Source organism: Schistocerca americana, chromosome 5, assembly GCF_021461395.2.
Source record: "Schistocerca americana isolate TAMUIC-IGC-003095 chromosome 5, iqSchAmer2.1, whole genome shotgun sequence".
NCBI lineage: Eukaryota > Metazoa > Arthropoda > Insecta > Orthoptera > Acrididae > Schistocerca > Schistocerca americana.
In genome coordinates this window covers 428991788-429280145 of record NC_060123.1, presented here as the reverse complement: position 1 = coordinate 429280145, position 288358 = coordinate 428991788, and the positions used below count along the sequence as shown (strand labels likewise).

Here is a 288358-nt window from a genome sequence, read left to right as displayed (position 1 = left end):
ATCCATCTCAGCCACCGAGGGCACAAAGGATAGTGCGACTGCAGGGACTATCTCGCGCACGTCTCCCGCGAGGTCCACATTCTCACCTTGTATTTCCACACACTACATTCATACATTCATAGTGTCCCACTGCAAAACACTCATTACTCGTGGAAGACATTCTTGTTGTTGTTGTGTTGTGGTCTTCAGTCCTGAGACTGGTTTGATGCAGCTCTCCATGCTATTCTATCCTGTGCAAGATTCTTCATCTCCCAGTACCTACTGCAACCTACATCCTTCTGAATCTGCTTAGTGTATTCATCTCTTGGTCTCCCCCTACGATTTTTACCCTCCACGCTGCCCTCCAATACTAAATTGGTGATCCCTTGATGCCTCAGAACATGTCCTACCAACCGATCCCTTCTTCTGGTCAAGTTGTGCCACAAACTTCTCTTCTCCCCAATCCTTTTCAATACTTCCTTATTAGTTATGTGGTCTACCCATCTAATCTTCACCGAGCGAGGTGGCGCAGTGGTTAGCACACTGGACTCGCATTCGGGAGGACGACGGTTCAATCCCGTCTCCGGCCATCCTGATTTAGGTTTTCCGTGATTTCCCTAAATCGCTTCAGGCAAATGCCGGGGTGGTTCCTTTGAAAGGGCACGGCCGATTTCCTTCCCCAGCCTTCCCTCACCCGAGCTTGCGCTCCGTCTCTAATGACCTCGTTGTCGCCGGGACGTTAAACACTAATATCCTCCTCCTCCTCCATCTAATCTTCAGCATTCTTCTGTAGCACCACATTTCGAAAGCCTCTATTCTCTTCTTGTCCAAACTATTTACCGTCCATGTTTCACTTCCATACATGGCTGCACTCCATACAAATACTGTCAGAAACGACTTCCTGACACTTAAATCTATACTCGATGTTAGTAAATTTCTCTTCTTCAGAAACGCTTTCCTTGCCATTGCCAGTCTACATTTTATATCCTCTCTACTTCGACCATCATCAGTTATTTGGCTCCCCAAATAGCAGAACTCCTTTACTACTTTAAGTGTCTCATTTCCTAATCTAATACCCTCAACATCACCCGACCTAATTCGACTACATTCCATTATCCTCGTTTTGCTTTTGTTGATGTTCATCTTATATCCTCCCTTCAAGACACCATCCATTCCGTTCAACTGCTCTTCCAAGTCCTTTGCTGTCTCTGATAGAATTACAATGTCATCGGCGAAGCTCAAAGTTTTTATTTCTTCTCCATGGATTTTAATGCCTACTCGAATTTTTCTTTTGTTTCCTTTACTGCTTGCTCAATATACAGATTGAATAACATCGGGGATAGGCTACAACCCTGTCTTACTCCCTTCCCAACCACTGCTTCCCTTTCATGTCCCTCGACTCTTATAACTGCCATCTGGTTTCTGTACAAATTGTAAATAGCCTTTCGCTCCCTGTATTTTACCCCTGCCACCTTTAGAATTTGAAAGAGAGTATTCCAGTCAACATTGTCAAAAGCTTTCTCTAAGTCTACAAATGCTAGAAACGTAGGTTTGCCTTTCCTTAATCTTTCTTCTAAGATAAGTCGTAGGGTCAGTATTGCCTCACGTGTTCCAACATTTCTACGGAATCCAAACTTATCATCCCCGAGGTCAGCTTCTACTAGTTTTTCCATTCGTCTGTAAAGAATTCGTGTTAGTATTTTGCAGCTGTGGCTTATTAAACTGATTGTTCGGTAATTTTCACATCTGTCAACACCTGCTTTCTTTGGGATTGGAATTATGATATTCTTCTTGAAGTCTGAGGGTATTAAGCCTGTTTCATACATCTTGCTCACCAGATGGTAGAGTTTTTTCAGGACTGGCTCTCCCAAGGCTGTTAGTAGTTCCAATGGAATGTTGTCTACTCCCGGGGCCTTGTTTCGACTCAGGTCTTTCAGTGCTACATCTACATCTACATTTACATTTATACTCCGCAAGCCACCCAACGGTGTGTGGCGGAGGGCACTTTACGTGCCACTGTCATTACCTCCCTTTCCTGTTCCAGTCGCGTATGGTTCGCGGGAAGAACGACTGTCTGAAAGCCTCCGTGCGCGCTCTAATCTCTCTAATTTTACATTCGTGATCTCCTCTGGAGGTATAAGTAGGGGGAAGCAGTATATTCGATACCTCATCCAGAAACGCACCCTCTCGAAACCTGGCGAGCAATCTACACCGCGATGCAGAGCGCCTCTCTTGCAGAGTCTGCAACTTGAGTTTATTAAACATCTCCGTAACGCTATCACGGTTACCAAATAACCCTGTGACGAAACGCGCCGCTCTTCTTTGGATCTTCTCTATCTCCTTCGTCAAACCGATCTGGTACGGATCCCACACTGATGAGCAATACTCAAGTATAGGTCGAACGAGTGTTTTGTAAGCCACTTCCTTTGTTGATGGACTACATTTTCTAAGCACTCTACCAATGAATCTCAACCTGGTACCCGCCTTACCAACAATTAATTTTATATGATCATTCCACTTCAAATCGTTCCGCACGCATAATCCCAGATATTTTACAGAAGTAACTGCTACCAGTGTTTGTTCCGCTATCATATAATCATACAATAAAGGATCCTTCTTTCTATGTATTCGTAATACATAATTCAAACTCTTCACGCAGTATCGTATCTCCCATTTCATCTTCATCTACATCCTCTTCCATTTCCATAATATTGTCCTCAAGTACATCACCCTTGTATAAACCCTCTATATACTCCTTCCACCTTTCTGCTTTCCCTTCTTTGCTTAGAACTGGGTTTCCATCTGAGCTCTTGATGTTCATACATGTGGTTCTCTTATCTCCAAACGTCTCTTTAATTTTCCTGAAGGCAGTATCTATTTTACCCCTAGTGAGATAAGCCTCTACATCCTTACATTTGTCCTCTAGCCATCCCTGCTTAGCCATTTTGCACTTCCTGTCGATCTCATTTTTGAGACGTTTGTATTCCTTTTTGCCTGCTTCATTTACTGCATTTTTTATATTTTCTCCTTTCATCAATTAAATTCAATATTTCTTCTGTTACCCAAGGATTTCTACTAGCCCTCGTCTTTTTACCTACTTGACCCTCTGCTGCCTTCACTACTTCATCCCTCAAAGCTACCCATTCTTCTTCTACTGTATTTCTTTCCCCTGTTCCTGTCAATTTTTCTCTTATGCTCTCCCTGAAACTCTGTACAACCTCTGGTTTAGTCAGTTTATCCAGGTCCCATCTCCTTAAATTCCCACCTTTTTGCAGTTTCTTCAGTTTTAATCTACAGGTCATAACCAATAGATTGTGGTCAGAGTCCACATCTGCCCCTGGATATGTCTTACAATTTAAAACCTGGTTCGTAAATCTCTGTCTTACCATTATATAATCTATCTGATACCTTTTAGCATCTCCAGGGTTCTTCCATGTATACAACCTTCTATCATGATTCTTAAACCAAGTGTTAGCTATGATTATGTTCTGCTCTGTGCAAAATTCTACCAGGCGGCTTCCTCTTTCATTTCTTAGCCCCAATCCATATTCACCTACTATGTTTCCTTCTCTCCCTTTTCCTACACTCGAATTCCAGTCACCCATCACTATTAAATTTTCGTCTCCCTTCACTATCTGAATAATTTCTTTTATTTCATCATACATTTCTTCAATTTCTTCGTCATCTGCAGAGCTAGTTGGCATATAAACTTGTACTACTGTAGTAGGTGTGGGCTTCGTATCTATCTTGGCCACAATAATGCGTTCACTATGCTGTTTGTAGTAGCTTACCCGCATTCCTATTTTCCTATTCATTATTAAACCTACTCCTGCATTACCCCTATTTGACTTTGTGTTTATAACCCTGTAGTCACCAGACCAGAAGTCTTGTTCCTCCTGCCACCGAACTTCACTAATTCCCACTATATCTAACTTTAACCTATCCATTTCCCTTTTTAAATTTTCTAACCTACCTGCCCAATTAAGGGATCTGACATTCCACGCTCCGATCCGTAGAATGCCAGTTTTCTTTCTCCTGATAACGACGTCCTCTTGAGTAGTCCCCGCCCGGAGATCCGAATGGGGGACTGTTTTACCTCCGGAATATTTTACCCAAGAGGACGCCATCATCATTTAATCATACAGTAAAGCTGCATGCCCTCGGGAAAAATTACGGCCGTAGTTTCCCCTTGCTTTCAGCCGTTCGCAGTACCAGCACAGCAAGGCCGTTTTGGTTATTGTTACAAGGCCAGATCAGTCAATCATCCAGACTGTTGCCCCTGCAACTACTGAAAAGGCTGCTGCCCTTCTTCAGGAACCACACGTTTGTCTGGCCTCTCAACAGATACCCCTCCGTTGTGGTTGTACCTACGGTACGGCTATCTGTATCGCTGAGGCACGCAAGCCTCCCCACCAACGGCAAGGTCCATGGTTCATGGGGGGAAGACATTTTTACCATTCCTATCCTACTTGGTAAGACATTCTTACCAAGTCCGAAAGAACAGACACCATATCCATATAAGGAACAGGAGAAGGTGAAGTGACAGTGCCGCGCCCCGGCACACACCGTAAGGTGGCTTGCGGAGAACAGATGGAGATCTAGATATAGACGTTCTTCTATCCGAGCTTGAGCACCGCCTGTAATGACCTCCGCTAACGACCTTTTCGTCGACGTTAAACTCTCATCTTCCAATCCTTTTTAATTGCCTTAGTCCTTTAGACGCAAAGTTGTGTACGCGAGACGTACATGCGGCGTGGAGTCTTGTGACATTTCTGCAGCACACCCTGCGGCCACTGCCCGAGTGTGTAAACAAACTAGTCTCTTGAGCGCCTGCGGTACGCTCTAGCGGCAGCTGCCGGGTCGCCCTGGGGCAGAGGCGACGCACGGCCGGATATTGACCCTCGAGGCAACCTCAAACCCCACTCCACCACCACCACACCCCCACCTACCCGCCCTTTTGCAGCACCTCCGCAGTTTTAATTTTTTCTCTGTTTTCCACGCAGCTTTAATACCGTGATTTATGTACGACCACGGGTGCCACAGGGGTGCGGTTCCAGCCCCAACCCGCCCCTCCTCTCTCTCTCTCTCTCTCTCTCTCTCTCTCTCTCTCTCTCTCTCCCCTCTCTCTCCCTTCTCCCTCACCCACTCCTTTCTTTTCCTCTACCTATACTAATCTTCTCAGGGCATCGGGTGGTGGCAGCTGTGTGCGCTAATAGCTTCCATTGCGGTAAAATTCGTAACGGCAAGCAGAGTACGGTGTCAGAAAGACGTTCAGCTTTCTCCCCCTGCATCATTCTTGAACATGTACTAGTGGAAATTGAAAAGTGAATACCACGAAGCAGAGCTGCCAACCACGAAGCAGGAAATTGCGGGTTCACACGAGTATTTTCGCGTGCGGAAGTTGTTGCGTTTATAGCACCTTGTGGGTAATAATTTAATTTCAGTACAGAATTACCTTCAGTGCAATTGCTGCTGTTGGTTGTGTGTGTGTGTGTGTGTGTGTGTGTGTGTGTGTGTGTGTGTGTGGCCGGCCGTGGTGTCCGTGCGGTTCTAGGCGCTTCAGTCCGGAACCGCGAGACTACTACGGTCGCAGGTTCGAATCCTGCCTCGGGCATGGATGTGTGTGATGTCCTTAGGTTAGTTAGGTTTAAGTAGTTCCAAGTTCTAGGGGACTGATGACCTCAGATGTTAAGTCCCATAGTGCTCAGAGCCATTTGAACTATTTGTGTGTGTGTGTGTGTAGTAGTAGTAGTAGTAGTAGTAGTAGGAGTAGGAGTAATCTAATTTCAGTACAGAATTACCTTCAGTGCAATTACTGCTGTTGGTTTGTGTGTGTGTGTGTGTGTGTGTGTGTGTGTGTGTAGCGGGAGGGTTAGTTTCAGTAGGTGGGAGAACTTATCCTCGAGGTACAGCAGACCGTGCAAGCTACAGTATAAAGCAGGCGGCAGTATGCCTTCAAGTGATAGTAAAAGATAAGCAACTCATTAAAAAAAAGCAGATTGTAGTGGAATCCTGATTTAAACCATCGTTTCTATCTGCAATATTATTTGTTAAAAATAAATTCGGGAAATTTATTCGGGAGACCTCCCCGAATTTCTGGAGATAAAGAAATGAATCAAATGTTCGGTCTCAAACGGAAGTGTGTTCCGCCCGCGCAAGTGGGGAACTATAAAACGTGGTCATTAAGCAGTCTGGCTCGGTGCTTGGTGATTATACGTAACTCATCATCGAAGGAATAAATTTTAGTTTTGTAGTAAAAAGGGAAATAAATGTTTAAAGTGTTGCGGGCAACGTTTGATGCGATATTGAATGACCAAAGAAAGACACTCGTGATCGTAACATTAGCGTATCGGCTTTTTCTGGGTCTCAAGTGACATTGATTTTATATATCGCCAGATACGTTTCCTTATTTTGCACAATTGGACAAATAAACACGGCAGCATTCGGTTTTCTTAAATCAGAAACTTGGAATATTATTGTAGTGCCGTTAGTTGCGATCCCAATGACCACAAGTTTAGTGTTGAAAACAGTTGTGTTCGCGATGCCAGTAAGGACAAAGAGACATTTTCAGAAGCCATAAGGTAAAGCACGCTTCTCCTCTGTCAGCAGATCACCGAATGCAGTGGTGTGGTGTGGTGTGTTGGGGCTTATGGGCGCTCAACATCGAGGTCATCAGCGCCCTGACACACATTAAAAGGAACGAATGTGGACAGACCTAAGAAAACTAATGCACACACTCAAACAAAGCAGGAAAAGAAGGAAAATGCTACCTAAGAAAGTAAAACCTAAGGAAAGGGGAAACATAGCAACAAGAATGTCACAGGAAATTGTTATTGGCTGGCCACTTACATAAAATATGGGGGAGCTTGTCACACAGTGAGCAAATTAAAATCCTCTCCCTAAAATCTTTGTAAAAACATTTGACAGGGCACAGAACTTTAAAACTTTAACCACATTCGTCCGAGTGTTGCCTAAAAGAGATGGCAGCTCCGCTGGCAAGTCAGCCGCGACCCGCTGGTCAGAAAATAAAACGCAATCCAATAAAACGTGGCGCACAGTGACCTGGACGCCGCAGGCACCACAAATTGGAGGGTCCTCTCGCCGGAGCAGGAAGCCGTGCGTCATAGGGCTGTGACCTATTCGAAGCCGAGTGAGGAGAACCTCGTCCCGTCGATGGGGCTGAAAGGAAGTACACCACACACGCGTTGTGGGCTTGACTATACGGAGCTTATTGTCAGTCACTTCCAGCCACTCATCCTCCCACCGACGCATGACCCGTGAGCTCTACAGCGAGGTGAGTGCGTGCAAGGGGATAGCACACTGAGATACTTCTGGGGCGAGACACGCCTCCTTGGCTGCGAGATCTGCCCTTTCATTCCCAGCAATGCCAACATGCCCCGGAACCCAGCAGAAAGCTACAACCTTCCCCAGTCGCTGTAGTCGGAGGAGGGCATCCTGGATGGTCTGGACAATTTTGTCTGCCGGATACAAACGTTGCAATGAGTGAAGGGCACTGAGTGAATCGGAACAGACAAGAAATTTAGGAGAGGAAGAATGTCTCATGTGCTATGCAGACTACTGGGATTTGCTCTCGTAGTTTTTCCAGCGAAGCCGTCCATGTGCAATTTAGGGAACAACTTAACGGAGTTACCAAATTCATATGCAGAAAGGTTCCCCTTCCCAGAAATCGCTACAATGTGTCCCATTTAAATAGGAAAAATTACAAGATAAATGATTAAATGATTTTTTTTCCATGATGGATTCAAGAATACCGCCAATATGCCGTGTGTCATTGTGGAAGGGATTGCAGCAACCAATCGCAATGTTACCAAATTTATTTTAGTGTTCTTTGCCGGTTTCTGGTGTTTCCCCACACATCTACGCGAGGTGCATGCTTAAGTTATTATTTAAAACATACACTAGGCCTAATATTTACTCTTAGCAGTAGAGTTTGCTTTTTCTTTTCCTACTGTATTGGAAGCACAAAGGATTGTGAACACAGCTTGTGTATCTCTTACATAGCACAATGACACAGTCTGACAGGAGTCTGGAGGTACAGTATATTTTGTTTTTCATTTACGACTTTAACAAACTTTTGCCATTATATATGGCTGTAACTCGTTATTTTGGCGATTGCTTGGCTACTGCACTGTGTATAAGTTTGAGTTCAGATGCTTATGTTTACGAATAGGTGCCTGATTCGTACGCTCGCCTTCGACGGCTCATTGCATCGATAGCCACAAACAGTTCAGCAGTTAAACTGAAACATTTCTAAAGTTTACGCGCTGCAGTCAGTTCAGCTGAGGTTTCGAACACACACACACACACACACACACACACACACACACACACACACACACACACATTATACTACGTATATATTTTTGTTTTGCTGATGTGTATTGTGCAGAATACGAACATACAGAATATCCTACCAAATTTGTAATTGGATATAGGATTTTCTTGTAGACAAAACTCAACATGTCGTTCGTAACGGAAGAAGATCAACAGATGTAGAAGTTATTTCTGGTGTTTTTGTCGTCCTAATCATTTCATCATTTCATCATCATCATCATTCGTGACAATGGTTAGACTGGACTGCGTACAAAATTGGACTGTGTAAAAAATTGGGGCTTTGTACGGGTCCCACAGTTGAATGCCCAACAAGCCAAACATCATCATCATCGGGAGTAAGCCAAGGGAATGTTATAAGGCCGCTACTACTTCCAGTTTATATTAATAACTAGCCTTTTCTCCGCAGCTTTGATCGCGTACTCGTTTGACACATATATTACTTAAATCTCCTCTTCTTCTTTGTGTCCACCTCTTCCTTCCCCCATCAATCTGTCCACCTCATCCTCCCCTCTTTCTCTGTCCCTTCATGTCCTCCTCCCCTCCCTTTTTCCGTCTCCTCTGGCCCCTGTCTCTGAATATATCTTCCTTCCTCTATCGTCATCCCCTTGCACTCCCTTCGTCCATTTCCTCCTCTCCCATTTTCTGCCGTTAATTCCTCCCCCATCTCTATCTCCTCCTCCTTTTCTCAGTCCATATCATCCTACGCTCTCACTATCCACTATCCACCCCCCCCCCTCCTCTCTCTCTCTCTCTCTCTCTCTCTCTCTCTCTCTCTCTCTCTCTCTCTCTCTCTCTCTGCTGTGCTGGTTTCCCGGCGGGGTCAGGGATTTTCTCTGCCTCGTGATGACTGGTGTTGTGTGATGTCCTTCGGTTGGTTAGGTTTACGTAGTTCTAAGTTCTAGGGGACTGATGACCATAGATGTTAAGTCCCATAGTGCTCCGAGCCATTTGAACCATTTTTTTGCTGTGCTGGTGCTCATCTGAAATTATAGCCCCTGCCGGGCATGCTATTACTAGCCACGCAACATGCCTGTCATGCAGGTCAGCTAACATGTCCGGGATATGAAACCCCTTTTTTGCCCATATCTCCGCTTCTACATGACCTAAGGTATTCTAACCTCCACAGTACTAATTCTCATATACAAAGCAGTATGTGTGCCAACTTTGGTTGAAATTGATCCATTGCTTTAGGAGGAGTTTCTGGACATAAATAAATTCTGTTTTATATATAAAAGGATGTAGCGAATAGCACTGGAAGTCCTGTGAGGCTACCTGCAGACGATGTTGTCTATAGGAAGGCTGCAGCTACAGAAGACTAGCAAAATGCAGGAAGACAGGAAGACACACAGAGGATCGACTGTTGGTGCAGCAATGGGAGCTTGCGTAAGTAAGTGTGATGCATTGTGCATCAATAGGCGAAGAGATACTCTATTATACATTTTCGTGATTGGCGCCAAATTGCTCTAAACACTAACTTCCATAAAATAACCTAGGAGCAACCTTTTCAAGCGACCTTAAGTCGAGTAATCACAGATAGTAGGATAAGCAGATGGTGCACAGATGTTCTTTGGGAGAATCTTCAAGAAATGTAATTCATACAGGATAGGCGACTTACAAAACACTGGTTCTACCGATTCCCTTTTATTCATTACAGTGAGACCTCAGCAAGTTGGGTTAATAGAAGAAATACACGAGGCCCAACGAAGATCTGCGTGTATAGTTATTGGATCGATTACTCGCTGCGAGAGCGTTACAGACATGCTCAACAAGCTTCACTCGCAAACGTACAAGAGAGTTGTTGTGCATGATGGGAGACGTTTACTGTTGAAATTTGTAGAGCGTGCGTTCCAAGAACAGTGGTAAAATTTACTTTCTACAATATTCGTCTTTGGAAACGACCACAAGGAGAAAATCAGAGAAATTAGATGTTATTGGGAGCTTTAGCCACAGTCATCCTTCCTACTCGCCACCCGTGAATCGAAAAGGGAAAGGGGGTAGCAGATAGTGGTATCAGAAGTATCCTCCGATACACGCCATAAGGTGGCTTTGGGTGTATAAATGTAAAAGTAGATGCTCAGCTCTTTTCTACATCATATTGTATCTTATTTTTTTATAGCTTGTACTCATACTCCGACATAATTTCACTACTGTATAGTACATGTATCAAATTTCCAATCTTTTTTAAGCGGCATTTTCACGTACCTGGGAACAGTGTCCTCAGATAAGGTGCTAATTCTCAGCTGAAGCTCGAGAGCGCTATTACAAACTTTGCTGATTTCTGTCTGCCCTTTTTGTGCATCAAAACAAGGCGTAACTAATTTTCTTCTTTGCCTTAGGAGCAAGCTGTCGTAACCATCACGACTGTTCGGAACTAACTTTTTGACATCATCTGTAATTAATTTTAGTCTAGAAATACAGTAGTACTAAACAGTTTTGTGGAACTTAGTTTTCGAATAACAGCTATAGGTCAAGTCGAGAACGGATATACTTCAGTCGTTTGATGAAGACGTGCCTTACGACCCTAATCTCCTTTCACAGTAAGTGGAAGAAACAGCCCGTCATCAACTAGAGTGTCAAAGTGCGTGATTTACACGTTTGCTATGAATATGCGACACTTTAAATGCACTGTAATTTGTTTGACTAAAATGTAGATGGAAATGGAACGAAATACATTTAAATGAGAAGAAATTGGAAAGTGTCTATCTTTCCTCTAATCGGATAGGACGCTTTTAGCTATGAGACCAGCGAGCCGCCAGAAATGCGAATTACGACCTCATTCCTTGAGGCGCTGCAGAGGGACTCTAGATTTAATTCCGGATTAAAACACGAGGACTACAGATCAAAGCGCCTGCGGGAAACAGCTAATTAGCGAACTCTCCCTCTAGGGGCTTGTGGTATCCGCGTAACGTTCCCGGAAATTCTGCAGATAATTTCTGAATTGATAAAGCCAAGCGATCTTTGGGAACAGAACGAGCTGAGCCCGAAAATACATCATGTTTCAAAGAGAAAAAACTGATTTGAACCATTTATAACTAATGATGGACGTATCTTACAAAAACAGAGAGACTACACATTCTGAAGTATAGTACTCACAGGAACTTTGTTTGCTACGTTTTACTATGGTCCATCACCAGATGACAAAAAGTTACGAATTATTATTTATTTAATTGTGTGTCGTGACTACAATTGCTTTATTAACATCTTGACGTGTTTTGTGCTGTGGCGATCGTTTAAAGTATACATAAAACAAAATGATACGAATTATCTCGACAACGTTGTCAGTAAAACTCATGAACACAAACTAGATCTCTCTTAACGTGAACAGCAACGGTCGTGACACACCTCTCTGATGCAGCAATCGGGTTACTTCTACATCTGTTGATGACTCTCCATCGAAGATAACGTGCCTGCGTCCTTTCTACCAAGATACCCTCAGTCCAGCCAAAAATGTCGCTTGATAACCCATATAGTCGTACATCCACAGTGTAAAACCGTCGTGTCTCTCTGAACACACTAATATTGACAACTGTTAAATGAATTTTCATGGGGTTTTTACAGGTAACGTGAGCGTAATTTGCTGCAATTATAGGCTTTATTTTATCAAAATGGGAACATGGGAAAAAAGATATCGTTAGTCAAAGTTTTATCTAAAATCGTCTGCTCAGCTCAGTAGTTCAGGTGTTTAATCATCGTGACACAATACAGCAAATAACCAATAGATGGCGCTGTTAGTTGTTTTCTAATTCAGTGACATGTAATTTTGAAAGTCTGTAACGATTACGTCTAAAGTAAGGTGTGATGTTTATGGATAACAAAGAACAGTTGTATCAAGTGTGTTCTGACTGCGTATCTGATTACATGTATCTGTGTATTTACCTGACCCTGTTTCAGACAATCTGTATACTAGCAATAAAGCCATACCAGTAAACCCAAACTAATTACAACCTGTGCACGATAATGGCAAATTTGAGGTAATTACATTCAGATCTACTCGATCTTATTACGGCCCTGTAAATCTGAATAAGTACAAAAGTGGTGTCCGCAGCTCGTGGTCGCGCGGTAGCGTTCTCGCTTCCCACGCCCGGGTTCCCGGGTTCGATTCCCGGCGGGGTCAGGGATTTTCTCTGCCTCGTGATGACTGGGTGTTGTGTGCTGTCCTTAGGTTAGTTAGGTTTAAGTAGCTCTAAGTTCTAGGGGACTGATGACCATAGATGTTAAGTCCCATAGTGCTCAGAGCCATTTTTTTACAAAAGTGGTCCCTGTGCGAAAATCCATAAACTGTGTGAAATAAATTTCTTACCTCGTATTGGTGTCGCCTTGGATAACGCATTGTTCTGCTCTCAGCTCTAACTACAGTTGCAAAAGCCAAAATGCAAGATATTTGACTGAGACTCATTTAGAATTTGATTCAATGAAGACGACTTGGAATTGGAAGGCGGAACATGACTGAGGAGAATGTCTATTATAGCTTACTTCAAAATCTTCCTATATTGTGAAACTGACATGCAATTGTCAAGCCATATCATAAAAATTACATTTAAGCAAACAAATGATCTTCACAAAAAATTACAATAAAAAAACTCGGGGTTACATACAAAGCTGGTCTCAATCAAATTCGTTCTACAGCAAAAGAGCATAAATACATGAATATTGATTACCTTATTGTAAATCGATGTAGCAATATGTAGAAAGATTCTTCATCAAACTTTTATTATAATATTTGTAGCAATTACTTTTATTTCAAATATTACTTCTTCCATGTATCGTTAGCAAATCATTAACACACAACACTGAAATTATTATTGAATATTTAATACTAAGCAACTGCCCACTCAGGAGCATCGCAACAGACACTGCCAACCTCTCGCACGCTACTCCTGCTATCCTGAGTAGCCACTACTTACTAACATGAGCTCTTTGTTACACATACTCTCCCTCAGCAATAGCTGCCTCGCAGCGTTCTTTCACACGTACATCTTTGTAATCGACATATCGCTTATGCTCTTGGATAATACGTTAAAATTTACAATTTTCATTATATGTACATATTTCGAGTTCATGTCAGGACACAACTAAGCAACAGTCTTATGTTGACGAATACAAAATAACAACGAACTTACTTGGCTGTGATACACAGTTCGATGATTTTTCTTCGTGTATTAAAAATTTAAACACTCTGCTTTGCTACTTTCGATACGTTTTATTTACATCATTTGCCAGAAAAAAGGAATTTATTAAGTTTGCTTTGTGATTTGAGTGCCTATTCATTACATTTTGATTACGTCTTGTTTACGAATAAAAACGCCTAGGATATGGTTGAGTCTTTCTGAATACATCAGAAAGGCTAAAAGACTGAGGGCTATGTGGTCTTAAGAATCCAAAGAAGATCGTGAGGCGAGACTTGAGTGGCTCGAGAACATCAGGCTTCAACTCGCTCTTTGCAAATTCCTTCTGAAAGCGAGGAGCAACGTAACTCTGATCCAGAGCGTCATGCATTATCTCGCTTCTCAAAACCCTTCGCTCACAGAGGTTTAAAGTGACTTCCCTCCAGTGTAACATCATAGAAGCGGAAATTTTGGCAGGAAATGGTGCAGGCAGGCGAGTTTTTATACCCCAAATCCCAGTTACTCCTAAGAACTTACTGTTTCAGTTTAAAGGTGTACAATTGCCAGAGGGGTTATGTTAGCCCACGACCATAAACAAAGCACAAAGCCAGACGCTACGTGCTGCGGACGTGAACATTGGTGTCAGTTGCTTTTCGCACTACCAGTTCTACGTGACTCTCTTCCCTGTTAGTGAAGCAAGCAACCTTTTTGTTCAGTCCCTAGCCATACTACACTGAAGCACCAAAGAAACTTCTATAGGCATGCCTATTCAAATACAGAGATATGTAAACAGGCAAAATACAGAGCTGCGGTCGGCAGTGCCTATATGAGACAACAAGTGTCTGCCGCAATTGTTAGATCGGTTACTGCTGCTAAAATGGCAGGTTATCGCGATTTACATGGGTTTGAACGTGGTGTTATGGTCGGCGCACGAGCGACGGGACACAGCATCTCCGAGGTAGCGATGAAGTGGGGATTTTCACGATTTTCACGAATGTACCGTGAGTATCAGAAATTCGGTAACACATCAAATCTCCGACATCGCTGTGGCCGAAAAAGATGCAGATGGGACCAACGACGGCTGAAGAGTCTCGATCAACGTGACAGAAGTGCAACCCTTCTGCAAATTTCTGCAGATTTCAATGCTGGGCCATCAACAAGTGTCAGCGTGCGAACCGTTCAACGAAACATCATTGATATGGGCTTTCTTGACGACTGCACGACATAAAGCTTTACGCCTCGCATGGGCCCGTCAACACTGACATTGGACTGTTGAGGAGCGGAAACATGTTGCCTGGTCGAACGAGTCGCGTTTCAAATCGTTTCGAGCTGGTGGACGCATACGGGTATGGAGACAACTTCTCCGTGGGCCCTAAATGTCAGCAGTTGATTGTTCAAGCTGGTGGAGGCTCTGTAATGGTGTGAGGGCTGTGCAGCTGGAGTTATATGGAACCCCTGACACGTCTAGATACGACTCTGTACGTAAGAATCCTATCTGATCACCTATACCGACTTGGGCAATTCCAGCAGCAAAATGCGACACCGCGCAGTCCAGGATTGCTGCAGAGTGGCTCTAGAAACATTCTTCTGAGTTTAAACACTTCCACTGGCCATCAAACCCCACAGAAATGAACATTATTGAGCATATCTGGGATGCCTTTCAACGTGCTGTTCAGAGTAGATCTCCAGCCCCTCGTACTGTTACGAATTTATGGAGAGCCCTGCAGGATTAATGGCGCCAGTTCCCTTCAGCACTACTTCAGGCATTAGTCGAGTCCATGCCACGTCATGTTGGGGCACTCCTGCGTGCTCGTGAGGGCCCTACACAATATTAGGCAGGTGTACCAGTTTCTTTGGCTCTTCAGTGTACTTCAAACGTTGTATACGAAGAAGCTTTATAGGTCAAAAATAAATTCCATGTTTACAGAGTCTCGGGCACAGGTATGAAAAATTATCCAGCAACGCCAGGTTTCTCAGCTAGTTCTTTAATAAGCGTTAGCGTAGTACTGCGTCAAATGCTTTTCAGGTCAGAAAGTTCTGTATGTAGCTAACTGCCTTAACACATGGCTTTTTATCCAACCTAATTTGTTGAAGTCTTGCGTTATAATGTGACCGCTATTACAGGCTGCAGGTTATTCCTTTATGAAACTATGCTCATGGGTTAGCCACCCAGGGACATCAGCGGAATCCCGATGATCATCCCAGCAGAGGGATCGAAAGGTCGAGCAGTGAAGAAGTTTGACGAAGAATTTGACGCGGTCAGACGACTGAGGTGATTTTACCATCTAACACAATGCCCATGAAAATCTAGATACTTCTGTGACCTCTGTTTCATTATTTAAAACCACAAACTGCGTTGGATGTTAATGCAGTTTTCCTCGTCCCCTGGTCGCTGGAGTTCAGAGCGTGTGAGTGTTCGTACGTGGGCAGACAGAGAATGTCACACATACTGTAGAAGTTTTGCAGGCTGAGGAAGCTCGGAACATGCACGGATTACACGGGCACTTGATGGCAAGTATGTTGCAACATCTTGTGCGAGATACGGTGACATGTATTTATTCAGTCCAAAGGCTGTTGAATATCCTCGCAGTCTGCAATAATGAAGTCAGTGCACATGTAGTATTAGTTGGGCTGGACCTGATTTTCAGAGGACTTAATCATACTTGAGAACGTACACTGGCGTGGAACAGTTGTGCTTTCATTCTGAGCAGAACGAAAATTGCAATGGATTTCGAATCTCTGTTGTGGAATGTACGAGTATTATCGCCTCAGATAATCGTCAGAGTCAGTGGGTTGCAGGTGGTAATCATTAGACTGTAATCAAGAAAGGAGGCACAGTAGTTAAGATGGCATCTTGGAACAAATGCTAGTTCTGATCTACATAAATACTCCAGGTATCAGATGGAAGAAGTTGTCGTTGCTGTGAAAGTAATATTGTAGCTACTGAGAACTCCTTGCAGGCAAAACAACTGAAACCCCCGAGGAAGTTTGCAATTGGACAATATGCAACAAAGTTGCATTCACCGTATTGAAAATAAATGGCATGAATTTGTTTGAAGGTGGAAAATGTCACTCTTAAATTAAATGACTACCTCTATTAATCTGTAAGAAACACACAATTTCTAGTAATGATACTGATTTTCAGTTTGAAGTAATGTGAACGCACAGATGTACTTGCAAACTGAATGTCATCAGCACGTTATGCCCCTGCAATCCTGTTATCAGCGTGTAACAGGCAGTGTCATCTATTTACGTTCTATTCATACCTACACTCAATTCTTAGCCAAACTACAGAATAAGGCGCTGAGAATAACAACAAAAAGAAGCAGTCAAACTGAATGTAAATATCTCTTCAAAACATTGAGGATTGTAACTACAGTGTGTAGAATTACCAGTTTAGCTACGCACATCAAAAGTGATTACCGTACAACCAGTTGTGTCTATGACCATTTAACAAGATCTTGACTGCATCTAAGATGAAATAATAAACTTAAAACTCAAAACATAATTTTCCACCAAGGAATGAAATTGTACTATAAAATGCCAACAAGATGAGAGAGATTACTACAATCATTTAAAAAGGTAGTTCAAGTACCTGTTAAGCAGTGAATTCCATACAGTCAATGATTACTTTGAAAACACATAGGGTTCGGTAAAAAAAAGTGAACCAAATAAATAATAATGATAAAACATTTCACATGACGTTTTCGCACTGTCTCATCAAATATTGTTTTCATTTTACTTGGTTCATTTATTTAATGCAAACTGTTACACCGTCACAGTTTTGATTATAGTGTTAATGTTTTTCATGTTTGCTCATTTTGTATTTGTGTATTAATGATAATTTTTTCTTCATTTAATTGGTTTGTGTATCACTCTCCATGTTTTATACCTCATGAAGTAGCCTTGTCAAGTACTAATTTTTTATTTTATTAGTTTTGTTTATTAATAGAAACCGTTATTTAGGCATGCAGTTCCTAATTTGTGTTGAAATTTTTCTTGTCTACTCCGTTTTTATTTTTTATTTATTTACTGTTCAAATTTTTTACTTTTTTACATTGCATTACCACCACAATGCCAAAGATGTTACTTATTGCATGTTTCTGCTTCAATGTAGACATGTAGCTTCTCTTCCAATATTGTTTACAAACACTGTCACTTCTTTGGTGATAATACTCAGCAAATGTCTGAAGATGGCCTTGAAAGCCGAAAACCGGTTAACACAATAAAAGCAATACTGTAGAACAAAAGCAAACTAGTGCTTTTCATTTATTATAGTGTTGTTCCACCGAGAACCGACGGAAGAATCAGTTAACATGATAAGTTGTTGTACTTACGAATGACCAACAGCTGAAATCTGGACCGTGTAACAATAAAATAAAAATTATAACATTCAAATGGCGGCCACATCATTCAAAAAATATCCATAATAAGTTTTCTGTTAATTACGTAAATCGATTAAGGCTGATGGTCCGTTTGAAAAAGATGCGTCCAACTTCCTTCTCCGTTTTTCCTCAATCCAAGCTTGTGTTGAGTTTCTTATGACCTCGTCGTCGACATTAAGAAAAACAGTAATTTCCGCATCATCGGACTGGGCGGGTAGACAGGCGAAATCGCGTGTGGGAGAACATTTAAACAAACAAGTCACTGATTGTTTTGTGCTGAAAGTAAAGGAGAACTGTCCAGGTACCCCTTTCCGAGTCTTGCAGGCTATCGATCAGAGTGATCTGCGAAGTAGGTATGTAGACGTGAAAAACGCGCGCGGTGCTCGCCTCGGTAAAAACAGCCGCTATTTCTGGAGAGAGTTAGCCTCTCCAGGCGCACTCCAGCTGATTACTGGAAGGAGCGCTGGCCGGCTCTTCGCAGTCAATGTCAGGCCGCCGCAAGCCTCACTTGGTCTCCTGCGCTTCTAACGCATTGTGAAACGAGAGTTTCTCACCGCGTGTAAAGTATTCAGGCAACTCATGGGCGTGCAGCAGAGTGGCGTCTTCGAGAACCGCCGGTGTTTCGACAAGTGAACAGACCGTCAGTTTAAAGGCACAAGTGCAACGAGAGAGCGCTGTGCTTAGTTCGTTAGTTACCTGTCCCATATAACATTTAAAAGATTGTTTTTTCGAAATGATGTGGAGCGCGTAAGTTTCCAGGATGTTTAGTGTTAACATTAATGAACACATTATTACGTTTAATCCAACTCATGAAAGTACAGTGTTATTCACCATCAGTTTTTAAGCGAAAATTCGTAAATGGAATAGGAGTAGTTGCCCAGGAGATATGATTTTAAATTAGCTTTAAAGCTTACGTCGTTACCTGTCAGACATTTTACGATGTTGCGAAAATGCTAAAAATATTTCTTTTTACATATTGAACTCCTGTCTGAGCCAATGACGTATAGACGTCACATACTTCTATTAAAAAAAAAAATCTCTAAGCACTATGGGACTTAACATCTGAGGTCATCAGTCTCCTAGACCTTGAACTATTTAAACCTAACTAACCTAAGGACATCACACACATCCACGCCCGAGGCAGGGTTCGAACCTGCGACCATAGCAGCAGCGCGATTCCGGACTGAAGCGCCTAGAACCGCTCGGCCACAGAGACCGGCCTTACTTCTCAAACTGTAATGGATTATTTACGATGAATTTCATTAGCGAATATATGTATTCTGACGTCGCAGTTAATATTCCTAGCTCCTTGAAGGGATACCTACATAACGTCCGTGGGTGAAAAGTACGTACTATTCTTACTGCTCGTTTTTGTGCAGTCAGTACAGTCTTTCTAAGTGATGAGCTACCCCAGAAAATTATTCTTAAGACACTGCGTGGTAATATGCAGAATGTCAGAAGGTTCATACATTTGTTTTCAAGGTTAGTCATTATACGAAGAGTAAAAGTATCTAAATTTTATTATTTGAGACGCTCAGTAATATGCTTCCTCCCGTTGAAGTTTTCATCATAATTTTTAATAAAAAATTTGGAATATTCTCCCCTCTTCACTGCCTCCTGCTCATGTGCTGCATCAGTCGTTTCTATCACTCTATTTGCTGTACAGCGTAGTATGTTCGTTTTTTTTTCAGAATTTAGGGATAGTCCGTTTTCAAAGAACTGCTGCATATTTCTTTTGAAAACATCATTTACGAACTGTTCTGCTGCTTTCTTTATAATGAGATTTTTTGTAACACTAACATTGTCTGTAAAAAGTACCTGTTTCGCTTGTTGAATGTTAAGTGGCAGGTCATTCACATAATTCACATACACTGCCGGAAAAAAATCGCAATGCCGAAGAAAAAGTAATATAGAGTAATGATCTTTGGAAAATACATTTGCGTAGGTAACACATTTTAGCGAAACTTTGAAGATCACGGATTAATGTAGGTGCGAATTAAGCCACTGCAAATGTGAAATGCTGGAACGTTAGTAACAGGTGCAACCGCCAGAATGTTGATGAAAGCATGCAGACGTGCACGCATTGTGTTGTACAGGTGCCGGATGTCAGTTAGTGGGCTGGAGTTCCACGCCCGTTGCACTTGGTTGGTCAATACAGGGACTGTTGAAGCTGTTTGTGGATGACTCTGGAATTGTCGTCGAACGATATGCCATACGTGCTCTCCTGGAGACAAAACTGGTGATGGAACAGGCCAAGGCAACATGTCTACACTCTATAGAGCATAATGGGTTACGTCAGCGGCATGTGAGCAAGCTTTACCCACGTGGAAAGGGATGGTTCAAATGGCTCTGAGCACTATGGGACTTAACATCTATGGTCATCAGTCCCCCAGAACTTAGAACTACTTAAACCTAACTAACCTAAGGACATCACACAACACCCAGTCATCACGAGGCAGAGAAAATTCCTGACCCCGCCGGGAATCGAACCCACTTGGAAAACAGACCGTGAAATGCTATTCACGACAACAGTTCGAATCACCGGATCGACATCCAAACTAGCAGTCAGGGCGAGTTGGATAGCAAGTGTGACATGAGTTTGGAGGACATATTGCAGCACACGACCACGTGCACCAACAACCGTCCAAGAGTGGTAACCGCGCTGATGAAGGAACGAAACGCCTTACCAAAAGAATCACCTGCCAACCTTGTGGCCAGCACGGGAACACATTACAGAGCATGCATTGCCTTTCGTGGTGATCTCACACCGTAATTACCATGTCCAACCTTTTGTAGTGTCCAGGGAACCATCATAAATTGCGGTGACTTCAGTGTAATTACTGTCTTTAGCTAATTTTGTAATTTACAGAATGAGATTTTCACTCTGCAGCGGAGTGTGCGCTGATATGAAGGCAAAAGTCCCGAGTTCGAGTCTCGGCCCGGCACACTGTTTTAATCTGCAAAGAAGTTTCATATCAGCGCACACTCCGCTGCAGAGTGAAAATCTCATTCTGGAAACATCCATCAGGCTGTGGCTAAGCCATGTCTCCGCAATATTCTTTCTTTCAGGAATGCTAGTTCTGCAAGGTTCGCGGGAGAGTTTCTGTAAAGTTTGGAAGGTAGGAGACGAGGTACTGGCAGAAGTAAAGCTGTGAGGACGGTCCGTGAGTCGTGCTTGGGTAGCTCTGTTGGTAGAGCACTTGCCCGCGAAAGGCAAAGGTCCCGAGTTCGAGTCTCGGTCCGGCACACAGTTTTAATCTGTCGGGATGTTTCAATGTGTAATTTTGTTTGTCTCACTGCGTATTTCATTCACTTACCTTCTGCACTTCACAGCAGCAGTTCATCCCGTGTAGGTTCCAAGTTTCATCGAGCTATGTTACAAGACAATGACACATCATGCGAAAGTTACTTTCGTACTTAATTTTTGCTCGCCAGTGTATTTTATTGCTTTATTTCGTGAATTACTGATATTTTGTTGGATTCGTGACATATCATACGACAGAATTTCAGACAATCGACTTAAAAAAAAGTACCACATCCGTAATCATTTTCGTAATACAAGATAATCATGAAATCATCCGTATCTTAAGTACCAAAGAAATCTACCTGTAACAAGTATTGGGTGGATAATCGTCACGTTGATAGGATATAATAAATGTTGAATGAAATTAGAATTATATTAATACCTCCAGCTGCTGACGGGCGTTGATATATATCAACGAGGACAGGTGAAAAAGTGTGCCCCGACCGGGACTCGAACCCGGGATACGCTCTATCCATCCTTTTTTTTTTTCAATTTTGTTCGTTGTTGGTCGTTGCGGACGTCACATGACATCCGTTCAGGTTCGTTTGTTGATTCTTCCACTCAGTTTTCTTACTACAGAGGCCAACCAGCACTCTGACTGCACACGCTGAGCTACCGTGCCGGCGCCCATCTGAGCCACCGAGGGCACACGCCTCCCGCGAGACCCAGATTCTCACCTTGTACGTCCACACACTACATTCGTAGTGTCCCTACCCAACACTCTCATTACTCGTGGAAGACATTCTTACCAAGTCCCGTAAGAGTTCGGGGAATACGTGTGCATCCGCACAGAAGAAGAAGGTCATGGCCGGTATGCCACAACTGTCCGAAAGAACAGGCACCATATCCATATAAGTATATGATAAATGTTTGTGTCACCTACAAAATGAGCTCTTGTAGCATGAGATGTCTCGAAACTGGTGAACTTATTCATACAAAAAAAATGGCAATTTTTTAGAGTCTTAAATAATCCCACCCAGTGGATAAAATTCTACTGAGGCCGCGTACGCCCATGGACCTCGAGTAATTTCTTCCCTAGGTATAGAAAAAAAGGAAAATCGACCACAGACAAATCAGCAGTGAAAGAATATTCTTCTTAACCACACACCAAAAACTTCACGTTCGCTACTAATGCGCCACGCTGCGTTTTAATTACTTGGCTATAAAAACGCATTATCCGCATGTCAACGGATGTCTGTCGCAAACAATCTGCATATTAATAGCGGATAATTTCGTCGGCGAGGACGGCAACCACACGTGTAAACAGCGCCAGCTGACAGCTGAACAAACTCCGGATGTTTTATAAAATGTCGGCGGGACGGCCATTCCGCGCTCAAATTTATTCCCGTGACACAAAACGCCAACATAATGGAAATTTGGTTATTGTCCGGTGAGCGTGTACATAATGATAGCTAACCGCGTGCCCAAATTGCGACGCATTGCACCGATCTTTCAACGAGCTCTGCAATATTGTGTGACAAAGTAACAGTGCAGTAGAACAGCCTTCTCTCTCCAAAATTTTGATGGCTAGATGGGCGGCAGCTATTCACCATCGTAAATTTTAGCATCGACACCCAAATGAAACGACTATACAAACGGTCTCACTTTTGCATTTCTTCGTTGACAGAAATGCTACAACACTATAGCCCAGCTAACCAATTACTGTCAAACTGTTCCATGTTTATCACTTGTAATTTCAACTGCAGCACTGCGAATGCAAGTTGATACAAACGAAACTCCGAACCGTTCAATGCTTTGCGCATTTTTAACAAAAAAAAAAAAAAAATGGTGCCTCTAAACGTCAGGGAATTCGGTTTCAATATGAAACATAAGACGAAAATCTGTGAATGTATCCTGAGAAATGGAAATTTTGTGTCCGATTGCGATTCGATTTCTGATCTACTGCTTATAGCGAGCAGTCGCCTTATTCGTGAGGCAATCTGAAAACGCCTTCAGGCCTGAGTCTAGATTTTCACTGTCGATCACATTTCCGCCTGTTACTACCGAAGACTAACAATCAGAGGTTATCCAATGGATCATGCGGGAATGGCACCACTAGGAAACGGAGGCCCTTAATTTAACCTGCTATAGACATATACCAACTCAATTAAATTCGCTGAAATGAATTCAATGAAATTTTCTTTTTTCACCACTTCCACTCGCATTTACAGGTTCAGAATTTCCCTTTCATTTCTCGTTGTTGCATTTCATTGGTTTCTGTCCTGGAGATTCCGTCAAATTAACTTCAGTGACTTTAATACAATAGGGACGAACGCATTTATTAATAAACCACCTGCGTCCATCGGTGTTACTCACGGTTAAAGTTATTTATAAAGAAATGTGAATGCCCAAACTCACTATCCACTCATATGCGCCATCACAAAAGTAATAGAGATATTGAGGCGCGAGGCACTTGCTGCCCAGCAAAACGCGCTTGTCATCGGAAAAAAATACATCAAATTTTGAGGCCATGGGAGATGCTGACAGAATATATATCGCTCACAACTCACTCTTTTACTTAAGGAAAAAACTAATCTCTACGCGAAACTTAATACAATCATTTCGTAGTTGACTTTAACGGTTGACTTTTTAGTCACGTCATCCATCCCACTGGAACAGCTTACCCTTTTTTTTTTTTAATGAAAGGTAACCTTTGTGTTAATTCAGGGTATCTCCACTCCGAAGTTCATCCAGAAGTAACACAACATATTAACTCGACGAAGAAAGAAAATAAGAAGTTCCTAGTTCGGTGCAGCACAAATTGTACGTGCAACATCATCTGCTGCCACGTGTGAGCCTGTTACCAGTGGATACGCTTGCGTATTATAATCAAGTCGGGCCTCATTAAATGCCTACCACGTTCTACATGTAAATCCATGTCCTGTCTCTGCTGTACAGCATTTGATTGACACCGTCGTTGAGAGCCCACGCATCACAGAAGCTGTAAGGTACGCCTGATGCACAGCAGCTTGTATGAAAGAAGATTGTAAAAGCATTGTGTTAATTACGTTGAATTGTATTATGTAGGACATATTAAACAATATAAGCATTTTCACAGAAAACGATACCAGTTCAAAAGTTAAAGAGTAAATAGCTTTTTCTAAGAGTACTTATTGTTCCACTCTTCATGTTATATTCTTCAGATCAGTAAATATCTCGTACTACACACCTCTAAAAGAAGTCCGTGTTAATTCAATGTACAAGCTAATTCCATTCCAAATCCGTCGTGTCGTTTCAGCGTGAAGGAGTAACAAACACGCTTCCACACAAACTTTCGCATTTATAGTATATATGGGATTTATTCCAGACAGATAAATACCCCGTGCTTAAACTCCTAGTGGTCAGGTGATCAGTCATGGGGGGAGAGAGAGAGAGAGAGAGAGAGAGAGAGAGAGAGAGAGAGAGACAAAATTCTCCCAATGTTTTTACCGTCATATGAAGCAAGGCATTAATTTTTTGCAATTCGTCATCCCTTCTAAGGATTTAAAGGTGTCCTCCCTGTTTTCCCAATATTTTCATCTCTACATCGTGTACAACTTTGCTTCCGCCGTTTTTTCCCCAACATTTGAGGCTTTAATGAAACAAATTGGTCACACACGTATCATTCCAAGTACTTTCCATCGCTGGCCACTACTTTCTCCTATCTTTCGGGCAGTGTACGAATCCCGCGTCGAAAAAATTGTTCATCTTTTGAAGCGATCCTCGAATCGATCGGCCGCGCGGGATTAGCCGAGCGGTCTTGGGCGGTGCAGTCGTTGAATGTGCTGCTGGTCCCGGCGGAGGTTCGAGTCCTCCTTCGGGCATGGGTGTGTGTGTGTGTCTGTCCTTAGGATAATTCAGGTTAAGTAGTGTGTAAGCTTAGGAACTGATGGCCTTAGTAGTTAAGTCCCATAAGATTTCACAAATACACACATCGATCCGATTTATGACTTCTTCATGAGATTGGATGCGCCATTAATCTAAACAGACTCAGAGGGAGCAATGGCTGGAGAATCCGGCGGGTGGGGTAGGACTTCCCATTTTAACGTTTCCAAGTACGTTTTGACCTCTTTTGCAACGTGGGGTCGAGCGTTGTCGTGCTGCAAAATCACTTTATCGTGCCTCTCGCTGTACTGCAACCGTTTGTCTTTCAATGCTCTGCTCAAACCCATTAATTGCGTTCGATAACGAGCACCTGTGATTGTTTCACTTGGTTTTAACACCTCATGGTACACGACGCCGAGCTGGTCCCACCAAATGCAGAGCACGATCTTGGAGCCGTAAATACTCGGTTTGGCCGTCGACGTGGAAGCATGGCCGGGATATCCCCACGATTTTTTGCGTTTAGGGTTATCGCAATGAACCCATTTTTCGTCCACGGTCACAATGGAGTGCAGAAATCCCTTATTTTTTTCATCTGTAGCAACTGTTCACAAACATGTTAATGCCGTCCAACGTCTCTTGGTTGCAGCTCACTCGGGACCCAAGTTCCTTCTTTCTGAATTATGCCCTTAGCCTTGAGACGTTTTGAAATGGCTTGCTGTGTCATTCCCACTAATCGCCCCAATTCTTCTTGAGTTGGACGCGATTCTTCACTCAGCAATGTCTCGAATTCTGCATCTTCGAAAATATTCTCTCTTCCACCACTATGTCGGTCTACGACGTTAAAATCACCATTCTTGAAGCGTTGAAACCACTCACGACACGTTCTTTCACCAATAGCGTCCTTACATACGTACTGGAGATCATTCGATGAGGCTCAGTCGCTGTTTTCTTCATGTTAATGACGAGAATTAGGCTCGTAAACTGACATTTTGAATCAAGAACAACTTTATGACGAAGACACAAATCGACTAATGTTTGAATGAGGTTATGTTGACCCATGGTCCAAGCTAACTGCCTGACGCCTGCGGTATGTTTCTTTCGACCGCTACATACCGTTGTCGCCACTTATCGGCAAACGGCGGAAGCAAAGTTGTACACCTTTTACATACATTCTACCTCCTACATTGTCGTCGGTCTACATATCGGAGCGAAATCGTCACATGCAGACGAACGTCTGGAGCACCCCAAGTGAGTGTTACAGGGTTGTTTTGTGTGTGTGTGTGTGTGTGTGTGTGTGTGTGTGTGTGTGTGTAATACGAGTATATTCAGGAGCGACATAAGACCTAAAGTGGAACAACGACATAAAACTATATGCATGAAAAGGAGATGGCAAAGTCAAGATTCGTTGGACGAATCCTAAGGAAACACGTCACGTTCAACACCCCCCTCCCCCCCTCCTCCCTTTTGTCCGCATGCTAGTTCAAGTCTCTTCATCCCTGCGTAACTACTGCAAGCGACACCCATTTGAACCTGTTTACTGTAGACACTCCCTGTTCTTTCTTTACAGTTTTAACCCTGGCACTTCCCTCTATTACCAAGTTAACAGTGCCTCGATGTCTCAGGATGTGTTCTATCAACAGATTCTTCCTTTAGTCAAGTTGTGCGTTCGGTTTATTTTCCCAGCGGTTCGATTCAGTACAGCTCCATCAGTTATCTATCTAATAATCTGCATCGTTCTATAGAAAAACCTTTTAAAAGCTTCTATTCTCTTCTTGTCTGTAGTGTTTCTCGTACTTTTCACTTCTATATAACTACTGCACTTCAGACAGACACCTTCGGAAAAGGTGACACTTCAGTTTAATTACAAATTAACAAAATTCTCTTTATAAAAAACGCTTTCCTCGCTGTTATCAGGCTACGTACATTCTATATATTTTCTACTTTGGTCATCGTCAGTTATTTTGCAGCTTATATGGCAGATGTTATCCACTAATTTTAGTGTTTCATTTCTTAATCCAATTCCCTAAACATCGCCTGATTTAATTCTGGAACATTCCGTTAACCTTGTTTTTTTATTTTTTTTCATCTTATAACTTATTTTCAAACCATTATAAAATGTATTCTGTTGAAGTTGTAGATAAGCTTTTGCTCCCTGTATTTTATTTCTCATAACTTCAGAATTTCGAACAGTGCAATCTAGTCAAAAATGTCAAGAGATTTCTCTAAATTTACAGGTGGTATAAAAGAAGGTTTACATTTCTTCAGTCTGTCTTCTGAGATAACTTGTAAAGTCAGTGTCGCCGCATGCATTCGTCCATTTCTCTGTAATCTAAACTGATTTTCCCCGATGTCGGTGTCTATTAATCTTCCTATCCGCCTGCAAACAATACGTTTTAATATTTTCTAACCAAGACTTATTGAACTGATGTTTCGCTAATATTCACACCAATCAGTATCTGCCTTCTTTGGAAATAGTAACAACAGAAGCCGCTTAATGCCGTCTTCTTCTAGAAACAGAGCCACTTGATGTGCGTCACGCTATCGCGGCTTTAGACTTTGTTGCCGTGCATACTTTCCGTCAGTTTGTGGTAACGTAACAGAGAAAACTGTAATTGAGTAAAGAGACGAGTGTACTCGTGGCGAAAGGCAACAAGATGCTGCGCGGGAGGGCGGCGGCTCGGTTGGGTGCTGGGGGGGGGGGGGGGGGGGGGGGAGGGGAGGGCGGTACCTGGGTGCAGCCAGCCACCGCCTTCTCAATTAGCGGCCCTAATGAAGGCTGCCGCAGTGCATAACGACGCCTCGCCAGCAGCCAAACCACTTCCTGTCGTCGCTTAGGCGCCCTGCCCTATGATGGCAACAACTGCACAAGGTGATTCAAAAGATAGCGCACAAAATGAACTGGTGGAAGATGTGGTGGTCCACCTCGCTTGCCCACCGCTTCAGTTACTAAATGGAACCCAATGAAGGTAATGCCATACCTTGTGGTCTTTGAAGAATCGGACTCGGTCCGATTTGCAATTACGAGGGTCACTCCAAAAGAAATGCACACTATTTTTGTAAAAATTCAGTTTTCATTCTGCATGTGTGAAAGTTTTACAGTGTGTAGATACATCCTTCCCGCTTGTTTTCAAACTTAGTTCAACCTGTTCCTGTGAGTGGCACCGTCACAGCATGTCTTCAAGATGGATGCTACACTTGACGTTCGTCAGAAACAACGTGCTGTCATAGAATTCCTGTGCTGTGAAAACGAGACCGTGGGAAACATCCACAAGAGGTTGAAAAAGGTGTATGGAGATGCTGCTGTCGATCGCAGTACAGTTAGTCGGTGGGCAAGCAGGTTACGTGACGAAAGCGGGCACGGCAATATTGAGGATAGTCCTCGCAGCGGCAGGCCTCGTACTGCACACACTCCAGACAATGTGCAGAGTTAACGAATTGGTGACTGCTGACAGACGCATATGTGACGACACTGAAGAAACTTCAAGCTCGACTGAGTCGTGTTCGACCACATCAGCAAAAGTAGGATGTTTTGCTGTTGCACGACAATGCACGGCCACGTGTCAGTCAAAAAACCTTGGAACCGATCACGAAACTCGGATGGACAACACTGAAACACCCGCCTTACAGTCGTGACTTGGCTCCATATGACTACCATCTCTTTAGGAAACTGAAAGACACTCTTCGTGGAACAGGGTTTGAAGATGATGAATCCCTTGTGCACGCTGCCAAATTGTGGCTCCAACAGGTTGGTCCAGAATTCTACCGTCCGGGTATACAGGCGCTGGCTCCAAGATGGCGTAAGGCAGTTGAGAGGGATGGAAATTATGTGGAGAAATGAAAATATTGTTCCTAAAGGGTGTTTCTACACACTGTAAAACTTCCAAACATGTAGAATAATAGATGGATTTTAAAAAAAAATAGTGTGCATTTCTTTTGGAGTGACCCTCGTACTTTTGAACATTGATTAACCGAAGCTGATCACGGGAGCCGGCCGGAGTGGCCGTGCGGTTCTAGGCGGTACAGTCTGGAACCGAGTGACCGCTACGGCCGCAGGTTAGAATACTGCCTCGGGCATGGATGTGTGTGATGTACTTAGGTTAGTTAGGTTTAATTAGTTCTAAGTTCTAGGCGACTGATGACCTCAGAAGTTGAGTCGCATAGTGCTCAGAGCCATTTAATCACTGGAGGTTAGGTGAATCCGAAGGACAGTTCTACAATCATAAACAAAGGGAAAAGCCCAAATTCGACTCTTTAATTGCGATACAGTCCGAATTTAAGATTGACGAGGCAACGGAAAAAGAGTATGAAGTACTGAAATCTGGGGAAAGAGTGCACTAGCGTTCAATATCAAGTACACATTGAAATGGCAGGGAGCTAGGATGTGGAATCGGTAACGTGCTGAGCGTAAAGAAAACAATCCTTTGAATATATTTATCTTCCACAGCAAAGTGACTAATACCTTTTCCCGACAGGGGCCTAGTTTAACATCAACAATCACGAACCATTATGTTCACGGGAATATCCCAAATAAAAATAAACTGATTTCAGTTCTTATAATACTTCAGAGAACTTTTTTTTTTACTAAAAACCAAACACTCTTTGAACTCCATAAATATCTGAAATCCGTCCCCGAGGCTCTTACTGTGTCTAACAATAATTTTGATTAATTGAAAAACATAGAAGATCATAGGGTACATACATTTTAAGAACACATCGATTAATCAACGCAAGTAAACGGCTTGAACTCGGCCTGTGCCCCGAACTGTTGCTCGATTCAGGTCAGATTCTAGAACCCGCACGCATGAAAGACATCAGATTTACTTAACATATAAACGACAAATAGCATGCACGCTGCACACGTTGACAGTGAAAATGGGGGCTGACAGCTGAGTCCGATAGCCCTGCAAGTACTTGTGATACAGTAGGATGTAGAAACTAAAATAAATTACGACACACACATGGACCTTTTAATTTTAATTGACACTGGAAAATATTACAGATACCTAAACTTGGAGAGGAGGTGCAAGTAGCGGCGAATCTGTATAGATTAGAGTTAACTGACACAGATTTTTCTAAAAAAATACCTAAATCTAGAAAATGTACGCACCATAGAAGAGTTAATGACAAATCTTTGGTTCAAATGGCTCTGAGCACTATGGGACTTAACGTCTGAGGTCGAGGTCATCAGTCCCCTAGAACTTAGAACTACTGAAACCTAACTAACCTAAGGACATCACACACGTCCATGCCCGAGGCAGGATTCGAACCTGCGACCGTACCGGTCGCTCGGTTCCAGACGGAATTGCCTAGAACCGCTCGGCCACACAGGCCGGCGACAAATCTTTCTAGATCAAGGTTAACAGACAATAATTTTTAAAAGAAATTAAATATAACCAAACCTAGGAAACACACGTGCCAGTAGCTTAAGTAGCAGCGCGCCGAGAACAGGTACTCCCAAATAGCACACGGTAAAGTGGAAGCCCTCTTAAAATCTTTTTACCGGGATTTCGGCCAAAACAATGGTTAGCAGTATAAGCCTTTCAGCCTACGGCGAGAACATCAAACGAAATTCAGTAGGAAAAGCACAGGATATTTCTCGAATCGCCGCGAACACTGTACCCCACCCAAGAAATGGCACTGAGAGTTATTCTTGCGTCAGGCCAAGGAAAATCAAGGACAGTATATGTGGCAACGTCCACCAACCAAGGCAGCAGGAAACAGGCCTAGTCGAACTCCAGAGTAGGGCCCGATGACGCACAAGTACAGGGAAGTGGCGACTGTCCAGCAGGCGTAGGCGCGCTCCACAAACTAAACATCCGCCATCCAAACACGCTGAATGGACCGTCACAGCTAGAGAGCTCAGGCTGCGATCCAGAGGTATTCCTTCCGAGACAGTCAACTCCCAGCACACGGACAGCTACTGACAATAAAAGCTGTTCGCGTAGTTGAACCCCGCTCGAGGCGCTGAGAGGGTGCCAGGTAAACCGTAGCTAGGTAACGTAACCCAAAGACGCACTGCAAGCGAAGGTATCGATATCAGCGTCGTAGGCTGTAGCATGTCACCCTGTTGTGTTGACGGCGGCCGGCGGCCGGCGGCCGGCATCTCCTGTGATGCACGCGGGTGCTACATGTTGACCACTCCAGGACACCGACAAAAATGAGGCTGCTGGGTCCTGTAGTAGTTAACTGTAACGTAAACTGTGAGGGCCGAAGCACCAATTGCTCAATAAATACCTCGCCATATTTCCCATATAAAATGTCACACCTGCACAAAACGATGTGTGTTGTAAGACGATAGTTAGTCGGTTCTTACGACATAGTCAGCATTTCATTTTGTGTGGTGTCACCGCCAGACACCACACTTGCTAGGTGGTAGCTTAAATCGGCCGCGGTCCATTTAGTACATGTCGGACCCGCGTGTCGCCGCTGTGTGATCGCAGACCGAGCGCCACCACAAGGCAGGTCGCGAGATACGGACTAGCACTCGCCCCAGTTGTACGACGACTTTGCTAGCGATTACACGGACGAAGCCTTCTCTCATTTGCCGAGAGACAGTTAGAATAGCCTTCAGCTAAGTCCATGGCTACGACCTAGCAAGGCGCCATTAGCCTTACATAGTTTGATAGTTCGCGTATGAAATGTCTCATCAAGAATGCTGTATTCACATTAAGGAATAAAAGTTAAGTGTTCGAGGAGCTGCATACTTTTCTTATTAGAATTCACTACTTATCCTGTTCCAGAATTCACGCCCATCTGCGTTAGATAGCGTGCATTTCGGCCTCCTCTATCTACAAGGTGTTGGCACATTTGCCAACACATCATTTTGTGTGTTAATATTTCTCACAATCACTATTTGTATTATACATTCTGCAATATCTAACGAGACTTTCGATCTGGTTTCTAGTGTAGCAGTAGTAAGTATGTAAGTAAGTAAGTAATTCCTGACCTAGCCATCGACACTTCGAGATCACGTTTTGGTACAATTTTCTGGTGTTGTGCCTTTCCTATATACGTCATCTTTTCAACGTTAGCCATCAGATTATCTTGATACGTAACAATAACTTTCAACAGCACCTTCGACAGATGGTCGTATTCGCCTCTGCACTTTGCGAGATGTCAGAGTTTGCAGACAGCTGTGTAGAGAGCTTGTCAAAGAAGCACGAGTTGCCTGCCGTGGTCAATACTGAGAGCAAAAATAAACATCTGTTAGCCTGAAAGCTTCAGGCGAAAATCCTGTTACCCAGTTCAATGCAAATTTTTGAAGTTATTGTGTGTCGAGGTAAGTACTTGCAGAATATAAAATTGTAAAGGCTTTCTTGTACCTATTGGTTCGACCGACGGTTGTTTAATGACTTTCTGACGTTTCGTCAGCACGAGCTCCAAGGTTTATCCTCCAGTGCTGGTGGCGGACTGCAGGCGAGTGCGCGGTCAGAGTTCTATGACTGACGTTGACGCCCCGCACAGATACAGGTTTTAATAAGTGACATTGAACATTGTAAGTTCTAAGTTTTGATCTAAGATATCGGTAGCCGAAACGATGGTTCAAAGCAATTCATACACATATTAAAAGAAGTTTTGCATCACTCCGGTTCCCTGAATTCCTGAAGATGGATGTTGACTGTGGATATTGTATCACAGACACAGTCCCTTTGACTTGTCAGAGATGTCACTAAACCCGCTCAAAGATGCAAACAACCATGCATGAGCAGCGCCTATTAGACGGAGGGGGACCGACAGCCGATCAGTTCCAGTCATTCCACCAGAAAGGAGGTACACGGCTCATGTTGTCTGTAGTTCAACCATGCCTAGATGGTCAACACCGCGGTTCGATCGCGTCCGAATTGTTTCTTTGTGCAAGGAAAGGCTCTCGGAATGAACCAAAGCGATGTTGTTCGGACATGGAGGAGATTCAGAGAGACAGGAACTGTCGATGACACACCTCGCCCAGGCTTCCTAAGGGCTACTACTGCAGTGAATGACCGCTACCCACGGATTATGGCTCGGAGGAACCCTGACAGCTACACCACTATGTTGAATAATGCTTTTTGTGCAGCCACAGGACGTCGTGTTAGGACTCAAACTGTGCGCAATTGGTTGCCTGATGCTCAACTTCACTCGCGATGTCCATGGCGAGGTCCATATTTACAACCACGACACAATGCAGCGCGGTACAGATGGACCGCTCAGGATTGGCATCACTTTCTCTTCACCGATAATTCCGTTGAAGTGGATTGGATATGTATAAAAAGGGCGACCTTGACGTTAACCGCAACTGTTTTACATGCACAGGAAATCCAGCAGCGCCTGTACTGCGCAAACTGCTACGAGTGATGTTATATTGCTCTATTCTGGGAAGCGAGTTTGCTAGATGAACACGAAACGCTTTTCTAGTTGGCGTAGCTATGTTCTAGTAAGGGGGCTTCGCGTGCGCTGTGCAGACGTTCGTGTCCACACCAGAGGTGCAATCTATGGGTCACACGCAGCCCTGTGAGAATTGGCGAATTACGCTATCAGCAGAATCAACGGGTGCAGAACTGGGAAAAGTCCACTGCACGGAATGGTTACTGGAGAGCGACGAAATCTGGATGAATCAGAAAGTTACTAAACCAATAATACAAAGATCAGCTCTTATGATTCCCATTTTAATGTCAATTTAAGTTTTAAAATTGTAGCAACTAAAATGTGACATTAATATTATACTCATGCAATGTAGCGTGTTCCGATTCTCCCCTCCATTAATGTATAAAGCAGATTTACGAACTTCATAAATTTCTTTAATTATTTTTAAATCAAGTGAACTTTCTTAAAGTGACAAGTCACAATGAGTAAAAAAAAAGGTGACTCATCGACGAAAATGTGGCTCTCTGATAGAATAATTTTTGGTCTAGGTAGTATAATCCAGGTTTCGATTTTCGGATACGAACACATTCACTTGTGTTTGGCGACATGAAGCCAGTGCGTCAAACATTTGTTGTCATCCTGAGCGGTGGCTTATGGATGCGGAAAGATTCTCTCTCTAACAGTGAAGACCCACCCTAGATATTTTGAAACTTCAATTCATGTATAAACTCGTAATACCTATAACCCACCTGTCTTGTGCAGTTTTTATCGAACGCTCATTATCAGCTAACACATGACGTGCTGTTATGCTCACTAGACACCTGTCTGCAGTAGACTGCACAGATATCATGTGTAGCCCAGACACGGTCTCTCTTTGTGGCGAAAAGTGGCAGTTGACCCTAAATAATAAAAAGTGTGATGTCATCCACATGACTACGTAAATGAATCCGTCAGACATCGGTTACATGAAAAATGGCACAGTCTAAAGGCTGTAATGCGATTAAATACCGAGAAATTACAATGACGAACAACTTAAATTGGAACGATGACATATATAACGTTGCGGGTAAGGCAGAACTCTTAGAAGACGCAACAGATCTGCTAAAGAAACAGCCTACACTACACTTGTCTGTCCTGTTCTGGAGTACTGCAGCACGGAGTGGGATCCTGATGAGATATGATTGACAGAGGGCGTCGAAGAAGTTTGCAGAAATACAGTTCGTTTTGTACTATCTCGAAATAGGAGAGAGAGTGTCGGGTACGATACGCAAGTTGGGATGGCAATCATTAAGACGTGTTTTTCGTTGTGGCAAGACCTTTTTACGAAATTTCAATCACCAGCTTTCTTCTTCGAAGGCGAAAATATCCTGTTGACGACCACTTATATAAGGAGAAATGAACATCGTAGTAAAATTAGTCAGATCTCTTACGGTAAAATTCAAGTGCTAGTTTTTCCCGTGCGCTGTTAGAGAATGGAACGGTAGAGAAATAATGTGGCACTGGTTCGAACCTTCTGCCAGGCACTTAAGTGTGAATTGTAGAGTAGTCATGAAGATGCAGATGTAAACATTCCCGCGTCATACACGGGGCACCACATGGGACAACCTTTCCCGTCAATTTTGACCACGCAGTTTAAATTTAGAAACATCTTTGTCTCGCAATATGGTCATCGGTTTTCCTGGAGCAGAAAGTAAATATTGGGAGGCGAAATTTGATTCATGCCTTTTATGTCTTCACACCGAAACTGAAGTTTTACTGAGTTCCTAAGTTTCATTCGTGTGACTTAATTTCTCGTCTGCTCCCTTGTGACAGCTAATAATTTTATCCGGTATCCTTCTGATTTGAACTTATCTTTAGGGAAGAAATTAATAGGGAGAGGGATGGGAGGAAAATTATTTTCTAAGTGACGAACAACCGTTGATCTACGCTGTTTGTATTCATTGTGATATACTAGGAAATGTGTTAGTTATGAAACCACTAAAGTCTTGAGCAAAGAAATCCAATTATTAGAATTCAGCCGTGCTTTCGTTAAATTTAATATGTAAAATCGTTAGAAGATATTGCCTCAGATATCTGCGTCATTTCACGGCGTCCGGGAGAATGTGCAGAAGTATAATTTCCTGTGAAGAGATTTATGGAGTTTAATAACAAGGAAATCGAAGGAGTGAGCGTAATGTAGTGCCAGTAAATCTTAGGTGGGTTTATACTCGGACAGACGAGATCGTAAGTGAATTTTAAGTTAAGTATCAATCGCACTGCTTGGATAGCTGCCAGAATAGTGGCGTCTTCGAGCTGCATATTCTTCCCGTCTACAACTCAAGAACTCGAATGAAACTTTTCGCAGTTTATCACACGCCACCACTTACTTATTCGTGTTGGATTGTGGTTCACATCGTGGTGAGCTGAAGTCCAATTTTTGCGAACTGACCATGTGGAGTGTTTCAGCATAGAAGTGTGACGAGTAGCGTCCAGAGGGAGAACAGTTGTACGTGTTTTTATCGCGGTCTTACGAAGTTCTGAGTTAAAGCTGTGAACAGCTGTGATTCAAACATTCGTCCTTCTCGAATCAACAAACAACCTTGATAGGTAATTTCTTCGATGTCATAACGTCCAAGGCCTCGCCTAAACTAATAAAGCAGCAATGACGTTTATGATAATTCGAAACCAGTAACTTTCTTATAAATTTTTAATTAATGACTATGTTTGTGCCCATCCTTCCCGCTCAAATTGTCAAAAAGTGAGACATAGTTCCAGTTAAATTAAAAACACTGAATATAAATGGTTGGAGTCACTGGCGATAAAATCGATGACCATGCAGTGATTCCAAGTTTCAGCGGCAATTGTTCATAAATGACGAATCTGCAGTGCAATGAATATGCCGCGATTATCAAAACCAGTAAAAGTGAAAAATAATTACAGGATCTGTTGAACAGAGTGAATAGTCTAATGTTTATAGAATATAGACTGAGGGTAAACTGAAGAAAGACGAAAATATTAAGCAGCAGAAATAATATTAGCAATAAACTTATCAAAATTGGTGACCAAGAATAAGATAACGTGAAGGCATTCTGCTATGTTCGAAGCAAAATACACATAATAGAGAAGCAAAGAGACTTAAAAATCAAACTAGGACAGGCCGAGAAGGCATTCATGGCCAAAGGAACTCTACTAGTATCGAACATCGGTCTTAATTTTTTGAGGCCGAAATTTCTGAGAATGTTCGTTTGGATCACTGCACTGCATGCAAAGGAATCATGGACTGTGAGAAAGCAAAGAAAGAAGAGAATCGACTCGTCAGATATGTCTTGTAGAAGGGCGTTGAAAATTAGACAGACTGATGAAAATGATGTAACATATGAACATATTGCGAGACGTCTTATTTCGCTACTTCTGTATCTTTCATCGGCGATCTAGTTGGATTCCAGAGACGCTTGCACACTTTGTCATACATCGCTACAGTCATTTTCATTCTACTCGCTGTCCATTAGAAATTATAAAAGATAAATAGGCCGCTTTGTGAACCCCACTTATACGATAACCCACTCCTGCGATAGATCTTGCTTCGCCTCCACTTCAGCCTTAGCGCTTATTGACTCTATTAATTAGAATAAATATTTATTCACGGTAAAGTTCAGCCCGTCATTGTGAACGTAGTTATGTACAATGCATTCTGAGGTAACGTAATCGTCAAACCAATTAAAGAACCCATAGTATGAGCTTATTTATAACTGAATTATTTGTCGATCCTTATTACTTAAGTACTTAAGAAATACTTTTAGTAAACCAACCGTGATTAATTTGAAATACAAGCGGAAGTTTGGCTCTGAGCACTATGGGACTTAACATCTTAGGTCATCAGTCCCATAGAACTTAGAACTACTTAAACCTAACTAACCTAAGGACATCACACACATCCATGCCCGAGGCACGATTCGAACCTGCGACCGTAGCAGTCCCGCGGTTCCGGACTGCAGCGCCTAGAGCCGCACGGCCACCGCGGCCGGCAAGCGAAAGTTTATCTGGAAGACTAGGATGTAAGATACGTTTTTCAGACTAGTTTTTATTTTAGATCCAAGAATCTGTTACAAGTGTCAAATTAAAACATTCAGAGTATTCAGATTAGAGCCTGCAATAATGAGAAAGCTTAGCCAATGCCAACTGCCGCCAGATAAGACAGGTGTTACTATTGTACTGCATACTAGCACTCAGAAACACAGCACATTTACCACTATTTTCGTAGTAGTCGTAATTTCGTAATAATGCCTAGTAAGCGCTATTATAATAAGGTGGTTCTGCGTAGAATCAGCGAGGGGAGAAACACATGGAAAGCGGTGGCAAGAACTGACTGGAACAGTGGTTGTCAAACTGCCGCCCGACTCAGATATTCGTGTAGCCCGCGGTTCTCAGGCGTATTTTGTGATAATATGCATCTAGCAAATAAAAGCCGAATCCAAAAGCGTTAACTAATTAAGAGTTTATTTGTGGTGTAAATTTCCTGCTCAGTAAAAAACAAAAATACTTACAGAAATGATTATGTTTTAAGATAGGTTTAATTTTAATTGACGTTGCTGAATTCGGCCGCGAGGTAAGTAAAGTTGGCCACTTACCTCAAGGGCTAAGGAGTTAGTAGCGCGGCGGCTGCAGAATTAGAGAAATGGGTGGGGGGGGGGGGGGGGGGAGCGGGGGGTAACAACTCAGGGCGTGCGCGACTCTTACCGCGTTCAGAAGCAGTGGTGTACTGTAGGTTTTGACACGAAAGTAACGTAGATTCGTGAATGTGCATTACAGAGGCAGTCATCCTAAAATGCGCTTCGTATTTTTGGCAATGAATATGAAATTAAATTAAGACTGTTGTAATATAGTGCAATGAGTAATAGGAAAACGACAATTACAGCATTTAGTAAACATCTGCGACACTGTCTCTTATTTCATAGAGCATTTAAATATAGGTACAATTACTGTTATTAACCAACTGATTATTTACTTGTTCAAACGATACACCACCACTTCGTCATGCAATTAGTCTCGCGAATTTCGGGTCGCTGAGGGTGGCAGCAGTGTAAAACAGAGAACAGTGGACACGAAGTGTTCCGAAGGGTGACGACTTCTGACGGTCAGTACTTCAGCGCCGGCAGCAAACTTCTCGTGCAGTTCCTACGGGTCAGCCAAAACAAATACTGCTCATCACATCTTTCATGCGACGCCTAGCGTCGACGGAAAGCGTCGACCTGTTTCCCGCTACAAACAAAATTATTTTCAAAGCATAACTGTACGTGTCCATTCGATAGAGCGGTCCCAATTAGTTTAGTGCGATATTCGTTTTATCCGTATCTATTAACATGGACAGTAAAATAACCAGAACCGCAGCAGCGATTGAGTAGCGCTGTTGTATGGTGGTAGCAGACAGCGTAGGCCAGGGCAGTGTTGTCGTTGCTGAAGTAATCGTTATACTTCGTGTTTCACTATCCGTGGTCATACATAACGATGAAACTAATATCACGCCGCTCTATCGAGTGCGAACGTAAAATTCTGCTTTTAAAATTCGGTTTTCTTGCAACTGGAAACAAACCAACGCTTTCCTTCGACAATGAGCGTCGCATATGTGACGTGACGAGCACTACTTGCTTGGCCTGACTACAATTACAAATTGCAAAAACTAATTTGCAAATGTCTGCCGAAACTTCAGAGAAAATGTGCCTGACGAGTCTTTGGAGAGACGCCTGGTATATCTAGTTTCTTGAAGGCTCATAAAATACTAATTTAAATACGTTATCAATTAACGATAAGATCAGTATATTTGCGTTCCTAGGGCCGTTCCACAACGTCAGTATTGCCTCTTGAACAAAACGTTTTGACGGCCACGGGAATGGATGATAGAACGTGTGTTAAGACATCAAGGACTAACATTCATGATGAACCTTCCTGACGGATTAAAACTGTGTGCCGGACCGAGACTCCAACTCGGGACCTATGCCTTTCGCGGGCAAGTGCTCTACCAACTGAGCTACCCAAACACGATTCACGCCCCGTCCTCACAGCTTTAATTCCGCCAGTACCTCGCCTCCTACCTTCCAAACTTCACAGAAGCTCTCCTGCGAACCTTGCAGAACTAGCACTCCTGGAAGAAAGATGATACTTGAGGAAGCAGCAGTGACTAGAAGCTGTAGGGAAGACAGATATTGGTATATATACAACTAATAGAGGACATGTGACGTAATTATTACTCTGAGATGAAAAGGTTGGCTCAGGAGAGGAAGTCGTAACGGGCCTCATTAAATTACTCAGAAATCTGACGACACCTCTTCTGCACTCTGAGCAGACACCTCGTACATTAGGCTGTCTGACCTGCTTCCTGCTTGGTCTAATCTGCCAAGTCTTCCCTGCTCCTGTTTTAAGGGGCAGTCAAATGAAAACGAGACAGCTAGAAAAAATTTATTACACTATTTATTATTTCCAAAGTAATCGCTCTAACCGTCAATACATTTATCTCACTCTGAGAAAGCTGGACAATGCATTCTTGGCAAGATGTTTACTGTTATCTATGGGATCATGACTGTACCACCCGTGTATCCCTTCGTCTGAAAGGAACCAACGGCCACAAATGTCTTCCTTTAAGGCGCCAAAAATAGGGCAATTGCATGGGGAGATATGAGGGCATGTAAGAGTTTCCCATCGCAATTCCTGTCCGCACCCGGTAACTGAGTGGTCAGCGCAACAGACCGTCAATCTTAAGGGCCCGGGTTCGATTCCCGACTGGGTCGGAGATTTTCTCCGCTTAGGGACTGGGTGTTGTGTTGTCCTAGTCATCATCATTTCATCCCCATCGACGCGTCAAATCGAAAGAGTTGCACCAGGCGAGCGGTCTACCAGACGGGAGGCCCTCATCACACGACATTATTATCGCAATTCCTGCAGCGTACGCCAAACAACCTTGGAAACATGTGGGCCCATTTCGTTGGGAACCCCTTACATAGCGCCAGATTCTGCAAGAGAGGCGACTTGTACCATGGAATGGAGTACCGTTAAAATTCCAAGCGCATGCGTTCCATGCAGACTCAACCACAATGTTCCTTTCTACCAAATAAATACCACATAAATCTGCCGGCCGAATGTGCTCGACGATTTTTTTCAGCATCAGGATTCGAAGCAGCTATCTCCTAGTCGGATCACCACCGCACAAGCCTGCGTTCCACACCTGTGCTACGGAGGTGGGTACCGTTTTCTTTACAGAGACGGCTCGCGTTCGGTATTAGAGCTGGCATGAAACAAGTTTGTGATTCACAGAGCGCTGTGGCTGGAATCCGTGCTGACGCAGTGCAGCCAGACATGCATGACACGGCTTTGCACGTCCTTTCAAAACGGGCAACATAATGATTGGTGGGCGGTTGGCCCCTACCACTCGATTCACTCAAAAGTCAATCACAATTTAATCAAAATTGTAGAAGTATTTGCTTTGGATCCCTGAGGTCTTCACGGAGTAATATAATCACAAAGCCAGACTGCACAAAATAACTAGGAGCCTAGCTACGGACGACACGGAAGAACACTAGACAACGGTATAGGTCGGGTGCTCATTTGTGAACGACCACCACGTCGTAGGGGAGGTGTAGTCAGGCCGCAGACAAACGTATCTCTCACGTAACTGATAAACTGCTGCTAGCAAGTCTAAAGGCAATGTTACTAACAGGTTATGTCAGTTTGGGTAGTAATTCATCAAATAATTAATAATTTCTTATACTATAATACTGAAAAATATCTTCTTTTCTGTCGGCCCTGCGGCATAGAATGCGTCGTCATGACATTTTTTAATGAATGTTTAGTTGGAATAGACGGCCATATTGCATCAGTGAGTAAATTGACTACTCCTTATTGGTTGCTAGGTCATTATAATCACGTAAGTTATTTGCATAGAATATTTTCGTGAAATACTTTGGACAGCTGGATAGACAGTTTATTCTGGGTGATGCTTCAGGTTTACAGTATAATCTTTGCTAGTCAGTGATGTTAGTTGCGTTTCATTGACCTTATAATTTTGTTTCATTTGTATCTAAGGTTATCTTTTGGTTCCTGTTTACTCGGATTTTAATGCGTTCGTTTCCCAAAATGTCAGCAAAATTTTCCAGGTAACTTTATGTTTGAGATCGATTTGTTCTTCTAATTCTTCCAAGATGTCCATGAGATGACCTTTTGGTATTCTGTGTAGAATTTGTGTTTTTGAGTTTTGAGATGCAGTTGAAAGATTAATTGTTGTCGCAATTTCTTGTGTGTTCTTTGAATCGAATGTTAAAATTTCGTCCTGCGTGAGCGATATAGGATTTTGCGCAGTAGTTACACGAAATTTTCTATTTTCTCGGGTTAACAAAAGTCGCGATTTTGGTTTTTAGAGATCGAATTTTCGTTTCTAGATTGTTGTTTGTTCGGAAAGCTAGTTTTATGGTTCATTGGTTTAAGATTTGGCTTATTTTATTCGATATTTGTCCCAAGTATATCGTCGGCAGGTATGTTGTTTTCCGCTTAGTTTTGTTTTCTCTTATTAATTTTATGTCGTTCTGTGTGGTTTGGGTTTTAGGTTTAGTGTATTTCTCGTACAATCTGTGAACTATATTCGGGTTAAATTTATTTTGTTGGGCTATATACAGGAATATTGTAAGCTCATTTTCTCTCATTTGGTGTTCTAATGATAAATTGGTTATTCTATTGACCATTGAGTTGAAAGAGGATTTTTTTGCGATTTTGGGTGACAAGAACTTCGACTGATTATGCAGTCTGTAATAGTTGTTTTTCTGTAAATTTCAAATACTTGATGACGGTTTTGGTTACTTATGAAAATAATAAAAGCAATGAAACGCAACTAACATCTCTGACTACCAAAGATTATACTATAAACATAAGGCATCACTGACAATAAGCTGTCAATCCATCTGACGAAAGTATTTTATGCAAACAAAACTTATGTGATTATAACGATCTAGCAATCAATTGACAGTCGACAGTTTATCCACTGATGCAATGTGGGCATCTATTCCAACTAGGTGTACAAATTTTATAAACGGAAGTAACTCACCAAATGTACCATCTACAGGTTTACTTGAGAATGGCAGTGCAGCCGAAACGAGCTTGTGGTCAAGAAGCATTACTAATAAAACTATTTGCAGCTTACCTCTAATTATTCATTAAAATGTCAAAAGACTGAAAAAGATACGAAGGATCAACCAAAACTAAAAGAGATGGACAACACACCTGCAGAGGGAAATCTCACAAAACAAAAAGTGTAAAAATATATTGCAGTGGGCATCACTCAGTACGATCACTTAGTACGATACTGGCAATGTGAAATAAAGAACATATCGTGTGGATATTGTGTGTCAGTTCAGTGATAACCTGTTAGGCAGTACTACCTAAATTATAAAATTTCCTCCTTTGCACCTTCTCGAAGTAGTGAACCCCTGTGAAGTACTTGTAGTGATGTTTGCCTCCTCCTGTATTCCATTTATTGAGTGAGTGCACTAGTTTCTACAGTCTCCCAAAACATAGCTTTTAATACGATTTCTGCGTCTTCATTTGCCTCATCTGACAGAAATTAATGTCGTTGCATAGAATCACATGTACCTCATACGAAGAACTTTCCCTGCACATATGGTGGGTAAAAAGTGTGGCGCCTAGAGAGACGACGACAATGCCCGAAGTGCACACGTTGGCAGGTGACATCCAACTCAGGCGGCCACCCTACAGAAGAACGTGGTGGATTCGCCCACTGCTCACAACGAGAACGCGTTTCCGCGCCAGTGCAGAGTTATTCTGCGCGAACTCGACTTCGAGAAAGTAAGCGAACCAAATGCTTCTCATGGTCGCATAAAGGCCGCCACACACGAGCGGTCTATTTCGCCTGATGTCGTTGGGATTCAGTCCGTTTAGTCTTCGTCCAAATTAAGGGGACATTTACAAGTGGACCGTACTGATCTGCGTCATGCTGCCAGTCTGCTGTTGTTTGTGAAGTGTTTGCAGTGAACGACTGTGGCTGTAAACGAAGAGAAATTCCTTAATTTAGCTGCCGCCACTTTCGGCTTTTATATAGTGAAAAGAATATGACAGAAAAGACGGCTTTCAGCTAGAAGACAACTGGATTAAGAACTCTAGCTCGAAACTGGTGGTTGGCAAAATTATCTCCGAATGTATCAGGCTATGTAAAACAGATTACTTCAAATAGGCTACCTAATGGTCAAGAGATAAGGGTACAATCACGACACAAGGCCTCACCTAGCCCAAGAGATTGACTGCTACTCTTCGATACATTACATGTCAGTGTATTGTGAGAAAAATTTCCAACAAACTTTTCACCTGATTTTTTGCAGGTACATGCTGATACCTGTCAAACGACTCTGAGATATCTAAAAGTCTACAGAGAAATAATTGTTACAGCAACATATCAACAGGAAAATTTACCAAAGTTTATAGGAATATCATTGGTGGGTGTTAAGAGGGAGGGATGGGATATGTGGCGGAAGAGAAGTGTGTTACACGCTTTTTCGTTGTTGGGCCCGTGTTTTCCTGCTGTTAGCTGCGCTGTTTGTTTTATCTCTCGCGACACTGTTCGGTGAGGCCGTTGCCCTGCGATCACACCCGGCGCGACGTACCGGGACTTGTTGGTAGCCATGACGCGGGGAGCCCATCGCCATCTTCGCTGCTGACGTCGCCAGGGTGCTTCTGAATTTAGATTCCCCCCCTTACTTTGCGTTTGCGTATCCACGACGTCCTGGAAGTAATCGTGCTTCTTGAAACTTAATAGCCTGCCGGCAATCGCGAGGTGCTCTGCCAGTGTCGATCTGTGGAGTCGCGTGTATTAGTAGCGCAGGAGCCTCATTGGACATCGCCGCGACCGGCTCGTCACTGATCCATAGAAAGTTGCCAGTTGCCAGCAAGCCGTGCAAGTCACGATCAGTCTGCCGTACAGCCCTCTCTCTCTCTCTCTCTCTCTCTCTCTCTCTCTCTCTCTCTCTTAAAACACACCGACGTTATTGCAGGGCCAATAAAATCTAGCACATATGACCACGACGGTCTGGTGCGACATACACAAAAAGAGATATGTCGACGCACCCTCTCCTCAGCTAATTAACCTTAGCCCTTCGGAAGCCCGCTGCAACTCAAGCGAAACTACTGTAAAAATTTCATAAAAGGACGCGGCTATACACCCTGAAGGAGTTTTTGGAAATTTGGGTAAGTTCCTATGGGGCCAAACTGCTGAGGTCATCGGTCCCAGGCCTTTTTTTTTATCAGTCTTCCGACTGGTTTGATGGGGCCCGCCACAAATTCCTCTCCTGTTCTAACAACTTCATCACAGAGTAGCACTTGCAACCTACGTCCTCAATTATTTGCTGGTTGTATTCCAATCTCTAGCCCTCTACAGCTCCCTCTAGTAAAATGGAAGTCATTCCCTCATGAATGAGATTTTCACTCTGCAGCGGAGTGTACGCTGATATGAAACTTCCTGCCAGATTAAAACTGTGTGCCAGACCGAGACTCGAACTCGGGACCTTTGCCTTTCGCGGGCAAGAGCTCTATCAACTGAGCTACCCAAGCACGACTCACGCCCCGTCCTCGCAGCTCTACTTCCGCCAGTACCTCGTCTCCTACCTTCCTTCGAGTCTGGTCCGGCACACAGTTTTAATTTGCCAGGAAGTTTCATATCAGCGTACACTCCGCTGCAGAGTGAAAATCTCATTCTGGAAACATCCCCTAGGCTGTGGCCAAGCCATGTCTCCGCAATATACTTTCTTTCAGGAGTGCTAGTCTTGCATGGATCGCAGGAGAGCTTCTGTAAAGTTTGGAAGGTAGGAGACGAGGTACTGGCGGAAGTACAGCCGTGAGGACGGGGCGTGAGTCGTGCTTGGGTAGCTCAGTTGATAGAGCACTTGCCCGCGAAAGGCAAAAGTCCCGAGTTGGAGTCGCGGTCCGGCACACAGTTTTAATCTGCCAGGAAGTTTCATTCCCTCATGTCTTAACAGATGTCCTGTCATCCTGTCCCTTCTCCTTATCAGTGTTTTCCTCATATTCCTTTCCTCTCCGATTCTGCGCGAACCTCCTCATTCCTTGGCTTATCAGTCCACCTAATCTTCAACACTCGTCTGTAGCACCACATCTCAGATGCTTCGATTCTCTTATGTACCGGTTTTCCTACAGTCCATGTTTCACTACCACACAATGCTGTACTCCAGACGTACATGATCAGAAATTTCTTCCTCAAATCAAGACCGATATTTGATATTAGTAGACTTCTCTTGGCCAGGAATGCCCTTTTTGCCATTGCTCCGTCCGTCATTGGTTATTTTACTGCCTAGGTAGCAGAATTCCTTATCGTCATCTACTTCGTGACCATCAATCGTAATGTTTTCTCGCTGTTCTCATGTCTACTACTTCTCATTACCTTCGTCTTTCTTTGATTTACTCTCAATCCATACTCTGTACTCATTAGACTGTTCATTCCGTTCAGCAGATCATTTAATTCTTCTTCACTTTCACTGAGGATTGCAATGTGATCACCGAATCGTCTCATTGATCCTTTCACTTTGAATTTTAATTCCGCTCCTGAACCTTTCTTTTATTTACATCATTGTTTCCTCGATGTACAGATTGAACAGTAGGGGCGAAAGGCTACATCCTTGTCTTACACCCTTTTTAATACGAGTACTTCATTCTTGGTAGTTCACTCTTATTATTCCCTCTTGGCTGTTCTACACATTGTATATGACCCGTCTCTCCCTATAGCTTACCCCTACTTTTTTCAGAATCTCGAACATCCTGCACCATTTTACACTGTCGAACGCTTTTTACAGGTCGACAAATCCTATGAACATGTCTCGATTTTTCTTTAGTCTTGCTTCCATTATTAACCGCAATGTCAGAATTGCCTGTCTCGTGCCTTTACCTTTCCTAAAGCCAAACTGATCGTCATCTAGCGCATCCTCAATTTTCTTTTCTATTGTTCTGTTTATTATTTTTGTAAGCAACTTGGATGTATGAGCTGTTAAGCTGATTGTGCGATAATTCTCGCACTTGTCAGCTCTTGCCGTCTTCGAATTGTGTGGATGATGTTTTTCCGAAAGTCAGATGGTTTGTCACCAGCCTCATCCATTCTACACACCAACGTGAATAGTCGTTTTGCTGCCACTTTTCCCAAGGATTTTAGAAATTCAGATGGAATGTTATCTATCCCTTCTGCCTTATTTGATTTTAAGTTCTCCAAAGCTCTTTTACATTCTGGTTTTAATACTGGGTCCCATATCTCTTCTAAATCGACTCCTATTTCTTCTTCTATCACATCAGACAAATCTTCCCTCTCATAGACGCTTTTAGTGTATTATTTCCACCTATCCGCTGTCTCCTTTGCATTTAACAGTGGAATTCCAATTGCTCACTTAATGTTATCACCCTTGCTTTTAATGTCACCGAAGGTTGTTTTGACTTGCTTGTATGCTAAGTCTGTCCTTCCAACAAACATTTCCTTTTCGATGTCGTCACATTTTTCCTGCGGCCATTTCGTCGAAGCTTCCCAGCACTTCCTGTTTATTTCATTCCACAGCGACTTATATTTCTGTATTCCTGAGTCTCCCGGAACATTTTTGAACTTCCTCCTTTTATCGATCAATTGAAGTATTTCTTCTGTTACTCATGGTTTCTTCGCAGTTACCTTCTTTGTATCTATGTTTTTCTTCCCAACTTCTGTGATTGCCCTTTTTAGAGATGCTCATTCCTCTTCAACTGTACTGCCTACTGAGCTATTCCTTATTGGAGTATCTACAGCCTTAGAGAACTTCAGGCGTATCTCTTCATTCCGTAGTACTTCCATATCTCACTTCCATATCTCTCTTCCTAACTAATCTCTTAAACTTCAGCCTACTCTTCGTCACTACTATATCGTCATCTGAGTCTATATCTGCTCCTGGGTACGCCTTGCAATCCAGTATCTGATTTCGGAATCTCTGTCTGACCATGATGTAATCTAATTGAAATCTTCCTGTATCTCCCGGCCTTTTCCAAGTATACCTCCTCCTCTTGTGATTCTTGAACAGGGTATTCGCTATTACTAGCTGAAACTTGTTACAGAACTCAATTAGTCTTTCTCCTCTTTCATTCCTTGTCCCAAGCCCATATTCTCCTGTAACCTTTTCTTTATCTCCTTCCCCTACAACTGCATTCCAGTCGCCCATGACTATTAGATTTTCTTGTCTCTTTACATACTGTATTCCCCTTTTAGTATCCTCGGCTTACACAGTACTTAATCTGACTTAAACTAACTTACGCTAAGGACAAAACACACACACACACATCCACTTTCACAATATGTCGAGATGTGTGTGCTTTTCGCGGTTTTCCTGTTCTTCGTTATTGTTAACTGAATTGATGTCTATGTAGAATGCTACGATGATTGTTTGTCACCGTTCTGGTCTAGCGGTTCTAGGCGCTCAGTCCGGAACCGCGCGACTGCTACGGTCGCAGGTTCGAATCCTGCCTCGGGCATGGATGTGTGTTAGGTTAGTTAGGTTTAAGTAGTTCTAAGTTCTAGGGGTCTGATGACCACAGATGTTAAGTCCCATAGTGCTCAGAGCCATTTGAACCATTTTTTTTTTTTTTATGATTGTTTCCTCGTTTGCAATTGGCGAAGCAGCAGTTGCTTGTCCAGTAGCTATCCAAAATTAGAATCTTAAATTTAGCAAATCAATCAAGAAAATTACGTCGTTTACTATTACCTGGCATTAACGCACCTTAAACGTTAACAAAGCTTGCAGTTTCTGCTACATGTCCGACACTATAATCGTGTGGTAGTTTTGGTGTTTCCACAAATAGTTCTTTTATTCATTTCACGATTTTTTTCTTTACTTGTGGTCGTTTGAAAAATGATGATCTTTATGAGACGGAATAGGTACTGACTGCTTGCCTGATATCTATGTAAATATGTCACTGTAGTCTTGACGCCGCCTACACGAACAATTTAGTAGACCAGATGGTAAGAACCTTCAACATCGCAGCGCGTCAGCAATCGTTGGTTAATATATTAAAAAACTAAAAACACGCCTCGATTGCCAAAAAAGGACCTAGTGTTAAGTGTTAACCCAGGTTTCGGCGGAGATAACTACACCTTCTTCAGAACAACAATAAAACCCGCAAGTGCCTAATAAGACCTTTGTCAGTGATTAAAAGAACACCATAGCTATACATTTATAAACGAAAAAGAAAAGGAAAACAGTACATATGTGCAAAGTCAAAACCACTACTTAACTTAGGCTGGTGTGAGGTGGAGCGTACACCATTAAGTTAAGTAGTGGTTTTGACTTTGTACATATGTACTGTTTGTGTTTTCCTTTTTCGTTTATAAATGTGTAGCTATGGTGTTCTTTTAACCAATTCCCCACGTAACTTGTATGACATAACAAGTAAAATCGCCGGTCGGTGTGGCCGTGCGGTTCTAGGCGCTTCAGTCCGGAACCGAGTGACCGCTACGGTCGCAGGTTCGAATCCTGCCTCGGGCATGGATGTGTGTGATGTCGTTAGGTTAGTTAGGTTTAAGTAGTTCTACGTTCTAGGGGCTGATGACCACAGATATTAAGTCCCATAGTGCTCAGAGACATTTGAACCATTTTTGAACAAGTAAAATCACGCAATATACGACCTGTTATACAACACGCGACAAGTCTTTACTTGAGAAATAAATAAATAAAAATTTCCTGATTGCATGACCGCCTTAAGCGAGCACAGCCTGACTGGTCAGGATGACCGCACCAGTTCCTGTATAGTATAGAGTATGGGAACCATGATTGAATGCTAGGCCATGGTTGACTCTAAAGACGTTAAACGCGTCTTTATCCATGGGCGTCTACATCCAGCAAAGGCTACTCATTCCTGGCGTTTCTTTCTGTAATCATTCAGCGTGAGGAAGCTAGCACAGTAAGAAGTAAGGCTGAAAGGAATGTGTACAACTGATGAAACAGACAGGGCCTAAAAAGGGAAGCCTGCAATAAATTTCTATTGGTTGTAGGCGAAAGCAGCAGGCATAATGTCGTGCATTAGTTACTGTCAAGGGGGAGGTTACCATGGGAAAAAGATTGAATAATCAACGAAAGGATAACGTTCTACGAGTCGGGGCGTGGAATGTCAGAATCTTGAACGTGGTAGGGAAACTAGAACATCTGAAAAGGGAAATGCAAAGGCTCAATCTAGATATAGTAGGGGTCAGTGAAGTGAAGTGGAAGGAAGACAAGGATTTCTGGTCAGATGAGTATCGGGTAATATCAACAGCAGCAGAAAATGGTATAACAGGTGTAGGATTCGTTATGAATAGGAAGGTAGGGCAGCGGGTGTGTTACTGTGAACAGTTCAGTGACCGGGTTGTTCTAATCAGAATCGACAGCAGACCAACACCAACAACGATAGTTCAGGTATATATGCCGACGTCGCAAACTGAAGATGAACAGATAGAGAAAGTGTATGAGGATACTGAAAGGGTAATGCAGTATGTAAAGGGGGACGAAAACCTAATAGTCATGGGCGACTGGAATGCAGTTGTAGGGGAAGGAGAAAAAGAAAAGGTTACAGGAGAATATGGGCTTGGGACAAGGAATGAAAGAGGAGAAAGACTAATTGAGTTCTGTAACAAGTTTCAGCTAGTAATAGCGAAAACCCTGTTCAAGAATCACAAGAGGAGGAGGTATACTTGGAAAAGGCCGGGAGATACGGGAAGATTTCAGTTAGATTACATCATGGTCAGACAGGGATTCCGAAATCAGATACTGGATTGTAAGGCGTACCCAGGAGCAGATAGAGACTCAGATCACAATATAGTAGTGATGAAGAGTAGGCTGAAGTTCAAGACATTAGTTAGGAATAATCAATGCACAAAGAAGTGGGATACGGAAGTACTAAGGAATGACGAGATACGTTTGAAGTTCTCTAACGCTATAGATACAGCAATAAGGAATAGCCCAGTAGGCAGTACAGTTGAAGAGGAATGGACATCTCTAAAAAGGGCCATCACAGAAGTTGGGAAGGAAAACATAGGTACAAAGAAGGTAGCTGCGAAGAAACCATGGGTAACAGAAGAAATACTTCAGTTGATTGATGAAAGGAGGAAGTGCAAACATGTTCCGGGAAAATCAGGAATACAAAAATACAAGTCGCTGAGGAATGAAATAAATAGGAAGTGCAGGGAAGCTAAGACGAAATGGCTGCAGGAAAAATGTGAAGACATCGAAAAAGATATGATTGTCGGAAGGACAGACTCAGCATACAGGAAAGTCAAAACAACCTTTGGTGACATTAAAAGCAACGGTGGTAACATTAAGAGTGCAACGGGAATTCCACTGTTAAATGCAGAGGAGAGAGCAGATAGGTGGAAAGAGTACATTGAAAGCCTCTATGAGGGTGAAGATTTGTCTGATGTGATAGAAGAAGAAACAGGAATCGATTTAGAAGAGATAGGGGATCCAGTATTAGAATCGGAATTTAAAAGAGCTTTGGAGGACTTACGGTCAAATAAGGCAGAAGGGATAGATAACATTCCATCAGAATTTCTAAAATCATTGGGGGAAGTGGCAACAAAACGACTATTCACGTTGGTGTGTAGAATATATGAGTCTGGCGATATACCATCTGACTTTCGGAAAAGCATCATCCACACAATTCCGAAGACGGCAAGAGCTGACAAGTGCGAGAATTATCGCACAATCAGCTTAACAGCTCATGCATCGAAGCTGCTTACAAGAATAATATACAGAAGAATGGAAAAGAAAATTGAGAATGCGCTACTTGACGATCAGTTTGGCTTTAGGAAAAGTAAAGGCACGAGACAGGCAATTCTGACGTTACGGCTAATAATGGAAGCAAGGCTAAAGAAAAATCAAGACACTTTCATAGGATTTGTCGACCTGGAAAAACCGTTCGACAATATAAAATGGTGCAAGCTGTTCGAGATTCTGATAAAAGTAGGGGTAAGCTATAGGGAGAGACGGATCATATACAATATGTACAACAACCAAGAGGGAATAATAAGAGTGGACGATCAAGTACGAAGTGCTCGTATTAAGAAGGGTGTAAGACAAGGCTGTAGCCTTTCGCCCCTACTCTTCAATCTGTACATCGAGGAAGCAATGATGGAAATAAAAGAAAGGTTCAGCGGGTGGAATTAAAATACAAGGTGAAAGGATATCAATGATACGATTCGCTGATGACATTGCTATCCTGAGTGAAAGTGAAGAAGAATTAAATGATCTGCTGAACGGAATGAACAGTCTAATGAGTACACAGTATGCTTTGAGAGTAAATCGGACAAAGACGAAGGTAATGAGAAGTAGTAAAATGAGAACAGCGAGAAACTTAACATCAGGATTGATGGTCACGAAGTCAATGAGGTTAAGGAATTCTGCTACCTAGGCAGTAAAATAACCAATGACGGACGGAGCAAGGAGGACAATAAAAGCAGACTCGCTATGGCAAAAAAGGCATTTCTGGCCAAGAGAAGTCTACTAATATCAAATACCGGCCTTAATTTGAGGAAGAAATTTCTGAGGATGTACGTCTGGAGTACAGCATTGTATGGTAGTGAAACGTGGACTGTGGGAAAACCGGAACAGAAGAGAATCGAAGCATTTGAGATGTGGTGCTATAGACGAATGTTGAAATTTAGGTGGACTGATTAGGTAAGGAATGAGGAGGTTCTACGCAGAATCGGAGAGGAAAGGAATATGTGGAAGACACTGATAAGGAGAAGGGACAGGATGATAGGACACCTGCTAAGACATGAGGGAATGACTTCCATGGTACTAGAGGGAGCTGTAGAGGGCAAAAACTGTAGAGGAAGACAGAGATTGGAATACGTCAAGCAAATAATTGAGGACGTAGGTTGCAAGTGCTACTCTGAGATGAAGAGGTTAGCACAGGAAAGGAATTCGTGGCGGGCCGCATCAAACCAGTCAGTAGACTAATGGCAGAAAAAAAGAAAAGAAAAAAAAGTTTCTGTCATTGTGTTCATAGTGGACGAGGACTTGTTTAAAGCAACACAGCAGTAAGAAATACCGAACTGACACAGCTCCTTCAGGGATGCATGAAATAGTAAAAAGCAATACGTGAAGATATGAGACCTTGCGCTGAACCGCCGATCCTGTCGCAGCAACTCAGTAAAGATGTCTGTAGCAGGGGAAAGAAAGGCAGTCTGCAAACCAACAGGCTTCACACCAGCCTAACCATGTACCCAATATAGACGGTCCGCCGCAGATCAAATTATAAGTTCTTTTCCCAGTTACTTGAAAAACCTATAAAGAAAAACATTAAGCTGTAGCAGGTTCAACCTAGAAGATAAGGATAGACGCAGCAAACTTCACCAGTCCCTGTTGTAGACAAGTTTTATCGTAGAAAAACATTTTTTGACCGTTCAACAAAGTCACAGAGTTTGTATATATTCGTAGTGCGGTCTGAACCTACTTGATATCTTCGCCAGAATAAATGGAAATTCTCCTGATTTTTCCTTAAATAATTAATTAATGTCAGTAAAGACTCAATCCTGTTCTCATTCAACGAAATATTCCACTTTAAAACCGATCCTCCCGACCACAATCGCCGATAAAGTTTCAAAACAGAATCCTAACACACTTCACAGTATCGATTATTTTCAAAATATCAATACGCGTCGACCTCTCACCAATAAAACTTCAAACCAGTTAACCATTGAAGATCGTCCACACTCTCGACAAAACCCTGCCAAAACCTCTCAAGAAGTCTGAATTTTAATAAAACTTGCAAATCTCACACATAAGTAATATTTACGATGCATGTCGTAACAACAGAGTCAACTGACTGTTCCAACTTCCAACTCGAAGTTTATTTAACAGTTGATAACCAATTGACATCAATTACAAACTTTATCCTTACACATTCAACAGTGAACTTCTTTTCCTTTTATAAAAAAAAAACATAAAACGTATTTTAATAATGGTCAGCATGATGTTTCAACGGTTCTTCCAGCCGCCGGCCGTCGACCACGATGCAATAGCGGTTAGCTCTCGTCGTCCGCAGCGTCTCGAGTCCCCACTGGATCATCTAGCTGCCACGCTCGACATGAAAGAAAAGAAACAAAATCTTTTTAAATAACAAGTTTCCGCTTAACATACTACAAATAAATAAATATATATAGTAACGTTTCTTACCTGGCGTCGCTCAAGCGGTAAAGAAACGCGATGTTTCCTGATTAGACTTTCGAAACACCACGACCTTATAATGCTATTTCTGGTGAATTTTTCCAAAAATCCAGGCCAAGAATACGAACAGATGTTGGTGCACGTTTCGGATGCGACAGCGTTTACAGATATCGTGTCACATTGCTGTAATATCAGTAGATATCTTAAGGAACAATTCGGTGCAGTTCAAAATATTATTATGCCTTTTAGTAATATAGGAGTTCCTAATAAGGGATTTCCAGCAACAGTTCATACCTGGGCTGGACAGTCAAGTGAACTATTTGACGCTTACTGCGCAATACGTCAACACATATTCGTCTCTTGTGAATAGTATTATTTACAACGAAATACCGTGATTAAGGAGAATGGAATGAATATTACTAAAGAAATAAAAAATGGCTATGGAACACTTCTCTGGCTATGTTGCATAAATGTTGTGTCGCTGCCAAAACATGAAAAGCTTTAGAACATCATGAACGGCTTCCTTGTGCTGCTCATTGTACTAACACTGCAAATTGTAACACTTTCGATGGTAACTTATTGTTCAGTTACGCCCCGGACACCACTGCGATAATAAATAGTGCAAAATGCGTTGTTCGATGCGTGAAAAAAATGGTCTCCGTTTAAACGAAGAGTGTTGCGACATTATTCCACAAACATGGGAATGCAATACCTCATCTCGGTGGATTGCTAAGTCAGCGCCGGAAATCGAACCAGACCTCCCGAGCTATGCCAGCCAATCTGAGTGTCTCCACACACGTCGAGGTTCGGCTCGGCGCAGTACCATTTGGCTGAATGGGTCGTTCACACGTGGTGGTCTTGAGGGGCCAAAAGCTCCTTATTTCAAAACTTAGCGCACCACTTTTGACAGACGTTGCGCAATTGTTAATCCATTGAGCTTGCATTCGGAAGGAGTATCATCCAAATCCCAGCCAGGACATTGAGGCGCACGTCTACTGACGATGGTTTATTTGAAAAAGACACGTCCGCTTTTTTGCTTTCCCCTCTTATGCCGTGGAGTTTGCGCTCCCTCATCTAACCTTCCTTCATTTCCTTCAGCGAACAACACAGAACAACATTTTTTTTAAAGTTTGAAGATAGCGTTGAGAGTCAGTGCTGTAAATTCTGTCTAAGCAGACTGTCGCAGGGAACTGTGTATAGAGAAGGGAAAGACGTGGTGGATGTAAAAGTTTCTGCAGTGGCTTTCCATCGCGGAGCAGCTAGCAATTTTGGAGTGAACTTGAGCACTCGTGTCGGTGTTGCCTCTTTTGTTTAAAAATGCCTGTCAAGAGGCGGCCAGCAGTCGGGAAGATACACAGCCGCCGGCAGGTGCTTGCCTTGCACTTGGCGAGTACGCGACGTGAGCCACTGGGTGGCTGAGAACACCGGAGCAGGTGCCGGCGTCCCGGGGGAAATTCACACACACGCACACACACACACACACACACACACACACACACACACACACACACACACACACGCACCGTGCCGTGAATAAAGGATGAGCGTGGGCGGTACTTGCTCCCCAGGGAGGCTAGCGCGGCCAGCGCCGCCTCGGCCCACGACATGGTGTGTGTGTGTGTGTGTGTGTGTGTGTGTGTGTGTGTATGTGCGCGCAACGAGGCGCCCTACGGGGCCCATTTCAACCGGCGCCCCTGTTGCTCATTCAATCACGGGCTGCAGCGCTTTCTTCGCCACCTCTCTAACTGCCGGATAGGCGCATTCGACGGCTGTTCGTAGGCGACGGCTACATTCGCAGTAGTGTTGACAAATTGAACCCAACAATTCGTAGTTTAATTCAACCTACCGATACCTCACGTCGACTTTGACCCGTGACGTGACGTGACGTGGTATGTCACGTCATACAGGCGGCGGCGTTGATCTATGTCGTAATGATGTTACGGCGTCTGGCATCACACAAGCGAAAACAGAAAGGTTGATGTCTATATTATTTTTTTGGAATGTAGATGTTGATTGATGTGTATCGTACACGAGCTCTATGTTAGTTTGAAAGATGGCAAACCGGTATTGAAAAATTCAGTTAATTCAATGGTTCACCATTTCTTGTAAACATGTTGGACAATCCCGTTGATACAGCTGTAAAACAAGCAACGTCATTCGACGTATGGTCATCGGCACGTCGAAACACGAAAGCTATTTTCTGTGATTATCCCACTTCATCAGCTTGGTCCATCTTACTGTGCTGATCCGACACAACAGATTGGATATTAGACACGACTTCGCTGCCGTCATTTACGTCAGTGGGGGAGGATCTCACGGCAACATGGTTTCACTTCTGCGCCATCTACATCGCTGCAAAGCGACCATTGTCCTCTTGTAAGGGGTGGCTAATATTTTCTTGGGCGAGCTTATTTTTTGCATCTCTGTATACATACTTCGCTATGTGAGGACAAACTGCAGGGAGCGATCGCTGAGAGAAAGAAGAAAAAGACATATGGGCGTGTGGCCAGAAATGTTTTCCAGCGGAGGTACACCTGCTTGAAGGTGGAGACAAAAGATCCTGGACAGTGTAGGTTTCAACAACTGAAAGCACACATGAGACCACACCAGGCAAATGGGAATTCAGTGTTTGTATTATAGTGTTTTAGCTCCAAACTGAAGAGGGCAGTGAGCTGGAGCACCAACATGTAGTAGTATCATTTATCCATCGTACCACCAAAGGCACGTCTTCCAGCAGGGGAGGCGGATCAGACGCAAGAAGTGCAGATAGGCCTCGCCTGTGAGGTGTTGTGGAAGGATGACTGGTCCCAGGAGGCAGTCGTAAATAATTCCCGGCCTGACATTGAGGCTGAACCGGTGCTGATGATTCGCTGCCACCATACCATGGGATTCTTCGTAGCCCAAAAGTGGGTACTGTGAAGTTTGATGATGTAGCCTCATCTGTGTAATAGGATAAATGACAGAAATCGCAGCACCGTGGTGGCCTGTGTGTCGAAACGGTCGTCGCTGGGGAAGAGTGCAGGCAATAATGCCTGAAGGAAAAGTGGAGAGATTGGAGCTCATTCGGAGGCTTATCCAACAATCGTCAATACATGTTGTGGATGACGCTAAAGTTGTCGTCCGATGATGTCCCATACGTGCTCGCTTGGTTTCATATATTGTGATCTAGCAGGCCAAGGCAACATGTCGAAGTCTGTAGAGCATGTCGGCTTGGAACGGCGCTATGTGGACAAGCGTTATCCTGTTGAAAAACACCCCGTGAAACGCTGTTCATTAATGGCAGCGTAACAGATCGAATCACTAGACTGACTCACAGATGTGCAGTCATGGTGCGTGGGATAACCACGCGAGTGCTCCAGCTATTATACGAAACCACACCCCAGACCATAAGTCCAGGTGTAGGTCCAGTTTGTCTAGCACGCAGACAAGTTCTATGCAGGCCCTCAAATGGCCTCCTCCTAACCAACTCACGGCCATCACTGCCACCGAGGCGGAAGCAGCTTTCATCAAAAAGTACAACAGACCTCCACCCTCCCCTCCAATGACACCACTGAAGTAGAAAATGGCGGTGGTTGGGGGTCAGTGGACTGAACGGTACAGGGTGTTTGGCTTGGAGCTGTCCTTGAAGGAATCGATTTTTGGAAATTCGTTACGTTACTGAGGTGCTAACTGCTGCTCATATTGCTGCTACAGATGCAGTAGGATGCTCTAGAGCCATACACCGAACACGGTGCGCCACATGGCCGTCCGGAGACCTGTTCTCTTGCGACCGTGACCTCTGCTGCCAGCATTCCTTTACAGTGGCTGCATTCCTGCCAAGTCTTAAAAAGGAACACCCAGCTTCTCGTAGCCTTATTACACTACCTCACCTTAACTCAGTGATGTGTTGATAATGGCAAATTTGTCGCCTTAAAGGGATTCTTCTCTACCATCAACTCACCACGTCCAATGTCAAAGGTAGCTAACACTCACAACCGTTAGTGTGTGTAATTAAAGCAAATCTTATACCTGATTTGCGATCTCATAGTGGTGCAACTAGCGCCACTCTTGTGGAGTCACCCGAAATTTGAATAAACACAATCTTTCAGCAGCAGTAATAGTAGTACAAATGCGCCTGCCAACTTTTGTTCATGTCGCATAACTCCTTGGTGTCGCGATATTTTTCCGTCATTGTAGTCTGGGTATTTGCGTGCGGCGAGTTGTCATGATGTACACAGTTTCTGACTCTAATACATGTCTTACTGTGTTAAACTTTTAACGTAAGTATATACCTCTTAAAGATTAGGGTCTGGCAGCGTTTTAAATTTTGATTCAATAATTATATGAAGTACTGATAATCTTCGCTACTGTGAAACGTATCTTCCACTAAAAAAGTGCTCGTCCCTCTTCAGGTATGCATTTTAGAGTCCATATTTACTAGACTTTGCTGCTTTGCTGTCAAATCTCTGAATGTAGAACATTCTGGCTGTGACGCACTCCACCTGTGTGAGGAATGTGTACTGAAAGACTGGTCGTATCTTTCTGCTACACTCTGTTTATGTGTTCCTGTCTGAATGAGGAAAGACACATTCCTATACATCCGCTTGGCTGGTAACATCGTGCACACACAGAGCGTCTATCATGGAGCTTGCCTCGCAGGGGGAATATAGGGTGGCTCTCGCAGACTTGCGCTCGCCGCTGGAGGTAGCTACGGCTGCACATATTTCGCGGACTTACCCTCGGCCGTTACTCGTCCTTAGTGGCCGGTGTTTGGTTTGTAGCTCAGGGCCCTAACTTGGCTGGCGGCTACCCGTTATACAGCCGGGACCCTTCTGGGGCTTAATCCCGCGCAGGGCTATGGAGTAATGCCCGCGCGTCCTCGTGCAACTTTCACGAGACGCCTGCTACTTACGGTAGGAGAGGGCCGCCTCTCGCCCCACTATTTATTCTCCGCGCCCCGCTGCACTGCGGGGTTGCGGCAGGTCCGCAGAGAGCAGCGAGCAGAACCACTGCAGTCACGCCGCGTAATATGCATGTCGCTCACTGCGCCTGCTGCCTCGTCCCGTCTCTGGAATATCGTGGAATATAATCTCAGCCGGCAGACTGGCAGATACGTCATTATTCATTCAACTGTCTTTCTCTCTCTCTCTCTCTCTCTCTCTCTCTCCCCTGTCTCCCTCCCCCCTCTCTCCATCCCCCCTCTCTCTCCCTCCCCCCTCTTTCTCCCTAATAGCGAAAGCCTTGTCAATCCGATCACTCCTACATCATCCTTCGGTCCTCCATATCCACTCCACGAGTATCACAGTGTCTATTCGTACGCAGCAATGCTGTGATATTACCCGGCTGCTGTGGCCGTGCGGTTCTAAGCGCTTGAGTCCGGAACTGCGCTGCTGCTACGGTCGCAGGTTCGAATCCTGCCTCGGGCACGGGTATGTGTGATGTCCTTAGCACTCCGTCTTCAGGACACGAGTGGCCTACCGGGACCATCCGACCGCCGTGTCATCCTCAGTGGAGGATGCGGATAGGAGGAGCGTGGGCTCAGCACACCGCTCTCCCGGTCGTAATGATGGTACTCTTGACCGAAGCGGCTACTATTCTGTCGAGTAGCTCCTCAATTGGCATCACGAGGCTGAGTGCACCCCGAAAAATGGCAACAGCGCATGGTGGCTTGGATGGTCACCCATTCAAGTGCCGACCACGCCCGACAGTTCTTAAAGTCAGTGATCTCACGGGAACCGGTGTATCCACTGCGGCAAGGCCGTTGCGTGATGTCCGTTGGTTATATTTAAGTAGTTTCTAAGTCTAGGGGACTGATGAACTCAGATGTTAAGTCCCATAGTGCTTAGAGCCATTTGAACTTTTTTTCCTATGATATTCGTCAACTAAACACCTGTCTCCAGGAGCTCCTAATTCTTTTACAGTGCGGACACTATGAGGCGGCAGTCGGCCGCGAACACAGGAGAGTATATGTAGCATGCGGTAATGGCTACGACAACTGCTTACTGACGTTGGCGGTGTCGTAGTAGAGGCACCGCCTCCCCTCCCCCCTCCCCCCTCCCCCGATATACACACACATTAAAACGGCCACGTCAAACCGCCATATAACTTTTTTTCCATTTTTTTGTCTCTCTCCATCCATTAGTTGCCATTCTCTTCCGTCTCTCCATCTGTCCCTCCATTTGACTTCTCCAACTACGTACTTCCAATCTTCCCTTCCCCTACTTCTTCGCCCGCACCATTCCCTCTTTACTCCTTCTTCCTTTTCACCCCTTCGTCCCCTTACCCTTTCCCCTGAATTCCTTCTTCCACTAGCCCCACCGCTTCCTCTTTACCTGTTCTTCCCTTGCATCTCCCTCTTTATCCATTCGTCCCCCACACCTTCGCCTTTCCATCTTTGCCCCCGAGCTCTTCGGCCCTCTTCCCCAATTCCTAATGCTCTCCTCCCATTCCCACTATTTTCCTCGCCTGTTTCCCTCTCCTTCTTTCCCAGCGCTTATCGATAAGAAGGCGATGATTTGCAGCATCTAAATATTTTTGAAAACACGTGTTTTGTGCAATAAATTATTTCAATAAAAACTACCAGTTACATGTGTACCTGAGGATCATTGGTTCTACACTACTGGCCATTAAATTTGCTACACCACGAAGATCACGTGCCACAGACGCGAAATTTAACCGAGAGGAAGAAGATGCTGTGATATGCAAATGATTAGCTTTTCAGAGCATTCACACAAGGTTGGCGCCAGTGGCGACCACTACAACGTACTGACGTAGGGAAAGTTTACAACCGATTTCTCATACACAAACAGCAGTTGACCGGCGTTGCCTGGTGAAACGTTGTTGTGATGCCTCGTGTAAGGAGGAGAAATGCGTACCAAAACGTTTCCGACTTTGATAAGGGTCGGATTGTAACCTATCGCGATTGCGGTTTATCGTATAGCGACATTGCTGCTCGCGTTAGTCGAGATCCAATGACTGATAGCAGCATATGGAATCGGTGGGTTCAGGAGGGTAATACGGAACGCCGTGTTGGATCCCAACGGCCTCGTATCACTAGCAGTCGAGATGACAGGCATCTTATCCACATGGATCGTGCAGCCACGTCTCGATCCCTGAGTCAACAGATGGGGACGTTTGCAAGACAACAACTATCTGCACGAACAGTTCGACGACGTTTGCAGCAGCATAGGCTATCAGCTCGGAGACCATGGCTGCTGTAGTGGGACGAAATTAAGCGTCACCCATCCACCAAAGTCAGCCCAGTTTGCAGGTGACTATAAGTTTAATTTAGTTTTTGTTTATGTGTTTTCTTATTATTTGTAATAAATGTGAATTATCTAAAAGTTTGTATTTTTTTATGTGTTTCATGTACGGAGAGGTCGGCGCAACGAACGGGGACAGCATCTTCGTTGCCGCGACCAGAGAGGAAATTGCTGGCCGCTATACGTCGCGGGTCGACAGCCAAGGAACAACAGAAGATCCTGGAACCGAGTTGTTGCGTCGTGCTTCTAAAAATTAAAAATGAAGTTTTATACTCTTTTTGGTACAACAATGACGTCATAATGATCTTAATCTTATTGAGATGTTAGTCACTATCTGTCAACGCTCAAGTTCACATCTGTATGTGTAGGAAGCTAATAAAATAGTGTATGCTACTAAAGTTGAAACACGTGGCTTGAAGATTTATTTATGAAGAGTTATGTGAACGGATTAATAATATATTTGACAAGATTATTGATTCAGACAGCGTTGGCCGAAACTTTGAATCTAAAAAGTTTATTTAATGTGTGATTCTGATATCGATTAGATCAAGATAACGTGTGTCGATATAATTTTCTGAGGAGAAACAAACGAAATTTAAATTCGAAAAAGTTACGAAAACCAATTGGCACAAGTGATGTAATTCTCTGCACACGACTCAACTGATGTTTTACAGTTTCGTTCAAGAACCATTCTATGACAATTTAAAAAGAATATGAATCATTTTTGAAGTGGGTTGTAACTGACGTAGGTGACGAAGTCTGCACATGGTCATATATCAAACGAAAACTAATACGTCGTTACACCACACCGTGGCGACCTTAGAAACAGGACTTGTGTGCAACTAAGGCACACAGGTACGAAACAAGAAATCAAGAGTCCTTCGGAAGTCAACGCGAGTTTCGTGGAGCCTTCACCAGCCAGCGGCGACTTCGTGGGTGTGGGCATCTGACGGAGCCGCAGCCAAGCAGTACGGTCACGCAGTTGTTCCACGAGAAGGCGCATCTGTTGGGCAGCAGCTGAACGCTGCAAACCTCGACAACCTTTTTTCTCCCAAAACTAATAGGCCCAGTACGTCAGCTGCGGGGCGTTCCTCCGGCTGGTGTTAGAGGTGTTGCTGAGAGCTTCGCCTGTCTACGGCGGTGCCGGGCGTGGTTGCAGCTAGCGACGTTTCCGGTGTTCGACTCAGCGTCCTGCCGGTTGCGGAAGCGGGGTCGCAGCATCTCAGCGGCTGCATCGACGGCTGTTACATCTGCAGCCCATAGCAGCACACTGATCATCGAGAACTACAAATTACAATATTAGTGTCCGGTGAGTTTGTTTCAAGTTGGAAGTGGAGTGTTGTACATAGGAAGTGTGCTTTTATAGGATTGTTGATTACAAGTCTGCGTGTGTAAATAGTTAATATCTTACAATAATGTCGGGAAGTGAAATGTCAGACGAAGAGCAATCTATGTCCGATAGGAGCATGAGATCCCTTTTTAGGGCGATAGCTAAATTAAAACAATCTAACGGGGATTTCCTAGCTGAATTAAAACAGTCTAACGAAGAATCTACTGCTAGATTAAAAGAGGAATTAAAACAGTCTAACGAGGAATCTACTGCTAGATTGAAACAGGAACTAAAACAGGAATTAAAACAGTCTAACGAGGAATCTACTGCTAGACTTAAAGGGGAGCTAACAAAATCAACAGACAGGTTGCAGGAATATCTTAATGAAACCAGTCGAGAATTAAGTGATAAAATAGAGTCTTCTAAAGTTGAAATGCAGGAAAAATTAGTAGGACTTAGTAATAAGATCGCTGATAATTGTAAAAGGTTAGAAGAACATATCCAGGAATCGCGCGAGGAAAAAGCTCGCATGCGACACGATATTACTGACTTATCCGAGAGACTAGATAGTGTCAATATCTTAGTTGTAAATGAAATACAGAAAAATAACGATATGTTACGAGATGAATTTTCTATGCAAACAGAAACTGTTCGCAGAGAATTATTGAAATCTATTAAAGAGGTCTCTACCAAACCTGTAGAGATTTCTTCAATAGATAATGTAGAATTAGAGACATTAACTCATCAAGTAGAAAAGGACCATACCGAAATCGAAAACATGAAATTTTTAATTACTGAAATATGCAGTAATCTTGAGACTGCCAAAGATAATAACATTGATGAAGGTACAGAGCGTTCACATCGTGAGCACAGTGAAGAATCGATATTAGCTAATCGAGTATCCAATACAGAAATGCGGATACAGGAAATTACTAAACGGTTATCGGAATTAGATAATAACGAGAACATTTCAGGTAGCAGAGGTAATAACATAATCAGAGACAACAGTCGCATCGAATTTGCTAGCTCGGACGACAACAATATGAATAAAGCAATCACTGCAAGCCAATCCGATGCAACTCCGTCGCTGCAATCTAAACAAAATCCGACTATTTCTCTCGCAGAATGTCTGGATGACATAACGGCAAATTCAAATGTAGCAAGTCGATTTCCTGTATTCAAACCAGGAGGCGAACTGCACCCTATAATCTTTATAAAAGCTTTTGAAACATCATTATCTCCTAAATGGAGTAATGAAAAACGCATTCAATTTGTAATAGGACATTTAGAAGCAGAAGCTGCGGAATGGGCAGTACTGCATAGAAATGAATTCAGGGATTGGGATGATTTTGTTAAGCAGTTTAAACAAAATTATTGGTCAAGGGGAAAACAACAACACTTAACTTTAGAGTTGTTAGACCCTCCTCCATATTCTAAACGGTGGGGAGGTTATAGGAATTATTTTGAATGGCATTTAAACCGTGCTAAATTAATTGAAGAACCAATTATTGAAAGTCATTTAATACGAGTCCTAATTAGCAGGTTACCGTATTACGTAAAGGAAAGAATGATAGAAAGAGAATGGTCACAGCCGTGCGAATTGTTAGGATATTTAGAGCAGTTAGATATACTTAATAGAGAAAGGGAAGACGAGAAGTTTAGATTTGGTAGAAATGACAATCCTCGAAATAATAATAATAATAATTCAGAACCACGAAAAGCTAATAACAACAATCATAGCCGGTTCTGTTATATAAAACGTCAATCTAAAGATAAAGAGAGCCAACAAAATCGTGGTAATAACCCTAAAGTGCGGAAATTACACAATAACGATCAGGAGATAAATCATCCTCAAGTAATTAATGAAGGTCAAGTGGTAGGTGACGTCATCATAGAACGTTCGGAAAACTAGTAAAGTCCTTTAGTACGGGTCAACTAAAGGGAACTATTGGTCAAGATTACCCAAGACCCAATTGCAATTTATCATTAAGCTGCCAAAAGGACGATGACTGGCAACAAGATTTACTTCAGGAAGACAATCAGATAAGGGAGAATGTAACATATAAACCCGTTATTAAAGGTTATATTAAAGACACCGAAGTAAATATTATAGTTGATTCGGGTAGCGAAGTAAGTATTTTATCCAAAGAATTATTTCAGCTTAAAAGAAAATATTGGAATTTCCCGACTTTACCTGTAACTGGGGTGAAAATTATAGGAGTTACTGGTAAAAGAAGTCAAAATATTACTGAAGAAGTTTATGTAACTTTTGAAATTGCTGAACAATTAATTGCTCACTCTGTACTCGTCGTAGCCAACTTAAATGTGGCCATAATTTTAGGTATAGATTGGCTGTGTAAATATAAAGCTATATTAGATTTTAAAGATTCTTCCTTAACCATCCATAAGGAGGCATGTACTTTTAAAGTGAGGTTCTCTAATAGTCAAGTACCTGAAAATTGCTACGAGTCCTTACAGATTAAGTACGCACCGACCATGAATCTATTAACAGATTTTAGTGATCTTGGGTATGCAGTATACCAATGTCAGGCTAGTAATAGTATCGAAACCGAAGTGAAAGAAAAATGTTTATCTACGAATTGTCTATCCGAGCAAGAAAAGGAAGAGTTGGAATCTTTGATGTTAGAATTTAGAGCCGTCTTCTCAGATGAACCGGGGAGAATTAAAGATTACGTTTGTAAACTTAAGATTAAAGATAAAAAACCGTTCTTTAAGAAACCTTATCCCATTCCAGTGCAATTCAAAGAATCGGCTAGTAGAGAAATAAGTAAGATGCTAGAGCGAAACATTATCGAACGATCATGTAGCGCTTTTAACAGTCCGTTGTGGGTAGTTAAGAAAGCCACTGGTGGGGTACGACTGGTTCTGGATGCCCGTGAATTAAATAAAATTATAGAGATGGAAAGAGACAGACCTATTCCTATGGAGGACGTACTTCTTAAGATCGCTGGTTCTCGTTATATGAGTACAATGGATCTAACCTCTGGCTACCATCAAGTAACATTACACCCGGATTCACGGCAATATACGGCTTTTCTTTTTGAAGGCAGATCATATCAGTTCCAAGTTTTACCTTTTGGACTTAATATATCAGTGTCAACTTTCATTAGGGCATTAGATTCTGCTTTGGGTCAGCAATTGTTACAAAAGATTATTTTATATGTAGATGATATTTTGGTAGCTACTAAAACGTGGGAAGAACACGTAACGATATTACGGGAATTGTTTAACCGTTTAATTGACAGAGGAATTACTTTAAAATTATCTAAGTCTTACTTCGGAAAGGAGGAAGTGAGATTTTTGGGGCATATAGTGGACAGTAAAGGTATTAGGCCAGACCCAGCACGTATTGAAGCTATTGCTCGATGCCCGAGTCCTAGAAATCGGAAACAATTGAAATCATTCTTAGGAATGGTAGGATTTCTGAGAAGATTTCTTCCAGGGCAGGATATTGTTAATCCTACATTACTAGATTTATTGAAAGAGAAGTCAGTATGGCTCTGGGGACAAAAGGAAGAGGAAGTTTTTAATAAGATAAAAGGAGCGTTAACCAAAGCCAAAATGTTATACCACCCAGATTTCGATCAGGACTTTGGTATGTGTACGGATGCCTCTGATTATGGTGTGTCTTGTGTAATATTCCAAGGTGATCTGACCAATGAAGAGGGATTATATCGGCCTATTGGATTCGCTAGTCGAACTTTAAATAAACATGAAAGAAATTATTTTGTATCCGAGAAGGAAGCTCTCGCAGTGGTATGGGGTTTTCAACGATTTAGAGGATTATTAATGGGAAGAAAAACAATTGTATATACTGATCATCAGGCTTTAATCTTTTTGAACAATTGCCGGTTACTTCACCGTAGGCTATTACGTTGGGTATTATACTTGCAAGAATTTCAGTACGAAATTAGGTATATAAAAGGATCTCAGAATGTAATTTCAGATGCTCTGTCAAGGCTTCCCGTAGGAATGGAGAATATTAATATTGCAGAAGAACCAGGAACAAATTATCATGTTTATTTCCTTTTAACTAAGGAGAACGAACGTAAGGTTAAACGGATAGTAACTGCTGTTAGATGCAATCAAAGAAATGACGATCAATATAGGGACCTTATACAAAACCTTAATAATGGGGACGAAACAGTTAACACCCGGGGTGTGTGGTTATATTTTAACGACTTGTTGTATTGGAAAGCACAGAGGGAACACCAGAGATGGAAAATCTGCATTCCGAAAACTGTTGTGGACGAGTTAATTACTTATATTCATGAAGGTTACGGGCATTTTGGAATTCATAAATGTATTAAACATCTAATGAAGTATTATTATTTCAAAAATATGTCACGTATTGTGAGAAGTATTATTAGGGCTTGTGAAACCTGTCAAAAGGTTAAAGTTAATAACAAATCCAAGCGTTATAAATTATATGCTGTAATTCCTCGAGGTTTGTGGGATCTACTATCATTAGATTTTTTCGGCCCTCTGCCTCGGAGTTCAGGAGGATTAACATATGTGTTTGTTGTAATGGAATGTTGGTCCAAACATGTGAAACTATATACTTTGAAACGAGCGAATACAGCAAGCGTTATACGCTGCCTCACCCGAAATTACTTTGTTAACTGGGGCATTCCTAAACGACTTATGTCTGACAACGGTAGTGCCTTTATTAGTCAAAGATTTCAAGATATGATAAGACAATATGGAATCAAACATATCCTAATTTCGAAATATCACCCTCAAAGTAATTTAGTAGAAAGAGTCATGAAAGAATTAGGACGATTATGTAGAACTTATTGTGCACATAAACATACTCGGTGGGCCAAACTAATGCCTGAATTCGAAAAGATATTAAATGAATTGCCTCACCTAACGACGGGATTATCACCTATAGAAATTTTAGGCAAACGAATTATAGGTGAGCCTTTACTAGCTGCTTTACCTTGGCCACCAGTAAATGAGATCCAACAATGTATCCCAGACGAAAAAGTTTGCGAACAGATTGTAAAAAATGCCGAACGGAGAATTAAAAGTTATAATCAACAGGCTATAGAACCCTCATTTCAGGTAGGAGATCTTGTGTTAGTACGATCTCATCCTAAAAGTTCTAAGATCGGTAAGGAATGTAGAAAATTCTTCTTGATCTTTGAAGGTCCATATGTTGTACATAAGATTGTACATCCCAAAGCTTTACTTCTTATGGAACCTTCATCAGGTGTAATTAAAGGATTATATAGTGTTGATCAAATGAAACCCTTCATTCCTAAATAAGTTAATATTTAGTATATGTTACACACGGAAGAGCGTTCATAGTTTATTCATGTGAAGTTTTTCGTGATAGTTACGTGTTATTTTAAATAAATGACAGAAAGCTTAAACATGTGTTCTACAATAATCTACTGGTACTTCAAAAAGAGAAAGATAACCAAGAGGGGGATTTATATGGAGGAAATTTTGCTCTTAGGTCTAAAGGAATTTTGCGTATTTTAAATTTACTCGGATAGTAGGAACCAAAGGGGATGGTTAATAGTTTTAGGGACCATGGGCGTCCAGAGCTATATGGCTCACGAGAACATAGCAGAGTGCCTTTAATAGAGGTTTGTAATAGTGTTAATATAGAACACACCAAACGGGGCTCTCTCGCTTGTTTCTCCTAAATAAATGGCCATTACCCAACAAGGTGTCCGAAGGTAAAGAAAGCCGTGCCGAGATTCTAAAGAAAGTTTTGCTTGATTTCTTCTTGACCTCAGGCATAAATAAGGCATTAGGGAAGAGGATGACGTAAAGTAAATAGTACTATTAGTTATTGTGAGAAACTTATTAGTAATATACATTCTTGAAAAGAATAACTCTAGTAAATAAATGAAACTGAAACTAATCTATCACAATTTGAACGCTCTGTCCTAATGTACAACGTTAAAGAACGTACTAAATTAGTATTTATTAGCAACTATTAACTGAAGAGGAGCAATCTCCCTATATTCGGTTACGAATTACCATAAGAGCACAATTAAGAGTAAATGACAAATAGTCACAACGATATCGTATTAAAAGGATTAAATCTATCTAATAGCAAGGACTCTAGGTTACGTAAAATGTGAGGAAAATGTATTAACAGTTAAATATTGTATATTGAACAGTTTTAATTCCGGTTAAAACCTGACAAACTGAGCTTGTGGGTGGGGTATGTAGTGGGACGAAATTAAGCGTCACCCATCCACCAAAGTCAGCCCAGTTTGCAGGTGACTATAAGTTTAATTTAGTTTTTGTTTATGTGTTTTCTTATTATTTGTAATAAATGTGAATTATCTAAAAGTTTGTATTTTTTTATGTGTTTCATGTACGGAGAGGTCGGCGCAACGAACGGGGACAGCATCTTCGTTGCCGCGACCAGAGAGGAAATTGCTGGCCGCTATACGTCGCGGGTCGACAGCCAAGGAACAACAGAAGATCCTGGAACCGAGTTGTTGCGTCGTGCTTCTAAAAATTAAAAATGAAGTTTTATACTCTTTTTGGTACAACAATGACGTCATAATGATCTTAATCTTATTGAGATGTTAGTCACTATCTGTCAACGCTCAAGTTCACATCTGTATGTGTAGGAAGCTAATAAAATAGTGTATGCTACTAAAGTTGAAACACGTGGCTTGAAGATTTATTTATGAAGAGTTATGTGAACGGATTAATAATATATTTGACAAGATTATTGATTCAGACAGCGTTGGCCGAAACTTTGAATCTAAAAAGTTTATTTAATGTGTGATTCTGATATCGATTAGATCAAGATAACGTGTGTCGATATAATTTTCTGAGGAGAAACAAACGAAATTTAAATTCGAAAAAGTTACGAAAACCAATTGGCACAAGTGATGTAATTCTCTGCACACGACTCAACTGATGTTTTACAGTTTCGTTCAAGAACCATTCTATGACAATTTAAAAAGAATATGAATCATTTTTGAAGTGGGTTGTAACTGACGTAGGTGACGAAGTCTGCACATGGTCATATATCAAACGAAAACTAATACGTCGTTACACCACACTGCGGTTACCCATGACGCTGCATCACAGACAGCAGCGCCTGCGATGGTGTCCTCAACGACGAACCTGGGTGCACGAATGGCAAAACGTCATTTTTTCGGATGAATCCAGGTTCTGTTTACAGCGTCATGATGGTCGCATCCGCGTTCGGCGACATTGCGGTGAACGCACATTGGAAGCGTGTATTCGTCATCGCCATACTGGCGTATCACCCGGCGTGCCATTGGTTACATGTCTCGGTCACCTCTTGTTCGCATTGACGATACTTTGAACAGTGGACGTTACGTTTCAGGTGTGTTACGGCTCGTGGATCTACCCTTCATTCGATCCCTGCGAAACCCTACATTCCAGCAGGATAATGCACGACCGCTTGTTGCAGGTCCTGTACGGGCCTTTCAGGATACAGAAAATGTTCAACTGCTGCCCTGGCCAGCACTTTCTCCAGATCTCTCACCACCTGAAAACGTCTGGTCAATGGTGGCCGAGCAACTGGCTCGTCACAATACGCCAGTCACTACTCTTGATGAACTGTGGTATCGTGTTGAAGCTGCATGGGCAGCTGTACCTGTACACGCCATACAAGCTCTGTTTGAATCAATGCCCAGGCGTATTAAGGCCGTTATTACGGCCAGAGGTGGTTGTTCTGGGTACTGATTTCTCAGGATCTATGCACCCAAATTGCGTGAAAATGTAGTTACATGTAAGTTCTAGTATAATCTATTTGTCCAATGAATACCCGTTTATCATCTGCATTTCTTCTTGTGCAGATCATGCTTTTTCAAAAATACGTTTCTTTGGCTTGCTTGTATTTTATGAAAGTTGTGTATTTTAGAGTCATTCAGCAACTACTCGACCACTGTCCTGTTACAATTAACAGTGATTAACTGTGGTATCTTCTGAATTAGCGATCTGTCATTACTCTAGAAAACTTCAAACGTCCTCTCGGTATCACGTTGTGAAGTATAGGTTCTCTCGCACTGGAGCTTAGGTTTAATGGCATACTACTTCAGAATTTGTGCAGCTCTTCAAGAAAATACATGAAAGCAAAAGCTGTGAGGTCGTTCGTTATCTATGTATCCCATCTCAGGAATTGAACGCAGTGGGACTGCTGTTTACATAGATTTGAAATACAGAGTGCATGTGTTGTTTAGGAGGACAAGTGAGAAACCGGAAAATTCGGATTCGGGTTCGAGTCCCGGTCCTGCACAAATTTTCGTTGTCATTCCATTATACAGCTGATGGTTGTCCATAATTGAGCATACATTTCAGGTTCTAACAGCGTGATGTGTGCCCTTTTCAGCTACGCCCCTACCCATACTATTTCAGACCCATTTACTGGTGTAGTTAGTAAGTTACAGACCCAGTATTGACTCGGTGTTTGCGAGTGTGTGACGTCAGCCCTGCAGTGTCATGCACAATCTGGGTCGAGCTTCCTGAATGCTTTACTAGCATTGTTGTACTAGGCGAATCGCGCTCCTGACCCATCACACTGCCTGAGTCAGAAACTCCACCGGTAGAACCACTGTAAATTTCGCAAAGAGGTGCGTTTTTCGCTAAGAAACTGTACCATCCGGCGCGTTGTTTTGTAATTGTACACCTCTGTGAGAAGAAAGCACATACATCAACTCAAGTTTGGTGTTCATTTGAGTGGTCCATACAGGGCAATTTGAATCTGTTAGTTTACAGTTTTGTACCAAATAACAAAGGCCCTCAGCTTTTTTGGTTTTGCATTGATGGATTCTGTGAGGTAACGGGTTGTGGGAAGGCTAGAGTAACTGCAGAGACTCCTATCAGTCACAACATAACCGTACTCGCTTTCAACAGCATCTTCGACAGACGGTCGTATTCGCCTCTGCACTTTGCTAGATGTCTGAGTTTGCAGACTGCTGTGTGCAGAGCTTGTCAAAGAAGCACGAGTTGCCTGCCGTGGTCAGTATTGAGAGCAAAACCAAACATTTGTTAGCCTGAAAGCTTCAGCCGAAAATCCTGTTATCCAGTTCACTGCAAATTTTTGAAGTTATTGTGCGTCGAGGTAAGTACTTGCAGAGTATAAAATTGTAAAGGCATTCTTCTACCACTTCATGTCTTATTGCCTGTCGGTTTCTGTCACGGGATCTTCGACCGACGGTTGTTTAATGACTTTCTGACGTTTTGCCAGCACGAGCTCCAAGGTTTATCCTCCAGTGCTGGTGGCGGACTGCAGGCGAGTGCGCGGTCAGAGTTCTATGACTGACGTTGACGCCCCGCACAGATACAGGTTTTCATAACTGACGTTGAATGTAGTAACTTCTTAGTTTTGATCTAAGATGTCAGTAGCCGAAACGATGGTTCAAAACAATTCATACACACATCAAAAAAAGTTTTGCATCACTCCGGTTCTCAGATCTCCTGAAGATAGACGTTGACTGTGGATGTTGTATCACAGACACAGTCCCTTTGACTGTTCAGAGATGTAACTAAACCCGCCCAAAGATGGAAACAACCATGCATGAGCAGCGCCTATTAGACGGAGGGGGTCAGACAGCAGATCAGTTCCAGTCATTCCACCAGAAAGGAGGTACACGGTCAGCGTTGTCTGTAGTTCAACCATTCCTAGATGGTCAATACCGCGATTCGATCGCTTCCGCATTGTTGCTTTGTGCCCGGAAGAGCTCTCAACAAGGGAAGTGTCCAGGCATCTCGGAGCGAACCAAAGCGATGTTGTTCGGACATGGAGGAGATTCAGAGAGACAGAAACTGTCGATGAATTCAGAGAGGCAGAAACTGTCGATGACATGCCTCGCTCAGGCCTCCTAACGGCTACTACTGCAGTGGATGACCGCTACCCACGGATTATGGCTCGGGGAAACCCTGACAGCTACGCCACTATGTTGAATAATGCTTTTGTGCAGCCACAGGGCGTCGTGATACGACTCAAACTGTGCGCAATAGGCTGCCTGATGCGCAACTTCACTCCCAATGTCCATGGCGAGGTCCATCTTTGCAACCACAACACCATGCAGCGCGGTGCAGATGGGCACAACAACATGCCGAGTGGACCGTTCAGGGTTGGCATCACGTTCTCTTCACCGATGAGTGTCGCATATGCCTTTAACCAGACAACCGTCGGAGACATGTTTGGAGGCAACCTGGTCAGGCTGAACGCCTTAGACGCAATGTCCAGGGAGTGAAGCAAGGTAGAGGTTCCCTGCTGTTTTGGGGTGGCATTATGTGGAGCCGACGTGCGTCGCTGGTGGTCATTGAAGGCGCCGTAACGACTGTATGGTACGTGAATGCCATCCTCCGACCGATAGTGCAACCATATCGGCAACATATTGGAGAGACATTCGTCTTGATGGACGACAGTTCGCACCCCCATCGTGCACATCTTGTGATTGACTTCCTTCAGCATAACGACTTGGCTGGACTACAGTGGCCAGCATGTTCTCCAGACATGAACCCTATCGAACATGCCTGGGATACATTGAACAGGGCTGTTTATGGACGACGTGACCCACCAACCACTTTGAGGATCTACGCCGAATCGCCGTTGAGTGTGGGATAGTCTGGACCAACAGTGCCTTGATGAACTTGCGGATAGTATGCCACGACGAATACACGCATGCATCAATGCAAGAGGTCGTGCTGCTAGGTATTACAGGTATCGGTGTGTACAGCAATGTGGACCACCACCTCTGAAGGTCTCGCTGTGTGGTGGTACAACATGCAATGTGTGGTTTTCTTGAGCAATAAATAGCGCAGAAATGATGTTTATGTTGATCTATATTCCAGTTTTCTGTATGGGTTCCTTAACTCTCGGAACCGAGGTGATGCAAAACTTTTTTGATGTGTGTATAAATAATTTAAAGTCCTCGCTGTGTTTCTCTGGCCGTATGTGAATGCTAAGCTCATCAACTACTTTAGGGATTTTGATACGGTTTTCAGTAATAAATATACTGATCAAGAAGAAGGTTTGTGTGTACACGTACAGTTTATTATCGCTAGACAAATCGACCAAGACTTCGCTACTTAAAAGGGACATCTCTGGGTACAAAAAGGAATTTGTTTTTAAACGTTTATGCACAGACCGATTCCACACTTCTAACTACGCCCATGATGGCGTGTGATTGTTTTGCTCTTGGTTTGCACATAGCAGCGCTTACAGTCTTGATGGAGGGGAAAGGGGGGGGTTGACGCGTCAGTAAACCATTTGTCTCACCAGATAGGTGAAGTGCTCAGTGTACATGTGTCAGTACTGTCATACATGTACAGTAAAAATGAGCGGAATAGTTAACGTTAGGAATGTTTCAAGTATTGTGGCATATAAGGTAAGAAGGCGTTATCCAACGGAGGATGGTGTAGGACATTATGACACTTCTCGTTTGGTGGCTGTGATTATTTAGAAACATGAATATTCTTTCGACAGCTCAATTGAAGTTATGTTACATAGAATAGTGGATGAATAAAACGACATTATAGATAATAACGATTAATAGTGTTAAAGATTGTAGTCCTAGTGACAGTGATGTAAAGAGTACTCCTCAAACAGAAGCTAACAGTTCTGGTGACTATGAACGTTCACCAGAAAACAAATCCACTGTTGTTATATTAACAAAATTTTTGGAAGAACGTTTTTAGTGTATTCATGATGACTACCACGTAAAGTTGCGACCTATAGCCCGTTACTGACGAGACGCCATAGGAAGAGCATTGAACATCAAAGTAATATTTAACTATATGGAGAAGAAAAGACGTAATGAACATCGTTTTCGCCAAAAAAAATTAATCGAGAACTGGAGATAAAACAACGGATGCTGTCTCAACTTGACATAGCAAGGAATGAAGGAAAATGTGGCCATTACTAGCACCTGAAAATTTGGGTAATGCCGAAAAGAAAGTGTGGTGTCACCGCCAGACACCACACTTGCTAGGTGGTAGCCTTTAAATCGGCCGCGGTCCATTAGTATACGCCGGACCCGCGTGTCGCCACTGTCAGTGATTGCAGACCGAGCGCCACCACACGGCAGGTCTAGAGAGACTTCCTAGCACTCGCCCCAGTTGTACAGCCGACGTTCATAGCAATGGTTCACTGACAAATACGCTCTCATTTGCCGAGACGATAGTTAGCATAGCCTTCAGCTACGTCATTTGCTACGACCTAGCAAGGCGCCATTACCAGTATATATTGAAATGGAAATGATGTACAGTCAAGAGAGATGTACACCGATTGTGGATTAAAGTTAAGTATTTTACCAGTACCTCCTGTTTTGCTAGTCTTATTTCTCTGACCTGTTCCAGACCTCACGCCAGTCTGCGTGTAAATAAACGCGTGCATTTCGGCCTCCTCTAGCAACACGGTGTTGGCTCTTCTGCCAACACTTCAGAAAGGAAATGGGGCACACAAAGTTTAAATGTTCTGCAGCTTTCGTAGCACGCCTCAAGAAAAAACACAGTAGGTCCCGTGGACGTTATCACTGCTTTCATGACAGCGAGAGATGTACAGAAAGAACAAGGTATTCGACAGTCTGAGGCCCGTTTTGTCAAACAATTAGGAAAACTGCAAGTTTTCACGTACAGCCACACTGGCATTCGGAACACCGTTCAAAGTGGATTTAATTTCAAAATAACTTCTGGTGTGCCACTTACTAAAATGGGGAAAAAATCAACAGTTGCGTTGGCCCAGAATGCACACAATACGACTCATACACTACTGGCCATTAAAATTACGACACCAAGAAGAAATGCAGATGATAAACGGGTATTCGTTGGACAAATATATTATACTAGAACTGATATGTGATTACATTTGTACGCAATTTGGGTGCTTAGATCCTGAGCAATCAGTACCCAAAACAACCACCTTTGGCCGTAATAGCCGGCCGAAGTGGCCGCGGTTAAAGGCGATGCAGTCTGGAACCGCAAGACCGCTACGGTCGCAGGTTCGAATCCTGCCTCGGGCATGGATGTTTGTCATGTCCTTAGGTTAGTTAGGTTTAACTAGTTCTAAGTTCTAGGGGACTAATGACCTCAGCAGTTGAGTCCCATAGTGCTCAGAGCCATTTGAACCATTTGGCCGTAATAACGGCCTTGACACGCCTGGGAATTGAGTCAAACAGAGCTTGGATGGCGTGTACAGGCAGCTTCAACACGATACCACAGTTCATCAAGAGTAGTGACTGGCGTATTGTGACGAGCCAGTTGCTCGGCCACCATTGACCACATGTTTTCAATTGGTGAGAGATCTGGAGAATGTGCTGGCCAGGGCAGCAGTCGAACATTTTCTGTATCCAGAAAGGCCCGTACAGGACCTGCAACATGCGGTCGTGCATTATCCTGCTGAAATGTAGGGTTTGGCAGGGATCGAATGAAGGGTGGAGCCACGGGTCGTAACACATCTGAAATGTAACGTCCACTGTTCAAAGTGCCGTCAGTGCGAACCCCATACTATCACGCTGGGTGATACGCCAGTATGGCGATAAATAAAAATGTCGTATGACTAGGGCCTCGCGTCGGGTAGATCGTTCGCCAGGTGCAACTCTTTCGATTTGACGCCACTTCGGCGATGTGTCGATGGGGATGAAATGATGATGATTAGGACAACACAACACTAAGTCCCTGAGCGGAGAAAATCTCCGACCCAGCCGGGAATCGAACCCGGGCCCTTAGGATTGACATTCTATCGCGCTGACCTTTCTCTCTTTCTTTTTTTTCCCGCGTTTGTTCGTTGTATCTACTCGGGGCGGACGTCGTAAGACATCCGATTAAGTTCGTTGGTGATCGATTAACTCAGTTTTTTTTATTACAGAGGGTACGTAACCCTCTGTCTGAACACGCTGAGCTACCATGCCGGCATTACTCAGCTACCAGGGTTTCACAGTATGGCGATGACGAATACACGCTTCCAATGTGCGTTCACTGCAATGTCGCCAAACACGGGTGCGACCATCATGATGCTATAAACAGAACCTGGATTCGTCCGAAAAAATGACGTTTTGCCAATCGTGAACCCAGGTCCGTCGTTGAGTACACCATTCCAGGCGCTCATGTCCGTGATGCAGCGTCAAGGGTAACCGCAGCCATCGTCTCCAAGCTGACAGTCCATGCTGCTGCAAACGTCGTCGAACTGTTCGTGCAAATGGTTGTTGTCTAGCGAACGTCCGCATCTGTTGACTCAGGGATCGAGACGTGGCTGCAGATTCCGTAACAGCCATGCGGATAAGATGCCTGTCATCTCGACTTCTAGTGATACGAGGTCGTTGGGATCCAGCACGGCGTTCCGTATTACCCTCCTGAACCCACCGATTCCATATTCTGCTAACAGTCATTGGATCTCGACCAACGCGAGCAGCAATGTCGCGATACGATAAACTGCAATCGCGATAGGCTACAATCCGACCTTTATCACAGTCGGAAACGTGATGGTACGCATTTCTCCTCCTTACACGAGGCATCACAACAACGTTTCTTTAGGCAACGCCGGTCAACTGCTGTTTGTGTATGAGAAATCGCTTGGAAACTTTCCTCATGTCAGCACGTTGTAGGTGTCGCCACCGGCGCCAACCTTGTGTGAATGCTCTGAAAAGCTAATCATTTGCATATCACAGCATCTTCTTCCTGTCGGTTAAATTTCGCGTCTGTAGCACGTCATCTTCGTGGTGTAGCAATGTTGATGGCCAGTAGTGTATTTTGAGCCACTTCATGTACATTTAATCAAATAAACTTTTTCTCTTTTGTTGATGTTCATCTTACTATCTCTTTTTCAAGACATTACACGTTTCCTTCAACTCAAAGTGCTTTGCTGTATCTGTCAGTGACTAAGCAGTTTTAATACATTTCAGGCAATTGCGAGCATACATTTATAGCATGAATGATGATTAGCGCCAGGAAAATGTTATGACCACTCCAATAATTCTTGTTTGGTCGTAGTACAATATTTATTGATGTACTCGTAAATTTAACACCTAGTTTATGATTACGAAACATCCCATTCCGCGCCTCTGCCTTCGGTATACCCAAGACTCCTCAGGATCATTTTATTTGGTGCTTGGGCAGATATTTTCAATCTCGTTTTTGCCATGTGTAGCCGAAGTCAGCACAAACAAATAATCCTCGTCAGGTCTTTCATGCTACGCTCATTGTCGACGGAATACGCTGGTTTGTTTCCTGTAACGAACAAAATTATTTTTAAAGCGGAATTTCACGTGTTTATTCATAGAGCAGTGCCAAATTAGTCTGTTCCGATATTCGTTTTGCCGGTATATATTAATAGGGGCAGCGAAACACGAATGATAACCTGCACTGCAGCAGCCGCTGATCAGTTCTTTAATGTTCCTGTTAACAAAGGCTGGGGCAAAAAAATGACCCAGAGAACAGCGCTCCAGGCTACAGAGAAACACAGCAGAGGAAAGGATATACAATAGTAACCTGATTGCAAAAGACGTTAAAAGTGCCCACCATTCATCTCTCGGCACTTTGGGGCCCTGGTCAGCAAGTTGCTGAAGGCTGATCGAAGGTGGCCTGCTGGAATTGCTGCAGTCTCATCCGAAATGTCCTCCTGCATTTCTTGTAGACTACTCGGGTTGTTGCGATACACCTTAGGCTTGAGGATCGCATACACGAAGTAATCGTACATTGACAGATCAAATGGTTTATATGGCTCTAAGCACTATGGGACTTAACATCTGAGGTCGTCAGTCCTCTAGAACTTAGAACTACTTAAACATAACTAACCTAACGACATCACACACAACCATGTTCGAGGCAGGATTCGAACCTGCGACCGTAGCAGCAGCGCGGTTCCGGAGTGAATCGCTTACAACCGCTCGGCCACAACGGCCAGCTGACAGATCAAGTGACGTGCGTGGCCAGCTAGGGCTGCGACAATACTGACTTCTGCCAACAAACCTGTAAAGTGCGAAGACCGTGTGAAAGTGCTCGAAGGTTTGGCCGGCTGTATGAGCAGTTGCTGCAACCTGATGGAAGTAACCGTAGGTCTTTTCCTCCTCCGTTAATGCTGCACCAATTCACGTCCAACTGTATCCACTAGTCCGAGCCACTTTTGTTTACTCCACCCTGTTCATATCGATGAAAATAAAACTAATGTCGCCCATATTAATTCGGGGCCTCTACAGGGTGAAAAGTATTTAAACCGACAAACTCTGGGAGGATGTAGAGGATGTTGTTGTTGTTGTTCTTGTTGTTGTAGTCTTCAGTCCTGAGACTGGTTTGATGCAGCTCTCCATGCTACTCTATCCTGTGCAAGCTTCTTCGTCTCCCAGTACCTACTGCAACCTACATCCTTCTGAATCTGCTTAGTGTATTCATCTCTTGGTCTCCCTCTACGATTTTTACCCTCCACGCTGCCCTCCAATACTAAATTGGTGATCCCTTGATGCCTCAGAACATGTCCTACCAACCGATCCCGTCTTCTGGTCAAGTTGTGCCACAAACTTCTCTTCTCCCCAATCCTATTCAATACTTCCTCATTAGCTATGTGATCTACCCATCTAATCTTCAGCATTCTTCTGTAGCACCACATTTCGAGAGCTTGTATTCTCTTCTTGTCCAAACTATTTATCGTCCATGTTTCACTTCCATACATGGCTACACTCCATACAAATGCTTTCAGAAATGACTTCCTGACAGTTACATCTATACTCGATGTTAACAAATTTTTCTTCTTCAGAAAAGCTTTCCTTGCCATTGCCAGTCTACATTTTATACCCTCTCTACTTCGACCATCATCAGTTATTTTGCTCCCCAAATAGCAAAACTCCTTTACTACTTTAAGTGTCTCATTTCCTAATCTAATTCCCTCAGCATCACCCGACTTAATTCGACTACATTCCATTATCTTCGTTTTGCTTTTGTTGATGTTCATCTTATATCCTCCTTTCAAGACACGGTCCATTCCGTTCAACTGCTCTTCCAAGTCCTTTGCTGTCTCCGACAGAATTACAATGTCATCGGCGAACCTCAAAGTTTTTATATCTTCTCCATGGATTTTAATACCTACTCCGAATTTTTCTTTTGTTTCCTTTACTGCTTGCTCAATATACAGATTGAATAACATCGGGGAGAGGCTACAACCCTGTCTTACTCCCTTCAAAACCACTGCTTCCCTTTCATACCCCTCGACTCTTATAACTGCCATCTGGTTTCTGTACAAATTGTAAATAGCCTTTCGCTCCCTGTATTTTACCCCTGCCACCTTTAGAATTTGAAAGAGAGTATTCCAGTCAACATTGTCAAAAGCTTTCTCTAGAGGATATCAAAACAAATATTTTTCTCTGATGTCATTTTTTCCTATGAGGATTATTTAAACTGGTGGAGGCCGTATTACGCTCTTCAGTTGCAGGCAACTGCTGTCCACCAGTGTAGTAGTGAATTGTATCTGTTTACTACTGGAGGGATACACCTGGAGTGAGTACACTGATATGGTAGGTGCGTACTATGTATCGCACCACAACGGTCGAGCTGCACAGCGGATTTATCAACAACGATATCCTAATCGCCGTACCCGCACTTTTGATGCTATGTACCAACGTCTGCATGAGACCGGGTCATTTAGCAAATTACCTGGACAGGGACGCCGTCGCACGGTAAGAACGCTGCAGTTTGAGGAAGCTGTCTTGCAGCATGTGGAGCGGGATGCTTCAATCAGTACTCGTGCAACTGCAGGTAACATGGGGACGAATCAGATGAATGTAAGAACAGTCCTTCGAGAGCAATTGCTACGTCCATTTCAACCTGGAACCAGTTGATTATCCACCCAGAGCACAGTTTTCGCAATGGTACCTGGAACAGTGTGAAATGCATCCTCTGTGTTGTTTACCGATGAAGCAACGTTTGGGCGTGATGGAGTCTTCAACATGCACAATTTGCAAAAAAAATGGTTCAAATGGCTCTGAGCACTATGGGACTTAACATCTATGGTCATCAGTCCCCTAGAACTTAGAACTACTTACCCTAACTAACCTAAGGACAGCACACAACACCCAGCCAGCACGAGGCAGAGAAAATCCCTGACCCCGCCGGGAATCGAACCCGGGAACCCGGGCGTGGGAAGCGAGAACGCTACCGCACGACCACGAGATGCGGGCACAATTTGCATGTTTGGCGTGAAGATAACCCACATGCCACAGTTTCTAGCTCCCATCAAGTGCGGTTCTTCGTTAATGTGTGGGTCGGTGTTGTTGGAGACTGTTTACATGGACCGTATCTGCTACCTAGGCCATTAAATGGCAGGCACTATTACAATTTTCTCGCCAGAGCATTGCCAGAATTGCTGGAAGACGTCCCGCTCCCTACAAGACAACGCATGTGGTTACAACATGACGGGGCGCCGGCACATTTCAGTCGTCGTGTGCGTCGATTCCTGGACCGACGGTTCCCAGAAACGTGGATTGGCAGAGGTGGTCCTGTACAACGGCTTGCTCGATCCCCGGACATGTCCCCTCTGGACTTTTTTGTGTGGGGAGAGATGCGCAACCTTGTTTACGCTACTCCTGTTGCATCAGAAGAGGATCTGGTTGCCCGGATAGTACCAGCAGCAGGAACAATTCAGGATACTCCTGGGGGTTTTGCCCGTGTCAGACAGAACATGATCCGACGGTGTAACCTTTGTTTACGTGTCAGTGGAGGAATTTTTGAAAATCTACTGTAATTGAAATTGGGTTGCGTTAATGTGTTGTCTCTCGGTCATAAAAAAATGGAAAAGTGTTTGTTGTTTTAATTAGTTTGCCGCCAGAGAAATCTTCCTCTACCGGTTGAAATACTCCTCATAGGAAAAAATGAAATTAGCAAAAAGTATTTGTTTTGATGGCCACTACAACCTCCCAGAGTTTGTCGGTTTAAATACTTTTCACCCTGTATGTCGAACGGACAAGTAAAATTCCGCGTTAAAATTCGTTTCGTTCGTAACAGGAAACAAAGCGACGTTTTCCGCCTGCACAGGGCGCCGCATGAAAGATATGACGAGTTGTATTTCTCTGAGCTGACTCGAGCGACACATTTCAAAACGAAATTCAATTACCTGCCGAAACACCCAAAGAAAATGAACCTGACGATCCTTACGGACGCCCTCTTCGTCGCAGTTCGCTACTTTGCTAGCATGCTCGACATGTGCCAGTTGGCCAAAATGAATCATTGAAAAGCACCTGTTGAGAAGGGCGGAAATCCGTTCGTTGTTTGACGCGGAGGGCGGAATCCCAGAGAGGGCGGCTGTGGTCAGGGCGGGAGGAAACACAGACACCTGAGGCGCGAGGTGTGTGGGGCATGGAGAGTAGGCCGCGGGCGCTGACTCACAGGAAGAGACGGCACGGCCAGGGGGACTCTCCCTGGTCCTGTGTGTCCCCCCTGACAGGCTCCAGCGCAGTACAGCCTAGCGTTCCTCAAGCAGCGCATCGTCTCACGACCGACCCGTCTTCTGTTACAGGTGAGCCGCCACTGGCCGCACCTGCTGCAACTACTACCGTCATACCTGTAATGTAAGTACCTACTGTCAGTTACTACCTCGTACTGTGTGATGACCTGAACACTCGGTAACGGTCCGCTTATAGTGACCGTATTAATTTACTTTAATAGCCAAGCCATCTGTCTACTTGGGAATACTGTTTAATGTAGATGCAGCTGAGAAGACAACCACGGTACTGAATTGTAAGATGGGGAGTGGGAAGTGGGGGGGAAGGGAGAGATTTTACCTACAAACGTAATAAAAAAAAAAATTACAGAAAGAGCGATGTAAGTAAACCGGCGCCGCCGCTGTGTGCACCCCGACCTCTGGAACAGGACACTAACGGAGGACAGCCGCCAAAGAGTACGTGTCCTCACTGGAATGGATTCAGTTCATTTAAAATATTGTAACGTGAAATAGTCATATGTTGCATTTGGAGAAAATGTACCTGGCGACTTTTGGGTGGGATGTCCTGTACATCGCAGATCGTTACTTCGCTAGCAGCTGCTGTACAAATACGACAAAATTATATTGATGCGTGTTTAAACCACTTCAGCGTGTGATTCGTATTTCGAATTTGGAGACGTGTTAAAATGAATTGATGTGACGAGTCCTACCTGTCCGAACGCAAAACTAATATGGGGCATTTCTAATACGCTCTTGAAAGCCCCACTTTTTTTAGTCAAACTGACAAGCTATTTATTCCGTGTATGACTTTTACGGTAACAACCATGGGTGCTATCGTCCTTCGATCTCCGAGTACACAGATATTTATTAATTCAAGGCTTAATTTGCTATTATTACTGGTAGTTCTACAGGGTTTGTGTCCAGGCCTCGGATAGTAACAACACTGCATCATCTTCAAAATTTAGAAAAAAAAGCGTTATAGCACTTTGGATTTTATGCAATAAGTTTATACGAGGTGTGTTTTTTAAGTAAGGTCCGTTTTGTTGTAGACACTACTGGTTCACGCGGATACCGCGACGAGTACGTGCGTCGTGTACCGGCATGCCTCGGGAACAACTGTGGTCAGTTTCAGCTCTGTAGATAACCTGTACGGTTCTGTTCTGTACTTTCAAAATGTTTAAGACTATCAACTCGCCTACCGCGTGTGAGGTTCGGTCAGTGATACGGTTTTTGTCAGGAACCTGTCTGCTGCAGAAATTCATCGTCAGATTTGCGAAGTGTACGGTGATACTGTTATGAGTGAAAGCAAAGTGCATTAATGGGTACGAGAATTCAGAGAGGACCGCTGCGGTCGCCCTCCTTTGATTACAGACGATTTGGTGGCTTCAGTTGAAGCGAAGATTCGTGAGAACAGGAGCTTCACAATAACAGGTCTCTCAAACGAATTTCCTGGCGTGTCGAGATCAGTGCTTTACAACATTGTTTCTGAACACCTAAAGTTTAGGAATAGGAAACTGTGCTCCCGTTGGGTCCCGAAACTCCTAACAGAGGACCACAAAAACCAAAGATTTGAGTGTCTGATGAAGTTCTTGGCTCGTTATCACGAAGAAGGTGACGGCTTCTTGGGTCAGATCGTAAACGAGGGTTTCGCATATCACGCCCGAATCGAAACAGAGCATGGAATGGAGACACACAAACTCGCTTGTAAAAGTGAAAGCCAAACAGACTCTGTCCCAGCGCAAAACCATGGCGTCGGTGCTTTGGGATAGGCATGGTGTTTTGTTGGTCGACTTCTGCAACGAGGAACCACTATCAGCGCAGAAGCATACTGCCAAACCCGGAGAAAGCTACGTAGAGCGATTCAAAACAAAAGACGCGGCATGCTGACAAAGGGAATTGTCCTTCTCCATTACAGTGCAAGACCTCACACTGCAGGTTGACCCGCGATTTATTGGACAGTTTTGGCTGCCAAGTTTTACACCACCCACCCCGATCTTGCGCCGAGCTTGTACCATCTGTTCCTCCACCTCAAACAACACCTCAGTGGCAACCGTTACAATTATGACGACGACTTGAAAACGGCAGTGAACTCTTGGTTATCGGAGTAGGCGGCAAGTGTTTATGAAGAGGGTTTTTTAAAACTGGTTGAGAGGTATGATAGGTGTTTGAACAAACTTGGCAACTATGTCGAAAATTACAGTGAAGTATGTACTTTCCGAAAATAAATTTACTTTTTTGTAAAAAACCTTTCGTTGTGTACTTACGTTCCAACGGACCTTACTTAAAAAAACACGCCTCATATATATATATATATATATATATATATATATATATATATATATATATATATTAGTGTGCATAAAATCGGAAGTAACGTAAGGCTATTTTCCTGACGTTGAAGATGATGTAGTGGATAAATCGGTCGGAAGTACCATAAGGCGTTCCATGGATGATGTACTCAGAGAAGTCACAACACTAGAGAATTGTATCAGAATGCAGGATGACGCACAGGCCCAACGCTTCGTGCAACAATTCGCAGTTGACTCTCAATATATGGAAGTGGAACGTACAACTTCCTGTAGACAAAAACTGTGTACCGGATCGAGACTGGAACTTGGGATCGCTACCTATCACGGACAAGTGCTCACCAACTGAGCTAGCCAAACACGACTAACGTCCCGTCCTCACAGCCTTACTTCCACCAGTACCTCATCTCCTACGTTCCAACTGGCGGAAATAAAGCTGTGTAGACGGGTCGTGAGTCGTGCGTGGGTAGCTCTCTTGGTGAGCGCTTGCCCTTGAAAGGCATGAGTCCCGAGTTTCTTGTCAGTCCACACTCCGCTGTAGAATGAAAATTTCAGTCTGGAAATGTAACGGGTAATAGACAGTAAGACTCATGATTGTAAGACTACAGGACTACATCCAGATACTGTTCTGCACTCACATCTATTCAGTATCTGAGTTTGTGTACCGAACAATTTAAGGTGGAACGGCGACGTAAAACTATCAGCAGGTAAGGCAGATCAGGATGTGTAGTCCACCTGCAAAGGAAGTAGCTCAAAATACCCTCATTCAACCAATACTTGATTACTGCTCGTCAATCATCATGGAACATATTTTGTGTTAAGACATAATGACCTTTCTAGACTCTGAGAAGCTCATCTGCAGAAACTAGCACGGTCATGCAAGACACAGCTGGCCCTCTTTGTGCATGATATACAACAGGCTCTAGATACCGGCCGGCCGGAGTGGCCGTGCGGTTCTGGGCGCTACGGTCTGGAGCCTAACGACCGCTACGGTCGCAGGTTCGAATCCTGCCTCGGGCATGGGTGTGCGTGATGTCCTTAGGTTAGTTAGGTTTAATTAGTTCTAATTTCTAGGCGACTGATGACCTCAGAAGTTAAGTCGCATAGTGCTCAGAGCCATTTGAACCATTCTAGATACCGGCTCCCAGGTTGATGCCATATTTCTCGACTCTCGAAAGGCATTCGACTATTCCGCACTGTCACTTCCGCCAAAAAGTGCGCGCTTACGGTCTATCCGATGACATATGCGGTTGGATAGAAAGTTTTCTAACAAACAGAGAGCAGTATGTCGTCCTGAATGGCGTGACTTCAACAGAAACAAGCGTAACTTCAGGTGTGCCCCACGGCAGCGTAATAGGTCCGCTGCTTTTTACGATTTACATAAACGATATGGTTGGTGGTACTGACAGCGGCATTACACTGTTTGCCGATGATGCTGTAGTCCACAGAAAAGTAGTACCACACGAAAGTTGTGAACAAATCAATGCGGATTTGCAGAAAATAAATGCATGGTGTAATGACTGGCAGTTATCTCTCAATATTAGTAAGTGTAACCTGCTTGCCTGTAACAAGGCGAAAATCCCCATTAATGTATGAGTACAAAATAAATGCCCAGTCTTTGGAAGCGGTAATATTCGTCAAGTATCTGGGTGTGACTATTCGAAATGATCTCAAATGCAATGATCAGCTTACACAAGTAACGAGCAAGGCAAACACTAGATTGCGGTTTATTGGTAGAATCCTGAAGCGATGCAGTTCTTCAACAAAGGAAATTGCTTACAATGCGTTAGTTCGTCCAGTCTTAAGGGTACTGTCCGTGTGGGACCCTTACCAGTTCGGTCTGATTCAAGAGATTGAGAAGGTCCAAAGAAGAGCGGCAAGATTCGTGACTGGTACATTTAGCCATTGCGAGAGCGTTACAAATCTCATAGAAAGTTTGAAGTGCGACACACTTGCAAATAGACGACGCGCTGAACGGAATGGGCTGCTCACTAAATTCCGAAATCCGATCTTCGCCGAAGATATAGAGTGTATATTATTTCCACCAAATTTCAAATTGCGCAATGATCATTCAAAGATATGGGAGATTAGAGCTCGTACTGAGGCGTTCAGACAGTGGCTTTTCCCTCGCCCGATCTGCGAGTGGAACGCGGAGGGGGGGGGGGGGGGGAGAGGGGAGGGGGGGATATGCCCTCCGCCACACACCGCTTGGGGGCTAGCGGAGTATATATGTAGATGTAGAATCTGTGATCTGTACTAAATAGGGCTGATAGAGGAAATAGAGAAGACCGTAAGATGAGCAGTATGTTTCGCTACAGGTTCATTTAGTAAGCACGAAAGCGTCACATACATGCTCATTTAACTCCAGTGGCAGACGCTAGAAGAGAGGCGTTCTGTCTCGCGGAGGAGTTTACTGTTAAAATTCCGATTGTGTCGGTACGTTGCAAGAAGAGTCAACTAATATATGTCTTCAGCCTACGTAAATCCCACGAAAAGACCGTAAAAGTAAAATTAGAGTGTTTCGAGCTCACACATGGAGGCTTACCAATAATCGTTCCTCCCACTGACCTTTCGTTAGTGGTACAGATAAACGGTGAAGTCAAAGCGGCACACAAAGTACCCTCTGCCACACACCGTAAGACGTAATGTAGGAACCGGCCGCGTTGGCCGAGCGGTTGTAGGCGCTTCAGTCTGGAACCCCGCTGCTGCTACGGTCGCAGGTTCGAATCCTGCCTCGAGCATGGATGTGTGTAATGTCCTTATTTATGTTTAAGTAGTTCTAAGTCTAGGGGACTGATGACCTCAGATGTCCTATAGTGCTTAGAGCCATTTTTTGTAATGTAGGAAATGATACGAATTGCCCTTTAACCTTGATTATGAGTACCACTTGTAATCTTTCCTCGGAAAACTCCTCGTCTCCTCGGCATCGTCGACAGTAATCACTCGAAGTTAATCGGCGGACGTGCTCTGATGGGAAACGACTTCGTAGCGCCTGCGAAATGCAAGCCGACGTGCTCTCCCTCACACGCGGGCGCCGCGCCGAACGCATTACGTTAATCGGAATCCGCTTCACAAACGGGCGAAACGGCTACCCAATACTCGCCAACGTCGGAATTCCATCCAATCGCGTAAAGTAGCACGATCTCTCTCTCTCTCCCTCTCTCTCTCTCTCTCTCTCTCTCTCTCTCTCTCTCTCTCATTCCCTGTCAGTTTCGCCCGTTTTCAATTGTAACTTTGCCAAATGACAAATTTAATTAGCTGCTACAGGAGCGAAGAGCTGACGTGACGCAGTCAATCTGTCGGCCCGATTCCCGGATCCGGCCGCGGCTGGCCACGCGTCGCGCGTCCTGCCGATTCGTCGCCGGAATTCGCCGTTCTTTCATCTTTTTGTATCGTGTCTGACTGCGTGAATGGCAATTAACTTGCACGCTCCTCTCTCGCTCTCGCTCTCCGGTATGCGGCGCCGCCCGTATCCGTCGCGCTTTCAATTTCCCCCGTGCATTATGAAGAGATTCGGAATTCGACCGTCACGAACAATTACACTCGATTGCGGATCCAATTAGACTGAGCACCGTTCTTCTCAAATTGGCTGCAAAAACTCTTCCGATTACGCTGGCAAAACCGAAAAGGCCCGATCTGCAGTGCGTGTCGGCTTTCGCAGGCTTTGACAGCGGCGATTCATCTTGTGCCCCTTCGTGGCCGCCCGTGTCAAAGCACTCTCATCCGTCAGAGGGCGTAGTCTGTCTTCGATTATTCGGATCCAAAGTACCGAGCGAGGCAGCGCAGCATTAAAGCACTAGACTCGCATTCGGGAAGATGGCGTTTCAAATCCCAGTCCTGTTATTCAGATTTACACTTCCTGTAGTTTCCCCAGATCGCTTAAGCCAAATGCTGGGATGGTTCCTTTGAAAAGAACAAGGCTGAGTTACTCCCCCATCTTTCACAATCCGAGAGCGTTTGTGAGAGTTAAGACGCGTTTACACGTGCCACTCTAGTGGCGTCACCGAAGTTTCGTGTGGAAACACCCAGATTCCCGTGGCGCTACCTCGAGGGATACCACTTTTAGCCATGCCACAAAAGTTAAAAGCGCTTCAACTTCGTAACGTCACTTTCCTTCTCCCACGACCGATTAACGTCAGAAGAGGCCTCTGTCTTTGAAGCGAACAGGCGTATTTGATGCTTCCATATTTATACTTGTATATTACGAAGAAATTTAGTTTCAGCGAAACGCAGCATTTGGGATCTCTCCAGAACACATTTTTTTGAGTACGGTTTGTTATGCTACAGTGGTAGGATGTGCCACTTGGATGTACACCTGTCCCAGCCTGAATTATTTCAGGCAAATCGCGGGGTGGTTCCTATTATAAGGCCACGGCTAATTACCTGCGACATCCTTGTCATTCTAAAATACCTGTCTGTAAATGTCTATATATGTGAATTACTTTAATTGTGTTCTTCTTAAATTTAACACCAGTGCATGTCTTATAACCTTGTAAAACAGATCTACAGATAGATAAAACCACTACCGCCACATAAATGTTTTGCCACTGCGGTTATGAGCAAATATTATTTAATTTACGTGTGGCCGAGCGGTTCTAGGCGCTTCAGTCTGGAACCGCGCGACCGCTACGGACGCAGGTTCCAATCATGCCTCGGGCAAGGATGTGTGTGAAGTCTTTAGGTTAGTTAGGTTTAAGTAGTTCTAAGTTCTAGGGGACTGATGACCTCAGATGTTAAGTCCCATAGTGCTCAGAGCCATTTCTGAACCAATTACATGATGCACAGACAGAATTTGTGTGTGGGTAAGCAAATATTATTTATTTAGTGAACGGCGATTTTTCGTTTCACAGTAGCTCACTTTATTCTAAATGGTGTAAGTTGATGCAATATTGGCACTTTACTGAGGTAATCAAATTCTAACACTTGCCCGCCCAGTAGATCTGAGTTATGAAGAACAAGGTTATTGTGGCAGTATTATTTCATATTGAGTGTAGCTTTTAATAAAGGTAATCAAATGTCAGTAAATGATTGTAAGCGTAGGCTTCCGCGGCCGTTGTCTTCTTCAATAAAATTCTTCAGGGTATCAGACCGCATCGTCATAATTTAAAATGCGCCAGTGAATGCGTCAGTAAATGAATCCAAAGATGTAAACCCATCTTCTTCTGAAATACACATAACCTAAAGACAATTTAATAACAACTACGACTACATACCTGGAAACATACATGTCAAATAACGCGCCATACAGAGACTAGATTACGGCAAAGAGGTGGAATATCCCATATATCATAAAACTTAACCTAAATAATAAAAACCCATACTTACTAAAATTTCACGTTCGAGAAACACCAAATAATAAAGCAATCTGACACTTTTAGGACGAAAATATACTGGCAGTACACTTGATTGTACGCAACATTAGATACGTTGGCCCCTATGATCGGGGATTTGTCAGATGGGAACATTTAAAATCCAGAAATAAAACCGATCACATAAAATGGCAAGTCATGCTATGAACTGCACGCTGACTGGTGGGAAACGGAGAGTGTGAACACCAGTAAAACAAGGCAGGTTGCGCGTGCGACGAGATGGAAGTACATTTGCGGCGTAAACAACTAGTACGGGGAAATGCATTGTGGGAGCGGGAGTGAAAGAATATTGAGAAATAAAGTATGTTAAAGGATGCTATTGTAAAGTAAAATATACTAACTTACATTAAAATCCTTATAAGACAACTAGTACATTATCGTACGAACAGTAATAAAGTTAATGCGTGAAAACGATTTGATAAACGCACGTGACGATGAAAGAGATTAGTGCGTGGGTCATGGTACAGTGAAAAATATACAGTAACAAAAGTGGGTAAAATCAATGTCTTCGCAAAATATAAAACTACACCGCCCCTCTCGGTATAATGCTGTGGAGGAATTACGAGAGCTTGCTTGAAACTAATGGTTCCGAATTTTTTACGTACAAACTCTTAAAGCTTTTTAATTAAAACTAACGTTATTAACTTTCTACATCTTTATACTTCATACGTATATATTTATTTCTTAACACACTCACCCTGATAACGAACACATTTCTCCCAACGAGAAACCAGTTTGTTGATTACGTCGCCGTAGCGCTGCAGCCATGGACTGTGAGGCTGGTCCCGACGGAGGTTCGAGTCCTCCCTCGGGCAAGGGTGTGTGTGTTCGTCCTTAGGATAATTTAGGTTAAGTAGTGTGTAAACCTAGGGACTGATGACCTTAGCAGTTAAGTCCCATAAGATTTCACACACATCTGAACATTTGAACGTAGATTATTTGACTGTTCACTGAGCCACAACTTTACCTCTTCTTGTACCGTTTCATCATCATCAAAGTGAAGTCTTCGAAGGTTTTCTTCAGAGTTTGGAAACAGAAAAAAAAATCTGATAGGGCCAAGTCGAGTCCGTGTGGAGAATGATCGGTGACAGTGAAGCCAAGTCGTCGGATTGCTGCAGATATCGCAGCGCTCTTGTGTGGTTCGGCGTTGTCATGCTGAAGGAGAGGATACTCCGTCTGTGTACGAACTCTTCGAATTCTAAACACGATTATATCACGCTGTTACGCACCAACATAGTTACATTGCACAGCTCCATGTTACACGCTACAATTCGGAGCCCTTTAGAGGCAGAGGGTTGCAACTATGTACGCATGAAGAATAAAGATTAAGAATGTTAAATACGTTTGTCCAGTTTGAAAAGCAGCGTTTAACAGTTTTCACATAAATTTGGAGCGGTTCAGGCTGCAGTCGCTATTAATCACAGTTTTTGTTAATAACATTGTGGTCTCTGTATACATACCACGAAAACCGCTATCTTAGGTTTTTTATACTTCTTATTTTCGTTAATTCGTGCCAGCTTCGTTTCTTCTGACCTTCCTCTTGACCAATATTTTGTTAATCTCATACTTGACAACCTTCTTCCCTCTTTTATGTATGATGGTTTTGCTCTGGGTCTAGTTCTGTCCTGGAAACTTGCAAAAGCCTGATTTTTCTAAAAAAAAAATCGCCATGTTATGTATCTCTGATTCCTGTATTCGCATTTCTACCTGATCCCTTTGTATCTGTTGGTTCTCTGTGACAAGAAACTATATTATGTGCTGTGTTAAATTCGCTTGGTCTATTCTAAGGGTGTGTCCGAAGACCACGCTCCTTCTTTTCCTGATAATATACGAGATTCTCTCTATCTTAGTAAACAATTCATGGCTCGCTTTTTTAATCTGACCATCTTTTGTTCTTTGAGGTCTCAATATCCACCTGAGAATCTTTCTGTCCAACAGTTTCGCTTTTTTAAATACTCCGGCTTATATTTGGTTGATTTTCTACTCAGTATAAGGGCCCAGGGCGGATTACTATCTGGTAATGTCTCAATTTTCCATTGATCGAAATATTCTAACATAGATGGTCATAGGTAGTCCTTGTTTTTACTAGGGCCTCCATTGCTTCCTTTTCTGTAATCGTAGTTGCTACTCTTTCTCCTAAGTATTTAAATCTCTCGATCTCGTATATTTTCCTTCCTCCTGTTGTCTCGCATCTAGGAGCTGCCTTGATGTTTGTCATATACTGCGTCTTTTCGATAGCGATCTGTAGGCCTGCATTAGCCGCTTGTCTCTGGAGTTGGATGGTTTGGTTAACAGTCTCTTCTAATGATTCAGACGATATCACGATATCGTCTGTGAATGCTAGACAATCTACCCGTGTTCATTTTGCCCTGTGTCCCTGTCTTACTCCACCCACTCCTTTCATTTCGCGTCGCCATTTCCTCATCACCTTACAAGAGCATAGTTAAAGAGCGAAGGGAAGATTTCGTCTCGCTGACTGACACCGGTTTTAATCTTTATGGTCTCTGAAAGCTTTCCTCCCGACTTGACCTTGGGTGTTGGGTATGTTACCGTGTTTGTGGTCAGTTCATTGGTTTTCTTTATCCAAACCCATCTACTCTGAAGTTTGGAACATTGTTCGTCTACCTACCAACTCATGAACTTTCTTGAAGTCTACGAATGTCAACATCAAATTCTTGCTCCTCTGTTTCTGATACGCGATTACCAGTTTCAGAATCAAAATCTATTCTGCGCGTCGTCCCTCCTTCCTGAAGCCTCCTTCGTACGCAACAGTTTATGGATTTAGTTTTTCAGTAAAATGAAGATGAAAATTGTAATGAAAGTGCAAGTTTAACGCCGCATTGCAATTTATTGGCCGGCATCAGCTTTTAGTATCGCTCTTCACCCGTGAAAGGATTTTGATGTATATGTCGTACGGATGTTGTCAGAAAACCAGTGGGAATTTGCTGTGGTACTGATGTCACTCTGCTAAAGGGAAGTCTGTTAAGGGTTTCCAGAATTTATAGGTTGTGCTGTGTACCGAATGGAGAGGTGAAACAAGGACTTTGTGTTAAAAAGACCGATTAACGATCCCAAATATTTATTAAAACTAAGCAGCCACGAGATAATAACAGATTAAGACATTAACCATCAGTATTAAGTACACTCTTCTCAGTTTTATGTCCCAGTGGAGTGATTAATGAATCAAATGAAAATAATCCCCAAAGATGTTGAATTCAAAACTACAGCTGGTTTCTTTAAATTTTCAAGTTTCTTAAAAATTTAAAAACAGCAATAATGATTTAAACAAACTCAGTCAGTGTAACAGACATAAAATTCTGTTACCAATGAAATATAAATTAAAATCAAGATTTTAATAACACTGTTTACACAGCTTGCACACAAGAGAGGCAAGTAACAGTGACAATAATTTAAAAGCTTTCGGTATAATGCTAAAGGCTTAACAGTCACTAATGTAATCTCTTACGACCGAAACTCGGCCAACACTATCGAGGCGCCCCAGTCAGCTGGAGAGCCGGTAACATAAATTGCCATCGTTCGCCATACAATGACAGATAGCGTCGCATTCACCCTATTGACAACATTTACTGGATATGCAACACCCATCCAAGAATATCATACGTGTAAGTGACACATTTCTTTAGATAATATAAAAACATCGATAGTTAATTCCTCGAAACCAACAACACTAATACCTGATCGGCACCGGAAAATACCGAAGTCGCAAAATATTTACGGTGAGCGCGTTGACGAGAATAACCTCTTCCTTAATTCAGTTTCCCATAGTGATAATGCAGTTTCCTCACGTCATAAGTTAAGCAATAATATAACATCAAGATTTTTACACAAGGAACTACACTCCTGGAAATGGAAAAAAGAACACATTGACACCGGTGTGTCAGACCCACCATACTTGCTCCGGACACTGCGAGAGGGCTGTACAAGCAATGATCACACGCACGGCACAGCGGACACACCAGGAACCGCGGTGTTGGCCGTCGAATGGCGCTAGCTGCGCAGCATTTGTGCACCGCCGCCGTCAGTGTCAGCCAGTTTGCCGTGGCATACGGAGCTCCATCGCAGTCTTTAACACTGGTAGCATGCCGCGACAGCATGGACGTGAACCGTATGTGCAGTTGACGGACTTTGAGCGAGGGCGTATAGTGGGCATGCGGGAAGCCGGGTGGACGTACCGCCGAATTGCTCAACACGTGGGGCGTGAGGTCTCCACAGTACATCGATGTTGTCGCCAGTGGTCGGCGGAAGGTGCACGTGCCCGTCGACCTGGGACCGGACCGCAGCGACGCACGGATGCACGCCAAGACCGTAGGATCCTACGCAGTGCCGTAGGGGACCGCACCGCCACTTCCCAGCAAATTAGGGACACTGTTGCTCCTGGGGTATCGGCGAGGACCATTCGCAACCGTCTCCATAAAGCTGGGCTACGGTCCCGCACACCGTTAGGCCGTCTTCCACTCACGCCCCAACATCGTGCAGCCCGCCTCCAGTGGTGTCGCGACAGGCGTGAATGGAGGGACGAATGGAGACGTGTCGTCTTCAGCGATGAGAGTCGCTTCTGCCTTGGTGCCAATGATGGTCGAATGCGTGTTTGGCGCCGTGCAGGTGAGCGCCACAATCAGGACTGCATACGACCGAGGCACACAGGGCCAACACCTGGCATCATGGTGTGGGGAGCGATCTCCTACACTGGCCGTACACCACTGGTGATCGTCGAGGGGACACTGAATACTGCACGGTACATCCAAACCGTCATCGAACCCATCGTTCTACCATTCCTAGACCGGCAAGGGAACTTGCTGTTCCAACAGGACAATGCACGTCCGCATGTATCCCGTGCCACCCAACGTGCTCTAGAAGGTGTAAGTCAACTACCCTGGCCAGCTAGATCTCCGGATCTGTCCCCCACTGAGCATGTTTGGGACTGGATGAAGCGTCGTCTCACGCGGTCTGCACGTCCAGCACGAACGCTGGTCCAACTGAGGCGCCAGGTGGAAATGGCATGGCAAGCCGTTCCACAGGACTACATCCAGCATCTCTACGATCGTCTCCATGGGAGAATAGCAGCCTGCATTGCTGCGAAAGGTGGATATAACCTGTACTAGTGCCGACATTGTGCATGCTCTGTTGCCTGTGTCTATGTGCCTGTGGTTCTGTCAGTGTGATCATGTGATATATCTGACCCCAGGAATGTGTCAATAAAGTTTCCCCTTCCTGGGACAATGAATTCACGGTGTTCTTATTTCAATTTCCAGGAGTGTATATCCATCAGCGTACAGAGTTTAATCAAAAGATATGGGATGCTTATAGCAATCACTTCAATAAGTTTACACTTCATTTAATTGTGAAGACACAGCCACGCGCAGTGGCCGCGCGGTTTGAGGCAATTAGAGGTCACGGATTGCGCGGCCCCTCCCGCCGTAGGTTGAAGTCCTCCCTCGTGTGTGTGTGTGTGCGTGTGCGTGTGCGTGTGTGTTTTTTTCTTAGCATAGTTGGTTTAGTTTAAGTCTAGGGACTGATGACCTCAGCAGTTTGGTCCCTTAGGAATTGGACTTCACACACATTTGAACATTTTTGTGAAGACACACCTTTTGCATACTCATGTTTCACTGTACATATGCATGGTATGCTTGCCAATGCAATTCGAACAATCAGGAACACGGTGCTGGTGCTGCACACAAAATGCTGTAAGCCGCATTAGCCCACCAAGGCGTGATCTGTGGTATTGAGCAACTGTAAATGCAGACCGCCATTGAAAACAGCGCAAATATAGGACTTAGGAACCCATAAGTACTACCGCATCAACCCTTTGCTGGACGTAGGTCTGTCACCATATTACTCCCGTAAGGAAGTCCAATAATCACCGCTTCAGGCCACGGTTATAAGGCACCTCCACATCCAAATCAGGCTATCAAATCAGGGTAAGCACTGACATGTCCAGAAACCAACTCAATGGCCTTCCGCCAGATCAGAAACTTCGAAACCGCCAGCACTACGCTTACCCAGCGGACACCAAACGTCTTCCCGCACCGGAAGCCGCGAACTAACCCGCACACCACAGTCCTCCTATTTCGGCCAGCGGTGGCGCCACCTCCCAAGTCGCAGATGTGCCAATGATCGGCACAGCTGGCGCCACTCTTAACCTTCCGCACCACTACATATTGTCACAAGGAATTAGCGCCTGCGGATAGGCAACCCAACAAACAGATTTGCCAAGCGGACTGCTGTCGCGCCTTCCCAGACGATTCGTGTCACTGAACTGCACGCACGTATTGACGTTTGCCGCCTCACAAACAGTCTCCGTGTTGTAATGTGAGTTACAGACTTAGATAGATGTTCTATCTACATATGTGTGTTTTTACTCGTAGTATGTCTCGTAGATTTTATTCTGGTGTCTTTCGAGACCTTACAGGCACTGCTCAGTTTACAGATTGAATAACATAGCAGACAGTCTACAAAGCTGTCTCATTCGTTTCTCAACCGCTGCTTTCCTTTCATGCCCCTCCACTCTTATAACTGCCGTCTGGTTTCTGGACAAGTTGTAAATAGTTCGTTCCCTGTATTTTACCAATGTTGTCTTCAGAATTTCGAAGACGGTATTCCTGTCAGCATTCTCGAAAGCTGTCTCTAAATTTACAAATGTTGTAAATCTGCGTTTGCCTTTCCTTAACTTATCTTCTAAGTCGTAGCATCAGTATTGCCTCGCATGTTCCTACATGTCTCCGGAATCCAAATGTGAGGACACGCGACGCAGTAATGGCCTACGCCTTAAAAGATAGGTTACGGAAAGGCAAGCCTACGTTTATAGGATTTGTGGTCTTAGAGAAAGCTTCTGACAATGTTGACTGGAATACTGTCGTTGAAATTCAAAACGTAGCAGGAGTAAAACACAGGGAGCGAAAGGCTATGTACAAACCAGACGGCAGTTACTAGAGACGAAGACCACGAAACGGAAGCAGTGGTTGACAGTGGTGGGAAAATGAGTTGTAGACTATCGCCAATGTTACTGAATCTGTACATTGAGCAAGGAGTAAAGGAAATCAAATTTGACATAGGAACTAAAGACCAGAGATAAGAAATAAAACTTTGAGGTTTACCAATGACAACAAAGGACTTGGAAGAGTTGTTGAACGGAATGGATAGTATCCTAAAAGGGGAATATACGATGTACACCAACAAAAGCAAAATAAGGATAATAGAATGTAGCCGAAATAAATCAGGTAATGCTCAGGGAATTGATTAGGAAACAAGACACTTGAAGTATTACATGAATTTTGCTATTTGTGCAGCAAAATAACTGATGGTGGCCGAAGTAGAGAGGCTGTAAAATGTAGGCAAGAAAAGTATTTCTAAAGAAGAGAAATTTGTTAGCATGGAATGTAGATTTGACTATCAGGAAGTCTTATCTGAAAGTATTTGTGTGGAATATAGCGCTGTATGGATGTGCAATAGTTTAAACAACAAGAGAATACAAGCGTTTGAAATATGGTGCTATAGAAGAATGCTGAAGATTAGATTGGTAGGTCACGTAACTAATGAGGAAGTACTGAATAGAATTGGGGAGTCAAAAAATCTCGCCCGCATCTCGTGGTCGTGCGGTAGCGTTCTCGCTTCCCACGCCCGGGTTCCCGGGTTCGATTCCCGGCGGGGTCAGGGATTTTCTCTGCCCCGTGATGGCTGGGTGTTGTGTGCTGTCCTTATGTTAGTTAGGTTTAAGTAGTTCTAAGTTCTAGGGGACTGATGACCATAGCTGTTAAGTCCCATAGTGCTCAGAGCCATTTTTTTTCAAAAAATCTCGGCTAAAGGGAGGGATCGCTTGGATGGGACACATTTTTCTTTACTATCAGTGTAATGTAATAGCATGAATATGAGCCGTGACGTATAAAAAAGAAACACACATTAATGCAATGGCTCAGTATAAAAGAGAAATAACTAATCTAGAAATATAACTAATCTAGAAATATTGTTGTTGTTGTTGTTGTTGTTGTGGTCTTAAGTCCTGAGACTGGTTTGATGCAGCTCTCCATGCTACTCTGTCCTGTGCAAGCTTCTTCATCTCCCAGTACCTACTGCAGCCTACATCGTTCTGAATCTGCTTAGTGTATTCATCTCTTGGTCTCCCTCTACGATTTTTACCCTCCACGGTGCCCTACAATACTAAATTGGTTATCCCTCGATGTCTCAGAACATGTCCTACCAACCGATCCATTCTTCTAGTCAAGTTGTGCCACAAGCTCCTCTTCTCCCCAATTCTATTCAATACCTCCTCATTACTTATGTGATCTACCCACCTAATCCTCAGCATTCTTCTGTAGCATCACATTTCGAAAGCTTCTATTCTCTTCTTGTCCAAACTACTTATCGTCCATGTTTCACTTCCTTACATGGCTACACTCCATACAAATCCTTTCAGAAACGACTTGCTGACACTTAAATCTATACTCGATGTTAACAAATTTTTCTTCTTCAGAAATGCTTTCCTTGCCGTTGCCAGTCTACATTTTATATCCTCTCTACTTCGACCATCATCAGTTATTTTGCTCCCCAAATAGCAAAACTCCTTTACTACTTTAAGTGTCTCATTTCCTAATCTAATTCCCTCAGCATCACCCGACTTAATTAGACTACATTCCATTTTCCTCATTTTGCTTTTGTTGATGTTTATCTTATACCCTCCTTTCAAGACACTGTCCATTCCGTTCAGCTGCTCTTCCAAGTCCTTTGCTGTCTCTGATAGAATTACAATGTCATCGGCGAACCTCAAAGTTTTTATTTCTTCTCCATGGATTTTAATACCTACTCCGAACTTTTCTTTTGTTTCCTTTATTGCTTGCTCAATATACAGATTGAATAACATCGGGGAGAAGCTACAACCCTGTCTCATTCCCTTCCCAACCACTACTTCCCTTGCATGCCCCTCGACTCTTATAACTGCCATCTGCTTTCAGTACAATTTATAAATAGCCTTTCGCTCCCTGTATTTTACCCCTGCCACCTTCAGAATTTGAAAGAGAGTATTCGAATCAACATTGCCAAAAGCTTTCTTTAGGTCTACAAATGCTAGAAACGTAGGTTTGCCTTTCCTTAATCTTTCTTCTAAGATAAGGCGTAGGGTCAGTATTGCCTCACGTGTTCCAACATTTCTACGGAATCCAAACTGATCTTCCCCGAGGTCGGCTTCTATCTGTTTTTCCATTCGCCTGTAAAGAATTCGCGTTAGTATTTTGCAACTGTAACTTATTAAACTGATACTTCATTATTTTCACATCTGTCAACACCCGGTTTCTTTGGGACTGGAATTATTAAATTCTTCTTGAAGTCTGAGGGTATTTCGCCCGTCTCATACATCTTGCTCACCAGATGGTAGAGTTTTGTCAGGACTGGCTCTCCCAAGGCTGTCAGTAGTTCTAATGGAATGTTGTCTACTCCGGGGGCCTTGTTTTGACTCAGGTCTTTCAGTGCTCTGTCAAACTCTTTACGCAGTATCATATCTCCCATTTCATCTTCATCCTCTTCCATTTCCATAATATTGTCCTCAAGAACATCGCCCTTGTATAGACCCTCTATATACTCTTTCCACCTTTCTGCTTTCCCTCCTTTGCTTAGAACTGAGTTTCCATCAAAGCTCTTGATATTCATGCAAGTGTTTCTCCTTTCTCCAAAGGTCTCTTTAATTTTCCTGTAAGCAGTATCTATTTTATCCCTAGTGAGATAAGCCTCTACATCCTTACATTTGTCCTCTAGCCATCCCTGCTTAGCCATTTTGCACTTTCTGTCGATCTCATTTTTGAGACGTTTGTATTCTTTTTTGCCTGCTTCATTTACTGCATTTTTATATTTTCTCCATTCATCGATTAAATTCAATATTTCTTCTGTTACCCAATGGTTTCTACTAGCCCTCGTCTTTTTACCTACTTGATCCTCTGCTGCCTTCACTATTTCATTCCTCAAAGCCACCCATTCTTCTTCTACTGTATTTCTTTCCCCCATTCCCTGAAACTCTGTACAACCTCTGGCTCTTTCAGTTTATCCAGGTCCCATCTCCTTAAATTACCACCTTTTTGCAGTTTCTTCAGTTTTAATCTACAGGTCATAACCAATAGATTGTGGTCAGTGTCCACATCTGCCCCTGGAAATGTCTTACAATTTAAAACCTGGTTCCTAAATCTCTGTCTTACCATTATATAATCTATCTGATACCTTTTAGTATCTCCAGGGTTCTTCCATGTGTACAACCTTCTTTCATGATTCTTGAACCAAGTGTTAGGTATGATTAAGTTATGTTCTGCGGAAAATTCTACCAGACGGCTTCCTCTTTCATTTCTTTGCCCCAATCGATATTCACCTACTATGTTTCCTTCTCTCACTTTTCCTACTGACGAATTCCAGTCACCCATGACTATTAAATTTTTGTCTCCCTGCACTGCCTGAATAATTTCTTTTATCGGATCATACATTTCGTCAATTTCTTCGTCATCTGCAGAGCTAGTTGGCATATAAACTTGTACTACTGTAGTAGGTGTGGGCTTTGTATCTATCTTGGTCACAATAATGCTTTCACTATGCTGTTTGTAGTAGCTTACCCGTACTCCTATTTTTTTATTCATTATTAAACCTACACCTGCATTACCCCTATTTGCTTTTGTATTTATAACCCTGTATTCACCTGACCAAAAGTCTTGTTCCTCCTGCCACCGAACTTCGCTAATTCCCACTATATCTAAATTTAAACTATCCATTTCCCTTTTTAAATTTTCTAACCTACCTGCCGTATTAAGGGATCTGACATTCCACGCTCCGATCCGTAGAATGCCAGTTTTCTTTGTTCTGGTAACGACGTCCTCTTGAGTAGTCCCCGCCCGGAGATCCGAATGGGGGACTATTTTACCTCCGGAATATTTTACCCAAGAGGACGCCATCATCATTTAACCATACAGTAAAGCTGCATGCCCTCGGGAAAAATTACGGCTGCAGTTTCCCCTTGCTTTCAGCCGTTCGCAGTACCAGAACAGCAAGGCAATTTTGGTTCGTGTTACAAGGCCAGGTCAGTCAATCATCCAGACTGTTGCCCCTGGAACTACTGAAAAGGCTGCTGCCCCTCTTCAGGAACCACACGTTTGTCTGGCCTCTCAACAGATACCCCTCCGTTGTGGCTGCACCTACGGTACGGCTATCTGTATCGCTGAGCCACACAAGCCTCCCCACCAACGGCAAGGTCCATATTATTAACAGTGTAATAAGTTGTTTAATTTAGCCCGACGCGGTAAAGCACTCAGTAAACCAGCATAGTGCCCAGGGGTTACGGAATTGTAAATATTCATTTGTTTAACTATTAAAACACCACAGATATTCCTCAGTATATCCCTAGTCGACGTCAAGTTAAAAGTCGTGCGTTTATAGCACCAGAGAATATTTCACCAGTCCGTTCACTGTACAACAATAAATTCCGTAATTCAAAATCGTGGTTTCGTCTTGATTCCCAATATAAGATAACAAGCGTAGCTTTTGCAAACAAAATCTTATACCAGAACTAGAATCCTGTGACCAGTCCTTCCTGCCTGGGATGTTATCTTGCAAATTTGAGAAAATCTGAAAGTGAATTTTATTAAATTATTTACAGTGACCGCCAGGCTCGTAGAATATGAAAGAAAGGTTTAGTTTTCTAACCGGCGGCACGTCTCTACGATGAGCTAAAAGAAAGTTCTTAATTATTTTTTAAGATGGCGCCTGACAATGAAGAATTTCTGTTAAGGCCCATGTCTACACTAGACAAGCAAGGTTTAGGATTACAAACAATTTCAACACAGACACAATTTTTAAGTCACAAACAAGTCTATTTTCAGTTTTGTTAATAACTTACATTGGCTGAAACAGCAAGATGAACCTTCGTTAAACGCTCCTTACGGTTCGCGTCCAGATCATAAGCCAGAAGAAGAATAGTAATGACAAAAGAAGTAAGAGTTCAAACACAGAATCTCAATTCCATAGAATAGGTATACATTGTAGCATAATATATTGTTCCTTGGTAAAACTTGCAAGTTACTCATACAATACTTATCGTAAAAACATGTAATCTATAGATTTCACATTCATGTCCACCCAGGAGAAACAGTACAACATCAAGGGATCGCCAATTTAGTATTGGAGCGAAGGGTGTGCGTGGGGGCTAAAAATCGTAGAAGAATACCAAGAGATTAATATATTAAGGCTTTCACAGAATAGTGTACCATGGAGAGTTGCATTAAACCAGTCCTCGGACTAGAGACGATAGCACCAACAGGGGCACTTACGATTGACTATGTATATCCAACACCTTCCAGTCCTGAAAAATAAAATGGCGGAAAATATTTTTTTTCGTATTGGTACTTCAGACTACGATATTATTTAAAATAGCCGTACGTTAATGTCTTAAGCTCGAAAAAGAAAATGAAACGGTTAAAAGCATCTAAACGCATTTCACTTTCCAGGGTGAATCTTTCACTCTGCAGCAGATTGCACTTATGGGAACAACGCGAGAAACGCACGCTTAAGCATAAATGCAGCTGCTAACCGAGCCTGCAGGTCGCGCTGTTGTGTTTGCTCACTAACGACGCCTGTACAGTGTCCTCAATACGTTACAAGTGTCAGTCGTGGTCAGAACAGAGATCGGTGTAGCGGTGAGTGCATTATGTCGAACCTAAGCGAACTCGAACGTGGGCAAGATGTTGGTGTTCGCGTGGTGAACACTTCTCTAACCAAGTGAGCCGAAGTGTCTGGTGTTGCGACAAGCGCCTTATCGAATATTACTGCCGCTTGCAAGGAAAGCGGAAAAACATCTGATGTGTTGGCAGAAGAGCCAACACCGTGTTGCTAGAGGAGGCCGAAATGCACTCGTTTAAGCTCACGCAAACTGGCGTGAGGTCTGGAACAGGACAATGTAATTAATATAGCCAATAAGGTACGTTGCTGCTGGAATACTTTACTTTAATCCATAATTGGTGTACATCGCTCTTGACGGTACATGTTTTACAATCTCAATATAAACTGGTAATGGCGCCTTGCTAGGTCGTAGCAAATGACGTAGCTGAAGGCTATGCTAACTATCGTCTCGGCAAATGAGAGCGTTTTTTTTTTCAGTGTAGCATCGCTAGCAAAGTCTGCTGTACAACTGGGGCGAGTGCTAGGACGTCTCTCTAGACCTTCCGTGTGGCGGCGCTCGGTCTGCAATCACTGACAGTGGCGACACGCGGGTCCGACGTATACTACCGGACCGCGGCCGATTTAAAGGCTACCACCTAGCAAGTGTGGTGTCTGGCGGTGACACCCATCCGCTAAGTCACAACGCGGACGAAACTGAGTGCTGACTGATGGTGGCAAGCGGTCATTGAAGAGGATTTGACTAAAAATAAGAGGACGCAGCTGTAAAAGTAACTGCAGCACTGAATGTTTCACTCGCGAACCCTGTGGCACCGAAAAGACACAAGGGAGCTCCTTAAGAAAGAATTGATGGGCGAACTGGAAAACACTCATAAGGATGCAAATGCCAGTAAGAAGAAAATGTGGTGCAGCAACCACAAAACTTGCTCTGTGAAGCAATGGAAGAAAGTCATTTGGACGGATGAGTCTTGCCGGCTGGTGTGGCCGAGCGGTTCTAGGCGCTTCAGTCTGGAACTGCGCGACCGCTGCGGTCGCAGGCTGGAATCCTGTCTCGGGCATGGATATGTGTGATGTCCTTAGGTTAGTTAGGTTTAAGTAGTTCTAAGTTCTAGGGGACTGATGACCTCAGAAGTTAAGTCCCATAGTACTCAGAGCCATTTGAACCATTTTTTAGGATGAGTCTTGTTTCTCACGATTTCCAACTTCTGGCAGTGTTTACGTTCTACGAATGAAACATGGCGGGATTTCCGTGAAGATTTGGACAGTTGGTAAATTAAGCCCATCCTATGGAGCAATGTATGTTCCCCAGTGGAGACCCTGCGTTCCAAGGCGACAGGAACCTTATTCACAAAGCCTGCATCGTCCAGGATTGGTTTTGTGAGCTCGACCATGAAGTTTCGCGTCTCCCCTGGTCGCCACAGCCGCCAGATATGAATATTATTAAGCCTTCGTGGTCTGCTTTGAAGAGAAGGGCGCATCATCGCTATTCACACTAGGAGTGCAACATTTCCGTGTACTCGTCACGTCTGTGTGCCATTTCTATCCCGCATCACTATGTACAGTGGTAGACTGATCCTCGTTTGTTTGTGCATTCAGACCTTACTTTTATACCACAGTGGAAGGATAGAGTGTAAGCGAACATGATTTCAGCGAAAGCTTCGACGAAGGTTGTGACAACAGCAGCTTTCACATCTCATGCGCAGGTCGTTTAGCAGGTCGATTGAGTTGTGCATCCAGGCAAAAGGCATTGATTTAAAGACCTCAATTAAATAAACATTCCGTCACCAGATCATCTCCCTGAAATATCTACAGCAGGGTGCAGGCACCCTAAAACTTCGAAACTTTCTAACTCCCTAACTAAAATTGATGGATAGTTGATTTAAACTGTTTTGTACACAGTTGCTTTAAATACGTCAGCCACATTATTGAAAGAAAATGATGTTCTATTTTAAAAAGCTGTAGCTAGTTGCTGTAACTCTCTGTAAAATAACTAAATAATCTCCGCAGAGAGAGTATAACATTTCTTACTTTTACCCATCTTAAATATTCCTTGGACTGCCTGCTGTGTAAGTTACAAATAAAGACACTTAACATGAAACCCAATGTATATGACGAGATTGCGTACAAAGCATTCAGACTTGTTATATGAAATAACTGCCGCTTTTTCAAAATGTTGTTATTGTTTATTTGAAGAGTGGAAATGGAAAATGTACTAAGTGCCAGATCTCATATTTGTCAGAAGAATGAAACAATGTATCTCTGTTTGTACACAACTGATTTCTATCCACAAAATTGATAAGATTCTTTGATCCCACAGAGTTATGCTGCTCACCACAACACCGAAAAAAGTGATATAAATTAGAAAATAAATACTTTATTAAGAACGCTCTAATTGCAATACCAGGAAACTGATTGAATCTACGTGCCAGTAAGAAAGTTCCTAGAAGTCGATTGTTGCAAAGAAGAAAACAGCAATCAACCGCTCTTAATAATGCTGTTTATCCACACAAACAGCGCCCTCTACCGGTTTGGAATTGACAGCTTGGTCTTCAAATGGTTGGACAATGCACAGCCAACAACAAATGTAATATAAACGTGAACGCCAGTCTGAAGTTAACCTGGCGCTTTGTAACCGGTAAAAGTGCTACTAGTGTGAATAAGTAGCTCTATGAACAGTTTCTGGCTGTTGGTTTCGTCTTTCTTATTGTCACTTACAGACCAGTTAGTTTCCTGGTATGGCACCTAAAACGTTCTTAATAAACTATTGATCATCTAATTTGTCTCATTATTTTTCAGTGGTGCAATGAGCAGCATAATTCTGTGGTATCAAAATATCTTCTCAAGTTTTAAGGTTTCGTACCATATTCAGTAAGAACGGAACCATCGTGTGTCTATTCTTACAGATCCCTTTTTCTCATGAACGTGTAGAGGTATCAAGTTGAAAAAAATATCTCACATACTAAGGTCTACGGTCCCTTGACGATGTAAAAAATTTTAGCTTCTAAGTCAATGCAGTCAAATGACATGGCAATTGTTTGTTTGTTGGCAACTCACTCATCAAAACTTCGCGTTGCGTAGAACCATGGACTTTCTCAACAAGCAAGGTTTCACAGTACAGGTAAAATAAAATATGCAAAAATTGTTAATCTGTAAAATTATATCACGTTAATTTTTGTTGCCATTACAAACTTCGCTGATGACCATGATGTTGAGCGCCCCTCACCTCAGATTATCCAGATTATCCATTACAAACTTACATTGCATTCGTAATTCGGCAAAATCTCAGGAACTACTGTGGTGATTTTGATCTAGTTTTCAGTAACAAGGAAGATTTGTGTGTATAGTTCACAAAAGATTCGTGCTAATTGGCTGATCTACGAGGAAATGAAGTTCGCTGTGAAAGAGATGCCTCTGCCATCTAGCGGTGACAGGTGAGGGACCGTCCGGCTACCTCGCGTGTGTATATATATATATATATATATATATATATATATATATATATATATATTCGACTTCATCTGCTCTCGTCCCTTTTTGCATTACTACTAAGATCTGACTGTTTGCATTACTGCTAAGATATGACGGAAGTCTCCAGAGACGAAAACGGCACATCCCGCCATGGGGGTATTCTTGTTACGCAAATGTCGAATTGTTCTGTGGAACGCTACAATGGATAGTTTAAGGGTTATCAGAACCTCATCCCAAACAACAGGAGCGCAGTCCTGCAACAATTACTAGTAGCGCTTTGGTCTGAAACATTATGGATGCTGTATGTGTCGTATATATATATATATATATATATATATATATATATATATATATATATATATATATAGTAATTGTTGCAGGACTGCGCTCCTGTTGTTTGGGATGAGGTTCTGATAACCCTTAAACTATCCTTTGTAGCGTTCCACAGAACAATTCGACATTTGCGTAACAAGAATACCCCCATGGCGGGATGTGCCGTTTTCGTCTCTGGAGACTTCCGTCATATCTTAGCAGTAATGCAAACAGTCAGATCTTAGTAGTAATGCAAAAAGGGACGAGAGCAGATGAAGTCAGGGCGTCTGCAATAGCTAGTTAGCGTAGCATGTTAATAGAACTCCAAAATCAATAAGATGGATGAAAAATTACAATTGTGAATACGAAATTATACAAAAAATTTAGACTTGAAATTAAAACTTTCTCGAAAGTCGTGGGATTCCTGGTATCTATATATTGATGTATCGATATCGGTAACAGAAAAAAATCGTCGAGATCATCGATTCCCAGTATTTGCGGAACCGTCATCATGCGAGTCGTACGAGCAGTTATCCAAATTTTTAATGCAAATCAGTTGTGAACAGAGTTAAATTGTCTTTCATTCTCGTGACAAATGTGGGAGTTGGCACTTACAACGTTCACCATCTCCACTATTCAAATGAACCCCAAAGCTTAGAGTGAGATGACAGCAATTATTTAATTTGAAAAGTATATTATTTCTGTTGCCCCCCTCCCCCCACCCCCCATCCAAGGAAAAATCGTATTTAAACTAGCTTAGGCTCATTAACGAAGACTTTGTGCTACCAGCCGCTTGGATGCAACGCACCAGCTCATTTCCCTTCCGCGAACACCAAAAGGGGAATTCCCCGGTTCGAACTCGGTCGCTTTCGCTTTGGGCGGTAGCTTGGCGCACCAGACAATGGGTACGAGATATTTAATTCAGATCTCCGCGCAGTCCCGAAATTCCATTAGCGAGATGGTATCGTTCTCACGGCACGACGCGAATATTGTGCCGCGAGAGCAGATTTAGGACTGGAATTTCCGGGCTATAATTAAAGAGGCTGCGTGCTCGCAGGTCGCGCGATGGACTGCCGGGGCCCTGCAGTTGTAAATCACCGCGCTCGGCCGGACCCGCGCTGCGGCGCTTCCTAGCGCACGTCCCCGCTATTCATCTCCACATTCCGCCTAGCCCCGCCTACTCCTATTCGGCTGCGCGTCGTCTATCCTCCAGTTGTCATCTAGGACGTTTTCACCGCCCTGTCTGCGGGGGGAGGGGGGGGGGGGGAGGGAGGGAGCGGTGTGTCTGCTCCGCTAAAACGCGATACATGCGCTTTTAGTGCCGGACCCAGATGTGCCTTGCTTATTTATGACGCAAGCTTCGTCGCGTATCTGTAAAACATTGTAAGTGTCCGCACCGCTACAATTTTATTCGGGCAACGGGAACGATTACCATATTTCAACAGACTGCTTTGCTTTCGGTGCGTCTTCCGCAGACTCTCGGAAGCTTGCAAATGCACCCGTAAAAAGGACCGTTTGATGAACGGCTGTTTCATGTGCGACGATATACAGAAACGGGCTGGCGGATGCGTTTTGTACTTTTTTATGACGCTGTTCACAGGCGACGCAGTCATGTACAGGGGGCTAACAACGTATTACGACAGGTAAGGAGAATTGCTGATGATCAGTGCACTGTACAAGTTTGGCACTCGCTCCTCAAAGAATGTAAATAACAAACTGATAGTAATATATCCTGTGAGGTCAGCAGACCTGCGAATTTTGTTGACTTCTTTAAGTTTATGATACCACATGTTGTTTAGGGGACGTTCATTAAGGGGTGGTTTACTATCTTTGGCCCGAAAAAAGCATGTTCTTTGAGAATTTTTTTCTCTGGATGTGTTATAGATATCAATGTCAAATTTGGTCTAAATATTTATTGATATATCCTCTACAAACTGGAATTTTTTCGAACGGAAATGTCGAAGAGCAAAGGCGGAAGTGCCGTCGGAACGAAACAAAATTTCGATGTAGACCTCCATGCGCGGTATGTCACAGGTCAGCCGGCTCCTCTGAAATCAAAATTCAGTTGACGTTAGCGAAGTACAGGGTGTTTCAAAAATGACCGGTATATTTGAAACAGCAATAAAAACTAAACGAGCAGCGATTGAAATACACCGTTTGTTGCAATATGCTTGGGACAAGAGTACATTTTCAGGCAGACAAACTTTCGAAATTACAGTAGTTACAATTTTCAACAACAGATGGCGCTGCGGTCTGGGAAACTCTATAGTACAATATTTTCCACACATCCACCATGCGTAGCAATAATATGGCGTAGTCTCTGAATGAAATTAACCGAAACCTTTGACAACGTGTCTGGCGGAATGGCTTCACATGCAGATGAGATGTACTGCTTCAGCTGTTCAATTGTTTCTGGATTCTGGCGGTACACCTGGTCTTTCAAGTGTCCCCACAGAAAGAAGTCACAGGGGTTCATGTCTGGCGAACAGGGAGGCCAATCCACGCCGCCTCCTGTATGTTTCGGATAGCCCAAAGCAATCACACGATCATCGAAATATTCATTCAGGAAATTAAAGACGTCGGCCGTGCGATGTGGCCGGGCACCATCTTGCATAAACCACGAGGTGTTCGCAGTGTCGTCTAAGGCAGTTTGTACCGCCACAAATTCACCAAGAATGTCCAGATAGCGTGAAGCAGTAATCGTTTCGGATCTGAAAAATGGGCCTTTGGAAGAAATGGCGGCCCAGACCAGTACTTTTTGAGGATGCAGGGACGATGGGACTGCAACATGGGGCTTTTCGGTTCCCCATATGCGCCAGTTCTGTTTACTGACGAAGCCGTCCAGGTAAAAATAAGCTTCGTCAGTAAACCAAATGCTGCCCACATGCATATCGCCGTCATCAATCCTGTGCACTATATCTTTAGCGAATGTCTCTCGTGCAGCAATGGTAGCGGCGCTGAGGGGTTGCCACGTTTGAATTTTGTATGGATAGAGGTGTAAACTCTGGGGCATGAGACGATACGTGGACGTTGGCGTCATTTGGACCGCAGCTGCAACACGGCGAACGGAAACCCGAGGCCGCCGTTGGATCACCTGCTGCACTAGCTGCGCGTTGCCCTCTGTGGTTGCCATACGTGGTCGCCCTACCTTTCCAACACGTTCATCCGTCACGTTCCCAGTCCGTTGAAATTTTTCAAACAGATCCTTTATTGTATCGCTATTCGGTCTTTTGGTTACATTAAACCTCCGTTGAAAACTTCGTCTTGTTGCAACAACACTGTGTTCTAGGCGGTGGAATTCCAACACCAGAAAAATCCTCTGTTCTAAGGAATAAACCATGTTGTCTACAGCACACTTGCACGTTGTGAACAGCACACGCTTACAGCAGAAAGATGACGTACAGAATGGCGCACCCACAGACTGCGTTGTCTTCTATATCTTTCATATCACTTGCAGCGCCATCTGTTGTTGAAAATTGTAACTACTGTAATTTCGAAAGTTTTTCCGCCTGAAAATGTACTGTTGTCCCAAGCATATTGCAACAAACGGTGTATTTCTATCGCTGCTCGTTTAGTTTTTATTGCCGTTTCAAATATACCGGTCATTTTTGAAACACCCTGTATATAAGATTCTTCAGGGGTAGTACCTCGCTTAAGTTATTTGGACCATAGGAAACAAAATGGCGGCCATTTGAAAAAATAGCGTCTTTTTCATCGATTTTTCGACGTAGTCAGCCAAATAAAAATATTTATAGTTGATGGATCGGAATAAAGTGGTACAACTCCTAGAAAATTTAGTTAACTTCGTCGGAAACGAAGAATCACGCCAATCAGTTTGGTAGATTTGAAGCTACCATACCGCGCGATGAAAAAAAACATCATTTCGAGAAAAATTCGTTTGATGTTTTGGCTACATATAAATGCAATATTATGCAACGTACGTTCAATGTGCTATTCCGGGTATATAAACTAGTCCTTTCCTCTTCCTCCTAGAGGACGTTCTGCTCGGTCTGGGCCATCCTGCGCTGTTCCAGAGCCGCTCGTACGGCCGGTGACAAGCGGTTTTCGGCCGCTTGAATCCGGTGGTCGTCCGAATGCTTGGCTAACTGCGTCGAATAGAGTCCCAGGGTGACGTCCATCGTTGTCATGGTCTTCAGAATTGCCGAATACCCTTCGTTGAAGTTGCTCACTGCCAGGAAAGTCGCAATCTCCACAGTCTTCGCACCAGAATGCGAATGCCTGGGGGCTAACTTCCAAACACACGCGTTCAAACTTTCATTTGAATTTTGTGTGTTTCCTCCCAATCACTGGTACAATAACTCGTCCTCCGAGACATAAAAACTGGCGCGTGAAAAAGGTCGATTTCAGGCCGGTACATTTTTTTTGTTCAACCGCGAATAAAAAACATTTCCGTTCCGTATTCGGGAAAACCGTTTCAGGGGTGGATTCTAAACACTTCTATGGATCCAAAAACGCAATTAAAAAAAAAAAGTCGATTTTTTGAACCTCCCCTTAATTACGTGAGGGACTTCCTTTAAAATTTTGGATCCTCTTTTCCCCCTTTTTCGTTTCTTTTAAACAATGAATAATACACTCATGGAACACAAACATATTATTATTTGACGAGAGCACTGTTGCTCAAATTTTAAAAGTTGTTTGTGGTTTCATGTAACTTTTACTATTCTGATGAAGATAGTCTTAGAACTATCGAAAGATAGTTAGTGCGGTTTAAAAAAAAAACTGTGTGCAACCCGTGGACTGACTATTATATTCTGTATAATTACTTATACGGGCACTGAGCTCACAGCCACAAAATGTTTAAAATAAAACATCATGAATAATACATTTCAATAAAACCATGTTTTATTTGTAAAGTGTATTAAGCAGTGTTTTTAACACATAACTAAAAAAATTTTATTTTAAACATGCCAACCCTTACGAACGGACAGACATAAATGGACAAAAAGGTTCCACGGAAATAGTATTAACTGTTCACACCTACCTCTGAATTATTGACTTTATATAGGGGTATTCATATACATTAAATGTCAATTAACCCGAAATGTTAATATCTCAGGGCGGGTTACGTCGCAATCTCTCTATAGGTATATTAGGAATCAAAGCTTAAAACTCTTCAGGCTGAGCGTATCTTACGTAGCTCGTAGTCCAAGGAAGTTCCGGTCGCGTCTAACCACACCTCTGTATATCCCAAAATTAGTAGAGAGGTTGACTCCGCTCTAGCGGTCAATTTGTGGGCACTGAATATTATAAATACTTCAGAAAAATTGTCTTTTGGTGTAATTACGTGAGTTGAGACCAGAGAAACTATTCTATTCGTTTATCCGTTACTATGTGAACCAAGGATGACTTAACACAAAGATCGGTAAACACAATTATCTCTGGTAATCGTATTAAAATTCTCGAATGCAGGAAATTATTGATCATGTAATTTGTGCTAAATTTAGACGCCTCTTGAATAACAAAACTGCTAATACTTCACTGATGTGTGCCCTATCAGATCACCATGCTTAGAAATCATTCCTATATCCACAGTTAATAGCACTTCTCGTAAACTCGATAAGTCAGATTAAACATTGATTTCTTGTAGGTATATAAATTTTCATTCACTAAAAGTCACCGCTCTTCCTGATCTTCACACACTTCAGTATAAATAAACTGGAACCATCAATTTTCAAAATAATTAAATCCTTAACACTTTTCTTTTAGAAGAAACACGTTTTGTTTCGTAAGAACATACACAAATGACTGCTGCGTAAGTTTTTCAACGTACATCTGCCATCAAGCGTGGCCCTTTTAGAACAGTTAACATCGAACTCTGACAGAGTAGTGAAGTTACAACATTACATTTTCGTTTATTAAAAGTAATTTCGTTATTAAAAACATAGGCCCGCGTAGCTGCTGCGCCGCTCATGAAACATAATAAACAAACAAACATACACACACACACACACACACACACACACACACACACACACACACACACTTTTAGGTTTCAAAACAAATCATCATAATTTATACAAACATTGTCCGTATTATATTACACTTAACATGAATAAGTTCAGACGGATATTCGCCATATGTCATTGCTGCACCTCCCGCGTCCGGCCATCCTGATTTGGGTTTTCCGTGATTTCCCTAAATCACCCCAGGCAAATGCCGGGATGGTTCCTCTGAAAGGGCACGGCCGACGTCCTTCCCCATCCTTCCCTAATCCGATGAGAGCGATGACCACGCTGTCTGGTCTCCTTCCCCAAACAAACAACCAACCAACCAACCATTGCTGCACTAACTGATACTGTAAAAAACCCTGCATCAGTACAAAATTTTACTTACTAAGATGATGAAAGACAGTTTGTTTGCACTTCCTTCGAACCGTATGATTACGTAGCTTTTAAATCTCTTGAGTTATATGATCACTAAAAAAATTCTTGTTGGTGAACTTCAGCTTAGCTTCCTTCCACAAACGCTTAAATTCTTGCTCGCTCGCTGTTTAACTCAAACATTGTGAAAGTTTTGATAGAAACTTATGTTGAACACAATAACATCGGCTTTATATGCGCTGCAGAATATCACGACTGACTCACTGATTGACACCCGGTGATTTCGATCGACGTGGTGGAGAACTCTCTGAATGAAATTTCACACTTGTGCGGCTCTTGTTTCAAATTGGAGACTCCCGGGAACGCACATGACCAAGTTCAGTTCAGAGAGATCATAAAGATAGTTGGGATTAATAATATAAAACAAAATGTTATCCATTATAATAATGTACAATAGTGTCCAAAATTAAAACAACAAACGGCTGTTTCCCCGTTCTGTGTCTAATTCACGATATAATCATACAAACCGTCAACAGCGTCGTTGCGATCGTGTTCTGAGTGGAAGATGGCGTCCCGATAGACGTTCAACCACACTAGCAATGGCGTCAGGGCTCCTATCAAACGGGTTAGTATTTGCAGGGTAGTCCCACATCCACAATCGCTGTGTACGCAGTCACAGACGGTGCAGTATGGCACAGAGAAGACGCCAACACTCTCTCCTGTGGAGGGCCTTAGGAAAAATGGAAGCATGAGAGTGTCAAACTGAAGTGGCCCGATGGCTTAATGTGAATTGTTCTGTTGTTTCTCGCATAAGGCGACTGTTTATAGAGACCGAGACTAGGACAGGGCTGACCACGTGTGACATGAGAAGAGTGGACTGTTATTTGGCTGGAAGGACACGGCGGTATCGCCTTAGTACTACACTGCAACTGGCATCCGACATCTGACCTCGGAGCATCCGCTGGACGTGTTGTATCGAGGCAAACGGTGTAAAGAATGCTTCAGCAGAATGGCCTTTATTGTTGGAGATCTGCTGTCTATCTCTGGGGTGTCTTCACAGAAGGGAACGACTAGAGTGGACCCGTCAACATGCCACCTGGACGGTCGAACGGAGGGCTCATGTTCTTTTCGCATATGAATCCCTATTTGGTCTGGAGAGTGATTCTCGACAGATTGGCATCTGGGGGGCTCGTGGAACACGATTTCGGGACCCAAACATTATGGAAAGAGACCGATACCAAGGAGGATCCCTAACGGTGTGGGCAGCAATTATATTGACCACTCGAACACCTGTTCATTAAATCTGGGTGAATCAGCAAGAATTACCTGCTGTCACGTACTGTGAAGAGATCTTGGGGTCTCAAGGGCGGTTGTTGCGAGGTGCTGTGGGCCCAGACTTCGTATTGATGGACGATGATGCTCGACCTCACAGAGCACTGGTGGCTGATGTTTTTTTGGAAACAGAAGATACTGCACGCATGACGTGGCCTGCTCCCTCTCGCGATCTGAATCCCACTGAGCACGTCTGGGGTGCAGTAGGGAGACGGGTTGCATCACGTTGGCATCCACCAACCACTCTCCACGACTTGTGAGCAGCTCTGCAGAAAGAATGGGCATTATTGCCTCAAACATGAGATTGATGACATCATTCACAGCATGTCCCGTCGTTGTCTGCCCTTTATTGGTGCTAGAGGTGGTCATGCCCCATACTGAGCACATTGACCAGTTGTCAGAATGTGTGTGCAAATCTGAAAAGTAGGAAAAAAACGAAGAACAGTTCTCTACCGTTATGCATGTTGCAACTGATTACGTTCTGTATTCTTTACATTGTTATTTACTATAACTTGTTTGTACTGTTTCGTGACACAATTAACGGAACCATGCAAAATTTTGTTGCTTTAATTTTGGACACCAGTGTATATCCTTTGAATTAAAAAAGGTTGACGTGGAATTTCCACTGTCCCTCCCCACCCCGCCACCCGTTTAAATCAATTTGTTGAGATTTTGCTGGACCCCTTCCCCCCACCCACCAACCCCCGCCCATTTTGAGCTCACGTAACTAATGAACGTCTCCTTACAATATTATATCAGCATACCCAGTTTTCAAACATGAGCGTATAGTGTGTAGTCTACATGTACACTATCTCATCAAGAGTTACTCCGCGTCCGCAGCTCGTGGTCTGGTCGCTAGCGTTGATTCCTCTGGATCATGGGGTCGCGGATTAGATTTCCAGCCGGCTCGGGGATTTCCTTCGGCCGGGGACTGGGTGTTCGTTTTGTCCTCCTCATTTCATCATCATTCGGGAAGACTGGCGAGACTGGACAGTGAAAAGATTGGGAATTTGTACGGGTGCTGATAACCACGCAGTTGAGCGCCCCAGAAACCAAATATCTTCACCATCATCATCAAAAGTATTCCAACTCTTATTAGTGTGCAATAACGAGGGCTAATAACGGCTTGAGCTCCATTGGGGACACTGGATGTCTTGGGCGAAAGGAAGCCTATTCATCCTCAAGGGACGAGACCAGAGGAGGTAATGTTATTCGGCACTGGGTTCTGGAGCGAAATCGACGTTCTAACTCACCCCAAAGCTCACATTGGACTCGGGTCGGGACTCTGGGCAGGCCAGTTCATTTCATATTAAGGTCCACAAACCATTGCCTCAAAGATGTTGATTCTACATCTACATGTACATGGTTACTTTGCAATTCACACCTAAGTGCGTGACAGAGGGTTCATCGAACCATTTTCATACTATTTCTCTACCATTCCACTCTCGAATGGCGAGTGGGAAAAAGGAAACCTAAATCTTTCCGTTCGAGCTCTGATTTCTCTTATTTTGTTATGATGATCATTTCTCCCTACGTAGGTATGTGTCAACAAAATATTTTCGCATTCAGAAGAGAAAGTTGGTGATTGAAATTTCGTAAATAGATCTCGCCGCAAAGAAAACCGCCTTTGTTTCAGTGACTGCCACCCCAACTCGCGTATCATATCAGTGACACTCTCACCCCTATTGCTGCACTTCTTAGCACTTTTTCGATGTCCTACGTCAATCCTACCTGGTAAGGATCCCACAAAGCGCAGCAGCATTCCAGCAGAGGACGCACAAGTGTAATGCAGGCTGTCTCTTTAGTGGGTTTGTTGCATCTTCTAAGTGTTCTGCCAACAAATCGCAGTATTTGTTTCGCTTTCCCCACAATATTATCTATGTGGTCTCTCCAATTAAAGTTGCTCGTAATTGTAATTCCTGGTATTTAGTCGAATTGACAGCCCTTAGATTTGTGCGATGTATCGTATGCCCAAAATTTATCGGATTCCTTTTCTTTGCTTAGTGCCAATTGCCAATTTTCGCACCATACAGAATTTCTCTCTAGATCATTTTGTAATTGGAATTGACCGTCTGATGATTTTACTAGACGGTAAATTACAGCGTCATCTGCCAACAATCCAAGGGCGCTGCTCAGATTATCACCTAGGTCATTTATGTAAATCAGGAACAGCAGAGGGCCGATGACACTACCTTGCGGAACGCCAGATATCACTTCTCTTCTACTCGATGATTTACCGTCTATCACTACGAACTGTGACCTCTTTGACAAGAAATCACGGATCCAGTCACACAACTCAGACGATACTCCATATGCACGCAATTTGATTAATAGTCGCTTGTGAGGAACGGTATCAAAAGCCTTCTGGAAATCTAGGAATACGGAATCTGAGATCCCTTGTCGACAGCACTCATTACTTCATGGGAATAAAGAACTAGCTGTGTTGCACAAGAACGATATTTTCTGAATCCGTGTTGGTTATGTATTAATAAGTCATTTTCTTCAAGGTGATTCATAATGTTCGAATACAGTATGTGCTCCAAAATCCTACTGCAAATTGAGGTCAGTGATATGGGTCTGTAATTCAATGGGTTACTCTATTTTCTTTCTTGAATATTGGTGTGGCCTGTACTACTTTCCAGTCTTTAAGAACAGACCTTTCGTTAAGTGAGCTGTTGTATATGATTGCTAAGAAGGGCGCTATTGTGTCTGTACACTCTGAAAGGAACCTGATTGGTATACCATCTGGACCAGAAGACTTGCCTTTCTTAAGTGATTTTGAGTTGTTTTGCAGCACCTATGATATCTACTTTTATATCACTCATGCTAACAGCTGTGCTGGTTTCTAATTCTGGAATAATTACTTCATCTACTTTCGTGAAGGAATTACTTAAAACTGTATTTAGTAACTCCGCTTTAGTGGCACCATCATCGGCATCATTTCCATCGCTATCGCGCAGTGACGGTATTGACTGTTTGTTGCCACTGGTGTACTTTACATACGACCAGAATCTCTTTAGGGTTTCTACCATATTTTGAGGCAATGTTTCATTGTGGAAACTATTAAAAGCATCTCACATTGACGTCCGCACTAAATTTCGAGCTTCCGTGGAACTTAGCCAGTCTTGGGGATTTTGCGTTCTTCTGAATCTGGCATACTTTTTTTTGTTGATTCTGCTACAGTGTTGTGACGTGTTTTGTGTATCATGGTGGATCAGTACCGTCTCTTACTAACTTATGCAGTATGAATCTGTATATTGCTGTCGATACTATATCTTTGAATTGGAGCCATATCTGATCTACACTTACATAATTAACTTGGATGGAATGGAGACTCATGACAGGGTGCATTGTGTTTCTGATGCAATAAATCATTGTCTTCGAACGGTTGGTCTACTTCACACACTACAAAAGGATGTAAATTGTGTTCATGTCCTTTGGCATTTAGCGTTTTCTTAAGTGTAAAAAAGGGCTCGACATCCTAACCACGAAAAACACCCACATAGTGTACGACTACCACTGATGGCACTACACATGACGGCAGGTCAAGTTCTGTCGGCATTCATCAAACCGAAAGCCTTCCATCAGACTGCCACAGAGTATTGTGTGATTCATAACTCCTAATCACTCGTTTCCAGTCGTCCACTGTCCAGTGGCGCCGCTGTTTACATCACCTGAAGCGTAGCCTAGCATTGACCATGATGAATATGAGACTTATGAGGAGCTGTTTGACCATTGTACCGCACTGCACTCGGCACGCACAGTCATTGTGGTAGCTGGACTGCTGGTATCACTTCAGACCTCACGAGTAATTCCGTCCCCACATTTGATGCGATTTTTGACAACCATTCTCTGCAATGCTCTAAGGTTCCTTAACGACACTATACCAGGTCTGTATGGTCTTGGTTTAGCTGCGGTCGTTTCTTCACGTTTCCACTTCACTAACACCAACAGTCGACTTGGGCAGCCTTATAAAGGTTGAAACGTCCGTGATGGATATTTTACTCAGGTAACATCCAATGAGTAGCTCACGTTCGAAAGCAGCGAACTGTTCTGACCGATCCTTCGTTACTGACAACAGAATATTGCCTGCCTCCTTTTATGCTGGTGGGTCCATGTTTCGTGATATATAGTGGTAAATGCAGCATTACGTAGGGATGAGCATATATTTTCTGTGGGATTCGTGCAACTTTCACCATATCCCACATATTTATCGCCATCGGTTTCTATGTCCCCAACTTCCTCGTCTTCTTCTATTTATCTTTTTCTCGTGTCGTCCTCCACCCTGTCTAACCAGACAACTTTCCGGTCTTTCTGTTCTCCTTCTTCCCTGAGGATGGTACATCAAGATCTTCTTTGGACATCTGTTCAAATGGCTCTGAGCACTTTGGGATTTAACATCTGAGGTCATCAGCACCCCTAGAACTACATCTACATCTACATACATATCCGCAATCCACCATACGGTGCGTGGCGGAGGGTACCTCGTACCACAACTAGCATCTTCTCTCCCTGTTCCACTCCCAAACAGAACGAGGGAAAAATGACTGCCTATATGCCTCTGTACGAGCCCTAATCTCTCTTATCTTTGTGGTCTTTCCGCGAAATATAAGTTGGCGGCAGTAAAATTGTACTGCAGTCAGCCTCAAATGCTGGTTCTCTAAATTTCCTCAGTACCGATTCACGAAAAGAACGCCTCCTTTCCTCTAGAGACGCCCACCCGAGTTCCTGAAGCATTTCCGCAACACTCGCATGATGATCAAACCTACCAGTAACAAATCTAGCAGCCCGCCTCTGAATTGCTTCTATGTCCTCCCTCAATCCGACCTGATACGGATCCCAAACGCTCGAGCAGTACTCAAGAATAGGTCGTATTAGAGTTTTATAAGCGGTCTCCTTTACAGATGAACCACATCTTCCCAAAATTCTACCAATGAACCGAAGACGACTATCCGCCTTCCCCACAACTGCCATTACATGCTTGTCCCACTTCATATCGCTCTGCAATTTACGCCCAAATATTTAATCGACGTGACTGTGTCAAGCGCTACACTACTAATGGAGTATTCAAACATTACGGGATTCTTTTTCCTATTCATCTGCATTAATTTACATTTATCTATATTTACAGTTAGCTGCCATTCTTTACACCAATCACAAATCCTGGGCCAAGTCATCTTGTTCCTCCTACAGTCACACAACGACGACACCTTCCCGTACACCACAGCATCATCAGCAAACAGCCGCACATTGCTATTCACCCTATCCAAAAGATCATTTATGTAGATAGAAAACAACAGCGGACCTACCACACTACTTAAACCTAACTAACCTAAGGACATCACACACATCCATGCCCGAGGCAGGATTCGAACCTGCGACCGTAGCGGTCGCGCGGTTCCAGACTGAAGCACCTAGAACCGCTCGGCCACTTCGGCCGGCTTGGACATCTGTCACTGGCATTGGTTCAAATGGCTCTGAGCACGATGGGACTTAACATCTATTGTCATCAGTCCCCTAGAACCCAGCCATCACGAGGCAGAGAAATGTCACTGGCATTGTACTCCTATGTCGCTACCAAGTAAACTGCCGTTTTTCTGTTCTACGATCGTTTCTTGAGTCTTGGTCATTGACCGGAAACTTACGATCCGATTATGTACTTTATGCTGGACCTTGACACGGACATAGAACCTCGTCTTACTCAATGAATATCAAGAGACGATTCACGCTTCTCCCTCACAGTTTCACTTCAGTTTGTAATTGTCTCCTGCTTTCCAAACCTCTCATTCTCGTGAAAACCTAGAGGGACTAGCGCTCCAGGAAGAAAGGATTGCGCCGGCCAGAGTGGCCGAGCGGTTCTAGGTGCTACAGTCTGGAACCGCGCGACTGCTACGGTCGCAGGTTCGAATCCTGCCTCGGGCATGGATATGTGTGATGTCCTTAGGTTAGTTAGGTTTAAGTAGTTCTAAGTTCTAGGGGACTGATGACCACAGATGTTTAGTCCCATAGTGCTCAGAGCCATTTGGGGTTCTGGCAGAAGTAAAGCTGTCAGTAGTGGATAGCTCAATCGCTAAGAGCATTGCCCGCGTAAGACGAGGTTCTGGGTTCGAGTCTGTCCCGCACACATTTTTATTCTTCCAGGAAAAAATGTCAAGGTCCTCGCGGATGTTTGTGACATGCCGTATGAGTAGTTCTAAATTGTAGTGAGTGTAATGGATGCGTGTATATTCCAGTGTTGCTTTAGTGTTGGACGATGACTATGAAGATGGTGGTGGTGGTGGTGGTGATGATGAGGGGAGGGGAGGAGCTTTACATAGCTCATTCGTCTCGTATAATAGCAAGTGGACAGCCGAGCTCAAAGTCCCTAACCGACAGACGGATCACCATGAGCATTGTTACATGCCCAAAATGCGGAGGAATTTAATTCAGGACAAGGGCCTAAGGACTGGTGACGCGGGACTTGAAATCACCACCTCTCCTCCCACTGCCGGCCAAATACTGGCAGTGAAAAATTTCCACCACCAGGATTCGAACAGACTTACCTCTGAATCTAGTGCCACGACACTAGCGTGCATTTGTGACTCTCTCCGTTCGAAAAATGGTGAAAAAACAGTACATGCACTGCGCGGGGTAGCCGCAAGGTTTGAGGCGCCATATCACGGTTCGCGCGTCTCTCCCCGTCGGAGGTTCGAGTCCTCCTTCGGGCATGGGTGTGTATGATGTTCTTAGCATAAGTTAAATTAAATAGTGCGTAAGCCTAGCGATCGATGACCTCAGCAGTTTGGTCACATAGTCCTTACCACAAATTTCCAAATACTGCATACTGTGTTGCGAGTCTCAGCTGAAAACGTCCAGCAACGTGATGCATACCACCCAGCCAACGAAGACATGTATCATTCTTCATTTAGAGGAATGATTTTTCCTGTACTCGTAATAAGCTTGCATGCGGATTAAATTTTAATCCACATATTTCACAGCCATTGAAATACTTTAGTATTACCTTGGTAGCGTTAGGTCAAGGTATTTATGGAAAAACGCTTTCAAATTTTTGTCAGCGTATTTTATACAGAAACCACACAGGTGAAAGAGTCCGAGGTTGACTGAAAGAACTCAGAATTGCAAACTTTCAGTACAGTGCTTTCATTCTCTGGAAAAGTGAGCGGTCTAAGGGCGCTGCAGTCATGGACTGTGCGGCTGGTCCCGGCGGAGGTTCGAGTCCTCCCTCGGGCATGTGTGTGTGTGTGTGTGTGTGTGTGTGTGTGTGTGTGTGTGTGTGTGTTTGTCCTTAGCATAATTTAGGTTAAGTAGTGTGAAAGCTTGGGGACTAATGACCTTAGCAGTTAAGTCCTATAAGATTTCACACACACACCCACGAGAAAGGAAGGCCATGGGGCGTACGCACCTCACCTCCGGTGAGTAACTATTTCAGATGAGTTTAATACTTCTTGAGTGCATGTTTAAATCCATGCAAGTTCTCGATGACACACGACAAAATTAAGGCCTTTGTGGGTACCTTTTCAAATAAATACTGTTTTCCCGTGGGCCCTGCACGGAGCCGACAGTTCGTGACTTATGCCAGACAAGCTTACTTGTGTGACGTCACAAGTTCGTTGCAGGGCCCGTATATTTCACTTCGGCCCCGTATAGGGGACGGTTACGTGCCAGGAAGTTTCATAAGAGCGCACACTCCGCTGTACACTGAAAGATTCACTCTCGAAGTTGAAACTTTACTCTGTTATCCGTTTACATGTTTTCGCAGGCTGCATAATTTCCTTCGGCGCTCACGCGGGCCCAGCCAGCGGCTGGCTGGCTCACGATCTGATCATCCGGGCAGCGGCGTCAGCCGCCGCGTCGCCCCGGTAAGCCCTGGAGAACTTCGGCGCCACTTTGGCCAACTTGTGTTCCTCGGGCGCTCGGAATTCCGCGCGCGGCCACGATATTAAGTAGCCCGCTCCGGCGAAAGCTTTGCTCGTCACGCTCGATAAAACACTGGGGAGGCAGCTGCCCCGCTGGGTGGCTGGCCCGGCGAAACGGTGGCAAGAAACGCCCTGTCGCCCGCACATGGAACGGCGCACTCCGCCACCCTTCGCAGCTGTTGTTCCTTGCAGCCCCCTGAGTTCTCTGGTACATCGCCGCCTCTACTTCACCGAACAAGACGGCGGTCTAAACAGTACCACGATATGAAGACGTACCCCACTGAGTGGTACTGGCTTGAGCTGATGGACGTACACCACGGTTTCCTCTATTTCTGTTGCCAAGACGATAGTCATGTACGAGGGTGAGTCAAATGAAAACCTCAAATATTTTTTAAATATTATTTATTGTGCAGAAGTGGTACAAAGTTGTATCACTTTCCAACAAAATCTCCCCCACGCTCAATGCAAGTTGGTTGGTTGGTTGGTTTTGGGGAAGGAGACCAGACAGTGTGGTCATCGGTCTCATCGGATTAGGGAAGGATGGGGAAGGAAGTCGGCCGTGCCCTTTCAGAGAAACCATCCCGTCATTTGCCTGGAGTGATTTTAGGGAAATCACGGAAAACCTAAATCAGGATGGCCGGACGCGGGATTGAACCGTCGTCCTCCCGAATGCGAGTCCAGTGTCTTACCACTGCGCCACCTCGCTCGGTCAATGCAAGTCCTCCAGCGCTTACAAAGTATATAAATTCCTTTAGAAAAAAATTCTTTTGCTAGTCCGTGCAACCACTCATGCACCGCGTGGCGTACCTCTTCATCAGAAAGGAACTTCTTTCCTCCAATTGCTTCTTAGAGTGGTCCAAACATATGGAACTCACTTGGTGACGAGGAATGGCGCCATTCCTTGCTCGCTCTCTTCCTTTCCGGTTGGTGGATGTGAACCCAGGTTTCGTCCCCAGTAACAATTCTTGCAAGGAAGCCATCACCATCTCGTTCAAAGCGCCGAAGTAGTTCTTCAGAAGTATCAAGACGTCGTTCTCTCATTTCAGGAGTCCGCTGCAGTGGCACCCATCTTGCAGACACTTTGTGAAACTGGAGCACATCATGCACAATGTGGTGTGCTGACCCGTGAGTAATCTGTAAACGTGCTGCAATGCATTCAGTGTCACTCGGCTCTTTTCCTTCACAATGGCTTCAACTGCTGCAATGTTCTGTGGAGTCACAACTCGTTGTGCCTGACCTGAACGAGAAGCATCTTCCACTGCAGTCACACCATTTGCGAACTTCGTACTCCATTCGTAGACTTGCTGCTGTGACAAACATGCGTCACCGTACTGAACCTTCATTCGTCGATGAACTTCAATAGGTTTCACATCTTCACTACGCAAAAACGAAATAACAGATCGCTCTTCTTCCCTGGTGCAAGTCGCAAGTGGGGCGGCCATTTTCATACTGATACTGCGTCGGTATGTGTGCATCTGCACTATGCTGCCACTTACAGGCCATTCTGCACGCTGTTTGTTATTACAAATTTAAAGTTTTCATTTGACTCACCCTCGTATATACCAGCTTGTAGAATACCTTTTACCTACTATCTTCAGAACTGGAAGTCAAGTTTTGAACGCTAAAGGCTGGTAACGAATAATCTTTTCTTTTATTTTAATAATTTTCTCTCTTTCTGACCGCGACTTCGCTTGCATACGCAAGTATCTCATATATTTATAAAATATGTCAGTTTTCCATTATGGATGCGGAATGGGACTGCGATGAATAAATGATTTCATAAGCACACCAGGACATGTGGGAACTTGTCACAATGATGCGGGTTGGTGAATCTGAAGATCAATGTGAATGTCACTTACAAGGAAATGCGCTAAGTATTCACTGACGCGCGAAAGAAACTGATATAGCCATTCGTATTCAAATACAGAGATATTTAAACAGGCAGAATGCGGCGCTGCGGTCGGCAGCTCCCATTTAAGACGTCAAATGTCTGGCACAGTTGGTAGATCGGTTACTGTTGCCACAATGGCAGGTTATCAAGATTTAAATGAGTTTTAACGTGGTGTTATCGTCGGCGCACGAGCGATGGGACACAGAATCTCCGAGGTAGCGATGAAGTGGAGATTTTCTCGTACGACCATTTCGCGAATGTACCGTGAATATATGGGTTTTCGGAGCCGAAGGCCCACTCGTGTACCGTTGATGACTCCACGACACAAAGCTTCACGCCTCGCCTGGGCCCGTCAATACCGACACTGGACTGTTGATGGTTGGAGACATGTTGTCTGATCGGACGAGTCTCGTTTCAAATTGTATCGAGTGGATGGACGTGTATCGGTATGGAGACAAACTCATAAATCCATGGACCCTGCAGGTCAGCTAGAGACCGTTCAAGCTGGTCGAGGCTCTGTAATGGTGTGGGGCGTGTGCGGTTGGAGTAATATGGGACCCCTGATACGTGTAGATACGACTCTGACAGGTGACACGTTCGTAAGCATCCTGTTTCGTCACCTCCAACCACTCATGTCCATAGTGTCTTCCGACGGATTTGGGCAGTTTCAGCAGGACAATACGACACCCCACACATCCAGAATTGCTACAGAATGGGTGCCTCCAGGAATACCCTTCTGAGTTTAAACACTTCTGCTGGCCACCAAACTCCCCAGACATGAACATTACTGAGCATATCTGGGATGCCTTGCGACGTGCTGCTCGAAAGAGATTTCCACTGCCTCGTACTCTTTATGGACAGCGTTGCACGATACATGGTGTCAGTTCCGTCCAGCACTACTTCAGACATTAGTCGAGTCCGTGCCACGTCGTGTTGCGGCACTCCTGCGCGATCGTGAGGGCCGCCCACGTACCAGCTTCTTTGGCTCTTCAGTGTATAACGATTTTCAGAAATTAGTGTAATCTTTATTAAAAGGAAACTTCTCCAGCTGTACTTAATATTTCATATCATATATTTTCATTTTTAATAAAAATTATACCAGCTTATGTCCCACCATCATCCAATTTAAATATGGATATACGAAGAATAAGTGTAATTTGTCGTATTTTGAAATGGTTCAATTTTTATTACATCAAGACATGTTTCAAGTTGTCTAGTTAATCATCATCATCATCATCATCATCATCATCATTTAAGACTGATTATGCCTTTCAGCGTTCAGTCTGGAGCATAGCCCCCCTTATACAGTTCCTCCATGATCCCCTATTCAGTGCTAACATTTGTGCCTCTTCTGATGTTAAACCTATTACTTCAAAATCATTCTTAACCGAATCCAGGTACCTTCTCCTCGGTCTGCCCCGACTCCTCCTACCCTCTACTGCTGAATCCATGAGTCTCTTGGGTAGCCTTGCTTCTCCCATGCGTGTAACATGACCCCACCATATAAGCCTGTTCGCCCTGACTGCTACATATATAGAGTTCATTCCCAGTTTTTCTTTGATTTCCTCATTGTGGACACCCTCCTGCCATTGTTCCCATCTACTAGTACCTGCAATCATCCTAGCTACTTTCATATCCGTAACCTCAACCTTGTTGATAAGGTAACCTGAATCCACCCAGCTTTCGCTCCCGTACAACAAAGTTGGTCGATAGATTGAACGGTGCACAGATAACTTAGTCTTGGTACTGACTTCCTTCTTGTAGAAGAGAGTAGATCGTAGCTGAGCGCTCACTGCATTAGCTTTGCTACACCTCGCTTCCAGTTCTTTCACTATGTTGCCATCCTGTGAGAATATGCATCCTAAGTACTTGAAACCGTCCACCTGTTCTAACTTTGTTCCTCCTATTTGGCACTCAATCCGTTTATATTTCTTTCCCACTGACATTACTTTCGTTTTGGAGATGCTAATCTTCATACCATAGTCCTTACATTTCTGATCTAGCTCTGAAATATTACTTTGCAAACTTTCAATCGAATCTGCCATCACAACTATGTCATCCGCATATGCAAGACTGCTTATTTTGTGTTCACATACCTTAATCTCACCCAGCCAGTCTATTGTTTTCAACATATGATCCATAAATAATATGAACAACAGTGGAGACAGGTTGCAGCCTTGTCTTACCCCTGAAACTACTCTGAACCATGAACTCAATTTACCGTCAACTCTAACTGCTGCCTGACTATCCATGTAAAGACCTTTAATTGCTTGCAAAAGTTTGCCTCCTATTCCATAATGTTGTAGAACAGACAATAACTTCCTCCTAGGAACCCGGTCATATGCCTTTTCTAGATCTATAAAGCATAGATACAATTCCCTGTTCCCCTCATAACACTTCTCCATTATTTGCCGTAAGCTAAAGATCTGGGCCTGGCATCCTCTAAGAGGCCTAAACCCACACTGATTTTCATCCAATTGGTCCTCAACTAATACTCGCACTTTCCTTTCAACAATACCTGAGAAGATTTTACCCACAACGCTGATTAAAGAGATACCTCTATAGTTGTTACAATCTTTTCTGTTTCCATGTTTAAAGATTGGTGTGATTACTGCTTTTGTCCAGTCTGATGGAACCTGTCCCGACTCCCAGGCCATTTCAATTATCCTGTGTAGCCATGTAAGAGCTGACATTCCACTGTATTTGATGAGTTCCGACTTAATTTCATCCACCCCAGCCGCTTTATTGCACTGCAATCTATTGACCATTTTTTCCACTTCCTCAAATGTGATCCTATTTCTATCATCACTCCTATCCCATTCTACCTCGAAATCTGAAACATTACTGATCGCATTTTCACCTACATTGAGCAACTCTTCAAAATATTCCCTCCATCTGCCCAAGGCATCCACAGGATTCACCAGCAGTTTTCCTGACCTGTCCAAAATACTTGTCATTTCCTTCTTACCTCCCTTTCGAAGACTGCTAATTACACTCCAGAATGGTTTTCCAGCAGCTTGACCCATAGTCTCAAACCTGTTTCCAAAGTCTTCCCACGATTTCTTCTTGGATGCTGCAATTATCTGTTTGGCTTTGTTTCTTTCTTCAACATAACTTTCTCTGTCTACCTGGGTTCTGGTTTGTAGCCATTTTTGATACGCCTTCTTTTTCCTTTTACAGGCTGCCTTGACTGTATCATTCCACCAAGCTGTTTGCTTCATCCTACTTTTACACACTACTGTTCCAAGACATTCTTTAGCCACTTCTAGTACTGTGTCCCTGTACCTTGTCCATTCCTTTTCCAATGACTGTAATTGACTACATTCAACTAACTGGTACCTTTCTGAGATCGCTGTTATGTACTTGTGCCTGATTTCCTTATCCTGAAGTTTCTCCACTCTTATCCTCCTACATATGGACCTGACCTCCTGCACTTTCAGCCTCACAATCCCAATTTCACTGCAGATTAAATAATGATCAGTGTCATCAAAGAATCCCCTGAATACACGTGTGTCCCTCACAGCCTTCCCGAATTCCTGATCTGTTATTATATAGTCAATGATAGATCTGGTTCCCCTGCCTTCCCAACTATACCGGTGAATCTTCTTATGTTTAAAAAAGGAGTTTGTGATTACTAATCCCATACTGGCACAGAAATTCAAGAGTTGTTTCCCGTTCCTGTTGGCCTCCATATCCTCTCCAAATTTACCCATAACCTTTTCATACCCTTCTGTTCGATTTCCAATCCTGGCGTTAAAATCACCCATGAGCAGAACATTGTCCTTGTCCTTTACTCTAACAACTACATCACTGAGTGCCTCATAAAAACTATCCATCTTATCTTGATCTGTCCCTTCACAATGCGAATATACTGACACAATTCTAATTTTCTTGCTAGACACTGTCAAATCTATCCATATCAGTCGTTCGTTTACATACCTTATTGCAACTACGCTGGGTTCCATTTCTTTCCTGATGTAAAGCCCTACACCCCATTGTGCTATTCCTGCTTTGACTCCTGACAGGTAGACCTTGTATTCTCCCACATCTTCTTCTTTCTCACCCCTTACCCGAATGTCACTAACAGCTAAAACGTCCAGCCCCATCTTACTTGCAGCCTCTGCCAGCTCTACCTTCTTCCCAGAGTAGCCCCCATTGATATTAATAGCTCCCCATCTCATTACCATTTGTTTGCCAAGTCGTATCTTTGGAGTCCCTGGTTTGTCAGTTAGAGGTGGGACTCCGTCACCTCCAAAGGTCCGAGGCATTTTGCTCTGATTGTTGCCAGCATCATATTTAAAGTACCGGGAAGCAGGTTGCTAGCCTTACTTGCCCCGAGTCCCATTGGGTTTTACCCCTAACGGCTGAGGGACTAACCGGTGGATTTGGTAGTCTTTACCGTATGAGCACAAAGGTGACCATGACTCAGAATAGGTCCGAGATGCCTAGCCTTATTCCAAAGTAACTGGTATCCTGACTGTCGGGACCACTTACTTGGCCACTCATACGTTGCCCGTGGTTCATGAACTAGGACATGACTACAGGAACCCACACCATGAACCACTAGTTACTCATCATCATTAAAAATGTGTACCACCTGCTGAGTCGCTTTTCAGTACTGTAAAAAGCCTTTGCAGCTAATAATGTTACAAGATCCGATGGCAGCATATATCTCTCAAATCAGTAATAAAAAAGAATTACTAGCGATCTTGGCAACTTGAATCTTGAAGAATACCATAGCTCTCAGATCGCCCCCAACATCGACGCAATGTCGAACATATAATTTCCTTAATACGGACTGACTAAACATGTTCGGTCTATGACCTCTTCCCGAAACTGCTGAGAACATATTTCGGTGTGTTTGGTCGGTTTCCAATCATTTATTCTCACAGTACAAGTATTCACCCAGAGAGGTTTTCGAGATGGACTGATAGGAAATCTGAAGTTAAATGACAGAAATAAAACCACAACAGTTAAAGTAAAGAGCGCAACAAAAATGCATGTATGTAAAAGAAAATATCGCTTGAACGAGTCCACTTTCATCAAGTTTGTGACGTCATGACAACTCCCCTCATTATACCTCTATGAGCATTCAGCAGTTGTGTTGTGGTCTTTGGCCCCAAAACAAACTGACGAAATTATTGGCCCGGTGTAGTGTTCATTCTCGCGATCCAGTTGGCACACTGAGCAACACGAAGAGACTGATTGAGCTTCACGCTATCACAGTATTCCACGTTAAATGAATACAGGAAAGAAATAAGTGTAATAGGGCTATCCTGCCGCTGCATTGTTTCTACACAAATAATATCATATATACACCAAATTTAGTTGAAACTGCTTCAGGCGTTACAAGGGGTATGCCGATATGTCACTATCCTGCACTCTCCCTCCACACGCCTACATGTGAAGCATCGTCGGAAATGTCACCAACGGACCTATCTAACCCGAAAACTATCGATTTGGCACTAATATCGGAATAGTTTCATACCTTACGGCTTCTCGTACCTCCGATCTCCACCCCTATGGAAAGCAGATGGTTCTTACCCTCTCAGTGCTTTTTTCCAGATTTATACCAAATTTGATTTAAATTAATCCATTGGTTTTGGAGGAGATGTGTAATGTACATACATACATACATAATGATACGTCGCTTTTGCGGAAAAATGTTCTAGAACTGTCCTTGAAGAAGAAGAAGAACAACAACAACAACAACAAAAGTAAAACATGGGTAGTGGGATGTAGTCGAACCAAATTAGGTTTGCTTAGGAATTAGAGTGGGAAATGAGATATTAAAACTAATAGATGAGTTTTGCTATTTGGGCGGCAAAGTAACTGATGAAGGTCGTAATAGAGAGTATATGAAGTGCAGATTGGGAATAGCAAGAAAAGCATTTCTGAAAAGGTAGTGAGTGTTAGAGACTCATGTTACGAAATGAGTCACTAAAAGCAGTATTTTAAAACTTCTTTTAAAAAAATTGGGATTTATTAACATGTAACACAAACTTATTAGGAAATTATTTCTGAAGTGTAGCCTTGTATGGAAATGAAACCTGGACGATAAGCAGCTCAGGCAAGAAGAGGATAGAAATTTTTGTAATGTGGTGCTACAGAAGAATGCTGAAGCTTAGAGGGGTGTATTGAGTAATTAGTGAGGTGGTCCTCAGTCGAATGGAGAATAAAGAAACTTACGGCAAAACTCCCTCAAATTGATTGTACACATCCTGAGACATCAAGAAACTAACAATTTGGTAATAGAGGGGAGTGTATACATCCTGTAGTGAAGGCAGCATAGGATCAAATAGGCAAAAAGGCACGGGCCGGCCCAGAAGAAAATGCAAAAATGCAGTAAACGAAGTAGGCAAGATTGGGGTTTTGACGTCTGAAATGAGACTGGCAGAAGTTGCAAAAATAGCAAGCTATTGTAGGATTCATAGCTGTGGGAAAGATACTGTTTACAAGAAAATTAGAAAGATCCCTGGCAGAGAAACCGCTTATTTGAAATTTAAGAGTGCAGATGGCAAGCCAGTACTAAGCAAAGAAGGAAAAGCTGAAGGTGAAAGGTGGGGCAAGTAAGAGAAGAGGATGCAGATGTGTGAGAGACAGGGGATAGAATACTGCTAGAAAAATTTTACGTAGCACTGAAAGGAGCTAGTCAAAACAAGACCCCTCGAGTAGCCGACATTCCCTCAGAAGTTTTGAGATTGTTGGGAGAACCAGTCAGGACAATACTATTTCACCTGGTACACAAGACGTATGACACTGGCGAAATACTATCGGTGTTCGAGAATAATGTAGTACTTCCTATTCCAAAGGAATACCTTTACTTTTGTAAGTCATGGTTGCAAACTACTGACACAAATTATTTACAGAAGTAAGAAAGAACTGGTAGTTGATCTCCTGGAAGATCAGTTTGAGTTCAGGAGAAATGAAGGAACACGAGAGGCAGTACTGACTCCGTAACTTATTTTAGAAGACAGGTTGAAGAAAGGCAAACCTACATTTAGAGAATTTTTAGATTTAGAGAATGTGTTGACAATTTTGACTAGACTGCATTCTTCGAAATTTTGAAGATAACATGGATAGTATACAGGGAGCGAACGGTTATTTACAACTTTCACAGGAACGGTACTGCAGTTATAAGAGTTAAAAAACATAAAAAGGAGCAATAGTTGACAATGAAGTGAGACGGGGTTGTAGGCTACCCCCGATTTTAGGTACTATGCACACTGACCATTCAGTACAGGGAACCAAGTAGCAACTTGGGAAGATGGTTAATGTTCAGGGAGAAGATATAAAATCTTTGAGGTTTTCCAATGGCATAATTTCGACAGATACGGCTAAGGACCGTGAAGAGCAGTCGAATGAAGTGGATGGTGTCTCGAAGAAAGATTTTAAGAACATCATCAAAAGTAAAACAAAGGTAATGGAATGTAGTAGAATTAAGTCAGACGATCCTGAGGGAATTAGATTAGGTTATGAGAAAGTAAAAGCAGTAGATGAGTTTTCCTATTCTATTTGGGGAGCAAAATGACTGAGGATAGACAAATTAGGACATAAAAAGCACGCTCTCAATAAGAAGAAAAGTAAGAAACACCGAAGTTTATTAATGCCGAATATAAATTTAAATGTTAGGAAGTCTTCTCAGAATGGACCAGTAAACCCTGATTCTTTAAAGAACCAGACTCGTGTATAAAACGGCTTAAAACGTGTCATTACTTTATAACTCAGTTAATGTGTAAAATATTTGGCTTTAAAAATGTAAGCGAAAAAAAGTTTGGAGGAGGTTTGAAATTATGTGTAAAGTTTATTTGTAGTCGCAAGCTGCTCATTCTCAGATACTGCATGAATAAAGTTCAGGTATTTGTGCACAGTCAGCTACACTGCTTAAGACAAACACGCAGTTTCCAACTGTAATACTTGACTTATTGTGCTGAACTTTTTGCATAAGATTATACTTCTAATCAGTAGGCTATGACAACCTTTTAATGTTTTTTAATTCAGTCAATAATTATGTGAAATAGATCAGAAAATAATACAAGCTTTTGTAATATGGTGCTACAGAAGAATGCCAAAGATTACGTGGGTAGAAATGATAGCTACTGAGGGGAAACTGAATGTAATAGGTGTGGAACGGAATTTGTAGCACAATTTGACTAAAAGAAGACATCGTTTGATCGAACGCACTTTGAGTCATCAAGGAAAACTTAATTTTGGAGTGGTTGTTGGGTGTGTGGGAGGAAGGGAGGGGAGGGGGGAGAGAAATTGTAGTTAGAGCCCAAGACTACAGTAAGCAGATTCAAATGGACGTAGGATGCAGCAGTTAATGCTGAAAAGAGTCTTGCACAGGATAGGCTAGCGAGGAGAACTGCATCAAATCGGACTTGGGACTGGTAATCAGAACCAGAACAGTTCCAGATTTTCAAGAAGTGTACTTCAGCAAGTATTGTCAGAAACGTGCATTTTGAACACGTCTTTGTTTAAGTATACCGGGCAGATGTAATTCAAGTACAGCTACTCACGGAACTCCAGTGTGTATTGTAATTGTCATATGGCAGCGAAACTTGGTAGATATTCTAATGCGGTGATGCGGAACCGATTTATGCTGAAAAAAATTAGATCCTGTTTTGACCACCTGATGCAGTTCTCTCGCTGTGAACGCAAGAAAGAAGAATAGAAATGTTTCTACAGCCTATGGATTAGGAACAGGACATGGGCAGAAAAGGACAAACAAGTAAGAAGGGCATAATGTTGATTTTATTATTAACCGCCGCTTACACAGTTTGTTCGATATGAGCACCGGAGACGTCTACGAGATGCTGTACAGCGCCAGATTAGCACCTGGTGGCCAACAATGGAACTAATTTTTTCCAGCGTAAATCGGCCCCGAAGTACGCACCAAGTTTCGTTGTCGTACGACAATCACAGTCCATATTGGACCTTCTTTAGCAACTGCGCTTTAATTATAACCATCCGGTAAATTACGGTTTTCATTGTGTCATTTGGGATGTAGGGATCAACTCGAAATTAGCAGCTGCCCTGTGCTGTAATTGGAACGTTCTGCTGTATTTCTGCAACTGACGCTATCGCTGATGACAACGAAATGACGGTTCGGGCTCGCCGCAACTAATTTCACATGTGTTCTGATTGCCTATTTACTAGCGCCAGATTAGACAGGCCATCAATGGGTGCAAGGGAAGTGCTTACCGTCACCTGCTGGCCTAGCGCCAAAGTTGCGACGCTCAGTCAAGTTCCCCTGGCAGTGACTTCAGCAGTGACGCATTCGCTTTGGAAAAGTAAACATCAGGAGAGATATAGTGAAGGTATCCTTCTGGTGAAAGTCGTCACGCTTCAATAGGGCGAATACTCTTGAGGAAGCCGGCTTCGTTGATCAAGAAGTCTAACAGAAGACAATCGGTGTCACCTTCGCCAGATTAGTAAATAATTACTGATCCAGGCTAATGGACGCTCACAAATGTAGGCAAAGCCGGTTTAAGGCCCAAGCGACAGAAGCGGCTACATGGGGCGCCAAAATGAGAAAAGCGTCACAGACGCCCAAAGGTAAAATGTGTACACAAGAGTGTACCGCGATTAGGAGCGAAAGACAATACGGGTAAAAGTTTACGATAAAAAAGAGAGAAATTTTCAGTATTCACTGATGGCTACGAGCTGCCACTGACTTCAATATGAAATATTGTCCTAGTTAACATTACTGTATTCGAAACGTAAACTTTTTAAGTCCCCATGTTGTTGGGCCTAAATTGTACCCAAGGTTTACCTTAACACGAAACCCAATACTGCCTCATACCGATACAAGTGACAATTTACTGTACACTCGTGTCTGTTAAAGATGGTGTTACACTTGTACTTGCCTTTGGATGCAATGCTATACTCTCATCTGTATTGAATTACGAGTTCTTTCAAACGCCTCCAGATAATCACGTAAATCTTGATAAGAGTGTATAAATCGCTGCTCCAATTGTTCAACCGTATCGGTTTTTAAGACGACCGCGTACAGAAAAAATTCGGAGGACCTTGGAAGTCAGGATACAGTCTGTACCTGTACGGTCGTATTGTCGCGTTAGCTGTCGACTTTATCAGCAGCAAATGCACTTACCACACTCCCCATTGTCGCACAAGGTAAGGAAGGCTACAGGTGAAATTTGACGACAGTTTAACATTTCAAATACATTTATACTAACTAGGACGATATTCCACATTGACGTCAGTAGTGGCTCGCAACCACATATTCTCATTTGTCTCGCAAATAGCTTGTTCGAGGATCCATGTTCACGCTACATTTTTGCTTTTGTTATCACAAGTTTCACCCACGACAGTTTTCGGCATTAATTGTGATTCACCTTGTATCAACAAGAAACTGTTTGTTACAATGTTTATAGATAAATAAGTAATAAATCTCATGTGGTTCACAGCATTGCACAAATATTTTCATCAGACGTCATTTCAGTGATGGCCGCGCTGGTTAAAATTCATGCTGTCACCATTAATCGAAGCCACGTCCACAGGATGTTTTTTTTTCTTTCGTTTTCGTATCTCTTCCTCTCCCCCCCCCCCCCCCCCAAAAAAAAAGTTTTCCTTTTCAATTACATACGTAAATTTTTTTGATCATTTTAAGAATTATCAACAACTATAAAGACAAATTTTTACGGTTGTAAGTGCTTGCTACTGAGTTTTTGTCACCTGTAACATACAACTTACACAATTAAACAGTCTTATGTAGAAGGCGTGACTATAAAATAAGATGGCAATTTTTTTTTATTTCCACCTCATTTTTGTAAAAAGTGAAATAATTCATAACTTGCAGCATTCAGAACTTCCATTATCAAACAGAATAATGACAGAAACTTTCAGTTTTCTTTTTTTCTACTCGCTGTAATAGACAGCACGGTTTTATTGTAGCTAGAACAGCACAGTAAGTTTAGCTCATCTGCTTTCACTAGAAGCTTTTAATTAACCATCACAGGAATTACCTCAAATGGGAATGGATTGTTACTTGTTTAATTTTTGACAACGTAGGAAGATACCGAAATGTATTTCTGTTACAGATTTACTATGTGGTAATGGTTTTAAAATAAAAAAGAACTAATTTTCAACGATCGTTAGATTTAGTTTTAAAGGTCGTACCAAGTGAAGAGAGCTAATATATGGAGGAGGAGGAGGACGACGACGACGACGAAGGGGGCGGAGCGGGGGAGAGGCCAAATGATACGTCGTTGTATCGAAAAAATGTTCGATAACGGGCCCTGAAGACACTTAGCATCATATTCACGACCAGCAATTCCAGCCTATTTATCAGATGCACCAAGGACAATAGGAAGTCTTGGTCCTCGGCGTTTTTGCAAGCCGTACTACTGCCCACGCTGTTTTACAATCACCACAGCAAGAGAGTACGTTACGTTTGCGATTATGCAGTGAATACGTCAACTGTGCGTTACTTTGCTCACAGCTATTCTCTATCTGTGGACTACGCATGTAAACACTTCACTCGTAGAAAACTGCACACCCGTAAGTTCGATTTTGGTGGAATACGGAGTTATGGGAGTAAGCTCTCAGCTTTTTCACTGAATTTTAAGTAGCACCCCATTCCTTGGAAAAGTCAACGGAGTAAAGGTATTCAAGACGCTTTGGGTGTGCTTTCTGAGAAACAGAATGACGACGAATAATTAATCGTTTGCAAAAGCTGTTGCGGGACAGCTTCTGCTCTGCATTATTCAAATCAAGGATGCCACTCGTGAAAGCCGTAAGATTCCATTTAAGCAGTTTCCTTAGCGGTAATAGATGAGATCCTTCTAGGTATCCATCGATGCAGCCAAAAATAATAATGATGATAATAATAATGGTAATAATAATGTTTAGGATGTTGTAGCGCCTGTGTTGTTCAGAAATACAACGCAAAGTTCCTACGACATTCATGCATGTCCGAAGGACAGGCACTGCAGCGACAAGAGACATTATGAAATACATGAAATGTGTTCGCAGTTGCGAGTATGGACAATCAGCAGGTGTATAGTGGAACGGCGACAGCAAAAATTTGTGCCCTACCAGGACTCGAACCCGAATTCCCCGCTTATCGCGAGCGGTCGCCTTACCATTAGGCTACCCCAGCACACTTCACGGCCAGACCCAAACTTCCATACGTCATGAACCGTGTGCCTACGAACTGCACTCGTACATCCATTGTGTATATTCCCGTACAGGGATACACATTTTAATTGAAAGTCGCTTGCCCGGTGACGGGTAAATACGGTATAGCGTTGCCTTTGTTGTTCCGAAGTACGATGCATGTTCCTTCATACATGCACGCATGTCCGAAGGAACAGACTTCAGCCGTTATGAAATACATGAAATGCATTCGTAGTTGCGAGTATGGTCAGCCATCAACTACATAATGGAATGATGACAGTGAAAATTTGTGCCGGACCGCTCGCGATAATTGGGAAGTACGGTTTCGTGTCCCGGTCCGACAGAAACTTCATTGTCGTCATTGTATTATGCAGCTGATGGTTGTCCATATTCGCTAGGGCGAGTATATTTGGTGGTGGTGGTGGTGGTGGTGGTGGTGGTGGTGGTGACGACGATGACGACGAAAAGCTGAAAGAAACAATTAGTCGTAACTTGCTGATGAAGATATAAATAGTAACAAAATTTGGTAATTACGTGTGAAATGGTCTGCTAGCCGTACTGGTGACGTTATATCCTTGGAAATGTAATGGACATGAAAGTGATTCATGATATTTCGTACTAATGGATAGATAGGAAGGTCTACCAGAAACTGGGTTTGAATGGTATAGATGTGGTGTTAAACAATACGCTTAGACGATGTGATTTTGCAATTTGCATGGTTGCAAGGAAAATATCTATAATAGGATAAAGAAAGGGGGACGGTTAGACCAAAGAGATGTGTAGAGCCATTCTTTTAGGTTTTTCTTTCTGGAAAACTGAAAACAGAGCAATGGGCTGAAGTAGGGGGTTCAGTGCTTAGAAGAGATCGGAGTAAACATTCAAAAACAAAGAATTCTTTTAAAAGTGGGATGAAAGAAATTTTCTTGTATTTTGTTTAAGACCTGCTGTGATTGCTGTATAAAGATTAAGAAGCCAGATACCATACCGCGCAATCAAATATTAGGGACTAAAAAAAAGTATTGCAACTAGAACTGAAATTGAACTCTCCAATTGAAGTTTTCTGACGGAAATTCTACCCAGTGTACTAGCTGTACAGCGCTACTGTTCAGTATTGAAGGAAGAGACCACTTGTACAAGTGATTACAGAATTACCAAACTGCTTTTCTATGGTGTCATTTTCTGTCGAAAATATGCACGTGGCGAAATTTTGTTAATATTAGTATACAAGAAATCGCGCTGCGACATCCAAGTGTGTGAATTTTGTTTCGCCTAAGAATAATAATCTACTGTGCCTGTAGGCGGTATATTTAAGTAGCAAACTTTCGTAAACACTCTGGGGTTTATCCCATCGCCTTTGGAGGATCAGAAACCTCATTATACGGGAAGTTTTGATGTAGCTAGACGTTTATGAAACGTACCTTAAGCTGCAGAAATTAACATCGGCACAGTTCCTTATTACCTCGAAAATATGAACCTGAACTTGGTTCTGCAGTGTCTTGCTAGCGGATTACTTCGGCCAGCAGTAAGGAAGAAACTCTGGACAAAAGTCGTTTCAGCAGTAGCCCCATTCTGGGCTCGGCCGTTTTCTTGTACGTGCAGCGTAACAATCGAAAGTCGGTCCTCGTTTCACCTTATTAGGCGCGCCAGAGATGCGTCCAAGGCTGTCCAGTTGGTTGGCGACGTCTCTCTTCTGCGATCGGCTACTTGCATGACACGCATGAACCTATCGTATAGGTGAAATAGGTAGACGCTGGGGCAAAGAGAGCGCCAAATTATGCGTGGGAATAGAGAAAATTTCAACAAATTTCGTTTTCTGTCTCTTCACGCGGTCAGTGGTTTCGCCTCTCGACCAACGAAATGAAATGTACGTGCGACTAGCGCCTCCCGCCAGATACACCTATCGCCTGGTGCAAGTCTATTTGTCGCCAGGTCGATGACTTAAATTTCCGGCCCGGCTGGGAATCGAACCCGGGCCCTAGACATGGCATTCTGCCTCGGTGACCACTTAGCTATGGGGGCGCACGACCAACGTTACAGAAGAGCGCTGTATTTGTGCAGTTGGTATATCACAGCTCGTGAATATTTTGATATATATGTTTATGTATGTATTATTCGTGTTGCTGACACCTAATGCCATTCCTTGCTTTACGTCCAACTTCTTCGCAATGCCCTTCTTGGAAAGTCCTAGAGTCCACGTTTCCTCAACATCTGTCGCCCATCATCTACGCAATTCGAGCTAGTTTAATTTTCCTCTCTCGTCTGCGCCTCCACACATCCTTTGGCTATCTATCATGATCCATTCGTTCTTTAAGGCCGTAGGATAACAACCTGTTCATCTTGATAGACTCCGTTATTTTTCCTTCCACTTCCATAACTTTTCCGATTTCTTCATTTCTGATGCTGCCTAATATTCAAACACCAGCTCTTCGTCTCCTGTAATCCATTTCCAAGCGTAACAGTTCACCTTTTGTAATGTAATAAAATAAAATATGAGCCGTGACTTATATAAAAAGAAAAACACATTAATGCAATGGCTCAGCATAAAAGAGAAATAACTAATGTAGGAATATCATTAACAGTGTAATATGTTGTTTAATTTAGCCCGACGTGTATGAGCACTCAGTAAACTAGCTCAGTTCTCAGGGTAGTTAGGTAATCGTCGATCCTTTATTGTCCTTTTCTTATTTATTGAACACTAGCAAATATTTGCCAAGTCTGTTCGATGTACACTACTGTAATACGTAACTTAACGTCGTGGTTTCGTCTCGATTCCCCAATATAAGATAACAAGAGTTGCATCTACAAATGAAATCCTATAATGGAACTGGAATCCTGTGACCAGACCTTTTCTGCTTGGGATGTTATCTCGTTATATAAAGAAAATCTGTAAGTAAAATTGTTAAATTATTAGTAGCTGCCTCCGGTCTCGTGGGATCTGAAATAAAGTTAATTGTCCTAACCGACGGCGCGTCTCGTAGATAGGCTAAAAGAAAAATGTTAAAGATTTTTCTAAGATGGTGCTTAACAATGAAAATTCTTTCTTAAGGCCCATATCTACTTAAGACAATAAAGGTATCAGACTTACAATAGATTGACCACATAAACAAATTCTTTTGACAAAATAACCATTATATTTTTCGGGTTTTAAGTACAACTTACATTTTCAGCTGGTATAGCAAGATGAGCTTTACACAAGAACGTCCTCTTAGGTCCGAATCCAAGCAGATAAGATAAGAAAATGACAAAGGAAAGATATTTCCTGCATACACACGCAAGAGTCCATGGAATAACATGTCCATTGTAGTTCTCTCTCTTCTTCTTTGGCGTACTTGTCGATTATTTATAAAATTTGTAGTAATATTTAGTTTACATTTTTTCTTAAACCCAAGTCCACCCAGGAGAAACAGTACACTTTTTCTCTTTCCGGATTCCCAAGGTAATGGCCCATGTATCAAAAGTAGCTCTGGGTCATGCGGATCTGACCACCAGGTGTCACGAGAGTCCAGGCGTTAACAGCGGAAAGAGTGTATCATGAGAGCTCAATGACTTCGAACGTGGTCTAGTCATTGCATGTTGCCTGAATAACAAACGCATCAGGGGCGTTCCAACACTTCTAAAGTTGCACAAGTCGTCTGTTGGTGACGTGATTTTGAAGTGAAAACTTGAAGGAACAATCACAGCCGAAGAGAGACGACGCGCCGCGCGGAGTGGCCGCGCGGTTTGAGGCGCGATGTAACGGATTGCGCGGCCCCTCCCGTCGGAGGTTCGAGTCCTCCCTCGGGCGTGTGTGTGTGTGTGTGTGTGTGTGTGTGTGTGTGTGTGTGTGTGTGTGTGTGTGTGTGTATGGCGTCTAGGGACCGATGACCTCAGCAGTTTGGTCCGTTAGGAATTCACACACATTTTTTGAAAGACGACGCGCAACCTGTCCGTACAGAACAGGGACCGTCGAGCTTTGCGAAGGGCAGGTATAAAAATTGCATGAATTCAGCGGAAGATATCACTCGTGAGTTGCAATGTGCTACCACCAGACCAATTAGCGCAAAGACTGTGCTTATGGACTTACTAAAAATGTGCTAAAGCCGCTCCTCATTAGCAAAAATTTCTGGAGTCAGTGCTAAGCCAAGCTCGAGATCGTGTAAAGAGCGACCCCACTGGACAGAGGATGACCGGAGGGATTTTTAGTTTCGAACGTTATCGCCCCCAAGAAAATGGCAAATGCGGAAGGATATGAATACATTTTCATTTTATAGCACTGTGTACTGCGTCCAGTAGAGGAACAGTTCGGAGACGATGATTGTGTAAGCATGACAAAGCACCCTGTCATAAAGCTTCATCTGTGGCTGTAGTCACGGTTTGTCAATAGCAACGTTCCTGAAGTGGACTGGGTTGCCCTGTGCTCCTGCCTGAATCTAATAGAACACTCAGTTTCGGCTCGTGAGGGAGAATGGGCTGTCACTCCTCCACATACTTTGACACCTCATTGAAAGCGCCCCAGCAGAATTCACCATCCACTATCATGTACTCAGATTTCTCCGTGTTTCTTTTTAAACTCCACTTCTTCTACCTTACAAAAATTACAATTATATGGCAGCACGGTCTATTTATAAGACAAACCTCCATTTGCTTTCAGTTTCGACCGACTACGATCATCGGCAGCCAACGTAAAATTATTATCGAGTGTGCCACCATATAGACTGCTATGGTAATTATGGTTGCCTGATAATCTTTTCAGATGGTGGAGAATAAAGTACCGAAACTCTTGCCACCATGCGGGCACTAGCGTGCAGTCCCTCACAATGACACACACTGGTTTAGGATATCCTATACCTGCCACCTATGGCCTGTATTGGCTTGTCGTTTGGAGAACGGACAATTTACCGTTGTGGCCGCCACAAAGAAGAACATAAAACTTAAAAACAGATAGTGTTACAAGCTACGTGTGAGATAGTATTCTGATACTTCCTTTTCTCCTCTCTCCTTGACATACCAAACTGGCCTTTCGCTGACGATGACAAACAGAAAAGTTTACAGTTTAGCGACAGGTTTTCCGTATACCTTATTCACATACACGCTAAGATACGGGCCTGTGATTTGTATTTTGAAAAAGTTGGGCGAATTTTTGCGATGAATCGTTTTTAATAGTTTCATGTCCTTCCTTTATTCATAAATCTCATTACTCAATACTGGTCCAAATTTGATGAACAAGATACTCGGGAGTACCTTTGGCAACAGCACTGAAAGATAAGGATTAGCTGAAACGTAAGTAGAAAAACACTTTTCGAAACTTTCTTCGATTCACTCTCTCGGTACAACAGAAGTAATTGCAAGAGAGACTGGAAGTTAACTTAAATCCCTCAAATTTTGTGTTTCATATTATGAAGAAAAGACTTCGAAAACAAGCTATTAAAGAAAATTTGAGTTAAGTTTTTTTTCTTTCCAAGTTGATGCAAGTGAAAAACGCAGTACTTTCAAAGAAAGAATAATTTGATTTTTATAAAGATGTGTTTACCACTATCAAGAAGCAGTAGTTTAACTCAGGGAAACGGAAACACAAAAAGAAAGAAGAAAATTCACTACTTTAAAAGGAAGATAGGTTTTGATTTAAAATAATTCTAGCTTTGTGAAACAAAGATTTATTTTAAGAATTTTCAGTAGCGAAGCATGATAATTCAAGAGGAGTAAAGTTTAGTTTCATATTAACATGTGGTTTCATCAAACAAGCCAGTTGAGTTCATCCATCTTCCTTTATTCTTTTACGTAATTTCCATTCAAATAAAAAGCATTATTTGTAAAGAGGCAGTAATGCCGTTTTATAAAAAAAAAAAGTGATATTTCAAAATTATCAAGAGGCAAACCTTCCAAGTTAGAAATAAGAAAACAAGTACATCACAAACGATGAAATCATTTACATTATAGAAAAGAAAGACGTCATGTGATGATTCCTTTCAAATTTAAAATAGCTTTTTATTAAAAGAACATCAGTGACGGGGAAATAGATTACGAGAAGGAAATATATGGCGAGCGAAAGGAAGGGAGGAACAGAAGAAAGGAATCTCATTTCCCAAGAAAAGTGTAGTAGAGCTAGCGAAAAACAATAATAAAAAAATTAAAAAGTGGTTAATTGGTAAAGAGCCAGAGTACGGTTCTAAAGATCGGGAAATCTACATCCGAATGGGCACTTACATATTAAGCTACTTTTGTGGTTCACAGATTGGCATTCTACGGAATTTATGCCTTCGTTTTACTTTCTTAACTCAATGTCACAAAATGGTTCAAATGGCTCTGAGCACTATGGGACTCAACTTCTGAGGTCATTAGTCCCCTAGAACTTAGAACTAGTTAAACCTAACTAACCTAAGGACATCACAAACATCCATGCCCGAGGCAGGATTCGAACCTGCGACCGTAGCGGTCTTGCGGTTCCAGACTGCAGCGCCTTTAACCGCACGGCCACTTCGGCCGGCTCAATGTCACAAGTCTGGCTGTTGATTCGTAGATACCATTAGTATGGCAATGAGTAATTGTTTGTTGATCCATAACAGTTTTTTTTTCGGTTAGGCCCCGTTCGCCCGGTGTGGTACTTGTTGACGCTAAGAAACGTTTCATGTCCTACCCGCTCGGGTTCTCTCATGCTACTTGATAAATTGGTTGAATTTTTTACATGGCTGGTACGATTGATTCGTACGCAATGAATGTATAGCCTGATCTTCAGATTAATCTGGATCCCTTTAATATTAATTATGTAGTATCCCTCTTAGTTTATCTTGTTTTCGTAGCGCTTGAAGATGGCATTTTCATATAAACTGTGGATCCCTCCTATGACTGGCTGGGGCAGTCAGTTCAGAGGAAAGCAGCGGCTTACAAACCCCGCTGAGACAATGCCCAGTCAAATACTGCGGTGTAAAAGCCAATCTAGGTGTTGTAGACAGGCTTTTTTAATTGAAGTACCCTCCACCACGCACCGTAACGGGGCTAGCAAAGTATGTATGTACTGGGTGATCAAAAAGTCAGTATAAATTTGAAAACTTAATAAACCACTGAATAATGTAGATAGAGCGGAAAAAATTGACACACATGCTTGGAATGACATGGGGTTTTATTAGAACCAAAAAAAAAACGAAGTTCACAAAATGTCCGACAGATGGCGCTGGACAGCAAAACGTTAGTGACTGCGCATGACAATCGTGTATAAAAGGAGCTGTAATGAGATAATCAGATGCGCCAGCAGTCGCAGCATGTTGACGTTACCTGAAAAGGCGCTTTTAGTGAAGCTGTATTATCAGAATGGGGAATGTGCTAGTTCAGCGTTGCGATCCTATCGCCATAGGAAGGGCATTCGAACGGGTAAAGGTCCGTTGACAAATGCAGCTGTGGCGAGAATGATTTCGAAGTTGGAAGCCACGGGTTGTTTACACGATAGACCCCGTAGTGGCCGACCGAGCACAAGGCGTAATGCTGCTGAGACAGTTCAGGAAAAATGGAGACTGTAGCGGGTTCGTCTATGCACGGGGAAGTCAGCGCTCGTGCAGTCGCACGTCGCACTGGCATTCCATACACTACTGTTTGGTTGGCACTTAGGCGTACCCTCTGATGCTATCCGTACAAAATCCATCGGCATCATGAACTGTTACCTGGCGATTTAGTGAAGCGGAGGACATTTGCGGTGTGGGCGTTTCAGAAGATGGCGGAAGATGACGATTGGTTGCGTAACGTGTTGTGGATCACGAAGCTCATTTCACGCTCCGAGGGTCTGTCAACGCCCACAACTGCAGAATTTGGGCTACCGAAAATCCTAGAACTGTCGTGGAAACTCCATTGCACGACGAGAAAGTCACGGTATGGGTTGGATTTACCACATCTACCGTTATCAGGCCTTTTTTCTTCGAGGACATCCGTGATTCTGGTTTTGTAACTGCTGCCGTGACGGGTGAGAGGTACGCCGATATGTTACACAGAATCGCATCATCCCCAGCCTGGCTGATAAACACCTGCTGGAACGTACGATGTTTATGCAGGATGGCGCTCCACCCCATATTGCTAGACGCGTGAAAGATCTCTTGCGCGCCCCGTTTGGTGATGATCGTGTGCTCAGTCGTCACTTTCGTCCCCAGATCTCAGTCCGTGCGATTATTGACTTTGTGGTTACCTGAAGTCGCAAGTGTATCGTGGTCGACCGACATCTCTAGGGATGCTGAAAGACAACATCCGACGCCAATGCTTCACCATTAACTCCAGACATGCTTTACAGTGCTGTTCACATTATTCCTCGACTACAGCTATTGTTGAGGAACTATGGTGGACGTATTGAGCATTTCCTGTAAAGAACAAAAACCTTGATTTGTCTTACTTTGTTATACTAATTATTGCTATTCTGATCAGATGAAGCGCCATCTGTCGGACATTTTTTGAACTTTTGTATTTTTTTGGTTCTAATAAAACCCCATGTCATTCCAAGCATGTGTGTCAATTTGTACCTGTCTATCTACATTATTCCGTGGTTTATTAAGTTTTCAAATTTATACTGACTTTTTGATCACCCGGTGTTTGACGGACACCTCACGGCGAAAAGTGTGTCCCCCTTCTCTCCTTTTGCTGTCGAGGCAAGTATGACATCAGAAATCGAACTTCGTATCGTCGAGTCCAGCGCTAGAACTTCCAGAGCGAGGCAGACACCTGGTACGCAATTCCAGCTCTCCACGCGCGGGCCGTTTCAACGCCTTATTTATGGGGACTTTTTTGTCGTTGGCCATTCAATAATTCAAAACCTCAGTCGCCGCCCCTCCCCCTTCGGCACAACCGAGTTCTGTTATTTTCATCGTCGTGCAGCGTGCCCGCGGCGGTAGCGGCATTTCACTCTGGTAGCAAATATTTGCTGCAACACAGCAGATGCAGCAAAGTGAACAGACTTCGGCGGGCGCCGTAACTCTCCAGCAACACGCAAAGACAAACCTAACTTCGCTTTCGGAGCGGAAAGTTGCGCCCAAGCAGAGCCGCGCTCAAGTCAGGGAAATATTGCCGATCGAAGTCTATTTCGCAGTCTAAAATGTACTGAGTTAGTAACTACGCCGCCATAAATTTTGAAACAGACCGAGACACATGAGTAGGAAGCTGGAACGCTGAACTAATACGTATTGTTTTATTACTGTAATTCAAACTGTCGAAGCAGGGAGGATGCAGTTCTTCTTACAGTGCGTAACAAGTTTGGCTGCGATGGGGACATGAACATAACCAAAGACTGCTGTAAAAGAACAGCTGTCAATAGCTTGCATGGGGGCTTAATTATATAGATATGAAAATAATTTTTAAATTTTTAATCGCTGTATGTCCGATTACGAAGTGTCGTAAACGGTTGGCCCTGACTAGTTTTTGTACGCAATCTGACTGCATAGAACAACAACAAAGAATGAAATGAAAATTTTCGTTAACACAATTAATTAATTAAGTCCCCAGCAACTATAAAACCTACGAAACCAAAACACAAGTGTAATTGTTCTGTGTGTGGGAGTGTGATTCAACGTACACATCTGGCACGGTTCTTCTTCAACAAGACAAGAAATTTTAAATACCATTTATACTGAAGTAATTAAAAAAAAATAGAAATACTATAACTGCGCAAGAAAACCAGAATTACACTCTAATACAAGAACACAAGCCAGATGCTTTGTTGACTGAACCTGTAATGACGCATTATTTAAGACATTGACATAATAAAAAGAAAAGGAAATTTTTTTTTACCTTCATATATATTGACGAAAAGCACTCTGATCATTACAATATCTCCATTAGAACAGCATCTGCTGTCTATCCCATCAAACAACTGCATAAAACATGGAACAATCACTCTCCACTACGACTTCTCGACAAGCACTCTTCACTACGACATCTCAGCAAGCACTCTCTACTACGAGTTCACGACAAGCACTGCCCACCGCAACTTCTCAATAATCACTGACTACTGCCCTATCTCGACAAGAACTTTTCACTACGACATCTCAGCAAGCACTCTACTACGAGTTCTCTACAAGCACTGCCCACCGCAACTTCTCAATAATCACTGACTACTGCCCTATCTCGACAAGAACTGCCAGTGGAGGCGGCTGAATAAAACTCTTTGGCGCAATCTCTGGCGCTGTGGCTCAGTGTAGCCACCTTTCAAGCTAAGTAACTGCGCCTCCGGTTTTCTAACCTAATATGATCTTGGTTCGGGTTTTCTAACCGAATATGATCTTGGATCTATTCTTAAACCTGTTGCGATTAGTAAGGTACGTACTCCACATATCCTGACATCAATTACACTAGAGAAGAACTGAATGTTAAGGATGTACTTTACATGTGATGTTATCGTAGATGTACATGTAATACTTTCGCAGAGTTGGGGACGACGTACATGGATCTTTCACATCATACCGTATCAACGAGGAAACAGGTTTTTATCTCTGCCAAGTGTTACACTGCGAGTTATGGTGTTGAATTGTGTGCTGGTAACATTTTGCTGATAAATTGTCATTAAATCTGGAGTGTGTTTCCATTCCCCGTTGTTACAACGAAGAATATTTACACACCTTCCAAATACCATATCAGAGGCGTTGACATGATGTTCGCCGTATGGTCAGATGTTCTTGACATGTGCTACAGCATGTAATGTGACGAATGACCATCGGATAGTAATAATAATGGTACTGATACCTTACAACAAGGGTTGGGATAATTTTTAGGAAAAACATACAGAAGGTGGACCCACATATTTCATCATTTGTTGTTTCATGGAATACACTTTATTGCTAAACAACAATATTATAATTACAATGAATGATAGTTAATTGAAACCCTCAGCTGCCGACAGGTACTGTTGATATACCTCGATGGGGACAGCTGAAAATGTGTGCCCCGATCGGGACTCGAACCCGGGATCTCCTGCTTACATGGCAGACCACATCGGCAAAAGCAGGATGTTTTGCTGTTGCACGACAATGCACGGCCACATGTCAGTCAAAAAACCATGGAAGCGATCACAAAACTCGGATGGACAACACTGAAGCATCCGCCTTACGGTCCTGACCTGGCTCCATGTGACTATCATCTCTTTGGGAAACTGAAAGACTCTCTTTGTGGAACAAGGTTTTAACATGATGACTCCCTTGTGCACGCTGCCTAACAGTGGCTCCAACAGGTTGGTCCAGAGTTTTACCGTGCGGAAATACAGGCGCTGGTTCCAAGATGACGTAAGGTAGTTGAGAGGGATGAAAATTATGTGAAGAAATGAAAATATTGTTCTTAAAGGATGTATCTACACACTGTAAAACTTTCAAACATGTAGAATAAAAGATGTATTAAAAAAATAGTGTGCATTTCTTTTGGAGTGAACCTCGTATCAGCTATTAAAGTGTGTGGGTGCTTTTTTTGGACTCCGTATTTGACAGTCCCTTCTTTAACGAGTACGCGGCCACGTTTGATTAATGTCCCAAGAAAAAATGAAAAGAAGTAGGTCGCGTGAGCTCTTGTGGAAAGTTGCGTTGTGGTGAAGTTAAGTTCCAGTGAGTGTGGTCAGAAGCCGAGCGGAGAGGGACGCAGTTAACTACGCCCCAGGGAGCGCCGGAGGCGGAGACGCAGGGTCCGCTATGTTGGCGGCGCGCGCACCTCGCGGCCGTGCGTTTCTCTTGCAGATAAGCGGGGCCCGGCGGCCGCAGGGAGAGAAACGGCCGCCAAATGGAATTAAACGCGCCCACGCAGAGCTCCGCCCTAATCCTCTCCCCGCGGCGCTCTCCTTTTAATTTCGCCGTATTTAGTTTCAAATTCGGTAGCATTACTTCACCTTCAAGTAAAACGCGCGCGGGCGCAACGAGTTGTGCAACAAGTAGTCTTACGTCGTTTCACCTACCACATGCAAAGCTGCTCACTTCTGCGGAAAAGCGCTTCCAGGTACCCAAAGTCCCTTACTACGAGCCTAAATGTGTCTAGAATGATGCGAAAAGAGTTTCGAATAAATTTCACAGTAAACCGAAACAAGCAGTTGTGTTCTTGTGAAGCCGGCCGAAGTGGCCGCGCGCTTCTGGCGCTGCAGTCTGGAACCGCGAGCCGCTACGGTCGCAGGTTCGAATCCTGCCTCGGGCATGGATGTGTGTGATGTCCTTAGGTTAGTTAGGTTTAACTAGTTCTAAGTTCTAGGGGAGTAATGACCTCAGCAGTAGAGTCCCATAGTGCTCAGAGCCATTTGAACCATTTTTTTGTTCTTGTGAAATAAAACAGCAAAGTTGTTTACACTTTGAAACATCATTGGCGATTGTGCAGTCGCTGATCCAAGGTTCGGTTCTTGGAGAGAGGAGAGGGGAGAGGGGGAGTCGCAGTTGGTCACATCATTTCCCCCACCTGCCCCCCCCCCCCCCTCCCCCTCAATGTAACTTACCGCTTCGAAAGAGGCAGAGATGCCTACGAGCTAGCATTTTAATAATAATAATTTATTTAATTTAATCGTATGGCTAAGACCCCCCGTAGCGCACTCCGTTCGCCGGGTGCCCGTCTTTCAATTTGACGCCACTTCGGCGATCGGCTGTCGGTGAGGATGATAGGATGATGATGATGACAGCACAGCACCCAGTCCCTGGGCGAAGAAAATTCCCTGTCCCAGCTGGGAATGGAACCCGGGCCCAGAGGATTGACAATCCGTCACGCTGACCATTCAGCTACCGGGGACGGACATAATAATGTCATGCGTAAAATAATAGATTGGTAATGCTGGAAAGCATGGGAGAGGAGGCGGGGGACAGAACTGTAGAGGGAGACTATGGCTTGATTAGGATACACCAGCACAAGAGCCTTCTTCGGACTGAAAATAACAGTTTATAAAATATTTTAAATGTTAATAATAAATTTTACTTGCATGACTACATCGCTTTAGTACAACTTGCATCAAAATGAAATTCAGAGAATTACATAGTTTGCAAAGTAACCGATCAAAAATTTGAGGAGTATCTTCGTCACGAGTTCACTTAAGGACTGTAATAGCAATAAAGTTCCACAACTTTGACGTCTTCAGAATTTATACGGTACTAAATCTAACTGAGCTCTCAGCATTAGCAGTACACTATCTGACCAAAAGTGAACACTACTACGGGATGTGTCCACCCTATGCCTATATGATGGCTTCAGTTCAGCTCGGGATACTTTAGTGAGGTGTCTGAATGTCCGTCCGCAGCTCGAGGTCGTGCGGTAGCGTTCTCGCTTCCCGCGCCCGAGTTCCCGGGTTCGATTCCCGACGGGGTCAGGGATTTTCTCTGCCTCGTGATGACTGGGTGTTGTGTGATGTCCTTAGGTTAGTTAGGTTTAAGTAGTTCTAAGTTCTAGGGGACTGATGACCATAGATGTTAAGTCCCATAGTGCTTAGAGCCATTTGAACCGTTTTTCTGAATGTCCGTGAAGGAATGCCAGTCCGTTCTTCCTCAAGGTAGAGAAGATAGCATTGGTACTGGAAGCTAGAGTTTGGAGCAACCACTACGTTTTAAGTCACCCAAAAGTGTTCTGTTGTTTTCACGTAGGGACTCGGGACAGACCATTCCGTTTCGGGAACTTTACAATCTACAAACCAATGCTTTACGGATGCTGCTTCATGACAGGAAGCACTGTAACGCTGGCACAAACAATTATCGCATCGGAACTGTTACTCCATTGTACACTGTGTTCGTATCCTTCCAAATTCAGCGTTTTCTTCAGACCGAGCTGGGTAGCGGAGTGGTCAGTGTAATAGACTCGCATTCGGGAGGACGACGGTTCAAACGCGCGCATCCGGGCATCCTCATTTGGGTTTCCCGTGATTTGCCTAAATCGCTTAATGCGGGGATGGTTCCTTCGAAAGGGCACGGCCGCTTTTCTTCTCCATACTTCCCTAGTCTGAGCTTGTGCTTTGCTTCTCATGTCCTCATTGGCGACGGGTCGTTAAATACTAACCTCCACTTCCTCCCCCTCCTCTTCCCCCTCCGTTCTCTTCAGCACCATAAAGCGACCACTCCCTAACCCCGATACAATAACACTATCAACTCTGTACTTCACAGTTGGCATTACACATGATGGCAGGTAAAGTTCTCTAGGCATTCGCCAAGCCCAGTTCACTTCCACCGGATTTCCAAAGAGCGTAGCGTGATTCATCACTCCAAATTACTCGTTTGGTCGTCCACTGGCACTGTCTCCTGTGGCGTCGGTCTTTACACCACCTCAAGCATTGCTTGGCATTGACATACATAAATATGTGGCTTATGAGGAGCTACTATTTTCAACTTCCCACGCACTGTCATTGTACTAGCTGCAGTGCAGGTAGCACTTTGGATCTCAACAGTGATTATATTTTTTTTATTTTATTTTATTTTATTATTTTTTTTTTTAACGGACACCCTCCGTAATGTGTCGGTTCCTCTCCGTCAGTATGTGAGGTCGGCTTGCTCTCGGTATAGTTGCGGTTGTTCCTTTGCGTTTTCACTTCACAATCACAAAAGTTGACTTGGCCATAAGAATTGAAACGTCTCTGCTGGATCTGTCACTCAGGTGACATCCGACTAATTCACATCGGATGTTACTGAGCTCTGCTGACACAGATTTTACTGTTACTACTTCTCTATGGACAACACAATATTCTCACTTCAGTATTCACAATATTCTCCGCCTCTAGTGAGAGCTAGCGGTCAACGCCGCGTTAGGTTGGGGTGTCCTGATGCTTTCGACAGTTTGGTGTATTTCGCTTACCACAAAGATTATGAAAACTTGTCTGCAAACTATTGCCATACTTACGTGTAAATGAAGAAAATACGGCCGGCCAGAGTGGCCGAGCGGTTCTAGGGGCTACAGTCTGGAACCGCGCGACCGCTACGGTCGCAGGTTCGAATCCTGCCTCGGGCATGGTTGTGTGTGATGTCCTTCGGTTAGTTAAGTTTAAGTAGTTCTAAGTTCTAGGGGACTGATGACCTCAGAAGTTAAGTCCCATAGTGCTCAGAGCCATTTGAACCATTTGAAGAGAATACGGTTTCTTTGGGTCGTTTCCTCCTCATTTCGAGGAAGTCGGTTTCTCTGTTACTTCTTCCTCATTGGAGGGTCTTTCCCCTCGCGGTGTGCCTTATTCAATGTGCCTTAGTCAACTTCTTGTCTGTCGTCGCTTCTACCTGTGGAGGCTTTGTTGTTGGCCACAGTTAGGGCCAAGCTGTGAGTGGGTGTTCTTCCTCATTGGTATGTTTTCTGCAGCAAGTCGGGACGTAAAGTCAATCCACACAGGAAAGCAACTGAAAAGTGTCCTGTGTTAGACGAAGCTTGTGATTTTCTAGATTTCCTTACCGTTTTTGAGGCAATCTTATGCTCCGAAAGATAACAGAGAAATTTGGAAATAAATGTATGTGAAAGTATAAACACTTCCGGTAAAATGTTCTTACGATGGGGCGGGGGATGAGAGTGGGGGGATCATGATTCTCCTCCCCCTCTCCCCTTGAATCCACACCTTTCATACTGTGTCCTCAGTCTTTCGCGCCGGCATGCCTGAGTAAAATATTCTCGTCGATCAAAAGTTTCACTTCTGATACGATGGCGAAGACAGCTGTCGAAAACTCGAGAATTTTATTCGAAATGACGCGGCTTGACAACCGATAAAATTTCATTCATTAAAGATTTTACTGTTGAAGAGCTAAAGAAATTATTTTAATTAAAACAGGAAGGAAAGAAAAGGAATTTGACGGATTAAAACATTATGAATGTGGTTTCAGAAGCATCCGTTACCCTACGGTATTTCTTTGTTTCCTTAACCATTGTTCAGGCTGTCACCGCAAGGAAGCTCGTTGATTGATATCATCGAATTGACGTAACTTGCTAGGAAAGCATCCCAGTCACTGCCATGTTCAGTTTTTAGAGCTCTAATCAACGAAACTAATAATGTATCATGTTGTCATTTGAAATTCTAGAATTACAAAAGTTATCTTCTTTTTCCGTTGAATTGTAGAGGAGGTTTCTTCACCATCCGATTAATCAGTAACTGTTACCTAAAACACGTTTTACCCGAAGAAATTCAGACGAATAGTTTTTGAGAAATGCGTGGTAACTTAGGTATTTGGGTAGGCCTGGAACATTTGGTATATGCTTATTTCAATGCATAAATAACCATATATTTGCACACGTCAGTGTAAAGTGCGCGACGGTCGACAAAAAGCAGCAGAGCATGATAACTGGAGTATAAATCAGCTTTTATCAAAGCAGCGCAATTCCACGCGTCTGGCGGGATTTTCATTTACAGAAATTTTACAGAAATTTTAGAGAAATATCGTACACAGCATGTTACTCGAAGAACAAACAGCTTTCGGAAAGGAGGTCCTGTTCAGATAACATTTTGTCATGAAACACATAATAGTAAAAGAAGAGAAAACCATTTAAAAACCTACATTGTCATTATAGAATTCAGTAAAGCTTTTGGTAATATGCAGAGAGAGAAAATACGGAATACAATGGAAAAAAGAGGAATACCACTACATTTGATCGAAGTTATCCGATGAATCCATAGGGGAACACGGATAAATGTAAAGGTGGAATCTGGAAATATCGCCCTAGGATATATTAATAAAGTGGTCAGACAGGGGAGGGGGAGGGGGGTGTATTTCATCGATACTTTTTAATTTACATTTAGACGACATTGTGAGGGAATGGAAACAACGTGTTATGAAATTTAATACAGAGGACAGCTTCAAAGGAGGAAATTTTATCAAAACTCATTTGAAAGTTTCCAGCCTTTTTGTGTATAGCAGATATGCTCTCACACTTACCTATGAGACAACAGGTTTATATAATCTGATATATCAGGTTACCTTCCATTCAGAAAGCTGTTGCGCTCAGCGATTGTTATATTGACTCGTAAATAATAGATTGCAGCGATCAGTCGTTCTTTGTAAGTTGATTGGCAGATCTAGATTTCAGCTAGTATTTAGTGAACTATGGACGAAGCCCGACCAACAGGCATTACATGCATTGAGCGAAAATAATAGTGGATTGAGAATGGCTAACTTCTAGCTGAAATCTAAATCTGCAAAATAAAATTTAAAAAGGACGAATATATAATTTTTTTTTTTCAACGATGACTGTTTCACCCAAGTCGTACGATGTTTGACATAAAACTTGGAAATGGCCTAAGGAGGTGTCTAGATAGTGAAATATGCAGATTATAACAGTCAAATGATGGAAATATCTTTTCGAAAATTTTGAGTGTTGGTCCAGAAAGAGAAAAAAAATCATCAAAACCATTATGTTTGCGGCGGCCAGATGGTAGTGCGGATATCAAAGAGAGCTATATAAACTATATAAAACAGCAAATCAATATAATTTGCGCATACCGACAAACAAAACCAAGTGGATGGCGTTTCAAGAGTCGCAACTTTTAACGTATAAATTCATATTAGGAAACAAAACTTTTGAACAAAGTAATATCTTCATATTCTTGGGCTGTGACGTATCATATCGCGGCGAAGTGAGTACTGAAAGAAAAATTCAGAGAGTCAGTATGAGATGTGGCACCTTCAAAGGTTACGGCAGCTCCTTGTGGACTGTATACAAGCAATAAAGTGGACTACGAACTCTAGAGCAAAGAGAGAACTCTAAACAGCCCAGATGAGTTTTTTGAGAACAGTCCAGGAGGTATCAAGAAGACAGGGATTGAGTAATGAGGCTATCCGGCAGAATGCAGAAACTTACAACGAAATGAAGAGGCTAAGGAATACAGAACAGAATGGAAAGAATGTATAGGAAAAATAGATGGTGGATTTATTCCAAAACAGCAGCTACAGTACATCACTAAAGAAAGGATGAATGTCTGTAGACCAAAGAAGAGATGGAGTGATAAGAAGTCGCAATGGGCCAACTGACCCAATGCATGAGAGAAGAAGAAATTTTAAATGTAATTAGAATAATACCAAGTGTTTCCGCTCTATGGATGATGTCTTTGTAATATGAACCCACGACGAAGAGGATCTGGATATCTTCCTGGTACTTCTTAATATTATCATCCCAAAAATAATTTTACGTTGGAGAAAGAGCAACGGGCAACTTAATTTTTTATTATGTCATCATTAATCAAACGGACGGACGGAACTATGGGCCAAAATTGTACAGGAAAGCAACACCTACAGATACGCAACCATCGCCCTAGACATGAAATTAAAACTTTACTGGATAGGACAAATAAATTATGTGACCCAGTTTTCTTTCCGAGAAGAACTGTTACTTACGCCGGCTTTTAAGAAAAATGGCACTCCACTGACATAGTGGAACGAGCTCTGAATTGAAGTGGAGAGGATTCCAGGACTAATGAGGAACAGCGCATGCCATAGGAAAAGTTTTCTTTCCTTTTATTATAAAGGTTACGGAAAGCGTCGGTATAGTTTTGGCTAAGCATGAAATTCAAACGATTTTTGAACCCATCAGGAAAATAAAATAATGCTACGAACTACAAAGGATGTACGTCATCCACTAACGACATATGTTGTGCATAAACTAAACTTTGGTGTAGTTATGTTTAAGTATACATTGGAACCACGGAAAGTAGTAGTAATACTTGCTTAGTCGAACTTAAAAGGGACTGTCGCTTCGGAGAAAATGGCAAAACGTCTGTAGCAAAACATGTTTACGTAATGAGACAATGAAATAAAATGCAGTGAGACTAGTGTTTTAGCTAAGACTACGCATTATCATGCGCTTTCGTATAAAGAGACAATTGAAATTCATAAACACTATGTTACTGTTGACAGAAAATAAAAGGGAGTTACGTAAAATTAAATATGGATGCCGAATTTACTCCAAGAGACTAATGATCGATTAATTTTAATCGAGAACGATGTTACCAGCCACGGATAATCACGTAACAAATGGTAGTGCCCCCTGTACAGCTGGGTAATTTCCGGCCGTCCTTGAATTGGATGCGACTTCTTATTTATATCTGTTGTTTCCCTATGTAACAACCGTACCACAACAAAGGTCAGCATTTAATAACGATTGTGGTGTTGCTCACGCTGCTAAAAACTGCATTTTCGGGCAACAACAGTCATATTATGTGGCAGGTGTCATTAGAGCACAGTTAATAAAGTCATTTCATGTAATAATCAAAAAACTAGGCACTCATCTTTTTGTGTTTCCCACACTGATCTCGTCGTAAAATCATGGCTCAATCGTTGAAAATCTAGGTGGTTATGATTCCAAGCTCGGATGCAAAGAGGCCTAGGTTTTATTCTGCTATATTCAAAAGTTTTGTAGATGCGCTTCACAAATCATTCTTAAAGATTACACTTTTTCTGGACAATGGTGATGTAAAAAAATAATCAGCACTCCGAAATTGAGTTACACTTCCTTTTAATTGCTTTTATTGCAATATCACGTAAACACAAAACATCACTTCACAATACAAAACATACTTGAAACCATCTTCCTCACATTTTATAAGCCAACTACAAAATGCATCTTTGCAACATGACGTCCAAGACTTGACCTTTTCAAGGTCTGACTCTCTAACAACTCAACAACTAACTGACAATCGCTTACGCGCCCAAAAATCAGAGTTACAAGTACGTCAAAGATCATAGTGACAAAAGAAAGAAAACACATAAGAATAATATCATTGCAATATAAACATATCGAGGTATCAAAAGTGAAATCAAATCTGAATGTTTTCTCAGAAGTATGTTAAGTAGTTAACAGAAATGCAGTAGAATATTACTGGTACCGAGAGGTTCAGGTGAGGTACCATAATGGTTACGTAATTCAAGTACCATTACACCCACCACTGGGGACGAAACGTCAGTGAATAGTTTCACATATTGGCCACGGCTTCTTAGTGTGGAAGTTTTAAGCGAAAGTGCGTTTATATATTTTTATTTAAGTCGTGCAATGCACAGGTTGAATATGTCAGTGTGCTAGTAATAATGGGGTATGTGGGCTGGTTATGCCTATATTGCTTTTCTTTTCTTGGTGTGTGTACGTGAGCATGGTGCCATGGATAGACTGTCCAGCATCAAATCATTAACGTTATGTGATCAAAACGAATAGGAATGAAGACATTTAATAGGAACAGCGACTCGGAGAGTACAGTTCATAAAGCCGACCGTTGTGACCGAGCGGTTGTAGGCGCTTCAGTCCGGCACCACGCAGCTGCTATGGTCGCAGGTTCGAATCCTGCCTCGGGCATGGATGTGTGTGATATCCTTAGGTTAGTTAGGTTTACGTAGTTCTAAGTCTAGGGGACCGATGACATCAGATGTTAAGTCCCATAGTGCTTAGAGCCATTTTTTTTAACAGTTCATAAATGCAGAAACACATGTGACTAAGGGCATAAAAAGTCTTTCGCAGAAATAGGTGATAGTCGTTATTACGCTCAGTCTTCCGAATACGGTTATTCGAGGGCAATAGAAGTCAGAAGAGCAGGTCTACTGGTAGGCTTTAGTTAAAAGTTAGCGCAGCTTCAAGAAACAAATCATAAGAGCTACTTCTTGCTTATTGCACTCCTTGAATTGTCCTACATCTATAAACGTACTCTGCAAGCCACCGCATGATGTATGGCGGAGGGTACCATCGTTTGACATTTGTGGATGAATGAAGGAATCTATCAATCAACAGGCCTGTGACACACACACACACACACACACACACACACACACACACACACACCTTGAAATAAAGAATGATTGTAAAAAGCAATTAGATAAGGACAATTAATGAACTTGGAAATCTGTGTTGTTTAATCTCAAATTATTTTGGCATGTACTTGGATCAATTGTGAATAGGAAAATTTCGTAGATCATGTCACGTTCGATTGCAATCGTCACTTTACAATCTTTTGACACTTCAAGAGAACGGATTTCGTTTTGCGCAAATATAAGATTAATTGCCTATATAAGACAACAAGTATCTGGCGCAATTGTTACATTGCTTACTCATGCTACAATGGCAGGTTATCAACATTTAAGTGAGTTTGAACCAGGTATTATAGTCGGCGCACGAGCCATGGGACACAGCATCTCCGATGTAGCGATGAAGTGGGCATTTTTCCGTACGACAATTTCACGAGTGTACCATGAATATCAAGAATCTGGTAAAACATCAAATCTTCGACATCGCTGCGGCCGGAAAAGTATTCTGCAAGAACGGGACCAACGACGACTGAAGAGAATAGTTCAACGTGACAGAAGGGCAATCTTTCCGCAAATTGCTGCAGATGCGCGGCCATCAACAAGCGTCAGCGTGCGAACCATTCAACGGAACATAATCGACATGGGCTTTCGGAGCCAAAAACCCAAGCATATACCCCTGATGACTGCATGACACAAAGCTTTACGCCTCGCCTGGGCCCGTCAGCACCGACATTGGACTATTGATGAGTGGAAAAATGTTGCCTGCTGGGACGAGCTTTGTTTCAAATTGTATCGAGCGGATGGATGTGTACGGGTATGGATACAACCTCATGAATCCATGGACCCTGCATGTCAGCAGGGGACTGTTGGTGGAGTCTCAGTAAATGGTGTGGGGCGTGTGCAGTTGGAGTGATATGGGACCCCTGATACGTCTAGATACGACTCTGACGTACGTAAGCGTCCTGTCTGATAACCTGCACCCATTCACGTCCGTTGTGCCCTCCGGCGGATTTGGGCAATTCCAGCAGGACATTGCGACACCCTACACGTCCAGAATTGCTACTGAGTGGCTCCAGGAACACTCTTCTGAGTTTAAACACTTCCGCTGGCCACCACCAAACTCCACAGACATAACATTTTTGAGCATATCTGGGATGCCTTGCAACGCGCTATTGAGAGGATATGCCCCCCCCCCCCCCCCCCTTCTCGTACTCTTACGGATTTATGGACAGCCCGGCAGGATTCATGGTGTCAATTCCCTCCAGGACTATTTCAGACATTAAACGAGTCCATGTCATGTCGTGTTGCGGCACTTCTGCGTGCTGGCGGGGGCCCCACTTGATGTTAGGCAAGTGTACCAGTTTCTTTGACCCTTCAGTGTATATTATTTACTTTCTAGATGTCTATTTCGGCTGTGGAAACGTTTCTTAAAGAAGTTTCAGGAGATTTTTTCCTCCATATTTTCAATAAGAAACCTTTAGTAATTAATGCTGTGTATCTATGATAAACAATTAGTACCCGCAGTCGAAGCCCGATAATTGTGTCGATAGCTGAATAAGCGGTGCTGCCAAGTATGTCTCGTGCTCTTGTAGATCAACACTAAACATCTTTCTCGGAATCCAAGTTGTGGTAGACAGTATAGAGAATTTGTGAACAGGGACTCTTTTCTGTTCCAAGGTCATTTGTTGTGTATCTGTCTGCGGTGAGTGAGTGAGTGAGTGAGAGAGAGAGAGAGAGAGAGAGAGAGAGAGAGAGAGGGTGTTGTAGAGGGGAATGAGTACGTAATATTTTGAAGAGGAACCAATGTCCAAAAACTTACCGTTTCCGTGCTACAGCCGTTTGAAAATATGTTTGTTAGGTATTTATACAACAGGGTAGTCATGGTGGGGGATGACTACGTCGGATCAGCTGATGTCATTTAACGTGTGTCCTACTTCTCTGACCTGGTTCGAACCTCATTACGTGTCTTTGAGTGTTAGAGTAATATGGTTGAATACACGTTTGCAGAATACATCGACATGGGCCTTCTATATGGCGAAGCTCACAGTAATGAAACAGCTGCTCGTCGCCTTTATCAAGATCGTTCTCCACAACGTCCGACCCCGTCGCATGTCCTTTTCTCCATAATTACGCAACAGCATCCAGAAAGGGTACCTTCACCGTCAGCAGGCGTGGCTGTGGAGCTCCAACGAGACGCCGCACACCCGAATTGAAAGAAGGCGTACTGCTTGACGCTGAAGAGAACTTGTCGACGAGTACACGAGCAGTTTCTTTAGCTATTAACGAGTGGAACTGAAAAACAAATGATGTACTGGGTCACGCCTAATCAGTTACTCGTAAAAGTGGTCGCAGAGCATTAGTTGGAGTAACGTTCTGCGGGAAGGAGAAGTACTTTGGAAAATGATTGATGTGACTGGAATAGTTTGGGTCAGAACGGGTTTATGTGTGTCTGCATTTTGGGTAGGGGTTATTTGCACGGAATCTGGGTAGAATGAGGGAGGACGGAGGCTCTGTGACAGTATTTTGATCATCACCCGTTGAGATGACGATTTTTTCTGTTAATGTAAACAGTGATTACACTGAAAGTTTTTGAAACAACGCCTCCAATGAATAATATTTGTATTTTATTACTTTACACGATGCTTTTCAAGCCTTGTGGGCACCATCATCGGCTTTTCTATGCAGTTACTTTGTTCTGTTGAGCGAGGAGGGCGAAGAGTTTTAAATTTGTAGGTGGCGAAAAAAAAAAAAGATAGCGAATGAAAAAGAGAATAACAGATAAAACCTGCGAAACTTACCAGATAAGCTGAGTAAAAAATCCTTGGACGCTATATTGTCTTATGTTGAAAATTGTGTATCCCCAGACATGTCAATGTTTTGCAAAAGAACCCAGCCTACCCACAAGAATCTAGATCTATTCGCAGAAACTAAAAGAAGGTGAATCACTGTGAAAATAAACATATAGAATTTGCTACCCGCAATTATTTCAGTAATTTTAGAGACTTGTTCTTAATATAATAGCTGTGAACAATGAAAAGAGTTATTCTTCATGCCATAGCTGGTAAAGATGTAACTACCATACAAATATCAAAATATAGTATAACTTCAGCTCCGGAAAGGAAGGTATATACTCATCTGTAGTTAATGTTTAGTATATCATATGTTAAACTATTTACATCTACAGGGTGTGAACGATAATTGTTTACGAGAACACAGTGGTGCAGTGAAATCTGAGACGAGCAATTTAAGGCACTTGTGGTTTACAAAGTCGGGAAACAACTTCAGACTAGCGCCGCGTGATGTTTTGGAATTCTGCTCGTCCTGTCATGCCATGGACTTAAACGAGCATCTACAAATTGTAGAACTGTCGTTTATGTACAGTGTACCTCACAATTTTGTGAATTTTAACTGCATAAAATTAACAATTAAATCGTTTTGTTTCTCTTGCCTTCTTACTACGATATTATTGTCTCTGAAAGGATAACGTTTAGATCGAATTGTAGACGTACGTACTTTTGGCATAACGCGTTCAGAAGACATTGTTCTTCCATTACCCTCACAGGGAAGGTTAACCTGCCTATTTAAAGGAAGCTAGCTGCGTGTGAGGGCGAGAGGGTATTCAACATTTTGCGCGGCGCCCATGCGCTGTATCTTAGGAGCTTTGTAGACCAATTAGAGGTTTTTTCACGGCTCGATAGACCGCAAGTGTCTTACAACGAATAGTTCGTTTTGACTTTTTCTACATCACTGTGGTCCGTTGTAAATAGTTACAGTTTGTCATTTACAGATAAACAGGTGCATCTTGAGCGAAGCGAAGTCGTATGGCGGTATAGTTACCTGGTTAAGTTTCGCGTTTTGTCTCATTCTTATTGGCATTCGTTTCCTTCTTCCGCGATTTCCGAAAGTTAACACCTAAACATCTGAAAACAGAAGCACACTGTTCTGAAGCATCATCAGAGCTCAGGGACAAGAAAATTAATGTAACCACCTAGATAAACCTGAAAATGTGTCCACAGGTCCTGAAATGCGTAGTGTAGTGTAATAAAAGACAAATATAAGTGTTGGTTGGTTGGGAGAGGGAACCAAACAGCGAGGTCATCGATCCCATCGGATTAGGGAGAATGGGGAAGAAAGTCGGCCGTGCCCTGTCAAAGGAACGTTCTCGGTATTAACATGAAGCGATTTAGGGAAATCATGGAAAACCTAAATCAGGATGGTCGGACGAGGGTTTGACCCGTAAGTCCTCCCGAATTCAAGTCCATTGTGCTAACACTGCGCCGCTCCACTCGCTCAAATATTAGTGCTTGAAGGCTCTGTTTAATATACTCTGAAAGTATTCAGTACAATCACATGCGTAGCTGCAGAAATCCATAAAATTAAATTAATGGTGTTTTGTTGGCCACGTTCGCATTGGTCCTCGAAAAATTTTTCGTTTTTGCTTTGGTTTCGTGCATCCGATAATGTTCTGGTAAACTAAGATTTTTTTCTGTTGTTATTTGACATTGCCAAATCGGAAGATACGCGAACTGTTATGTTAAAATATGTAGATAAAAAAAATCCTAGGTCAAGACCGCTAAAACTCGCTTATTTAATAACTAGTTTCAGCTTATTGACGAGCCGTCTTCAGTGCTATAGTGCAGAAAATTGCACAACAGAAATGAACAATAGCGCAATATATTTTGTATTTAAACTTCCATTCTGTGATACATAGCAATAAAAATTTTATTATTTGATTCCGTGTATACCAGCCACCAGGTATTACATTACGTCATAATCTGTTCGGCTGAATCGCTCTTGTTGGCATTTGCAAAATGACTTTTTGTATTGATTGTGACAATATAAAGACATATAAAATGCTTTTGGTAGGTGATATACAGCTATGATCTTACCTAAAGTAGGTCGTCATAGTTACATATACTCTATCACTAGCCAGCCATAAGACTAACTCGCAGTACTACAGGAGCTAGCAAGTTGCTGCAGGACGGCGGTCGGAGAACTAATCACATATGTAACATTATTGCTGCACGAAAGCGGTATCAGATGGCGCTTCCAGCAAACGAAGTTTTACAGAGTTGAGCCTCTATTATAACTAGTGTCAATAACTGCTTCTCTTATATGAAGAACCTTCACTCAATATATTCTAGTGTATCCATTGATTATTTTATACTCATGTACTTTGCGATACAATTTGACATTCTTTTTACCTCTGTTAGGTGGGTGTCACATTATTACGCTTTTATGCAAATAATTTATGCTGAATCTCCATATATGCAGCTATTAGCTGTGAGCTACTTCACTATATGTATTACCGTGTGCCCAGCACTTAGATCTTTAGCTACATTTGGTCTGCATCTCTTCTCTATGGCTTACATCTTCGCTTCTTGGCTTTGAACATGTAGTCATTCAATTTGTGCTTTTACACATATGATCAAGTGGTACCCTATTCTGTTCATGTATGAACTTAGGTTATCTGTTCATTCATTGGTGTAATGGAAACCACGTATCTCGATGATTATAACTGGCACCTACACCTCGAGTTACAGTATTTACTCGCTTTATTATTCAGTGTAATGGTTGTAGATCATTGCCACTGTTAATACTTTCCTGTATCTTAAATATTGTGCTACTTTCAACTATGACCATTTTATTTGCTTCTTTTTAGTGGTTTTCTGGTTGTTACTGCTTAAGAAATAGCCTATGTTCGGTATAAGATTACTACAGATTGTAGAAATGTAACATATGTCACGAATCGCGCGGTCCCTCCCGCCGCAGATTCGAGTCCTCCCTCGGACATGGGTGTGTGTGTGTTGTCCTTAGCGTAAGTTAGTCTAAGTAGTGTGTAAGTCTAGGGATCGATGACCTCAGCAGTTTGGTCCCTTAGGAATTCACACAGATTTGAATAGAAATATAACATAGTTCGTTACGCTGCCATTCTGTATGTTACTATAGAGGCAGGATTCTGTAAAACTTCGTTGACTGATAGCGCCATCTGACAGCGCTTTCGTGTAGCAATAACGCAGCATTTGTGGTTAGTTCTCTGACAACCGTCCTGCAGCTGCTTCCTTGTTAACACATGGCTAGTGATAGACTGTATGCAACCACGACGACCTACTTTAGGTAAGATCACAGCTGTATATCGCCTACCAAAATCACTTTGTATGTCATTATATTGTCACAATCAATACAAAAAAATTCAATTTGTACATGCCAACAAGAGCGATTCAGCCGAACAGATTATGACGCAATGTAACGACTGGTGGCTGGTATACACGGAATCAAATAATAAAATTTTTCAAAAATGTTCGAATATGCTTGAAATCTTATGGGACTTAACTGCTAAGGTCGTCAGTCGCTAAGCTTACACACTACTTAACCTAAATTATCTTAAGGACAAACACAAACACCCATGCCCGAGGCAGGACTCGAACCTCCGCCAGGATCAGCCGCACAGTCCATGACTGCAGTGCCGTAGACCAATAAAATTTTTATTGCCATGTATCATAGAATGGAAGTTTAAATATAAGATCTATTATGCTATTGTCCATTTCTGTTGTGCAGTTTTCCGTTTCAGATTTGAAGCTGATTCGTCAATGAGCTGAAACAAGTTACCAAATAAATGAGTTTCAGCGATCTTGATCTAGGATTTTTTATCCACATGTTTTAAGATTTTTTTACTGTCTAGTCCAGTGGTCGTAAAGAAGGCGGTTCTTGGGCTGCTTGCGGCCCACATCAAATATCAGTGCGGTCCGCGATTCTCACACCGTATTTTATAACGTGCATCTAGCAGAAAACAGCCCAATCCAAAAACGTCAACTGACGTTAAGAGCGTGTAACGCTCGTTTCGCAGTAATTCCCGCAATCGTGACGTCATTTTGACGTCACACAGAAAATCGACGACCGCATGCATGATTGGCTATCGACTTACGTTAGTATTCGACACAGGCCTCTCGCAAGATTTCATGCGCTCGTACCGGACATTTACAAAAACACTTCATTCTTGGAATTATTTATTATAATTATTGCTATAATAAAATGTCACGTAATGATTCATCGACGGTTAGTGCTTTCATATAAGAGCCCTCCCTTCGAAGTGGGTTGTTATCATCAGTAATTTACAAAGTAAACATGAAACAGACTTGTTTTGTTATTTGCAGTATGCCGTTTCAGTGTAACGGAGCATTGAAAATTTATCAGAAACACATCACCATTATCATTAAATGTCACTTAATAACACAGACACCACAACAAGTATCACTTAATAACGCGTCAAAAATACAAGTCTGCAAGATAGAAGATGATGACCAAGACCGGAGTTAAACATTGCAGGGTTAAGTGCTAGCATGTGAGTAACGTCGTGGTTTCTGGTGTCGAAAGCTGTTGGTTTGCATCCCGTTACATGCAAGTTCAAATGGCTCTGAGCACTATGGGACTTAACTTCTGAGGTCATCAGTCCTCTAGGACTTAGAACTATTTAAACCTAACTAACCTAAGGACATCACACACATCCATGCCCGAGGCAGGTTTCGAACCTGCGACCGTAGCGGCCGCGCGGCTCCAGACTGTGTCGCCTTGAACCGCTCGGCCACAAAGGCCGGCTACATCCAAGTTTTTTTTTTCATATTACCGTTGTTAACACGTTTTTTTTACATTCTCGTGAATGTAATACAGGTATGTTCTGCAATATTCGATATTATTTACATTCAGTCTGATCTGAGGACAAAGTATGAAATAAATATTTACAGATCTCCGAGTATGTGGTTTGGCAGGAACCTAAGAGGACACCTTAAACTATTACGACCTAATCGAGGAGCAATAACATTATATTCTTCTTTTTTACAAAGTCAATAGCCGATCATGTGGTCATCGATATCGTGCGTTACGTCAAGATGACGACATGTCTGCAGGAATTGTTGTGAAGTGAGCATTACCCGTTAAGAGCTTCCTAAGAGAGTAGTTTTCCCGCTCAGTAAACAACAAGTTGCTATAGAGACAGCAATATATTAAGAAGTTCTCAATTTTAATGGACGTTGGTGAATTTGACCGTGAGTTAAGTAAAGCTGGCCGCTGACCTCAGGGACAGAAGGGTAAATAGCGTGGCCGCAGCGGTGTTTAGAGATGAGAGGCAGAGAATGTTTCATTGTCTGTCTTCCATACCGACAACTGACTGGTTTGCGCGACTTGTACCGATTCTCTGCTACTTCACTAATTTTGACACAGAAGAAACATGGATTCGTCAGTGCGCACTATAGAGACGGCCATGTTCTAAAGCGGTACATGTTAGTAGCAAGGAGTGTTAAATTAAGAGTGCTGTAATGCAACACAATAAGTTGAAGAAAAGGGGCCGGCCAGGGTGGCCGAGCGGTTCTAGGCGCTACAGTCTGGAACCGCGCCACCGCTACGGTCGCAGGTTCGACTCCTGCCTCGGGCATGGATGTGTGTGATGTCCTTAGGTTAGTTAGGTTTAAGTAGTTCTAAGTTCCAGGGTACTGATGACCTCAGAAGTTAAGCCCCATAGTGCTCAGAGCCATTTTTTAGAAGAAAAGTGATAGTCAGAAACTTAATAAACATCTGTGATTGTCTCTCACATTCAGTAGTACATTCGTATATAAGTAGAGTTACTGTTATTAACCTGTTACTCGTCCGCTCACACGGAGAACACAACAAAACTTCGTAAGGCAACTAAAATACTATGGCGTCGCTCAGAGTGGCAGGAAACTGAAACAGAGAACAGTAGCCACGAAGTGTTTCGAATTGTGCCGACTTTTAACGATCAGTGTTAGGGGGGCAGGCGACCAATGTATCGCGCCCTTGCTATAGCTACGCTATTTTGGCCTCTTAACATACTAATTTATGTACTGTTGCAATTAACAATATGACTTTTGCATACGCAGCCGGACGGCCCAAAATGTCTATACTGGCTCTTGAACAACAGAGCTGACGACCACTGGTGTAACTAACTGCTGCTATTCTCCTGGTGTTAGAGAAGTGAACACGTTACCTTAGATGTGATTCTTGAAGCTTTCCCAGCGTACTGAACATTCTGTTAGGTTTCGGGAGTGCAGCCCGATCATGTTGACTTCTTGCCACAATATTTCGGCTGGCACCCGTCTAGTCACCTTCAAGTGCGTGTCCGCCACAAGAAGTCAACATGATCCGGCTGCAATCCCGAAACCTCACAGAATACGTTACCTTAGATGTTTTACAAATGCAGAGTAATTATCTGATGTTTCCAGGTTGAATATGTTTTTCTTTTGCAGCAAAATGAGAAGTGGTGGTACTTTTCACTGAGCCCGCGGTGTGTTTTTGTGTGTTGGCAGGCGGCCGGCCCATGCGCGAGTGTTCGTGATGGCGGCGCCGCGCACCCGCCCACGGCCGCTCTCCGGCCACTGCCCCCTGCTTATCTTCCTCCTGGTGGCCACGACGGCCGCCACCGTCTCCACTTCTTCTTCTTCCTCCTCCGCCCCCTCCTCGCCCTCTGAGGAGGACTTCGCCTTCGAGCCAGAGGAGGGCGCCCCGCCTCCCGCGCCCGACGGCCCGCTGCGGCGACAGTGGGGAGTGCCCGACCGCCTCGCCGTCGCGGGCCGCCTGCTGCAGATAGACATCCCTGCAGACGCCTTCTCCGGCGCCGTCGACCGATACGACGTGAGTACTGGACAGGGGACTGCATCGGCGTAACGAAGCGGCGCTCACTTCACATCGCTCACTTTTACCCGGCTCGGCTTCACGCGGGCGTGTGCTCGTCGAGTGTGGATCAAGAGATACGTGACCTACAAGAGGCTTAGGCTGCGTTCACAGTGGTACCGAGATCGGTGTAGTCTTCCGACAACCGACATCGGTTGAAGATGGTCGATATCGACCAGTCGAACACAGCTAGTGTCAGCCGATGGTGGTCGGAAACGGCCAATATTGACCGAGATCAGTCGTAGGTGATACGTGTCGTCCGACGTCGGTCGGAGTTGTTTGGTGCCAGCCGACGTCGGTCGGAGGTGGCTGATGTCGGTCGGAGGTGGCCGGTGTCGGGTGACGTCGATCGGAGTTGGTCGGTGCTGGCCGACGTCGGTCCGTACTGGCCGACGTCGGTCGGAGGTGCTGGCCGACGTCGGTCGGAGGTGCTGGCCGACGTCGGTCGGAGGTGCTGGCCGACGTCGGTCGGAGGTGCTGGCCGACGTCGGTCGGACGTGCTGGCCGACGTCGGTCGGAGGCGGCCGGTGTCGGTTGGAGGTGGCCGGTGTCGGCTGACGTCGATCGGAGTTGGTCGGTGCCGGCTGACGTCAGTCGGAGGTGGTCAGTGTCGGTCGGAGGTGGCCGGTGTCGGCCTATGTCGGTCGGAGTTGTTCAGTGCCAGCCGACGTCGGTCGGAGGTGGCTGGTGTCGGTCGGAGGTGGCCAGTGTTGGCCGACCTCGGTCTAAGAGGACTGACGTTTCCAAATAAGTACACCAGTCCGCGAGCTACCACATTGCGGCCGATCTCAGCAACCAGCTGTAGAATTTGGACGACGATCAGTGAAATTCAGATGAGTTTGTTTTCTTCGGTTGAATCGGCCGACATTCTCACACATGAAATATAGACTGTGAGAATGAAAATAATCATTGGAATATAGCTGAAATCATAGCTTTACAGGGAACTTCGAGTAGGCAAAATCTGTACCAGAGGTCTGAGGAGTAATTTGCAAACTTAAAAATTACTCTGCTCAAGGGAGAAATATGGCGTATCTTACACTTAAATTTGTTGTACTAAATGTTCTTGGGTCGTGGTAGATGGACATTAGCTTACCACGAATAATAATAATAATAATAATTATTATTATTATTATTATTGCAGAATGAGATTTTCACTCTGCAGCGGAGTGTGCGCTGATATGAAACTTCCTGGCAGATTAAAACTGTGTGCCGGACCGAGACTCGAACTCGGGACCTTTACCTTTCGCGGGCAAGTGCTCTACCACATTATCTAAATCTACATCTACATGGATACTCCGCAAATCACATTTAAGTGCCTGGCAGAGGGTTCATCGAACCACCACCTCCATCAGCATCGACCACGCTGATGTGGCCATCCTCAAACTGTTGGCAACATTTCATTATGAACTCGACGTGACATTGCAGTTGGTCGATATACCATCAGTATTTATAAGTTTTGCTCAAGCACTTCAACTACGGAGTACGTTTCCAGTTGCTGTGCCGTTTCACTCCCACGCTGTGATGCACCTCTTATCCGTACAGAGTAAAACTGTGTCTGCGGGTAACCCCGGACATGTACTCTCTTTTGAAAATGCTCAACTTTTGTGGCGGAATGGTCTTACCTTCTGGTGTCCATACTTAGATTTTTTAATTTTTTTATAAAAGTTATGGAGCATAACTTAAAGATTTTATATTACAGACTTCTTCCAGGTCCTTGGTGGACTGAATACTGTGAAATTTACAACGTAGACGCGAGGTGTTGAACTGCAGCTGTTATAGTAGTTCGTGAGTCGTGCAGGGATAGCTCATTCGGCAGAGCATTGCGTTATTATTATTATTATTATTATTATTATTATTCGTGGAAAGCTAATGCCCATAATAAATAATAATAATAATAATAATAATAATAATAATAATAATAATAATAATAATAATAATAATAATGAATATTATTATTATTATTATTATTATATTAGGCAAAACATAAATTTTAGAGTAATATATTGTGAACAGGGTATCATCTGGAGTGCCCCAGGGAAGTGTGGTAGGTCCGCTGTTGTTTTCTATCTACATAAATGATCTTTTGGATACGGTGGATAGCAATGTACGGCTGTTTGCTGATGAGGCTGTGGTGTACGGGATGGTGCCGTCGTTGAGTGACTGTAGGAGGATACAAGATGACTTGGCCCAGGATTTGTGATTGGCGTAAAGAATGGCAGCTAACTGTAAATATAGATAAATGTAAATTAATGCAGATGAATAGGAAAAAGACTCCCGTAATGTTTGAATACTCCATTAGTAGTATAGCGCTTGACACAGTCACATCGATTAAATATTAGGCGTAACATTGCAGAGCGGTACGAAGTGGGACAAGCCTGTACTGGCAGTTGTGGGGAAGGCGGATAGTCGTCTTCGGTTCATTGGTAGAATTTTGGGAAGATGTGGTTCATCTGTGAAGGAGACCGCATATAAAACACTAATACGAGCTATTCATGAGTACTGCTCGAGCGTTTGGGATCCGTATCAGGTCGGATTGAGGGAGACATAGAAGCAATTCAGAGGCGGGCTGCTAGATTTGTTACTGGTAGGTTTGATCATCACGCGAGTGTTACGGAAATGCTTCAGGAACTCGGGTGGGAGTCTCTAGAGGAAAGGAGGCGTTCTTTTCGTGAATCGCTACTGAGGAAGTTTAGAGAATCAGCATTTGAGGCTGACTGCAGTACAATTTTATTGCCGCCAACTTATATTTCGCGGAAAGACCACAAAGATAAGATAAGAGAGTTAGGGCTCGTACAGAGGCATATAGGCAGTCATTTTTCCCTCGCTCTGTTTGGGAGTGGAACAGGGAGAGAAGATGCTAGTTGTGGTACGAGGTACCCAACGCCGCGCACCGTATGGTGGATCCGCCACGCACCGTATGGTGGATTGCGGAGTATGTATGTAGATGTAGATGTAGATGAAAATGGAAAAACGTGCGCCACATCTGCGAATCACTTCGCATAACAGAATCGGCACCCTACTGGCATAAAACTAATAATTTGTATTAATAATTTGCATACAGCTAATGGCTACCTACAATAGACAAAAAGGATCCACCAGAGTAACTTTAAGCATAAGATAAGGCATCCTTCTCACTTGAACAAATAATTTTTTGAGGTTATAATTTATGCCTGAAAGCTCCGGTAAAGATTTTGCCTACTTGTGGTTTTCAAGACAGTTGCAATTCCAGTCCATAGATTCAGTTACATCCCTATTATGATATTTTTCACCGTGTGGATGCCACAAACTATTCCTTGCAATCCATGTTTAGTGTGTCTTGCGTCGGCCTACTCGACCGAAAGAAACAGACTGATTCGAATTTCAGAGATTGTCGTCCGAAGTCTGTACTTTCGGGCGATGAGATCGACTGCATTGTGACTATCCACGTATTGGCGTACTGATATGAAAAGATCGACAGTGTTCGGTCGTCGGAGGAATCAAGCGGTTGTCGGTGCCATTGTGATCGCATCAGCATTAAGTCCGTTTTACACGGGCGAGTTTTTGGCCGAAATCGTCGACTCGTTGTGGATGCGCGTCATTTGCTTGCGTGTAAATCAGATGACCACCACGTCGAGGGGATATCAGTGACGTCAGTGATCAACTGACAGTATCAGGCGGTGGAAATATAATAATAGACTAGTGTGCTGCAGGCTGTGCATGACTAAAAACAGGAGACCGCGGCTTCCTATGCTAACATGGGAAGTTAACCCATTTTCGTCAACTTATTTCTGTCATAGGCCTACTAACGGATCTTGTTTCTTCTTAATGTTAATTTTGTTGTTCGCTTTGGCTTCGTGATTCATAGCGAAGGTTTCTCGGTGGCCTGGTTTTTTTCCTACTAGCGTTCTTTCACGAAAGAAATGAAATATTCGAAAGCAAAAAGATATTTATGTGTTAGAGTACCTGAACAAAGAAGAAGCCTGCACTGTGCATAAACAAGAATGTAAATGAAGAAATATTTTTGATGAAAATTGTTTCAGCATCGAAAAATTCTGTTTTATTTAACAAGGAGAATAATTTTCAGTGTTCTTTGACACAAAGAAAGAGGACAAAATAAGAACATGCCGTTTTCTGTCTTTTCACCATTGTTTGATATGTTTGTAGGTACATACAGGGTTTGGACAAAAATATGGAAACAATGCGAGAAATGCGTGCTTGAACGTAAATGCAGATGCTAGCCAAGCGTGCAGGTTGCGTGTTGTGTTTGAATGCGAACGGCTCCCACGCAATGTCCTCAGTACGTTGCAAGATTCAGTCGTGGTCAGAGCATTGTTCTCTGTAGATCAAAGTGCACTGTGGCGGAGCTACGTGAATTCGAAAGTGGGCGATTTGTTGGTGCTCGCATGGTCGGTACTTCTGTAACCAAAGGAGCTGGAGTGTTTGGTGTTTCAAGAGGCTTCGTATCGAAGATGCCTACCGCATACAAGGAAAGCAGAAAAACAACATCCGTTAAGGAGAGGTTTACAATCTTTGGCCCGAAAAAAGCATGTTCTTTGAGAATTTTTTTCTCGGGATGTGTTATAGATATAAACGTCAAATTTTGTCAAAATTTTTATTGATACTTCCTCTACAAACTGGAATTTTATCGACCGGAAATGTCGAAGAGCAAATGCGGAAGGGCCAAGGAACGAAACAAAATTTCGATGTTGACCTCCACGCGCGGTATGTCACAGGTCAGCCGGCTCGTCTGAAATCAAAATTGAGTTGACGTTAGCGCAGTATATAAGATTCTTTAAGAGTTGTAACTCGCTTAAGTTATTTGGACCATAGGAAACAAAATGGCTGCCATTTGAAAAAAAAGGTGTTTCAGCGATTTTTCTACTTCGTCTCCCAAGTAAAAATATTTATAGTTGATGGATCGGAATAAGAGTGGTACAACTCGTAGAAAATTTAGTTAGCTTCGTCGGAAACAAAGAATCGTGCCAATCGGTTCAGTAGATTTGAATTTACCATACCGCACGATTAAAAAAAAAAAAAAAAAAAAGTCATTTCGAGAAAAACGCGTTTGAAGTTTTGACTATATATAAATGCAATATTACGCAACTTACATTCAATCTGCTATTCCGGGTCCATAAACTAGTCCTTCTCTTCCACACAGAAGGCTTTCTGCTCGATCTGGGCCATCCTGCGCTGCTCCAGAGCCGCTCGTACGGCAGGTGACAAGCGGTTTTCGGCCGCTTGAATCCCGTGGTCGTCCGAATGCTTGGTGACCTGCGTCGAATAGAGTCCCAGGGTGACGCCCATCGTCGTCATGGTCTTCAGAATTGCTGAATACCCTTCGTTGAAGCTGCTCATTGCCAGGAAAGTTGCAACCTCCACAGTCTCCGCACCAGAATGCAAATGCTTGGGGGCTAACTTCCAAACACAGGCGTTCAAACTTTCATTTGAATTTTGTGTGTTTCCTCCCAAGCACCGGTACAATAACTCATCTTCCGAAAGAAAAAACTGGTGCGGAAAAAGGCCGATTTCAGGCAGGTGCATTTTTTTATTCAACCGAGAATAACAAATGTTTCCGTTCCGTATTCAGAATAACCGTTTCAGTGGTGGAGTCTAAACACTTTTATAAATCCAAAAATGCAATTTTTTAAAAAAATTGATTTTTTGTACCAAAAGATAGTAAACCTCCTCTTTAGTAACAAAACAGACGAAAGAGTCTTTTGAGTGAATGTGACAGACGCTCATTGAGAAGAACTGTGACGAAAAATAATAGAACGACAGCTGCAATAGTAACTGCAGAACTGACTGTCGCCCTTGCGAACCCTGTCGGCACCAAAACAAAACTAACGAAGCTCCGAAAGCAATGAACTGCAAGTCGAGACGGAATTCTAAAACCACTCACCAGCGATTCAGAAGCCTGTAACACGAAAACGTGGTGCCGAAGCCCTGAAACCTGGACTACGAGCAGTGAAAGAAAGTTATTTGGTTAGATGAGTCTTGCACAATTTTTCCAAATTATGGCCCAGTTTACGTCCCAAGCGCGAAACCTGGCAGGGATTCGGTGATGATTTGACAGCGGCATTCCACGCAAGGTCGCATTGCTGCGAAGGATTATGCGACCATTTTGGCTTATCACGTCCATGCCATGGTACAATGTATGTTTCCCAATGGTGATGCTGTATTCAAAGACGACTCAGCCGCTGTTCACACGGCTCGCATCGTCCAGGACTGGTTTTGTGAGCAGGAGGATGAATGTCGCAACTTCCCTGCCCATCACAGTCGCCAGATCTCAGCATCATTACTTTGGAGAGGAGAGTGCGTGATCGCTATCTACATCCATGATAGTTATGTGGACTCGCTCAATATTTTGTAGGAAGAGTAGTATAAGATTCCCTTGAAAACCACAGAGGAACTGTATTTATGCATTCCGAGACGACTAGAAGTTGTTTAAACGCCAACGATTTTCCTACACCGTATTAGACATGGTAATGTTTTGTGTTCTTTGTATTTCCATATTTCTGTCCACCCCTGTATTTTCTTAACCAAATAAATTTAGAGATTTTGAAATCTTTGGACGACATAGTTCCTATTCTTTCAGTTCTGAAGAGTGTGAAGAATTTACCATAGGGTATTGTCATTAATAAACTCTGTTATCAGTCTTCTTCCTACATTCTTGTTACAACATTTGGATTTTTCATACAAAGTATGGTCCTCATAACCTCACTTTCACTGTTCGGGAACCATACTGCACAGCGGTTTTGGTGTTGACGTGTAAACAAAAACGATCGCCCGTGACAGACGATACTTAGTACAGGAATAAAACGCCAGGGGCGGTGCAGTAGACTTATAGAGCAAGTGAATAACTTCAGTTACTTGGGAAGTGTAACGAAGGATGATGCGTATTACCTGCTCGCGTAAGGCAGAATACCATGCCACTACTGCTGCTACAAGCAGAATTTATCACGAGAGCCCACTGAGACAAGAAAGTTCGCTGGAGTGAAAGGTGCTTTAGTACCTATTTAGACGTTCGTTGAAGCGCGCAACAGATCGAACGGGAAACGTTCCGTGTGATTTAACACGCCACAAAGAGCACGCCAGTGCTGCACGCGCGGAGAGCAAGCTGTCGTGGCGTCGAGAGCTAAAAGGAAATAAGCAATTCTTGCCTTCTGAGCGGCCGCTGCCGTGGCAGTGAATAACACGGAAAGAAAGAGACCATTTTAGGTGAAAAAAGTGATGTGTACATGGTAGGAGGAGGGGAGCAGAACATTTCTTCGAAAATAACTTCTAATGTAGGCTATATCACTTCATGTGGATAGCAGATTTCATCATATGTAAATAAATAGATGTTTTCCACTGTAAATAACAGATTACGCTCATTCAGAAATGACGTCGTAGCTGCAGATTTAGACACGCTCGGCACTGCCCAGAAAACAAGTCTGTGTAAACACTTTGGTATCAAAACTGCCGCGAGAACTTCTCTTTAAAGCCTCAATGGAATGTCTTTGTCGGGACTACTGTTAATGCAGAGTTTTTATTCTCTTTTTAGTTTTCTCCGCTGCTGATGCGGCGTCTACTTCTTTAACATACAGCAAATTTCGTTTAATCCTGTGTCACACTTGCTCCTGTTTTGGTAATCTTTACTTATGAGCTCACAAAGACAATGTTTCGGTTCACATACGTCAATTAAAACACGTCTCCTTTGCACCAGGTTTCCATACTCGGCCGTCTTTCACCTCTAAATCACTTCGCGCAGTACGGAAGCTGTGAAATGCGCAGCTGTAAACGTTTTCCCGCTTGAAGGCACACTTTTGGACGAACACTTCGTCTTTTTTCAGCAACATGCATGTAATATCGGTTTGACTTTCACAAGTCGATGTAGACTTGGCTTCGGTTCCGTGCAACATGCAGCAGCAGAGTGGGGGTAGCGAGTTTAGTCGGTAGGTGGAAGTGGTGGTGCCGGGTTTAGAGACGTGTGCAACAACATTCTAGGAAAAAAATTCTTGTCGTCAGCACAAAGAACTGAATTTAAAACAAAATCCAATCAGGAGAGAAACCCCCAGATAGCCTTGCAATTTTATAACCACAATGTATAACAATCCCAATGCACCATCATTAAAGACAGTGCGAAGAACCACCACTTACGTGGATGAATAAAGAATTTACAAAATTTTAAGCTGTCTAAAATCAATTTTGGTAAACATTTTTGGAAAGCAGTGATCAATTAAGTGTTATATTTTGATTAAAGTTCGGTCTTGATCACGTCATGTATGTTTTAATGACACAGGTAACCGGTTTCGGTTCTTTCTACAAAACCATCATCAGACCTGTGGATAAATTTTAAGAAATACTAGATACCAATCTTTAAATAAGATGAAAGTGTCTAATGATGTCAAAATTTAACAAGATAAAATAAAATTACATGGGTATAATTAATGGTTTCAAATTCAAGCTGGCAGTTACACAAAACTAAATCGTAACCACCAGAGGTGTGAGGAAGCACTCTAGTTTAAATGGGGCCCACAAAATACACAATAGCCACAATGAGGGCCGTGAAAACACTAACCAATAATTACAATCGTTCTTGAAAGGATTCGCAGCTATGGCCATCCGGTAGGCCATGCAAGTAAATACAAAATCTCTCACGATCAATTAGTAATGAATAGGAAGCATTTGTAACGAACACAGTCACCTCATAACTTGAAGTTCATCAAACGTCCGTAAGCGTTAGCACGCAACAAGTTTCTACAGAGCTAAAATTCCAATACACTTGAAATCCAGGTGAGACCACGCCTCGAAATCATCTGGCGGCTGGGAAACCTGTTGATGGGTCCCACTTGCCACCGGATCGAGGCACATACCAAATCGCCCAACTGTGTCCGCTCGCCACGGATTGTCCACCAGATGTTTGCTTGTTGGTCTCTTGACAGGAGTTGAGACCGGCCCGGAAAGCGGCACCGGCGAATCGGGCAACGTAATTCCCTCTCACCACACCAGCTGCTGCCGACGTCAACATTTCTCTGGCCTCGCGTGGTGCAGGCTGTGCCGGAGGTGTTGACAGGGTATTCAAAGCTGCTCGCAGACGTGATGGAATTGAAGCGTCACCGCCCCTCCCCCAGTTTTTAACCCTAAGATACGGGAGGATTGAACAACACTGAAACTTCAGATCCAAAAAAAGCCTAGTCCAAAATTCTGGACTAGTCTGTAGCCCCCGTAGACAGCACAGACCGAACTCGGGTATACTCACAAAGATTCCAATCACAGTTAAAAGTTGTTACGGTTATGTAATCTGGTGATAAGCGTGATTGATATCGAGGGTAGTAAAAATCTTCGTCTTTTGAAACCAGCCAAAAACATGTATGCAGGTCAGGTAATGTTATTGACTGGAGAACAGTCTTTTTGTTGAAGGCTCGGTAATCCACAACAGGCTGTACTCCATCACGCCCCTTGGGTTCATCAAATATGGGAGAAGAACAGGGTGATGAGCGTATAACTTCCTCTTTCAACATCTCATCTCATGGCGATCTTAAGCTGCTTAATACGACGTGGAGAAAGCCAATATGGCGGATGTCTCACAGGGATATCGCCTGTAAGCTCTGTTTTATATTCTTCACCTTTCACTTCACCCAGATGATCGGACAAGAGATCACTAAACTTATCACACAGCCTGCTGATCCGATCCTGTTCAGGAGATAAATGTCTAAAATCATAGCTGTCTTCCTTAACCACGTCCATCGTGACCACTCGTTTGCTTCTCAATGCATCTCTCCAGTTGGTGCTTATAAAAACCACAGGTGTGCACCCCGTGCCAAAAGAAAACTTGCCTCTCCTCCAATCCGGAATTAGGCCCACATGTTGAATAAAACTGGCCCCAAAATAGGGGGAAAGAACAAATTCAGAGCCACCTTGACTTTAATCACCCAGGTAAAATTTTAAGTACGCTCATTAATGAAAATTCCCCAAACAACTGTATTCCCCCAGAATTAGCTGCTCTATGTGACTGTCTCGCCAGTGAGCTCAGGAAGCTTGCATACTGCATGGCATGCCACATACCAATCTTGTTAAGCAGGCTTGAAGAACCTTTTATAAAATGGGGCCCAAGTTGAGGTGGGCATTCAAACCAGCTCAGAGACCGTATGGGATTGAACCGTCACATTACGCAACTCCATAGACTCGTGTTACACACTAAAAGGAAAGTGTGAATAGGTATACATACTGGTCACTTGGCATCACATTACATTAGTGGTATATCCGCTGATTACATCAGATTTGCAGTAATAGCTGTATTACAGCTCCAGAATGGTCCCTTGGGCTTTACACTGCAGACTTGTACCAGTGACCAGGGCACTGGGTGCGACGGACCAGTTCATCGGCAGTCATAGAATCAGAAACACAGCCAAATGAATACCATACTTAATTTAATAAGAACTCGTATGACAGACGAAGGTGGTGTTGCAAAGGTGTGGGTTGACACTGGCTGGCAGAGACCACCTTGGTACCACACGAGGTAGCTTGTTGGCTGTGCGCAGATGCTGGGAGGTAGAGTTGCAGCTTTAGCAACCACGCAGCTTGTGGCTGTGGCAGATGTTCCACCAATAGCAAGTCATGTAAGCTCAGAACACCAACAGCTAGCAGTAGTAGGTCAGGTGCGATATGTGCCCATATATGTGGACTTCCAATCCAGGACTCCTTGAAAACACCCAGGTGATAGCTGATGACAGCCTGGAGATGACCCTTGCTGGATGGCGCCCTTTCAGACACCAGCAGCATCAGGTCTAGGAGCAGCTAGCAGTCGGCAGCTAGTTGTAGGTGAGAGTAGGTGACCCACACTGGTTTGACAGCTGTCAACAAGTGGTTCTCAGTGCAGACAGTAGTCAAAGACAGATCTGCTAGGTCTGGGCGGCAAGTACGAGGGCAGTTCAATAAGTAATGCAACACATTTTTTTTCTGAAACAGGGGTTATTTTATTCAGCATTGAAATACACCAGGTAATTCCCCAATCTTTTAGCTACACAACACTATTTTTCAACGTAATCTCCATTCAATGCTACGGCCTTACGCCACCTTGAAATGAGGGCCTGTATGCCTGCACGGTACCATTCCACTGGTCGATGTCGGAGCCAACGTCGTATTGCATCAATAACTTCTTCATCATCCGCGTAGTGCCTCCCACGGATTGCGTCCTTCATTGGGCCAAACATATGGATATCTGACGGTGCGAGATCGGGGCTGTAGGGTGCAAGAGGAAGAACAGTCCACTAAAGTTTTGTGAGCTCCTCTCGGGTGCGAAGACTTGAATGAGGTCTTGCGTTGTCATGAAGAAGGAGAAGTTCGTTCAGATTTTTGTGCCTACAAACACGCTGAAGTCGTTTCTTCAATTTCTGAAGAGTAGCACAATACACTTCAGAGTTGATCGTTTGACCATGGGGAAGGACATCGAGCAGAATAACCCCTTCAGCGTCCCAGAAGACTGTAATCATGACTTTACCGGCTGAGGGTACGGTTTTAAACTTTTTCTTGGTAGGGGAGTGGGTGTGGCGCCACTCCATTGATTGCTGTTTTGTTTCAGGTTCGAAGTGATGAACCCATGTTTTATCGCCTGTAACAATCTTTGACAAGAAATTGTCACCCTCAGCCACATGACGAGCAAGCAATTCCGCACAGATGGTTCTCCTTTGCTCTTTATGGTGTTCGGTTAGACAACGAGGGACCCAGCGGGAACAAACCTTTGAATATCCCAACTGGTGAACAATTGTGACAGCACTACCAACAGAGATGTCAAGTTGAGCACTGAGTTGTTTGATGGTGATCCGTCGATCATCTCGAACGAGTGTGTTCGCACGCTCCGCCATTGCAGGAGTCACAGCTGTGCACGGCCGACCCGCACGCGGGAGATCAGACAGTCTTGCTTGACCTTGCGGCGATGATGACACACTCTTTGCCCAACGACTCACCGTGCTTTTGTCCACTGCCAGATCACTGTAGACATTCTGCAAGCGCCTATGAATATCAGAGATGCCCTGGTTTTCCGCCAAAAGAAACTCGATCACTGCCCGTTGTTTGCAACGCACATCCGTTACAGACGCCATTTTAACAGCTCCGTACAGCGCTGCCACCTGTCGGAAGTCAATGAAACTATACGAGACGAAGCGGGAATGTTTGAAAATATTCCACAAGAAATTTCCGGTTTTTTCAACCAAAATTGGCCGAGAAAAAAAATGTGTTGCATTACTTATTGAACTGCCCTCGTATTTATGGCAAATTTTGCCCAGCTTGTTATGCCCTCATCACAGCACTGATCACATAGAGAGGTCAAGGTGGCACAGCATTGGGTTGGGGGTGGGGGTGGCGGCAGTCGGGGGGGGGGGGGGTGGAGTGGGGGAGAAGCTTGATGTAACTGCACTTGCCACTTTGCCAGGCTGTGTCTTGCACCATGCTGCCTCAGCATTATTCTGGCCCTGACAGTAGAATTTCACAGGTGCCCAGCTGGTCCACTTTCCCCTGAGCTGTGAAGCCTATTGGGAAAGGTGTTGGTGTAACTGCTGATAACCAATCCCATCGTCACGTTAATGGCATACAATGTAATTATTCTACATTATTGGGGGATAAAATCTGAAGAACTGTAAAAGTACACTGAATGGTATCTTTTAGTTATATAGTGGCTATATGCTGTTTCCTAGTGTTTATCCTCTTGCATGGGGTCTGTTGTTTTCATGATTTGTCAAAGTTATTTTTATTTTTACTTTGGGAACAGATGTTTTTGCTGTCACCACAGTCACATTCACACCTGTGTGCTGTATGCCCAGCATGTCCCACATGCAAGAAGAGGTATGTGTGTGGATACACAACAGTTTTACTGGCTTCCGAGAGTAAATTACCTAGTTACGGTTTGTCTGGTCACTGTCAGCACATGCAACAGTCTCGCTTGTTTGCTTTAATTTTACTATTACTAAAAGCAAAAGCCAATAAGACATTACAGTTGCCTCCTATTTTAGAGCACACTCCCACTGGCATTGCTCAAACAACGTTTTCTACCCTTCAGCTTTGGTTCTTCCTATAGACACTGATTACCAGTGCAGTTATGTTGATTATGGCACAAATTACATGCCAGAAGTGAACAACAGTCACTCATTAAAAGCCAAATGCTGGCCACTTCATCTGACAGTGTGGTGGGTTCTTTTCGTCAGAACAACAATCCTCTCCAGCTGCCTGTCCAACTTCATCCCCAGAGGATGAGGATCCACTTTCACTTTCAGGGGCACTTTACCAGTAGCTGCCAACTGACTACATAACAAACATGCTCACTAGTCTTTCTGTCACCTCTCATACTAAACATAGCCTGACAAGAATTCATTCTGTTCCCAGCTTTGACATTTTTACTAAGTCATCTACTGACAGTAGACATGTAACTTTCCACACTGTCACTCTGCCTGCAGTAAGTAATGATGTTAACGATATATTTATACTTGGAATGTCACTAATGCCAAAAAGCAAACTGACATTGCAGAAAATGTCATCTCAAAACAAAACACATACATGAAATAAAATATTCTTATTACTGGTGACACTACTACTAGTGCTTTGTGTAAAAATATGCAAGAAATGTGGATTTAAGTTTTTACTGTTAATTATGAAATTGATGTCATATACACAGTTATGGTACACAACTTTAATTAGAAAAGAAATCAATGATTGAACTATTTGAAAAGCAAACTGGATGTTGTCTCAAACAACACTTACTTGGTTGACAAAATACAGTGACTGTACTTTCACAATGTTGCCGCTGTTTTGAAATTACAGAGGTTTCTTACTGGTTCATTCTTTCTTGATATATAACACTGCCAATGTGGTAAGGGTATTGCATGGAATCATGTGGGTGCTGGGAACTGTCATTAGTCAATTTTAACTGAACTTTAGCATTTAGAATGGTTATCTGTTCTCACAAAAAAGTCACAAAATTACTGCCGAGCCAAAATATAAGCTTTGAATATCTCACAGTGTAATCAATGACCTCATTAGCTGTCAAAGAGGTTCAAAATCTTGCTCATTCAGTTAGTTTTACACCTCTGATGCCCATTGCTTGTAAGGAATCTTGTCATTAAATTGTACTTTGCCACAATAAGTGTATCTGTAACTGCTTTATGGGCACCCATTCATTCAGTTTCTGTCATGCAACAAATCCCATCAAGTTAATCATTTCTCTTGCTGTGGAAGTTAATGATGTGCAGCTAATGCCACACAGATTTCACATCACTGTTCTTGTACCACACAGCATGCACAACTGTTTATTATTTCAAAAGAATTGCCATAGGTGTTAATACATTTTTTCTCACTGAGAGACAAGATGGTCAATGCCTTCATGGAAAAAATGTTTGCAGTTGCCTATGGACTCATGATTATACCCAGGCATGCATTACTTTGTCTGAAGCAAATCGATGGCCACAAATGTGTTCCTTCAGGGCTCCAAAAATATGGAAATTGGATGGGCAGAGATTGGGCCTGTATGATGTGTAAGGGCTTCTGCGCAAAACTTTTGCAACATAGTCAAAATATCCTACAACAAAATGCCCACCCACATGTTGCCAGGTTGTTTCAGCTATGCTACAGAAGTTTCAGTGGGAAGCCCTTACACATCCTCCATACAGTCCTAATCTCTCCCTAGACAGTTATCATATTTTTGGAGCCCACAAAAGCATTAACCATTTTTTCTGAAAGTGGGATAAATGTGTTAATGGCTGGCTATGATGTCTAATTTTGAAATAATAAACAAATTACTTAATTTTTTTCTCATATGTCTCATTTTCATTTGACTGCCCTATATATATATATATAAAGCCTTTATTTTGATTCAGTTTTTCTTAATCTATGACATTCATTTCGCTTGTGGATGGAAAGTTCACCAGTATGCCATGTTAATTGAGTGAAAAGCCATCAAACCAAGTGGAGAAACTTGAAAGCAAGTACCAGCAGTAAGGGTGCATCGCCGTTCTCATGACCACATTTTGTTCCAAACCTCTTTCAACACACAGCAGTATGTCTACCAATACTAAACTTTTCGCATTTATCAGTCTTATGTGTGGTATCATACAGCCTCTCAGAATGAATTTTGCCATGTGTTTTTTTGAAACCTTGGATCAGACATAAATGTTTGTGTCGTGCACATAGCTGTCTTATCGTACATATATTATCCATTGTTGATTCCTGTGTTTTGTTTAGGAAACAAATTTTTATTTGTGGGTAAGTGACCACCTCTCCCTCCTTGATAGTTATTTTTGAAAGGAATTTGATTTCGCATGGGTAACATGAGGATATGTGACTCATAAGGCACTTCTCCCAGAGGGTTTGCAATTAAATTGAACAGCAGAACTATAAAAATAATTTTAGGCTGGCTACACATTGATGATAAATACTGTACATATTTACATAATCCATAATTTAGTTATCTAAATTAAGAAGTTATCTCTAAGTAAACCCCTTGCAATGTACTAACCAGAGTAAATACAACATTTACTGAAGCAGGGAATGAATCCGTATTATTTGTAATGCACATTAAGTTGAAGTAAATTATTGAATGAAATTCTTTACACAGAATTTATCACTTATTTAATGTCTCCTATCTTGCAGTGCGATTATTGAAAAGAGCTACTATGAAAATAGTACAAAGCAATCCTCATGCTACATAACAATGAACTGGAATGTGCATGTGAATAAGAAACACATACTTAATATGCTGTTCCAACAATGAACATGCAGTGGACCTTGCCATCAACAGTTTGTCATTTTCTTTCATCATAAATTTCAATACACATACAAAAGAAACAGAATACTAGATGTAATGTAATCAGATAGATAAAAATCTACTATTTATCCAATTCCTTTATACTCTCAGAATACTGTTTGTTCTATACACAAAATTCTATGCATTATTTTCAGGCTTATGGACCATCTGGCAGGCCTCTTCCATCATGGTTGTTGTTTGACAAGTTAAGAGGACAATTTGAGGGAGTGCCCAGTATTGAAGATGCTGGAGAGTACTACATCACAGTGAAAGCACTTGGGCAGCAGCCTGAGAATACAGCCAAAGATGTCTTTTCGATAGAAGTTATACCAAGTAATGTTGCAGCAGAAGCAATAGCTGTTGATAACTCTCTACCAATTAGTCCACACCATAAGGTATTTTTTTAATTTTGTTACTTTTTTAATGGAAAACATTATTTTCTGTAGTGATATAAGATTATGCTATCCTGTATAGCAAAAATTTGTTGATAAAGCTGTGTATTGTGTCTGAATTGCATGTCTGACTAACTGAAAAACTTTTAAACATATTCTAAGAAATGGAAGAAACTGATGGCAGTACACTACATTTCAGGATTTCATAGGTCCTATAATTTCTCTTTGTAAGAATTATTGTGAGAACTGAAACTGAAGGAAAAAAGAGTTCATATTTTATCCATACAATATTCGATAAGGTACTTTTGTGGGAACAACGAGAGATTCCCTTTAGTTTCCTTAAATTATACCTTTGGCAATCCCGTTATAGTACTCGATGTAATATTCATTTCGTCTGAGAAAAAAACCTGGGCATTATAAGCAAGGTAAATTTCTATGCTAATGTTGTTACTTTACATGATGTTTGGGATTTATACACGTTCATTAAATTTTCAGGTAAAATGTGATCGAGGTGAAGACCCCACTTTTTTAACTATTGCTTTAGATGTAAAATACGACAGTTTGAAGCCATCACAACGAATTTCTGCTATTAAGAATCTTTCAGGATTTTTAGGCCTTCACCATGTAAGTCAAATTTTAGTACATAATTTGTTCGTCATACATGTTACAACATATTACCTCTATTGATAATCATTTTGTCACCTTGCATCTATTATTACTTAAAATAGTGAATGAGCTATTAATTTGAGTGTTTGTGTAATTGTTTTAGTTTGTAAATGACTAATTAATGTTATGGTTCCCATAACTGATCTGCAATATTTTTGTAACAGAGTTTATTTCACCTCGAGCCACATAATACTCAGGAAGACTTACTAAGTGAAAGTATCGTGCTGGCTGGACCAGGAAATTTAAAGCAGAGATCGAATAGGCACTCATCAGCTGTAAGATGGCAGGTAATATGAATCATTCATACACAAATTTCTAACAGACTGGCCATAGCACAGCATTAGCTGTTAGTAATTATTTGTGTGAGAAGAGTTTATTTCCTGAGATCTTTGTAGCCACTTTTCTTTATTTATATTTGTATCTAACAAGAAATGACTGTTTTAATCTACATACATAATAATCACTACTTACAGAACAGCTACTATTTTTCTCAGTATTTGTCAAAAGTAACAACCAGTGAAAACGTTCAGTAAGATCCAATTACCTCAGGTGGTATAGACATAGAACCGATAGCAGATATTTGGACAGATTACAAAGGTAATATAATTTGCACATAAACATCTGGCTCACTTAGAGTTGGTTACAAAAGAAAATTTTGGTGCTAAGAAGGAAATACTTTTTGCTTGAAAATTTAGAGAGATTTTGCAGAAAAATCAATGATTAACATATATTGAAAGCTAATACCATAGATAATAAATGTTTTGCAATATTCATGCTGTGTTTGAAAGTCTCTACTAAGACAGCTGAGAAAAATTCTTATGGAAACTAGAAGAAAGGATACACATATTTGGAATCACAATATTTTGTATCAGAATTTTCTTTAATTCTGTGGATTGCTTGTAATCAAAATTGAAGCAGAGTACAAAGCAGTATGGTATTTGAAAGCCTCAGCAATGTCAAAGGAGAGTCAAAAAGCTTTCTTACAATTAAGAAATAAAACCAGGTGCATTTACAAGTAGCAAATACATAAAAAAATACCATGCAAATGCCATAAAATGTTGTGAAACGTACTCTGCACAGAAATTGAGTTAGTGGAGTCCAAATTGTCATCATAGCAGATGACCCAAGCAATGATCCCTTCAGCTTTAACATAATTCACTAATAAATATTCTTAATGTTCATGGTCAGAAGAACTCTCTTTTGTCAGTGTCATTTACTGTGGCAACAATACATTTCCAGACACATGTTCATAGGACCTTATTTCCTCCATCTGCCCCTGCAGTTTGTTGGTTTTATTAATGTTCACCCTGTATAAGCAGAGCAGAGGTGACTGGGAATCTTTCTAGCACTGAACCAGGCTGTAAATGGGAAAATCTGCTGACATAAATGATTGTGACAAAAGAGGAGATCATTATGGCCTAGCACCTAGGAACAAGCATTTTGGAAGTGGCTGAGTATGCAACAAGGTGTTGGACATCAACATCTAATTACAGCACCTGAAGGTTGGAAACATGCCCACTTTGCAAAGATGGATACAAAGTGAAATGTGGCAGATCTGTTAACAGTCCAATATTGGTGCACTCCGTATGTTTTTTGGAAGTAGCTTAATATACATTGGAACTGTTTACTAGTGCAATAAACTCATTGGGAACCTGGGATACACTGGTCAGCACAAATTGCTGGACATAGGACTGTGTGTTCCCACATTGACTCAAACGATGTCATCAAATATGATCGCAGTGGCCACAGGAACATCAAAATTGGACACTGGATCAATGAAAATATGGTACCTGGTCAGGTGAATCATCTTTTTGATACGCCAGGTCGAACAGTCGTGTCCAGAAACGACAACATCCAGGCCCACAGCTGCTTAAAAAATACACCACATAGACACAGGCCAGTCAGGATGGTACTACACTAAGGGGACAATGATAATAAATTTGTGCTGATGTCTTACTCATCAAGTTTGCTGCTTCATCTGAACCTGATGGAATACATTTTGGATGCTATTGGTTTTCAGTTCTATGCCCACAAACCACTAGCCCATAATTTATGAGAATTATGAGAGCTATGCACAGACATCTGGTGCTAAATACCCCAAGAAACCTTCCAGGGACTTGGCAGATCTATGCCATACAGAACCACTGCTGATTGCTTTCTACAGGTGCAGCAACACACTAAAAAGCCTGTGGTCATGATGATTCGGCTCACCAGTATACCTTAATAAAGCAATCTTTAACAAGTTACCATCTGACATAATGCATTAAACAAAGAATTCCAACTCAGTTGTAATTAAAAGACTACTTTAGACTACTAGAAACTACGTGAATATCTGCATTCTGGAACACTATGCCCATGAATTACATTTTGTTGGGTTTCATTGAGTTTATTGCAAAATTAAAACAAGGCTAGTTACAAAGATGATTTCAGTCAACCATGCTCCATAAGTGTCAGTTTTTGTATGAAAAATACATATATCATATCCAGAAAATTAGTAACAATGTATATTAAGGTTTTTCTATTAAACATTCTGAATGCCTGCTCATGTAACATTTAATTGTATGTATTTGATTCTTACCATGTTCTGCTGTGTGTAATGTTTTTCTGTGATATGTGGTCATAAAGGCATGTCAGAATTCCACTGAGATACTGTGTAATAATTCTTATTGGTCAGTATACTCAGCCACTTTACCTGTGTTCAAGATGACCAAAATATAAATCTCTCTGCAGCTATCCTGATCTATGATGTCCACAGTTTCCCTAAAAAACTTCAGTTTGCCAATGAATATTGAACCCTAAACTCCATTCCTCCTGCTTCTGAAATGTGGATACATGTATTTTTTGGGGGAATTGTGCCCCTAAATGAATACTGGGAAAGGTATACAGCTTAAATTGTATAATATGTGATGGTAGAATAAATCACACATCAAGAGGCATTCTCCTGTTAGTAAAATTTCATAGCATATTTGCACCCAACTGCAAACTGTAAAAATTGTAACAAACCCAATGAAGCTTGTCTCTCTGAGGGGCACAGACAGTGTGATTAGCTACTATTTGGTTGTGCATAAGACTTGGTTGAGTACATTCGTGAGCAGCTGAAGTACGCAACTGGTTAGCACCAGGTAAATCCAATTTCATCTTGATTCTACCATTTTCTTGTGATTTTACTAAACACAAAAAGTGTAGAGCAACCATGCTGATATGTGTTGACTTAACTACCACCCACAAGATTTATTGGAGATGAGGCCCATTGTACCTTATGGCATCCCATATGTGCTCAGTAGGATTTCAATCATGTGACCTGGGAGGCCAGTCTATGCTTGAAGAATCCAGTGGCATTCTTCCTGTTTCCATGCCTGTCAGTGTGCATTGTGACGTACAGTGTCAGAGGAACATACAAGGCATGTTCAATAAGTAATGCAACTTTTTTTTTTTTTTTTTTTTTTTTTTTTTTTTTTTTTTTTTTTTTTTTTTTTTTTTTTTTTCCTTCTGGTTCTGAAAGCAGATTGGTTTCAATCAGAATTCCAATACACCATACTATTCCCCTCTCTTTTCGTCGCAAAATCCTATTTGTTCAACATAATCTCTGTTCAATGCAACAGCCTTAAACAGCTTTACTGGGAGGGCGTGTATGCCCACATGGTACATTTTACTGGTCGATGTCAGAGTCAACATCTTGCTGCATCAATAATCTGCCCTTCACCTATATATTGCCTCCCTTGGAATGTGTCCTCCATTGGGCCAAACAGATAGGAGGAGGAAGGCATGACATCCAAGCTGTAGGGAGGATGAGGAATAACAGGCCAATGAAGTTTTGTGAGTGGATGCACAGACTTGTGTGAGACCTTATGCTGTCATGGAGAAGGAAAATGTCCAGAATGAGATTTTCACCCTGCAGCGGAGTGTGCACTGATATGAAACTTCCTGGCAGATTAAAACTGTGTGCCAGACCGAGACTTGGGGCTTTGCCTTTCGCGGGTAAGTGCTCTACCAACTGAGCTACCCAAGCATGACTCACGCCCCATCCTCACAGCTTTACTTCTGCCAGTATCTCGTCTCCTACCTTCCAAACTTTACAGAAGCTCTCCTGCGATAGCACTTGCCCATGAAAGGCAAAGCCCCGAGTTCGAGTCTCGGTCCGGCACACAGTTTTAATCTGCCAGGAAGTTTCATATCAGCGCACACTCCGCTGCAGAGTGAAAAACTCATTCTGGAAACATCCCCCAGGCTGTGGCTAAGCCATGTCTCCGCAATATCCTTTCTTTCAGGAATGCTAGTTCTGCAAAGTTCCCAGGAGAGATTCTGTAAAGTTTGGAAGGTAGGAGACGAGATACTGGCAGAAGTAAAGCTGTGAGGACGGGGCATGAGTCATGCTTGGCTAGCTCAGTTGGTAGAGCACTTGCCCCCGAAAGGCAAAGCCCTGAGTTTGTGTTTCGGTCCGGCACACAGTTTTAATCTGCCAGGAAGTTTCGAGGAAAAGGTCATTTGCATTTTTGTGATTATGAACATGATGATGTGGTTTCTTCAATTACCTGAGGGTGGCACAACATACAGCAGAGTTTATTGTTGCACCATGAGGAAGGACATCAAACAACCCCTTCAGAGTCCCAGAAGAGTGTCGTCATGACAGTGTCTGAGGATGTGGCTTTGAACTTTTTCTTCAGAGGAGAGGTGTTGTGGCATCACTCTACGGATTGCCATTTTTTTCCAGTTGTTCCATCACTTGTGATGATGTTGACAAAAAATTGTCACAATATCCTCCACACAGATGGCCCTTCATTGTTCTTTATGATCTCCTGTTAGGTGATGATGAACCCAGAGGACACACACATTTGAGTATCCCAGCTGGTGAATAAGTGTGTCAGCTCTACCAACAGAGATGTCCAGTTTTCCAGTGAAGTGTTTCATTGGGATACATTGATCACCTCGAATGAGTGCGTCAGCATGTTCCACTGTTAGAGTAGTCACAGAATTGTGCAGTCGCCTGGCATGTGGGAGAGCACATAGGTTTGTGCAACATTGTTGCTTTGGCGGCACTTTGCCCAACAACTCACCATGCTTTTGTTCCATTCCAGGTCTCTGTAGATATTCTGCAAGTGCCTAAGAATATCTGTGATGCTCTGGTTTCCCTCCAAAAGAAACTTTGTGACGTCTCTCTGCTTGGAATGCACTACCAGTACCAGCACAATTTTGAAGGCTACATATAGCACTGCCATCTGTTGGAACTTAGTGAAACTACAGGGGCTGCAGCATGAGTATTCCACAATAAATTCTGCATTTTTCAACTGAAATTGACTGAGATAAAAATATGTTGCATTAATTATTGAAAACTCCTTGTATTTAGGGCAGCAGCTTCTGTAAACCATAATGGGAACATGGTTCCCAACAGTTGCTTTCCAGTTGTTGTCCACCATTGAATTATCACTGTGTTGGATGGCAGATGTCATTGTTAATGCAAGTTTATGTACCGTCTCACGTTGTGACCTGTAAGACAATGCTAAAAGAAAAATGATGGTGACTCAAAGGTTAGTTTGTACTTCGCAACCATTTCAGTAAGTGGTGTTACGAGTTTTTTACCAAGTTGGAAAAAGTACAGTATCATTTAATTTGCATTTTGCTTTTTGGTGAGAAAACTGGTGATAGGAAAAGTGAAGTTGGATGATATTTATGTTGACCATTCACTATCAGTGAGAGTGAGTACAGTTATATATTAGTTCCATGAATGTAAATGTGGTCAAGCCATTTTTAATGAGGACGGCCCAGAACTCGTGAAAAATTTGATTACCAAAGAAATAATTTTAAAAAAGGCCATTCCTGATCATTAAACAAAAGTGCAGAGACTACAGGTGTGTTGGCAGGAAAAGCAATCAATATTTTAAATGATAAATTGTCGTAAAAAAAATTGTAGGCCCAATGGCTGTTGTGATGGTTGATGGTGGACAGGGGTGCAGCTTTCAATTTTGAATGTATGTTTATAGTAATTTAGGCAATATCTGAAAGACTTTTTGCCCAGGTTATCACCTTGGATGCGACCTAGTTTAATTTTACCTCATAATCCAAGAAACAATCAAAATGAAGGGTTGCTGTGGTGTAATTGGTCCCGTCCCCCAGAAGAGTTATTGTGACAGTTTCTGGGATGTGAAGGGTGAAGTCGTCGTAGGGGTCTTAGAAACAGGAAAAACTATCTCTGGACATCACTATAGACCAATTTGACTAGAAACTGAAGGAAACATGGCTCCATTTGTTAAAGGAAAAAAATGCTTGTTTCACTACTGTGGGGCTCCAATGCATTTAGAGTTGTTACTCCTGCACAGCCCCTATTCACCTAAGCTGGCTTCTCATTACAAAACATGAAGATAAGGCTCACAGATATAAAATTATACTCAAACGAAGAGGTCATTGTTTAGATAGAGGTGTATTTTAGAGAGCTTGCTATTTTTAAGAATGATTAAGAAATGGCCAGGATGTTCGAAATAGCATATATCCCAAAAAGGAAACTATATTGAAAAATAAATGTTTTTTAAAAAATGGTATCTACATTCCTAATGTACTTCTGAAACAACAATATACATTGAATACAGTGCAGGAGAGACCCTTTCCTAGTTCATATTCACCAAGAGTCTTATGCACATTGAATAGGCTTGCAAGACTAGGAAAGACTGGAAGACACTTCTGATTCTCAAAAGGAATAACTGCACAGAACTGCACACTAATACCCTTCATATGCTTCTGTTGAAAGACATGAGAAGATATCCTAAGCAAGAACACAGTGACATTTATGGAGGAAAAGAGGCTTTTTTCAAAAAAACTGCATGGTTTTAGAGAAATCACTTGCCAGTCACATACATTACATAATGTCTTACAAATAGTGTGTTCAGGTGCAAAGGTAGCTCTCACCTTCAATAAATTTTCAAATAGCAATGTAATCTCTGTATTACTGTTGACTGTGAACTAAGTTATTATTATAGATATAGATATACGAATGACCGCAAAAATTTTTGACTTAGATAACCCAGTAGATTACACTAGATAACAAATATTTAATAGAATTAAAGATACTGCTTATATTATAAACAAATAAAATGATTTGTTAGATAGGGTCAGTAGCATTCTTTCTGTTCACAATGCTTTTGTGTGCAAGAAAACATTTTCCTTAGGCAAGAAAACATTTTCCTTAGGTGAGAGGAAAAAATACACGCAGAATGGCTTTGACAGTACCGTATTTCTACTTAATATGCACTCCATCTTCAGGCCACGAGTGGCCTACCGGGACCATCCGACCGCCATATCATCCTCAGAGGAGGATGCGGATAGGAGGGGTGTGGGGTCAGCACACCGTTCTCCCAGTCGTTATGATGGTATTCTTGACCAAAGTCACTACTATTCGGTCGAGTAGCTCCTCAATTGGCATCACGAGGCTGAGTGCACCCCGAAAAATGGCAACAGCGGATGACGGCGGCCTGGATGGTCACCCATCATTTCTACTTAATATACACAATGAAAATGCCTTTCAAATAAAAATAAAAGCAAAATATGTATTGCTATGAACAAGCGTGAGAACCAGATCATAACAGTCCACAAGATTAGTGGTAAAGATGTGGAGCTCACGACATCATTTAAATATCTGTGGGTTCACTGGCATGTAATTGTGTCTTTGTCATTTTAATTTTACATGGAAGTAAGGCTGTCATCTTCTGGTTTGGTACATTTGTAGCCTACTTAATTTTTCCAGGCCAACCATCTCACAATGTTCAAAACAGCTGCTAAGAATTTCTGTAATTTTATGCTTCAAATGAGCAGGATACATGTACTGTCATAAGTTTAGTAGATTGTAAACCAAGAGTTGTAGCAGCATTTCTTTTAGAAATAGGACCGGCGCTATTTTAGGTCCTATTTATAAAATAGGCCACTTATGTGCAAGACCACATCACACACACTGATAGACTATAAGCCCCGTCTGTCGACTTCCCTTGACGAAATGTGTGTTCCATGAGTAAATACTTACTACATTTAGGATGTCAAATCAAACACCTTTCAGCCATCTAATTTCCAAACTGTTATTTTATTTGGCTACCAGTTTTGGTGATTTACTATGCCATCTTCAGGCCCCCTGACTGACATGTGGGAAGATTCCAACCTCAGTTCCAGTCAAAACAGGGATCAGCATTCAACTACTGGCATCTGTAGGTTTCTGTTTGATACAGTGATCACTTCAACCATGATCTGCCAAGATGATGATGGTTGAAGTGATTGCTTATCAAGCAGAAATCTATAGATACCGGTATTTGAATGCTGGCCCTATTTTGACTGGAACTGAGGTTGAAATCTTCCTACACATTGGTCAGGGGGGCCTGAAGATGGCGTAGTAAATCGCCAAAACTGGTAGCCAAATAAAATAACAGTTTGGAAATTAGACAGCTGAATGGTTTTTGATCCAACGTTCTGTACTGAACAGTTAAGTCCCGTAACCATCTCTGAAAAGATGGACATGCACCAGAAAATGTGGATAATACAAAATGGTAACCAGTAAGAGCTATATCTTGGACATGCAATCTACATATCAATACAAGACAGCTTGAACATCCTGCCCGAATCACATGCCACAAAATTTAATAATTCACCAGATTTACATTGGTCAACTTTAACAAATGGTTGCAGGTACCCGTTTTTGTAAGGACCAGTAGTACATGTTGTGAAGATTCACATGCTATTGGTACATAGTGCCTCACCTATGAAAAACGTCCTGGCAGTTGGTATCTGCACCCATTTGTTCAATTTGTCACTATGAAATTTGCAGTGAAATATGAAATTTTGTGGCATGCAATACTAGAGGACAATCTAATGTTCAACCTGTTTTGTACAGACATGCAGACGTATGTCCATTGTATATTCCCATTGACTACCATTCTGTACTATCCACTTTTCCTAGTGTTTGACCTATTTTTAATAACTTTACAATGATGGGACACACATTTGACATTGTCAGGATGTCTGTCAGTGCCCAGACACTACTGCATACATAATACAACACTTACAGGCAATGAACGTTATCCAGGGTGTCCCATTTATCTTGACCACCCTAAATAACTGTTTGTCCAGATGCAAAGTACAAAATGTTTCAAGCAAATGTTCTCTAGCCGTCAAGGGGACATCAATCAGCATGATTGAATTCATTGTAGCTTTGTTTTTTAGAAAGATATGAACAGCGGTATGACTTTTTTAAATGGCACCCTGTATTTTTTATTCAGTAATTCATTTCCTCTCCAAAAGAGCTGTTCAAAAATGTCTCACAGTGTACCATTCACTGAAACACAACATTTTTAATTACATAAAACAACATTGACGTTCAGGTACTCGGGGTAATGGAACACTCTCACGTGCTGACGTTGACAGAGGACAAATGTAAACATAAGTAGAATGCACACCCTTCATTCCGTCAACCATTGTCAGTTGAAGAGTTGTGTGAGTAGAATGTACACCAATGAAGAGAATGTAGAAATGCTACTCATCTGTGGGGAACGTAAGTTAGCAGAACAGTAATTGCAATACTGTTTTCTTATGTATGAGTACATTTAGTACAGTAGTTTAGCCCTTTTAAATACTGTTATGTAGAGTTATCATACACATACAGTAAAGGCTGTCCTTCCTGCATATTGCATTGACATAACGTTTCTTTTATTGTTGTTGTTGTTGAATGTAGGTGGAATGCTACGCAGGTAGCGGAACTGTGCAGTTAGCAATATCCTGACAAGAACCCACCTTCCTGACAGATGTTTTCTCGTCTTGTTGCAACCCACAACAACGGAGTCATCATAGCACTCGCACAGACGAAGCTACCGAAGTTAATGTTCCCGCTTCCGTTGCTATGAATCCACATGTGAGCACACGACAGCTTAAACATGAGATTGGCATTCCTAAAACCAGTGTACCTCATATTCTTACATGTTACCTCTTCCATCCTTACCATGTACACCTACATCAAGAATTGCATGGGAATGATTTCCAGAATTGTGTACAGTTCTGTCAGTGGGCACAGCAGCAAATCCTCACCAACCCGAACTTCTTCTCCAATGTTCTATTTTACCGATGAATGTTCCTTCTCAAACGAAGGACAGGTAAACTCGAGGGACATGCATTATTGGTCCAGCAACAACCCACAATGGCTTAGACTGGTGGAGCATCAGTGTCAGTGTGAAGTTAATGTCTGGTTTGGGATGTTTGGTACTACAATTATTGGCCCTTATTTCATCAGTGGTAGTCTAAACAGCACAATGTATGCCAATTTCCTCAGATGAATTCTTCCTCCTATTCTGGATGACATGCTGCTAAGAACCAGAATACTTATGTGGTATCAACACGATGGATGTCCAGCACATAATGCCTTGCGTGCACATCGTGTTCGGAACTGAAGGTGTCCTGCCAGATGGATTGGTCGAAGAGGAACAGTTTCTTGCCCTGCTAGGTCTCCTGATTTAAAACCATTGGACTTTTTTCTTTGTGGATGCATTAAAGATGTTTATCTCGATATTCCAGCAACTCCAGATGACATGCAGGATGGTATCGTGCTTGCTTTTAATTCTCTTCACCAGGCAACACTGGAAGCAGCAAATAATTCTTTCGTTCAACGGGTGCACCAGTGTATCAGTGTCCAGGGTCACCACTTTGAGCACCTTTGAATGTTCTACTCCTGGGCAATGGCACAGGAGAGTCAAAGTCAATTTTGTGTTATGTTTTTACTTGGTTTTCATTTGTTTTCAGACAACTCCAGCAAGTGGAAGAGTTTGTGATCCTGGGCTCAAAGTCAATGTTGTGTTATGAAATTAATAACATTATGTTTCAGTGAATGGTACACTGTGATACATTTTTGAATAGGTCTTTAGGAGAGGAAACGAATTACCAAATAAAAAATACAGGGTGCCATTTAAAAAAGTCATACCGCTGTTCATATCTTTGTAAAAAACAAAGCTACAATGAACACAATCATGCTGATTGATGTCCCCTTGATGGCTCAGGAACATTTGCTTGAAACATTTTGTAATTGGCCTCTGGACAAACAGTTATTTAGGGTGGTCAAGATAAGTGCCTTCATGATGGGCATGTGCAGAAATTTTTCCAAGAGAAGGCAAGATGTAAAACTTGTCAGTTTTATACAACTGATTCGATGAGTTTGAAAATCTGTCATACCCTAAGAACTAAATTTGACAAGTAGTGCAGAAAACTAATTTTATCTTAAAAGTTTGATTGTTATCTAGTTAGAATTTTTAAGGCACATAACTTGGGTGTGTAAACTGTAAGCATGTGTCAATCGTATATGCAAAGTGTGTGTGTTTATGCTACTAATATGAATGTGGATGCCACGTGGGGTAGCCGCATAGTCTGAGACGCCTCGTCATGGTTCGCGGAGCTACCCCCCTTGGAGGTTCGAGTCCTCCCTTGGGCATGGGTGTGTGCGTTGTCCTTAGTGTAAGTTAGTTTACATTAGATTAAGTAGTGAGTAAGCCTAGGTACCAATGACATCAGCAGTTTGGTCCCTTAGGAACTTATCACAAATTTCCAAATTTGAATATGGATGCCACCTTTTTGATTCAACGAACTGAAATTACATCCTCATATGAAAAAATCCAGGGTATCCAACAAGTTAAGAAATAAGGCTTAAAAATATTCACAAAAAACAATTTACTGAAATGAGGCAATCATTTTGTTAATTTTTTCTTTGACGTAAAGTCATTTTTCAGTTGTACTGGTAACTGATTTTCACTGATCGTGGCAAACATCCTGATGTGTTTCTAAATGTTAAATTATGGCATACAATTCCTTTTAAATAACAAAGCTGAATGTTAAATCTTCTGCTTCTGACCACCTACACAGAGATTATTAATACCCATTCTCATCCAATAACTTCTCTCAGTAACATTTTTGTTTGTCATTGAAAATGCTGTTGTTCTGGTGGGCACATTGTGCATCATTATCTGTGAATGTTAAATGTTGATGAGAGATCACAAAAGTACATACAGATTTGTAAGACACCAAGTGACCATCCTCCATGAGGATGCTTTCTATTATTAGGAAGCTGCAGCCTTGTATGATGATCTTTCATTAAAAACTAAAAGAGAGATTTCTGCCGAAGGGAAACTGATATATAATAAAACTAGTGCTGGACTGAAAACATTTGTTTTCATCTTAGGGTGGCAGGCATGTGCATCACAGAGCAGTGACAGACCTGTAGGGATCTTTATCTCATATGATGACAAAATGCTGAACAACTATTTAAAGCGAGAAATTTATGCTTCCCAGTTTTTCTGGTGTCTGTTGCATACACACACTTCTTTGCAGATGATTTCTTGATTACCAGCCCAGTTTCACTAACTGTCAAGAATGCTTTTTTTTTCTCCCATGATTGTAGTGAACATTGTACTGTAAGAATTTCAGTGTCTTCCTAATTTGTGATTTGTTCGGCAGGTGGGCTGTGAAGGTCAACTGCGAAAGCACTACTCACAACTAGTCAACCAGCTGAAGCAACAGGCCCATGATGGGACACTGGCTGAAGTTCTCCAGCTGCCTGTTATTGGCTGGCATGTAAAGACTGAAACATCTTCCAGTCACAGAGAAAGGAGAGAGGTAACCACTTTACAAAATTTTATTCAAAACCAAATACAGATACTGGAAGTGTAAACAATGAAAACTGTGCCATTTTTATGTTGTCTTACATATTAGTATTAGTTTTTTTATGTGTTTAACCGTTCTATCGAACTCTCATAAAATATATATGACTTCAAACTTCTGATTGCTTTACAAATGGGTTAAAGCAGGTAAGCAAGAGAGAGTTTGAAATGATGTTTAAAGTTTATTGGCTGTTAAGGCCACTCATTCACAAATACTGGATGAATGAATTACTGGTACTTGTGTGCGGTGAGTAGCACTGCCACAAGGCATATACACAGTTTTAACTATAATGCTTGTCTTATTGTGTTAAACCTGTAACTGTACATTACATCTGTTAATGATTAAATTGTGACAACATTTTACATTTTTAAATGGACTCAGTAATTATATGAAATACTGAAAATCAAGTTTTTGTTGCCCATGGAAGCCATGAATAGGCAACCTCCAACTGGGATAGGGTGCCATGAACTGGGCTAGCCATTTAGTAATATAGTAGATGGTATTAAGAGTCATAAACTTACGCAGAAAATTCAAGCTAATACACAGTATACAAACATCTGAGTATTGAAGCCAGTGTGCTGATATGTCTAAAGAACATTACTATCTGTATTGGATGGTAGAATCAAACAGTGCCAAGTCCAAGTTGTAATATCAACAATATCAAGAAAAGGATAGATTGCAATTCTTCGTTAAGATGGCACGTTGAGTAGTTGCAGACGGACATGATGAAAAGACTGATGCTGCTTATAAGCTTTCAGCTAAAGCCTTCTTCACAAAAGAGAACCCCCCCCCCCCCCCCCCACACACACACACACGAAAGAAAAATCCATCTGTGGCACAGAAAAGTGTCTGTGCCTACATGATGTTAGAGTGCACCCAGAGTTGACTAATACAATTGTGATAAACTAAAATGTAATCAGATGCAATCTGAGGTGAATTTTAACTAAAATAATCCAGGAATCAAATTAGATAATAGTGATGGAATTAGATTAGGAAATGAGACACTAAAGGTAGGTAATCAGTTTTATTATCTGGGCAGAAAAATAACTGATGATGGCTGAAGCAGATAGGATATAAAATGCATACTGGCAATATCAATAAAATGCAATTTTGTCATATGATGGCATGATGGAGACTGTGGCTGTTGTTTGAAGACAAATGTTGATGGTGTTAGGACAGCAACCAGCCACAAATTTACTTTGAGTTCCTTTATTCAAAGGAAATCATTACCGGTTTCAAATCATCGTGATTCATCATCAGACGGTTTACATGCTTTCTTTACGACATTTGGTGTGTTTTTATAGATTAATTGTGAAACGTCAGTTTCGAGTGTTTTCATAACTTTCGTCCAACCGATGTAAATGCATTCCCACTGCATCCTCGTTGTTGCGCACGTAAATAGTTCTCACTGTATACGCGTGGTTAAAATGATCTCAGCGACAAATCTAAAGTGTACAGTGAGAACTACTTACGTGTGCAACAACGAGGATGCAGTGGGAGTGCATTTACATCGGTTGGACAAAAGTTATGAAAACAAACACTCGAAACCGACGTTTCATGACAATTAATCTATAAAAACACACTGAATGTCATAAAGAAAGCGTGTAAACCATCTGATGATGAATCACAACGATTCGAAACTGGTAACAGTTTCCTTTGAATAAAGGAACTCAAAGTAAATTTGTGGCTGGTTGCTGTCCTAAAACCATCAACATAGCAATAAAAGTTTCTGAAAAAGAGAACTTTAACAGTGAATATCAGTCCAAATGTTAGGAAGTATTTTGTGGTAGCTTTGTATAGAATGTAGCCTAGTATGGAGGTGAAACATGGGTAATAAGCAGTTCAGATGAGAAGACAACAAAAGCTTTTGAAATATTGCGCTACAGAAGAATGTTGAAAATTAGATGGGCAGATCAAGCAACTAATGATGATGTACTAAATCAGATTGGGGAAAAAAGAAACTTATGGCACAACTTGACTAAAAGAAGAGGTCTACTGATAGGACACATCTCGAGGCATCAAAGAATGCTGCATGCTGTGCAGATTTGAACAGTGTGTGAGATGTTGGTTGCCCTGGTGAGGAGGGCAGCTCAGTGCTGACCACTAAGACCCTGCCAGCGAGGTATAGCTGGCCGCTACTGCAGTGAAGTACAAAAAGTCATTCATTGTTGAGGGAGATGGGGTAGCTGTGATCCATCATTGTCATTAAGGGAATCGAGGCAACTCAGATGTCCTGTACAGCGGAGTGATCAGCGAACCACATGTGTACTTTGGAAAATAACATGTAGGATGGCAGTTGTGGGTGGAATTGGCATATGTTGCATGACAGCAACAATAGCGATTCTGCACTGGCATGAAGTGAGCAGGGGCATGTTGCACAGGTGCAGACATGATGCAGTTTGTCATTTTCTGCGCTGGTGGAGATGCATGTGTGTCAAAAGTGGGGGTTTCTTGATGGTGTGCAAAGGTCACTGCTCTGGCCGGAGAATGGTGACATCAGCTTCGGCGAAATTCGTGCAGGATGGGGCCAGCTTGTTGTTGGTGAGCCATCATTTGTATTGTCGTCGTAGCTGTGTGTCATGCCAGCTGTCTCTGTTATCAATATTATCGGACTCTCACTGAATTTTGATAAGACACAGTACATACAGTTCCGTACAGTGAATGGTATGACGCCATTAATAAATATAGACCTTAATCAGAAGCATATAGCTAAGGTAGAATATTCCAAATTTTTAGGTATGTCCATTGATGAGAGATTAAATTGGAAGAAACACATTGATGATCTGCTGAAACGTTTGAGTTCAGCTACTTATGCAATAAGAGTCATTGCAAATTTTGGTGATAAACATCTTAGTAAATTAGCTTACTACGCATATTTTCACTCATTGCTTTCATATGGCATCATATTTTGGGGTAATTCATCACTGAGGACTAAAGTATTTATTGCACAGAAGCGTGTAATCAGAATAATAGCTGGAGTCCACCCAAGATCATCCTGCAGACATTTATTTAAGGATCTAGGGATATTCACAGTAGCTTCTCAGTATATATACTCTCTTATGAAATTTGTTATTAACAACCAAACCCAATTCAAAAGTAATAGCAGTGTGCATAACTACAATACTAGGAGAAAGGACGATCTTCACTATTCAAGATTAAATCTAACTTTGGCACAGAAAGGGGTGAATTATACTGGCACTAAAGTCTTTGGTCACTTACCAAATAGTATCAAAAGTCTGACAGATAACCAACAAGTATTTAAGAAGAAATTAAAAGAATTTCTGAATGACAACTCCTTCTACTCCATAGAGGAATTTTTAGATATAAATTAAGAAAAAAAATATTAAAAAAATAAAAAAAATAAAAATAAAAAAACACAAAAAAAGTAGTTATATTAACTTAAGTATGTTGTTAAATTACCCTAATTATGTCATGTATTGGAAAATTCGACTCGTTCCACATCATTACGAAATATCGTATTCATGATCCATGGAACTAGTATTAATCTAATCTAATCTAATCTAATCTAATCTAAATGCACAGTCTGTGAGAGTATATTCGATCAGCGAGTTGAAGGCACAGGTCCAATGGTTCATGCTTGTGACTGACCATGGCTAGCTGGACTTACAGGGGGAACTGGCAACCCTTTTTTTTTCCTTTATTAAAACAACCATATATGTACATAAGCACAAAAACAAAATATTGAAGAGCTGGAACTGATTCAACACGAATTGTATCCTACAATAGACTGAAGAACACATTTCAATATAGTGCCATTTGTAAGCTTACAAAATAGAACATAAATAGTAAACTGACAGTAGCCTATTCAGTCCAGACAGAGACATAGATCTGAAACGCAAACATATATATAATTGATTGTCTTAACTGGAATGACAGTTCTGTCATTTGATTCATAATCATCCAAACTCAAAGTCATTTGGAGCACACAAACGGATAACAAGAGATGCACAGGAACATAAATTAATGAAAACGTCATAATGAACACCATTGAGAAGTCGGGAGTAGTCCTAGGAACTGGTATAACCCCTTATTCATTGTGTATTTTGTTCGCTACATAGTCTTGCATGTGATTTGTGTCCTTACCGGCATCGAGAATTACCCTACGCCTTGTTTTTCAAAAATTATGTCTAACATGTTAGCAAACATCTTCCTGCAATTTGGGTAACGTTTCATCTTCCAGCGTGCCGTTCTCATGTAAGCCTCGAAACTAATGAGATTATCTTCACTATTGTGGATGATGATATATGTCACAAACTGTCCTAACATCCACATCACGGTGGTGTTCTTGGTAGCGGGAAAATGTTTTGCGTCCGGCCAGAGCAGGATGTCGGTGCAGTGGCTGGCTGGGCTGCTGCAGGTAATCAGGCCTAGCCTCTGCTGCACCCATTTCCAGTTAATGAGATGACCGCCACAAGTGAAGCAATGGCGTAAGGTGTCGAGCAGACCACAGCGGACGCATTTATCACTGTCAATTAAACCAATTCTATGCAACCTTTCATTAGTGGGTATAACATCGTTTACCACTTTATACCATGTGGACGCCACTTCAGCAGTGTGGACGGTTAAACTTATGTTGTCCCAAACTGCCTTCCAATGAACGCTTGGGTATTTAAGTTCAGTGGGATTCCGGACTATTGGAGATGTCCATCTTTTTAATAACAGGTGCGTCGTCAGTAAATCCTGCGTGAAACAATGTCCATCAATATAGCTTACTTCAAGAAAAACTGCTTGACATGTCATAGTTTGTAATGTATTTTACCTATATCAATGGGTGGATGCGTATCGGTCGGTTGTAAGGTTCGGAAGAGCCAACTGGTTACGCTGAGAGGTTCGTTATCCAACAAATGGGTGATTCGTTTAATATATAACGCAGTACACTTTCGGTTAACGTCAGGCATGTTTAGTCCGCCAGCCTGTCTGGAAGACGTCAGTGTGGTGTATTTCACTTTGAACAGATGCCCTTGCCAGATATATCTATTAGAGAGTTTCATCATGTGTTTGGCCTGCATCTTGGGGACTGGAAATAGTTGGGCCATATAGTACGCTTTACTGAATATATAACTGCTGAGGAGTCGTACGCGTTGGAGAATGTTAACGGACCGCCAATTGTTTTCATAGATGGCACCTTGCATTTTATTGGTGACCTGCTTCCAATTTTTTGCATTCATTTTTAGCGGGCATTTGTCGATAATCATCCCCAGAGTGGTGTGGGTTTCGACACGCTTCGCCCAAGGTATAATAACTGCATCGAATCCTCAAATGTTGACAAAGGTGCATTTACCGGTGTTGATTTTAGCACCGGAAGCATGACAGTACTCGTCTACCGCGGTCTTGAGGGTTGATACGTCTCTGTCGTTGCGCAATAACACTCCGACGTCATCGGCGTAAGCACGAACCACGAAGGACGTCCCGGCGATTGAAAGGCCTGCAAGTTTGTCATGAATAGAGCGTAAGAGTGGCTCGAGCGATAAAACAAATAACATTGTGGAGAGAGGGCTCCCCTGCGGCACTCTTCTTTGGACCTCAATGGGTTGAGTAAGCTGTCCATTTACGCTGATTCTGGTTGTAATGCCCGTGACGAAATGTTGCACGACATTTATAACCCTTTGCTCAAAACCACAACGCTGCAGTAGCTGTAGGAGGTACTCGTGGCGGACGCGATCAAAAGCCTTGCAAAAGTCGATAAACAGCAATGCGAGATTCACGTTAGTGACTGACACTATGGCTATTACATGTCTATATTCCGAAAGGGGCGTCATAATAGTGCGACCAGTGATGCATGGTTGATGGTTGTGAATCACTTGCTTCATTAACAGAGACAATCTGCTGTTGAGTGCTCTGGCGAAGGTTTTGTAATCAAAATTGAGTAAAGTAATAGGTCGGAAGTTATCTAAGGTTTTTCGGTGTTTGCTTTTTGGTATCAATACAATTCGGCCTTCCTTCATTTCGGCCGGCACGTCACTCCCTTGCATCACTTCATTGAGAACATCTGTAAAAGCGTGTCCGATTACGGGCCAGACGCACACATAAAATTCCCATGGCAAACCATCAGCGCCAGGGGATTTATTTGATGGCGAGCCAGAAATCAGTTCAAGGACTTCGTCTGGAGCAAAATTGTGTACGACCGCCGAGTTGTCCGCAGGCGTGACTATGGTGGGCAGAGCACGCACGATATCGCCGTCGTCATCACCATATGTATCGCATTGCGAGTACAGATCCGTGACGTACCGGTAAACTGCAGTAAGAATCTCACTCTGTCGTCGGGTCAAACGGAGTCCGTCATCTGTGTCCACCTCCCCGATAAAAGCTTGCTTGCGATGGGTACGACATTTTATGAGGTGATAGAGCAATGCAAGTTCGTCCTCTTGAAGCGATTTTGCTTTAGATCTGATCTTCAGTCCTTCAAGCTGCGTTCGCTTTATGCCTATAAGCTATGCCTTTATTTGTTTGATGGTCGTGAGCTGTGTGTTGGTTGGTGTCGTAGTCGCATACAACTCTCGCAGAACTGTTTGGTAAAAATCAATCGTGCGTTTGACATCTTGCGCCCGTTGCCAACTGTAGTTTCTTAAAGATAATCGCATTTTCCATTTGACCACAGCATTCCACCAGGCTATCTTGCTCAGATATCTGCAGCATTGCTTGAGACAATCCGCCCATGTCGTGGAGATGACATCTTGTAGCAAGGCATCGGCGAGAATAGAAACATTTAGGCTCCATGGAATCCTATGCCATTTAGTATGCTGTTTGGCCAGATTTATCATGACACAGAGGGTGCAGTGGTCGGAGAAGCTAGCCGGAATGACATTGGCGTCCAGAACATGTTGGCAAATGTTCTCAGAGATGTACAAACGGTCTAGATGGCTACATGCAGTGGTGGTCAGGTACGTGTACTTTACCAGGGTAGGAAATTTTAGTTCCCATGCATCCTTCAGCTGCAGATGGCGCACCAGATCATATAGTTCCCTACAGTAATTAAAGTTTGGCGATTGGTCTTTCCTGTGGATCTCACAGTTGTAATCACCACTAATTATCAACTGGGTTGGGTTGCGGCGTAGCAAGTATATGATGTCTTGTTTAAAGAAGTTAGCTCTTTCTGATTTTAAGGTCGTTTCAGATGGAGCATAGATATTGACGAGGGTGACATCAAAAATTTGGCAAGCTGTGCCTCTACCGGAGTCCAACATTTCAATATTGCTCACTGGGATTCCGTCTCGTGATAGAATGGCCACACCTGTACCCCCGTCCGCCATGGTGTTTACAATTGTTGCAAATCCTGATACATGAAAACTTAAGATAGACACTTCCTGTAACAGAATTATATCAGCTTCGGACTCATAGATAAACTGCCGTAGCATTGCTAATTTTAAATCTGTCCTAACTCTATTAATGTTCAGGGACAAAAACTTATAAGCTTGACTCATGATCGTCCGAGACTTGTGGGTGATGGGAAGTGTAGGAAGCCCAGTCCATCTCACTGTCGGACTTCGAACCTACATCCGCAGGTTTTGTACCGGTTTTTGTGCTGACTTTACTTTTTGAGTTACTTCCAGCCACGGAGTCCTTTGGTTTAACTTTATTTTTCCGTCGCAAAGGTGTCCGAAGTGTCATTGAAGACGGCGGAGTCAGCGAGTCATGGCTGTAAGCAGTATGTGAAAGTCCTTGCTTCGGAATGGGTGACGGCAAGTCCGAAGACGCGGCTTCAGTAGGCTCACTGTGTTTGTTTGGAGCCGCACTGGCTGTTTGTATACAGCTGTCCGGGTCCTCGTGTTGTTTGGGAGCAGTTTCGAGGTGGCGCCTGTTTATGTTATGCTCTACACCGCGTGCTTCATCCGCCGTGTTTACGAGTTGCAGTTGACTGACTGCCGCCTCTTGTGTGTTGGCCACCTGCGGCGAGTCGGCAAGCGACATCGGAACGGATTGCTGTAAACACTCGGCTGCACTCGTATTGACAGTTTTTGCGTCGGGCGGTTGAATGGGAATTTGGCAGGTCGTAACTGAGCCATCCAACACATGCGTGTCCTGTGTGGAGGCCCGTGGCTCCACATCATCGGTTTGATTTTTTACTACCTGTTCGCCGGAACCACTACCGTCACTTATAGTACATCGTCGTTTGTTACCGACAGATAATGCAACACCGGTGGCTAAGGGGTGACTGGCCACAGGTTTTTGAGGCAAGAGTGGGAAGGTGCTGTTACCAAGATCGTTGTCTTCTGACACAGATGCACTCGGTTGGGAGTCAGTCACAGAAGGCGTCTGATTTTGAGTTAGGACATCAGCCAATGTTAATCTCTGTCGTTGCAGATTGTTTCGAAGTACGACAACTCGCCGTGGGCAATCCTCTCATAAATGGCCACTCGTGTTACAGATAAAACAAGTGCCTACTTGCCCCTCTTAAATGACATGAGCCTTATAACCACAAACCATTATATAGGATGGGATATTGACTTTAATGGCCCATGTCAACTGAGTGAACCCCACTATAACATTGGAGTTTTTGACTGCTCGACCATTTTTCATTTCTAATCTGTCGGATGTCACCGTATTTGGCGAGGACATTTCTAAGAAAACAATTCTCAACCTCAGTTGGCAAATTGAACACTCGCACTTGTTTATATTCAGTGTCAGCATTAGTTATTGAAACTGTACTCACCGACTGATCACGATGTCGGAACTCTGCTTTCCCACCAGTATTCACCAAAATTTTCTCCAGTTGTATCTGGTCTAAAAACTTCACAAAGAAACAGTATTCCGCCATGTCATAATATGCTGTGTGGACCTGATCGGATGTGATGCCAATAATATCTACTATCCAGCCATGGATTTCTAGAGAACTCGGTTGCAAATTCCTGGAAGATTTCTCAAATGCAAAACACAGGGTATTCTTACGTGGTACACTGGGAGCCATAACTGCACTATATGAGCGGTCGGGACCGCTGTGAGTAAATTAAGAAGCTTGTGTACGATGGTAGTGAAGAAGCACTGAGAATATCACAGGTCACAATCCAAGAATTATTATAAACACGGCTTGCGGCGCTACGACTACGCGGAAGTACCGACACGTCCGGTCACTGTTGCGTCCCAAGTGGAACTGCCCGTAGGGTCCATAACATATTGTGGGGCATGAGGTTGAAGGTCAATATGTCTGTGGAGGCATCACCATAATAGTGATGGAGTCTTATCATAGACTTTCATTGTAAATGATGTGATAGATGATTTGATTTATTCATCTGGGGAGCTGTGTCTGCATGTTCCCCCCTCCCCCCCTCTCCACGAAAGCGGCCTAGTAGAGCAATAAATTTTGTGCCATTGCTGATGATGTCCCTTGATGCATAAATGTTGTCCACAATGGTGAACTGTAATGATGGATGATCTGTCCAGAATAAAGTAGTAATGTTCTAGAGAATGCCACTGTCACTATGTATCATGCAGGCTTCAAGCATGGTGTTATCTGTAGTGTCTAATGTCTTGGCATGAAAAGCATTGTCCACAGGCATGAATTGCATGGCACACTGGGGGCACGACAGCAGCATTATAGTTGCGCAATAGTCAGAAATGATGAAATTGCATGAAAACATGGTCATGTGCGGTCACCAATGTAGTTCTTCAGGGTATAGATGATGAAACTAGTGAATAATCACATAATCTGGATACAATGTAGAATGCTTTTGTTGTATATTACACAGTGTGTGCACAAGACAAATGACCAAACACAACAAAGCCATAAGACAGACTGATTGTCACACTTTCTGCTCAGTGTTCTGGTTGACTACCAGTGATTTTATTTGTCCTGCAAACACAATCATAATTTCAAAGTATTTTTGTGATCCACAAATTCTCCAGATCTTAACCCAGTTGAATATCTCAGTCACTGTGTTCATGGTGTGAATCTTCTGCCAGACACACTTCAAAAGCTGGGAATCACTGTAAAAGGCTTAGTATAAGCCACTACAGAGGCCACTAAGCACCTGATTGAGTCATTTTCAAGTTTTTAATAATTCCTTGTGACACACAGCCTGTAGAAAGCTATTTAGTGATGTCAGTTTTACTTCATTAACTATCAGACAGAAGTCCAGATGTTTACTGGAATCGCTGGCCGGTGTGGCCGAGCGGTTCTAGGCACTACAGTCTGGAACCGCGTGGACTGCTACGGTCGCAGGTTCGAATCCTGGCTCAGGCATGAATGTGTGTGATGTCCTTAGGTTAGTTAGGTTTAAGTAGTTCTAAGTTCTAGGGGACTGATGACCTCAGAAGTTAAGTCAAATAGTGCTCAGAGCCATTTGAACCATTTACTGGAATCAGCTGTTTACAAATGTTTACTAATAAATTATTATATTACTTAGATTGCTATCCACCACATAACAGATATGCTGAGTTGCAGATAGGCACAACAATAAGATGGTCAAACAAGTAAGCAGATTTTCCATTGTTTGATTATACTACGTATGAGAGATGTTCAACATTACTTATTTTTCTCATGCAGGAAAAACAATATTAGTTTCAAAAGTAAAAAGAGTATACACCAGGCATTTTACTTCTAGCTATTTGATTTAACACATTTCATAGTTCTTTGTGGATGCAGCTGTCTTTCTTTTTGTGATTTTTGTGGTATCTTGTATTTTTTGTATCTGTTTCTAATAAAGAATTTAAGATTTGATAGTTCTCACTGAAATGTATTCATTATATTCATTCTGAGGATCTCGTTTCAGGTTGGTTCAGGTGACTATGATGATGAAGATGTGCCAAGTGGATATGATGGTGACATTGAGAGTGAGACTGATGCTATTCCTGAAGCCAGAATTGTGCCTACGATGGCTTCACCTTCATTCCCAGAGGCCACAGCATCACCTCATCCTCATAGACATCACCATGGGGAGGACGCAGATCAACTTGAGTCAGAGGCGGAACTCAGCTCAATGCTCACATCTGTTGCTGCTGGATATAATCTGCCAACAAGCCCTGTACATTCTTTCACAATTCTTCCTACACCAGTCCTAGTAAGTAACACACTCAATAAGTGCAAACACCATGGTTCATTCATGATTCAATGCTCCAGTTTTATCATGGAAAAGATTCAGTGATGGCAATAACGAATTAATATGGTACTGCAAACAAGATGGGGGGGCAGGCAATAGTGGAGGTAAAGGATATCATCTCTCTCTCTCTCTCTCTCTCTTCTCTCTCTCTCTCTCTCTCTCTGACACACACACACACACACACACACACACACACACACACACACACACACACACACCACTCCCTCTATCTTCCTGCCTACAGGAAAAGCCTACAGAATTTTCCCATCCAGCATTTGTTGTATTCTCTTTTACCAAGCTGAGGTTGGCAGAATGGTGGCCCTTGCATTACGATTGTTTTGAGTATACCATAGCGCAATAAGCAGCTCGTTTTCTGAGCTGTTAATGGGAAGCTCCTTCTTCCAGATGACCTATGGGCTTTGTCAGGGGTTTCCTTGGCTAGACTGATGCCAGGAGAATAGTGTGATTTAAAGGGGATGTGTTGTAAAGACAGTTCCCATCCGTGTATTTCAGTAAACACCGACACCACCACACAGCCAAAGATGACTGACATCACATATTATCAGTGGTGAAAATTGGTAACCAATGGGAGAGGCACCATTAACTCTGCCTCTCTCTTTTTGGACAAGGGAGGGAGCAGTATTCTACACAGAATTTAAGCAAAAATATCTGTTTGTAAAGTTACTTTATAATTTAATTTAAACTGCTTTCTTAATAACACTATTCCAGTAGCTGAAGTGTGTGCCAAAATCTTGATGTTATATTCCATAGGATGACTGGTACCCGAGAAAATATTCAGCAATATCAAATTTGCTCAGCTGCTGAGGCTTGGGTGACACATGCTCAGTGCAGCAGTTCTCCATGGTCCTGATAAATTGACCAGTATATGAGGCCCCACAACTGCAAGGAATACAATAGAGACCCACCTTACATAAACCAAGATCATCCTTTACAGAATCTAAAAGGACTCTTATCTTAGATGGTGGTTGAAAAACACATTTCACATCATATTTTTGCAAAATATGACCAGTCTTGTTGGAAACGCTCCCTGTGTAAGGCAAAAAGACTGTAGACATTGGTGCCACCTCAGTACTGTCATCACTCACCCAGTTCACGGTTGGCTGACAGCATAACACATGTTTGATCTTTCTTTGACTGTAACCATTCTGACAACAGGTGAACACAAGATGGGCTAACTCAAGTGGCAAATTCTCAGGATCTGAATGACATGGGCCCTGTGAACCCAGGTATGAAGTACCCCTTCATGCCGATCTGGATGGAGACAACTATCAGCCTATAAATATAGTTCAGTGTGAGTAGGCTTCCTATAAACACCTGTCCCAAAATACCATCAACATTTCTCCTGACCAACACATCAAGGAAGGGAAGGTGCCCATCTTCTTCCTTCTGCATCGTGAAATGAATATTCAGGTCAATTGAATTCAGGTCTTCTAAAAAGCCATTCAAATGGTCTAGCATGGAGTGCATCAAACTAGTTTTTGGACGGGTGACCATATCATCATAATAGCTGAGCAGAAGATCATAACTGAATTGAGAAACCATTTTCATTCATAAGTTTACACATTAAAGCCTAAATTGATTTTGTTAGTCCAGTCTCATGTCAGGTTTCCAATTGTCGGTCATCTTATATGAATTGCCTGAGGAAATCAGTTGTTTAGTTTCTGATTTAGATAGCACAGTGTCCATTTCTCTTCAATTAAGGAGGTGCATAACTTCTTGCTCAGTCTAGTACTTCGTTTTCTGCTGAGGCACACAAGAGCCATCCCATCGAGATAGCCAACATTTTTAAAAGCAAGTAGGAGGCCAACAACTGAAGCAAATTTCAAGAGTACTTGAGCACTTACATGAAAATGAATATCAATTGAGGAAAGGATAATCTATCAGTTTGAACTGCATTTTCATAATAAATTCTGAAGTGTTAACATGAACTGTTAGAAGTGGTATTGAGAAAGCACTTTATGAAAACCGTATTTGGAAGCCCCACATAAATGTGGTCATTCAGTGACAATTATACACCATGAAAATGTCAGTAATTTAGTACAGAGGCTCATTCATACAATACAATGGATTAATGGTCAGATATGGATGGCGAACATCCTTTTCCAAGCTTCAAATGGTGGTGAAGCTCCCAATTTGCACATCCAAAACAGATCATTTATTGTATTGATACATCCTCAGTTTATTTGTTGCATCAAATCTTATAACATCAGTAGTTCCACAAGGCTTTTAACAGATGATGCTGTTGTATGCAGAGAAGCTGCAATGTTAGAAAATTGTAGAAAAATGGAGGAGGGCCTGTATAGGATCAGCACTTGGTGCAGGGAATGGCAGTTGACCCTCAACATAAACAAGTATAACTTATTGCATTTATGTAGACAGAAAGACCAATTACTGACTGATTACACAATTGCTGAACACTCACTGGAAGCATTTACTTCAATAAAATATCTGAAGTGGAACAACCACATAGAATTAACTGCGGGTATGGCAGATGACACACTGATGTTCATTGGAAGAATCCTCAAGAAATGTAGTCCATCAACAAAAGAAGTAACTTACAAAATACTTGTTTGTCCAGTACTTGAATATTGCTCATCAGACTGGGATCCATAAAAATAGCATTGATAGAGGACATAGAGAAGATCCAAAGAAGAGCAGCATATTTCATTACTGCTCATTTAATAAGCACAAAAGTGTCTCAGAGATGATCAACCAGCCCCAGTCACAGATTCTGCAAGAAAGGCATTCTGCAACATAGTGTGGTTTATTGTTAAAATTCCAAGAGTGTACATTCCTGGAAGAGTCAACAATTATATTGCTTTAACCTACAGATATGTCATGAAAAGACCATGGAGATAAAATCAGGGAGAGTCAAGCCTGTACAGAGGCCTACCAGCAATTGTTTGTCCCACAAACCATTTTCAACTGGAACAGGTGAAGGGGCAAGTGACAATGAACACACATTACCCTCCACACATACCATAAGGTGACTTCTGGAATGCAGATAGACATGTACATAGATCTAGATAGCCACAGTCCCAGTTATAGTTGTTTCCATATATTCTAATTTCTGTTGCTTCTTTAGTAACAGAATGCCAGTATGTAAGTGTGGGACAAGATTTTAGTTTCATAGGACATTATTCTGTGTTCATTTGTGAGACTGTGTTCAACAACTGCTAATTTCCCAAGTTTTTAAACTTTAATGTGGCTTTGGTGTTCTGCACAACAGCTGGCAATGGTACGGACAGGCTGATGATTGTAGTTGCTTCTTCACTCACAAAGAACATGATGAATTCCAGTGTTACTGGGACTGAGGTTGTTCTTAATGGGGCACAGCATCTTCTTTACCTTCTTTGGTGCTTGGAAAATAGGTCTTGCACCTCTTCTTCCCAGGATGTTATGTATTCTACTAGATGTAGCAGTGTAGAAAGTGCAGAGTATGTAGATCACCAGATGATTATTCATTATTTTCTGGATAGAGTTCTGCCAGCACAGTATAATGATGATGCATGCCTACCAATGACATCTATCTATGGGCTTTAAATTATCACTACAACAGCAGCCACGACAATCAGTTGTTCCTAATGAAGATGAGGGGGTGATTTCTTTGAAAGCTGGAGATTTTATCCAAATCTGATATAAGAAGTAAACCAAAAATGTTTTCCACAATGCTGTCCTTTTGCAATACTTCAGTCTCAGGTCACCTCTTAATTTTACTGTGCAAATGAGATTACCTACTACATACTGTATTGTGACTGCTTACTATTATTCTGAACAGTCATGATAAAATTCCACAAAAATATCATTTCTGACATACTGAAAAGATTGCTTGTATCTTAACATACAATTAGACACTGTGATTTGCATAAGGAGTAAAGCATGGCCCCATGGACTGCATCCACGCCTGCAGACATATTTTATTCCTAATTCATTATATCAAGTTACAATGTACCCCCTTTTATATCTCATTACCTGTTTTTGATAAATTGTTGCTGTGGAATTCTGTAACTCTGTTTTAGATACCCATCAGACCTACCAATTTAATGAGCATGGAGGTTTTGGTGGAACCCAGCAGAGTATATGAAGCAGAGGTGGTACCATCAGCTACACCAGTTTTTGTAACTGAGGTTGAGCCATCATCCTCACCAGAGTCTCCAAGTACACAGGTATGTCTTGGTCTGAAAATAAAACAGAAATATTTAAAATATTAACAAGAAAATCTTAAAAATGTTTACTATCAGAATACATACATATTTGTTGTTAAGTATCTTGCTGGCAGATAATATAAAATTGCAGAATAAGTCTGAATAGACTGGTGGCAGCACTCATATTGAATCAATTAATTTTTTTCAAATATCTTGCATTGAGATAAGACTGAACATTAGCAACACATAAGCCAAACACAATCACACTGAGATAAGGAATGTGATGAAAGAACATACACTACAGATCTTACCCAATTTTTCAAATGCCTGCAATAAAGGCAGTTAACTAGTCTTATTTATCACTGTGCAATATTAAAAGCAAAGTCGAGTAAAATATTAACGGTACCTATTACAAAAGAAAACAGTGTTGAAATTTCTACTTAATGTTTTCTCTTGAGTGTTTTGCAAAAAGTTTGCCTATGCTTTGTTACTCAGTGCACAGGTATACTATTTCAAATATAATTTCTCATAATATGTTACTACCATAGTATTTATATTATAAAATGACAACCATTTCTTGTCCACCAGGTGACTGAACCTCTTCCAACTTGGAGCAGTAGTTTTGGTTCTAATGAAACCAGTTTCACCAGTAGCAGTATTAACACCAGCTTCAGTGATACAAGCAGCACATCACTAGCATCAACCACAGAAGAAGAGCCAACACCTCCTCTTCCTGCAGTTACTTCTGAGAAAGCAGTCCCTCTGCCAAAACCAACAGATGAAGATATTGAATATGGCGTGAAAAACATCCCTCCTACAATTGAGCACAGACTTCGCAAACTACCCATAACAGCTGGTAAAGCTCTCAGGTATGAGATATATTAACACTTTTATTTTATCCATCCTAAATGATATATTAATACTCTTGAAGGATGAACTGAATTAGGGATAACTGCCATCTTGGAAGAAATGGTTCAGTGATTGTGATATCTTTTGACTTCACACTTCCTATCTCAATGATAGCAGTAGACAGGAGGAGTGTGATTATCAGCTTTTGGCATCCAGTACAGATAAATGCCTCACAGCTCTCATCTATGTGTTTATGGTCCGCAGTTATATATGTCATTATTGCTCAAACATGTTTCTAATACCGTCTACTCACATTTCCATTAGGGCATAGCCTATGTGTTTACCTTTACCTTGGTCTCCAACAAAGTAATTCCTTAAATTATTTGTCATCTATTGGCCTGATTGCATTACCTACCCACTTCCTTTTGTTTTTGTTACACTCATATTATACCTTCAACTCAGGTTTGTCCCTGAATAACTGGTTTGTTTATCCGTCTCTGATTCCCAGCATTAATCTCTTCAGCAAAACTCAGTTTTTGAATAGTTTTTATAGTGATAGTATGTATCTTGCTGCCTTAATTCAAAGCCAGCAATACATGCAGTTAGTGAACTTTCTGTTTCAGACACATCAGAAGCTTTAGTTGTAAAAAGTCTGTTATGTTTGCTAGAACCACTCCAAGCCATTTGTATTCATCTGTTTATTTCTTTTGCTGCTCATTCAATAATCTTAAACTGTCCTAAATACAAAATCTCACCAACTGGCTCTGTGACTTCATTGTCAATTTGTACAGTTTTCGTTTCAGTGTATTCATTGCAAGGTAGCTCATCCTGTTTGACCACTTCTAGGTGGTCAAGATCAGATGGGCAGGGGGGGGGGGAGGGGGGGCGGGGGGGGGGGGGCTGGGGGCTGGGAGCTGGGAGACAGTATCAAAACTTCATATGGGTGCTTACAGGCTAATGTGTGTACATTCTGTGGGAAGCTACCCAAGAGATGTCATTGTTGGCTAACCCCGATTTTAACAGCATTTAGACAGTGCAAATTGCAACAAGTCACTAGGTAATTCAGAACTGGACAATAAACATGTGAACAGTCTAATAGATGTAACTTGTTGCTAAGGGGTCCAGATGCCATAGCTCGCTGAGCAGTTAAGGTGGTGGTAACTTAACTATGGAAACCAAAGTGTACATTTATCATTCATGGCTTTTACAAGAAGACAGTCTGAATCAATAAATGAACTGTCTTGCATTTATGTCAACACATGAATATCAAATCCTTAGTGTCTACCTTGCCATGACAATAAACAATACCTTCCACTACATCCCATGTGGAGCAAAAAAAGATTAAGGTAAAGACATCTCGCTCTTGTGACAGCCAGGGCTCATTCCGAAAATGAATTCAATATCATCAGTGAATGGACATGCTGCTGGCAACAAACCTGTACTCCACAATGCCTAAAAATGCCCTGCATCCAGGAGAAGCTCTTGAATTTGACCAGCCTTGGGCAATTTGGACTACTTTGAATTGCATCTGAAAGGGCCATGGAAGATGTGGAGACTCTCCCACAAGTAGGGCAAATCTTCATCACCATCTTGTGCCAGTGGTGCTGAATGACAGGAGTGATAAACTATATAGAATATTTTGATGTTTGTTTTTAGCTGTTGTCATTTGTATTATATTGTGCTGTAGAGTTGTGTTGTAGTTTTTGTATGTAGAGGTTTAGTAATCTTTGTATATGTATAGCTACCCTGGTTCAAAAACTTCTAATGTTTCCCATACAATAAATAAATAAGAAAATCTGTTTCACCATTATAGTAGACAGCTATTGTGATGCAGTACAGCAATGCAGCATGATAGTGTGTTGACAGTTCCAGAATTTTAACATCGACGTGGAGCTTGCATCTCTCATTCATAAATTGTAATATGTGTAGAATAGTAAACTCCTTCAGTAGTCAGAGGTTTTCTCAATCAAATTCTGAAATTTGCAGATAAATGTTTTTATTTCACATTAAAATCCCCATGCCCGAGTACTATAGCACATTGTCGTAGGAGACAAAGCAAAATAGTACTGACCATTGATAAAGTGAATTAGTGTGTGGTAATTCATTTTTGGCAGCAGCAGAAATGTTGCAGCTGTATCAGGCCAATTCAGATGATTAAAGAAGACACATGGATTGGCCTGACATACCTGCAACATTTCTCCTAAAAATGAATTTCACTTTATCAAAGGGCTCTGCTATTTTATTGTAGCTCCTATAGTAGTGTGCTATAGTACTCAGGCATGGGGATTTCAATGTGTACTAAGACTGCAGAGTGGTATCTGAAAATTACCAAAATTGATCACATAGCTTTACTTTTTCAAGGTGATAAGTAAAACTTTGATTGTTCCTTGTACTAAATAAATAAGGACTTTTAGTAACAACATAAAAGCAAGAAAATGTAAATGAACTGAAGGTAAATTGGCTTGATTATTTTATATGGAACATCTTTGAAGGGAAAAAATCCTGGGAAGTAAATTGATATTCAAATGTAGAAAGACGATATTCCAAAGTGCAGTGAGTGGGCCAGCGAGGTGTTGTCTTTGATGGCAGAGATAAGCAAATGTTATGTGAAATACTGCCAGAATGGTTAAAAACAGTAAAACTACAACATGCAAGGATCACATCAATGTAAAGCCTCCACAGATATTAATGATACTTTGTAGTGTTTGTGAACATTCTTTTAAGTCACAGCATCTCCCAAAAAGTGTGTAGAGACAACTTGTTAACACTGATTTTAACGTAGTATATTGCAGATACTTCTAGTGAAAAAGTTAAATGTTATTTTGTGTACATTCTTGCTTAAGACTTTAGAGGAATGGGATCAGAAACACCACTGAGAGGTTTGTCATAGGTGATGGTAAATTTTTCCTATTTATACATCATCTCAAGAAATCCATACAAATGTGGTGTAATGTACATTAAGACTTTTTAGAACTTTTGTTGTTTTGAATTTATCCATACTTGATTGTGCTGAAAGGTAATCCTCGGAGTGTTTTCATTTCTTCATATCATATACTTACCTCTTCATTAATTTTGCAGGCATATTATACCAGAGGATGTTTTCTCAGATTTGGAAGATGGCAATACAAGAAACTTACGCCTCATGTTTAAGACTCTTGAAGGAACATTGGTGCCTCCAACATACTGGGTGCAGTTTGACAGAGAAAAACAAGAAGTCTATGCTTTGTGAGTTGAGAACTTTGTTAAGCATATATAGACTATGCTTGTTATCCTGTTAGTTATTCATCTCATCTGAATTCATTCTGCAGGCCACTGGAGGAGCAAGTGTCAAGGTGGACCTTTGTAATTGAAGCAATGGATAGAGAAGGAAAGACTGTCTCTGACAATTTAGAGATATTGGTTCAACATCACAAAGGAAGGCGTACTGTTAACCACGAATTCACTCTCCATTTGCGACTGGAAAAGAAATATGAATTTCCAACAGCAGTTGATTGGCAACTAAGAGTACTGGACACTCTGGCAGCACTCTACGGAGATCCAGATACCAGCAGAGTAACTGTTAGAAATTTGACTGTGACAGATCCTATCATATTCACATGGACAAATGATTCCTTGCCAAGATCACATTGCCCAAAAGATGAAATAGATAGATTATATAAGGTAAGAATAAACAGTGCATTGTAATATAGCATTGAAAGACAAGTATTATTTTAATGATGTCTTCTATTAGATGTGTCATCTATTAGATATTTGATATAATATGCTGTATTTAAACCTCTTAGAGTCTATTTCAATGCATTGTCTCAAAATGTGACAGGGTCACAGGTATGGTCTAATATCCTGGGTATGGCCCATGAGATCTGGAAGTGGAAGGAAGGATATTTACTCTTTTTTTGAAGACCTCTCCAATATCTTCAGTTTGTTTACACAGACAGCTTATCATTGCATGTGTGTGGTATCCATGAGTTTTCAAGCAAGATGGGGAAGTGGGGGGGAGTATTTTAGAATTCGAGGGGAGACAGCTATCGGACTGAAAATATTGTTCATGGTTAGTGATATTAATGTATTGTTATGGTACCACCATCGGGGTAGAAGTTAGAGCCATAAGCGTGTTTTAAAAAAAAGTGTCTAGCATGCAGAGCCTGAAATGGAACAGGCTTGGTGGTACATACATATTTTTTGCAGTTACCTTAAATTTGTTGTCCAGGGGCCTTGAAAGAAATTATTTGACAGTAAATGGTGATTAGATTATTTTTTACAGACAATGCAGCAGGAAAAGTTGTAGCCAATATAGTATGTTACTCTGTTATGTTAGTAAGTTAAGCAAAGGGGAAACCTCATCACATGGTTGATTAATGGTTTCAAAAGGAAAAAGCATCCTGTTTCAGTTGCATTTCTGTTTAGAGACTATACATTTTTGTTTGCTTTTTCGATTTGCAGAGATTAACTGCAAATGAAGAGGGTGAACCATCAAAGGCACTAAGAGATCTTCTTGCACATGATTTCATTAAAGTGAAAAAAGTATCATACCGAGGAATTGGACAATGTGAACCACCATCAAAACCAGATCAGCCAATAGTGCCTCCACCAAGCACTACTGAGAACTTCCCTCCTGTACCTAGGAATCCAATTGATCATATTGAAGCAGTTGTTGGAGAGTTGCTAGTTGTTGTTGTACCTGAGGTAAGACAAAAAAATGTCACCATAGTTAATTAAAGCAGCTTTGCTGCTGTCTTCACAAACAGTGTCATCTACTAATTTCTATTGACTAATCAGAAACTGCATTACGTTTTAACTTGTTTACAGGATTCATTTTATGATCCAGAAGAAGGAAATGTCCGTAATATGCATCTTACCTTGCTTACATTAGAGCTGAACAAAATTTCTTCAGACAACTGGCTTCAGTTTGATACAAAGAATCAGGAATTTTATGGAATACCAATGCCAGGTGATGAAGGCAGCAAGGAATACCACCTGGTAAGTGAAAGCATAATTTTGTTTATTTTTCTCATCAGATTCAGAGAGTTTAAAAAAAACTGAAATTATTGTTTGCTCTCTTTTCAGGTGTGTGAAGATAAAGGAGGGTTAACTGCACATGATGTACTGACTGTAGAAGTAAAGCCTGCAAGGAAAATTAATTACAATGTTGAATTCAGAATGAAGTTGGATGTCCCATATAATAAATTTAAAAGCAGTGCTTCAGACAAAAGAAAGTTTATTGAGAAATTACGTGATCTTTTTGGAGACAATGATGCCTCTGCAATTGCTTTAAGTGACATAATAGAAGGTTCAACAATTGTAACATGGCACAACAGGACACTGAATACCTCAGTGTGTCCAGAGGATGAAATTAGAAAACTGAGAAAAATTTTATTGAATAATGATCATAGTATATCAGATCGTGTGGGTATGGTCCTCGGCCCAGAATTCCCTGTAGAAGAAATAGAGGTAATACCAGCACAGATATGCCAAGGAGAGTTTACCTTGATACACCCTATCGAGGAAAAAGTACCACCACTTGAAGAAGCAGCTGTAGGATCTTCAGATGAATACCTCATTACTTTTATCGTACCAGCTGTGATTATTGTAGGCATGATACTACTGGCTGGGATTGTTGCATGTGTGCTGTACCGAAGGAGAAGACGTGGCAAACTGAGTGTGGGTGATGAAGACGAGCGTCAGACTTTCCGTAATAAGGGAATACCAGTGATATTCCAAGATGAACTCGAGGAGCGACCTGAGCCAGAGAACAAGAGTCCTGTGATCATGAAGGACGAAAAACCACCTCTTCCACCACCAGAATATCAGCGAAGTGAGGCAGAGCCTAGTGCGCCACCAACAGCTGCTCACCCACTGTTGGGAGAGAATAATGCGGCTACTGACGACACACCGTACCAACCGCCGCCTCCTTTCACAACTAGTCGAGATTCTGGACGCCAAAACCGTCCCAAACCCACGCCGACTTACAGAAAACCACCTCCTTATGTGCCTCCTTAACATAAGACTCCTTGCCTTCTCTGTTACTTGCACATATTTCTTCACAGTGCTTTAGTGGAGATGACAGACATATAATCAATCACTTGGTGCCTTCCATGTACCACACTTGGCTCCATTTAAGCATGACTTGACAATACTTATGCAGTGCAGGAACTCCGTTGCACTACAATGCAATAATTCAATAATTAGTCCTGAGTATCTGTATCCTAATTTTAATATGGAAATGAAGTGAACAGAACTTAATACTGTTATAACAGAGTAGAGTGAGGTAAGTGTTTGTAGATTATAACACTGCCAAAAAAGAGGAGTGATATGCTTTGTGAAATAAGCTTACCTCTATTATTCATAAGTGATAGGTTGTATTATTTTATGGTAATTAAAATCTGTAAAGCTTTTTATATGAAGAGAGATAACTAACTGCTACCAATATTGTAGTTTTGATATGGAAATTGGCCACTGGCTTGTGTGTCCAAATACCAGTGCCAATTACTTATGTTCTATTTGTAGCACAATTACTCATTGTTTTTGTATTCATGAAATGATGCCTTAAGAAACAGACATACATGTACTTGAACAGTAATTTGGCATCCAACCATGCTATACTGTACAATAAAATTGTAATTTTCAGTTGCCAGTTGTTTGAAGGATCAGAAAATATAAGTGTAGACAAGTTACCAATGTTGATTTCTAATACTTGAGCATTGTTACTTGTGGCATACTACATTGTAATACTGTTGTGAAAGTCATATATAACTATATGCAACTGTGTCATATCACAATGGACCATCTGAAAACGAAACATAACAATTTGTCCAAATTCTTGCTCATAAAGGACATTCATAGCCACAGTGTTTCAAGCTGTTCCCTTCCTGGCTCCTTCAGTAAGTTAATTATTGAAGGAAGCTCACAAGAAGAAGCAATGTTTATCATCAACTCCCAGTCTGAATTGTCTGTTATGAACATGCTGAATATAGATTTATTTTTATTTTTAAATTGTGTGTAAGTTAAGTGAATGGAAGACTATGTGATGAATGTATGGGCTGTGTGTGTTCTTAAAAAATGTCATGAGCTGAAACCAAATTATAATCTTTTGTATTTGATTTTTATTGTCACATAGATACAGAAGTAAAAATGTAGAATGAAAGTGGAAAATAAATTTAGAGGTACCATTTTGTGTTTCGCATTTTTAATGTAACTGTGTCTTTCATTACTGTCCCTTGATTCATAATATATATGGCATGCAATTAAAACTCAATTGTATGTGTGGAACTGAGGTGCTTCACTGAGCAATTCATGATGTAAAGGTGAAATTGTGAACTTGTAGCTATGAAAAGCCCTACTGCAGAATGGTCCCTGATGTATTCATTTTCTTTAAATCATTCCAGGTTGTGTTGAATTCTTATGAAAGACTATATTGGCAATTGTGAATGCAATATGTTCAATGGAAGGAGTAAAGTTAGAGATAACCACTCACATATAACGGACATGCTTTGTTGCAGGTTCAGGTTTCATTTGTAGTAATCCTACCGCACAACTGTTTTTCCTCATTAACTCCATGTTAAGCCAGACACAAAATGAGTTCATTCATACTTCTCTTTGGATCCAATATGCCACAATGGGAAAATTTTCAAAACTAGAAAATACATATTTTTATCTGTTCAAATTGTCACATAAATTTTGGTGTATATTTTTCTGATGTTCTTAACAGTTCCAGTGACATTGGTCACTCTGGTTTAAGCGACACCCATGATCTGAGCTTTATATGGTTTCCAGAGATCACTTCCACATGGGCCATAGCCAACCAAGTTTCTTCCGTGCTTCTATCAAATCTGAACTAATGCCCCATCTCTGATCATCTTGATGCCCAAGACCCATTCTACTCTAACTTTCTTTCTACTGCTGTCATGCATTTTTTAGGTAATGTGAGAGCTAATACACCATTTATTAAGGTAGACTGCATGTCAGACGAATAATATTTCTTTATTTTATAATGAGAATAGCATGTCATGAAAACTGTGATGTATGTCCAACTCTTGATATGAAATGTTTGCACATGTACATATTTGCTGGAGGATCTCAAAGCACTTAGACTGGTTTCTTGCTCCCTACTTAAGAGATTGAGTGGATCAGTATGCCAAAATCGCTATACATGTACATTACCTACACATCCAAAGCAAAAGTGCAGTGTTATAAAAACATTAGTGGATAAAGTGATGAATATCTGCAAACAGGAGTTGCTCAACACAGATCTGGAATAGCTTATCAGAATGTTGCTAAATAAGAGGTATTCATCTGCTGAAATAAGAATGTTAAGATGCTGATGTAAAGATCTTACTGACATGCAGCTATCTGTGAAATCCAAAATTTTCTTGCCATTCACTAAAGATATCACTGACCATACAGAAGAGACCTTGAAAAACTGGAGCATCACCATAGTCTACAATGCCACCCATAAAAAAAATAAAATGAAAATAAAAATAAAAAATATTATGTTGGCCAAGGATGCTCACAAGCTACCGGAAAAAGTAGTAGTTTACAGAATACTGTGAATTTGTAGAGATGTGTGTTTACTATCAAGAGAGTGATAAAAAGTAATGACCGCAGGGTCAACTGTTGAAGGGGAGGAATGGATAAATTAGCTGTCGTGGAACATGCTTTGCAGCCATGAGACCATCGGATTTGAGTTCATAAGATGTCCTAGCAGCCATGAGCAAATATTGTGATAGACTTTACTGTTCACTTTAACGTATATACAGAGAGGTGATAAGGATGCCAGAAATTTTATTAGGAAGATGAAGGGTACAAAACTGAATAGTATCTGGATTCTGGTGCTGAAGATGGTGCCCAGCAATCTTCCATCATGGGACAATGCAGTAGCAGATGACAGAATTGGATAACAGCCAGTTGGGCTAGAGTTTTTAAAAAATGAGACTTCATGCCTCTGTGCAGCAGCACATGGAAATAAACTTTTGCTGTAGTGAGTAGTAAGCCAGGGTGTGAATCAGACATTTGTAGAAGCTACAACCTTCCTTGAAGATGCCCTCCATAGATAGGGATGAAACAACAGATTTCTCCCAGAAATTCATTCAACCATGGGCTAACAGCTCTGGATGTTTTGATAAGTGTGATATTTCCAACTATGAAATTTCAAATTTTAAAGAATATCATATTTAATTTACTTTTGCACACAGAACCATAAAAAATGAACAGTAATCTATGAGTTAATGTGTTTCCTAAAATATAAATTTTCTCCTGCCCCATTTTTAGAAAATTAATATTTTTGAAGCAGACATTTACCAAGACCATATAAGCACACAGCATCTTTCTGTTGAAGGTGTAGACCATCCAATAACTTATTGTTGGATAAATTCTCAAAAATGCAAATCAAGATAATGAAACTGCTCTGATCCTAATTTTATGAGCTGGCCTACATCTGACTGTTAAGTTCAGAATTAGAATGGTTTTAAAAGTAACTGTCTACTTGCATAAGAAGGATATTTTCTTAATACTTGGTGGTTTTGCCTTGCTCCTGAGAAAACTGTTGATTTACCATTCCTTAAAGTACTGGAGTTTGTCTGCAACAGTTGATTGTATGTTTATTGAAATCAAGCACTGAAAGTGTGAATTATTTTGTTTTGTTCACACAACCACTTCAACTTAAGTGTGTGTTTCAGTTAAGAATGATTTGCAGTTCAGCTGAAACAAGTTGTGTGAATAAAACAACATATTTTGTAAATGTATAATTTGACTTCAATCAGAATTACATGGTTGCCTTACAATATTCACCTGCAGCAGATTGATGCATACACGTACAACTTCATAGAAACAGTTATGTACGTGAAACATTCGGAACAAGAAGAACATTATGCTCCTACATGTTAAGAAGGAAGAGAAAAAGCAGGTGAGTAATGATCACAATCAAAAGCTAGTGAAAATTTGTGTGTTACATTTGTGGAAGTGGCACCCATTGATCAACTGTAGGTGAGGGTTCACTATCCTCATTTTTGTTTGTAATTTTTTTTTTGTTTCACATTCTCATTGTTTAATTTAATTCATATTTCCTTTAAGTCATTTCAGATAATCATTTTGAAAATGAGGTTACATTTAAATTAATGAAAAGGAACTACTCCAACAACAAGTAAACTGATTGTTGTAACCTTCCCAAAATTTGTTTCATTTTTTCACATGAAACTGCTCTCCATTGGATACCTTAGATATGTATATTTATTACATATTGCTATCACACTAACATGATTGTGTGCCAAGAGCTTAAAAATGACACAACTGCTCCATCAAAGGAAGATCAATGTTCACTACTTTAAGTATGAGCATTTTTTAACTGGGCTTTACCATGACTGTCACTGATACTGAATGAAACATCACCACATATCTAATGCATAACCAACAATGAAAGGAGCCTGTGACTGCTGGAGACAGTCCCACATTACCCAAAAGTTATAACACAACATACATATGCCTCATTAATCCGCATAAATCCACCTGATGATGGAGGTTTAAACAGTTCTTCTATTACATGTCCTTGTTAAGCATAAAATAAACACAAAATCAAATCAAACTTCATTAATTTGTTAACCCCTTACTGCATGATTTTTTTTTATTTTTCTGAAAAAAATGTTACATGTTATGTTCGATGTTCTGATTTCATAAAAAATGCTTAAAAAATTCTAAATCTTATGTAGGGGCAGTTATTTTAGAATTGAGGATTTGTGCCATATGTGGGACAGCATGCAGTAATGATTAATACCATGTGATACCAGTTTTGGGAATGATGATGCACAATGTGGAAAATATACAATAAGATACGTACATGAACTAGCAGAACTGTATTTGTATAAAACAATTACACTTTCTATTCATTACAATACACATATTTTGAGAAAATAACACAAATTCTGTTTCCATTTTTCTCTATTCATTATGAAACTTGATGAAGCAATTTCTCTCCTTATTCAAGCACAATGTCGCACTGCACTTCATACACGCTATATAGGATTTTCCCTTGCATTCTGTATACTTGCAATGACCACAGTTTTCCAGCCAGATAGGCATACAATCCATCCCATCGAGTCGCACCTGACGCTGTGGAAGATCTACTGTAGGGCCTCTCTTCTTCTTGCAGTCAAGCTGTTTTTGTAGTTCATTGCTTGGCCTACCACGTTTCTTGGATAAGGATTTCCCAGTTTTACAGAGGGCCTCTGCAACTGCGACCTTGAAATCAACAAGGGGCATGTAGTCCACATTTCTTCTTCTCCATAACAGCCAGCTGTTCACACAAGCCAAGTCAACTAGATGAAGGAATATCTTCAAGTACCATTTCTTTGATCTGATTTGAATTCTGTAATATCCTAGCATAGAATCTAATAGATCGACACCCCCCCCCCCCCATGTACTCATTGTAGATCATCACAGAGTGTGGACAAGGTACCATTTTGTTTTCTTTTTCCTTCCTGAAAAGCCTCTTGATCTCGCCTTCTGCTTTGCATCCAACGAAAATTGACAAAGTGTTGACTACTTTGTTATCAAACCAGGAGACTACTGACAGTTGCACACCATCTACTGTTGCTATCTTTTCCTCCATGCTGCCTCAACCATTCTTCTTCATTGCTGCCTCATTAAGTAAAATGCAACCACGTACTCGATTGGACCGGACTGTCTCTAGTGATTGTATACCTTCCTTGTGCGAATACACTTCCAAGGGTACACTAGTCAACCAGTTATCAAAAAATAACTTGTGATTCATATGTTGTGGGACTGTTTGTGTAACACGCACAACAACATTGCTGCTAGCTCCTAGATCCATAGCACCAGGTATTATGATATTACTCTGAGCTGCAGCAAAAATTTCATAATCATAGCTGAAGCCTGACACTCTACTGAGGACAAAAGCTTTGAAACCCCATTTATGTGGTTTACTGGGCTTGTATTGCTTTAGTGAAGATCTGCATTTTGTTGGAATAATCTGTTCATCCACAGCTAAGAATTCCTCTTTTGGTACTCGCAACAGTCTTTCACGCAGTTGGTCTAGCAGTGGGCAAATTTTGGAAAGTTTGTCATGGTTGGGTTCACCAGCAGGAACTAGATTACTGTTATCACAGAAGTGTATGAAATGCTTTATTTCTTCCCATCGATTACAACTAATTATGTCACCCACAGCAGGGTGGCCAAGATATTTGCACCAATAATGTCTTGTTGCTGGGAGTTGAATGACTGACATAAACAAGGCAGTACCAATAAATTGTTCATTTTCTCCAGCACTAACATTTACACATTTATTGGGTTGGCACTGTTTCGAATACAGATTGGATTGTTCGACTATGTACTGCACTATGTCTTTAGTGAAGAAATACAGGAAATATTCCACTGGAGTGTCAAGTTCCAATACTTCCTGAGAAAGAGCAGTATTCTCGGCGAATTTCGTCTCATCATCCCCTCTAATCAAATGTCCTGGTTTCCAGTGTATGGTAGGTTTCCCCACCTTAGTTGAAGGTTTTGAATCTCGTTGCATTGCTGTCATCCTGTCTGCAAGAGGAATGCTTTCAAGATCACAATCATCAGTAGACCAATTCTCACTGTTGTCTTCTGTTTCTGACTCTGTTTCTGATATCACAGTACTTTTATTTTTTGTATTGTAACTCTCAGGCCTAATATCATCATCACTGTCTGATTCCGAACAGAAAACGAGATGTCCATTTTGCAAGTATTTTTCCATGGACAGTGTTTCGTCATCTGACATATCAGGATCCTCACCAGCATTTCCGTCCTCTATAACTCTTATTGCGGCCGAAGAGCCATAAAGCTTTCTTACGTTCATTGCAGTAACAAAGCTGAAAAGATAGAAAATGAAGTGCTATATTTTAGTAGGAAAGGTTAGGCTACGTTCAATTTTTACTCCACGCTTTCAAGGCTGCATGTTGTGCCATATCTGTCACAGACCTATTTTTCAATATTATATGTATTCTAATAAACAAATATATAAACTTACCTCTTTATAACTGTCCACAGATGTCCTTTTCCCTCTGCAAATAATATAAACACTGAAATCAATCGTTTACTGCACCTGATGCAACTGTTTGTGTGACCAAACTTGGATGTAAACAGCTAGCAACACAAAGCAAAGATTCATAACACATAATTCCTTACTCTCCCAACAGATGGCATACACTACTTGCACAGCTGCTCTTGACTGTGTGCCATATCTGTCTGCAGTTTGGAAATATATTCTCAGATATGAGATTGACAAAGAGAAAAGTGGTATGTGCCATATCTGGTACAGTATGTGGTAAGGGGTTAAGAAAGACTGCTGGGTGACTGGAGTTTGATAGTGGGAAAAAGAAAAAGAAAAATTATAGAACAACACTATTTTGTGGAAATTTGATGTATAGGGTGTTACAAAAAGGTACGGCCAAACTTTCAGGAAACAGTCCTCACACACAGATAAAGAAAGATGTTATGTGGACATGTGTCCGGAAATGCTTAATTTCCATGTTAGAGCTCATTTTAGTTTCCTCAGTGTGTACTGTACTTCCTCGATTCACCACCAGTTGGCCCAATTGAAGGAAGGTAATGTTGACTTCGGTGCTTGTGTTGACATGCGATTCATTGCTCTACAGTACTAGCATCAAGCACATCAGTATGTAGCATCAACAAGTTAGTGTTCATCACGAATGTGGTTTTGCAGTCAGTGCAATGTTTAAAAATGCAGAGTTGGCAGATGCCCATTTGATGTATGGATTAGCATGGGGCAATAGCCATGGCGCGGTATGTTTGTATCGAGACAGATTTCCAGAACGAAGGTGTCCCGACAGGAAGACGTTCGAAGCAACTGATCGGCATCTTAGGGAGCACGGAACATTCCAGCCTATGACTTGCAACTGGGGAAGACCTAGAACAACGAGAACACGTGCAATGGACAAGGCAATTCTTCGTGCAGTTGACGATAACCCTAGTGTCAGTGTCAGAGAAGTTGCTGCTGTACAAGGTAACGTTGACTACATCACTGTATGGAGAGTGCTACGGGAGAACCAGTTGTTTCCGTGCCATGTACAGCGTGTGCAGGCACTACCAGCAGCTGATTGGCCTCCACGAGTACACTTCTGTGAATGGTTCATCCAACAATGTGTCAATCCTCATTTCAGTGCAAAAGTTCTCTTTACAGATGAGGCTTCATTCCAACGTGATCAAATTGTAAATTTTCACAATCAACATGTGTGGGCTGATGAGAATCCCCACGCAATTATGCAATCACGTCATCAACATAGATTTCCGGTGAACGTTTGGGCAGGCATTATTGGTGATGTCTTGATTGGGCCCCATGTTCTTCCACCTATGCTCAATGGAGCACGTTATCATGATTTCATACAGGATACTCTACCTGTGCTGCTAGAACATGTGCCTTTACAAGTACGACACAACATGTGGTTCATGCACGATGGAGCTCCTGCACGTTTCAGTCGAAGTGTTCATACACTTCTCAACAACAGATTCAGTGACCGATGGATTGGTAGAGGCTTGACTTTCATTTACGGGGGCATTTGAAAGCTCTTGTCTACGCAACCTGGTACCAAATGTAGAGACTCTTCGTACTCGTATTGTGGACGGCTGTGATACCATACACCATTCTCCAGGGCTGCATCAGTGCATCAGGGATTCCATGCGATGGAGGGTGGATGCATGTATCCTCGCTAACGGAGGGCATTTTGAACATTTCCTGTAACAAAGTGTTTGAAGTAATGCTGGAATGTTCTGTTGCTGCGTGTTTCCATTCCATGATTAATGTGATTTGAAGAGAAGTAATAAAATGAGCTCTAACATGGAAAGTAAGTGTTTCCGGACACATGTCCACATAACATATTTTCTTTCTTTGTGTGTGAGGAATATTTCCTGAAAGTTTGGCCATACCTTTTCGTAACACCCCGTATACATGGACACAATGTAACACACTCGAGTCACAGAATGTACTAGACACTACTACCATCAACAAATTAACCATCAGCAACAAGACTAAGAGCCATTTTCTCTGGCCAGCAATGCTAATGTTGGTGTTGGTGCAGAGAGCCCAATGGGGAGGTGACAACTGGGGGGGGGAATAAGCACTGGTGAGGGTGCTGGGTGTGAATGGTGCAGCCCATTCGGGTGAGCATGGGAGAGGAGGAAGATGTATCCCCCATTGTGTGTGCACCAGTTGGGTCTGCAAAGAGCTCGTTGTTGAGAAGGGGCAGTCAAGTGGAGGAGATGGCCAGGTGGTCATCATCGGTGAAACGTGCATGCAGAGTTGCAGGTGTTGACTTTATCAATTAAGGGGAGTACTTCTCAGAAATGGGGTACCAGGGACTCAGGTGATACTGTGCAGTCATCATGAGCTGCTGTGACTACCAGCTCCTTCTCTGTATCCTTCAGGCTAAGATCCTCTGGGCAGAAGCAACTAATGTCAAGTAGCATCTGTAAAGGAGGAGATGCAATTGCAAGAGAAGGAGAGTCGGGAGTAGGGGAGGAAGCCACCATGATGGGAGTGTCCCTATCAGGGGGCTCATCGATAAGCTACCAGGCCTGTTTTAGTCACTTGATGGAGACCGTAACTGGTTTGCCATTAAGCAGAATGTCATAGGTGTTGGGGCCACATGGGAGAACTCTATGCATGTCTGAGAATGAGAGCTGGAATGTGGTGCAGACAGCATGACATGGTCACATGTGACTAGGTCTTTGGAAACGAAAATTTTAGGAGGAGTATGGGGGTAGGGGGAGAACGTGGAAGTTGGCAATGTGGCACTGGATGCTGTCAATCAAGAAAGGGAGGGAGCTTGGCATAATGGGCAGTTGGAAGAGACAAGATCACCAGGGAGGGATAGTGTCTCGCCATATAAAATCTCGGTTAGTGAGCTACTGAGGTTTTTTTTATATGCCATGCGGACAACAGCAGCACCCACAGGAATGCATGAGACTAGTCACCTCCATGGCACATACAGCAGCAGTCGTTCTGTAACAGGTAATACCACATAGTTTACAGATTTTGGCAAATGGCAAGAACTCAAATTGCCCGCCTCAGTCCATAGTTATGAAGGCAAGGCAGCTGAAATGCACAAGCCAAGTAGACATAAGATATCTGGCAACTGTTTGAGCAGTGATGGCTTGGATGTGGATAGCCCCAACACACTGTGTTACCCAGTCAACAATGCAGGTGTTGCCAGATGGGAGTAGGGGGCTGACGAGGTCCACATTAATGTATTGGAAGCGTCCCTTTGGTATCTGAAAGGTGCCTAGAGATGGCTGCGTGTGCTGGGTGATTTTCCATTGCTGGCACAGTACACAAGTCCTCACCCACAACCTGCAGTCTTGCTTAAGATGGGGCCAAACACACTGCTCAGGAATAAGGCAAGTACCAGGCTTGACACTGGGGGGAGGGGGGGGGGGGGGAGCAAGGTTGTGAAACAGGTCGAAAATAATTCTGCGGTTGTGGGACGAGCAGGTGTGTGCACCCATGTGATATGTCGCAAAGGACAGGGTGGGTTGAACCAGTGTAAAAATTTGGCTCAATGATGAGGGTGGAGGAGGCACCGTTCAAAATGACCTATAGCTGAGGGTTGTCCTGTTCGAGTTTGCATGAGCTTGTCGAAGTTGATCATGGCTGCACCTTTCACATGACAGACGTCCTTAGTAAGTTGCACAATGTATTCAAGGTGATGGTAACAGCAGAGGCAGTTGTCCTTGAGTGGCTATGGATGGTCTCAGCTAGGGGCCTGTGGAACTTGTAAATGACAAGGGGGCGTCCTTCAGTCTCCTCTCTGAAATACTGTATGGACTCATAAACAGTCTGTAACTCCTGGTTGTCAGCGAAAGCCAATCACGTGCACTGTGTCTTGGTCAGCTTACAGGAGAAACAGTGCAAGGGTTGATTGCAGCCATCGATCTCTTGCTGAGGGATGGCTGCTATTGCTAAAGCACTAGTGTGTGAAGTCTTGGACGTTAGGGGCCAGGTAACTGTCCATTATAGTGTGAGCATTCAACGCACAATTTTTTTGAGTCTGACTAGTTTGATATGGCCCGCGATAAATTCCTCTCCTGTGTCAATCTCTCCATCTCAGAGTAGCACTTGCAACCTATGTCCCAGATCTACTGCAATTTGTCTTCCTTTATAGTTTTTTGCCTTTACAGCTCCCTGTAGTACCATGCTGCAATAGTCCCTGCAAAGTATGGGCAAGCCATCCTTCTTAGGGATGTGGTAGATGGATGAGATCCAGTTGCTACCTGATGAGCAAACGATGCCACCTATTAACAACTCGTCCACCACTGCCACCACTGTGCAGAGGCGGTCAGGTGGTTGACGTCTGAGGCACTGACTAACAGCCGGGCTGGGTGCAGTGTTGATGCAGTGCACTGTGCCATTGTTGATGGCTGACAAGTTAAGAAGATCACGTGTGGTGAAACCATCGGTTCAGAGTTTGTAATAAAACCCCATGTCATTCCAAGCATGTGTGTCAATTTTTACCTCTCTATCTACATTATTCCATGGTTTATTGAGTTTTCAAATTTATACAGACTTTTTGATCACCCGGCATGTTAAGCAATCAGTGCAGTTCACATACTGTTGTATTTACCGTTGCATGAACTTGGCTGAAAGCAAAGGAGTGTTAGCATCGGTGTGTTGGGGTGGTGAGGCAACTGGGGCGTATGTACTGTAAGCAGGCAGTCAGGAGGCGTCTAGGTGAGCTCATTTGCGTGCATTAAGGGTACAAGGTGAAAGGCCAATAGGAAATCAACCCCCGAGACTGGCTTTATAACATCAGCGACTATGAATGACCATGTGAAATGTGTAATGAAGAGTCAGTGTCTGGATATCCATAATGGTGGTAGGGGAGCCGTTAGCAGCTGTCACGCTAAGGCACGAGTCTTCAGATGTAGGCAAGGCAGGCGTGTGATGTGCCGTGCTGATCTGCAATCCAGTGTTGGCCAGGAAACGTAATCCGCTGATGCACTTGAGGGCGTACAGATGGTTGTTTGGACCGACGTCGGAAACTGGTGTGCAGGCGAAGACTTCGTGTATGACTAGGCAGCTTACGTATTGTTCACGGCTCGGTGCGTCCCCTTGAGGGTCGTGAGGTGAATGTGGGTAATCACAAGGTGGTGACAGAGGCGCACAATGTCAACGAAGCGAGTGTCGCACCAACAGAGGTGAGATTGCGTGTGCATGGCTGCTAATGTACTAGTAGTGAAAACTGTAGCTGAGTTTTTTTGTAAACACAGGGGGCGGTGGCCGCTGTGACGTCAGGAGCCACAGCCACTGTCGGTCGCGTAAGGAGGTTGCACTCGTGGCAGTGCAGCGTGCATATCCACACCAATGTTAGGTCCTTTGTTAATGTTGTGCCTGCGCCGAGAAAAGGCGAAAACGCTGCTGGCCAGGGGCAGGCGGGCATCGGGAGACTGGTTACTGATGGTGAGTAAAGTCATTTGCGCTTGGGACGGGAACTTGATGATCTAGATCGTTCACAGCGCCTCGTCAGACATGGTGCACAGATCCGTTTTGTTGTGAAGACACCGCCACAATTAGAGGAGGGCCCATCCTGTAAATGTTCGTTGCAAAGTACCTGGTGTAGCTGCATTTCAGGAGTCCGGGAGAGGCATCATAAGAGCATTGTTTTGGCGGTCCCATACTTTTACGTAGACTATGGTGCCAGGCTGATGTCGAAGATAAATGTCAGCGTGGGTGCCAAGGTGGCTGAGTTGAATGAAGTACTTTGTGTTGTCCTTGACGATGGCATTGAAGGGGAATATGCTTTCGAGGATCACGAACCACAAGTGCGATTTGTCTGGCCGGAACGGCTGTTGTGTGAGCCGTGAAGCAGTCAACAGTTTGGTTTGGTAATGTGGTTGGAATACGGCCCCACAGCACGGAGGGAACCGTGGGTGGTCGGTGGTGGTAATGCTGGCGGCTGCTTGGACCGGAGGGCGAACGGTTCGTCGAGCGGCGCTGCTAAGATGGCATGCATATTGGATAGACACGTGTCAGGTGCGTACGGGAACGGTCTCGACGCGTTTGTCACGTACCATTAGCACATTCCGTGAAAATGCATGCCGTTGACGGAATGTAGGGACAGACATTACACTGGTACAGTCCGTAACGAAGTCAACAAGCGGATAATCAACCTCATTGCATTATTGTGTCACTGTGATTTGCATCGAGGCTACACTGTGAGAAGTGTCACTGACACTTTTAATCATTTGGGCAACATACGGAGTGGATGATAGACAACACAGTGGTACAGTGTACACAACACACTTCCTTTTATAGAAATTGGGTACATACAAGGATACACGATATAATACACTCGAGACACAGAGCGAACTTAACTGCTACCGTCAACCGTCAAAGATAAGACTGCGAGTCGTTTTCTCTGGCCAGCGATGCTGATGTTCCCATTTAGTAATAAGATGGACATTTAAAAACCAAATTTTAAAGTTGAAAACACTTTCAGGGGTAGATGTGGATTCAGGTCACAATTTATTTATTATGAACTGTAGATTAAATCTGAAGACATCGTAGAGTGGCAATAAATTAAGGACTATGGACCTGTATAAACAGAGGAAACCAAAGGTTACAGAGAGTTTGTAAAGGAGCACTATACTTGACTGAAACGGAAGAAGCAATACAATACAAGATGAACGAGTAGCTTTGAGAAGTGAAATACTGATGACAGCTGAGGACCAAATAGGCAAAAACAGAAGGCCCAATAGAAATCCTTGGATAACACGCAAGATAATTACTTTAATGACAGCAAAAAATGTAAGAATGCTGCAGTAAAGTAGGCAATGAAAAAAAGAGACCTACTAAATGAGGCTGGCAGAAAGTGAGAAGTGGAAAGCGAGGAAGGCTAGCGGAGACGTGCAAAGAGGTAGAATGCATTTATGACTATAGGAAAAATGTATGACTTATACACAAAAATTATGGAGACTGGGAGAAAAGAGAAACAGCTGTAAGAATGTGGTATATTCAGATGGCAAGTCATCAATCCCGGTAAGTAGAGAAGACCAAAATGTGGAATGGATATACAGAAGAGGTATACAAAGGAAACAAACTTGAGTACAATGTTACTGAAAGAGAAGCAGAAGTCAATGGAGATAAAATGAGACAGTATAATACGAGCAGTATCTGTCAGAGCACTAAAGACCTCAGACAAGACAAGGGACATGGAGTGGACAACATTGGAAGAGTATATTAAGGTCCATGTGAGGATATGCCATGATCAAATTATTCCGCCTGTTAGGCAGGTTTCATGAGATAAGTGTCAAAAAAGACTTCTGAAAGCATATAATAATCTCAGTTCCAAAGACGGCAGCTGCTGACAAGTATGACTATTGCTGAACCATTAGTTTAATAACACGAGTTTAGTTTCCTTCTGTAACTGGCGTGAAAACAGCTAATATTTATTTTTTCGTGTGTGCTGATAACGAAAATGCAAGATTATCTATCATTTTGAAGTTATGATAACCTTACGTAATTGCCTATATGAGCTTATGAATGTATTTACCTAGGTGTTATCCAGCAGAGGAAGATCACTGAAGGTGCAACTGCTTTGCCTGACGTTTGCCGTTTTCTGCTGCGGATTCCATGATTACCGTCCAGCAGTAATCGGCTAACACTGATGCATTCTACTTTCCATGGTATCTCATTTCGATGTCCGAAATATGCTAGTGGAAGTGTGTCTGTTCTCGTTGGTTACAAAACTACAGAAGTCAGGAAAGAAGTACAAGTAAGAATCTAGGAAGAGAGAGGTGTGGGATCCTTACCAGATAGGATTGACAGAGCACATCGAAAAAGTTCAAAGAAGGGTAGCATGTTTTATATTATCGCGAAATATGGGAGAGAGAGACACTGAAATGCCAGGATTTGGGCTGGACATCATTAAAACAAAGGAGTTTTTAGTTGCGACGGAATCTTCTCACGAAATTCGAATCACCAACTTTCTCCTCCGAATGGGAAATTATGTTGTTGACACCGACCTTCGTAGGGAGAAACGATCACCACGATAAAAAAAGGGAAATCAGAGCCCGTACCTAAAGAGATAGGTGTTCGTTCTTTCGGAGCGCTAATAACATAGAATTGTGAAGGTGTTTTGATGAACCCTCTGCCAGGCACTTAAATGTGATTCGCAGAGTGTCCATGTAGATGTAACTTTAAGGACATTTTGCACCCCAGTGTATTATAGCAGTGCAGAAGATTTGCCATAAGATATTTATAGTTTTCTGCCCTCTGGCTTATTAAAAAGTTCATTGACGTTTGAACAAAGGCATCCCAAGCTAACTTTTCATCACCTGTCAGGATTGTGTTGAAATACTCGTCTTTGTACAGTTTGCGTGTCTGAAGACCCACAAAAATCCGCCCTTTCATATTTGCCCCACTAAGATGTGGAAATTTCTCGTGCAAATAGAGAAATGCGTCCCCTGTTTCGTGCATCACCTTAACGAAGTTTTTCATTAGGCCCAATTATATATGAGCAGCAGGGAGATTTATGTTCTTCGATTCGACAGGTATTTAACATTGAGAGATCCTGGTTCATAGTAAAAAAAAAAAAATAAAGATAAAAAAGATAAAAAAAGATAAAAAATAGCAATGCTGATAAGCTACTACAAACAGCATAGTGAACGCATTATTGTGGCCAAGATAGACACGAAGCCCACGCCTACTACAGTAGTACAAGTTTATATGCCAACTAGCTTTGCAGATGACGAAGAAATTGAAGAAATGTATGATGAAATAAAAGAAATTATTGAGATAGTGAAGGGAGACGAAAATTTAATAGTCATGGGTGACTGGAATTCGTAGTAGGAAAAGGGAGAGAAGGAAACGTAGTAGGTGAATAATGATTGGGGCTAAGAAATGAAAGAAAAAGCCGCCTGGTAGAATTTTGCACAGAGTACAACTTAATCATAGCTAACACTTGGTTCAAGAATCATAAAAGAAGGTTGTATACGTGGAAGAAGCCTGGAGATACTGACAGATTTCAGATAGATTACATAATGGTAAGACAGAGATTTAGGAACCAGGTTTTAAATTGTAAGACATTTCCAGGGGCAGATGTGGACTCTGACCACAATCTATTGGTTATGAACTGTAGAATAGAACTTAAGAAACTGCAAAAAGGTGGGAATTTAAGGAGATGGGACCTGCATAAACTGACTAAACCAGAGGTTGTACAGACTTTCAGGGAGAGCATAAGGGAACAATTGACAGGAATGGGGGAAAGAAATACAGCAGAAGAAGAATGGGTAGCTTTGAGGGATGAAGTAGTGAAGGCAGCAGAGGATCAAGTAGGTAAAAAGACAAGGGCTAGTAGAAATCCTTGGGTAACAGAAGAAATATTGAATTTAATTGATGAAAGGAGAAAATATAAAAATGCAATAAATGAAGCAGGCAAAAAGGAATACAAACGTCTCAAAAATGAGATCGACAGGAAGTGCAAAATGGCTATGCAGGGATGGCTAGAGGACAGATGTAAGGATGTAGAGGGCTTATCTCACTAGGGGTAAGATAGATACAGCCTACAGGAAAATTAAAGAGACCTTCAGAGAAAAGAGAACCACTTGTATGAATATCAAGAGCTCAGATGGAAACCCAGTTCTAAGCAAAGAAGGGAAAGCAGAAAGGTGGAAAGAGTATATAGAGGGTCTATACAAGGGCGATGTACTTGAGGACAATATTATGGAAATCGAAGAGGATGTAGATGAAGATGAAATGGGAGATATGATACTGCGTGAAGAGTTTGACACAGCACTGAAAGACCTGAGTCGAAACAAGGCCCTGGGCGTAGACAACATTCCATTAGAACTACTGACAGCCTTGGGAGAGCCAGTCCTGACAAAACTCTACCATCTGGTGAGCAAGATGTATGAGACAGGCGAAATACCCTCAGACTTCAAGAAGAATATAGTAATTCCAATACCAAAGAAAGCAGGTGTTGACAGATGTGAAAATTACCGAACTATCAGTTTAATAAGTCATGGGTGCAAAATACTAACGCGAATTCTTTACAGACGAATGGAAAAACTAGTAGAAGCCGATCTTGGGGAAGATCAGTTTGGATTCCGCAGAAATATTGGAACACGTGAGGCAATATTGAGCCTACGGCTTATCTTAGAAGCTAGATTAAGGAAAGGCAAACCTACGTTTCTAGCATTTGTAGACTTAGAGAAAGCTTTTGACAATGTTGACTGGAATACTCTCTTTCAAATTCTGAAGGTAGCAGGGGTAAAATACAGGGAGCGAAAGGCTATTTACAATTTGTATAGAAACCAAATTGCAGTTATAAGAGTTGAGGGGCATGAAAGGGAAGCAGTGGTTGGGAAGGGAGTGAGACAGGGTTATAGCCTCTCCCCGATGTTATTCAATCTGTATATTGAGCAAGCAGTGAAGGAAACACGAGAAAAATACGGAGTAGGTATTAAAATCCATGGAGAAGAAATAAAAACTTTGAGGTTCGCCGACGACATTGTAATTCTGTCAGAGACAGCAAAGGACTTGGAAGAGCAGTTGAACGGAATGGATAGTGTCGTGAAGGGAGGATATAGGATGAAAATCAACAAAAGCAAACCGAGGATAATGGAATGTAGTCGAATTGAGTCGGGTGATGATTCATCAAGGGATCACCAATTTAGTATTGGAGGGCAGCGTGGAGGGTAAAAATCGTAGAGGGAGACCAAGAGATGAATACACCAAGCAGATTCAGAAGGATGTTGGTTGCAGTAGGTACTGGGAGATGAAGAAGCTTGCGCAGGATAGAGTAGCATGGAGAGCTGCATCAAACCAGTCTCAGGACTGAAGACAACAACAACATCCTGGTTCAACTGATTGAGCGTCAGGCCAATCTTTCTTTTTATAACGAAGTGCTTTGGCGCGCGGTTCAACTGATTGAGCCTCAGGCCAATCTTTCTTTTTATAATGAAGTACCTTGACGCAGCTGTCCCAGTGACGCTGGAAGCAACAGAATTTGGTGCAGCCGTGTTGTAGCACAAGTATACGCCTGTTTTTCAGGTCCCCGAAAATCTGCCATTTGAACTTGTCATAGTTCAGTTGCAATAACAGCCGGCAGGTGTGGCCGAGCGGTTCTAGGCGCTTCAGTCTGCCTCGGGCATGGATGTGTGTGATGTCCTTAGGTTAGTTAGGTTTAAGTAGTTCTAAGTTCTAGGGGACTGATGACCTCAGATGTTCAGTCCCATAGTGCTCAGAGCCATTTGAACCAAGTTGCAATAACAATGATTATGTTCTGATACATTTCTTTCCTATAAGGTGTAAACCCAATCGGAATCGACGGTAATACGTTGCCATTAGGCAGTAGCTTGACTGACTTGGGGCGAGTCGATGAACGACCTCCACTGATCACTTTTATAGTCTGCCATAGCTGTCGTTACTCCCTGTAGGCCTACATCAACTAAAAAATATCAAGTTCTTTTAACTTTCGGAAAATAGAAGGTATGGCACATGGCGGTTACGGAACGCTGTCATAAATACCGTCTTATGAAGACAATTCCACTGTCATAGTCTTGAAGCCAGCTGTTCAAATTTGCGTTTCGGCAGTTCCAGATCTCTCACTAGATCAATAAGCTCACACCGTTTTATTTTTTGACTCTCTGTACACTCATCTTATACACAAAATCTGGGTTTTGAGGGTGATGATGCAGCACTGGTTTCACTATCACCCTCGTCACTGTCACAATCAGGTGGGACAAGAACAGGCGGTTTGTCTCCGGGAGGCACTGGTCGCATGGCCGACGATATGTTACGATATGTCGAGGAAGACGTTTTCCTCTTCGAAATACCATATGTTAATGGAGTTGTCATACAAAAACAACAATCATTCACATGGTGTCATGGTTGTCGCCAGAACAAAGATATAGCAAGGCCAATGGAAGATTTTTACGATTCAACCACAAGTAAAGAATCGAGACACCAGATACGCAACATACATGAGCCCAGCGCTAGTCCCGGTCCCCGATTTCACAGTCAAAGTAGAGTCTGAGCGCCTTCCTAATATACGACATTTTGACTTGCTTAGCGGTATAAAAGTAGCCTGTCTGCAAACGTATCAAAAATTGTCAGCACTTTTTACGCGTTTTCGAGTCATATTGAATCGGAGGAATTACAGCGACTACACGGACTAATTACACTTCAGTAACACGCTCTTTCAGCATGCGAACAGAACACAGCTTTTAACAGAATGAAACTGCGCTTAAATGAAACGTGCTCCGCTCTTCCCTTCCTCTTCCCCTTCCCTTTTTGCTACGAGCCCGGGCTAAAAACAGCGCCAAAATACAGGCAGTTACTGTCGCCTAAAACTTCAGAACTCTGTTACCGTCAGCAGAATTTCGAAGCCTGTATGGGAATAAATTGACAATGAACGTTAATAAAATATAATTATAATTAAATGCACCCCTCTATAGGGACCATTTATATATTACGTTACACGAATCTCGTGGTTTTTGGAGCCCCCCCCCCTCTCCTCGTCACAGGGGTCACATTTGTACGACCACCCCTCTCTTGGGGTGACGTAACATGTTTTCCAGTTTTAAAATTAGAAATTATAGAATTAAAATACCACTTTTCTGTATAATTTTGTCGTGGAATCAAGAATAAATCCAATGTTTTAGAATATGTAAAAAAAACATAGCAAATCAAATGAAATGTGCAAAATTTAATCATTTTATGTCCAAGGACATTGAAAACATTCCTTTTATATTGTTTATGATTGGCATAGCAGTTACTTGGTTCTCGATTTGGATGGTGTTAACGGATATTCGATGTGTCCGCATCATCTTCATTCAGCCACAAGTATCGTCATTGTTTATCAAGCAAAGAACATTCTTGGCACGTCTAGCTGCATTTCTTTTAGGATGAATCTTCGTGATGGGCAAAACCTCTTGTTGGCTCTTTCGTGATTGTATGTGCTGGTTAGTGGCTTTGAATGACGGAAAATATGGGCCACAGATGCCACAGGATCTAATAAGTATGCCTCGACGCTGGGACAATACCCAAACTTGCTTCAAATGTGATGAAGCTCGGAGATTCAAAAGTAGCTGCAGTAACAGAGGAGCAGATTTACCTTCGGAATCGTTTCCTGCGGATAGAAATCATTCTGAAGTCTAATCAAAACAGCTGGTGGTAAAAGCCCCCCAATCGTCACACGCTAGATCGTCGCACACCACAACATGCAACAACCATGCATTTTACAGTTTTTGAAAAATGTTGTGATTCATTTACGTGTTTTGCGTACCAATTAGCATAATTTTTCAATGTTCTATCCTGTACGATATCCAGTCTGGTATATTTTAACATCATGTATTCGGCAGCCACAGAAAAATCATCAGTGACCAGTTGGCTTCAAATATTAGTCAATACGATATCTGCACTCTCAAAGATCCGTTTTTCTACCCCCAAGTCAGTAGTTCGATTACTGGAATCGATATGTGAACCGGGACTGTCACATTTCAAAGCAACACCAGTAACTTCGCGACTAAAACGCGCCCTTCATCTCTCCACTCTGTTATATGCACTTCTTCCTGGAGCATTTGTGCCAATGTAAATCTTTAAAATGTTGTCCAGCTGAAACTCTTAACTCGCTCGTATCGTGGATTCTAGTCGGGACCACCATCGCAAGTGAAAATAAACGCTGGTTTTACAAAACCTTCTCCAGTTTTCAAAAAGTGGTAATTCAGAAAGTCTGTGTACGCCTGTGGCATGAGTCTCTGCGTTAGATATAATCAATTCAACTGGGAGGAGAGAGAATAAATTCGACTGGGAGGAGCATACCACAGAACTGCTGAAGCGTGTTAACAAATCTCTATTTGCAATGCGAATTGTATCAGACATATGGGATATACGAGGGCGGTTCAGAAAGTAACCTCCGATTGGTGACAGTGCGGGTTGTGGGGGAGTAGCGACGCCATCTGTGCGTTCACGCATTCAACAGGTCAGTCGGCATCAAGCCGTGGTCGAGTGAACGTCGTACCTGCGCTAGTTTAGTTCTTGTGGCAGTTTTGAAATGTGTGCTGCAATAGAAAACCCCGCCAAATGTGAAGTGCGTGCTGTCATAAGGTTTTTTACAGCCAAAGGATATTCTGCAGCAGCTATTCATCTTGAGCTTTGTGCCGTGTACGGACCAAGAGTTATGAGTGAAGGAGTTTTCCGTGAATGGGTACGTTTATTTAAAAGTGGACGAGAAAACGTTCGTGATGAAGAGAGGAGTGGTAGACCATCATTGGTGACTGACGAACTCGTTCAGACAGTTGATGCAAAAGTTCGTGAAAATCGACGTTTCTCAATGTCGGAGTTGTCTACTGGTTTTCCACAGATTTCTAAGACTCTCTTGTACGAGATAGTGACAGCAAGATTGGGTTACCGTAAGTTCTGTGCACGATGGGTGCCCAAAATCCTTACCGACCACCACAAAACTCAAAGAATGGCCTCTGCATTAGACTTTCTGTCACGTTATGAGGACGAAGGAGAACCATTGTTAAACAGAATCGTGACCGGTGACGAAACCTGGATTAAGTACGTGAACCCTGAGACAAAAGAACAATCAAAGATGTGGGCACATTCAAATTCGCCTACCAAACCAAGAAAAGCCTCGCAAGATTTTTCTGCCAGAAAACTGATGGCAACGGTGTTTTGGGATGCCAAAGGGGTGTTGTTGGTTGAATTCATGGAACGTGGTACGACCATTAATCAAGACGTGTACTGTGAAACAATAAAAAAGTTACGACGGGCTATACAGAACAAACGCCGTGGTATGCTGACTTCCGTTATCGTTTTTTAGCGCGATAACGCCCGTCCTCACTCTGCTCGCAGAACAACGGCCCTTCTTGAGTCCTTCAAGTGGGACGTTATCAACCATCCACCTTACAGCCCAGACCTAGCGCCAAGTGATTATCACCTCTTCATGCATTTGAAGAAATGGCTCGGGTCACAGCGGTTTGATGACGACAAAGAGCTCAAAGATGCGGTCACAGGCTGGCTCCAGGCACAAGCGGGTGATTTTTATTCAGAAGGAATTTCAAAGCTTGTGAAGAGATACGATAAGTGCCTCAATCGCTATGGAGACTATGTAGAAAAATAGTGCAAAGATGTAGTTGTAAGATTTATATATTAAAATATTTTTATTTAACTTGGTGTATTTTTTTAAATCAACCAGAGGTTACTTTCTGAACGGCCCTCGTAAAAATGAGCATACTATGCTTACTTTCATTCCATAATGTCATAAGGGATTATTTTTTGGAGTAATTCATCAAGCCAAACTAAAGTTTTCCGGGCACAAAAACGTGCAGTAAGAGTTATATGTGGTGTGAGCTCAAGAACATCCTGCAGAAGCCTGTTTAGGGAACTAGAGATACTAACTACTGCTTCACAATATATTTATTCCTTAATGACATTTGTCATTAAAAATATATCACTTTTTCAAACCAACAGCTCAATTCATGGAATCAATAACTTCTGCACCGTTTGAGTGCAGTAATGTGTTCATTGTAAATAAGTTTGCGTGCGTGTGCGTGTGTGTGTGTGTGTGTGTGTGTGTGTGTGTGTGTGTGTGTAAGTATAATCTAACTTCTGCACCATTTCAGTGCAGTAATGTGTTCATCGTTCATAAGTTTTGTAGTAGTTCTAATTACATGTTTATTACCTTATAAATAATAAACTTTTTTAAAAAAAAAATCAGTGCATTAGCGTTTGTAAAATGTTTCTTTCATTTATTGTTCATTAAAAAAATGACGATCATTCCGCTTGGGACCAGTGGAAGGTACATTAGCTTATTTGTTTCAGTTGTAAATATTTGTCATGTATTATTGTTTTTCTGACATGTTCTATATCCTGGAGGACCTCCTCACAACGAATCAAATGGAATGAAAGTAAATCTAATCTAATCTAAAGAGGGAGAATGTTTTTCACTACCAATCGTTACGAATGTAGGTCCAGAGTGTGTCTCAGCTTCAAGTTTCCCTTCACCATCTTTCTTTATTACAGTAACTGCAGAAATAGAGGGAATAACTTTGTTTTTCAACGACCACGAAGTCATGATCCAGTAGTCAAGGTGAATAAATACTGGGGCTTGAGCATTTTCTGCTGTAGCATCTAATGGTACACGTGCTTTGTCATCCATAGATGAAAAGGATACTTGACCAGAGTCCAAAATTGAAACTAAAGATTCTTAAAGTAGCTGAGCAGAATTCGCCATCTTTGTGTTTTGCACGAAGCGTAGAGCCTGGCTTGTACAATTTAACAGGGACAGTTACCATGTGTTCCTCCTCCTCCCCCCCCCCCTTCCCCCTTCCCGTGTCCTCACCACTGACTCGTCTGGAAATGAGTCAAATATAACACTGACCGACTCATAGTATAGGCTTGTTCACAAAGCTCGGCTTGTAACTCGTCCAGTGTTCTGGAGCAACTTATAATTTCAGTGCGACGTTTATCATCAGCTGCACCACCAAAAATTGGAATCTTCTTCATGACTTCAAGTAAACCAGGCTGATGATCAACTACTCTAGGCCGACCAACCTTATTTCGAACTTTATGTGCTACTGCTAAGTCGGAATTACTTTCATAAATTTCTAGACTTTTTTGCTTTTTAGAATAATGACTTTTTTCTGTCGTTCGGCTGCGCTGATCTCTCTCTTCAGTATGATCTCCCTCTTCAGTATGTTCCTTTCCTGTTGAATGTCTTTGCTTAATGCTGCTATTCTCTTTGTAGTATCGTCTGTCGTCACGCCAACATCGTGTGCTAACAGCAAGCTACTGAGCTCAGATTCTAGTACTACAATTTTATTCCTAGAAGTGTTCTGTCTAGGTGTTGATTTGAGTCCTGCCTGAAGTAGCTGGCTTCCACTTGGTTGCATACTAATGTCTTTAAGTCTTCTGGTACGTCCTGTTTGGTTCATTCCTGCAGTTAAGCGGGTAAGCATGTAAAATGTTGAATATGGACATTTCACACCCTATGTATATTAAAACAACCTGAAAAATCCAGCTACACGATAATGAGAACTGCATTGAAATCGCCGCTGTACTTTTCGATATTACCTCCAACAGATAGACAGAAAAATACTGTTGACGATTTTGGTTCATAATAAGTGGTGAATAATGCCGAACGTAACGGACTAGGTTGCCCCGTTTTTCAATTTGCCACAGATCACTAAATATATTTTTAGCTGCGGAGAACGAAATAATATAAAACTCGAATTTACTTTTACACCTAAGGGATCTAGTTATTTTGGTGGTTTTGACGACGAAGAAATTTTCGAAAAAAATCTAAGTGTCGCTTTCGTTTTCGTCAGTTTTCTTTGCAGTTCTTTAATTTTCAAATCCACTCCACCTTCAACATTGTCACTACTTCTCAAACTTCGCCATAAGCTGCTAACTTCGTCTGCACAATTTGTTTTTTTTTATCAGCATAAGCTGCACTGTACACTTCAAATATTTTGCAGTAAGGAGTACCAGAATCAATTTTTCACTCATTTAAAATTTGGTAGATAAACTGAAACTCACAAAATAGTAGAACCGACAAAAACATCTCTATCACTCAGTGAAAGTAAAGTTTCGACTGATTGACACAAAAAATTCAACATAGACGAAATCAGAGCGGTGGCATTTCTCTTCAAAGCCACAAAGGCGGTGTTGGCTTTTCGGAGTATGTGAAAGGCGGACGACGCGCGACACCGTAGGTACATCGCGCGGATGCCACCTGCCAAAAAGTGATACAAACAGATTTAAACCCTAGTACAGTTTGTCGTTAGAGTTGTAATACAAAACAAAACTTTATACATGCAATGCTACTAAGCTTACGACCCGTTCTGTCGCCCCCCCCCCCCCCCCCCCCCACCCCGCTTGTCACACACTGTTGAGCCCCTCCTTCGCCTTAATATATGACGTAATTTATGGATTGACCCTTAACTTTCAAACGAGAGCTAATTCGCGTTTTTCATTGTCGTTTTCGTTATCAGCGTGGTCGATATAGTGCTCTAACGTTTACTTCGTCCAAGTTACAATTTCTCTGTTGGCTAGTGTAATTTTTTGCATACCGGTGTTACTAATACAAATTATGTCACACCATTATAAACTTAAGTCTTTCCTGAACACATTTGTCTGGCGTGTAGCCTTGTACAGAAGTGAAATATAGACAAACGCGCGAAGAGAAAAAAATGGCTCTGAGCACTATGGGACTTAACATCTATGGTCATCAGTCCCATAGAACTTAGAACTACTTAAACCTAACTAACCTAAGGACATCACACAACACCCAGTCATCACGAGGCAGAGAAAATCCCTGACCCCGCCGGGAATCGAACCCGGGCGCGGGAAGCGAGAACGTTACCGCACGACCACGAGCTGCGGACTTCGCGAAGAGAACAGATCCTTTTCAAATGTGATACTGCAACAGAGTACTGACGATTAGATGGCAAAACTGGATAACTAATGAAGAAATATCAAATAAAATCAGAGACAAAAGAAATTTAGGTACTTCTTCACTAAAGGAAGGGATCAGTTTGGTGATGGAGAGAAGTGTAGCGGTCTGTGGTGGAGCTCTTCAATGGCTTTCGAGGCTTAACCACCACAAAAATTTTAAGAAAACTTATAGATAGAGTTATAATACAACAATGCGTTGAAAACAGTGTAAGTTTGTTTTGTATTTTACTGCAGTTTCATTCTACACATCCACAACCTGAGAAATTCACTGTGCTGTGCATGCTATCCAGATGAACAGTTCACTGGAGGCTTCTAGAAACAGCCTCTTGTTTCCATGCAGCAGCAGGCAAGGAGTCACATGAATCGTAGGAGAATGGAACTGAGACTTACCTCAGCTCTTAAGGCTCTGAGACTTACCTCAGCTCTGAAACTGTGTGTTACTTGGTGCGCTGTTCAGTCCTGGTTTAACAAACTTGTTTCAGTGGTATAATTTGAGAGTGCATGTGATTAACTGATTATATTATTGCTTGTGCACACGAAACATTTTGTCTTTATTTCGAGAATTAGATGAGAAGCCATTTTGGAGCTGGACTTGCGAAACAAACTGAGATAATAAACGATTCACACCACAGTTAGATGTTAAAATCGTTGAGGGGAAACAAAACAGAAAATTTTAGTTTTCTTGGTGTAAAAAGTATCTTTGACTTATAGGTTGCTGTGTAACGAATAAATTGTATTGTTACGAATGTAAGTATTTTGAAAATGAAGAAAAAGAAAAAAAGAAATTGACGCCAGCTTCCATCGGAATATATGTGACAAAACTTTTGAGAGAAAAGCTGATGAACGCCAAAATTCAACAAGGCACCTTAAGACTCAACAAAGTTTTCAGTTGGGTCATGGACGAATTGAACATTCAGTTTCTGAAGGAGCCAAACTTCTTGGCAGAAAGCATTATGCGATTGTGAAATGAAATGGAACTGTAATCAAGAGACTTAATGATGTTTGTTTCTTGGGCGAGCAACAGCTTGCATTTAGAGGACACTTTGAAGATGGAGGTTCCGACAATAAAGGGAATTACCTTGAGTTATTGCAACTTTTGTCCAGACAGGAAAAGTTCATTCATGATCTGTTGCAGAGCAATTCTGGGTTGGAAGCAACACCAAGCGCAGTTAAAAATGAGTTAACTGAAGCAGCTGCTGGTGTCATTAATGATCATACTGAAGAAGAGTTACAGTCGTGTGAGTTTGTTTGAGTGCAAGCAGATGAAATCCTGGATGCTTCTCGTGAGTAACAAACGAATATTACTATCAGAATTACACACAAGACGTTCCCATAGAAAGATTTATTGATTTTCACAATGTTTTAGTGACAAAACTGGCTCAGGGTTTGTCTGAAATTGTACACAAGTTCTTGATGTTTGGAGAGTTACTGACAAAATATGGAGCAAAACATGTGACGGAGCCTCAGTAATGGAGGTAAACATGGAGTTGTCCAAAATTTTGATAAACATTTTCACTCTGCAGCGGAGTGTGCGCTGATATGAAACTTCCTGGCAGATTAAAACTGTGTGCCGGACCGAGACTCAAACTTGGGACCTTTGCCTTTCGCGGGCAAGTGCTCTAACAACCTTTTTTTTTAACGTAATGAACGCCTTTTTTTTTAACATGAATAAAGTAAATGACAATCCTAGTCACGGGCGGGAGTGAAAATGAAGTTATCATCTGTATCACAATCCCTGCAGCACACGGTGTCGCATCATAAATCTGGCAGAAAGCCATATAATCTTCACCATTTCTGCCTTTGTGGGCGGCATGTATTTCTCTTGCGTCGACCATTCGAAGGACCATTATTTGAGGCGGTTTCGGTGTTTACCATCGTTGTGTGTGTGTGTGTGTTTTTTTCGTTTTTGTTTTGTTTTTTTGTTCACGTTAACATAACCCAGTCATAACTGGCGCCAACAGGTAGGGGCCAGTTTTCGTCTCAGTGTGTTATATGCCAATATAAATGAACCGCGCAGTACCGTTTCTAGTCGTTCTACTACAGGAGTCTTCTCAGTTTTGGGACACCCCAGCTGTCGGGCGGATTGTGAAAAACACTTCCTAAAAAATTGGAAAAGTAAGTCCTGTATTTCGTATGACTCCGTATGAGCTCGTGTTGTTCTTGTAAATACATCCAATAATCCATCACGGACTTAATATCGTACGAATACAAATATTTCGCCGCATGTTCAGCGATCCAATTGACCGCATACGTCTTTTGTTTGGGAAAAAAGGTCTTGTCAGGTAGAAAAAGTACATCTGATGTGATTTCTGTGTAGTTAGTGCGCCGAAGGAAGGCCAGTATTCGACGCATCAGCATCCACACGTCCCTCGCTGCGCCACACACTAAACCGTGTTCTTCCGTTGCTAACAGTCCACAGTTTGTGCAAAGAGAAGAATCGACCATATGAATTGTATGTAATCGACTCCTGGTCATAAGTTTACGGTTTATATGAATATACCACATGGATCTCGCTGCTGTTGACAGTAATGGAGTTTTCAACTGCGCACCAAATGTGGTTCCACGTTCTCGACGGGTATTTGTATTCCATTATGTTGCGGCCATGGTGATCCATCAAGCACCTATAGATCTTCCGAGTCGTGGGTATTCTCGTCGAAGGTACTTACAGACGAACATAACTGTAATCAACAAGAAATGAGGCAATGTGTGCAAGAGAAGGCGAAATATTGCCCACCGCAATAGGGGGTTCGTACGAAGGCGGAACAAGTACTTCTATCAGAGCTGACGTTATGGTATGCTTTCGTTGTTGCCAATTTCGTATCATCGCTCGCATGTAAAGCGCCAGAGCTTTGTTTCGCACGTTTGTGAGGTTGAGGCCACCCTTCCGGAACTGTAGCGTTAACGTGTCATATTTGATTTTAAATAACGTCCCAGTACTAACACAGTAGCCAAAGGCAGCCATGAGGCGGTCTGCAATACCCTTCGGTATTGGTAGGATCTGCGCTAAATGGGGCAGTCGTGACGCTATGTGAACGTTGGTGTATGCCACACGTTGGATCATGTAAAAGGCTCTCAGTGAGTTGTTGTGTATCGTCAGATTAACATTCTGCAGAAGCCGCCGAGAACTCGCCGCCGCGGACCGCCGTAGTGAACGGGTAAATGTGGTCCCCAGACATATCAGCAATTCCACCGTCTGAAACGGTCCCAGTACGTCTTCCAGACCCCGTCCAATGTGCATAATTTTCGATTTCGTCATGTTAACGACACTGCCTGCCGCCGTCCCGTAAGAGTCTAGACCTTCAACAGCCTGACGCACTTCATGTCCTGATCTGACAAGAAGGATCAAGTCGTCCGCATATGCGCGACAAACGAAAGAGTTCTCATTAAGCGCTATCCCAGTAAGTGAACGCCTCATAACACACATCTACGGCTCAAGCGCTATCGCAAACAGCATCATGGAGAGTGGGCACCCTTGTCGGACTGAGCTGTTAATAGGAATCGAGCCCGCTTCCCGACCGTTTACAATCACCTTCGATGTAGCCCCTCGTATTAGCCTCATAACGATGGAGATGAAAACAGGTGGAATCGCCATTCGACTCATGACTGACGCCAAGAAGTCCACAGATATCATCGCTGCTCGCATTTTACACGTTTCCGCAAGGGCGATAACGTCACGGTATTCACTTAACGTCGAGGAGATGTTGTTTCGCACCCCTAGGCAAGCCTGATCAGGGGATATTGTCCTGGATATCGCCAACTTGAAACGAGACGCTAGTAGTCGTGCAAAGATTTTATAGTCGGTGTTTAGCATAGTGAGAGGCCGATATTGATTAACACTGCGACTCCCCGCCATCGCCGACCGCGGTGGTCTAGCGATTCTAGGCGCTCAGTCCGGAACCGCGCGACTGCTGCGGTCGCAGGTTCGAATCCTGCCTCGGGCATGGATGTGTGTGATCTCCTTAGGTTAGTTAGGTTTAAGTAGTTCTAGGGGACTGATGACTATAGATGTTAAGTCCCATAGTGCTCAGAGCCGTTTGAGCCATTCCCCGCCATCTTCGGTTGGGAAGAAGAAAGCCCGTCACAAAATCCGACGGTAGGCGCATGTCCGGACGCAGCGTCTCATTGTACATCGACACCAACTGTGGCATCATCATGTCCACGAATTCCCGATAAAACTCTAGCGTAATCCCATCTGGCCCTGGTGATTTATGGGCCGTTCCTTTTGTGAGTGACACCTTTATATCGTCTTCTGTGAGTGGCTCCATAAGCGCTGCCTTATCTGTCTCTGTCAGTGTCGTTTGCAGATGTTGCAGTGTCTCTTCCCCCACCCGACGGTCCGTCGGTGTACCGGCATAGAGGTGGCGGAAGTGCTCTAAAAATTCATTTGCAATGTCCTGTTGTGTTGTCAGTTGACGACCATCTAAACCGTGGAGCACTGTTACCAATGCCCGGCGGTAACGTTTATGTTCCCGCGACACATGGTGCATCGAGGTACGTTCTCCAGTGATGGTGTCGAGACATCTTGCCCGTATTGGGATGCCACCCAGTCGTCGTCGCGTGATCGATAGGATTTGTGCCTCGACACGATGAACTTCCGCATGATGTTCTGCAGACGGCACCTGAAAGGACAGCTCACGAAGCATGGTGTAATAATAATCAAGAGTGTCTCTTTGCCACCTCGTCTCTTATCCCGACCATACTGTATTAGAGCTCTTCTTATTGCCGGCTTAGTGCACTCGAGCCACCATTGAAGCATGGAGGTATATGTTGGTAGACGGCGTTGACATGTGGCCCATACTGACTCTCTGACGACATTCGGGGTCCACCAAAAGTGACGAATTGAGCTTCCATGACCCGCGGCTTCTCCACATACTTTGCTTAGGGAGTGATATGGTACAAATGTAAGCCAGATGATCAGTAAATGGCGCAGCCCATCGTTCCGCATCGACCACCTTATCCTGCATGCCAACCGAAACATATTTTCGATCGAGTCTGCTCGCCGAGTGACTGGTAAAAAAAGTATATCCCTCAGAGTTCCTATGAATCATGTCCCAGGTGTCGCTTAACTCCAAATCCCGGCATAGCACATGCAATTCACGACAGGTATTGTAATGTGGAGTCTGGTCTTTTTGGGCTAAAACACAATTGAAGTCACCACCTATAAGGAAATGATCAAATCTGCCGGTAAATAAGGGCACAATCTCTTCCGAATAATATCTCGCACGCGCCCGTCTGTTGTCTGTGCCGGAAGTGGCATAAACATTGAGAATGCGAATTCCATTAACAGTTATCGCCAGTCCTCGTGCCGAAGGTAGATAAGCCAGGTCGCGAACTGGAATCCCGTCCCGGACCAATATCGCCATTCCACTGTCGTTGATCGAGTGCGGCGAGGTGTAGGAGATGTATCCATGTACTTCCTGGAACTCAGGAATGTAAATTTCCTGCACCAACAGTATATCCACATCCGACGCGTATATCATGTCCCTAAACAACTGCTGTTTCACGGGCGATCTAATGGTATTCACATTCACTGTCCCTATTCTGTATGCCTGGGGTCGAGTAGCTGTCATCTCCACATGATGTTAAAATGACAAAGTGTCACCGTATCGATAGTCCCTTTGCACATCCGCAGAGGGTCGCCCGAGGAACGTGTCCCTGCGGCATTAGGTTTCTTGAGAGACGGACGGATGCAAGTCCCCACCAATAGAATGGTCCGCATCGGTGATTTCGTCGTCCTGCTCAAACCAGCTGATATTATTGGGGTGCTCCAAATTATCCTGTGCGGCATTGATGTGTGACATCTGTTGTTCTTTCGCAGCTTTAGACTCCATCGCAGAAGGGGTAGCAGGCCCCTGAGCGGATGCGTCGTCGGAACGACATGGCATCTTTTCACTGTCCGATTTCATATGGTCTGCGACATCCGAAGCTTGTGGTTCCAAGTCAGACAGGTCCATAGTGTTAGACTCATCTGGGCTCCCAAGAAGAGAAGGGAGTGTCTCCGCAGAGTTTAGTCGGCGCTTCTTGCGGCGCTTTGGCGAGCGTTGTTTGCGGGCCCCAACCTCGGCCTCTGGTGTCAGCGAATCTTGCATCTCCTGCGTTCCCGCCGCTGCCACAGTGACCTGGGGCCGTTCCACTTCAGCTTCCATGCCTATTGTGATGCTGTCATCCTCTTTCTGCACCACCTGTAGTGTCTGAGATTGGAGGTTGGTCGGAGCCATTCTTTCTTCAGTGGGATCCGAAGGCGCCTCAGTCAACTGCGGCGTCGGTTCGATAGTGCGCTCCGACCTCGGCGTCACCTCCCCGCGAAGCGCCGTCACGTAAGCCATCGGCAGTGACGTTGGTGTAGTCGGATTCTGGAAGTCTCCGCTGGGGAGTTACATGAGTCTCCCCTGCATGCACGCAGATCGAAGATGTCCTTCACCACCACACCCGGTGCATGTCCGGGGCTGTCCATCATAGATGACAATAGCTCTACAGCCGCCGATGTTTATGTACGATGGCACATGTTTCGTAAAGGCAATTCGCACCTGTCGGGCACCATTGAGCACTGGATACGTGCTAAAACTTGCCCAACGTTCGGCCATATGACTAATAACTCTGCCATATGGCTGGAGTGATTCAGTGACCAATGATTCGGGTACCTCGAAAGGCAGCTCGAAGATTCGAATCGTACGCACGCCCAGGCCCGAATGAGCGACTAAAACTTCGCCAATATGACCATCGGAGTGTCGGAACTAGAATCCTCGTTTGGCGGCTTCAATGATCCTATCGCATGCTGCGTCGTCAATCATCTTTACGTAAAGAGTGCTGCTCCCGATTGATAAATGAATTCCAATAATCTCCGTGTAATTAAGATGCACTTCGTCCCTCAAGAAACGTTCGATTTCGAAAGCCTTCGGTCTTGCATACTCGTTACAGAACTTGAACTGTATTGTGGTTTTTCGGAAATTGTGTGCCATTGCGTTCGATTCCAACAGTAACACACGCGAGTGACGACGGCGTAAACACCGCTTCTTCTGCGAACGTTCGCAGCCGGGACGTAAACAAGTCCGAGCTGCTCCGCGGATAAAGGCGGACTGAGCTATCCAAGCACGACTCACGCCCCGTCCTCACAGCCTCACTTCTGCCAGTACCTCCTATTTCCCAAACTTTACAGAAGCTCTCCTGCGAACCTTGCAGAACTAGCACTCTTGAAAGAAAGGATATTCTTTATCTAATGCTGTTACATTTTTCTAAAAATGTCAAAGCAGTTAGGCTTTTCAGTGACAATCTTGCAACATTGATTTCGTAGCAGTTCCTCAGAGAGAACACAACTATTAGAAAATACAAGATTCAGATTACCACAAACTTGTATTGCATACTGGAATTTAAATTCATGAGCTGTTCAGACAATATAACTTAAATATTAGGATTTGAAAGACATTTTCCAAAATATCACCACTCAATTCCTTTTCCTGCTTTGTATTGCCTTTACATAGAAATATTTGTATATGTTGGCTATCTATATGCACTTCTTCAACACAGAATTGGATGTGATATTGTATGTGCAATGCTGAAATCAAGAAGACCATCAGTGTGTTAAAGGATATGAGATCAGAAATGAAATCATGTACTGAAAGTTGTAACAGCAAATTTCACATTGAAATATGTGTTAGTGAGCATAACTTCCAGTCCCTTGAGATGTTACTGAGATCTTAGATAACATGAAACTGCGAACGTAAATATGTTTTGGAGATCTTGAGAATATTCAGTTTATAGAATTGCCTGATAAGGATAAGTTTGGAAATTATGAATAAAATTTCCCAACAATGAATCTGAATGGTCCTCTCACAACTTACCCATTATTCAACAAAGAATGACAAACATGAGCATTTACTACCTTTGGACCACCTTAAACTCTTAATGGATAATGATCTTTAGAATATATATAATGATGTAACAAAGCTTGTAAAATCGGTTCTTATATTCCTTGTCACTACGGCACCTTCTGAAAAAGGTATGAGCACCCTTAAAAGAACTAAAAATTGCCTTCGCAATTCAGTGACAAATGGGAGGTTACGTTTTCTCTGCACAATTGCTATAGAAAAAACCCTGGTTAAGAAACTTGCAAGTGATCAGGAATTTAAAGATTGATAACTTTGCTACCAAGATGAATCACTGCTGCTACATCCTGTATAAAAAGATATAACGTAAGTGTACTCACAATCAATCCATTTACTTCGCCACTGGGAGGGGTTAACAATGTGTAGGAAGACAAACTACAGTAATAGGGTTCAAGTAAGTATAAGTTACAGTAGTTATTTAGAGATGAGGAGGCTTGCATAGGGTGGACTAGTGTGAAGAGCTGGTTCGAACCAGTTTTTTGGACTGAAGGTTACAGCAATTTCTTTTTCTTTTCTTCTTAATAGTAATATCTGATGTCTCGAGTGAGCGAAAAAGGAGATCCCTTACAGTTGCGGTGGTCACTTCGCAGTTCTTCCTTAACCAGCCTTATAACACAGCTCTGTAATGTCTCTAAGGTAGTTGAAAGCTGCAACCAGCTGTCAGAGATCTTCTTTTGTTGATTTCTCTATATAGTACCCTATTTCTACATAAAATTTGCACTTGCAGTTACAAATCCTTTTTATTTCGTACTCCTCATTACTACATCTACAACTACATACGCTAGTTCATTTATGGTGTTTGTTAGAGGGTACTTCTGGTACCACATTCTGTTCCATACTTTTCTTTGTTCCACTTGTGAATAGCATGTGGGAAGAATGATTTACCTAAACCTCCGTATTAGCTCTAATTTCCTAGATTATCTCCTTGCGCTCATTTTGTGAGAAGTATGTTGGAGGAAGGCTCTGAGCACTATGGGACTCAACATCTTTGGTCGTAAGTCCCCTAGAACTTAGAACTACTTAAACCTAACTAACCTAAGGACATCACACACATCCATGCCCGAGGCAGGATTCGAACCTGCGACCGTATGTTGGAGGAAGTCATAGAGGAAGTACTGTAATATGTAGCTCACCTCTTCCCATAACTTTCTCTCGAAATTGCAGTCGTAAAACTTTCCATGATGCATGAGTCTTATGAAATCAGATCTGATGGTCTCATGGTTGCAAAGCATCTTCCACAACTGCTAATCTATCCGTTTCTCTCCTTCTACCGTTGTCCCTATGCTCATTATTTTTTATCACCTTTTTGGTAGTAAGGCAACTGCCTTGCCACCGTGGATACACCGGTTCTCGTCAGATCGCCGAAGTTAAGCGCTGTCGGGCGTGGCCGGCACTTGGATGGTCGACCATCCGGGCAGTCATACGCTGTTGCCATTTTTCGGGGTGCACTCAGGCTCGTGATGCTAATTGAGGAGCTACTCGACCGAATAGTAGCAGTTCCGGTAACAGGAAACCATGATAACGACTGGGAGAGCGGTTTGCAGACCACACGCCCCTCCTATCAGCATCCTCATCTGAGGGTGACACGGCGGTCGGATGGTCCCGATGGGCCACTTGTTGCCTGAAGACGGAGTACTTCTGGTAGTAAATAGATGTCTCCACAACTTCATAGTATTCTGTAAACTACTACTTTTTCCAGTGGCTTGTAAAAATCCTTGGCCAAATTAACATGCTTTGTATCTTAACGGTTACTTCACGGACTACGGTGATACTCTGTTTCTTGAAGGTTTTCTCTATATGGTGAGTGATACCTTTGGTGAATGGCAGGAAAACTGCATCGCCCTAAGATCTTTACAGCACAGTCTTAACATTCTTATTTCAGCTGATGGATGCCTCTTTTTTAGCAACACTTTGATAAGCTGTTCTGTAGTATCGTTTGGAGTTTGTTGAACGTCTCGATAACGTTGTTGTGCCAACTGAATAGCCTGTGACAATACGGGCCGCTCTTTGTTGGATGTTTTCTGTGTGTGTCTTCTATAAATCCAACATGATAAGGGTCCCAAAGTGATGAGCAATATTCAAGGATCAGTTGAACAAGCCTTTCATGGATGAATTACATTTCCTTACGATTCTTCCTATGAATCTCGGCCTGAAATTTGCTTTTCTTATAGTATGTTTTATGTGGTTATTTAACTTTAGATCTCTCCGGATGGTAACTGCTAGGTATTTTAAGTAAGTTACTTTTTGCAGTAATTTGTCACCTGTAGTGTAATTGCACAAAAGTGGCTTTTTTGACCTATTTATGCCCAGTACCCTACATTTTTTTACATTCAGGTTCAACTGCTAGTCTCCAATTACCCGTTCGCTTAAATTTTCTGACATTGCTACCTTCTTATAGGAAGCTCAACCATCTGTGGACAGCCACGTGTAGTTTCTGATGATATCCAGTAGACCAACGGTTCCCAAATTTCCAAGGCTATCATCTCTGGATGGGAGCAGACAACAGTTAATATCCTCAACAACCGTGAATTCATAACTGCAATTATACATGGAAAAAGGGATGGTTTTATATTGACAAATGATAAATAATAGTTAATATCAAATAAATAAAACACATGATTTTTTGCACTTCTCGTAAGAACAAGGAATAATGAATCATTGAGATTGGGTACTACTTATTTCTAACAATCCTTTTTACTCTGCGCTTCGTGTCCAATAATGCACATATTAGGTTACACTGGAGTTTCGTTAGGATAGCCGATTGTCTACTTTCACACCTGTAAGTAATGATAAAGTCGTACTCTTAAGACAGTTTACGATAGTAATAATCGATACTAGCTGCAGACCAAAGCGATAGTTTTATTTTATCAAAATCTGATTTTGGTATGTTGTCTTCACAAGTCCAAGCCTTATACTCTGAATGAAATTTCGCTATTCGAAAATATTCTTTCATGCATTCAAAATGGTCTTAGACTTCAGATATTTACGTAGGGGCTTCAGAAGGTAATTTATACATGTCCACCCATGCTAAGACCATTGTCGGAAGAGAGTACATGTTTCAGATTTCCTGCCGACACGGTTCTGCTGTGGTACAGATAACAGGTGCGTCACAATACAAGAGCAACTGGAAACGTACTCCAAAGTTGATGAATGTGGAACAATATGATTTTTGCAGGCCATCACCACCATGAAATTCCTGGTAATGTATGGACCATATGTAATGTGGCGCACGGCTGTAGTGAAATGGTGCTCACCATTTGACCAAGGCCACACAGACATGGGTGATGCTGGCCAGGAAGGAAGGCCATTGTCATGGTCCACAGATGACAATGGTTACGCGATCTTTTGGCAAGCTGAAAGAACATCTGTGGGGAAACAGATTTTCCAGTGATAAGGACGTTCACACATTATTTCTCGAATGACTCCATGACCAAGGAGTGGATTTTTGTCATCAAAGAATTGAATGATTAGTAGAAATTTCTGACCATTGTTTACAGAGACTTGACTGCGTTGAGAAACAGTGTCATGTATCCATGTCACTTGTAGTTGGGTAGTATAAGCAGGCAGGTGAATGGATGGCAGATGAACTGAGGGAATTCTTTATTAGATTTAAAGTGACAAGAGAAAACTGAGATGACGACCACATGGAAAGTGGGTAGATTCTTAGTAAATAACTGCTTGCTGGTCAAACTGCGCCACCATAAAAAATAGCAAGTAACTAAATTTTACTTTCTGTGTGTATATAGTGTAGTAGGAGGAATACATGATTAAATATGTAGGTAATTTGGGGACATGCAGGGTGTGAAATTTAGTGCACACAGCTGCCAAATCTGGCAGCAACAACACCTTTAATCCAGCTGGTCATCAAGTAGAACTGCGCTTGGATGACAGAGAGGGATACGCCATTCTGTGCTACTTCAACTCTATGCCAGAACTCATTAGTCACCGTAGCTGGTGAGTGGTGGTATGGCAGTTTCTCGGTAATCCATGTCAATGTGTTTTCAGTGAGAGAGAGATAGGGGAGGGGGGGGGGGGGGAGAGATATGTATATATAGAGAAAGTACTGTCCAGGGCAGCAGTCAAACATCCTCTATATCACAGTAGGTAAGGACACCACTGCCAACATGTGGTCTTGTATTACACTCCCAGAAAAAAAGTGCAGCACCCTCAAGGACTGTGTTAAGCGGCACGAGGGTATAATACGAGTGGTCTTATACCAGAATGAACTAAGCGACATTTTTTCAAAAAATTGAGTTATTCAAAGTTTTAAAATGTAGGGGTTTCATTTTGTCTTGTGCCAAAACCAACTATCTGACAAGTCACCTCGTTTTGTTGCTGCAGCAAGGGATTTCTTTGGCAGAAGGTTGGTACTATTCACTCTCTTATTCCAAAGTGAAGCATGTGACATCACAAGATGGCTACCGCGGTACATAGTTCGGTCGCACGTTCCCTCGCAATGGCAGAAAACGATGCTTATTGTGGAGACGAGCCGTTTAGTTCTGGTTTTTCTGATGTATATGAGCTTAGTGATGGCCCCTCTCAATCATCGGGTGGTAAGTGGATTTTAATAACTAGTTATACTTTCGTGTATAGAATAAACCGTGTATCTGAGGTTACGTTGTTTATCTTACATGCCAGAATGCCACACAGTAATGAGGGGCGGGAAATACGATTTACTGTGGAGGTGGTTCAATTTGGCAAAAGAGTTCCTTAAGGAATTGTATCTCGCATATTCGTCAGCCATCAAAGTAATGAAATGAAATATCTTAATTTGTTCTCATAATTGGCATTCTTAATAAAACAATTTTTAAAACGAATTTCAAGATCTAAGTAATTTGTTTTTCAGATGAACATGAAATTTCTGGCAATAAAAGAAAAAAAGGAAACAAGGAATAGGGAACAAAGGAAGAAGAACCGAAATAGTGGGTAAACTTACGTTAACATTAAAGGGTAGACTGTCCCAGGAAAGACATTTGTTGATTTTAATTTTTCATGCAGAGAAAGATGTTGTCCAAAAATAAATTGTGAGGAGAAAGGAAGTTTTTTGATACATTTTATGGAAGTGGGTCTTGGGATGTGCAGACATCAATAATATATGGTATAGTTAAAAATGCTCCCCTCAAATGGAAGCGTTCTAAAACCGACAAGAAGAAGTTTTCTAGGAACTATTATATTCCTAGTGTGGATGGAAATGATGTGAAGGTATGCAAAGGAACTTATCTAAAGACACTGCAGATTTCTGGCAGCAGGGTGCATCGAGCCATAGCCAAAGCAAAGACAAGCTCTTTGTGAGACCAGCGCGGAAAACACTTACCTCAAAGTAAAAGTTCTGACTCAATGATTATTCACATCTATAATCATATCAATAGTTTTCCCATCACATTGAGTCACTACTGCAGAAGAGATTCGTCAAAAAGCACTTGGACAGTAGACTTAATCTTAGTTTGATGTACATTTACTCATCGATAAGATGAAAGAAGAAGATCCCAATGTTAAACTTCCAAGCCAATCACTGTACGAATAAGCATTTACACGAGACTTCAGTCTAAGTTTGAAGCCTCCTCAAAAGGATACACGGCAAACATGCGACAGGTTAAACACGCTAATTACAGCAGAGAGTACACATAGACCTGTTGAGGTAGACACTGAGAAGCTACGAAGACTCTTGTGCAGATAGGTGTGCAGTATACTGCTGCATCGATTTTCAGTAAGCTACCACTCGAATTCAAAAATCTTAGCAGTAATCCACGCGCTTTCAAATAGAAACTGAAGAGTTTCCTCATGGGTCACTCCTTCTATTCTGTCGAGGAGTTCCTTGAAAAATTGAGCTGACTCTTGTTGTGTTGTTGACTGCGCTTACTTAAGCTCATGGACTGACTTTTTTCGGGTTCATAAACATTTATTTTTGTGTGTTATTACTTCTATGTTGTAATTTCATGTACTGACACGTTCCATGACCTTAGAGATTTGCTCCTCAGTCTGGTCCTACGGAACTTGAAGTGTAAATAAATAAAATAAATAGCAGTAATTGCGCCACAGGAAGGCTGAAGCTGCAAGAGGGGGTCTGAAAATGGATATAGAGAAATCCAAGACAGAAGATAATCTTGCAATTTTTTCATTTGATTTGCAGAAAGCATTACTGCTGCCAAAATTGAAAACAGGTGTTTCATACTATAAACGTCAACTCTCCTGCTTTAATATTGGAATTCACGACTTTAAAAGTGGGAAGACAGCAAGTATTGCTGGAATGAAAGTGTTGCTTCAAGAGGAGCTCAAGAGGTGGGCTCTTGTGTATTGAAGTATATTGAATCTCATGATATTGGTCCAGAGATGTGATTATGGTCAGATTCGCGTGGGGGGCAAAACAGGAATTTTAAAATTACGACAACTTAGATGTATTTAGTTCAGAGTGACAAAAATAACATAGAGGAAATTACCAACAAATTTGCTGAACCTAGTCACTGGTATCTTCTGAATGCCCCACAATAGCTTTATTGTATTATTGACAATGCCAGGATGAAGAAAGATAAATTTTAAGTTGTAAAAGTTGATTGCAGTGACTTCAAATGTACTATGGTACTGGAAAAAGCAATGACTAACAGAAAAGTAAATTTTTCTGGCGAAAAGATTAAGCGGCATAGGATTTAGGAAATGATATTTTCAAAAGAGAAGCTGATGATAATAGAGAACAAATTCAGCCGAAATAACATGGAAGAATATTCTTCAGTGAATTTCAATAAACGACTAAACACTCACCACTGTTCTCTCAGTCAAATTGCACTGCCTACACTGTGTCCATCGGTGGGCACTCAACGCCCTGAGAAACTGAAAGATATTCAGAGCCTTCTAATGTATGTACCTCAAATATACCATGAATTCTATAAGAGTCTCAAAATGTCTGAAGGAAAAGAAATGAGCAATGGCAGTAATGAAGACGATGAGTAATACAGTACCCACACGAGTAATAGGGAAGCATAAGTATATTCCAATGTTCTTTCCTAATTCCAAAAATTGTTTAATAATGCTGTATTAGACAAATACTTAAATTACTTCTGTGTGTTTCAGTTGCCAAATAGATCAATGTATGAATATAATACAAAAAACTTTACTTTATATTTTGTATCTGAAGTGCATAAGTGTAGTATGAAAACAACTTGATGTAGATGGATATTTTACATCGTTTCTCTGCAGCATTAAGTTCCATACTGTAATTAAATAATGTGCTGCTAGGCTCAAAATGCTTGTAAAAGTTTTTCACACCCATTATGCACCATACCACATGTATAACAAATATTTTTGAATAAATAAGTTGCTGCAAACTCACAACTTCAGTTCTTTATTTCTCAAAACTAAATGTCACTTAGTTCGTTCTGGCAAAAGACATACGTGCGTACTGAGGGTTGCAGTGTTAGTGATTCATTTGTCATGATCATCAGTGGTCAGATGGCGCTCAGGAGGCCCGTTTGCGCACTCTCTGTTTTGACTCTATGGGCAGTAACTGTGCTGAGTATAGAGGTGAACAGTGTTTGCAACATCCATTCTAGCGTACAACCATACCCCACTGACGAGCACGTAATGCTGTTGAACAGCTTCGGCCATTTAAGCAAGGTCGCATTATGCACCTGTGGGAAGGTTGATGGACATATCAACGGAGTGCCGCACTTATTGGGCACATTGCATCGGTGGAGGCATTGCTCTTTTAGCAGTGGTCTGTGGAAGATTCCCACGCATGTAGACTAGGTTGTGGACGCCCAAGTAATACAGACGCACTTCAAGATCGACTCTGGTAAGAGTTGCTGACGGAACATCATCAAGGGACAGCATGTTTCACCTGCTGTGTCTTCAAAGAGCATTGGGAACAATCTGCTTATAGCAGAATTAAAGTCACTTGCTCTTTGCCCAGGCTACCAGTGACACTACAACACGGAAAAATGTGGCTGCTCTAATGTTGTGAAACGGTTAATTCGAGAGGGGAATATTCCAGAGTGCATTCGCCCATGACGCTCAGGTCCCATCCAAGGCTTCATGGTGTGGGTTATAACTCGCTATCACATTTGGTGTTTCTACAGGGTAAAGTAACTAGTGCTGGTACATTTCATAGGCTGTTATCCCCGTGATATTGCCTCTTCTTTGATAGGAAGGACAATGCACGTCCGCATACAGCTGATGCCCCAGAAATGCTCCTTGTGGTGTACAACAACTGCCCTGGGCAGCAAAATCACCAGATATTGCGCCAATTGAACATGTCTGGTACGTGATGAAGTGGAAACTGATTCGTTCTCCGGGGTCTACAAGAACCATTCCCGAACTGTAACAAAATACGCAAGATGCTTGGGACAAACTATTGCAGGATACGATGAGGCACCTTAAAAATCGTTTGCATGTGAGAATACATGCCTTCGTTGCCACCAGAGTGGGGAACACTGTGTATTGATGCGACTGCTTGGCCACCCTTTACTGTGACATGTGAATCACTTGGTCATAATCTGTTATTCTGTACTTCTATAGCCGGCCAGAGTGGCCAAGCGGTTCTAGGCGCTTCAGTCTGGACCTGCGCGACCGCTACGGTCGCAGGTTCGAATCATGCCTCGCGCTTGGATGTGTGTGATGTCCTTAGGTTAGTTAGGTTTAAGTAGTTCTAAGTTCTAGGGGACTGATGACCTCAGATGTTAAGTCCCATAGTGCTCAGAGCCGTTTGAACCATTTTGTACTACTACAAGGACGAACTACCCGTCATTTTACTTCTCAATAAAATGACATTGTCCTTGAGCGTGTTGCTTTTTTTCGGCAGTGTGTGTTGATGAAAGGTGAGGTCACAGACACCTTGTAAACACTGCATATCATACAATGAAGGCTTTCACGACCGGATGTTTCAGCTGCTGAGAATTCTTCCGGTTTGTATGGCCGTAGTCCATGGAACTCTTCTATCCCTGACGTTTCGTCCAAGGCTACGTTGGACATCTTAGGAGGTGCTCCTGGTTGTGCTGAGTCTGGCCGAATGACGAGTCGGACGTCGAAGAGCGACCTAAATACCTTGGAAAGTGGGCGTGGTCTGGATTTCACGTGATAGCAGATAAACCTTGTCGAAGATAAAATATAACTATCGATCATAGTACGTCAAAGATAAAAACTTCTCATCCATTCTGTAGCGCCACTGTCCATATATCACTGAGTTTCATGGCTTCTTCTTTTTTTTTTAATTATCCCCATGTTATTTTAACTTGGCGTCCACTTATTCCGACGAACAAATCCTCTTAACAGGCTATTGAGAAGAATAGGTACTCTAGTAAGAAAAAAAAAAAAGAGTTTTGCGACCGAATAACAGGAGACCTAAGGACAACTATAGGACACAACGATGGAAGAACGTGGTATCTCTACCCTTTATCAAAAAAGTAGCGGATCAAATCGGCAAGATTTTAGGGAAACATATCGTTCGACCGATTTTCAGACCAACTAAGAAAATAGGCCAAGCACTTCGTTCTGTTAAGGATAAATGTCCCCCTCTGTCTACAAGTGGTGTATACAAGATCCGTATATGTGTGGTAAGGTCTACACTGGAACTATAAAGAAAAGTGTGAATACATGGTTGAAGGAGCATAAAAGTCTTAGCCGACTAAGGAAAACAGGCAAGTCAGCCGTCGCAGAACATGCTCTTCAGTCAGGTGTTCACGTAGTGAAATTTTAGGATACTGAAGTTTTATGTGTTATGACGAACTATTATCCACGGCTATGTAAAGAAGCCATCAAAATATATAAACATGGGAATGTTTCTAACAGAAAAGGAGAAGCCATGAAACTCAGCGATATATGGACAGTGGCGCTACGGAATCGATGAGAAGTTTTTATCCTTGACACGCTATGATCGATAGTTATATTTTATCTTTGACAAGGTTTATCTCCGCTATCACGTGAAATCCAGACCACGCCCACTTTCCATGGTATTTAGGCCGCTCTTCGGTGTCCGACTCGTCAGTCGGCAAGACTCAGCACAACCAGGAACACCTCCGATGGTGTCCAACGTAGCCTTGGACGAAACGCCAGGGATAGAAGAGTTCCATGGACCAAGGCCATACAACCCAGAAGAATACTCAGCGGCTGAAACACTGCATAGCCACCGATCTTAACACGTCAGAAATGTAACGTTTGCTGCCCAGATCGTCGGCTGTGTGAAGCAGAGGCGATCATGGTGTATACCCAGTGCCGTCCCATTTCTTTACATCCTGTGGTGAACCCTGTGTTCAGCATTGTCAGTGGGCGCACACTGTTGGCGCGCCTTTCTGCTGCCGCGTCAAAGGAAGCCGCAGTGATGGTCACCGTGCTGATACTCCATGGTGCTCTAAACTTCATTGCACAGTCCTTGATGATACCTCTCTCACTGTGAACTGAATCGAGATACGTGACATTACATGAATGAACAATTTGTGTGACCTCTCATGTGGTCTTTGTGAAGGCCTTGAGATTCTGCAATGCTTTGAATATTGCGTCCAGAACCCACCGATTCCATACTCGCATCATTGTAGTGGGATGCCGATCAAGTAATCTTCTCGATACTCCACGATCCTGCTGCTGTCAACTCCCCAAACCAGCCAGTAAATGTTTCTCCTTCTAACACGAAACATAACGCGATCTTCTCTCAAACATACATCATTCAGATGCCGTTTTGTGAATGAGATACCCACTGCCCCTGTGTAATCTTCCCGTACACAGAGTGACTCAGCTGTTACTACCGATAGGTTTTGTGCAAACCACAATACCTTCAAAAACCAAGCATAAGATTTTTTCTCCCACCCACTATGTGCAAACTATTAGTCCTACAGAAAAAATGACAAGGATCTTTCTTTTTTGTAGGAAATTTAATGTAGTCAATTTTTGTACTGTGAAGCCACAGTCTTCGAGTTATTCGAGGAAAACTTGTCCGAAGGACACTTTCGTACGTTTTTTTAGTAATTCGAAAACTACAAAATTTAACTACAATAAATTTCCTAAAACAAATAATTTCTGTGCAGCAAGTGAGATAATATGAATATCTTGCACGTGGTACTTAAAGCTGTTGCGGGTTGCATAAAACCCATCAGTAGGGGTAGCGGAACCGCCTTGTATAGAGAATGTAGATGTCGTTATACCTAATTTGTGTAGCTACACTGAAATTCTAATTTACAGACTACTTAAGATTTGGTATTAAATTTTAATTAAATAGTTTTTATTGCAACGCAAAAGAATATTTCATTCCCTCCCATCCCCCCATCCCCTCTCCCACGCCCCTCCCCCCTGTCCCCCGCCCAACTTCAGTAGATAATACCCCTGGTTGGAAACCACTCAAGTAGTTCATTTATATTACACAGAGGTTGGATAAAAAATTAGGAACACCGCGAGAAATGCATGCTAGAAAGTAAATGCAGATGTTAGGCAAGCCTGTTGTATTTGACCTTGAACGACACCTGTGCAATGTCCTCAATACGTTGCAAGTGCCAGACATCTTCATAACAGAGTAATGTGTTGTTTTGAGTGCATAATGACGATGCTAAATGAATTCGAACGTGGGCACGTTGTTGGTGCTCGTATGGTGTGTGTTTCCGTAACCAAGGTAGCTGTAGTATTTGGTCTTTCAAGAGGCATCACATCAAAGATTTATCCCGCACATAGGAAAAACCATAAAACATCTCTAAATAGGCCTACCATGTTTGTTTAGGTCCAACTCAGGACATATTACCATTTTTTTTTTGGGCACAATCCAGGACCTACTCTGGACATTCCTTATAAGTGTTAACAGTTTAAAGGAAACATTAAACCTTATTTATTCAGCTGTACTTTTCACAAGACAAGACTTTTTTTTCAGAAATGGTTTGTGAACAATGTTAGCTGAATAGCCAATCCCTAAACTCGGTCTATCTAAATCAGTATGCACTTTTCTGAACATATTTTCATTCCCCTTCCTCTTCACGCCACTAAAATTACTGTTAGTGTTACTAGCAGTGCAACAAACCACCTTTTCATCAAGTTCGTAAATTTTCACACACTGCAAGAGATGCTGTGCCAAAATTTGGGAAGTTTCAGCTGACACTGTATGCCTGTATCGAAATTTTAAAGTTTAGCTTTAATTCCTTCTTACAAACTGAGATATCCTACAACAATCTGAACAAGTTTTGCTTCACCTCTGTCTGAGCTATCCATCCTTGTTGTTACATACACTACTGGACATTAAAATTGCTTCACCAAGAAGAAATGCAAATGATAAACGGGTATTCGTTAGACAAATATATTATACTAGAAATAACATGTGATTAAATTTTCACGCGATTTGGATGCATAGAGCCTGAGAAACCAGTACCCATAACAACCACCTCTGGCCGTAATAACGGCCTTGATACGTATGGGCATTGAGTCAAACAGAGCTTGGATGGCGTGTACAGGTACACATGCCGATGTAGCCTCAACACGATACCACAGTTCATCAAGAGTAGTGACTGGCGTATTGTGACGAGCCAGTTGCTCCGCCACCATTGACCAGACGTTTTCAGTTGGTGAGAGATCTGGAGAATGTGCTGGCGAGGGTAGCAGTCGAACATTTTCTGTATCCAGAAAGGCCCGTACAGGACCTGCAACATGCGGTCGTGCATTATCCTTCTGAAATGTAGGGTTTCGAAGGGACCGAATGAAGGGTAGAGCCACGGGTCGTAACAGATCTGAAATGTAACGTCCACGGTTCAAAGTGCCGTCAATGCGAACAAGAGGTGAGCGAGAAGTGTAACCAATGGAACACCATACCATCACGCCGGGTGATCGCCAGTATGGCGATGACGAATACACGCTTCCAATGTGCGTTCACCGCGATGTCGCCAAACACGGATGCGACCATCATGATGCTGTAAACAGAACCTGGATTCATCCGAAAAAATGACATTTTGCCATTCGTGCACCCAGGTTCGTCGTTGAGTACACCATCTCAGGCGGTCCTGTCTGTGATGCAGCGTCAAGGGTAACCGCAGCCATGGTCTCCGAGCTGATAGTCCATGCTGCTGCAAACGTCGTCGAACTGTTCGTGCAGATGGTTGTTGTCTTGCAAACGTCCCCATCTGTTGACTCAGGAATCGAGATGTGGCTGTACGATCCGTTACAGCCATGCGGATAAGATGCCTGGAATCTTGACTGCTAGTGATACGAGGCCGTTGGGATCCAGCACGGCGTTCCGTATTACCCTCCTGAACCCACTGATTCCATATTCTGCTAACAGTCATTGGATCTCGACCAATTCGAGCAACAATGTCACGATACGAGAAACCGCAATCGTGATAAGCCATAATCCGATCTTTATCAAAGTCAGAAACGTGATGGTACGCATTTCTCCTCCTTACCCGAGGCATCACAAGAACGTTTCATCAGGTAACACCGGTCAACTGCTGTTTGTGTATGAGAAATCGGTTGGAAACTTTCCTCATGCCAACAAGTTGTAGGTGTCGCCACCAGCGCCAACCATGTGTGAATGCTCTGAAAAGCTAATCATTTGTATATTACAGCATCCTCTTCCTGTCGGTTAAATTTCGCGTCTGTAGCACTTCATCTTCGTGGTGTACCAATTTTAATGGCCAGTAGTGTAGTTAACACACTTAGTGCCAAATTTAAGTGGACAGGAGACGCTTGAAAATCACCAAACCTGTAAATTTTACGGGCCACTACATTTCATTTTCTGCAAAACACTGCATCGTTACTTTCATTGGTTTGTTCAGCATCAAACGTTTTACAGATGTTTAGTAACAAAATCCGTCCACAGATGGCATGGCAGTATTATTTAGAGCGTCGTAATTCGTCTTAAAATTTAACTTTGCGTTCTCAGTATTCTTTACATCGCTGACTCATTTGTCATCATATTTCGTCCAGGTTTGTCAGATGCAGAAATCGCGGATTTGATTAACGGTAGCACCACTCCTGACAATGTAGAGAATGAGTCAGATGTTTCTGAATACAGTGGTGTATTTGAAGGTACCGGTACTAATTTGCAAAAGGATATCACTGCTGGTAATTGTGCAGTACACACATTTCTGCTGAATGTGTTTGTTCTGTAAGCGATGTATGTAGTTTCATACAATGTGATATTCTTTCTAGTGAATGAGATCGATGACAGCTACTATTCAGATGCAGACGAGAACGATGTTAAATTTGTTGGGTCGAATCCAATGGCTGTGCCATATCCAAAAGTTGGTGACTGGACTGAATCTGACACCTAACGACTTCTGCCTCGAACATAACACCCAGACAGATACTAGTCAATACGGACGACTCGATCTGTGCTGGATTGCTGTAGAGCCTTCCGTACTGGCAGTGGCATAAAGGAAGTTAAGATGCAGACAAATTTATATGCATCACAGACAATCCAGAAGGAAGGAAGAGTAAATAACGTGAAGCCTCAGTTCTGAGCTCCTGGAAACCAGTGACTAAAAGTGAGAATGCATTTCTAGGGTGTTCTTTTCCATAGGTTATTTCAGGCAGCTGTAATTTCATTAGAAATTTATTGACGACTGGTTTCGGCGATACACTTCGTAATCATCAGGCCATCTAAATACATAGTGGCTGAAATTTCCTGAAAGACACCAGTCAGAAAATAACCGGTATCCGCATCAACTCTTGTAAGCAACCACACGCCGTGAGACCACAAACAATGTGTGGGTACCGGTTATTTTTACGTGGGACTTTGTCATTGATGCTTTGGGGAAAATACAGACACTATATGTTAAGAGAGCCTGATGATAGAGTATATCGTCGAAACTGGTTGCCAAGAAATTGATAATGAAATTACGGCTGACGGTAATGTTGAAAATTATAATATTCCTATCGACTCTGGTCCTCTCTTCCTATGTAACAAGGATGGATATATCGAAATCGTGTTCTTAGTTGTTACTTCTGTCTCTCTAAGTTATGAGCCGTTCGCGCTTTACTCAGATACTGTCGTGCTTACATCTTATTGACAATTCTAAACAGAAATACCAGGAGAAGATGGATTTCATCCAGTTTAGAGAGTTTTACCGTACTATGATAATTTGAAGGAGCGACGGATAAAGGCATATTGTTCCTCAGAGACTGACAATTGATAAAGGAATACGCCCAGACAGAAGGTAATGTCTTGTCAATGAATAAGGCCTTAAATCCTGGTACATAACAGGCTTGTTTCGAAAGTATTCAGTGCTAACGGTTTAAAAATAGAGGCGCGATTAAAGGCTAGATAGGAACCATTTTACTGCCACGAATTACTCTAAAACAACGCATATGGTAATACTGCCAGAACATGTTAAAGGTGGCCGTAAGAGTGATAATAATAGCAGAGAATATTTCAGTTTGGCTGCTCTAGCAACTCCTATGTCAATTAACAAATCAAATACAAAAATTTCTTTGCTAAAATACACTCATGCTCATAAATTAAGGATAATGAAGATACAACACTCTGGTGGGTGGTTTGCGGGTTTAAATCACCTCGGGGCATGACCATGCGGTGCATTCGACCCGCGGTCGTCGCACGCTGGCGCTGGCAGCAGTCCACATACGCAGTGGTGTGTTGGTGCATGTCAGAGCACGAAGCAGCGAGTAAGTGTGCAGACGTTTTCAGACGTGCTAATGGGCATTGTGTGTTGAAAATGGCACAAAGAACACATATTGATGACGTTATGAGGGGTGGAATACTAGGGCGACTGGAGGCTGGTCAAACACAGCAGGTTGCAGCACGGACCCTTCGTGCGCCACAAAGTGTGATATCAAGATTATGGCAACGATTTCAGCAGACAGGAAACGTGTCTAGGCGCTACAGTACGGGACGTCCGCAGTGTACAACACCACAAGAAGACCGATATCTCACCATCAGTACCCGCAGACGGCCACGGAGTACTGCAGGTAGCATTGCTCGGGACCTCACCGCAGCCGCTGGAACAGCTGTCTCATACGCACAGTCTACAGACGACTGAACAGAAATGGTTTATTCGCCCAGAGACCTGGAACGTGCATTCCACTGCCCCCTGGTCACAAGGAGAGCCCGTAAAGCCTGGTGTCAAGAACACAGTACAAGGTCATTGGAACAGTGGTCCCAGGTTATGTTCACGGACGAGTCCAGGTATAGTCTGAACAGTGATTCTCGCCGGGTTTTCATCTGGCGTGAACCAGAACCAGATACCAACCCCTTAATATCCTTGAAAGGGACCTGCATGTCTTTGGCAGAGGAACTGTAACAGGTCAGGTGTATCGGGACGTCATTTTGCACCAGTATGTCCACCTTTTCAGGAGTGCAGTGGGTCCCACCTTCCTCTTGGTGGATGATAACGCACGGCCCCACCGAGCTGCCATCGTGGAGGAGTACCTTGAAACAGAAGATATCAGGTGAATGGAGTGGCCTGCCTGTTCTCCAAACCTAAACCCATCGAGCACGTCTAGGATGCTCTCGGTCGAGGTATCGCTGCACATCTTCAAACCTCTACGACACTTCAGGAGCTCGGACAGGCACTGGTGCAGGTATTGGAGGCTATGCCCCAGCAGCTGCTCGACCACCTGATCCAGAGTATGCCAACCCGTTGTGCGGCCTGTGTACGTGTGCATGGTGATCATATCCCACATTCATATCGGGGTACATGGGCAGGAAACAGTGGCGTTTTGTAGCACATGTGTTTCGGGACGGTTTTCTCAACTTATCACCAATACCGTAGACTTACAGATCTGTGTCGTATGTGTGCCCTATATGCCTTTGCTACTAGCGCCAGTGTCGTGTAGTGCCACGTTGTGTGGCACCACATTCTGCAGTTATCCTTAATTTATGAGCATGAGTGTAGTACACTAGCCTACGTCGGTCCCAAACATTTAACTTGCAAAATCTCGGAAGTAACTACCACTGGACTTCCACTACAGCCATATAGCAGACATTTTTAACGGTCGTTAGCCACAGCGTTTTACATGTTTTTAAGTACGCGGTAAGTTTAAGTATATAGGAATTGGCTTCTCGATACAATATTAGTCCGGATGTATAAATTGTGCAGGAACGTTACTTGATGATGTTACACTGAATGTAGGAGTAGTAGTTGTCGCTCTGCACAGCTAAACCTTCGGGACGCCAGCCTTAGTGGCTTGTCTCGTCATTGCCAAACAGCACCGCGCCAGGGCCCGCTGCTTTCTACATTGGTTGGTTCAATCACGTCTTCCATGAGTCCACAACCCGGCCCCGCTGCGGCGTGTCATGTGTTATACTGACTCGTCCGCTGTTTGCTGTGCTTCCTCGTCTCACTATCTGTCTTTCTTTCTTTTTGTGTGTGTGCGTATTTGAGGTAAGCCGAAGTACTACCTTGCAGTAAGCTGGACTTCTGGGATGGCTGGGTACAGCGATTTATTCAAGCTTTATTCAGACGTAATCAGGTGGGGGGGGCGGGGGGTAGGGCTCGTAGCCCCAGGCCCTACCAAAGGTGTCGGTGAACGCTGAATCCACTTAATGGGGGAAGAGGGGGGGGGGGTGCTCGATGATTGCACTCGGTGTCAGCGCTGTGGAACGATAGAACAAGTACATTCCAGGTATGGTGTAGTGAGCGTGAGTTTATCGATCCTATGAAGGAGTTTCTGCGTTGCATATGTGATATGATCTGACATGCGTGGGATGTTCAGTTCGACGTGAAGGTCGGTAATGCGGGCCAGTCTCAGAGCTCCTAAGGAGAGGCGGAGGCATTTTTTTTTTTTTGAATGACTTGTAGTGTACGAAGGTTGGATGGGCTGGTAGTTCCCCACGTAGAGCAGCCATAAAGAAGTGCAGGCAAAACTGTCTCTCGATGTAGCTGAAGTTTCGTTCGAAAATCTGGCAACTGCGCAACAATGGCTATAATTGATGTAGGAGGTATAGTAGTTGAATCCTTTCGTTGTGTATATGAGGTTTGAAAAGGTGTTTGCTGTCCAGGGTGACCCCCAAGTATTTTACTTCGTTCATCCATGCAGGTTCTCGATGGTGAAGAGTAAGCCCGTCCCGCAAGTCGGGGCGTGTGCGAGTGAAGAGGACAGGCCTAGTTTTGTCGGTGTTAAGACGAATGTGATTATCTGATGCCCACTGTTCCGTCAGTGTGAGATGACGCTGCAGTCTCCCCACGGCTACAGTAGTTCGCTGGCTACCAGTGAGTAAGGCTGTGTCGTTCGCAAACTGAGCCAGGACGACCAGGGGCAGGATGGGTATAGTATGTCGGTAAACTCACAATGTAGTACCGGCCCTGCCGCGGCGCGCGCTTTAAATCCGTGGCGACGCCGTGTATAGATACGTCTCGGCTGCATTTATTTTTAGACAAATGCATACAAAAAACGATAGCTTCTTCTGAAACACAACATTCTAGAGTAAATAATATTAACTTAGGAACGGAAGTTGGGATTCTATTACAAACATAGAACCAAACGCCTGTTCATGTGACCGTATGTTCCTCTACTGCTATTCGTAAAACGAACCATATATAATGCAATCAGTCTGTAGAATTTAAAGCTTGTTCTTACTTTGTGTTTCTACTAAAAGGTAGAAGTTTTCTTTGAAGGACTGCTTTGAAACTTAACAATTCTTGCAAAACGAAGAGTGTTTAAAACGTAAGCAGAAATTTATAATTTTGTGTGTTGTATTAGTCCGATTTGCACTACTTTTTTGTCACTGTCTTCGTAAACATGCCTCAAAAGTACGTGTACAATGTTATGCATATTGGGTATTTACTCAGTTGTCAGCTGTCAGGGAGGTTTCCTGTGTTTTGTATAAAAATAAAATAGAGAATCTGTATTTAATTTTGTTATAAGAATGGAATATGAACTTTTTAGAAATGGTAAATACTGCTTTTGGTGAGCCTGTTATGAGTAAACCAAGGGCAGACAAGTGACATAAACATTTCAAAGCAGGCCTAAAGGACAGCGGCTTTACAAGCATGGATCAGATTAAAAATGCACAGTTAAGAGACCTATAAACTATCCTGAACAAACAGTTCCTAAAGAGTTTCGGGAATTGGAAAAAGCACCGGCATAAGTGTATAGTATGTAATGGGGAATATTTTGAAGAGGATAACATTGATGTAGATTAACAAATAAAGTTCTTACCAAAAAATAAAAATTAATATGTGAACACACCTCGTACGTCAAGCTTTTTGCTTAGAAGTCCAGATTCGGTGTACATGTTTCGAAGGAAATTTCAGCAGTGTTTAGAATAGCTATTGCGCACATGTTTTAAGCAATACGTCTTAGAATAAGGTGAATAGTGACCGAGGTAGAGATTTAGTGTTCAAAAAAAATGTTCAAATGTGTGTGAAATCTTATGGGACTTAACTGCTAAGGTCATCAGTCCCTAAGCTTACACACTACGTAACCTAAATTATCCTAAGGACAAATACACACACCCATGCCCGAGGGAGGACTCGAACATCCGCCGGGATCAGCCGCACAGTCCATGACTGCAGCGCCCGAGACCGCTCGGCTAATCCCGCGCGGCCCATTTAGTATTCCATAAGCATCAAAGAAAGGTTTTGCGTGATTTTGAAACTGTCTGTAACGATGGATTTCCTCCCAAAATTATTAGTTTTCCTTCGTGGAGATTCCAATAAACCATGCGACTTATTTTTCCGTTCCTTCCTTATGCGTTCTATTGGGTGAAGTTTCCATAAACTGCAGCCCTTTGATTGGGTCTGGTAATATTAGCCAACAGTTTTTTTTGGGTCGCCCCTTTAATGAACGCTGTAATAACATTAGAGACGATAGAATTCTCGTTACTTCGCAAATACTTCCTCTTCTTCGTATTCTGCACGTTTTCTTGCAATGCTAGACGATTATCCATCACACCCGGATATCGAAGTACATCAGTAAGTACAGAAAGGTAACTCACTGAAACTGGCAACTAAGATCCCACGAATAGAAACGACGTATATCACTGCACGCCGATCTACACCGCTAGACAGTTAACGGGTAACAGATTTTGGGTACCTCTGCAGGCCAGTGGCAGCGTTCTTCCGGGAAAGGCCGCAGGCTACTTCCCCCGCCAAAAGCGTTGCTCGCTCTTGAGTTTACAGACAGACTATAAGTCGTTAACATAAACGATGAAAAGAGTTGGGCCTCTGGCTATCGCGCGCCACACCCTTATTAAAATCCCGTCCTCGCGACCTCGCGAGCCCTCTAGTCGCGCAGCCAGCGCTGCAGCTACCACTGATGCGAATCGATAGCCGAAGAACTCAGCGGCATACATCACAGTGTATTCAGACCGACTTTGTTCCAGTCTAGAGCTATTCCAACAACTGTCTGAGAAAGGCACTGGGGCTTTTGGAACCGTGAACAATGTAGGAAACATATACATAAAGATTCAGTAGCTACTAAGCTGAAAAAGGGCGAAATGTCTTTCATGCGAAAAGATACGGTATTGACGATGAAGTGAAAGGATAAAGGGTATGTGCATACATTGTCTACGAGGCTTCAGGTCGTATTTGGTACACATTGTAAGGGGTTCATTAGGGGTTCATTACTATTCGCTAGCGCACTTGAGCAGATGTAATTTCGATGGATTGCTCACGCGCTGCCTACGATATGGAATATCTGTGCTATAATAGAATCGCAGGTCAGAGCAGTGTTGGCAGTAAGTCGAGTTTAGTAGCTCGCAGAGAGCAGTCGTGTTTTGTAGCTCGCACAGAGCACTTGAGTTCTGGAGTTCGGACAAGGCAGTCCAGCGGTTGACTTCTGCAGGGCCAGTCGTACAGAACGATGGCAATGCCTGAGCGATGTAGTATAAGGTAATAAAAAAATATTATTGTTCTTTGTTGCCACAACTGATTTAATCATAATTATAATGTTAATGTCCCATGTAATTCCTTGCAGAAATGTTTCAATAATAACTTTTGTTCTGAAGAAAACTTTTCCCAGTCATTTATCTGAGTTTAAAGAGTTTACGAATTTTTCCTGTGTATACTCTGTTGATTAAGCAAAAGAAAATCAGTTGTTTTCCTACAAATGAAAATCTAGTGGCCAGCATTGTACTGGGCTATGCCAAAAATTTCTTATAAGAGAAGATATATAGATAGCGTTATCCAGAGACATCATTGTGAGGTAAGAATTTTTCAGTTTATTCAGGATGATTTCACACAGCCATGACGCAGCGCTGCTGACGTCAAAACTTATTAATCTCCATATGCAGTCAGTCTTTAATGGAAGGTCGCATTAAAACTTGAAATTTTATTGTTGGAAAGAAATTTTTCTATTGGGAACTTAAACGAGATTTTTCTGTTGGGAGTTTACACTAAATGTGAATATTATGAATATTTTTCTGTTCGGAGGTTACAACATACTAACAAAAATGGGACTCCAGCACTGTAACCACTTCACGTATTGGATTACAATCTATTGAAGACCTGCACTTGCAGTATGATTATTCCAGCACAGAACTATTAAATGATGGCGAAAATTACATTCCCATGTGCTGCTGATATGACATCAAATACAATTTGGCTGTGCAATGCGGTGCACAATAAGAAATTCGCAGTAACAGTAATTTATTACAATACTTGCAGCTCATATTGTTGAAGTCGTACAAAGAAATGAAGGAACTGTAAGCTCGCTAACACAGAGATATTTTTTCTCAGCACATACCTCCAGCTACTAAGAAATATCCCAGTCGTGTGTGTCGTGTGCTGTTCCAGAAGCAAGAAAGAGAAAGGCAAGGCCTCTGGCAAAGAGACACGCTACCAGTGTGAACAATGTGGTGTTGCACTATGCCTGGAACCTTGTTTCAAAATTTCCCACACTAAAAACAGATATGATTCTGAGTACAGTTTATATGATTATCTGTAGACAGACGTTAAGATATAATGTAATACCATAAAATTAGCTCCATCCAAACAGGCCCGGAAAGCCCTACGCTACTGACTAAACAGCATCTCATCCTCAGCCGACAGGCGGCACTGGATGCGGACATGGATGGGCATGTGGCCAGCACACCGCTCTCCCGGCAGTTACTTCAAATGGTTCAAATGGCTCTAAGCACTATGGGACTTAACATCTGAGGTCATCAGTCCCCTAGACTTAGAGCTACTTAAGCCTAACTAACCTAAGGACATCACACACGTCCATGCCCGAGGCAGGATTCGAACCCTCGACCGTAGCAGCAACTTGGTTCCGGACTGAAGCGCCTAAAACCGCTAGGCCACAGCGGCCGGCCCCGGAAGTTGTCCGTTATCGTGACTGGAGCCGCTACTTCTCGATCAAGTAGCTCCTCATTTGGTTTCACAGGGGCTGCGTCCACCCTCCTTGGCAACAGTGCTCGGTAGACCTGGACACTACTCATCCAAGTGCTACGTAAACCTGACAGCGCTTAACTTCGGTGATTTGAGGGGAACCGGTGTTACCACAGTGATAAGGCTGTTGGCAATACTGTAAAATTAGTTAAAAATAAAACGAAGTTTAAGCTTCCTTCCTTGTATGACTTTTCTAAATTCTTAAAAACATCTAAGTGATTTCTATAACTGTAACTCAAAGCCACACATTCCAGTGAAGTTTCTTTCGCGTAGTATTAAAGCAGATAAGCGCAGCTTTAAAATGGTACTAAACTTGCCACAACCAGTCAGAAGATTTGATGAAGTGATTTTTAAGCAGTGCTAAAAATGGCCTGCTTTCTATGGATAGGTGCATAAAATAGGCTTGGTTCTGAGAGAGTTAATGTATTCTAAGGAATCCAACACGCTATCAGATTTAAACGGTGAAATGACGTTAGCAACAATTCCTTCGTTTTTGGTTCTAGCAGGTGACAATTTTGGTTCATATAAATTTTTAACCAATTTGGATGTGCCGTCTGAAGTTTTGAAACTGATTGTGATCCAAAAAGAGATAGCCAGAGTTGCAACTAAAATGGTTGTTTATTTACATGGTGACACATTTCGGACTACGCCCATTTCCAAATCAACCAATTATTGCCAAACAAAATGCCCGTACATCAACATTCGTTCGGAAACTAAGTTAATAATCTCCAAAATCTGACTCCGAAATCAGAAGATTCCAAATGTGTTACCACATCACATGCTTCTTCACATTATGTTTTTGTCCCACTCTATAAAATGGTACTGGATAGGAATTGGTATTAAATAGGGATTCGGGGACAAATTTGACATTGGGTTGCGTGCATTCAGGAGGAAGAGCAATCATATAAGTGGTGTCATTTCTCTCATGAGTGACGTCGTCATCCTTATCAGTCACAAGCCATGCTGTTTCATTTTTAATACTTCGCTGTGATTGGTTGGTTATAGGGGGAGGGGAGAGAAGTGGATTGAGGACGTGACTTGACACAGACAACGCAGATGACATCATTTATAAGAGTGATGATATCAACTATATTATTTCCCTTCCCCCGGAATGTAGGCAACACAAAGGTCAAAGGTCAAAGGTCAAATTCGTACCGTAATGTCCACTTAATTCCTACTGACAGGCACTGCAAAAGTTGAATGAACTTCGTTTGACTGATGACAATGAATCAGTTCAGAAAACCATCTAGTTGAGTACAATTTTTTCATAACATGTCTGTTAGTTGCAAACAGTTTCATTTATTTTTGCCACTAAGCCATAGTAGCACTAAAGAAACATAAACGCATTGTACTTTTTCTTCAAACTGTTGCGGTTCCACTATATTAACGGTGGAATCATTAATACCAAATTTAAATTATGTGTCGAAAAACGTATAAACTCAGCAGTTGGAACCCGTGCATTAATTATTTATAATAGGAAGGAAATAAAGACATTAGCTGCTATTGGGCACTGAAATACATCAAAGTGGGAAGCTGAACTCTAGTGCCAGACCGGGACTCGTACCAGGATTTTTCCGTTTCTCGCTAACGGCCGCCTTGAGCGTCTCGGCCATTCGGACATGGTCCCTGACCAACTCATATTTCCGACTAATCTCATCCACACACTACTGACGTAGTGCCCCTGCCAATTAGTCCTCACTATTAGCAGGATTTGCTGATTCCTGTAAGACTTCGAGCGTGTTTGAGTATCTGCAATGAAGGGATCATTTGGTCTTCTCGGCATACGCGGTGTTCTTTCTTTCGGACATGTCTGTAATGTCCTTACCGAAGATGAACATACAACACATACAACTAGATAGGTGCAGAGGTGAAAGATATGATGGTGCAGCGTCTAGGAGTGGCAAATATTCAGGTTCAGAGTCAAGAATTGAAGTATAAATACATGCTATGTCTGTTCTGTCGGATATATAAATATGTGCATGGCGAAACGCCCAGCGATCCCTTCAGTGCTGATGCACAAATACGCTTGATCTATTACAGCGAATCGATGCGAGTAGTAGGGGTGGCCGACCGGTTCTAGGCGCTTCAGTCCGGAACTGCGCTGCTGCTACGGTCGTAGGATCGAATCCTGCCTCAAGCATGGATGTGTGTGATGTCCTTAGGTTACTTAGGTTGTGTAGTTCTAAGTGTAGGGGACTGATGATCTCACATGTTAAGTCCCATAGTGCTCAGAGCCATTTGAACCATTTGAGTAAGGGTAGTGGACAGGGGCACTACGACACTAGTGTGTGGATGAGTTGGAAATTTTAGTTGTTAGGGTCCGTGCACGCCTCGGTCAAGGCGACCGTTCGCGACAAACGCAAAAATCCGGGTTCGAGTCCTACCCCAGCAATAGTTTTCAACTTTCCTAATAAATGTATTTCAATGCTGAGCAGCAGCTAATGACTTTACTTCCTTCCGATCATAATGGCTACGGGTTCAAAAACGTCTGAAAGAACAGACACCACAATAATTCTTGAGTGCGAACCTAAGTATTTGCCACTCTTGGATGCAGCACCATTGTACCTTCAACATCTTCGCCTATCCAGTTGTACGTTCATGTTCGGAAAATCAATTATTTCTTTTTCAAAACACTCTCAGTATAATGGCCCATTGCCTCATGGAATCCTATAAACGATTTTTTAAATTTCATTTCTATCTGGTTTGCCTATATAAGTGCAAATATCTTAAACTATAGTAAGTTGGCCCATCGGGGGTTGTGTCTACAGTAAGTAAAAATGATGATCCGCACTACAACCCAATCATTTAACAGTTGTTGTATCATCTCAATTTGATTTTTTGGGCTCAAATATTGGTTTTAGTATTTTTATTTGACGCCAACCGCTTTGCCTCAGTGGTAACACGGGTTCCGTCAGATCGCCGAAGTTAAGCGCTGTCGGGCTGGGCTATCACTTGGATGGGTGACCATCCGGTCTGCCGAGAGCTGTTGGCAAGCGGAATGCGCCCAGCCCTTTTGAGGCAAACTGAGGAGCAATTTGATTAAGAAGTAGCAGCTCAGGTCTCGTAAATTGACATGCGGCTGGGAGAACGGTGTGCTGACAGCATGTCCATCTGCATCTGCACCCAGTCTGAGGATGACACGGCGGCCGGTCGGTACCGTTGGGCCTTCATGGCCTGTTCGGGTGGAGTTTAGTTTTTTTTTTTATTTGACGGATGTGCTCTTAGAAAAGGATCATTTCTGGAGAGGAGGTCTGTTATATTTCAGAAATTGCGGCTCTTCACCTATTTTAGACTTTCTATGGCCATGGAAAGGGATTTAGTATAGAGCTAAAGTCCTTGTTACATCCAGTACTGTAGAAATTGTAGCTTTCATTTAGTCATGCTCTTCATCGAAAAGTTGTAAATGGTTTTGCCAAGTTTCCACAAATTGTAAGTAATACACACATTTAAATGTGCAGAGCAAGTTTCATTTAGTTTTATTTCCTTCTTGGACCTTGACAATTTTTAATTTAAATGTGCAAAACAAGTTTCACGTAGTTTTATTTTCTTGCTTACACCTTGACAATTATTAATTTGTCCATCACGCCACGCATTTTCTCTATCTCCAAATAACCAACACGCTACACAATATACTGCATTAAGGTACGGGCATAGCATAGCCAAAACCATTTAATTCTCTGATCTATTTTAGAATAGCTATAATTCCAGTTAAACGATCTTTTGGTTTTACTGTCTCTAGGGAAAGGACCTCGAGGCTTGCGTGTCCCGCTGTCTATTAATTTCTGGTTTAGTCTCTTCATTCACTTTGGAATAATCCTGTTGTAAATGTGCATCTTGCTCATTATTTTGAACTAGAGGGGAATTTGGATGGTAATCGGCATCTATTCCTGATGCTCCGTTTTCATTATTCTGCGGCACCATAGTTTACACCCGATTCATTTTCAAAGCTGTTACCATGTCCTCTATGAACTTTCAAACTATCAGAACCTTCACCCTTTCGTTTTTGCAACCGCAGAAAATTTAATAGTCAAGATTGCATTCAGTACTATTTATTCCTGATTACCGATTTTATCACTTCATCTCCTGATCTTTAAAAAAGGTGTTGTACGTCCCGTCCCATTATGACTGCATCACACATACCGTGCTCACATTCTAGTGGATATTATGTAGCAACTGTATTGACTTCTACTTCCAACTTTTAAATTGTCAGATTTTTCTCCAATTTAACTTTCGTTTCTCGGCTATTAACTAATTTTAAAACATTTCTGAGGTCTGCGGGGCCTTCATTTACGCCGGTAGCATTCCACTATGTAATGCACCTCCTACTTAATGCTTGGGCCCTCGTAAATGCCGAAGTTCTTTATGCCGTATCGTTCGAGCTGTATCCGAATTTCATTGTAAACATAACAAATGAATGTGTAATTTGTAAATACTTTAAATACGGTACACTGTAATTTACTGAAGAGTTGAGCAGGTAGAGGAATTTTTTAAAAAGTACAACGAGTTGCCGGCCGCGGTGGTCTCGCGGTTCTAGGCGCTCAGTCCGGAGCCGCGCGACTGCTACGGTCGCAGGTTCGAATCCTGCCTCGGGCATGGATGTGTGTGATGTCCTTAGGTTAGTTAGGTTTAAGTAGTTCTAAGTTCTAGGGGACTGATGACCACAGATGTTAAGTCCCGTAGTGCTCAGAGCCAGCCATACAACGAGTTCTTCTGTGATGTCACCCGAACACGCAGCAAGCGCCGAACGTCTAGGCCTCGGCCGAATACTCCCAAATTGTAGGTAGGCTGCATTTTTTGCTCGTCGGCTAGTTGTGCACGATGCAAACAATACAATAGTGCTGTTCGTACGACGCTCCCCAGCGAACGCTCACCTCTAAAGGCCCTTCTACGCTGGAAGGAATGGAGGCGCATGCAAGCGAATCCGTATTTGCTGAAAATTCACCAGATTTCACAACCATTCGCTTAAATCTACAGTAGAGGGAACGGAAGAGAACACGAGGCAACGAACGTAGCCAATGACCGCTGCGTTGTTGTTTTTGGTCGCTAACAATCGGCATGCAGGATACATAACTATATACATTGACGGAAAAAATTGCAACAGCAAATATAATTAATGCAGAGTAATGAAATTTCTAGAATATGTTTTTCTAGGTTACATATTTAAGCGATTAATATTGCAAGGTTAATATAAGCACGAGATAAGTCATTGCAAATGTGAAATGCTGGTACATTAATAACTAGTGTAACCGCCATAATGTTGAATGCAAGCATGCAGACGTGCATGCACTGTGCTCTACAGATGCCAGAAGTGCCGGCCGGAGTGGCCGGAGTGGCCGAGCGGTTCTAGGCGCTACAGACCGCTACGGTCGCAGGTTCGAATCCTGCCTCGGGCATGATTGTGTGTGATGTCCTTAGGGTAGTTAGGTTTAAGTACTTCTAAGTTCTAGGGGACTGATGACCTCAGAAGTTGAGTCCCATAGTTCTCAGAGCCACTTGAACCATTTCATGCCAGAAGTCAGTTTGTGGGATGGAGTTCCATGTCTGTTGCACTTGGTCGGTCAATATAGGGACGGTTACTGCTGGTCGTGAACGACGCTAGAGTTGTCGTCCGATGATGTCCCATATGTGCTCGATTGGAGGCAGATCTGGTAATAATAATGGCGTGTGACGAGGACCTCCCGGCGGGTAGACCGCTCGCCTGGTGCAAGTCTTTCGACTTGACGCCACTTCGGCGACTTGCGCCTCGATGGGGATGAAATGATGATGATTAGGACAACACAACACCCAGTCCCTGAGCGGATATAATCTCCGACCCAGCCGGGAATCGAACCCTGGCCCCTAGGATTGACAGTCTGTCTCGCTGACCACTGCCGGACACAGATCTGGTGATCGAGCGGGCCAAGGCGACATGTCGACACTCTGTAGAGTATACTGGGCTATCACAGCGGTATGGGCTAGGTTATCAAGTTGGAAAACAGGAGACTCCCTGGAATGATGTTCATGAATATGAGCGCAACAAGTCGGATCATCAGACTGACGAACAAATTTTCAGTCAGGGTGCTGTCATTTGAAATCACGTCCCAGACCATAGCTCCAGGTGTAGGTCCAATGTCTCTCACACGCAGACAGATTGGTTGCAGGCCCCCAACTGGCCTCCTGACCAGCACACGACCCCCAATCGCACCGACGAAGAACCAGCTTTCATCAGAAAATAAACAGACTTCCATCCTGCCCTCCAATGAGCTATTGCTTGACACTATTCAAGTCGTAGATAGCGGTGATTGGGTCAGTGGAACGCACGCGAAGGGCAGCTGGCTCGGGGCTGTCCTAAAGTAACCAATTTGTAACCCTTGTTTTGTCACTGTGGTACCAAATACTGCTCAAATTGCTGCTGCAATTACAAAAAGGTACGGCCAAACTTTCAGGAAACATTCCCCACACACAAAGAAAGAAAATATGTTATGTGGACATGTGTCCGGAAACGCTTACTTTCCATGTCAGAGCTCATTTTATTACTTCTCATCAAATCACATTAATCATGGAATGGAAACACACAGCAACAGAACGTACCAGCGTGACTTAAAACACTTTGTTACGGGAAATGTTCAAAACGTCCTCCGTTAGCGAGGATACATGCGTCCACCCTCCGTCGCATGGAATCCCTGATGCGCTGATGCAGCCCTGGAGAATGGCGTATTGTATTACAGCCGTCCACAATACGAGCACGAAGAGTCTCTACATTTGGTACCGGGGTTGCGTAGACAAGAGCTTTCAAATGACCCCATAAATGAAATTCAAGAGGGTTGAGGACAGGAGAGAGTGGAGGCCATGGAATTGGTCCGCCTCTACCAATCCATCGCTCACCGAATCTGTTGTTGAGAAGCGTACGAACACTTCGACTGAAATGTGCAGGAGCTCCATCGTGCATGAACCACATGTTGTGTCGTACTTGTAAAGGCACATGTTCTAGCAGCACAGGTAGAGTATCCTGTATGAAATCATGATAACGTGCTCCATTGAGCGTAGGTGGAAGAACATGGGACCCAATCAAGACATCACCAAAAATGCCTGCCCAAACGTTCACAGAAAATCTGTGTTTATGACGTGATTGCACAACTGCGTGCGGATTCTCGTCAGCCCACACATGTTGATTGTGAAAATTTACAATTTGATCACGTTCGAATGAAGCCTCATCCGTAAAGAGAACATTTGCACTGAAATGAGGATTGACACATTGTTGGATGAACCATTCGCAGAAGTGTACCCGTGGAGGCCAATCAGTTGCTGATACTGCCTGCACACGCTGTACATCCTACGGAAACAACTGGTTCTCCCGTAGCACTCTCCATACAGTGACGTGGTCAACGTTACCTTGTACAGCAGCAACTTCTCTGACGCTGACATTAGGGTTACCGTCAACTGCACGAAGAATTGCCTCGTCCATTGCAGGTGTCCTCGACGTTCTAGGTCTTCCCCAGTCGCGAGTCATAGGCTGGAATGTTTCGTGCTCCCTAAGACGCCGATCAATTGCTTCGAACGTCTTCCTGTCGGGACACCTTCGTTCTGGAAATCTGTCTCGATACAAACCTACCGCGTCACGGCTATTGTCCCGTGCTAATCCATACATCAAATGGGCATCTGCCAACTCCGCATTTGTAAACATTCCACTGACTACAAAACCACGTTCGTGATGAACACTAACCTGTTGATGCTACGTACTGATGTGCTTGATGCTAGTACTGTAGAGCAATGAGTCGCATGTCAACACAAGCACCGAAGTCAACATTACCTTCCTTCAATTGGGCCAAATGGCGGTGAATCGAGGAAGCACAGTACATACTGACGAAACTAAAATGAGCTCTAACAGGGAAATTAAACGTTTCCGGACACATGTCCACATAACATCTCTTCCTTATTTGTGTGTGAGGAATGTTTCCTGAAAGTTTGGCCGTACCTTCTTGTAACACCCTGTATAGTACGACGCTCCAGAACCATACACCGACCACGATGGTCGATCCTCTTGGTACTGCCGTGCAGTCTTCCGGTACAGGAGCTTTTTGCGACCGTACATTCACGTGACCATCGCTGCCAGCGGTAATGTTCACTGGCTACGCCGGCCGAAGTGGCCGAGCGGTTCTAGGCGCTTCAGTCTGGGACCGCGCGACCGCTACAGTGGCAGATTCGAATACTGCTTCGGGCATGGATGTGTGTGATGTCCTTACGTTAGTTAGGATTAAGTAGTTCTAAGTTCTAGGAGACTGACCTCAGAAGTTAAGTCTCACAGTGCTCAGAGCCATTTGAACCTTTTTTGAGGTGTTGATAATGGAGTCTTTGTCGCTTTAAAGGAATTCTTGGCTGACATCAACTTACCACGTCCAATCTCAAAGGTAACTAACGCCCACGACTGTTACAGTGCGTAAAGTAAACTTGATTTGTATCCTCATAGTACCGCTAAGAGAATCACTTTATACGATTAGCGCGAAATATGAATAGATATCATCATCCAGATATAAAAACACGCCAACCAACTTTCATTTACGTCGCACAACGGATTCTTGGTGCCGTGACCTTTTTTCCATCAGTGTAGTTAGAACCATCATGCAAAACGTTGGTATTCAGAGAGGATTATTTACCTCAGATGTTTAAAGAGAGAACACTATTTTTTTTCATGGAGCGTGTTGTGGCGTAGCAAGACAGCCACGCCACGGAAGTAGCCGAAAGGCACGCATTTAGCTCACGCAGAATAGAGATAGGTCTGCAACAGGATACGTAATGAATGCTATAAAGAAAAGTACGTAGCTTCTGTAATACTTAACTTTAATCCATCCTTGGTACATCGCTATTGACAATATAAGTGAGACTCCATAGATACATGCAATGTTACTAATGGCGCCTTGCTAGGTCGTAGCCATTGACTTAGCTGAAGGCTATTATAACTATCTGCTCTGCAAATGAGCGAGGCTTCGTCAGTGTGCATCGCTAGCTACGTCGTCCGTACAACTGGGGCGAGTGCTAGTAAGTCTCTCGAGACCTGCCGTGTGGTGGCGCTCGGTCTGCGATCACTGAAGTGGCGACACGCGGGTCCGACATGTACTAATGGGCCGCGGCCGATTTAAAGCTACCACCTAGCAAGTGTGGTGTCTGGCGGGGACACCACAGAGCGTTTATCAACAAATCTGTCAAAGTTTCAGTACATACGTTTGGCGACCAAATGGTTCATTCTCAAGCCTGACCTCATAAGGCTGCGTTGAAAGTGCCTGATCTTAATAGCGCACATCAAAATGCGAATATACGCTTTACGAAGCAATCATCGATGACTTTTACAGTCAACATACGCCTGCTTAGCAATGCAAAAGTAAATGGCAGTTTCTGACTTGCTAAGACCTCAGTACTTTGCAAGTGTAAGTCGTGGTCGGAAAAATGATATATGTAGTTGTGGGCGTATTATATCGGAGCTAAGTGACTTCGGACGTGAGCAAATTGTTGGTGTTCGTATAGTGGGTGCTTCTGTAACGAAGGTAGTTGGGATTTCAAGAACCATGATATCGAAGATTTATAGCGCATAGAGTAGAAGCGGACACAGCGCGGACGAAAATGTGTGTTGAGTGACAGGGTCAGACGGTCATCGAAGAGAACTGTGAAGAAAAACAAGAGGACGACAGGTGCAAAAGTCATTGCAGAACTGAATATCACACTCGCGAACTCTGTCAGCACCAAAACAGAAAGAAGGGAGATAAATACACAATGTGATCAAAAGTATCCGGACACCCCCAAAACATACGTTTTTCATATTAAGTGCACTGTGCTGCCACTTACTGCCAGGTACTCCATATCAGCAACCTCAGTAGTCATTAGACATCGCGAGAGAGCAGAATGGCCGCGCGGGATTAGCCGAGCGGTCTCGGGCGCTGCAGTCATGCACTGTGCGGCTGGTCCCGGCGGAGGTTCGAGTCCTCCCTCGGGCAAGGGTGTCTCTGTTTGTCCTTAGGATAATTTAGGTTAAGTAGTGTGTAAGCCTAGGGACTGATGACCTCAGCAGTTAAGCCCCATATGATTTCACACAAATTAAAAAAAAAAAGACAGGGCAGAGTGGGGCGCTTCGCGGAACTCACGGACTTCGAACGTGGTCAGGTGATTGGGTGTCATTTGTGTCATAAGTCTGTACGTGAGATTTCTACACTCCTAAACATCCGTAGGTCCACTGTTTCCGATGTGGTAGTCACGTGGAAACGTGAAGGGACACGTACAGCACAAAAGCGTACAGGCCGACCTCGTCTGTTGACTGACAGAGACTGCCGACAGTTGAAGAGGGTCGCAATGTGTAATAGGCAGACATTTATCCAGACCATCACACAGGAATCCAAACTGCATCAGGATCCACTGCAAGTACTATGACAGTTAGGCGGGAGGTAAGAAAACTAGGATTTCATGGTCGAGCAGCTGCTCACAAGCCACACATCACGCCGGTAAATGCCAAATGACGCCTCCTTGTTGTTTTGCGTGGCACTATCACAGCACAGGCCTACATTGATGTTTTAAGCACCTTCTTGCTTCCCACTGTTGAAGAGCATCTTTCAACACGATTGACCACCTGTTCATAATGCACGGCTTGTGGCGGAGTGGTTACAAGACAATAACATCCCTGTAATGGAATGGCCTGCAAAGAGTCCTGACCTGAATCCTATAGAGCATATCTGGGATGTTTTTGGGACGTCGACTTCGTGGCAGGCCTCACCGAGCGACATCGATACCTCTCCTCAGTGCAGCACTCCGTGAAGAATGGGTTGCCATTCCCCAAGAAACCTTCCACCACCTGATTGAACGTATGCCTGCGAGAGTGGAAGCTGTCATCAAGGCTAAGTAAGAGTCGGCCAACACCAACAGCATTAGCGATGGAGGGCGCCACGAACTTGTAAGTCATTTTCAGCCAGGTGTTCGGATACTTTTGATCACATAGTGTAAGCAGGGAATTGCAAGGCGGGCTGGAATTCCAAAACTGTTCGACAGTAATGCAAATGCCCATAACAGGGAAACGTGGCGCCGAAACAGTAAAATCTGGAATATGGAGCAATGGAAGAAATTCATTTGGTCGGATGAGTCTAGTTACACACTGTTTCCAACTAACAGACGAATTTATGCCCCAAGAGAGAAACATGTCCGGGGTGATGATTTGGGCGGACATATCGTGATATTCTATTGGCCCCAAGGGTACTCTGCAACGTCAAATTACCGCCAAGGATCGTGTGACCATTTTGGCTGATCAGGTCCATCCCATGGTATAATGTTTGTTGCCCAACACTAGTACTTTGTTCCAAGACGATAGCCCCCTCGTTCACACAGGTCACATCGTCCAGAACTGGCTTCATGAGCACGAGGATGAGGTGATGAATCTTCGCTGGCCACGACAGACACCATATCTCCACATAATGGAGCCTTTGTGGTCTTTGGAGAGAAGCGTGTGTGGTCGCTATCCACTTCCATCGTCGTTAGCGGAATTTGCCAGTATTTCGCAAGAAGGATGCTGTAAGATCCTCTTGAAAACCGTATAGGATTTGTAGTCATCCATTCCAAGACGGTTGGAAGGCGTTTTTAGAGCCATTGGTTTTCCTACATCGTTTTAGGCAGGGTAATGAGTTGTGTTTTTGGGTATTCTCATATTTCTGTCCAACCTCTGTATACATCGGATAGTTTCCGATATCTGCTGTGACGTATATCAAGCAATTCAAGGATTCTATTAAAGTACATAAAAGGATAATAACGTCAACAAATCGAGAATGCACTAGATGAACATGAGTTTGGGTTTAAGAAAGTTAAAAGTACGAAAGAGGCAATTCTGACGTTGCGATTAATAATGGGAGCAAGACTAAAGAAAAATCAAGACACGTTCACGTTTTATTGGCAGGACACTTACAAAATGTAACAGACCTACTAAGGAGACTGCCTACACTACGCTTGTCTGTCGTCTTTTAGAATACTGCTGCGCGGTGTGGGATCCTTACCAGGTAAGACTGACTGAGTACATCGAAAAAGTTCCAAGAAGGGCAGCACGTTTTCTATTATCGCGAAATATGGGAGAAAGTGTCACAGAAATGATACAGGATTTGGGCTGGAAATCAGTAAAAGAAAGGCGTTTTTTGTTGCGACGGAATGTTCTCACGAAATTCCAATTACCAACTTTCTCCTCCGAATGCGAAAATATTTTATTGACACCGACTTACATAGGGCGGAACGATCACCACCATAAAATAAGGGAAATCAGAGCTCGTACGGAAAGATATAGGTGTTCATTCTTTCCGCGCGCTATATGAGATTGGAATAATAGAGAATTGTGAAGGTGGTTCGATGAACCCTGTGCCAGGCACTTAAATGTGATTTGCAGAGTATCCATGTAGATGTAGATGTAGATAGAATTTGTCGACCTGGAAAAAGAGTTCACAATGTAAAATGGTGCAAGATGTTCGAAATCCTGAGAATAGTAGGGGTAAGTTATAGGGAGAGACATGTCATATACAATATGTAAAACAGCGAAGAGGGAATAATAAAAGTGGACGAGCAAGAACGAAGTGCTCGTATTAAAAAGGGCGTAAGACAAGAATGTTGCCTTTCACCCCTACTGTTCAATCTGTACATCGGGGAAGCAATGATGGAAATAAAAGAAAACTCCAGGAGTGGAATTAAATTTCATGGTGAAAGGATATCATTGATACGATTCACTGATGACATTGCTATCCTGAGTGAAAGTGATCAAAAATTACATGATCTTCGGAAGAGAATGAACAGTCTAATGAGTACAGAGTATGGACTGAGAGTAAATCGAAGAAAGACGATGAGAAGTAGTAGAAATGAGAACAGCGAGAAACTTAATATCAGGACTGATGGTCACGGAGTAGGTGACGTCAAGGGATTCTGCTATCTAGGCAGTAAAGTAACCAATGATGGATGGAGCAAGGAGGGCATCAAAAGCGGACTAGCAATGGCAAAAAGGGCATTCCTGGCCAAGAGAAGTCTACTAATATCAAATATTGGCCTTAAACTGAGGAAGAAATTTCTGAGAATGTACGTCTGGGGTGCAGCATTGTATGGTAGTGAAGCATGGACATTGGGAAAACCGGAACAGAAGAGAATCGAAGCATTTGAGATGTGATGCTACAGACGAATATGGAAAATTAGATGGACTGATAAGGTAAGTAATGAGAAGGTTCTGCACAGAATTGGAGAGGAAAGGAATATGTGGGAAACACTGATAAGGAGAAGGGACAGGATGATAGGACACCTGTTAAGACATGAGGGAATGACTTCCATGGTACTATAGGAAGCTGTAGAGGGATAAAACGGTAGAGGAAGACAGAGATTGTAATACATCCAGCAAATAATTGAGTACGTAGGTTGCAAGTGCTAATCTGAGATGGAGAGGTTAGCAGAGGAGAGGAATTCGTGGTGGGCCGCATCAAACAAGTCAGAAGACTGAGGACAAAAAAAAAAAAGAAGCTGAACGTACAGTTGACCTTTCAAACAGACTATTTGATAAAATCTGCAATATAATTTTTCAGGGGTCGGACAGCGTGATCCTGGGCAAACCATTTTTATTTATCATAAAAAATCTTTAACATAACAGTAGTACTTAAGCCGTGTTATTGCAGATACCATGAACGCAAGTAATGAGAGTGATCATGTCTTCCGCGTATTTTTAATTTCAATCAGCTCGATACATAACACTTGCTTCCATTCTATTAAATTTATTATGCTTTTCCTTTTTAATCGTGTACATTACAAAGCCCGAATTTATTCACTTCCGTTCTCGCCTGATGGAAGGATCTAATGATTTTATTGTCTTCCTTCGAGTACTTCTGCAATTTTCTACCAATCATATTTCTTTTTCTTCGGCATTTGCGCTCCCAGAAGCACGTTGTGATAGCTACATTCTTCTATCAATAATATTACATTCTCATCCGACCACTTCATTGCTCACACAACTAGTGTCAACAACAACAAAAGTATACAAGGTAGCAGACGAAACTTTTCTCCACTGCTACCATCGAAACGCAGAGGACCCGAATGCTTCTCTAAGAGATGAACAGTTAGAGAAAGACAAGCGAATGCGAACCGAACCAGACCGAATGGTCACGCGCATCTAGCTTTTACACTAGAGAGGATTCTCGTTGGATGTTGCACGTTCGCTGTGTGTTCGGTTCGGCGTGAACAGGGCTTTACAGATTCGACCTGCATTGGGCGTGGAAGGCCATGTACCGCACTTGGAACATTTCGCATCACCGAGAAAGCCCCGCCTCCTCCATACTGCACGTTTCTCAGTAACGGCCGTGCCTTGTCCCTGAGTAGCGAATCTCCCCGGCCGAAAGTTGGCCTTGAAGCGTTTACGAGAGGTGCGCGTGACGTGAAACGTAAAACCGCTTCCGGCGTCGGAATCGCTTCTCGCCTTGCCACCCTGCTGTTGCGATGCCGCTTCAAGTTGGGTTACCACATGCAGGCAAAGTCGGGTTACCACATGCAACTAGAGTGACGTCACGGAAAGTAACACCACGGCTCACACTGCAGTTCTGGTGCTACAGGCTGCGATCAAAATCTGGATGGAACCCTTTTGTAGTTTCTGCTTTCTCAGTATCTTTAGGGTTCTGTACTGCAATCGGTAAAAACGGAAACCTTGTAGGATCACTTTGTTCTCCATCCGTCTGGCCGCCTGTCTGTCCGACTATTCAAAATCCTTTTTCTCAGGAACTGGGAGGCATTTCATTTCAAGTTGAAAAGGCAAGCTGCTAAGACAGTGCAATCAAAATGTACGGTCATTTAAGTCACATACTTTGATACAAACGGATCCATAAAAACCTGTAGTGTACTTCCCGTTGGTTTATAAGCGTGAAATTTGGCAAGAAGCAAGGTTTCACTGTAAAACGAAAGGAAAATATTCCGAAAATTGTGAATTTGCAATTATATCACCAGAAAAAAATCAGTCACTTCTTAGAATGAGATTTTCACTCTGCAGCGGAGTGTGCGCTGATATGAAACTTCCTGGCAGATTAAAGCTGTGTGCTGGACCGAGACTCGAACTCGGGACCTTTGCCTTTCGCGGGCAAGCGCTCTCTACTTGGTAGAGCACTTGCCCACGAAAGGTAAAGGTCCCGAGATCGAGTCTCGGTCCGGCACACGGTATTAATCTTGTCATTTCTTATCTGACTGCATGTTCTGCTAAGACTCTTTTTTTCTCAGGGACGGGTAGACGTATTAACTTGAAATTTATGTCATATACTAACGTCTACAGTTACTAGCCGATGTAATGAATGTAAGATTCTAAGTCAATGCAACGACTTGTTGTTGGTTCTGTGATTTTAGGACTAGTGTATTGCCCTGTCTGCTCTGCGTGATTTTGAAATTACTCTCCGTAATCTGCTGGGTAGCGCTCTCTCTCAAAAAATTTGTCATGGTTGATGTTGCTGTGGTTTTGTAATGTGCCCAGTTGTCACACATAGCTTTATCACGGGCTTACATGTGATCTAGTTTTTTTTTTAAATTGTTATAAAATTCTTATGGAAGAGAAGCAGCTATTCTAGGCTTTAATATTTTTTTACGATGTTTTAGAAGCTGGTGGGCTCTCTGGTATTACTATTATCGAGCCCTTTTAAGCACGTCGTGAGCTCCTGCTAATGGTAAGGTCCTAGCGAGTTGTTTAATACATTCTTTCCTGGAAGAAATTACAAATTTTCAAATGTGTGTGAAATCTTATGGAACTTAACTGCTAAGGTCGTCAGTCCCTAAGCTTACACACTACTT

At 42.5% G+C, this 288358-nt stretch overlaps 1 protein-coding gene across 1 annotated transcript; it reads left to right on the top strand.

Annotated features, from left to right (window-relative positions):
* The first annotated feature begins 81504 nt into the window (after positions 1-81504).
* On the top strand, positions 81505-218175 carry LOC124615585 (dystroglycan 1). The gene is made up of 14 exons (XM_047143571.1): positions 81505-81552; positions 165100-165424; positions 181370-181609; positions 182102-182230; positions 182437-182559; positions 194732-194890; positions 205663-205950; positions 210030-210176; positions 210744-211024; positions 214083-214229; positions 214313-214664; positions 215445-215687; positions 215811-215981; positions 216069-218175. Coding segments are annotated over exons 1-14 (3540 nt in total). The 5' UTR covers positions 81505-81550; the 3' UTR covers positions 217002-218175.
* Positions 218176-288358: the final 70183 nt, after the last annotated feature.

What these genes read in the sequence shown, in the direction of transcription:
- LOC124615585 (XM_047143571.1), top strand. An exon ending in CAATTAGTCCACACCATAAG is followed by an intron (nt 181,610 to 182,101) that starts GTATTTTTTTAA and finishes TTAAATTTTCAG; the next exon opens with GTAAAATGTGATCGAGGTGA. An exon ending in GATTTTTAGGCCTTCACCAT is followed by an intron (nt 182,231 to 182,436) that starts GTAAGTCAAATT and finishes TTTTTGTAACAG; the next exon opens with AGTTTATTTCACCTCGAGCC.